This window comes from Phoenix dactylifera, chromosome 3 (assembly GCF_051530095.1).
Source record: "Phoenix dactylifera cultivar Ajwa chromosome 3, Ajwa_hap1_PhDact_Kaust_v1.1, whole genome shotgun sequence".
NCBI classification, from domain to species: Eukaryota; Viridiplantae; Streptophyta; class Magnoliopsida; order Arecales; family Arecaceae; genus Phoenix; species Phoenix dactylifera.
This window is the reverse complement of record NC_143192.1, coordinates 39,741,514-40,013,826: the sequence shown is the minus strand read 5'-3', so window position 1 is coordinate 40,013,826 and position 272,313 is coordinate 39,741,514. Positions and strand designations below refer to the sequence as shown.

The following is a 272,313-nucleotide window of genomic DNA, read 5'->3' as shown; positions in this document are numbered from 1 at the left end:
ATGTTTTTTGAAAATAGTAATTCTTTGCCGCTAAAACCTCTAAAGATTTCATAAATAAATATAAAAATAATCAAGTTCAATTTTTTTTGAACTCTTTTTAAAAAAATAGAAAACAAAAAACAATATCAAGAAGTGTTAATTTTTCGTCTATTGTACTAATTTTCGTAAATTATACCATCTCTCGTATGTGGCATCTCTGTCTCATGTCTCCTTCAATTTTTGTTTTCCAAATATCATCCTGGTCTCAATAATTAATTAGCTTCATATCATATATAATGTGATTGTTTCATCATGCGACCGTCTCTTAACACGTGGCTGCCAGGCTTGGTCATCATTCACAGGGACATCTCTAACCGAATAAACTACCGCCGCCAACTTCGACCCAGCAGCAGTTAACCCCGTAATAACTCTCGTCGCCCCCGACGACTACCGGCAACCGCCCAAAACCCCAGTCGTCTTCAAGAATCGTCAAATCCTCCGCCGCCAGTTCGCCCCTGCCTCCGCGAGGATGTCATCCGAGAAGCCAGCGGCGGAGACGCCAGCCAGAGAGCAAGAGCAAGAGCTTCCCCTCGTCCTCATCCTCCTCCCGCTCCACCCCGTCTTCCACGACGTCCTCGCCCCCACATTCCGCTTCCTGAAGCCTTGGGAGTCCCCCTTTCCCCGGGACCAGTTCCTAGCCGTCCACGCCGACTCCATCGAGGTCCTCCTCTGCTCCGGCCCCACCCCCGTCAACGCCGAGCTTTTTTGCCTGCCTCCCCCGGCTGGAGCTTGTGGCGGCCTCCAGCGCCGGGTTCCACCACATCGACGTCGCGGATTGCCGGCGCAGGGGCATCGCCGTCACCAACGCCGGGAACGCCTTCACCGATAATGTTGCGGCCTACGCCGTGGGCCTCTTGATTGATGCTCTCCGGCAGATCTCTGCCTCCGATCGGTACGTGCGGCAAGGCCTCTGGCCGATCAAGGGGAATTATCTACTCGGTCGTAAGGTCACTTCTCCCCATTCTTCTCTTTCGTTCTCTCTCTCTCTGAAGATAAAAAAGTTGATCAAAATGAAAGAACGTATTTTTTTTCTTCATATTTTTTGTTCTCACTTTCTTGCTCCTTCTTCTTTTTCTTTTTGAACAAAACGGTGGAACTATTGATGATGGTATCATTGCCCTATTACTATCCTCCTATATGTATATATGTGATGCGGCCAACTGCCAACCTCGCCTTGCTTTGCTCAGCCACCCACTCTACGCTGCCGGGCCCGCCCCTGACCCGGTCGGCGGGCCTTCCTGTTTCAAGTGCGGCGACCTCCTCCTCCTCAGTCCACCAACCGTATGTCTCGCCGAACCGTCGCGCCTGCTCAGCCATGGCGCCAACTGTGGAGCCCAGGGCCGCGCTACCGAGGCGGTGACGCTTATAGGCGGATACTGGAGGAGGAGCCGCCGGACGCAGTGACGATGGACTGAGGCAACAAGGAGGCCTCCCCTGGCGCCGGCAGTAGTCTGCGCCTCGTTGCACCAAGCCGTCAAACGTAATCGATCCTCCCTCGGACGTCGATCCCGCCGGGAAGCCACCGGGGCGGATCGCCGGAGGCGCGGCCGTGGGAAGGACCGAAGGAGCTGCACTCCAATAATCGCGTCGTCCTCTCCGCCCTCGTTTTGTTTCCGTCTGCACGCGTCGAAAGCAAGGATTGTGGTGTCCAATGATCACCACGTGGATCCACGTGGACCAGTGGAACGTGGTTTGGCAACGGAAAATCCGCTAAAGGGTACGGATCCGAACACCGGTCACCCACTCGACGGTTCTCAGTATCAAACGTCATTGATGACGTCGTTCACGAGGAGTTCTTTTGACTCAATCATTGGTCATCTGGTACGTGATTGTCTTCCAGCTGTCCTGCTTTCGTTGGATACGCATGGAGATTTGACACTGTATGAATGTATACTGTATCATCTTCGGCCAAATCTACAAGCTAGAATATAACAAAGACCTGTAAACTTAAATGTTTGTCTTTTTTTTTTTAATTCCCACTTAATCTCCATTAGACAATAGTTAATTAAATATTATATCTGAAAATAATTATATCAGGGAAACATTATCAAGCGATGGCCTATCTTTCATGTAAAGAGCCTCTACAGAATGGACAATATATTAAAAAAAAAAAGAAAAAAAAAAGGAGATGAAACAATTAGACGAGTGTGGATGAAAGAAAGAAAACAGGAAAAACCATGATAATAGTGGCCTTTTTTCTCTTTTGGCTCTCTGTAAACATAGCTATTGCTGCTGGAACTGGCATAAAGAAAACGGATTGATCGGCAAATTCTTAGCGCTGCCGATAAACATATTATGACCGGAACTCTGATTTTAATATTATATTATTGTTATTGTACAAATGCTGTACGAAGATGGGTTTCGCAGTAGCTGCTTTGAGATCTATGCAGATAAAAAAAATAATTAAAATTTAGAGTGCTTTCAGAACTGTGCAATATGCAATCTAATAGTTAATGTTATGAAAGAATATCAATCATTCGTGCAAAGGAGGTGTTGAATTTGGTTTTGTATTGAAGTGCAGAATTTTTTTGCATCAAGTGTGACTCTTTTGAGGTTAGCCAGAGTCTTTATTTGGGTTGATTTCTGAATTTTTGAGTAGCTGAAACTACGAAGAGAACCATGGAGTCTAGGGCTGACTCAAACACAAATCAGCGAAAGTTAGAAGCTCTAGAAAATAGCACCATACACATGAGCAGGACATTAGAAACCCTAATCAACACTTTGGCGGAAATAAAGAGGGATAGTACCTGAGCTCATACAAAGATGTGCTTGCCACTCCTATAGAGTGCCATCTGGTGTGCTAATTGTTTGTGCAATCACGAACAGAGAGAGAGGGAGAGAGAATGATTTAATTGTGTGCAACTTTGGGTTGGGCTTGGCTGGAACCCGAATAGCTCAATCGTTTTGCTGGATAAGATCATACTAATATTTATAGATTGAGATTGGATTTTAGACTTCAAGCAAGGCTCCCAGATTCAGCTAGGGTTAACCAAAAAATCAACGAAATCCAACCTAACCTGAAAATAAATAAGGTTATGTCTTATACTTTTAAATCTACTAAGTTATTGAATTGGAAGAGTGTATCGAAGTGAGATCTCAACAAACACAATACTAATTACTTAACAAAATGTCCAAAACTTTTTTTTTTTCCTCTATCAAATTATCAATAGATCCTGACATTCAGATTATCCAATCCAACCTAACCTAATACTAAGCCAATTTGTTTTGAACTTAGCCTAGAAAGAGATTGAGCTGATTTGGGTTGGAAAAGTCCCAACTAGAGTTTGGTTGGATGAGGGCGAGGTATTGGATATAAAGCATCAACATTTTAATGTCAAACTGTCATAGGGCTAGATATGGGCTCAAAGTCTGCATGATGCCCATTCAGTCCAAATGTTCATGCCCTTTTTCACTCATAGGAGATACTGCATATGAGTTTTCTGAGGTGCATCCTCAATATGCACACCTAAATAATTTGTATGGGCCTAAAAAGAATGTCAATGTCATCTTGGGCTCGTTTGGTTCGCGGGAAGTATTTTTCCACCTAGGAATATGATTCCTGGGAATCAGATTCCTAGGAAGAGGATACCTAGGAAAGTACTTTTGGCATGTTTGGTTAACCATGGAAAAGTGACAAATTTCCAAAGTGCTTATGTTTGGTTGACCATCCACTTTCCTAGGAAAGTTATGTATAATTCCTATTATGCCCTTAATAAAAATTAGGTCTTTAATGCCTCTTTAATGCTTCTTTAATGCTGAAGGGTCTTTTTGGGAAAAAATAAAAAAGGAGTGATTCCCACTTCATGGGAAAGCAACTTTCCCATGTTTCTCATGGGAAAGTCTTCTCATGGGAAAGACTTTCCCATGAATTGTGGGAATCATATTTCCATGGGAATAAAACTTTTCCATCTCTCTCCTTTGAAAACTCCAACCAAACAAGAGGCATTTCATTACTTTCCCGTTGACCACACTTTCCCCCCTCATTTTCCTGCGAACCAAACGAGCCCCTTATTCTAGTTTATTTATGATAATTAAATATTTTGATATTCTTTTACTAGATTAAGATTTAGAACTACACATTCTAATCGGTTAAGTGAGAAATGAACACTTTATACATATTGTTACAAGTATAATCATTAATCAATAGGAAACAAGCAATTTATGTCACTCCTTAAGATTCATCAATTAAAAATTCTATAAACTTATGGTATGGAGTTTGATGTCATGGTATTTCGCAATCTTCCGTCCTGTAGAATATCAGGCCATAACAAGATTTCAAAAAAGCCAATACTTATTCCCATATAATAGGCCAATGCTTGGCACTTTTCTTCTAGGAGCTTTCTCTTGGAAGAGGCCTAAGATTTAAACTTAGTGGTGGCATTGGTTTTTTTAACAAAAGAAACCACACGATATGCCCTCTTTGAAACAAAAATAAACAATGATTTGCCTAGTTTAGTCATGGACTGCATTTTTTGTGACATTTCATAATGGTTGTTAATATATGAAATAATATAAGACATTATTTTTCTTCCGATGAATAATGAAAATATCAAATAAAGCAGCAAGGAAACCTGCGGTTCGAAAAATAAAAAAAAAAGCACAAAATGATAACAATTATTTAAATACCCATTATGTATGCATATTATGCAGTAACAATCTTTAGAACAAAAATATTTGTCCTAACTCTGTAACATAAGTACTTACTTCTAACCATAGACCGTACCAAATGCTCCAACTTTAATTTCACCATCAGGGTTAAGCCTATTGCAAGAGCCACATGTTGCCTATAACCCTTATCAATCAAGAAGGGACATAAAAAAGGAGATGTATGTTAGATGCCTTCAATCTCCAATCCAAACAATTATGGCCTAATTGATGAAACAGAGGCAAATATTATCTAATTAGTATGGATTACCTAGCCTCTATTATTTAATTATTTTTTAATTATGGGACTGATAATTTTGTTAGTAAGAGTATCTGATTTTTAGGTTTATTTTTTAAAAAAAGTATTAAAAAAACTATTGTAAAATAGAAAGTTCCTCTTATATTTCATTGGATTTTGTTCTTCCCATGCTTCAAAAAAAAAAATTCTAAATTAACAACAATTCTAAAGCCGAACAAACTGTAACCCGAGTATCATGCCCCTTAACAAGCTCAAAAGAATATGCCTTTGATTCCAACATAGGACGTTATGCTCGATCAAAATTGCTGCTGCGGATTCCTTCACCCTTTAGGTCTTCCCTCGGGCGGTACAAAACGTCTAGTAATCTACCGGTGTCGACTCCCTAAGCCTTTTCGACTTCATTGGGAAGCCCATCCGCTCCGCCGGCAAACGGTATGGCCGACGGCGGCGGCGGCGGCGGCGGCGGAGGAGCCTCCTTCTCCTTCTCGAAAGACACCGCTACTGGAGTCACCGGCGGTCAAGACAAGCTCCCCTCCTCCTCCTCCTCCGCCTCCTTGGATGGGGGCGCCTTTCTCCTCCGTCTCCTCCAAAAACCCCCTCAAACCCAACCCTCCGCCTCCCCTTTCTCTCTACCACCCAACCACGACCCCGCCGTCGCCGCCCTCGGCCCAAGCCGTCACTTCCTTCCCCCCGATTTCCGACCTCCACCGCCCTCCCACCCTCCCCCTCCGCCGCCGCCGGCGGGCCACTTCCCCGAACCCCACCTCTTCTCCCCTCCTCCCTTCTCCGTCCCCCCCGGGTTCCCCCCAGTCCTTTGGCCGCCGCACCCCGGCTTCCCTTCCCTCGGCGCCGATGCCGGGAGCTCCCACGGCCCCGGGAACCATCCCTTCTTCCGGATAGACCAAAGGTTAGGGCTTTCGGCTACTGGCGTCGGCCCTGTTGCTGCCGCCCCTCCAAGCGGCGATCTTTACAGAATTCCAGGGCACCCGCATCCAGATAGGGTTCTCGTGGATCAAATTGAGTCTGGCAGGAAGTTTTCCGGTCCTCAGGGGCCAGAAGGGAGGAGCGATTTAAGGCCACCACCGGGCTTTCAGAAGTTTCCAGTTGGTGGTGCTGCTGAATTGGACAGATCATTGGCCGACCAGAGCATTCCCAAAGTCAGCTCGGCGCAATGGAAGGCGCAGGCCGAGAGGTTACGTGGGCACTTTGAGCGGAACCACTTCCATGGAGAGAGAGGAAAAGATGCCCCGTTTCAGAGGCCACCACACAGGCCACAGGGATTGGGGCAATGGATCGCCACGCATGAGAGGCAAGATGGGGATCAAAAGGTGGGGAGGAGGGAGAGGAGTTGGAGTGACGAGAATCATGAGTCTCATTCTTACCCAGATGATGCAGCGGCACACGGAGAGTTTCGGCACGATGATCATAGGGGGTATAGCGATATTCCCCTCAAATCCCAGCTTAGAAATCGGCCTGTCAGCTCTAGCCGACCTATCAACAGCAATCGACGTCCTGGTGGAGAATCCGAGAAGGATGCAGATAATGAGGTTGATGATGGAGGGAAGAAAGCTAGAGGGCATAGGCTGGAAAGTTCAGATCAGAGTGAAATTGATGATATATCCTCTAGAAGGGATAATTGCAGGGAAGAGGATGTGTTAAACGAGCAACTTATGGATTCTTTGGAGTTGAGGGATGATGCAGTGCTTAAGAATGCTATGACCCATGTCAGTACTTCACGGGGCAAGGTAAACCATTATTTCCTCAATATCCTCTGCACTTAGCTTTTAAAAGATGACATATTTTCTCTTTGAACCTTGTGTATCCTATGTAACATGTCTCTGAATATTTACGCGCCAATGCTTTTTAAAGATCACAAATTCTCTCTCTGAATCGTGTGTATCCTTTGTTATATGGCTCTGAATATTTATGAGCTTATTTAGTCTCTCTCTCTCCCCCCATCCAAATTGCTTCTTTATGATGTGCAAAAGCTGGTCAGTTAGCATGTCTTCTTGTGATTTTTTTGATGACCTAGAATAAAATTAATGCATTAACCATGTAGCCATGGAAGTGATTTTTGTTTATGTAGGTTTGTGTTGGCCTTCTTTCTCTTTGTTGCTGATTGTGTTGTCTATAATAAGCTGTAACCATCAAAATAAATTTGGAGAAGTACATCTTCAGTTTATGTGGGGTTCAGGTTATTCCAATTTATAAAATATAATTTTGATAGTTTCACTACAAAATTGAAAAAAAAAATATGCATTAAATTCCTGCACATTACATTATACTTCAGAGTTATTTCTTTTCTTTTCTTTTCTGAATTTTTAACCATTTTGGTCTGATACTGTGAAACTAAGGCCAAACCGCCAATAACTGCTGAAAATGCTGATATCAAAACTCATTTGGCATGACTAAGACTGAAATCAAGTTCTTAATCAGCACGAGTAAATATATTTCTTGATTGTCTTGTGCATCATATAATTGCTGTGATAGCTCATGATGATCCTGATGTTGATCTTGGTCTTGATCTGCCATACAACCACTTGTGGTTACAAGCACTGTTTTGTCCTTTTTCTAGACAAAGCACTTACTGTTTCAGTGACATGGAAACATGCAAATTTACAATAATAAACTTATTTACCGCAAATATAAATGTATATCAGATATATAACTTTGTTTCATAGTTTCTGAATCTCGCCAGTTTGCAATTCTTTCACTCATTCATGTCATATATGATGCCCATGTCTGTTAATCATATTGAAAATTCCCAAATAATCCATTATTTTATAGGTATTAGGATACATTTCCATTCATTAACGGAGTATTCGTTAGACAATCTATATTAAAGTAATGACTTAACCCCATGTGTTTTATCAATTAACATGAGGCGTGCATAGCAATTGAGCATAACAAGGATATTTGTTTGACAATCTGTAGTTCATTGATAAAATGAGGAAGCAGAAAAACAGATTCACTTGACTATCAAAGAAAGCTAGGAATTTCACATGGATTACATTTATTGAGAATGCTATATGTTCCTTTTTTGAATAATGTAAGTTATGGTAAAACAAAACTACTTTCACTAACACATGGTTTGAGTAAATCATGTGAACCACATTACCTAAAATCTCGATCTTTCTGGTATTGACTATAAGTTGATAGATTTTGAAATTTTTTTTACCTATTCATCATTATTTTCGTTTGTTGACTATTGAGCTTGTCATGTGCTTCCATATGAAAACAGTTGGACATCACATGGAATGTACTACATGGAAGCCAAGTCATTCTTAGTATTAAATGTGGCTTGATGGGGTAGCAGTTAGATACTTCATTGGCTTAAATTTATGAATCATATACTTTATAAAGTATAGATGAATAGAAGGTGTTACAGTATAGATGACTTGGCTTCCATTTAGTACATTCCATGTGATGTCCAACTGTTTTCTAAAATATGATATATATTTTCTAATTTATTTAATTTGTTTAATTCATAGAATTTTTTTCCACTTTTTGCTTTTTTGTCTCAAAGTGTCCTAAATAAAATGAAACGCTGAAATATTTTTGGCTTGAGGCTATGTGAAAACATGCTCTTAAACCAAATACTTCAGTTCTCATAGATAATGGTTCTTAATGGGACAGTAAGACCAAAATTTAAATGTCCAACTATTACTCAGCTAAAAAAGGCTTGTACCTTAGGGGTGAAGAGTTGGGGAACATTAAATTTGAAATATGAGCTCTCCTGGAAATGATTTTTAATAAATGAACGGAAAATTGTGAGACATAATTATGAGGAATGTCCATAATTAATAAATATACAACTTCTCTTTATTTTATAAAAAAACATGTGTTGAGCCTTAAGTTTATCAAGACAATTTGATAAGATTGATAAAATGGGTTTCTTTTTTGATTCTAGACTGTGGTTCAATGTAAAAAATGATTTTGCATCATTTTTGCATCAGACTTGCAGGTCGGGCCATCGAATTCTCAAAAATAGAGGGGGAAAAAATGAAAGAAGAGCTTTAGACCATCCCAAATAGAAACATGAGTGTAAGGGATTATTAGGCATGGTTTAGAATTGGATAGTGCAATATAACATCATATTTTTACTTATAATATGTATAACCTACATTAAAATAATATGCATTGGCAGAGATTGGTAAGTGGTGGTGGAGACAAGCATGAGCAATTTGGCATCACTTACCCCTGTATAGTTCCAATAACCCACTCACTTGTTTGTATCATGAAGTTAATATGGTACTGGCACTTAAATCCATAAGAAATGTTGACTATGTAATTTACTTTATCATATAAGGTGATTCTTGACCAAGATAATGGGCTTTAAGACAGACTTGACCATTTGACTGGTTGGGCCAAGTCTTGGCACATCTTTTCAAAAGTTTTGATATTCTAGGTCATTAGCCTAATGTTATCCTGAGATAGGCATTTCTATCATGGTGTGATACTGTGATTGCTGGATTTTATGCCCCCCACCTTTTTTTGTATGTGCGTGTGTGAACATTGGTTGGGCCATAAAGAGTACATATGTTGAACTACTAAGGAAGTAATAATCCCTAAAGAGGATAGAGCAAGACCTAATTGAAAATGAATCGAATTATTGATTGTGTCATAAAGACCCTTATGCTCATGTCCTAATCGACCCCCTAGGGGAATATGTGTTTCTAAAAGATCTTTGGTATTGTGTCCAATTCCAAAGTTAGTTCTATACATGTGACCAGCAACGAGAAAAATAAATGCAATAAATTATGATGAGCAAAAAGGGTACTTGCGTTTATGGATGGGATCCCCTAAGAAGGGTTAGAATGGCAGTTCCAGCTCCAGGACTTGTCTCCTAGGGTACTTGGCACAACCCCATGCAAATGAGCAGCTGCTCCAATCTAGGATATAGGCTGATGTCCATGTTTGTTAATTATCAGGCTGAAGTTTAATAAAGAAAATAGATCTCTTTTCCTATTGTAACTGCATTTCTAAAATCTGGTATTCCATTTCTAATATGATTTTCAGGATGTCAGGTCAGACACTTTTAGAGGACATTATGTATCAAGCCAGCGAGTGAGGATCCGAAGGAGAACACTGGAATGTCGCTGGGACATAGATGCACTGACACCTAGTTTCCTTTCAATTTTTGAATCTTTAGTACCTGCAGAGGAGGAAATAGCCAAGCAAAAGCAATTATTATTTTCACTGCAGAATTTGGTAAACAAAGAATGGCCCAATGCTCGGCTGTATCTTTATGGATCATGTGCCAATTCATTTGGGGTCTCAAATAGTGATATTGATGTCTGTTTTGCTATTGATGATACTGACAGAAACAAGCTTGATATTTTGTTAAAATTGGCAGATGTCTTGCAGTCTGGTAATCTTCAAAATGTGCAGGTAAATAAGAATGACATGTTCTTATCAGTTCTGCTAATACTTTCTATCTGTTAAATGACAATGTTCAACATTTTATGCTTAATATGTCTGTTTCACTGAGATTGAAATTTGTATAATAATTTCTTGTATCTGTTATTCTTCTTTTTTCTAATAGGTAAACATTGTGATAACAAAAGGGAAGAAATTCTATTGCTTATTTATAGTTTTGTCAAGCACAATTTATTCTCCAGGTGAATTGCAGTTAGGTCTTCAAGTGGGCTGAATTGACATTTCTGATTCAAAACTGAAATGGAAATGACCAGGTCCAATCTGAATCAAAGTTAAGTAGTCAGGCTTGGATAAAAAAATTGACCTTTTCCAATTATGGATTGGATGTGGACCATATATGGCACGCTTTGTTGTGCCGGTATCGGGCACCATACCGGTTGCCCAGCGGCATGCGTCGGTACGGGCCTACGCCGTGCCAGGCCTGTACCGACACAGGTGACCATGGGAGAGAGGAAAAGAGAGAATGAGCGGGGGAGGGAGGGAGGCCGACAGAGCGTGGCAGAGGTCGGCGGAGGGCCGGTGGAGGCCGGCTACTGCAGACACTGGTGTAGGTGGCAAAGGCCGCAGCTGGGCCTTTGTTTCGTTCGAAGCAGGAGTCCGCCCGTTAAAAAATTTTTGCGATTTTAAAGTGAAGTCGGCAAGCGGCCCGGCCGCGGCCTCCGCCACCTACACCAGCGCCGGCAGTAGCCAGCCTCCACTGGCCCTCTTTGCTAACCTCCTTCCCTCCCCTGCTCGTTCTCTTTTCTTCTCTTTCCTTCTCCTTCTCCCCCTCCGGCAGCCGCATCTCGGTTGCTTAGCCGGAATCATCCTGGTCCACCATAGGTATGGCTCGGGATACCCCGAAGCAGGCGGTTTGGGACGGTTTCGCTCCTGGTTTGGGACGGTTCTGCCGACCTTGATATATGGCCTAAGCTAAAACAAAATCAGCCTGGAAGTTAAAAAATATAATATGATTTTGCACCTACCTGATCATCCTCAAATTTAAGAAAGTTAATCTCTTTGTGAGAACTTTTCTTTAATTAATCATCTATTTTTTGTTGTTAGTGATATCTTCGATGTGCTTGTTAATTAATCTTATGCTGATAGGTTGCTGATATGCTTATATCTTGTTACACACCCATATACCTGATTTTTTGATCCAGTGAAATCTGATTGGTAATGGGTTAGGCTTGGATTTGACTATTTGATTCTGATCTGATTTTAATAAATTAGGCTTGAATCATGGGAAAACTGGTTCTGGGCCTGACCCACTTTCAGTCCGAGTTGCAGCTGTCTCTTTTTAGATAATTTGCTGTTCCTGGGGGTTTGTCCAATATTGGCTTTATATATCTACTTTCACCATATTTTCCTATTTAAGGCCATATCCTTTGTGCTAATATTTTAATGTTTACTAAGGTGTCCCATAATGTGCAACTTAAAAGGAAACAAATTATCTCATCTTGCAGTGGAGTCTCTGGTGCTTGTTACCTGTAATGCAACCACGTTATTCAGCTTATCTCTTTTTAATATATGCACAGCATTAGTTGTAACAAATCCAGCTCTAAAATCTTTAGGTTTACGCTAATCCATTTTACATCCTAAAATTTGCAATACTCGTTTAATGACTTCACACTCTCTTTTGTTGACTAGCCCAAACAAAACCATCAATTATTTCCATCGCATATAAATGATCCTTAAGTTTCAGGTTATGCTGCAATTACACTGTAGATAACAATCTAGGACATTGCTACTTCATCATTTTCTTATCAGAAGTGTTCTTACGACATCTTAATTTGATCATAACAGAGTAATGTATCAGAAGTATACACTCTAGGCTAACTATTACTATTCATCTGCTTAAATATTAAAAGCTAATACGTGACTTCTTGATTCTCTGATTCCACATCCTCAACCTGCGAGAGCTGATACTTGTCCGACTTTGAGAGTATACACTAGGTCTCTCATTTTTTCATTTAAGCACTAACATATACATATTCATACATATGTGCATGTGCATGCATATGTATGTATGTATATGTGCATATCTAAATATGTGTGCGGGCACGCGCGCGTGCGCTCAAACACACACACACAGGCCACAACTTCAAATACAATGCTTGACTTCACTCTCGCCTTGAGGCTTCAACACTATATTTGCTTTAGATGCAAATTTCTGAATTATGGTTCCCCATCTTTTCATAGAATTATTTTATTCTTGTTCATTGCTACTCTCTTGATACATATGAATAATCTTTAAAGCTTGCACAACATTTCTATCACAGATTGCCTACTGCAGGGTCGAAGTGAAACTCTCTTCAAGGACTATAGTTCTTACACATATAATCTCTTCTTCCATGTAGAGACTAACGAACATTTCATCTCTTTTAAAATTTGAGCCACTCATAAGATTACTGGATGCTTATTTTGTTTTTACACAAGTATCCGCTATCCTAAGTTGCAGGCTCATCACAAGAATTTGGGATGGTGGCTTCTGTCACAGCTCAACAATTTAGCCTAGAATATATGCTAATCCTCTTGTATGCCAATGTTCATATATTCATCTCCTGCATCTTTGTTGCAGTTCCCTTTGAAGGTATTCTTAGAATTAGTTTATCCATATCCATCAAAATTAGTTTTTAATTCTTTCTTCTAGCCGTGTACATGGTGTAAATCAAGTATGGTGCTTTTTTCTTCTTCTTCCTTTTTTTGTTTTTTTCTATAAATAAATATGGAAAGTTCATATTAAGAGGTGAAAGGAAGAATATGAGATCACTTATCAAGACTCAACATAATTCGGAAACTACTAATGGGAAACTGGCAATGACCCTGTGCCACAATGGTATAGTTACAGCCAAAAAAATTGCTCCACATGACACTATATTGCGTGTAAAATGAATGTGTTTTTTCCCTGACTAGAGTTTATCTGATTCTGCTTTATCCCCTCTTGTAAAGGACAAAACTATGAGCCTCCCATAAAAGTAAGTTTTGTTACCCAAGTTTTTCAAATGTTCTTTTCTTGGTAATCCATTGTAAAACGCTAAGCACCCTCTGTAGTTAACCATTAAGTGGAAGTAGCTTTAGCCTCTCATAAATTGAATATTCTGTTACTTAACCCTTCTTGCTGCAATTTATTGATCATCATTGCTTGAGTCGCCCTCTTTTCATACATCTCCAAAGTGACTCACCGATGGTCCACAGCATGTGCATGGTCGTTGAAGGCTAACTTCATTCAGATTCCTATACAAGATGCGGAGCATGGTGTAACTTAAATCTAAATTTCACTGACCTATTGCAGAACTTCTGAGCTACCCTGCTTGCCTGATAAACAACTAACAATGAGTCTTGGGGACTTCACAAGGAATCTAAATTTCACTGACCTATTGCAGAACTTCTGAGCTACCCTGCTTGCGTGATAAACAACTAACAATGAGTCTTGGGGACTTCCCAAGTAAAGGATTTCCATCTCTCTTGTATAATAAGAAATTCCTTCCAATATGACCAAGTAATTATTTATTTTTCCAATATGACCAAAAAGGCAAGAAATCAAAAAGTAAATCTCTTTTGATCTCCTTATGGAAACAGTAATTTTTCAATCCTTCATCAAACTTGAGCATAGTTTTAAAGGTTCCCATGTTTTACCATTTCCTTACTGAGGTGCTTGCTTTATGCGAGAGTGAAGACTTGCCAGAGCAATCTTTGTAGAGGAGCAATTTCTTAGATTAGAACATCAGAAATAATCAGTTGTCCCTAGATTATGGCTGTGCTCTAAAGACCAGCAATCAAAACATCTGATTTAGGTTAATTTAATAAGTGCACTGAAGAAGATGATCCTTACTGATTTTCTTTTCTATAACAATAGCACCTTTTGGTATAGTGGCATATAATAAACTTTGACAGTGTTGTAGTAGGAATTACTCAAAATCCCATTTTATCCGTGTATACATAAGTGTCTGTGTGCGTGTGTGTACCAGTCAGGTAAATAATCTTTCTTTTTCCAAGGTGCATTGTTATTGAAATTTGTATTCTTTGGCTGGTAATGTTCCAGTCGGTCTTGTATTTATAAATTTCTGTTATAGAATCTTTATTCAATTGTAAAAGAAAACTAAGAGAAGTAATATGTGCTCGGTAGTAATGTAATTATGTGATTCGTACTGAATATAAGTTAGTGTGAATATTTTCTTTCACTCTTAATATAAGTTAGTGTAAGTATGTTCTGGAATATGTTGTGCTGATTTTTCACTTGAAATTGTTCATTTGATGCAGGCACTAACTCGTGCTAGGGTTCCTATAGTAAAGCTAATGGATCCAGTTACTGGACTTTCTTGTGATATATGCATCAATAATCTCTTAGCAGTTGTTAACACAAAGCTCCTGAAGGATTATTCACAAATAGATGGTAGACTAAGGCAGTTGGCTTTTATTGTGAAGCATTGGGCCAGATCCCGTCGCGTCAATGAAACATATCAAGGGACTCTTTCTAGTTACGCGTGAGTTCTGTTATATCTCATTCTTACAAATGATCTGCATTAGTAACTTGGGCATATAACATGTTGATTCTGGTTGTCTTTCCAGTTATGTGCTAATGTGCATTCACTTCTTGCAACTCCGCAAGCCTGCAATTCTTCCTTGTTTACAGGTATGTAGGGGTGGCTGTTGACAATCTTATGGAAGTATTTTTCAAATTTAGATTTTGCTATTTGTTACTGATATATATTTTTTTCCATAATTAGATATTAATACCTTAACTCAATCTTATAATAATTTTGGCCTGTTATTCATTCGACCTCCATTATAGTTCTGTATAGTGTTTATTGTAGTCTAGCTTAATTGACCTTTTCGATGATGATATATTTAGATATTCTGTATCTAAGGCATTAATCAATATTGGCACAACAGTGTCTCAGTCAAGGTTCACAATCTCGGTATTAGACCCTCTACCAATACTATGGTGGTACAATGTCGGTACGCCCGATGCAAGTATCAGGTATTAATATTTGATATCATGATAAGCCCCCTTATTAGAGGCCTGGGATAGCAGTTCGGGGACTTGCATCCTTTGAAAGTACATTCTGATATTTTAGATGTCATCCAAACTTGTCCTTTTAGTGCGTATCAGAGACATGTTGGACCAACAAAATCCATTGCCTTTGTTCCAGATCAACTTTATAGGAAAAATCAAGTTTTACTTTCATTTGACATTTAATAAAATATCAATAGTAGTCATGCATCTGTGGAGGCACTTTGGTCTTGCAACAAAAGTTCTATCAACTAGGGCTTTTCATCCACTCAAATATGCAATTACAATTTCATCTTCATCTAGTTCTCAACCTATCAATATTCTAATCATCTCTTAAAATTGTCTATTTAAGCATCCATTTTATCTTTCGGCTGTACAAATTGCTGAAAATGTTCATAATACATCACAAAGTTCTCTTAGTTCCTGATATTTTACTCATGTTTTAATCTACACTATTCCAGCCAAGGATCACTGAACCGGTACCGGTAGGCATACCGGTCGGCCACCAGACCGGCTCGAACCGATACCACTGGTTCGGCCTCCAAAAGCCAAAAAAAATTTGGCTTAGTTGGTACGGGCCAATACCGTTTTTTAACGCCAAACCTGACCGGTCAAAGACCGAACTGGTTCGGTACGGGCTGAACCAGCTGGTACATTCTTTGGTTCCAGTGCTACTCTCATTTCCTGTTGCATGAAGAAATGAATTTTGATTAACTCATTCGTTTTTTGATTTGGTGGATGAAATCTTGTTAACCTTGTATGATAAATTCCACATTCTATCAAATTGTTTGATATCATAAATGCAGAATACTCCTTTCTTTTTTTTTTTTTTGGGGGGGGGGGGGGGGGGGGGGGGGGGGCGGGCGCAAACACTTACTCCAGAAGCTTGCTGATCTTAGTTTCTATTCTACTTCCCATACTTTTTTGAGAATTTGTTCAAGCGGGATTCCCTTCTAATGTATGCTGCCATCTATATGCCAGGCATTGGAGGCAACCTATGCTGTAACTGTAGATAATGTTGAATGTGCTTACTTTGATCAAGTCGAAAAACTGCATGATTTCGGTGCTCGGAATAAGGAAAGTATTGCACGGTTGCTTTGGGCATTTTTTCAGTACTGGGCATATCATCATGATTATACGAATGATGTTATATCTGTTCGAACAGGAAGCATCATTAGGTTAGTATCTTCAGCTATTTACACCAGCTTTTGAATATTGCAATACTGATTTGATTTTATTCTGATGCTTATGCAACTGCTTCTTTGTCTAGATTATAATATTTTTTTATGTTTAACTCATCTATATTTTGTGCATAGCCTGTCTCAAGCTGGATAAAGGATGCTTGTGATAGGTTGAGGCCAGCATAAAAACTGTTGTCACATCCTATGAACATGAATCCATTTACAAGATTGTTCTTCTTTTGTGAACTGTCAGATGCTTTTTTTTCCCATGAAAGATACAAAGTGAGGTCATAGATGGATCTTTCTGTTTCTGCTTGGAGAAAAGAACAAGGCAGCAAAAATAGAGGCTGGCCACAGGAGAAGTTCCTGCGACCAACTTGCTTGGATTAGGCTGCTCCTCTGGTGGACCTATACTTTTTCGAAGTGATATTCTTGCTACCTGATTTTATAACCGATGACAATGAATATATCATTTGATGCTGTTTGGATTATATTTATGCCTTTTGGTGGTGCTTATGGACTAAAATTTCACTAGCCTAGATGTCTAGGCTACCTTTAATAATCCCCAGGAGGCCACTTCTTTGTTCAATATCTCATTTGTCTAGGTTGCTTTAGGGCTGTCCTATTCCACCTGTAGTTGGGAATGCTAGTTATACCCTTTGTGCATAACACAGGTGCTCTTTCTTTACCCACATCTCCAACCCTGATCCATGGAACACTTCCTAGTGGGAGTAGACCCCCCTTGCACTCTTTTTTTCAATAAGCACACCCCACCATAGAACCACTAGGACAAAGAGAATAAAGAAGCAAATTGTAATAAATTGGTAGAATTTCATTGAATTTACTCCAAACAAATTGATCATTAAAATTCACAATGACCATTATGCCCCTTTTGGGCACCACATGAGCCAAATACTAATGCTTGTAACGGTTGTTTTTTTTATGATGATATGATTTGTACTTTGGAGTGATAAAATTTATTTTGTATGGATGATTTAAGAAAAGTCATTCTCTTCACGAATCAAATTCTCAGTCATGTGATGGGATCAGATCTCGTTGTTGTGTTCATCAAAAAATCCTTTGCATGGGAACATGCATTCTGGATGTAGTCATTCATGGGTTATTTATTTATTTAATAATTTTTTTAGGTTGATCTGCTGTTATATTTTGGGCATATGTATTATCATACAAAGATTATGTCTTTCAGAAGGATATGTAATTTTTTTGTAAAGCTATTACCTGACTCAGATTTGAGCATGCAGCTGTACTTTTAATGGCAACCACAACCTCAAAGAGTTTAGAGGATTTTTATTACTCTCATCAGTTTTATTTTATTTTTTCTTAATTTTTCTAATATTTTTCTGTTCGTATTTCATTGTTGAGTTTTTTGTTTTGGGCACCAGTCAAATCTGGTTCATGGTGCAGAGCATGAATGAAACTCGATATCCATGTTGTTTGATGTATTCAACCCCTGCAACATCAACTTTTTTGTGTGTTATAAACAGTAATTATTAATTAACCATGGAACATGTCTTAGAATGCTTGTGAAATTCTTTTGTAACCTGAAGGATTTTTCTGGCAGCAAGCAAGCTAAGGATTGGACAAGGCGGATTGGAAATGATCGTCATCTAATATGCATAGAAGATCCCTTCGAGATTTCCCATGATCTCGGCCGTGTGGTTGACAAGTACAGCATTAAAATTCTGAGGGAAGAATTTGAACGAGCTGCAGATATTCTGCAATACGATCGGAACCCCAGTGTCACTCTCTTTGAGCCTTATGCACCGTGTTCAATGCAAAGTTCAAACCAGTAAGGTACCCTGAATAGGGATTTTAGCTGTAAATCCTCGCTGGTACATCCTTGTTCCTTTTGGAGGGGCAGTTTTCTTATAGCTCGTTTGTGCATGATATGCATTATAATAGTAAATCTATTTTCTGCTGTAAAGAAACTTCTAGTTCTGTAGATTATGCAACCTAATTATTGTCGAAACTGATCTGGTTTACATCTGAATCATAGCTGGCTTATGCATTTGTTTGAAGGACCCTTTGTTTTCTGTTCCTCCATCGATTCGGTTCCATTTTCTTAGGAAAAGTGACTCCAACAATTGGAAACTGGACCTTGGAGGAGGAGGATAATTAATTGAAACAGAAACTAAAGTTTGTGATCTTGTCAACACATTTCACGTGGATTATGCCCATCTTGTATTACAGGTTTTCAGTATCAAAATGGGCAAGGTCGAACTTGTTGCTAGGGTTTATACTGAAGGAAGTTATTTGTTGTTACAAGACCTTATCTTTGATCTTTGACTAATATATAGCCTGTGCTTCATGCAGGCATTCGTGCCGTGGATTAGCTTTGTAGATATTTTAGGACAGTCTGGGACTCGAGTAGTATGGATAATTAAGATTATCTATTTGATTGCAGTGGTGGTTGAGATAAATTTTTATCCTAATTTTCTTTTTTAAACTTTTTTGATCATGCCGGAAGCATTTATGCTGACATACTGTAATCGAAGCTCGACGGATAAATGATTATTGCTAAAAGACAATATGTATAAATATGGTTAAATCATGTTGTATTTATTTAGTTTTGATAGTTGCGAGGGGAAACCTTCCAGGTACAAGAAGAGGAAAGAAAGAAAAGCCTACAAAAACGAACTCCCATTGAGTCAGCAGAGGATAAGAAGGAAGTCATCCGTCCAGACCGAGGGTGTACCGAAGATGACACCGAGTGAGGGTGCAATTTGGTTTCCTTCCCTCCAAACACGAGTAGCTCTCAAATCATCTCGAGAGCACTTCACTGATCTAATATTGGGGAGGTAAGGGTGACGAAGGGAGTCTGCCCCATTAATACATGACAAAACGGTAGTTGCATCACCTTTAAATGAATTTTGGTGGCTTCAAGCATGTGTCTTCATACCTATATATTCAGCAGTTAATTCAAAGTTGGTGACTGAAAGGATAGGGGCATAACTCCAGCTAAAAGGACTCCGGCATCATCCATCAAAATTTATCATGCTGTGTTCCAGACTTCCAGTTGTGGAGGCTCCCAGTGGTGATGCTAGAGCGAGAGAGAGAGAGAGAGAGAGAGAGAGAGAGAGAGAGAGATAGCCGCGGCGTATATGGCAGTTGCTTGAACTTGCCGAGCACCAATACAAGTCGTTTGAAGTTCTTATATATCCTTCCATATGATCTAGAGAAAATAAGCAGAGACCACATTGAATCGGACATTACAGAATATATTGATTTGGTATTAATAATATGGGACAGAGAATATACTAATTCTTGGTGGTCGAATGATCTCTAACACAATAATAAAGTGGCACTGAAATGGAGCCTGGCATAAAAATGGCGTACCTCGATTTTGTTCCTACCGTAATCCATCTACGGCAGGCAAGCGGCCTCATACAAATTGTAGAGGTTGACTGCGACTCCAAACATATTGAAATTCTAGAATTTTCTCCAAATCCTACACCGTTGAATCCTTTGGGCATTTCAACGAGCATTGGTCAATAGTTTCAGGTTCACCATTGCGTCGTTGACGTACAGAGAAGCTAACGCCCGGAGTGGATAGGAAAAGGGATGTAGGGAGCCTGCCCCAAGGCAAACAAACGACCCAAGGCAAGTGGAATTTTTGAGAACCCAGGATCGGATATCACACCCATCTCCAATGGACCAAATAAAATTGTTGCTGATATTAATAATGTCCATTTTCTCCATTGAATCTTTGCATAAGAACTCTGAACCCAATCTAAGCCAACCCAATTTTAAAGTAGATTGAGTTAAAATCTGGTCAAACTGAAGCTGGATCTCGCCCAAGCAAATACCAAACTCCGTCAGCCCTGCAGCCGGCCGGCCAGCAAATTAAACAAACCGCTTCCTTCGAAATGCTGCTCTCCTGCCTCCATGTGGGAAAAAAGCCCATACCGGAGGTAATCGATTGCTCCGTCAAAGAGAATAAACCAAAAGAAGTTTTCACATTGCTCCTCGTTAATCCCTCCGCCTCACAAAAACATTCTCCCGTGATCAAAACACAACCAAGTAACCAACCGTCAGGAATGGCCGATTGATCTTCCAATATGCTAGTTTCAACAATTCTCGTTCCTTACATTTCTTCTTGGCTGCTTGGCCTGTAGTAGGTATCTGGTTCACTGCTTTAGGTATTAGTAGTAGAGCTTCCAACTTACACCAACCTTCCCCTTCCCTTTCCGCAACCAAGCAATGACTCCTCTCCTCCCCCTCCTACCATGGCTTCTTCTTCCCCTCATCTCTTCCCTCCTTCCCGCTGCCACCCCTTCCACCCTCTTCAACTTCACCTCCTTCACCCCCAACAACCCCAGCATCAACTTCTCCGGCGACGCCTACCCCTCCGGCGACAACGTCATCCAGCTCACCCGCAACCGCGCCGATGGCAACCTCAGCCAGAGCTCCGGCCACGCCGTGTACGCCAACCCGATCCAGCTCTGGGACCCCGCCACCCTCGCCATCGCCGACTTCACTACCCACTTCCAGTTCATCATCAATGCTCTCGACCCGACCAGCTATGGCGATGGCCTTTCCTTCTTCATCGCATCGGTTGGCTATGAGCTCCCGCTAAACTCCAATGGTTCATGGCTTGGCCTCTTCAACTCAACGACCAATAATTCTAGCTCGACGCAGCTCGTCGCCGTCGAGTTCGACACATACATGAACCCATGGGATCCCGACGACAACCACTTCGGCATCGACGTCAACTCCATCATCTCCAACGTAACGGTGACGTGGGGCAGCGACATCAAGGACGAGGGCACCGGATCGGCGTGGATCGGGTACAACTCGACGTCGGGCGAGCTCTTTGTGTTCCTCACCTATGGTGACGACCGCTATAATGGAACTCCGAGCCTGTCGCACCGCCTGAACCTGAGAGAGGTCCTCCCGGAGAGGGTGATCATTGGGTTCTCGGCCTCCACAGGCGGCCGGACGGAGCTCCACCAGATTATTTCTTGGGATTTCTCCTCTAGCTTTGGTAACGACCAGGAGGCACCTTCCAAGAAGAAGAGGAAGAACTTACCTTTGGTGGCGGCCGTGGTGGTGGGAGTAGGACTAATAGCTGCATGCTTTGGTTACTTACTTGCTCATAAAGAAGAAGTCGGGTGAGAAGAGAGGAAAGGAGAATGACTTGGTACTTGATGCATCAATGGAAGGTGAATTGGCTAAAGGAACTGGACCCAGGCGGTTCACTCACAAAGAACTAGTCCTAGCTACAAGAAAGTTCAGTGAGGAAGGCAAGCTTGGGCGAGGAGGTTTTGGAGGCGTCTACCTGGGACTTCTCAAGGGCAATCCATCGTCTGAGATGGTGGCCGTCAAGAGGTTCTCGAGAGGCTCGAGCCAAGGGCGGAAGGAGTACATTTCGGAGGTGACGATCATCGGCCGACTACGGCACGTACCGAAACCTTGTGAGATTGGTAGGGTGGTGCCACGACAAGGGAGAATTCCTCCTTGTTTACGAGTACATGCCCAACGGCAGCCTCGACGCCTACCTCTTCGGCAAGAAGTCCTCCTTGTCCTGGCTGGTGCGACACAGGATCGTGCTCGGCCTGGCCTCGGCATTGCTCTACCTTCATGAAGAATGGGAGCAGTGCGTGGTGCACCGAGATATCAAGGCGAGCAATGTGATGCTCGATTCAAGCTTCAATGCGAAGCTCGGCGACTTCGGGCTGGCAAGGCTGGTAGACCACGAGCTCGGCTCGCAGACGACGGTGCTGGCGGGGACGATGGGGTATCTGGCGCCCGAGTGCGTGACGACGGGCAAGGCCGGCAGGGAGTCTGATGTGTATAGCTTTGGAGTGGTGGTATTGGAGGTTGCTTGTGGGAGGAAGGCGATCGATCCCAAGGCTGGGGAGCTGGAGATGAGGCTGGTGGACTGGGTGTGGGAGCTCCATGGGAGGGGGAGGGCGGTGGAGGCTGCTGATGGGAGGCTTGAAGGGGGCTTCGATGAGGGGCATATGGAGAGGTTGATGGCGCTGGGGCTCTGGTGCGCGCACCCAGACCACAGGTTCAGGCCTTCGATGCGGCAGGTGCTCCGAGTGTTGACGGCGGAGGCTCCGGTGCCGAGCCTGCCGAAACCGACGTACTATGCGCCGCCGGTGGACCTAACTAATTTTACTTACACTGGGACGGGGATCATGGGTAGTTCTAGCTCCAGCAGTCGGAGTAATGTGTCCTCGCACGCATCTTCAAGGGCTCCCCCTACCAATCCTCTCTTGAACGCATAGGAGGAGCATGGAGGAGCCATGACTTCTTTGGATAATTTGAGTTCGTTTTCGCTTTTTCTTTTCTCCTCTTCTCTTTTTTAGGTAGAAATAGTAGTTTTAGTTTGAATTGAATTGAGGAGGTGAAACTGAAACGTGAGGTGGTGGTGCCATGTTTACAAAGATTGCATGGGCCAAAGGTTTCGGGTAGCATCATTCGCACGAAAGAATGATTGATGATTGTTTTTTTGGCGACATCAACTGTAAGATTGCATATTACACTGCTCTCAAAGTATTTCAATTTTTTTCTTCCCCTATTTGCATGGATCTCGAAGTAGCCATTGCGCAATTTAATGAAAGATAGTGAATCATCCAATCCCACATTGGGACCAAATGGATAGAATACATGTATTTATGATATGTTAGTATGCTTACCTGATCATCGCTCCAAGTTAGAGGACTTGCTCATCTTTCCTTTTTTTTCTTAAAAAAAATAATTCAAAGAACAAGCCTCTATATTAATCATGTTGTTGTTGAAATTTGGCCTAAGGGTGACCATGCCGGAGGAAGCCAAGAAGACGCCAGCTGGGACAGAGGAAGCGAGCCACCTCCTGCGCTCCGGTGTACCTGCACAAAGCCTTAATCAGGGATTCCAGCGAAGGCCCTCCAATGGCTAAGTTAGCCAAATTTTTGGAGAGGTTTTTGAGTGTTTTGAATTGCTTCTCATAGCTTACCAAGAGCCTTTTCCTACCTCTTTTTATAGGGTGAGCGTTTCGGCCGTTACCTGAAATCTCGGGCCGATTTGTGATCAGCTGGCCATTAGCTTGAGGTAGCGTGAATCACGGAGATCGATCCCGCAGACGGAGGATGTGGGAGATATTTTTCCAGATTTGTTCTAAGAATCCATCACATCATTTCAAGCAGAAGTAGTTAAGGGCTCTTCAATGCGTTGCGTGTGCGCTCCCTCTCGAGGCGTTACGTGATAGTCTACCATGGGGCATGATCTGGTTGCTCAGCCGCCTGAGCAGGCCGATCAGAGCCGTTGAGGTAGGCTATATAAGGCCTTGGGGAGGAACCATTCCTTTTGTGCTGAGGATCCGCAGGATCTTTGATGGGATCAAGGTTGACTGGGCCGAGGTCGGCTTGGCCTTTGGCAGGGTCCAAGGTCGGCCTAGCTCTTAGCGGGATCGAGGTCTGGCCTGCTCGGCTCTGAGGTCTGCTCGGCCGGAATTGGATGGCTCAACGCTGGAGTAGGATGATCCATTTTGCCTCCCATCAAATCCTAATCATTATTACTGTGATTATGAATAAGCTTGCTGTAGCTATTCATAATACACGGAGTGGGGACCGGGTAAAAGAACAATTCCCCCCTTATCGCTTGAAGCCACGGTTGGATGACCCACCGCACAGATCTCAAAGCGTTCCAAATTCCATTATTGATCCGTTGGCATAAGTTCTGAAAGCGGCTTGGCTGATGGTCCAACGGTGGATTCGTGCGGGAAAGATGCTGTCGGAGTCCTTGGATTGAGCCGCTATTTACTGGTAAAACTGGAAGCCAAACAAAGGCACCTGTGCCTCTTAATTTACTCATTTATAAAGGTAACGCGCGCGTGCGCGAGGCTATGAACCGCACCATGCTCCTTCGGACAGGGCTATGAACTGCTATACCTGTAGCCACTATTTGCAGGTACAAGGAAAACAAAGGCATTGGTAGAGTGAGGTCCTTTTGTGATCAGAGATGATGCAGGAGATATTTTGGTGGTTGGGGAGAGAAGGCTCTCCAACATCAATATTCTTATGACAGAGCTTACAGCTATATGAGAGAGGCTTGCTTATGCAGTCTATCACCTCCAAGCTAGTAGGAGAGAGAGGATTGAGGATGAGTCCACTACACTGAGTACCGAGTTGACACAGAGATTGCATTCTAAATCTGCTTGTTCTAAGGTGTAGATGCATCAGTATCACCAAAAAAAAAAAAAAAGAGTGGTTATTACCCTTCATAACTGTGCATTGTTTTTGTGCATGATTGGATGCATAACTGTGCATTACCCTTCATAACAACCAAAGGTATAGCAATTTTAGACTGGTTATTACAGGTGAAAAAAGGCAGATAAACAACCAAAGATATCAGAGCAAGGCTGAAGAAAAAAAAATAAAACAAAGTATCACAAAACTCTAAAGTATTTCATGGCTGATAAGTATAATACCAAGTCTTGCATCCCCAGCAAATTCCCAACGTCAGTGAATCTCTAGGTCCAACTTCCAAGCAGAGACTCGAAAAAAGAAACAAATAAAAAAAGACAAAAAAGTCCTGCAGATAATTATAACAACAGACACCTATGGGTTTCCAAAATTATTTCTTCCTTCTTTTTTTTTTTTTTTGGTAAACCTGGTGATCTATACAACACGTGTACGGATACACCCAATAAAATCGGAAAACAAAACATCCCGGAGCTCCCGAGGCAGCTCCCCGTCCCCAGCCCATAAGGTACTACCGGCATGGTTAGCCACATACGTGGCCACCCAATCCGCAGCCCCGTTGGCTTCTCTAAACACATGCTTCGCCTGGACCACCCCTCCGTCCCTCATCATCAACCCGATATCGCGGATCAAGGGATGGTCGGCAGCACCGGCTCTCAGACCCCCCTGGATCCAACTAATGACCGTAGCCGAGTCACCCTCCAAGATGACTGATCTAGCTGAGAGCACATGCTGAGCGTGTCGAAGACCCGCCCAGGCAGCTCTCAGCTCCGCTCCAGGGACCGTGCAGTCAAATACCTGACAGCCTCCCGCCGCCACTACCCTGGAGGTCGGGTCCCGAATAACAAAACCCGCTCCACCTATCGTGCCACCATCCATCACGGACCCATCAAAATTGACTTTGAGGAAGCTTGGGGGTGGGGGCTCCCAGGTGAAAAACACCGTGTGAGAAACTGCCGAGGCAGAAGGGGAACCCCAGATATCCGGAGCTATCAAAAGTCCATCTAAGGAGGAAGCATGACTAAACTCTGCCGCCTGCGCCCGGGCGCTCTCCGCCACGAGCCTTGGCGACTTGCTCTGCTCACCAAAGGTGCGAGCATTCCTGGCCAGCCATATCTGGTATGCTGTGCAGGTCGCTCTGACCGCCTCTTGGCGAGTCAATGGGTTACCCGACCACCAGCGGATAGTTCGTAAGAACTGGTCCCCACGGGTCCAACCATCCCATGGCAGCCCCGCCGCACACCACGCCGCCCTCGCCCATATGCACTGAAACAGTACATGGTCCACCGACTCATCAGCTCTGCATGCCCCACACTCTGGGGGCATCCTCAAACCCCGTTCGCTCAATACTGCTCTTGTCGGAAGCCGAACCCAAGCGACCTTCCATAAGAACAGTGCGACCCTCGGATGGAGGCCTAGGCGCCAGACCCAGGCACACTCCGGCCCTGGCTCATGCTCTAGCCGGAGCACACGGGAGAGGTCCCCCACCCTCACTCCGGTCCTGCACGACGTGCTCCACACCCGGGTATCCGGACCCACATACCCCGGGATTGGAAGGGACCTAACCCTCTCAGCCAAGTGTGCCCCAAACATGTGACCCAACCTAACCTTATCCCAGGCAACCCCGCCCGGGACAAGGAGGTCACAGACCCGCAGTCCCTCTACTGCCTCAATGTCAACCATAGTCGGCCAGCGTCTCAAGGGTAGGGCACCCACCCATGGGTCACCAACCACATCAATACTCTGCCCATTTCCTATCAACCATCTAGTGTTCTCCTCGACCATGGGAAGATATCTGGCAATCTCTCGCCACATGAATGAACAGCGACGCCCACTGCGAATCGCCCCTGCAGTGCCAGTACGGCCATATCTGGTAGCCATGGTCTGACTCCAGAAACCCTGTGGCTCCAGCGTGAATCGAGCTGCATGTCGGGCAATCAGCGCCTCACGTCGCTCCACCAGAGACGAGACTCCGAGGCCACCCTCACTCACTGGTAGGCAGACACTCTCCCATGCCACTAGATGCATCCCGTGACCCCCTCCATACGACCCCCACAGGAAGCTCCGAAGTAGCCGCTCAATCCTCATTAGCACTGTTTTCGGAACTACTGTGTTGGCCATGAAGTGGACAGGCATGGAAGCTAGCACTGACCTAATCAGCGTCAATCTACCCATTATGGAAAGTGAAGATGCCCTCCAACCCTCCAGTCTGCTCTGAATCCTCTGCACCAGACCAGAACACTCCGCCACCCGTAACCTCTGACCTGTGATGGGTACTCCTAGGTAACTCCAGGTCCCGTCCTGATCCGGCATCCCAAGTAACCCCCGAATCTCCTGTCTGACCCTATGCTCAGTGCTAGGGCTGAAGGAAATTGTTGACTTCTGAAGGTTTACCTTCTGACCCGACATAGCACAGTACTCCGCTAATACTCTCCTGAGTACTCGTGCATCCTCTACCTGCGCCCTGGCCAGGAGTAGACAATCGTCTGCGAATAGTAGATGCGATATAGACCGAGACCCTGGGGCGGAAACAAACGCCTCCAGCTCCCGGTTAGCACAAACACCCCGCAGAGCCCGAGACAGGACATCTGAACAGATGATGAACAAATATGGGGATAACGGACATCCCTGTCTAAGCCCCATAGTAGACCTAAAGAAAGGGGAGGGCGTGCCGTTGATCAAGATGGAGAATCTCAACCCCTGGACACACCCCAACACCCACTCAATCCAGGTCTCATGAAAACCAAAGCACTCCAAAGCGCGTCATAAGAAACTCCACCGAATCCTATCATAAGCCCGTTCCATGTCCAGCTTGACAGCCATCATACTTCTTCGCTTAGAGGCCCGTCGCAGATCCCACATCATTTCTTGGGCCAACATGACGTTATCAGAGATATTCCTACCCCCCACAAAAGCACCTTGCTCCTGGCAAATGAGGCCTGGCAGCAGATGCTTCATCCTGCCCACCATTATCCTTGCCACCACCTTATAAACGGTTGTGCACAAGCTGATGGGCCTGAAATGACTGGGCTCTCTCGCATCCTGGCGTTTAGGTATCAGCGCGACATAGGTAGCTCTCCAATCATCAGGCATCACTGCCTGACTGAAGAAATACCGCACTGCCTCCACCACTGCAACCCGAATGACATCCCAATATCTCCTAAAGAAGAAAGGTGGAGCTTAAAAGTGCCTCCCACATAACAAAGATCCATCATCTCGTTTCAAACTCTCCAAGAAAGTTTATCAATAATAAGGTCTGAATGTGAGTTATGAACGAACATAATAGCTAAGCTTCCAACCAAAGATTCACAGACTAGGGATTCACTGAGACCAGCTGTGCATCCATACTATTTACTTCAGCAGCATATTAGTTGAAAGCAAAAGCTTATATCTTATCAGTGAATGGAAATGTTCATTGATAAAATCAAAGTGCTACAACAGACTAAAACTTGCATCCCCAGTCTCCAAAATCTAAAGATAGAATGCCCTTGCCACCCAATAATGGTTTGCAGGAAATGCCAATGTGCAGGGGTTCGGGAATGGCAAGAAGTTAACACAAGTCTGACTTCAGATTTTCAGCCTGCTAATTGTTTAACTAGGAATTTAGTTTGGGACCAGAGAATCAGTGATCTGATCTGACCTCATGCTCATGCCAGCATAGATTCTGCAGCTGTTGTTAAATCTCAAAGACCAGAGAATAGCATGATTCAGAGCCCTCATTAGTTCAGTAATGATTGTTCTATTTGTTCAGTCCCGTAGTGTTCCTGGATGGAGGTAATAACTTTGCACGTTCATCCATTTGAATAAATACAATATTATAAAATTTTTACTGCATTGAAAGGCAATGTGTTGTGACTATGCTCCACATGATGTGAACAATCTTCTTCAATTTCAAAATTATTAAAACAAGAACAGAATTTCAGCTCCATCATCAGTGGTTCATCACTGAAAGGCATTGTTTCAGCACAATTTTCCTTCTCACATGGATGTCAATTCTTAGCAAGATCAAATCAAAGTCAATTCTTCAGCATCTCAATTTAGTAAGGTCCAACTTTGTCTTAACGAATGTGTATATACTATAGCAGTTTGCTCAGTTGTAAATCAACATCCCCTTGATTCATCTCAGTTGTGCTATTCTATACCATCTTAACCATACCACTGCCATAACTCCACCTCCGATCCCGATAATCCCTTCTAAATGAAACACTAAAAGCATATTAACTATAATTTAAGTTTCAACTATAACCCAAAACTGAAAAAAACCTGCAATACTACTGAAACTTTTTGTTCTTAACCAAAACTGTTTTACAACCACTATAAATTTTACAATCTCAGCCAAAACTAACTTGCAGGATCAAACATATTCTAGATATGGGCAACTTGTTAGTTTTATCTTTCTTATATTTCTTTTTTTCAAATTTTGGAAAACAATTTCTCAATATTAATCTTAGAAATTAAGAATTTGAAGTAGATATAGAAGAATTATAATGTTGGACACTGTAGGCATTTAGAGGAAAGGTAATATTTTGTCTCGGATTTGGTTAACCAGAGACCAAACAACATATTGAATAATAATCTGTTAGTTTGCTTTCAAATAATGAAATGACTGATTATATTCCTAAACATGAAACATTTTATTTTATTATTATATTTTTAACAATTATGAACTTTTTGCTTGTTTCAAAATGAAACTGCCCGGATAATACACTCAAACGTCTAAAAGTCGATACAAAAAATAAAATGATTTCTAAATTTTATCTTGACTCACTATTCTTCAATTATTTTGATTTTATATTTTGGAATTTTTAGGATTTTCTGTTTTTTATCTGAAACTGCAGGATGGAGTTAAAAATTGCAAAAAGTGTCAAACAAAAACTCATTTGGCTCAGCTGAAATCAAAACCAAAATTTTGAACCTTGACAACAAAGGGAAATCCCTTCTTCGTAAACCTTGAAGATATTTTGTAACAATAATTTGTTTCCACATATCTTCATTTTCTATCAATATGATTTGTAAAATCATATACCCATTAAGGCCAATTACATTACATAAATCAGACAATCCTCTTTGTGTTCAAGTTTTGCATATTCTAACAAAGTCAAGTGAAAAGACATCAACTCACATTATGTCTCACCCCAAATGAATGTACAGTTTAATACCTTTATTTTATTTCCCACTCTTTTCAAATATAATGCGCTTGCAATGTTCATTTAGAAGAACATAATTATGTAATTTGACTTTCATACAATCAAGTTTCTGTCAAATATCCAATACTGATTTATGAATGCCATTTATAAGAATTATAAATTCAAGGTATAGCAAACAGAAGTAAATCACCATGCATTTATAACAATCTACTTGAGCATGTAGTTTACCTTCCATAGGAATACATGGGATTTTTATAACCACCAATATTCCGTGACCCTTAAAGCAATAATTTAAAGCAATCTAGAGAATCAGCAAAATCTCCAAGACACTATGACATAATAGCTTATCCACATCATGTCTGCAAACATGCATTCAATAAAATCCCTGAAACACTCAGCTAATGAGACACTTTATAAACATTATAGAAAGAATCTCAGATAGCAATGGAGAGAGGCAAGTATTCAGGGACTGAGATTCTTTCCTCTGACTAAAAGTTTAATTTTATAGCAAACTTCTCAATAAATTTCGTCTTCCCTATGGCTCCTTACCAAAATATACAGCAACTGATTCAATTCTTCATGTCAAATCTTCTAATTCATGTCAATTTACAGCCAAAAGTCCATATCCTTCTTTCGCCATAACTTATGAATAACTTATTCAAAGCGGTGACTTAGACCCCTAATTTCTTCATAGGTCACTTCAGTGCAAATCTTGTACTGGTTCATCAAAAACACTCACATTCCAAGTGAAAACTCCATTTATTTATTATCATTTCCCTCATCGCAGAATCTTCTTCCTTTGTACATACATATCAAGCTTAAATTCATTTATTTTCAGAATCTCCAGCCCATGAATAGGCCTCTTCACCTCTTCTTGCTGTTACATCACCAAAGAACAATTATAATTCCTCATCATCCTGCTCCGAAATACATTTGAGCATCTGACGATCCCCAAGGCAATGCCTAATTTTCTACCAGTACCCAGAAGTTTAAGTCTGCTGCCAAACCAGAAGTGAACAGATAACCAGGGTGCACATTTTCTTCCTATCTACGTGCATCAAATATGCCACAAAATTAAGCAGATTATAGACAAGTTGTAGACTCGCTTGAGAACTGAGGACACAACTTCTTTAACTAATTTTAGCAACACCATCGACTCAAATGGTCTCTGCGATTGCTGAAGCCCGCAGTCAGCTGCTACATTCCTTGCCAATCCGTATCAACACAATTACCTGCTACCATGGGTAATCAGCTTAACACCTTACATCAATTTTGTCAGCTGATGAAGGTGGAAAATATGAAATGAAAAGGGAAATTACATGAACACCTCCTCAAAAAGGAAAGACAAACAGCAAGCAGGGAGAAAACCTGTAATTGGAAGATTGTCACTAGGATTCGTAAATTTTCCATAAAGCATTAGATTTTTGATTGTCTAACTGCAAATGATCATCCTTCATCTATCATCTGATAAGTTTGTCAGTCAACAGGTCAGCAGCCTAAAAGTTGCAGAGGGGCCGCAAAATGTTGCCATTGAAATATCACTAAAAGATTACAACTCCTAAATTGTATGAAACAGGATAACCAAACAGGCTTGAAGCACTAGTTTGCAATTTACATCTAGAAAAGTGTATTCACAGGAGAGTAATGTGTGGATAATGCAAGAACATTTCTTTCCAAGATCTACTTACATTCAAAGGTGTTAATTAACAAAAGTTTTCAGTAGAAGTTAATTACACTAGCTCAACCATAATAATCCAGCCTTTTCCCAGCTACTTGGGGTCAACTTTATGGATCCTCATTCACCAAGGACATGCAGAAAAGGAAAAAAAATAAAATCCAATGGAATAAAGAAAATGTAAAAGTGAGTAAAAAAAATTCAGAAATAAAACCAAACATTCTTTTATTGCAGAATCAATTTTAAACAATCATCTTAAGTTATCTCTTGGGGCAAGAACAAAGTACTAAAGTCACCCGGTCGCTCAAAAGTTCTCATGAAAGCAACAGGTTATCCAAGGTCAAAAACTGTTAGGTAGGTTTACAAGAAAAGAACTTTAAGTCTTTTCTCCCTGAACTCTCCAGGAAAAAAGGTTTGTGGAGTTCCACTCGAGGAAGAGCAAAGCAGCATACATCAGCATTGAAATTAAAAAGAAAAAGAGAGAGAGAAAGAAGTGTTTAGATCAAGAATGCTGTGCAGCAAGTATTCACCTATCAAACAGCTATAAAAACAGCAGCACATTTTGCTCTGTATATGACCCAAGGAGCTGGATTAATAAATATAAGTATTCCAAATAATCGTGGATGGATGACCAATAACTGTCATCATTTTTGGACCATTTTACGGGAAGATTCTAAACGATAGCAAAAAGAGGAGCAATGCATTAAATAGTTGACAGAATCTAATCAACATCAGTCATTTACCAGCTTTTAATACATATGCCCAAGAATAGGACCATCATTTTGGTCAGATAGGGGTACGCAGAAAATTTATTAAAATAATGTCATCAGCAACATAATAGAGTTGAAAATTTTTCTTGCAGTAGCCAATGTTGAAGAAGTTTAAATTTCTGATCTTTCTGAACACATAATTAGCTCACAAAGTCAGATACATGGTAAGGTTCCCAGGTTCTCCTTGACCAATTCTGATAGCATGGCCCTACCTAACAGTGTGGCTGCTCTCCAAACCCAAAGCCTTCCACTTGAGTAGATATTCTGTGACCCAGAATGTCAAGACTGAGTCCTTGACAGGCCAACTCTGAAGACCATGTCATACTAGCATAGTAGTTCATCCAGACCAGATAGGCAAACCACATGGTAGAAAGTAGAAGCTTTTTTGAAAAGCATAGAGACTGTGAAGTAAGATTACATGTCCACAGCACCATGGAAAATGATATTCTGAAAAGCCAATTGCCTCTCTTACAAGGAATCTGGTCAAGGCCTACACATTGCAAAAAGAAGGAAGCAGAAGAATCTTTGACAACTTTTTTCCTTTTAACAGCATAAGTTTGGAGCAAAAGACCCGGTAGAACTGGGGCCAGAGCTTAGCTTACTTTAAGAAAAGTTGCATGCAAAAACTGAAGGATGGAGTGACAGTATATTTACATGGCCCAGTAAGCACTACCTCATGCACACGAAAAGGCAAGAGCCCTTTCAATCTACCAGGACAAAAGGAACTTTATCGATTTGAGTTGCCTCTCTACCAACAGTCCGAAGAATTCTAGTTTGGAGTAAGTTGTGCAAGAGATCCCTAACAACTCAATTGCACTAAAAGGTTCCCTCACACTCAAAATTGGAATTGAAGACCAATCTTGGCGAATTCAAAAGGAAATTGCTTCTCTTTTTGTTCAGAATTTTATACATCCATCACCTCCAAAGAGATGGAAAATTCAAAATGATGTACAATAAACACTAGAACCAATGCTCATAAAAATTGATTAACTCACCGAGCCTTCTTCCGGGACGTGAATGAAAACCCACCAGGTGGTGATGGTGAGAATTCCAAAGGGAGGTGCGGTGGCTCAGACTGGCCAGTAAGCATTCCAACTATCTCCTTGATAGACGGTCGGCGAGCTGGAGACCTCTGGAGGCACAGGAGGGCGACTGTGATGCAAAGAAGCACCTGCTCCCTGTCCACAGCTCGAAGGGATGGATCGACGAGATCAAGGAGCCTTCCTAAGTGAGCAAGGTGCCGCGCCCACGAGATCAGGTTGGCCCGCTCGAACTCGGACATGGGAGATGCTGTCACCTGCAATGGGCGCCGGCCTGATACGAGAACCAACAGAAGGACACCAAAGCTGTAGATGTCGCACTTCTCCGAGAGAGGTCCGCCACCGCCATACTCAGGGGCAACATAGCAGACAGTGCCCCTCATGCTTGGGGTGCTGCTGACCGTGCCACTCTTCGGGATATCCCCACTTGCCCAGTCCCGGCTGCTCCTCCTTCCAGTGGTCCTGATGTCCCCACTGATGCCTTCCGTCCACCAGTCCATACTGGTCCGGCTGCCCCTGCTCCAGCTCTTCTTCTTCCTCCTCTTCCTCCTGCCTGAAGGCGACGCAAGGTCCTCATCTTTCTGCCACCATTGTTGCTCTCCTTTCTCGGCATTGCTCTTGGACTTCTCAATCGCCCGCTTCTTTTGCTTGTTGGTGAGTTCCTCGCAGAACTCCTCCCGCCACCACTCCCTCGGCGGCCGGCTCTTCTCCTTCTTCTTCGACTTCTCCTCATCCAACGAAACCCACCACTCCATTCGCCGCTGCTGCTTCTTCCGCTCCGACCTCCCCCCTCCTGATGACTTCGGCAAGCAATCCTCTGCAGAAGCGGCTGAAGCTGTAATCCAGTCACTCTTAGGCCTCTCCTTCTTGATCTCCGACCGAATCCATTCCATCACATAGTCTTTGACACCGCCTCCAGACTCGGAATTTGCTCCCCCACCAGTATCCTGCCGCCACCACCAGTCCTTGCCCGCCCCGCTCTTCTTCCGGCCGCCTCTCCGGCTTCCGGAGGCTGCAGTATCCTTCCCGCTATCCACACTCATCCTATCGAATCCCCCTCCTGTCTCCGAAGTTGATTGCACTTCCAAGGCCACTGCAGTCTCCACCGGTGATGCCATGGTGAAGCCCTCATCTTCCTCTGGAGATTTCTCAGGAGCTATAACACCATTTCCACTACCATTAATTGCAAACCCTCCACATCCAATTGACTCCTCGAACCCGGTGGTCGTCGTGGTGCTCTCGGCAGTCTCTCCCATGATTGAAGCATCATCCTCGCCTCCACCCACCGCTGAGTCCTTCTTCCTATCGTTCGGAAAGGATTTAGAATCACCGGTCACGGCCTGATTCAGCTCGATCTCGACGACCACCTCATTATCGCCCAAATTGGCGGCGGCGGCGGCCGGGAGGTCGTCGGCAACGGGGGTCTTGATGCGGGCGAGGCCAAAGTCGGCGATCTTGGCGGAGAGGCGGGCATCGAGGAGGATGTTGCTGGGCTTGATGTCGCCGTGGATGACCGGGGGGTCGCACCCGGTGTGGAGAAACTGGAGGCCGCGGGCAATGTCGAGCGCCACCGAGAACCGGCGGCCCCAGTCCATGAGCTCCGGGCACCGCCGGTCGAGCAGCGCGTCCTGGAGGCTCCCGTTATGCATTAGCTCGTACACCAGGAGCACCCTCCGCCCTGTCCCCCCGACGACGGCGGAGGCCTCCACCACCACCTCCTCCTCGACGTCTGCCTCCCGCCACCGCCGCCACCACCGACGCCGGAGGCGCTTCTCGTCGGAGCTGCAGTACCCGAGGGGAGCCACCACCCATCCACGGTCCGGGGAGGGCCCCATGGCGAGCATCTTGCCAGCAAGGGCGAGCTCGTTTTGGAACTCGCGCTCCCCCTGGAGCGAGCCGGAATCCATGAGCTTGACGGCGATCTCCTCGCCGGAGGGGAGGGCGCCGCGGAACACGGGCCCGAACCCCCCCTGGCCGAGCTTGTGGGAGGGGGAGAAGGAGGCGGTGGCGCGGCGGAGCTGGGAGTAGGAGAACCGGCGGAGGGTGCTCGTCGGAGCGGGCTTCAGATCGGCGGGGACTGTGGGGGCTGCCCTGCCGCGGGCCAGCCGGCGGTAGAGGAGCACGGCGAGCACGATGGCTGTGAGTGCTGCCGCGGCGAAAACCACGGGGACCAGGATGGTGGGGCGGGGGCGGTGGTGGTAGTGGGGAAGAAGGGCCGCGGAGGGATCCGGCGGGTCCGCCGGCATCGGCGGTAGCCTGGATGGCATCGCTCCAGATACCCTCAAGGGGTAGCAGCAAATTATATAGCTCAGAAGTTAAGAGAAAAGATGAGGAAAAGGCTCTTTTCTATCACTGGCCCCTTTCCTCCTATTTAAGTCATCATTGAGAGAGAGAAGGAAGAAGCGAGCATGGGGGCTTCTTCTCTCTCCGGAAGAGAGAACCACCATTTGGGCCATTTGCCTTCGCTTCCATTTCTTTTTTTTTTAATACGATATAATAATTTTAATAAGTGATAATAATCGAATATTTAAATTATGTAAAATCGATAAATGTATAAATGTACGATTGTTTTTGGTGTGACTCCTATGATCTCACAATTAATTTAAATCAATATAAAGTTTTGTGCACGCACATTTTTTGATGTGCGCGTAAATTCTTTTATTAGATGAAAAGAGGCTTTAGGAACCCGACCTCCAGGGCAGTGGCGGCAGGAGGCTGTCAGGTATTTGACTGTACGGTCCCTGGAGCGGAGCTGAGAGCTGCCTGGGCGGGTCTTCGACACGCTCAGCATGTGCTCTCAGCTAGATCAGTCATCTTGGAGGGTGACTCGGCTACGGTCATTAGTTGGATCCAGGGGGGTCTGAGAGCCGGTGTTGCCGACCATCCCTTGGTCCGCGATATCGGGTTGATGATGAGGGACGGAGGGGAGGTCCAGGCGAAGCATGTGTTTCGAGAAGCCAACGGGGCCGCGGATTGGGTGGCCACGTATGTGGCTAACCATGCCGGGAGCACCTTATGGGCTGGGGACGGGGAGCTGCCTCGGGAGCTCCGGGATATTTTGTTTTCCGATTTTATTGGGTGTATCCGTACACGTGTTGTATAGATCGCCCAGTTTAGCAAAAAAAAAAAAAAAAAAAAAAAAAAAAAAAAAAAAAAAAAAAAAAAAAAAAAAAGAGGCTTTAGTATTATTTTTTTTTCTCGATCTTTTCAGGTACCTACACAGCTAAGCCACCGCATAAAGAATGGTACACCTTCCTTCACGGGTGTCGACCGTCGGATCATCCGTACTTCGCTTTGAGAGTTGTGCGGCGGCTTTGACATCCGTGCTGTCGATCATCCAACGGTGAATGGGCGCGAAGGAAGGTGTATCGTTTTTTACCGCGAAAGAGACAACCACGGCTAGAATGGGTAAGAGGGTGCTGGCTTTTGTTTGTCGTTTTATTTGGATTATTTGGAGTGGGACCGGGAGACCTCATAAATGTAACGAAGTTGGGGAGGAGGGGGTGGGTTGGAGAAAGCAGAGTCTTTTTTAAGAAGTTTTCTTTTTCAAGTAATATAAAAGTTATTACTTTCACCGAGCAAATTAAATCGTAATGAAACGCTCGTGTAGCTTATCTCCAATAATACGGATCAAAATTTCCTAATGAGTACATCATCTAAAGAGATTTACTTGTCACTTTTCTCATCTCAAACATCTCAAAGGATGCATAATAACAGAAAAAAATAAAAAAAAATAAAGAAAGAAGTGGGATAATAAAGAGAGCACCTGAGGTCACTTTTCTTCTTCTTCTATAAAACGGTCGCTCCCATTAATCTGGCGTAAGTACAGCCAATTGAGTCAAGATACAAAACGTAGCATACCTCGACGGGAGATGAGGATATATCCAATTAATACATATATAAGCTTTCTAGTATGCTCATGCATACCCGACAGTTCATAGGCACATGCTTATTACTTTATAGATGCATACCTCATGCTTTATTGATACACACCTAAAATCAAGAAAATATATAGCCGATCATGTTATTTTTATTAATACATATTACATGCCTAAATAATACACAGTTTCTATACCTTCTCAAGGTCTCTAGCTATAAGCTTAATCTATTGTTCATGGTATTATCCTCAACAAGATGAGGACATTGATATTGGGAGGTGAAGGCCATTGTTGGTGACATGAAGTCCTTGAGTTCGGGTAAATTTCAGGTCTCAAAGTTTGTTAGGGAGAGGAGGACGTTGAAATAAATGAGCAGTTGGGTAGACCTTTCAACGTCGTTGAACGCACGCTGGTATGTGGAAGAAGAAAGAAAAGTGAAAGAGAGGAGAAGGAATTGGAGGACTTGGCTCTCTATAGTTATCCGTTACGTGGGTTTCATGAGAAAAGCCACGAGGGTAAATCATTGCTCAATGACATTCGTAGACTCCTGAAAAAATGTGGCTTTCATCAGGCCACGTATGTTTAAAGAGAAGCAAACGGTGCCGCCGACTAGGTTGCTTCGTTTGCAGTTTATCACTCTGAAAGTTTCGTACGAATAGATTACAATGCAGTGTCGGAACTCTTATCTAGTCTTTTGTTTTCTAATTTTATTTGCCGCATCTGTGAGCCACCGTTGTAATATATATATATATATATATATATATATATATATATATATATATATATATATATATATATATGGATGCAAAGTTTTAAGAGTGGTAATTAAGGGTGGGATAGGTGGTGTACCAAGGGACCTCATCGTGGGATTCTATCCTGAGAGCACCCTTTGCCTGGGTACATGCAATAAAAACATGGAATTTGACGTGGTTTATTGGTATCAAGACAAAGAAGAGCAGGCAGACCTTGCAGTTGTAACTATTTCCAAGTAAAATATAAGTAGCATTCCATGTTTATGACGCTGATTCGCTATTTTTAACATTCATGATGCAAATATGCTCATTCAAGTGTAGTAAAATTGATTTCTTTCAAAATATTGATCCATCCTGCACTTTAAGCATTGATTGTAATCATTGTGTCCACAATTTGGCTATCATGGCAGTGTTAAATAATGTTGTTATTAATACAACTAGCATTTGCACATCTTGAATTTTTTTTTTTTAATCTGGACTACTTGATCATGAAATATGTAATGTTGATAATGCTATCATTCTACTATAAAACGTGTAGTACCATCCTGCATTTTGCTCTTACAAATCATTATATAATTATAGCATAGCAAATGCCATGAACTGCCATCCTTGCAAGGATGGCCATTTTTTAGTCCTATGCCCAAAATGGTCACACTAATCTTAAGTTCGAAAGTGAAAAGAATGAGGTCTTCATCCAATTAGTGTTAGGATTTAGTTTAGCATTCCAGCTCCTTAATTGATGAAGCGGTAAGAAAAATATGAGGAGAGACATCTCAAATATCCTAGTTAAGCTAATTAATTAGCTAAGGATAAATAAAAATGTATGATTAAAAGGAAAAATAATATTTAGCCCAGTTCCCTACTTATCCTTTTATTCCAACATCTGGTTTTTTTTGCATCATTGTTTCTCACCCCCCATCAATAGGAGATCTGTTTCTAAATCTTTTTTTTGCTCTCGCTTCCAGATGTACATCCTAGAGTTGCTAGGGCCTGCCATGGTTTAGAAATCAGAACTCAACAAACTTTGCTTCAAATACTGCGATAATGCTCTTAAATCACAAATCATATGCGTGTGTGCGTGTGTGTGTGTATTACTCATGTATCTGCAAGATAGAAATTAAATTATGGCTAGTCAGGCTAAAAAATATGAGCTTCTTAACATGAAGCATATTCTATTTGAAACGCTGGAATCATTCATCAAATCATTTTGTGCTATGGTAAATTGGATGAGGTTAATGTAAACTTCAGCAATATGCCATGCTGCAAGTAATCCATTTAAAAGTTGTTTGAAAATTCACAACGAATCGTAGTATATTCGGTCCTCTCGCATGCAAGTGAATGCATCATAAATTGCTAGGCACAAGGCTCCCCGGGCAGCACGGCAACCTAGTGCATGGCTTGGGGGTCTATAAAAATCAACCGCACTCATAAACTATAGAAAACGACATGAGTTTAATGGACATTTGCCTGGATGTGTTTCTCACAACAATTTTCCTTGTCACATTAGAAAATTTTTAACCATTTCATCATCAAGATTTCAGACCACGTCATGGCAAGTACAACAACTCGCTTCAGTTCTATCCCTCCTTTGAAGGGTGGCACTACGTACCTTGATGCAGCTCATCAGCCATCCTGTCAAAACGATTAACGAGCATCGGAGCTAATATTGAAAGCTAGCATTGATGAGCAATAAGGTTGAAGCCTGCATCACCAAAATCGCAGATGCTCAGCTCCTCTCTCATCTTAAATAGCGACAGCGAGCAAACTTTTTGGCATACGTTGAGCCAGCCAGGATGGCCATCATGCCACCCATATGCACGGCATTATTATTATTATTATTTTCTAAAACAAATGATTCATACAAATTTTACATGAAACATCTAAAAAAAATTAAAATACAGTATATTTTCAAATGCACTAGTTTTGTTGGCCTCCTTGTAGACATGCATGGCCTAAAGAGCCATTCTACTATAGATCAAAGTTCAAATGTCTCGAATCAGAAGAGGCGGCTGCTGCTGCTGCGAGGATGAGAGAGCACCATGCTGACATGCCGCATCAAGGCATGTTCATAAGACATAGCTCCATCAGGTCCGGCTTAAGAACTCTAATACCTATCCTATATATATATATATATAGGATAGGTATTAGATGGCCAACTTTTCAGTAAACCCAATAGCAAGTAAACTGGTATAATAATATAGCTATCTTATAACGACAAGTAAGACCATAACATCGCATTGATAGATAGCCCTGGAATCCAACTACCAAGTCAAATATTTGGTCTTCTCAGCACGTGGCTTGTCCTCCTTGCATGCTTGGGGTCTCTCTGACTTCCAGTGATTGTTGCCGCTTTGGCGTCGGCTAGGAGGACCTCCTTCAGACTTTAGACTCGAGAATGGGAGAAGAACCATGGAGAAAGAGAGTGAAAGCGAGATCTTGGACAACATCATGTGAAACTCCACGTCCCGCCACCGGCTGTCGGCATCGCTGGCCCGTGACTTCTTTTCATCTCTCATCTGCCGATCTGCGTATATGCTCTACCTTTCTTGTTCCTTTTGCTATTATTTTAGACTCTTGGGAGTCGTGTGCAAACTTTGGTAACCATGTTTTATTTTTTTGGTGGCGACTCACTACATCCAGCCGTGAGTATGCTCAGAATAGTCACAATACAAACAACGCTCTAGTGCCACCAGCACGGGCTTCAAAATCCCTGATAAGACGGCCCTAGAGTGGTGTGCTATAAAAGAAGCGATCCAGTCTACCGCACTGTTCATCTTTCGAAAGACATGCGCGACTCGGAAGGAGTCCAACTCCTCCAAAAAATAATAGATATCATAAACTAGAGGATGCAAATCTGGCCTGACATGCCCACTCCGAATCCAGTCGACCACTGCAGCCAAGTCTCTCTCAAGAAGGATCCACCGAGCACTTAGGTGCACTCTAGCCTGAACGAGGCCCTCCAATGCCGCACGCAGCTTCGCTACTAGGACTGACTCATAAACCATTTTTTGTTCCGAAAAAAAAAAAGAAAAGAAAACTATATATAGTTGCCTTCCTTATGTGGAATCTCTGGTTGGTGCAAATTCCATACCTTAGCAAGGGAAGATATTTTTTTATCAATACATCGAGTCATCTAAAAAAAACCAATCCATTATATTGTGCTGCCACAACTATTTATTTGGAAATCTTCAAAACCAATTAATACATAAATATTTTTCAAGTACTCAACTTTTATTTATAACTATTTTAGGAGAATATATTTAATTTTTCTCTAAGTTTATAATAGATATAATTTTTTTAAAGTAAAAAATTTAACATTGGACCTTCTAGGCTTTGGAAGGCGAAACTAGGAGCACGTGAAGCTCCGAGTTCCCCCACACTTCAGCATGTGAACTTGCTAATTTATCCTCTTTCATTTGCGTATTGGGTATCTTAAGCACTAGAAGACGACGCAAGGTGCATTATTATATTGCTATTATGTTTCAATTAGTAGGGGTGGATTGTAAATTGTCCTCCTCTCCTTTGACGTGTGCACTTGTGTTCTACGATAAGAAGATCTTGATTTAGTTGAAAGAGTAAGATATAAAATAAAACCCCTCTCCCACTCTAATATAATCGTATCTGATGTCACACTGTCAATGCACATGTATGCCGTTTCAACTTTTCAATCTCAAATCCATTTTATAATGTTGTGGTAACGGGTGCATGAGTTGAGAACGTATTATTAATTACAAGAATACGTTTCATTCCAACCTAAAGTTGACTCATCCTCGAAGTGGAGACTAAATGTCTCATCTATGTTGTCCGACGGTAAGACTTGAGCCGGATGGGTTAGAAACGCATGAAGACTTTGGATATTGTGGAATTATTACCGGAACGATTAGAAACCGCTGAAGACCTAACCAAGTTTGACCTAACAAAGTTCCATTAAAAATCTAGGTGTAGTTTAAACTTGGAACCAACCCGCCTCTTCCCCGAAAAGAGAAAAAACATAAAAAAAAACAAAAAAGAATCTAATCCAATCTAAATCCACCAAATGAGTCTAACGCCAGCAACAACATAAAAAAGCTTCCGTCCACCTACGAGAGGATTCTGACCATTCTGGTACCCATGGGGGAAGTATCGGACAGACTGGTTTGGGCTGCTATAGGTAGATCCAAGGTGAGTGCCTCGGACTTACAGGAGGCGATGGATGGGGTAGCTGCCAGGCAGATGGACAGTAGATGGATTTGGAGGATGCATGTTCATTCCCGTGTGGCTCAGTTCCTATAGAAGGTGGCATAGGAATGTCTACCTACAAGGAGCATGCTTGCGGAGAGGGTTGTTAGGATTACTCCGTGTTGTGGGTGGTGGCCGAAGGTAGAGTCCATCAGTCATGTTCTTTTAGGGTGCCCGCGAGCTACATAGATCTGGAGCGGGGCTGTCGTTACCTGGCCCCAGAGCACTCGATCAGCTGATGACCTTCTACGCCAGATAAAGGAGGCGATGCAGAGCCCGAGGACGATGGAGTGGGGGATCACCTGTGCCTACTTAGCGTATCATATCTGGTTGGATAGGAATGTTCAGGTTTTGGATAACCGACGGGTGCCACCGAGTAGTGTAGTAAGGAAAGCCACTCTCCAGATTGTAGAGCTCATCCTGGTCACTACGTCGATTTCATCTGGGATGGTTAGGGACACTTGCTCTGCTAATATTGTGCCTAAGTTCGTCCTTCTCTCTTGGGTGCCTCTACCCCCGGCCATTTCAAGGTGAATTTCGATGATAGTGTTGCTAGAGAGAGAGACAGAGTAGGTATGGGGTTTGTGATCAAGAGTTATAACTTACAGCTAATTGCTGTAGGAGGCCGAAGCATCGTCGAGCTGTCAGCTGCAGAGGCGGAGCTTAAGGCAACTTGGAAGGGCATATCCTTTGCGAGCCGAAGGCTGAGCGCGGAGCGCATCATCCTAGAAGGGGACTCAACCTCGGTGATTGATTGGATATGAGAGGAGGGGTGGAGGGAGGATGCGAGCCCTCTACTCCACGACATTCGATAGATGGGAGGATGCAATACCTTTCAGGTTGTGCATGTCTACCAGAAGGCAAATCAAGCCACAAATTGAGTTGCTACTTATACAGCTCAGCATTTCGAAAAGGTCCTTTAGACTTATCGGGGGTCTCTTCTGTACCACTGTGTCAAGTTCTTGCTTTTTATTAGACTAGGGTGAGCAGATGGTGCATCGGAAAAAAAAGAAAAAAAATGCCCTCTCACGTTAGTGGAGGTGGATTTGATTGGCTTATTGGGCTCCTTTCACGATGTTGCTTGGGTTCGGTGGGCTGCCCGATCCCATAAATCCTGGAGTAGCAGGATTTTGGGATATCACATCGCTCGTGACTTGACGCAGTGTGAGATGATGTTGATTCCCTGATGACATATACAACGACATCTCGTGAATAGGGGTGTTAATTCCAAAGAACTCCATTGGTCTGTGTCTGTCTTTCAGAATCGTTGGCCAAAACGCAAAGCCTATTCATCCCATTCTTCAACTTTCCAGGCTCGTTGCGTTTTAGTTTAGTATAATCACATCCACCCTTCACCGGTACAAGGAGGCACGACCTTTTCCACTTCTGAAAAAATAAATCTAAATTCTGGCTCTTCTAGATATAAATAAGAGAGATTTTCTAACAAGCGGGAAGGCATCCGTCGATGTATGGTTTCAAGAAAGTAACCACTCGTGTTCTCTAAGCAGTCCGCTTCAGGAAGGATTGCTTGCCCAAAAATCTTACGATTGTTCGGGCGTGAACACAGTTTTATTTTATCGTCCAGAACTCTGTTGGCTTCGCTAGAATCCCCACATCAAAGATTTAGTCCATGCATCAGCTCGTAATGCTGACGTATCAGAACTGAAGTGCGAAAAAAGAGAGAAATTCGGAACAGCAATGTTTGGAAGCTTATAAACAAAAATGTGAATCGACAGTGAGCTTCAAGAATTTACGTTATTTGCCAGTATAATCACAGGCTAACTCAAACTAATAAAGTTGAAAGCAGAATAAATCAAACGCTTCTACAAAAGAGATTTGTTGTGCATTTTTATTTCTAGTTATTAAAGAGGATTGAGCCAAAGATTCTTTAGAAATGTTGGGTATTGTTAAAAATCTCCCTATATGATACATAAAAGACAACACAAATTTGAGATTGGAGCGGATGTTCAAAAACTTTCTTTCGGAAATGCAGAATGAGAGGAAGATGTTCATTTGGTGGCTTCAGAAGTACTCTGTCGGCCTCGTAGTAGTGAAAGCTTGGACATTTGCTCTTTATTAATGAGGAGGGAGGCTTTAACGGCTAGACATGTAGCCCGGTATCTGTTTGAGCCCGAGAGCATATAAAGTGCTTTGATGAGAGCTAAATATAGAACCATATTTTTGTTCCTCATATTATCTATAATAAAGAGCTGCTTTTTCACTGAAAATCAAATACCTCAATAGCCTGATTACAAAGGTTTAAGTAATGACTAAGATGGTAAATTCAAGACCGAAGTCCTAATTTCAGAGGACAATGTGAAAGCATTATAACCATTTTCCCTGCCATCATCTCAGATCTACGGAAGTTGATCTATGAGACAACTTCCGGTCATTCTGTGACCATCCACTCATAGAAATTTGGTTAAACGACGCTATCAGCTATGTCTGAATTAATCCAGGGTGTAACAAGTCAATCACGGAAATCAATAGTTTATCAAGGGTTCATTAGTCTTTTTCCCCATATTCGCTATAAAGTATATTAAGGTTCATAAAAACTGGGATCCAGGACGGGATACATCACCATCAAGTTGGGAATCTGTTGTAACTGACAAAGCAAACACATTACATCTGTCTTCAGTACCTATGGGGGCACTTGAATTTTGCATGGTGAAAAGTTGAAACAAAACAATTTGTTTTTCACCAAGCATTCTTCCAAGAGGTAATCACCAATCATAGAGTGCCAGGTTCTTGAGGGGAAAGATTTTGATCTGTGAGCATCATGGTTCACAGGAACTTTTTGGAAGCAACAACATGGTTCTTAACTACAGTATCCACTTCCTCAGTGGACTTCTGGAAGCAGGAAAATGGATCTTACGTAGTATCCACTTCCTCAGTGGTTTTCTTGTATTCTGGCTTAAGCTCGTGGGTCCCTTGATTAGGTCCTCTCTTGTTGTAAATACAGAGATCATTTAGTATCTCTTTCAAGAATTGCTGCAGAGAAAAACAACAGTCAAAATCCAGTATGTAAAGGCTGGTCTCATATATATATATATATATATATATATGGCATAGATACATACATACATTAATATATACATACACACATAAACACATACATACGTATATAAACATCTCAAATTAAAATGTTGCAATCAGCTTGTTAATCAAAAATAAGACAATGTATGACAAATATTTACAAGTTGCAGAAGATAGTCACCGATCCAAGTGAATATTAGTCAGCAAGTTCACAATTGGAGAAAAGGTAACAACATGTTTTGATGTCGTTACTCATTAACAAGAAAGCAGGCTGCCAAATATGCAGATTCTGAAAAATTGTTCAAGCTGAAGTACAATGAATTTCATATATAAGGATGAATGCAAAAAGTTATAAATGATCTTCTACTAAAGATGATTCCAGCAAAACATCGCACGTCTTGGTGATGTTCATTTATCATGAGCAAGGTTTCAAATCTAGTGCTACACCCCCATACCATTCATGTAACCTAAATATGCCCCAGACAACATCCCCCTGCTGTATGGGTCAGCAGGGGTCGAAACGACATGCTATGGGGTCAATTATGGTGCGGCATGGTCGAGATTTGAGACCTTGTTTATGGGTTGACCAACACAAAAAAATCCCTCGAACCCAACAACATGAAATAATTAAATTATAAGAAAGAATTACCTGTACACTTCTGTTAATTGATTTGTTAATTACAAGCTGAAAAGCTGTTTTCTACATATCAACATCACAGATATAGTGAACAACAGGTTAAACATAATACACTGACTGGAATGTTCATTGTCATATGAATGGAAAGAGAATACAATAACCATATTGTGATAGCAAATCTACATGAGCCATTAAAATTGGAAGCTCAGCTCAAACATAATAGCTACAAAAAATAATCAATCAATTGTTTCCAACCAAGGTTTCGGCCTCGGCACTGGACAACGGGTGTGACGACCTATGTGGGCGAGTTTAGTCCCATATCGGCTATGTAACAGGTAAATCTTGGATACTTCCACAAGGCCAAAGAATTCAAATAATACCTTCTGGCTAGTCTTTTTGGATGAGATCCTAAATTGTTACAAATTTTAAAATTTTGGACCATATCTCAATTTGTGCATGACATCCTTGCGCAGGAGCCATGCTAATCTTCTCTATATCGTTCCAATTTTATCGAATATCTCCAATGTGAGGACCCATGTCAGCGTGTGTTTAATCCTACATTAGTTATGTAATGGATAGATCCTAGGTATATATAGAGCGTCAAGGAATCCAAATAATATATTCCGGCTAGTCTTTTTGGGTGAGATCCTAGATTGTCACAATAGGTGTACTATCAGTCAGTACAGGGGCATTCTAGGTCTCCATGTTGATCCAGGCAAGTAAAGTATGCCCATACCATCTAGTACAGGTCAGTACAAAAAAAATTGTTTTGAACAATATTGGAATGCCATCATCAGTGCAAATCGTATGAAAACTATTTCTGTTTTGCTTAAAATTCAAAATGAATAAACCAAACAAGAAAAAAAGTTATTACAAAATGTTATGATAAAAATGACATTAAAAAACTCAAGAATTCAACCATCAGCTAGTCAAACTAGTAATCTTATGTGTGAAAATTTGAACTCAACTAAAGGAAATAACACTTATTTGAGATATATGTCCCATCTTTTCGTATAATTATGTATAGGCATATCAAAATCATTATTTAAAATTTCTTTCTAATTCTTTGGGGCATGGTTAAGGCTTAAATTTCATTATTAAATACTAAAATAACCAGTTTGATACATTTTTTGGGCTCATCACAAAGCAAATCCAAATTCGGCCCAGTTATATTTTATGTAAAGGAACTCAGCCGGTAAACTTTCATCTTCTTTACACAAAAAATGACTATCAAGTTGAAAATACCTCAGGTTGATCTGTCTCTTGAACCAACTGTTTCAATGCCCAATTTGGCTGCCTTTCAAAGAGTTTAAAGATAATGTTCTCCAGTTCCCGACGGTCTCTACGTGTTCGTTTCACATCAGATCCTTTTGTTGGTGTTACCCTCCTCTTGTCCTGGTACAAACAAAACATGTAAATAAACAAATAAATAAAATATAGCATATTTTTATGGGAGTGAACAGAATTGGCATTATTGAGATCCAAGTTTAAGTGCCGTATTAAGAAGTCCTGCAATAAAATCATAGTTGCGAGCACAAAATACCGAGGCAATCTACATAACAGCTTATATATATATATACACAAATCCATGTGATGTGTTTGCCATCCAGGTAAGACAAGAGAAACAAAATTTCTACCCCCTAAAGACAAATAGTTGAGAGTACAGAATAAATATCACATGTCAAACTAGAAACCAGGTCAGGTGTCAAGGTCTGGAAAAACTAATAGCTGATGCAACTGACCAGGTTACTAGACAACAGCTCTGTATATCTAATCTAGCCTGATGTAACCTGCACTATACTTACCTCGGAGCTAATGTGCCAAATATCTTGGCAGTTTAGGTCTAGTCCAGTGTGTTCAACATATAAAGTCAATTATCATGAGATTCACATCATCCCATAACATAGAACATCTTGACCTTCTCTTACCAATCTATAGTTAACATATAAATGAGATGTAACATTTTCAAAAATACAATTATACCTTTGAACCAGATGGAACCAAGCCAACCATACCAGGCATAGGCCTCATAAGTACTCCACGATCATTGTCAATCACCTAATACAGATAATTTTTTTACACAAATCAGGACAGTTTAAGAGCACCAATTTTCAGAGCAACATATAAAAGGCAGAATACAATATTAAGATATAAACCTGCACTTGTCTGGTTTTAATCATAGCTTTGTTGGTCCTTTCACGGCACAATTTACCATACTCCCCAAAGTTTTCACTATGAGGTTCCATGTCAAATTTATGTTCCACCTTTCCTTCCAATAAAAATTTCCCTACAATAAATAACAGTTTACTTTTGAAGTGATTACATCGCAGAGGTTATAACAAAAGGAACAAATGTATATAGTTGGAATTATATAACAAGTATAATGAGGAGAGGTGGTATACATTTGATTGGTATTGTCAGAGTTGTATCTACCACATTATTCTACATTTATATCCATAGTTTAGAATTTGGTACACCGGACAAGAGAAAGAAACTGCAGGATAATATCTCATAAAAATGGCATCCCATTGCACGAGGGTCCCACCACTATAGGGTCTGGAAGAGTTAGACGTATGCAGCCTTTACCACCCACCCACCACCCTGCATACGGAGAACATGTTTCCATATTTCAAACCCATGACACCCAAGTCACAATCGAGCAACTTTCCCATTGCACTAGGGCCCCCATGTTGCATGATATTATCTCATAAAAACGAAAAATGAACTGATATGTTCAAGTAATACAAAGACAAGAACGTTCAGATGTTCCAAGAATTAGAGTCAATCTAGAATTACTGGAATTAATACAATACTATTTGTTTTAATTACTTTTTCTTGTAAGAAGAAAGTGAGAAACAGAGGAACCAGAAAATAACCTAGTCAATTACTTTCCATATTTCATCTCCGCAATGTTGTTCCCCATGTTATTTTATCTCCAGTTTGGAAATGATTTTATTAGAAAGCAGGCCCTAACAGTATCCCTTTGATGGAAAAGTTGTGGCCTATTCTTCATTGACAACTTCACAAGCCATATTTTCTCTCCATTTTTTTTTATTCAATCTCCATATGCAATGTACTATCACTAGTTTTCTCATCTTATAATCCATACTGTTCCTTTTTCCAATAGTGTCTTTGGGCGGCAAATATACATATAGGCAACTGCTTTCTTCCTGCGAGGCTATATAAGATCCATACTACTAAAAAAATACACATGGTATCGAAGTAGTCTTAAGTCAATCACAATATGTATATATATACATATCTATACACACGTGCATATCTTTGCTCAGGACTGGCCAGATGGAATTTTTTTGCTATTTTTCCACCTAAGTGTATGATATTTACAAAACATATTCCTTTACAGAAATAACTCTTGGATGCAGAAAGGCAACCATGTAAAGAGGAAAAATATTGATGCAATTACAGAGTTGGTTCACTAATAACAGTCCTAGGATAGCTGTAAGTAGAGACCAGGCCAAGGGACAAAAGAGCTACAAGCCTAAGTAAGGTCTGAGTTGAAATATAATTGAGCTTGTCCCAGAGAACATTTCTTTTGACCCAGGACGGACTAGAAGACCCACATATTAAGTCACAACATGATAAGTTTTCCAAAGTATTTGGACCATCCATTTGAGATGGAAGACCTAAATCAAGAGTAACCTAAACCTCTTATCTCACCCCAACCATGATACTCTAGCCACTTAGCCTCATTTTCCCAATTCTCTTCCCTTATGCTCTCCTCTCTTTTTTTATCACCACAAACTCCCAACCTGTTAACTCCGTCTATTGATCATGGTCAGGTTCACTCACCTTGTTTCCAACCCTAAGGCCCTCCCTATCTTGCCTCTCTTTTCCACCACCTCACAGCCCTCACCTTCTTCCCTTTTTTCCCCCACTTCTCCCCTATCAACACTTCCCTCCCCTCAAATCCACCTAAGCCTATGCACACAGATCCCTTGACCTATCTCCTCATGACCTCATACAATGTCAATGCACCATTGACACCCACCCATGTTAGCCCACCATCAGCCCTTCCTCTTCACCATCCACAGCCCCAACCTCCACCCTACACCTTACACCTCAATCCAAGGTGAACCCCACTTCCCTCCTAGTGCCCATTTTCTCTCACCCATCTCTCCCTTCCCCTCCTATCATCATTGCTATCAATATTACTTTGCTGCTCTTCCTCAACCACGTACAGCCATCGCCTTCTGACTAGTGTAAACAGAGAGGGGGCCAAAGATGACCTTGGGCTTTAAGTATCATTTTTGAATTTAAGCCAAACATAAGCTTATGAAGGCAAGTCTCTTGCTGAACCTAGATGCTTTGCTACTGCATGATGCTCCCTTTGACACTCTCATTCAATGCCAGTGTGCCATTAACAACCACATACACCAGCCCACCTTCAGCCCTTCCTCTCAACCAGCCGCAGCCCCAACCTCCTCCCTACACCTCCATCCTTGGTGAACCCCCCTTCCCACCTAGTGCCCATTTTCCCTCACCCATCTCTCCCTTCCCCTCTTAAGTTACCATCACTGCTATAAATATTACTTTGCGACTCTTCCTCACCCACGTACAACCATCCTCTTCCGACCATGGTTAGCAGAATTTGGGCCGAAGATGGCATTGAGCTTAAGCTTCACGAGGCAAGTTCGCTTGTTGAACCTTGAGGCTTTCAAATGTGCAACATACATGGATACATACACATGGTTTGTCGTATCAGTCCGATTTGGGCGATACGGAGCATATCGTACCATACCGGTTCGGTATCAGTATCCGATACGGATGGCGTACCGACCATACCATACTGACACAGTGCTAGTGTGGCACCAGTATGGGATCTAGTACCGAGACAGCGAACCTTGTACATACATACACACATACGTATGTAAAAAAATGTAAATACATACATACTAGGCAATACAATGCATACATATATATATAATATGTGTGTGTGTGTAATGTACATACATGTGTGCACACATGTATGTATATTTTTGTAAATTATTTGCACCCTTCTATTATTAAAAGTTTATTCCCTTACCAAAATTGTAAAAAAAAAGGAACCTATACTTAGGTTCAATATATAAGCATCTTGATGTGTATATACCTGATCAAATATGTACTTGAAGCAAGGACCTAAATCATATATTTTATTACATCAATAAACTGAATAACAAAATTTATCTACAATGGGCTCATATAAGTTGGACACTTATTGGGTATTGGTATCTCACCAGACATAATACATATATACACATACATGTATGTGTGTGTATTCCCTGCACCTTCCTAATACTAACACTTATTTCCTAAGCACTAAAAAAGGAAAAAACTATACGAGTTCAATAAATAAGCATCTTGACTTATATTCTACCCATGGTTTGCCAAACCAGGCCAAACTACCCAGTTTGGCTTGTACCGAGCTGACCTAAAAGGGGACTGGGTCGGTCCTTCATTTTTTTCGGAACCGGATCCGAACCGGCCATAATCACTGCTGAACCACACGGACTCGGTCCAAACCGGCTGGTTCTACGTGGAACCAGTGTGAACTAGCCAGTTCACCCTGAGTCGGATCGGTTCCAAACCGGTCCCCCCTCCTTTTCATTTTTAAAAAGAGTTGGAAAAGCCTGAGAAACTTCTCAGACCTTTCCAACATTTTCTTTCAAAGCCCCCCCGAGGGCCAAAAATGCGTTGTTTCAGCATAATTCAAGGAGAATCCAACCTAAAATAAGGTATGCTTCCTTTCTCCTACCTTATTCTCTTTTCTTTTTTTGGACACTAAAAAATGCCTCAAAATTTACAAAATAAAGAGAGATCATGCCAAAATTAAACATTAAAAATTTTAGCATTATTTCATCATATGTTGTACATCTATAGATGATATACACAATCCCACAAAAAATTTTTATTTTTGAATTATATATTTTTAAATTTAAAAATATATATATTTGGATTAAAAATAAAATAAAAAAAAATTTAAAAAAAAAACTGTATAATCATAAGCATATTTAGGGGCATGCAAGCTACTCTCCAGCTAAATTTAGTGTCCATTTATTCAAGTTTTGATGTAATCATTTGCATATAGCCTATGCTTAATTCTTTTAAAAAAATTGAAAAATAAGTAGCCTTTGATGCATGCCGACAGGCCTATAAAAATATATGTAGCATCCATGATAGGATTCTACATAGATCTGAGCTTAAGTTACTTTTTAAAAATATTTGTATTTAAAAATTATTTTCAAATTTAAAAATAATCTAAAATATATAATTAATACCAAAAATTATTCAAAATTTGTAGTGCGTATTACATATTTCAGAAGTATTTTCTAAAATAAAAAATATATTTTTTGAATTTATGGTATTTAAACATATTTTTAAATTTAAAAATTATTAAAAATATATAAATAAATATATAAATATGAAAAAAATAATACTGCGTATTTGAAGTAAAAAATAATTTTATAGTCATAACGAAATTTTACTATTTTTAAATAATTGATAAACTAACGTACTTGATAAACCTGCAGGAATGGAACCATCAAGAAAAAAGGAAACTAGCGTGTGACATTGGTTGGGATCATGGACAAATGCACTCGGATCAATACCGCTAAAAGTGCAACTGGTGCAATAGAGTTCAAGAGAAAAGGGATACTCAGGTTGAAGCAGCACCTAGCTGGTGGTTATCCCAATATATTTGTGTCAGAAATGCCCACAAAAGGTCCAGCAGCTAATGAAAAAGCACTTCGCTAATTTCAGAGTAGCGAATGAGAGGATTGCCAAAAAAAAGCGGAGATGGACTGCCGAGCGACAGCCACCTTCCTATCACTCTAGAGAGTCAAAGGAAGTGTTCGCTCTAGATGACGAGGCGTTCACTCTAGGTTGTCATTCAGGCAAAGCCTAGATGATCAATAATAGCAGGATGAGGTGACCAAGCATAGGGCTCGATTTGGGCCTTCACACTACGAGTCGGGCTCCAGTTCTACGAGCAACATGGCAAATTCAAAGTTCAATAGGACCTCAGTTAGAGAAGCTATTAGTAGAGGCGGTGGCCATATTGCATCTATGCTGGAAGAGTTTTGGTAGCAGAAAGTTCTCCAAGAAGATTTCACCTCTCCAAGAAGATTTCACCAGGAGCCACCATCCATGATTTAGATCCACATGCCTTTTCCAGCAAGAATTCGAAACAGCAAAGGGTTGACACAATGCTAAAAAAAGATAAGAAGGATATGTGGCGAGCTATTAGATCATGGTTCCACTTCAGTCACATTTCAGCAAATACGGCAAACAATATGTACTATAGTTCTGTCATTTCCTCCATACAGGTTGTCAGTCCCCATGTAGATCCTCCAAGATCGAAGAAAATCTATGGTGAGCTTCTTGACAACAATAAAGAGGAGCTAGAGAAGTGAATTGCCTCATACAAGAGCAAGTGGCCCACATATAGACTGATGGTGATACGTGATGGTTGGACCAGTCCTACCATGCGGAGTATAATCAACTTCTTGATATATTGTGATATGAAGACTTTCTTCTATAAGTCGGTTGATGCTTCCAATCAAGTGCACGACGCCATGTACAACCTCGGATTAATGGAGGCAGTGATTGATCAGCTAGGAGAAGAGAATGTCGTGTAAGTCATTACTGATAATGGGCCACAATATAAAGCCTCCAGAGAGATCTTGATGGAACGGCGGCCACATATTTTCTGGATCCCATGTGCTACACATTGTATCGACCACATATTGATGAACATTGCGAAGATTTGTAGGATGCAGTAGACAGTAGGGTGACGAGGCAAACATTCTGGCAGCGGGCCGAGAAGATAGTGAAGGCATCAAACCATTGTACGAAGTGTTCGGGCCATGGACAGCAAGAAGTACCCCTAAATAGGCTTCTTCTATTACATGATGGAGATGGCAAAGAATCAAATCAGGAAGGCAGATCTGAGACATGCTCGGGAGTACATTGACATCATTGAGCGACGGTGGGACTACCAGATGGATAGACTTGCATCTAGCATGTAAGCAAGAACATTAAAAATTAGACTACTTTTGTACTTGTACAATATTACTAAAACAATTACGAACTCTATCTACAGCTTACTACCTGAACTCGAAATTTCAATATATCGTACCTGAAATCGATGTGGATGACGAACTTCTAGCCGCTCTGCATAATGTGATTTATAAGATAGAGCCTGATCCAGAAATCACGACTCTATATTTACAAGAGGTAAGTTAACTTAAGTGACATGCATTAATTAACCGATATCTTCAATTATTAACATATTACAACATGGTTCTTTTTCAGTGACCAAAATATTTAGAAAGGGTACAAACAGATTTGGAGTCTCGGCAGTTGTCGTAAGTAAGAAAAGTATGAATCCGATATATTACATATCAGCAATAACTATTACCTGAGATTAGATGGTTACTAATATAATACTATCTTATATGTAATTTTCTTCAATATTTTTGCAACTGAATGGTAGATTCTTTTGGTTTGTCTGCGAGAAATCTTAAGCGGCTAGCTATCCGAATCCTCTTCCAGATAGTTTCCTCGACTTACTGTGAGAGCAACTGGTCCACCTTCGCCCTCATTCACGACAAATAGAGAAACTGTTCGACAGAGAAACACCTCAACGATCTTGTATATGTTCGCTATAATCTAAGGTTGAGGCTGAAATGCATTCAGAAGGAAGTGGAGCTAAAGTACACAGATCTGATCCATAATGCTTTCATTGACGATGACGATTATCCTATGATCAGATGTCTTGTGGGCTAACAACAAGAACAAGAGCTTGATAAACTAGGATAGCCTCCACGACCGGCTAGTTTCGTAGCCAAGGGAGGCTAGGATCGATGCAACGCATAGGCAAATCGCAACATTCCACGCATCCTTCCAACTGATCAGCCACAACCACAAGGGTTACTAGGGAGCCGGTCATACGTGACTCCTTGTCCGAACTATCCTCTTAGATATATGATCGAGAGTTGCTTAGACGAGGCCCCCATGCTACCCGGTCGACTCAATTAGAGGGCGACATTCATCCTTCCAGTATAGCCAGACAGAATGGGGCACGAAGGGTAAGCAGGCAGATGCTCAACGCATCAAAAAAGAAAAGAAAAGGCAGCTGCAGCCTCGATAGTGTAGAGTCAGTTCACTCAAATTCAAAGGCCAGAAGCAGCAACGATGATAATTATGGTGGTCATAGATCTGCTAGCCAGAGAAAATGGAGAACATGAGACCACTGTTTACGCATACTATACAGGATAGAGACCACGGTGCACGATTTGATAGAGCCCGCGAGTCTATGATTGCATATAGGAGACAGACTTCTCGAGATCATTCGGAAGGACACGATGCAGCTGCAGATAACCTCGCACACAGAGTAGAATCCATAGATGTATTAAGTTCTGAGTCATATATTGGATTCTATTACCCACAGCTTAAGATAACCTATGACCTATATGGATACGAATATGGATATTATGCATTTGAGGCATCATCTTCTGGTGGCTACTAACCTACAAACTCGAAGTATCTTACAGGTTAAATTTTGCTGACAGCATATTCGGATGGCCCCTCCACAGCTGTATTATCAGCCAGAGGACACCTTTTAGAGCCAGAGCTTCAGCGAGAGATCCAAGAGTGCTTATAACCCAGAGCACGTTCCTTATGGGTACAGGACTATAATGCTGTTAGAGGGCTAGGCTGACGTGCCTTCTAACTATGCTAATGATCCGAATATCTACAAAAGGCATCAGCACTCAATGAGATTTTAGATATCGGTATGTATGTTGTACTTTAAAAATATGTAATTGATTGTATTATTTTATATTTTTCATCTCACTAGTTGATTTTAGGATATTTCATGTTGCTTCTCATAGCATACAACACCTTACTAATCATTTTATGTTTTGTTTCACTTTAAAACAACAAGATGCATTATTTAGGTTATACCGAGATCATAAAAAAATAAAAAATATTAAATTATACTTCAAATTATTAAAAAAGTTTTAAAAATTGATTACCAATAAATCAAACCTAAAAAGCTTTTTTAAAAAAATGGGCGTGCTAATTCCAAGCATACCGTGTGTCAGTACGATACTTAACTGGTACCGTATCAAAGCGCCCGCCGACCGGTATGGGTTCCGGTACCGGTTCGGCGAACATTGATTCCATCTAAAGAAAGTGAAATGGAATAAAGAAATGGAATACTGAAGACTTGCATATTTTTACATGGTTATGGAACAAGATTAAACCATGCATCAACTCAAATCCGATTCCTAAAACGGTCTAAAGTTGGTAATTTTTTAATTTTTCTCCAAAATCCAACCGTATGCCTAGGAGATTAGTCATCAAGTATTATGTCCCTCTGATAGGATTACCCTCTTATGCATGATAGAAAATACTACATATAAAAGTAAACGCAAGAATATTTTTTGCTGATAAACTTGCAAAAGCTAAATTCCGAGATTGAAAATGTGCGAGCACTCATACACATTTTCTTCCCTATTTTGCATGAAAGCCCCATACTTGCCAACAATGATTGATCTTTTTTATATAGAATGCACTTTCAAGTTTCAGCTTGACCATTTTGTTCATACTATTTTTCTTTCTAGGAAAATAAACCAACAACAGTGTAATAGTGGTTATGGTTTCACCAGCTCTACTAAAATTGTTTGATGCCACTTTAGATAAAATAATCAGAAGCTATATATGTAGTTCTACATCTTGGGAGCCAATTCATTTAAGTAGTTATATTTTTGTAACTCAAAAATAAATGATAATTATTTAGTTTTTAATTTTTTTGAGCTAAACCAAGCTGGATCAGAGCAAGCTAAGCTAGCTTGTGTTTAAATAAAAACAGACTAGCAACTGGCCCCTCGGGTAAACAGGTAGCTCTGGTGAAAGGATGCCATTCATCTCCCAGGAAGCATTGTTGTTGGCATCTCTGATAGTGTGTTAGCAGCTAACATCACATGAAATGTTGAGTCACCTCAAATGGGACAATTGACTGAACTATGTAACATGTGTGAAATGTTAGTATAATATGATGAGGTTAGCTAAATATACCATATATGCTACAATATGATACTAAGCTGAACAGAAAATAATAAAGCATGATAATTGTTTGTTGGCATAAGAAACACCTTTGACAGGAAACAATTTCCATGAATTTTCAATTATTTGAAGAGCCATCTTGGTCATAAGAAACAAACCGATATTTATCATAAGTTAGATATGGTAAACAAATGCATAATTAGCAATGCATCCTTACCCTGATTAGACTCAGAAAAAACACACATTGGAACAAAGTCTTTGAACATATTCAAAGAGTAACTCTTGGGTGTATTGCCAGAGTCATTTTGAGCCATTTCCATCTTAAACTGTCAACAAAATAGATCAAAGACATATTAGAAAAGAAGGACAGTGACTGAGATGTGAAATATCCATTAAGCTTAACAAAGCCAACTAAATAGTATTGATTAGTAACAGACAGGCATATGGTATAAGGAATTATTAACAGTTCATATGCGTAGGTACAAATAACTATGAATATTGATTTATTACATACAAATAATATCTATATATCTTTTTAGAGCTTTAATACCAAACTTAGGATCCAATAGAAAGTTACTTGGACCAAGGTTTTGCATCTTGGTACCAAGGCCCATATTGATACCGCACGGCACAAAATGCCCATCTTGATACATGGTGAAGGTGCTAAGTCAAAACAGCACCTATACCATGCGTTAGTATAGTATCGTATCAAGCCCCTCTACCATACTTACACCATACCAGTTCTCTACTAATATGATATTCCTGATACAGACTAGTATGGTCCAATACATAAAACCTTGACTTAGACAACTTAAAAAGTCATGTCTAGCAAGTACTTAGATTACAATGTGGAAGTATATAGAAGTGAAATGAAAAGTCTTAAGAAACCAGTAGACTTCAATTTTTTATCTACATACTGATAGGAAAAAATCAACATAATAGAATATATAATAGCATACAGGCAAGGAAGATAAATTAGCTCACCTGCAACTTTGAGCACTTCATCCTGCAAATCAAACTATCTCAATTGTTTATTGATTCTATATGTGCATAAGCACAAAGTCAGCCAGATAAGTTGAGTGCCATAAATGTTTAAGTCAATTTTTATGCAATATATGTCAATATCTCCCATATGCTAGCTTCGGCCTCCATCGATCCTATATATAAAGTGGCAAGAATGCGTATCCATATGGTAAATATTTCATAATAACGCCATGTAATGCACTGAAGTGTAGTAACTTCATTGACTTGGAGAATTACATAACAGATACGATACAGCAAATTTACAATAGATATCATAGCAAGTTGCAATAGTATGATTTCTTGCACATAGTCACAAAATTTGCAATGTTTTCAAAATAGTAATAAAATAATTTTAAATAATTCCAAGGCCCATAGTAACGGAATTAGCACCCGTGCTGGTAGGCCAGTGGCACGGTACAGTCCTGTACCATGCCGTGCCGTTCCGGCATGAACAAACAAAGAAAAATCAACAAGGACAGAGGGAGAGGGAGGGAGAGGAAGAGAGAGGGGCGAGGGAGGAACGGAGAGGGAGAGGAAGAGGGAGGGAGGGAAAGGGAGAGGTCGGTGAGGAGAGAGAGACACAGAGTGAGGGGGAGATGGAGAAGGAAAGAGAGGAAGAGGGAGAGGGAGGGAGAGGGAGAAGGTGGCGAAGAGCGAAAGAGGCGGAGGGAGAGGCAGAGAGAGTGTTTTCGAAGCTTTCTCTCCTCCGCTTGCCAGAACATGGGCAGAGCCCCTATTCAGGCTTCGACCTCTTATACGTTTTTTCTTGAATTTTTTTAAGTGAAATCGGCAAAGATTGCCGACTTCACCTTTTTTTGAATTTTTTTTAAGTGAAGCCGGCAGTCTCTGTCGGCTTCACTTAAAAAAATTCAGAAAAAAACGTATAAGAGGTCGAAGCCCAAAATAGGGGCTCCGCCCATGTTCTAGCAAGCGAAGGAGATGAGGCTTCGAAAGCGCTCTCTCTGCCCCTCCCTCCGCCTCTTTCGCTCTTCGCCACCTTCTCCCTCTCCCTCCCTCTTTTCCTCCCTCTCTGCCGACTCTTTCATTTCAAAAAAAAATCAAAACAAAAACAATAAGTGAAGTCAGCAATCTCTTCAAAAAATTCAAAAAAAAACATATAAAAGAAGCCCAAGCCCCTGTTTCGTTTTGAAACAGGGGCTCTGCCCCTATTCCTGCAAGTGGAGGAGAGAGGGCTTCGAAAGCCCTCCCTTTACCCCTATGAAGCCCTCTCTCTACCCCTCGCTCCTCCTCTTTCACTCTCCGCCACCATCTCGCTATCTCTCCCTCCCTTTCTCTCCCTCTCCCTCCATCCCTCTCTATCTCTCTTTTCCTCTCTTTCCTTCTCCCTCTCCCCCTCCCTAGTTGGTTTCTCAATCTAGAGGCTAGATCCACCCAAGTTGGCTTCCGGTATGGCTCGGTATGCCCTGACCTTGAATAATACTATTGATATAAATCATAACACATCTTGAAACAGTAAGATACAAAACATAACATAACATAGTATTACTATAATAATTTACTATAAAATTAAAAATAATAATAATATTTTATGTTCATAATGTTGTATCTAATGTAATTGATAGAATATACAATAGAATACGTTATATTACATTACATTACAATACATTACATTTTATATCAATGTTCAAAACCCGTTGACTAGAAAACCCCATTCAGGTTGCCAGGTCACGGGTCAACAGTTTGACCATAGGTCAACCTAATGACCTATGACATCATAAATAAAATAAATAAATAAATATTTAATAAAACAGTAAATTAAGAAGTTATATAAATATCATAAATTCTTATAATAAGGCATCACTATAAAGTGTCCTAGCGGTGGCACAAGTTTGAATCACATCATATATAAGTTTTATTTTTTCTTTTGCCTTTTATCTAGACTTGGACGGGTCCAACCGAGTTGAACCGATGTGTCAAACGATTCAATTCTTCAACCAAGCCAGTTGAGCGATTTTCTCCCAAATTCCAAGTCATTAATAACCCAACTCACCAAGGTTCTTGAGTTTGCGGATCAACTCAACCAGTTAAAAAAAACACAGTTATATATTACACTTTAATATAATTATATGTTATAATAATTGTTAATACTAGTATCAATGTATAATAATGTGATCATAATAATGTTAAATTTATTATAATAAAGTTCTTACCATTTTACAAAATTACTATAGTAGTTATATTATCTAATACAATACTATAATATAACAATATTATAAAAGATAGTCTATTCTCCTATCAACAAGAGAGGGTATCTAAGCATCTCAATTCTAAAATCAATAATGAGAAACCTAAATCAAAGATGCACGCCATTGATTATAATGATCTGTAACTTTAAAAAGGCCTAGAGCCCAAAAATCACATATTTTGGCGGTCTCTAACTTCCGCTTCAAATAGGTGCAAAATTGAAGGGTTAAGATGATATAAGACCATATTTTCCAATTGCATTAAAATCTACCAATTTTCAGTATATACATGTTTTAACATGTGTAGATTGTGATCCATAAGAGGGGATCCCAAGTTAAATGCTTAATCAAGTGTTTAGCATACTAGCACAAAGGAAACTGTCCATTTTTTATTTTTCTAGGCATTTTTCATGGTACTAGTTATAGTGCACGTGCAGATACACATGGCAAACAGATATTTTATTGTTAAGGATAATCTAACTAAAGTTTAAATTCTAAAAATCTGAAAAATTAATCAATTCATAATTAACTTTCTTTTTTCTTCTGCATTATATCTCACGTTCTTCTTTTGGTTCAAAAGTATCTCTCATCCTCTTCCCTTGAAAATTCAAATATACAACGGCATCGTTTGCAGAATTTTATCAATTCTTTCATTCCTACTAAAACAGATTTTCTCTCACATGTTCGTATGTATTGTCTTCATTCCTTTTCTTCTTCTCAAAGTCCAACAATATAAAAATCGCTTTCTTTATAAAAGCTTAGCAGGTTTTAAACGTTTTGGGAGTGAAATCTAATTAGTGTTATTATGGGAATCTTTTAACTAAGCAAATTAATTAAAGTAATTTTTGGAATTGAAAATTTGCAAAATTAAGCCATTTTTATATAGTTTAAGGATAGACCATGATTCAGCAGTGTAGATGGTCGATTTGGACGCCCCATTATTGATTTTCGAACTAAGAGGAGTTGGTACCCTCTACTCTCAAAGAGGGACATAGTCCATCTCTTATTATAATAATACTAGTATTTTGCACAAGCTTTCCACATTTTTTTTTGAAAAAAAAAGGGGGGGTGGGGGGTCTAGTGGGGGGCACAATATGCAAGAGTATCGAGAGAAGGAAAATAAGCATAATTATTGCAAGGCACCATAATGGCATGGGCCCACAATAATTTTTTTTTCCTTTCTTCCTTCCTGCAAAATTGTTATCTGGTATAGAATTCTAAAGGCCTCACCCTTGGATTCCAGCTTCATGTGGCCAACTCCAAGATTTCCATTAAATATAGCAAATTATATTATATTACTATAATAATACTATAATAACATACATAAATTAAGAATCCACCTTATTTATCAAAAACACTATATATAACAATATTTTGTTATAATAATTTATTATAATATTTTCTTGATATTAATATTGTCATATAAAAAAATGTTATATTTGTATTTCTCAAAAACACTATATATAACATGTCAACATTATAATTATAATATCGATTATCATATGGGTTGGACTAGCCTCCTCTCAAGAGGAGACGTTAACTACTCTCAACTTCAAGATCAATAATCAGGCACTCAAATCAAAGATTCACACCGCTGATCATAATTTACACCACTAAAAATACCTAGAAATTAAAAATCATGCACATTTTAGTAGTCTCTAATCTATGCATCAAGTAGACAAAAAGTTGACGGTTTCCATTATACTAGTGCACTAAAATACAAAATAAAGTATCTAAATTAAGAATCCACCTTATTTATCAAGATTTATGCATGTTAAAACATGTGTCCGTTGAAAATCAATAGAATTTAATGCTTACATCATAGCAAAACAAGGTCTTGTACCGTTTTAACTTTCCATTATGTATCCACTTAATGTAAAGGTTAGAGACCATCAAACACATGATTTTTGACTTGACATTTTTAGTGGTATAGATCATGATTAACTATGCGAACCTCAATTTGGATATCCAATTATTGCTTTTGGACCAGAGAGGAGCAAAGTCCATCATTGTAATATTTATACAATATAATTAATAATGATATAAAATTAAAATCAAGGGTACAATCTATAGGGTGAGTTTGGTATAAAGAAGGGCATAAGGCTACTCCAAAATGCACATGGAATAGCCCACGCTAACAGAAAATGGTAGATCGGGCATAGTATATTCTAAGTCTATGCCCATTTTGCAAATGGTGTTTGGTTGGCATAAGGCCCTATTCCAAGTCTTATGCTCCTACCAAAACAACACCATGAAGAAACAAGAAAAGTTCAACAATTTAAATTCCTAATCCCTTCCCGTCACTCTTGCATCCCTTGCACTTCTTGTGTTTTCATGACAAAATCTATGGTGAATGTTGTCTGCAAAAAATGATAAAGATAATTTATATGCAATGAAACAGTTAGCCCAAAGGATTATGTGTGAGATCAATAATTATGAATTGATTCAAATGTTGCCACAAACCAAACATGAGCATAGAAGATATAAAACTGCTCCATAACTATTTTATAAACATAAGAACTAATGGCAGATATTTGACAAATAAATAAGGAGATCTTATCATGGGAAATGATGGATGCAATCTCATTAAGGAGAGGAGGGGCAAGGACCACAAGGTATTAAGATAATAGTTGTAACAGGAGTTGAAAAGGCTCATGTTGGTGAAACATGCAATCAAAGACCGGAACTAATGGCAAAGATGGATAAATATAACTCATCACATTCCTTACATAGAAGTTACAAAGCTTCTTAGGCCAGTCATATCCTTTTTATAGTGCATTGACTGGATATCAATAGTGTCTTTGATGAATCTCTCCATAGTCTGAAATGATTGGAGTCCTATGAAGATCTAAAATTTTCAAAAAATCAATATTCCACAAGTATAACAGACATGGTAGAGAGTAGAGACCACAAAATCAAAGTATAATTAATTTATGAATAATATTAAGATTGGACAGCAGTAGTCCCTATGACATCTCTCAATGCAAAACCAACATGAGCAGTCTCAAATCATCATAATCCTATGTAATCTTGAAAATTTTAAGATAAGAGTTCATAAACTGCTATTCAGCATGAAGCTATAAACATGCCACAAATTACTATTAAATGTCACTGTTGACTATGATAAGCATAAGTGGCATCCCACGCAATGTGACAAGCATGACAAAATGTCATCACTAACACAATTTGTCAAACAATCACTACACATCTAGCTTCTTCCTTAATACTCAGTGCTTGCAAAATTAAGGACTCTTTGGTTTGCCAAGTTACTTAGGTACCTATTCTTTGGTGAAGATTTATAGATCTTCAACAAAGATAGAAAAGCAAGAACATGCTTCATTGGTAGGAAACTCACCCTAAAATCTTTTCAATCTTTTCAATCTTTTCCCACTTTGTTATCACTTTTCCCAATGTTTTTTTTTTCATATTTTCCAAGGATTCGACCACAGAATATATGGACATCCACATGGCCTTTAAGTAACGTCATTCACCTTCATATGATAAGTACCGCAAACCAAAAGCTCCATCAAAATACTCTGATCCAAGTCCAAGTTTAATGTTTCCTATCACAATGTTTTAGTTGGGTGTTAAACAAACCATCCCCAGACATGAGGCCCCGTATCATCATATGGGCCCTAATCTAGAGCACAATAATGAAAGAATCAAAGAAGCATGCTAAATGTTCCAATTCTTTGTCTGAGGTAACTGATTACAGAAATGATGATCCTATCAACTACTGATTTGACCACCAACATGCTCCTGCTATAGTTCTACTTGTTTTGTCTATTGCTAAAACCACTAGATCTCAAAATCTCTTGAATCCGATTCATTCAGATGAGTGGTTTGACATGTTGTGCATCTGAGGGACATCATTGAGATTGAAACTCGCTCTATTATCAATATGTCTTCACAACACCACAACCAACAGCCTAGATTAACAAAGATAGATGAGTCACACGAGGAAAAAGGAGCCACAAAGAAAAAGAGAATTCCACTAGCAATATCACTAGCAAAATATGGAAGTTTGCCTACGACGCTTCTTAAGTGAGTAGACCTATGCAAAAGACTAAACTACTCCATAACTGATCCTAGCCACTGATCTAAGGCTTTTAATTTCTATGAAATATCATACTTTTGAGTCCTATGATTGTAAGAAATCAAAATTTACTCAAAAAAAATATTGGCAACAAACTTGAAGGCAGGCAGCATAAGATTTCTCCATGAGCTCGGCATTTACCGCAACTTCCAGATTAAAATACAACTAATTGCAACCACATCAATTGCAATTTGCAACACTTGCCAACTAAGGCCTCATTTGGCAGAGATGCTGGCAATAGAGCTTTCGAAAGTAGAGCTTTTTGAAGTAGAGCTTTTATAAAAAAAACAATTTGATGTTTCGTAACTATATTTCTAAGGTGCTGTGAAACTTGAATATGTGTTTGGTAAACAAACTCAGAAAGTACTTTTGGTATAACAAAATGATCATAAAGAACATTGCATAATATTATACAACAGAGCATAATAAAATATAATATGTATTAATACATAAATATATAATATAATATAATATTACTATAATGTAATATATACTATAGCATAGTAATATAACATAATTTGATATTATATAATATAATATATCAATGTATTATGATATAATGTAATATAATATTATATTTATAGTATAATACAATAATAAAGATATAAAATATTATAATTATTATCATTACATATTAATATTATCATTTTCTATAATTATTATATTTTATAATGAATATTTTGGTCCAAAAAAAAAAATTATAACTTAAAACAGCTTTCTGATGGAGCCTAAAAGTGCTTTTCTGGAGAAGCTCCAAAATGGAGCTTCTCCCAAAAAGCTGTTTTAGCATTTTAGCAAAACTAAAACAATTTTTCGATGTTTTTACCAAACACCTCTATTCCATCTATAAGTGCTTTTGATGCTTTCTGGCCCTCCAAAAGCTCTACCAAACGGGGCCTAAATCCTCCTCCTCAACCTTCTTTCTTTTCATTGTCGTTGTCATTAGCCACCTATAGTTCCAAATTCTCTCTTCCAAAAGCTCTGCCAAACGGGGCCTAAATCCTCCTCCTCAACCTCCTTTCTTTTCATCATCGTTGTCATTAGCCACCTGTAGTTCCAAATTCTCTCTTCCTACACGAACCCCCTCATCTTCCTGATTATGATAAGTCCTATGCTTCCTATAAGCTCATGCAACAAATCTTCCGGTTATAAATTCTAGACCACTCAAAGAAATGCAAATTGTGGGCGTCAAAAAACACAAACTCACAAATTCACTATAATCTTGGATGAGCACCCGAACACAAAAACCTCAGAAATCAATCCTCTGCATTTCAAGAGTAAGTAACAGCATCCTTTTCCTTGGTATGAGTAACAGGAAGATGGCACAACCATTGCACTAATTAGTTTCCTTATTTGAATCCCTTCAATTACTACCACTGATGATCGTAACCATGAAAAGAAATACGATTACCCTAATTTTTCAAATCAACTCTTCCGCGATTTCATCATCAGAACGGAATTAATCAAATTTGCAAGCAAGGAATAAAAGAGAAAACAACAGTTACTTCGAAGAAAGAGGAGTGCCCTAGATGAGTTTGGAAAACAAAGAACGAGGAACGGGAAGGTCTTGCCTGGAGAGAGGAGGGCTCGTCGGGATGGAGAGGATCGAGGGAGAGGACGACCTTGGCAACGACTGGGGGAGGGAGACCGGCGTCGGACGACGAGGCCGCCGCCGCGGCGGACTGCCACGACCGCGACGCCAGCGGTGGGCACTTCATCAGCCACACCGACCGATCCGCCCTCCCCGTGTCCAGCACGTTCCTCCCGTCGTCTCCCAGCGACATCTCACCTCCTCCTCCTTTTCTTTCTTTTTAATCTCTCTCGCCCCTCTCTCTCTCTTCTTGATTCTGTTCTTCTACTACGTGCGGAGGGGAGCAGAGAGTCGATGATTCGACGCGCTCTAACCGAATCTTGAAGGGTTTTAGCGTTTTTTTTCTTTTAATTTTCGCTGTGGATTCGTTGGTGCGGGGGGTTTGCTCGCTCAGCGGAGGCCGCAGAACGGAGAAGCGAAAGGGAGAGACGCGAGGAACGGCCACCCGGGCTGCCGGAAGCTGTTTATTATAGTAGCACGATGAAAATTATAGTCGGTTGCTTTTATAACAATCTCGGGAAACTATGCGCCGACTCCTGATAATCAATAAAGGAAAATGAAAAAGATCACCTTCCATATCATTGCTAACACCACTGCCCCTAGGTCCACCGTCCCAAAGGAAGCCAGTGATTGGCTGTCTTTGGTTCACCGGTGTTCAAGTTGGTGATTAGCTAACGATACACCGGATCTCAACTAATACTATCTACCATGTATTGCATCAATCCGATATGATGGGTGATTGATCATACTGCCTACTTTTCATTATACATGACCACTTACCTAGCTACAATGTCAGTTTGGTAAACTAAGCGATGATGTGGGTGATCGATAGCTACCTTTCTCGAGCCTATCTAATTTAGATTTGTCATCTCACCAGATAGTGGTAGTGGTCTCAATTAGTTACAGCAGTGCCCTCCTGCCATGATGTAGGAGGAACATTTCATACCTTAACTACTATATCAGACTGGTAATTGGTAAACTTAGTGGTGATATGATGGTGATCAATAGCAATACTTATCAATGAATAAATTGAACAAACAGGCATTGAAGGAACACCTAAACAATAATACAAGATCATTTTTATTCCACATGCAAGCTTTTCTATGTACTTTACTGTAACTTGGCCACACCTGCTTTGTATTGCATGATGCAGCAGCACATAAGTGCCTAGCTATTATATAGTTTTATACATGGCTACACCTGCATGCAATTTTCATGGATGTTTATATCTTTTTCCTTTATACAAAATAACTTATTTTGAAGAGAGTGAGATATAGAGACCCTTGCAAACACCCTATCTCATGCACTATCATTACTTTTACATATGCTATTAGTTTACTTGTGTGGTAATTAGGACTCACAAAGCTTTTTAATAGAGGAAGAAACACGAAAAAAAAAAAAAAAAACTTTCTGACTCAATCATTCTTGCTAAATCTTGAGATAACATGAAGATCTCTACCTTGGAGGGCACAAAATCCATCTTGGGTTTGCTTTTCTTAGGCTAGCTGATTTAGTTGTCATATAAGAAGGTTTAGTTTTTTTTTTTTTGGTACATCAGCGGCTCACACCGGACGGTTGTGGATACAGCCAACTCAGAAAACAAAATACTGCGTAAAGGCATAGGCACAGCCCTGTAGTCTATCTAGAAGAAACCTTCAGAGTGATAAACCACAAAGAAAGCAATCCAGTCTGCAGCACTGTTTGTCTTCCGATATACGTGCATGGCTTGGTAAGAGTTAGCCTCTTCCAGTGCTCTGCGAATATCATGGAATAACGGTCGATCCTCGACTGAGCACTCCATCTCTGGATCCACTCAATCACCATAATTAACAGGGCATCAGGCCCATTTTAACTTATATTTTGACAGAAACATGTCATATGCATGCACATGGTGCAAAGATACATGGGTGGCTGATGAATTTATTTTTAGACAGGAGACTAGATAAATATTTTGCTGCCGGTTCCACTTAAAAAATTATATCTCATAGATCAGGGATATATTTAGTGTGCAGAACCTAGAAACTCATGGATATTGAAATATTTTATTTTCTGATTTTCACAAATATATTTATACTTAAATGATTTAATTTAAATCTAATTTATTTAAAAATAAACAAGGCTGGCTTGTTAGCATCTTATATGTGCACTTGTGCAGGGCAATATTTATGTTGAGTTTGTGGCTTAAAATTAGATTGGGCCCACCTCTTAGACATTCATGCAGGCGCTACTTCCATTTATGGTCTTAAAAGACCACTGTAATGGTTTTTGCGCGCCCTACAGTAGATGTTATGATCGCCAATAATGGCTTGGGGCCATAATTGCTGTATAATTGAGGGAACGTTATCATCACGAGGGCCCAAACTTTGTGGATGGGAATACCGAATGCGTCAACTCCGACAAGGGACCGGTTTAGCGCAGGCCATTCTTTCGCTTTGCAGGTGAACCCCATCACAAATTCAGTCTTTTAGCTTAATTTTCTTCATCTAAGCCCGCACACCTTCTTGATTCCCCATAGTCGAAGGCATAAATATAAGAGGTGTAATTGCCCACGTGACTTTAGCTCATTAGTGCTTCTTTGCCCGTGATAGCCCGACAGAAATGCACCACTTGAGCTCAAGGGCCACGTCAAATGGGTCACCACGGAATAGCTACGTGATAGAAATTAGCTAACATGGGTAACTTTCCTACGCTGCTATTTCACCAAATGCTATTTATTTATTTTTTTCCTTCACAAATATTCATAGTCTGTGCCATGCATTGATCTAATCATTATGCAATGGATTAAATCATCATGCATCATATATAAACTTAAATTATTTTTAATACCAAAACCAAACTTTCCGATGAGCCCTCAAAACTTTCAGAGTAAATTATCCCGCTTACTTTGGAGAAAAGATCACAATATTAAAAAAAATTCTCGTATCAAATTATAGGATAAATAATAATCATAGTTGTCAACATGGTATGCCATATCATACCGTACCGTATCATACCGATTTGGTACTAGCGATGTACCGACCTTCAGTATGCCAAAACAATTTGATACCGTACCGATGCTATGCGAGTGTGACATCAAATCGGTACGGCGAATCCTGACCATGCATACAAGCATATCTTATCCATACCGAAATCAAGTTCCTAGAATGCTATTGTGTTACAGATTCCACCCGTGTGCATCAGCGGTTCATCTGTTGCATCCCAACCATCCATGCATTAAAGACATGTCAACGAAGTCTGCGTGCCACTTCAATTTCACGCCCAACCGCCAAGATCCGTGAAGAGAGGGAGGGGCCACGCCATACCTTTATGGACTTCGGACCACAATCTCCTCTGTCGGCAACCATAAATAGCGGGCCGCCTCCAACTCAAGAGTCCCGCGCGCGTCCACGAGGCCCGTTGGCCGATTAAAAAATTTCCCAGACCCTGCCACGCACGTCAGATCGTCCTCAGACAGGGACCCGAATAACAACCCGCGGAGGTGATCGCAAGCTCTGATTCGGTGACGCTTAACGCTGTCATAAAGGTGTTCTGCAAAAATAATACAAGTGGTAAAATTTTCGCACCCAACTAACGACCGCAACGCTGTAAGAGCTTGGCCACCAAGTCTGGAAGCACTTCCATTCCGTGGAGAGAAGTAACGCAAAGAAGTCGGTTGACGAGTAGAGCAGCAAAGGATATTATTATTACTGTATATTTAGCGTTAACAAACTTAATACCCACAGTAAATACATACGCTCACAATACCACCTCACCCTAACTCTATTCGGTCCCACATCTCTCTCTCTCTCTCTCTTGCGGTTCTCGTCTTATTCGCACGCTTCCTATCCTTCCTGTTAACTTCTTTCTTCTTCATCTTCTTTGGTCTTATCGATTCGTCGCTAAGGGTCATTCTCCGGTCTTGATCTGTGTGCAGAAGCGGCGGAATTGGATCCGAGAATTGGAACCGACGAAGGAAGCTAAATAGGGAAAAATTAGAAGGAAAATAGAGAGAAGAAAAAGGGGGAAGAAAAGAAACGATTGGTTGGGTTCGAGAGAGGAAAAGAGGGGGAGAAATTATGGGACTGATCTCGGGGATGGTGGTGGGGATGGCGGTGGGGATCGCGCTGGTGGCCGGGTGGAGCCGCATGATGAGGTACCGCAGCACCCAGCGCGTCGCCAAGGTTGGCATCCAAGATTCCCCCCTTTCGCCTCCCCCGTTATCTTTTGATTCTTTCTTTCGCTTTGGTTGCACTCTTTTTGATCTCTTTTTGAATTTCGATGGCCATGGCATTGTGAGGATAGCTTGGAGAAGGATTTTGTTTCTCCCCATTGTAACGTGGTTAATAAGTGCTTTCGATACGTGTGTTGCCGCCGATTCTATTATTGGGAGACGGAAATTGGGGTGATTAGGAATATTGGGATTTCACAAGATTGGTTTCTGCTGAATTGCAACGGTATTGACGTAGCCGCTCAGTTGGAAATTCATTGCTCGTTTTGGATAAAACCATAGTTGGATTTCGTTATGCTGTTAGATTGTTTTTAGTATAATTTGTTGATTTATGTTACAAGGACCGATATTTTTGTTGCCTTTCATTTAAAATGGCTATAGCAATCATTCAAAACAGAGTGCCTAACGAATTTTTAACAAATTGGAGGGAGATTACCACTTCTTTCTCAGCCTAGGCCTTACTAAGGGGCTTGCATAGTTCTGGCAGAATGCAAATCAATTCATGCGTGTTTTACTCTAACTCACCATGAATTCTCACCCAATTTTCCTTTTCAAACTAACATTTTTTTCAAAAAAAAAAAGTTTTTGATGGATCCAGGAGTTTTTCTTTTGGTCACTCTTCGGACCCCACCACGCTATCATGGAACATCTCTGTTCATTTGATCCTGAACATTTTCAAAAGCAGCAATAGTAATCTTTAGTTTCTTAACAATGAAGCCTTTGGCATACATTTTCACAGATTCCTGTATGATCCCAAATGTGATATTCTAATTCCATATCTCCTACATCAATAGTGTATCCTGAAAGGTCTTTGTTTTATCCCTCATGTCCTCTCATTTGGTTTTGCTTTTAGCTCTATTTCTCCTGGTGTAGCTTTGCTCCAATTTTGTCTTTCCTTTCCTCTTTAGATAAAAGTAACCTATTTGTTGCCCATTTGATTCACTCTTGAATATTACTACTGCTTGTCCACTCTCTTAAAATATGTATTTAGTTTTTCTAGATTATTGACTAGTCCAGAGTTAAGTGTTCGATCCAAGGTCCATCGTACCGGGTCCGGTAGGCGTACCGGTTGCCTACTGGACTGGTACGGGCCGGTTCGTACCGTGCTCCGGGCGGTACGAACCGGGAAGCTCTTCCCCGCCGGAACCGGAGAAGAAGAAGAGAACCAGAGGGAGCGCGGGGAAGAGAGGGAGCGAGCCCACCTTTGGCCGCCATCGGAGAGCCGCGGAGGGGCGTCGGAGGCCGGTGGGGGGCGGCGGAGGCCGGCGGGGGGCGGGGGAGCCCGCGGGGGCGCTGCGGAGGCCGCGGCCGCGGCCGCGTCACTGTTTCGAAAGAAACAGGGGACGCGGCCGCGTTTTTTAATTTGGAGATTTTAAGTGAAGTCGGCAAATCGGTTGCCGACTTCACTTAAAAATCCCCAAATTTTTTTCCCCGCCCCCCGCCGGCCTCCGCCGCCCCCCACCGGCCTCCGACGCCCCTCCGCGGCTGTCCGATGGCGGCCGAAGGTGGGTTCCCTCCCTCTCTTCCCCGCGCTCCCTCTTTTTCTCCTCGTCTTCTTCGTCTCCGGCAAGAAACCGGCCTGTACCGGTTTCCACGGCTCCGCCGTACCGGTAGCTGGCCGGACCGGTTTGTACCGGCCCGTACCGGCCGGTACGGGCCGGTTCGGCATACGCTGGTTCGATCCAAGGTTCGCCGTTTCGGTACCGGATCCTATACCGGTGCCACACTAGCACAGTGTTGGTACGGTACGGTACAGTTTTTTTTTTTAGCGTACCGAGTATTGATACGCCACCTATACCGGGTACCACTATTGAACTGGTATGGTATAGTATGCTCCGTATCACCTGATTCGGGCTGACATGACGTACCTTGGTTTGACACTTTGACCTATTATATTATGTACTTTTCTCTGATTCTTCTTCTGAAATATTGGTGCTGATAATGATAAGTATCTCCTTTACAAAGACCAACTTGATTGGCAGTATCCTGTCACCCATCCATTTTACATTTAGAATTTTACCATTGATATTTTATGCATCATAGCCTTTACTACATATATAGGCTCCAATTATCTCCACTTTTTCTTTAGGAAAAAGGAGTACTTTTTATTTTGTCCTATGCAAAGTATGTTGTCTCAGTACCGGGCTGCCCACCGGTGCCACCCTATTACTATATCGGTATATTTAGTACGGAGGCTAGTTCGGCGTACCGAGTGTTGGTACACCACTTGTACAGTATATTGGTACTCCCCCTATTGTATATCGGTACTAGAACGGTACAATACGATATGGTATGTCCCGTATCGTCTGATAGAATACGCCCCATACTACTTAGTACGGTACGCTCTGTACCGTCCGGTTCGGTATAGTATGACGTACCTTGGTCCATTGTATGCATTAGCAAACATTCTTTTCATCCTTGTGTCCTCAATCTTATTGTTCATTAATTTTAAAATTAGAATGTTCCAAGTTATTCTTTGGTCAAGATACCTGGCTTCATTCCTTTTGGTGAACTGTTGTCTCCTTGTCATAGCAGCCGGTGATTAATGCAATGTGCTATTCAAGAGCTTAGTTGATCTTACACCCCTTCATAATGATTAGGTTATGTTGTAATTAGTTTTCCATGATGTATGCTTTATTTCACCTTTTCCTTTTTGCCAAAATGGCAAATCCAAGCCAAGAAGCAATGCTTCTATGAGGGATTGCTTGGCCAAATCTTGCCCATTTTCCACCATAACAAAGTTTCTTTGTAATGCTTAGATAGAGTATGGCACAAGGTACGCGGTACCGACTGTACCGACGTATCGGTGGGCATCGGTACCGGTACGGTACCGAACCAAACCGAGCCGAACCGGTACTGTACCGATGGGGCTAAAAGCCAAAAAAAAATTGGAGCCGGTACGGACTGGTCGGTTCGGGTCGGTACCGGTCGGTACGGGCTGGTACGCGTCGGTACCGAAATATATAGCTGTACCGTACCGATAGGATCCGGTACCAGTATGTACCGGCCGGTACCGGCCCGTACTGACCGGTACGACAGACCATGGTCTGGCATTGATGACAGCCAAATTACAATTCATTTTGCAGTTTAGTATTTTCATTATGTCATCTCTAAAACATTTCCTTTTGGCTTGGGAAAGATGAGTGATGCTGATGCTATATACCAGGGAACTTCAGGTGAGTGTCATAAAGGTAAGAGTGTTTGAGGTGGGTGCGTGTTTGAATTAAGCAGACATGTTCAGATATTAGAAACATTAGAGGAAATATTAGCATTGCACTAACTAGGGATAAGGTGTTGGAAAGCAACTAAGATACTGCTAGTGTTGTTAACAAAAAAAAAGAAAAAGAATCTTAGGAAGCCTTGAGAGAAAAGGTTTGGATTTTAGTTAAAGTGCTGTAGTGTTGTGAAACAAGCCTAGGATAACCTGGTTAATTTGAAAGGGGAAAGCTAGTGTTCATAGCAGATGTGACCTTAAATAGGAATCGATGGTCAGAAATACCGGCGGCATTGTTCCTAGTAAGTAGTAACCTTTTGTGGCATGGATTGATTTGGGTTGCGCAATGGTTATGCAACTTTTAGTTTGTGTCTTTTCTGGGTCGTCATCTTGATCAATTTTATTATAATTAAGATGGTTTCAAGTCAGATGCCATGTCTATTTCATGCCATGAATATTGTTAAGCAGCTCTTTTGAGATCTGGTGTGTCTGGGTGGTTCAAGTGAGCAGCTCAAATCATGTTATGGTTGAAGATTGGAATCAAGTTGTTCGGATTGGTTTAGGCTTTGGACTATCTTGTCATTTATCTATCTGGTAGGATTAAGGTCAGAGGAACCGATACCGGGCATTGTACCGGTTCTCCTGCGGGATGACTCGGTACGGGCGTGCTGGTCCTGTACCAAAAGAGGAACCGTGAGAGAGAGGAAAAGAGAAAGAGAGAGCGAGCTGGGGAGGGAGGGAGAGAGAGAGGGCGAGCGGGGGAGGGAGGGAGAGAGAGAGGGCGAGACGCCAACGGAGCAGCTGACCCTGGTAGGATATATGTTCAACCTTCTAATAGGTAGGCATGAGATTGTATCAAGCCTAATTAAACATAAATTCCACATAAATGAACCCATTTCCTTCCCTAGCAAAGAAGGATTCATAACACCGGTACCAATCTTTAGTTAAAGCATATTGGTTATTATTGTGATCTGACCAACAAAATATGTCCTTTCTATATTATGACAGAATTCATGCATCGAGGTATGATCCATCAATATTTGAGATTGTTCATTTTTTTTATTGTCTCTCAATTTTCTGTCAATGTTGCAACATGTTGGAAATTCTGGTGAGCTTGGGTATCAATCAACTTAAAAGACTAAAACTTTGAAATTTGACCTTAAGGCTCGTTATCTATGATTTTCTAAGACACAAAAGTCATTGACTTTTTGTGACTAAAATTTGTTGTTATGACAACTCTTGTTTCTAGATTTGTTACAGTCAGAAGCTAAATATCGATATATCGATAATTGTGTTAGTTCTCCTCTTTCAATAAAGTAACACGGGTGCATATTGCTATGGGGTATCATATTCTCTATTTCAAGATATTGTTGTGCTTCTTAATATATAGGTAGCTTTGCTGATTTCAGTTGAACAAGATTGTAGATACTCCTGCTTATACCTTCTTTTACAGGCTGTTGATATAAAACTTCTAGGGTCCCTTACCAGAGATGATTTGAAGAAACTCTGTGGCGACAATTACCCTGAATGGATATCTTTTCCTGCATATGAACAGGTTAGTGCAACTTGATCACCATTTTGCAAAATTGTTATCCATTAATATTTTATATGCATGTTGATTGCATCGTTTGAGCCATTTATATTTCTTAACTTTGTGCACCAATGTGTGCAACCCAAATATTAGTATTGGGGCTTAATTTGGCAAGTGTGAGGATAAAGTAATTGACCAAGATTGGGATGGATTGTGAAATATCTGAGATCAATAATTTAAAAGAGGAGGAGAATATAAATAAAAGTCTCGATATGCCCAACCAGCCCCCATACCGAGCATGTCAATACTGAAATAATATGTTACTGATGTGGGGTCTTGTACCGAGATTGCGAATCTTGGGTCAAAGAATTACACTCATAATTACCACTCTATTAAAAAGTTGGCGAATTGAGGATGAAGGGACAAGTCCATCAAGATTGTCAAGTGAGAGCAAGTGCATTATCAATTTGATGCCACCAAAATAAGATGAATTCGATGCATTGATACAATTAGATACCTTACGAGTAGTATGAAAAAAATGAATCGAATTGCTTCATATATTTTCCTATCAAACCAAGCTTGACTCAATTGGTAGACTACCCAGGTCTAAATTGGATTGCATATTGGATGACCTGTTCTAGTTTGGTTTGATCCTTACTAGCCAGAATCTTCTACTAGGGTAACGAACCCACTTGAGAGTCTTCCTGGAATCTTGAACCCAGACCCCGTTACTAAGTGCATCCTTACTAGGAGTGTTTTTAAGTCAATTGCCTCCTTGCACCTGCATCGGCTCCTTCACCCGTTCTCAGCTCTGACCATTGAGGTCTGATCCATCCAAACCGGAATTTCATGATTTTGAAATTCTTAAGTCCTTTCTCTCTTACTCTGGGTTTATAGGTTAGGTATTAAGGCTATTTATTTGTAGGTGGAAGGTCTGATTAATGTTAAATTGCATTTTGTAGATCCATTAGTAGTAGCATTCTGCACCAAACCCTTATTTATTTAGTTCTCTCCACCAATTATCCTTCTTATGACTAATTTTCCTTAAAGAACTAGTACAGTTTTGTAATTTCTTTTTATCTTGCACTGGACCTAATCCAAACTTGATTCATTAGATTGGGTTTGGTCATGCTTGATCCATCCTAACCTGAATAACCTGAGGGGTTGGGTCCAAATAATGCTAAACCTGAAAGGAAATTTTGTTTGGTCCGAGTCATGCTAAACCTGGTCCAGACCTGATGCGGTTGGAGGCCTGCTCATGTTTAATATAGTAGAAACATGCTTTAGGTTTAAGCCATTAAGGCGGCCCATAAATGATCCTTATTAAGGAGACCATGAATGGTGATAGACTATATTACCTAGTACCTTGCATAGCAAGCCGAATGTTCATGGCAGTGAGGTGGTTAGTTTTTTATTGTGGTGATGAGAGTGAGAGTCCAAGGCCCCAAAATTGAGCATCTAGGACAATAAAGGCAAATAAGAGTTACCTAGAGGGGAAGATTCTGTAAGCAACCAAAATGCAAACAACTAGTAGGATAAAAGATGAAAAAGGAATACACACCCAAAGTGGAGTAAAAAAACTAGGATTATATTTTCTCTTTAAGAACCTCATAGAAATTATCTAGCAAGAAATGATGGTCAAATATGGGTCCAATTGATAGTTGAGGCTTGCAAAAGGGTATGCCTCCTAAAGGGCACAAAACAAATAGAAAGAAGAACATGGGCCCATAATGTTGAGAACAAAGGCCCTTGATATTGCAAACCTATGAGAGTAGTGTGACAAGTGATGTGAGACTAATAAGCGTCAACCTGTAAAACCTTTAGACAAAAAGGAAAAAAAAGGTAAACACAAACAGAAAACCATGCAACCAACAATAGAGTCATATGTTGAACCAAGTCTTTATGTCTTTAAAAGAAATACGGATGTAGTTGGAAGAGAATGGGCAGCCTATCAAAATATTAACAAATGTCATGACGAACAATAGATTTGAAGGTGGAGGATATTGGAAGATTCTGAAAAAAATGCTTTTAAATGCTTTCTTCTTAATGCAACCTCTCAATGTCATCCTAAGAGAGGTGCGGACACAAGGTTAAATGCCAGATGAAATTCGATAGAGAGGCACGGACACAAGGTTAAATGCCAGATGAAATTCGATGCCATCGTGATGATCTCTAAAAGCCCACGGCAAAAGCTCTAAGCTTCTTTATTGTTTCAACATGATTTTCTTGGGCGCTAGGTTCAAACTTAAGACTGTTGAACTTTCTATTATCCATGTTTCTTTATGAAAATCTTGGGGCGAAAATCTCAGTTCTTTTTGAGACAGGATAAACCAATTTGCATATTCAATTGGCAATCAGGTGATTAAGTTCAGACAGGATAAACTCGTTTATATATTCAATCGGCAATAAGGTGATTAAGTTGAGATTTCCTGTACTTATTGTTTCCAAGAAAAATTGCAACATTTTTTTAAAATATGAACTAACAAATGAGATGAAGCCTGACACCTCAGTAGACCAAGCCAAAGTTTTGACACCATCCTACCATTGACTAAGCAGTCAAAGATCTCATCAACATGGTGTTCTTCCCCAGAGAGAGAAATCTACCCACAGTGGTATGTGACAGGGAGACCTTTGGCTTGAACTTCTGCTAGGTCGAATCCTGATGGTGGAATAATTGGCTGGGACATTCTTTTTCCTTGCATTCTATGTAGGATGAGTCTCTTTTGATGTATTCTTGATTCGCAGTCACTTCGAGACTGAAACTTGAGGAATTAATCTAGATGAGTTAATCTACTTTTGGAGGGCAAAAGGTCCTATATATACAATTATAACTTGTTGTGATCCTCTCATACAATAAGCAATAGCATGCACTTCTATAACAATATAGTGCAAAGTGTCAACTAAATATCTCCAACTTGTGCATTCGATGAGAATAAGATCTTTGTACATTCATATTGTTGTTGATCCTTACAAATTAATTTTGTCATTGATTTGTTCTCTTACTTGGTATGTTTTAAAAAATTTTCTGAGTCTGTGCAGGTGAAATGGCTAAACAAGCAATTGAGTAAACTATGGCCTTTCATTGCAGATGTAAGATGCTTATTTATTGCATCATTTTATATCTAAGTTTCCCTAATTAAGGGAAGTTATACTCAATTTTGCATGCTTTTGTCTAAAAACTTTATGAGAGCTCATTTTCTTCAAACTTCACATACAACTTTCACTTAAATTCTCTGATTAAGCTCCTTATAAGACAAAGATACTCGAGTTCCTGATTGTATTTCTGCAGGCACGGCCCTTCGTCGGTTAATTGCTGGCACTATGCTCTTCTTATGTTACAAGTTACAACTAATATGTTGCTTCTACATGCTTTTCTACTGTCTATTGTAACAACCAATTGTGCTTGAGGGCATTTGAGTGATTTATAACACAGCCTCCTTTTCATTCTTTTTGTTTCTTGCTCTCTCTCTCTCTTAGGATAGAGAATGATGGAGAGTCAGAGGGCAAATATCTAATAAAAATGGAACATGTGTGTAATTGTGCATCTATGTGCATGCATGTTTACATGCCATCATTTTAATACATACATATATACATGCATGCATGCATGCATATGCATCCATACATTCAAGCAGACATGCGTAAACAGACATAGGATGATAGGATCATATGTACATTCTAGAGTTTGGCATGTGCGATGTGCTTGAGAAGTACAACAGATGTCTGTACTGCCCCAATCTGATTTATGTTCACTCTTCTTATTTTTCTCCCTTGAGGTAATATTGGAACTAAATGGGGAATATTTATTTTTTAAGATGGGAGTCTTTGTAACATGGTGGAGGTAGCAAACGGAATGGTGCCAAGCCTTGTTGATAGAGAGGCATTGGTGAGTTTAGGTTTAATATTAGAGTAAACAAATACATGTGCACATACATATCTATGTAAATATACACTTACATATGTATATGCATACGTATGTGCTATATCTAGGCATCATTTCATAATTGAGATTCTTTCTATGACTAGCTATCAACCTATCATCAGCCCTCCACATGTTTATCTAGGCTCGGGACCGCATTTAGTCCATTGAAGCACCACAATTTGTATTGGGTCCTCTATAATTTTTGAATATCATCCAAATATGAAACAGATAAATCTAAAGATGAGATGACAATGTATTCCTTGCAAGGTTTTAAATGTCGTTACCGAACCTCGCGCCATTATTCCAGCGAAATGGTACAGTATTGATACTGGTGGTATGTTCTGAAACAGAAAAGCTTCACAAAAATTGAAAAACTGCTGGTACGCATCGGTATAGTTGATATGCACTGGGACATATTGTTTTTTCAGTAGAAGCATGGCACCACTAAGGATTGATACCAAGGATTGATACCAATGTAGCAATACATAGTGTTTTAGTGTCTCTAGTGCTCGTATTGGTGCCAATTTCACATCAAAACAGTAGGGTACCAGTCACACCATCTTTTTCCGGCGGTTTTTGAAAACATGAGTCCTTGTTTTCTCAATCAAATGATATAATTTGATGATAGTGTTTGGCCTGCCTTGACTCTATTACAGGCTTCTCCCTCTTGAGTTAGAAGTGCTTAACAGATTAATTCTGTAGTAGTTTTGGAAAATGAATTACTTATTTTGTGTAATGTCATTTCACTTTTCCACTTGTTACTTTCTAATGTTGATTTAATTGCTTCTATCTTGAAGGAAAATTGAGGAATTGTTATAGATGTAACAGTTGTTGTGCCAGTCTTTCCTAGCTAGAAGTTCTTGGAAAATTTCTCTGTTTATTTCCAAATATTCCCAATTTTATTTCAACATAATGATGCAACATACAGATAAACATATATAGAACATTTTGCAACTTCCACGAATAACTTATTTATGAATATTTTCTTATCTATTCTGAGAGTTTCTATATTTTGGTACACTATGACTCCAATGCCTTCAAACTGCTATTTCTTATCTTAATCATGTGATCTCTGACCTTTTTGTCCGTCAGTCCCAGATTTTGTTTGAATTTTGAACTTAAGCTTCAGACAAAATATTTTTTAAATCCTGAAATTGTTACTGTGCTGCACCCCTCCTCCACAAGCCCCCTCACATGTGCATCTGATGTAATTGATTCTAGACTATGCAGTCAACATTGTTTGGCCAGTTATCAGGCTTATAAATTGATCCTAGCATGTGTCTTTAAGGTGCCCCATGTTGATAAAGCCAGAGCAGGAAGCCAATAATCTGTTCAGTTTCTAGACTCCGAGTGCTCAAGCATTTAAAATACCACAATTTTATTTGGCTTGGGCTTTGTAAAGTCCACTGTCATTCTTCTTTTATTTATTTTCAATCCACAGTTCCACACTATCATTTCAGGATGCTTCCACATTCTTCATGCATCTGTATCATTTGCTCTAATGACTGGTTCCCAGTATTGGACATTGCACAGGTGCTTGGTGAATGTAAGTTCAGGGAAAACAGTCAGGCATGCAACCGATACACTCTATTGGCTTGTACAGGGCCCATCTTGGACATGCAATCAATTAATTGACGCACATTTTGATGAAAAATGCCGCACTATGCCAAATCTACTCATTGCGTCAATCTCTCCTTGTGCATGAAATCCCAGTGAACTGTTCTATACCGGAACTCCTAGAGATGTATTCCATTCCTCTATTCATATAATTGCATTGAGATTTATACTTATTTCTACTTGTAGTTATTAATTTAGCAAATCTATTCTTTTGTATAATTTTTGATTTTAGAAAATCTCAGAGTTTTATATGGTTTGTTACTTTGTTATCTCCTTGCAAGTATTTAAATACATGGAGCTGTATTATTAAAATTTCCTAATTGTTGCTTCTTCTGTTAAATATTCACATGCAGTCTCTCGTAACTGCAGACCAATAAACCCTTTGTTTTTTAATTCTATCAACTCTGTCTCTAGGCTGATTTCTAGTTTTTCTTCTGGGTTTTAGGCAGCAACAATGGTTATTAGGGATTCTGTAGAGCCACTACTAGAAGAATATCGGCCCCCAGGAATATCGTCGCTTAAGTTCACCAAACTTTTTCTGGGAAATGTCGCACCCAAGATTGAAGGTTTGTATATAACCCAGAATTTATATATATGAAGGTTTCAAGTTTTCCGTCATGATGTTTTTTGAACATTAATTCAATTGAAACATATTATTGATAAGTTCAAGGGAAGGCAGGTTGTTTTACCTGCTTCACGTACATAGTGTTATGGATATGCATATTGTTATTTCAATGTTGTCTTATGACTCAAATCTCATGATTCTTTTTTTTTTGGGTAAGGTTGAGCCTTATTTGCTTGTATTTCAAAATAAGGCACTTTCAATTAACTAATAAAACTAAAAGTATACATGTATGACCTATTGACTAGCAGTATGAAATTATATATGAGGAAGAAAATGAATTTGTGAATAGTCAGTAATTTTAACTTCTTGTTGTTGTCATTTGATTATGTATGTTCTATGTTTATAACTACATAGAAAAAATCTGGCATTCTCCAAGAACTTTTCTTGGAAAGGGAGAATTACCAAGCATGTAGCTTACACCTTTTTATTGAAGTAATTTGTTGGACATATAGATACTTTTGTATTATTTGCAGTATTTTTCTTATTTCAAGGATAACCCTCTTATGATTGTAGGAAACAATTTGTTTTCCATAATATTGGTATAACTTGTATGCTTATGATATTACCTTTCAACTAAAATTTTTAAGTCGTCAAAACAGGATATGCATATAATACAGCATATCACTGTTGAGGTTCCAAACTTTCAATTGACTCAAGAAATGATCTGTGCCTTGATTAATATCTCTTACTGGTTTTATTGTATTTTTGAGATCGACTTTCTCTTCTCATCTAAACCTAGAAAAACTAGATGCAGCGAATTCCTTCATCTGGATGCAATCTTCTTGCTCTGCTAAATTTCCATCCATCAGAGAATCTTTAAATGTTGTCTGTGGCGGTACTTGAGCTGCTTCTGTTGTCATGCCTCTCAGCTCTCCTATTAAAATATGTTTCTTGAAATTCTCCAAACCTTAGTGATGCACTTCTTCTACTTTATCTCATTTTCATAATATAATAGGACAAAGATCAAGTCAAATGTTATTGAATCTCTTAACATGTTATTAGACTGTATTTTATATATTATACATCATATGTTATATTATACATGTATTTTCTTTTTGAAGGCATCCGGGTACAGAACCTTAAGAAAGGTCAGATTACTATGGATATTGACTTCCGATGGGGTGGAGATCTGAGCATAATTCTTGCAGTTGAAGCTCTTGTTGCTTCGCTACCCATTCAGGTTTACATTTATGTGTAATCTAATATTTATATGTTATAGAGGAGTACATGATCATCATTTTGTTCAAGTGTTACTATTTGATTTTTATCATTCAAATTAGGTATGCTTCCATGGAAGAAATGCATACCCTTCGATTTATATAATATTTTTTTAGGCATGAGATTTTACTTATCATCTATCTTGCTCTGGTTGCAGGTGAAAGATCTTCAGGTTTTCACTGTTGTGCGTGTTATTTTCCAACTTTCTGAGGAGATTCCCTGCATTTCTGCTGTGGTTGTTGCTCTCCTTGCTGAGGTAATGCCTAATTTTATTATTATTATAGTTATTCTTTTTTGAAACTCTGTAAAACTTGGACATGGGATACAATTCCATAAATGAGTTGTAACATGAAATTTAAGTGTTAGAAAATTAGGCAATTATTTGATGCCGAACTGTTTGTCATGGTGTGGTGTGGTCATAAATGCTGATCTTCATGGTGGAAATTTAACAGGTAGTTTTAGGAAAATATAGGTAGGGCTTTTGATAAATTTTGAAATGCTTGTATTGACCATGTATTTAGCCTTTGGTTGGAATAATAGAAAAGAGTATAGAGATGTCCATTTGAAAATGAATGAGATAATTCTTGTCTGCATGGCTGTCATATGTGCCTATCCTTTTGGTGGAGAAATCGGGAAAAGGATCTTTTAATCGTTATGTTATTAGATGCTTGGATTGATCTCAGCAAGCTTATATAAAGTCATGTTGCATGCCATGCTGAAAGGTTCTGCTAATTGTATTAAGCGGATGATGCTTGTTTGGCTTGATATTTAGCTACTTCTTTAATCTCTTGTCGATTTTGTTTGCTTACTGAATGAAATAGCTGCAAAAAGTCTTGGATTTCATGAAAAAAATTGTAGCATGTTTAAGCTAGCTAGGATGGACGTTTCTAATCGGTTAAATATTACATTTAATGTTTCTATATGATAAATATTACATTTAATCATCTTTCTCCACTGGGAAATTTGTTATTTTGCAATTCTTATTCTAAATCTTGATACTTACTATGCTATTTTCCACCAGGATTGTAGTCTAATGTCCAAAGCATGCTGGCAACGACACTGTCGGATAAGTTTGTTGTAGCAGGATGATGGACTCGTGTCCTTGACTCCTAGTGAAGTTGATCTGAAATCTCTGGTCATATTATATTCAAATCTCATAAAAAATAAAAGCGAAAATAGGAACACCTGGAATATTACCGGTGTCAACCCCAAGCATTAATAAAATGGCGGATTGTTGATGTCAGATCTGTAACTGTTGCAAGAAGAGTGACGTTCAAGCTATGAAATGATCCTTATTTGACTAAATGGCAAAGAACATTCTTAAAGCTTTACCTAAGTGGCTGCAATTGGTATTTTTGGTGATGATGATGGTTGAATAATAATGCACTGGCATCTTTTTTTTTTTGTAATAGAGTTAGACATCTAATTCTTTTGAAATAGCTGTTGAATTAATTCTTTTAATGTTGACTTTTTGTTAGTTTCAAGTCTCTGCTTATTATAGAAGACAATGGGCCTGTATTGAATTGAAGTATTAGTTAATTGTGCTAAGTTTCAAAACTGGAGTAGTTAATATGAGACCCAACATGAAACTCATCTGATCAAATATGTTCAGAACCTGATCTGATCCAAACCAGCTTATTTAAACCGGAAACTGGATTTTGCATGAAACAATTGATGGGCAGGTTATGGCTGCGTGAGTCTGCTACAGCACCAATCTAGTTGAGATGGGCCATTCACTTGAGCTGTTTAGAGCCCTAACTACTTTATTGCCATGAAAAGTCACAAGCGTTGGACTTTTCATGTTTGTATCGATTCAGCTAGAAAGTTCCCTTCTAGAAGAATCTTTTTAGTATATATTATTAGTTATCTAGTACTTGGATGGGCTGAGAATGCTTTTATCATTTGGTTGGTATTTTTCGGTGAAGGAAACTTGTAAAAGCTTTTAGAGCACATTTTTAGATAAAAGAATATTTGAAGCTTGCCATGACTATGTGAGATGTGCCACTAATTTTAGATAGTTTCCTACACAAATTTAAGGCGAACTTACAGTTCTCAACCTCACATCTTAAGGAAAAACACTTGGATACTTCCTTTAGGTTCATGAAGTAATTGACTGGACAGGCATAAAAATTGCATGGTAAGGTTCATGTGATGTAAAGCCACGCCCTTTACACCTTATTTGTCTTCTGATTGCATATCAGGCTTCAATTGTTTCAACAAATAATAGAAGGGTATATGACAATATGAAATAAGATGGGTTTCTGAGGAGCAATTTTGGAAGGAGGACCATATTAACTTAGAGAGGGACAACATGTTAGTTTAAGGAGGAAGTAAGAGTTTCGGAATAAAAAAGGTTCTCGTGTTCTTATAAACCTGCTCTCTCCCTCTCTTCAGATGGTAGGCCAAAACATTACAATGTAATGGTCATGCAATTCTTTTGAATGAAATTCTAAACGATGGTTGAGTTGTGAAATATGATAATAAAATTGAGAAATGGTTTGTATCTAATACCATTTACATTTTACATTATTCAAATCTTTGTGAAATTTGAATAAATCAACCATTTAAGTGGATTTGTACATCCATGTATGATTAGTGTTACCTTATCAGAAAAAATATACTTCACAGCAAATTGGGCATGAACCCAAGAAGAAAACGATTCTATGTTTATTCTACTACAGCTAGATGCTTGAAGAATTTATATATTAAATGTCAGAAAGTTTTGATTACACCTGTTTCATGTAACTATGAACCACTGAGATCAACATGAATTTACTTGTCTGTTTCAGCCAAAGCCTAGAATAGATTATACATTGAAGGCTGTGGGTGGAAGTTTAACCGCTATTCCTGGGCTTTCGGACATGATTGATGTAAGTTTGAATATTTACTTCTAGTCAGTAGTCCACTTCTTAGACAAGAACTAATCCAAAGCTCAATATACCATTCTCCATAATATAGGATACTGTGAATTCAATTGTTACGGACATGCTCCAGTGGCCTCATAGAATTGTTGTTCCACTTGGTGGAGTAGATGTGGACCTAAGGTAATTTTTCTCCTTTTTTTTCTCTCTCTACTTTCATGCATGTTACATTGGTATGAATGTAAATCTAGGTTCATGTGTTTAAATGATATACTCTGGATTGGGTTTAAGTTAATAGAGCAAATATCCTAAATCCAACTTCCCATTTAAATTTAAGTCCTTTCCTGAAAAATTTATGTTCAATTCTCAAGGCAGCACTAACCTCACTCCTGTTCTGATATTGACCCATATTATTTTTCCTAGCAAATATTGTACCTTATAACCACATCATATCTCATTTATAAAATAGATCCGGGATATGGAATTGACCTGTTTGGATATCTTTTCTGCCTCGTTTCTCATTATATTCTATATTTTTCATGTGTCAAAAGCATTGTCAAGCTGAATTGGGGTACCATTTCAAGTGCTAAGGCAAGAAACATGTAGAACCATCTAGAACACAAATATCACAAAATCTTGGTCATCTCTTTAGGCTTTTTCAGAGGAAGGATAAAATATCAAGCTTTTAATATGTTTTCCTTTATAGTCATAGTTAACTTGTTCATTTTTTTCTATATTTTGTTAGTTATGTTATTTCTAGTGCCATACCTTCAAGGAAAAAACTTCATCTCCTCACTCCCCCCTACCTGCTCAGGATGTGGTGTGCAGATTGGGCAACCTGCATGCAGGCCCCACCTGACACCCATCGACCCCTATTTATCGTGCCATTTCCCAACTGCCACACAGGACTAGGTTCATGAGCAGGTAGGGGAGCAGATAGGTGTTGCAGTTCTCTTTCCTTTATTATTTAGGTTTAGAACATTGGTTCAAATGTTCAATGTTATGAAATTAGAGTCCTCAGATATTATGCTCTTATGTTGCTATCATGTGCTAGTGCATTATATGTAAATTATGTAAAGTGTATATATACATGTGCATATGCATTGACGACGGCGTACTATGGATACCAGTCAGGTGTTCTCTTTGGTGTTTCAGCTTTTGCAAACCAGTTACATCTAGATTTTTTGTTAACGTAGTGACTAGTGACAGTTATCATGATAATACTCTATTCATTTTGAGCAATCTCATTTTCAGAGATTTTTCTGCTGTGAAGCTCACAGTGGGGATGCTGACATAATTTGTAAATGTTTTTGTGCAGCGAACTAGAGCTTAAACCACAGGGAATACTTTCATTGGTTATCGTGAAAGCAACTGCTTTGAAAAATATGGAAATGATTGGTAAATCTGATCCTTATGTGGTTCTATATGTACGCCCTATGTTCAAGGTTAAAACAAAAGTGATCAACAACAATCTCAACCCTGTATGGAACGAAACATTTGAGCTACTTGCTGAGGACAAGGAAACACAATCTCTAATTCTCGAGGTACAGTCCACTTCTAGCTGTAAATCATTTCTTAAACCCAGGTTTTTCTTTAGCACATTAATTTTGTAATTTTTATTTTCTTTTATGCACAAAGGGTCTCCTTCATATATTTTCACTGTTTTCAGATAAATTTGTAGATGAATCTACTAGAGCCTTCTAAACAAGAACTTGATTGCAGTTGTTAGAATTTTTGGTTGGAAATTGCTTATTGGTATCTGTTTTTCATTCTTTTTGTGTAAGATGTCCCAGATAGTTTTATATAAAGGCCCAAGGTTGAATTAACATTTTACAGTCAACAGAAATTCCTGCATAGGGTGTGACTAGATTTCGGGATTTTCAAAAGTAATGTTGCATGTATCTGTGAGTATTGAGATCTCCAAAATGGATTTATATAAATGCACCAACAAATGAAAATAATGTAGCGCATAATCATTGTTTCAAATCCTAATGGGACTTCAAGCAGGGAGCCAGTACGGTGTACCGTCCCAAGTGTCGGGACGGGACTGTCGTGCCATCATCATAGCATCTCGATCGGCACATCCTAAAACTTTTCCTTGTGCATAATTTCTTTTTAGGGAGTGCCTAACATCATTTTCTTAAGTTTTGCTTAGAAAAGCTTATTGAAGTTTATATGATTTACCTCTCTATGGGTTCCATGTTGTCACTTATCTAACCAACCTTATTTGTGTACAAATGTCATGCATAAACATAATTTTGTAGAACATATAGCGGGGGTGATCCTTTTTAGCTCACATCAAACTTTTGTATCTCAAGTGATGTGTCCAAATGTTATGTTATTTTTTCTTGTGGTCAGGTAATCTTGAAATATCTGCGCCACTATTAGAGATGTAGGGGCTTTTTAACCCAAGGGGATTGAAAGTAGTTTAGGTATTTCTGTTTCAACATTATTGCAACTTTCAAGTGTGATAGGCATACGCTGGGTAGGAAATCCCCACCTTCATTCAGAAGGGCCAATCCCCACCTTCATACTCTTATTTTCATCCCACCCACCCCTCTGAGAGTGAATCCAACCCAAAGTACGCCGTACCAGTACCCGTAGGACCGGTACGGTTTCGGTTCGGACCGGTATCGAACCGAAAGAGAGGTAAAAGCGTGCGTGGACTTTTTCCGTGCGCGCACGCCCCACGTTAAATGCCACAGAGTGGCATTAAATGGCACTCTATGGCATACCATGCTCCAACCAAAATCAAACCCTTGTATAAAGTATAGAATCACTTCTTTATACAATCAGCTTTTGTGCAGAATATTAATGAAATTGCTGGTCTTCTTTCTCCTTTAGTGCAATACCATAAGACAAGCTTGGGTATCGCAACCCTAGGTAAAGCCTACTTTCATGGTGGTGTGAGGCTATTGAATGTCGTTTGCTATTTCCTTTCTATTAATGGCTTCTGTTATTTCACGTTATGTTGCTGCTTCTTGTCTCTGTATTACAACTTTGAGGGTGCAAATTTTCATAGACTTCACTAATTTCTTTTTGAGATCCTAGATCAACATCCATACTTCGCCATAATGATTCCTACTGCTACTTTAACAGTTTAATCTAAGTTCCAAGTAACCAAATTTCTTTACTCCATGATAGGATCTGATAACTCCAATCAAGTGATAGTTACATTTCCTTTTGCTTGCCACCTTCTGCATTATCAATATTGCATCACTATTATTGTTTAACTCTAGGAGAATCTCTTGTTTTTTGGGAAAAAAAAGATAAACCAGCAATCCATTAAATCAGCCATCGCCTTCATATCATGCTAAACCCCTAGACTATCCTACATCAATTAGTGTATTATGACGACATTTTTAAAAGTTAAAAAATATTTTTTTCCCAATATTTTAGAATAATCTTGTTTAATAGGTTTGCTTGCTCTTCAACTTTGAGTTATTCAGTTGTCATTTGGATTTAACTTTCCAGGTTTGAAGCCTGTATTTCTTTGCAAATCCCTAAATTCAGTCGTTAATTTAGATAAAAGACAGATTTGTATAGTTGTTGATAGCTGTTCTCATATTTTGATATTGTATATTATTGGAAGGGACTAACTTCTTATGAATATGATTACTATAAATGTCTATACTTTTGCAAGCAATCTTGTATAGAAAACCATTTCTTTGAGTCGATGACATACTTGCTCAGAGAAATAAAAATCCCCTTTGGCCTTTTGGATAAGAAGCACCCTGTTCCCCCAAAAGTAGTTATGTTTACCTAGATACTTTCATATCAAAAACATTAGCTAAAATTTCTTCAGTTGTTGATTAGCTCAAAATAGTAAATACTATCTGTCAGAACAATATTGGCAGCAGATTACAACCACATTATAATACAGATTTAGCAATGTGTGGAACAAATATTGAATTGACTGCAAACACTTATTTAAAATCCAATTTGAGAGAGGGAACCATTCAATCTCTCAAAACAGACCCAAGGAAATTGTTGAAATCAGCATAGAATCTTATCTAAAAAACATATATGACTAGCCAGAGTTCTGGATTAGTATCTTGGTGTTACCTCCAAAAATATCTCCCTTTGAGGATACGCATGAAAAAATTCTTCATTGGTGGTATAATGGTCAAGAGCTACAAAAAGTATCCAAATAGGACCCAGACAGATTTCAGAAGTCTTGTGGTACTTTACTCCTTCATGCTGGTTAATCTTTTACCACTAGGTGAGCGTTTTATCATCAACTAGACCATCGAACCAAAATTTAACCTGCAACCAAACTTCTTAATGCCAGAACTTAAAATAGGTAAAGGAAAATCTTTCTTGATTTTTTAATTTAATTTATCTTTTACAAAAAGAGTGTCAACATCCATATCTGTAACTTTCTTCCATTTATAAGAAACAAAACAATCAAATGGATTTCTGGTGCTTATCCCTTTATGAAGAGCAATTGGGAGATCAGCTGAAAGAGGATTTCAGGGAAGCAACACACATAAGGGTGTTTTGGTACAACCAAGTGGAGATAGTAGACTGAGGTATTGGCTTGCCTTAATAGGCAACTGTTGCCCAAGATAACAACCCAAGAGGGGGGGGGGGGTGAATTGGATTTTCTAAAATTTTAGGACTTTAGATTTTATTTATAAATGAACAATTTGGCCTAAGTGAAGTGTATAAGTGCAGTAGAAGCAAACTTAGTTAAGCTTTAGTTAAGCACGCTTAAATTACTTTTAGAAATCAAGCTAGAGCAATTATGCAATATAATAAAAGGAATAAGGCAAGAAGCACAAAATGAGCACAATACAAACACAAGCAAGTATAGTGGTTCGGTGCACCCCAAGGCACCTACGTCCACTCTCCATGCGTTCTCTTGGAAATTCACTATAACCCCTCGGATTACAGTTGGATTGTTTTTCTGGGCTCACAATCCAAAAATCCTACAATTAGTTTTACGGGATTACCAATTAAACCTAACCGTTGGTTTTAAGGGATCACCAACAACCTACACCATTGGTTTTACGAACTCACCAACAAACCTTATAAGGAATAAGAGATCAAAGGTTTAAAGCTCCTAAATGAGCAATTAAAACAAATATGCACTCAAAGAAGAGATAAGAAAATAATTATCGCTTTGTAGATGCTCTTCTCTTATTTGCCAAGGTTGCTTCACTCCTCAAGGGGTTGGTAGAGCTCTTGAAGTCACTTGAAATCTGCTCAACCACCTTCTTTTAGATCTTGAAATGAAGCAATGAATGAGGCTCTCTTGAATTTTCTTTTTCTTTTGAATATGCACTTCAATTTCACTTCAGATCGTTTTTCCTGATGAATAGTGGCTCTTAAATACTTCTCCAATTCCTAAAAATCAATTTCTGGCCGTTGGATTGAAGAAACTAGCCGTTTATAGCCGTTGGACTTGGAGCCTTAAAAAGTACTTCTGTAGAACTAGTCGTTATGCTGTCAGTCGTGCTCGGGTCGACTCGGATTCTTCTGGGGTCGATTCGAGCTACAATGCCAGTGTCTGGGGTCGACTTTGACGGAAATTCTAGAGAGCAGTTTTTTGTTGCTGCAAGCTGGGGTCGGATTTTTCTAGGGTCGACTCGAGCTATAGTGGGGTTGACTCGAGCTTGGCTGGGGTCGACTCTGACAAGAAATCAGAGAGCAATTTTTCTGATGTTTCAAGCTGCGGTCGACTTGAGCTTGCTTGGGGTCGACTCGTGTATGGACGGGGTCGACTCTGACAGAAAATCCAGAGAGCAATTTTTGATGAAAAGTTGTTGGGGTCGACCCGAAGCCTATGCCTATTTTTCTGGGGTCGACCCGAAGCCTGTGCCAAGCATGCCAAATGTGCCAGAGTCGACTCCAATTCTTCGTGGGGTCGACTCTAGGTCTGTCCCAAGGTATGCCAGGGTATGCTACATGCATCAGAGTCGACTCCAAACTTTCTGGGATCGACTCTAACCCTAATTTTCTGCATCCTAAGGTTAGTTTAGCACATGAAACCAATAAAAAAATTATTGTAAGTATCTTAAGATGCTTGACACAGAAAAGTTTCATCTCTTTGACTATGAAAAAGACAGAATTGCCCTTTAACAAGAAAACTTCACTCTTAACTTTGTCAAACTGAAATTTAGGTTTTTCCTCAAGTTCTTCTAATAAATTTGTTCTTAGATGAGTTCTTGAAAGTTGTTTTAATCGTATATGAAGAATGTATCAAGAATGTAGAATGTATCAAAAATGTATCGCTTCTTTCTTTCTTAAGTGTTTATGTACTTGATCAATTGAATTAATGGCATTAGTACATCCATATGACCTCAATGGCTCTGTAAACATCAAAATAACACTAGGATCCTCAGCAACTCACAGGCATCCTGCTGCTACATTGGGATCCATGGGAGCTGGTCAGTCGTGGAGTAAATTGTGTATGTAGATGCTTGGTCAGCCATAGATTAAATTGTGTATGTACAAGCCCAAAGAAAGGTGGTAGTGTTGGATTGGTAGAAGGGGGAAGTTCCAGCTTTATAACTTTCCAATTACTCTTGTCAAAAAATGTGGTTGTTTTTGATTATTGAATTTTAGTGTGGAAGAGAGGTGGTTCAAAAATCAAGACCATATCCTCATGGAAGAATTTTGATGAGACTCATCTAGTATGTTTTCAGATAAGGTCAATAATGAAGTTGCAGGGAGGGGTAGAGGCTTGGTAAGCATGGGTGGTGGCTAAATTAGATGACCAATTTTGGCACATATATGAACTTTGCTCATAGGGATTGTTCAAGTATTTAAAGTTAAAGGCAAGTGCCATGTATCATGCTAGTGCAAGTAAAGAGTCTGACATGGTTCATGTCAGGGTATACAAACCGACTTGAAATCGACCCAAACCACTTGGTTCAAGATATACCGTACCAAACCGATGCGAAATTGGGTCTATTCCACATATTGGTTCGGGGCAACATAGTAAGCAGTCAAAACTAGTCCAAATTGAGCAAAACCATCCAATTCTACTCGGTTCTGCTCGAATCGAATGGTATTGACTTGATTTGGCTAGGTTGTGTTGACATGGTTTATATAACTCCTCCTCATCCTCTATTGGTCCCTTCTTTCTCTTGCCTCTCTCTCGCTTGCTTGCTTTTGCCTCTGGACTTCTCGCAGACAACCTCCACCTCCAGGATTTTCTTCACCACTGGTGGCTTCCACTTTGCTAGTGATTCACCTTGAGACCCCCATATGACGGCTCAGATCCGATGCTCATGGGCTCATGGCAGCCATGGGCTTTTCTACCATATCCACCACCACCATCATTTTCGGTAGCCTCTAGTGGTCGAACCCCCTTTCCTCTCTCCCTCCCTCTCTTTTCCCTCTCTTTGGATATAGGGAAAAACCTTAGATTGGGTGAGTTGACACTGACATGCATACCATGTGTCGGTGTGGTAAAGTATCACATTAATACCAACCCAGGGTCAGCGGAACCGTCCCGAACCGGACGGTTCTGGCCGTTTCGAGCCATGCCGGTGGCTCACTGGTATGGTTCCGGCAACGGAAACAAAATCCGTTGTCGGAGCCGGAGAAGGAGAAGGAAGGAGAGAGCTAGCAGAGGAGGGAGGGAGAGGGCAAGATGCCAGCGGAGTCCGGCTGTGGCTTTAAAAAATTTCACGATTTGCCGATTTCATTTAAAAATCGCAAAATTTTTTAAGCCTCGGTCGGCCTTCGCTGGCCTTCCTCCCTCTCTTCCCTTTCTCTCTCTCTTTTTCTCTCTCTCACGATCGGTACAGGCCCGACCCAGTCCGTACCAACTCGTGCTGTCAGGAAACCGATACGGTGCCCGGTACTGGTTTTGCTGACCTTGTACCAACCCAATATCTAACCGGCAGTCTGGTACATGTCATTATACCCATATTAAGATCTTTAGTTCGTGTAATAAAAATTTGTAATTAGCATTCTAAAATACACTATTTTGTTCATTGTTTGAATGATGCATTTTAAATATTTCATAACTGTGTGTACACATGTTTGAAACAAATAAATGTAGTTCTTAAATAAATTTGTGGAAATTTAAGATTATAAATTATCCTAGATATGTATGTTAATCATTTTTTAGCATGTCCATTGTATTAACTTACATAAAAAATTTACACATGTATAACAATGAAGCTCAAAATTCATCATAAAAGCCACAGCATGGCATGTCACTATGTTTACATAATGGGGCTCCTGCAATGTGCACATGAACAATTCTCTTACCATGTGGCAAGAGGGAATTGGTGCAACTCATAGGATTTGTTGCCTGATACTGGGGTTTTGGTTGATTGTGGAGTTGCCAAATCAGCAGTTTTGAGCCTGATGTAACATTTTGTGTGCGCATAACAGGATCCCCAAAGCATTTTCCATTATAAACATAGTAACGTGCAATTACACATTGTCAATCCTCCAAACGCTCATATTCTATCAGTGTATTAGGTACATTGAAATCACTATTGGAGTGTTATGTACCTTTTCATGGATCTGAAAGAACAAAATCAATTGCAAAAGTGGCCTCATCTATGGTCATGACTCATGAAGCAAAACTTTGAACCATCATCCTATTATATGGTCATCAGAAAGTGTTCGGTGATCCAGTGCAAACATGAATGTAGCTACACAAAGGCCCTACATGGTGTGCATGGTAGAAGAAATCCATCAAGTTGACAGAAGGCAAATGGCACAAGCACTCTTAATTATGCTATGATATCATAGTTTTCAGCTTAAACTGGTTGTCCTTGATGTTCAAAACTTCTTACATCTGTTAAACCATATCTTCTCAATGCAGTGAATTAAATTACTCCTCTTTCTATTGTTGAATCTAGAATCAGATCAAAGCTCACCTCTCCATATTACAGGTTTTTGATGAAGACAACGTGGCTCAAGACAAGAAATTGGGTATAGCCAAGTTACCTTTGATTGAGTTGGAACCTGAGACTGATAAGGAATTTGAACTGAGGTTGCTACCCTCTCTGGATACGCTAAAGATTAAGGACAAGAAGGACAGAGGGACTCTCACAATAAAGGTCAGTGATTTCTAAATGCCCGCTTTACGGTTTGGGTCTTTGCATTTTTTAGGTGAAAACACCAATTTTAAGAAGTCACAATGCTTACATGTTTATGTGCTAATAAATAAGTTGGTAATGTGAAGTTCTTGAGTCTGGCCGAATGGCATCATGAACCGTTATATTTACTGCTTGTAAGGTTCAAAGCCCCAGTATATGTTCCTGAGTTGATATGGTACCAGGGCAGGTCAAGACAGACCAGAATGACCATGAACAACAAGCATGAAGAGTAAACTAAAATATAAAATAGAATTTTGTCCCAGGATGGCAAGTCGTTCCAAGTGTCGAGATGTGATCATCCTAGTCCATCATAGCTGTTATCAATCAAGATAGTTGGGATGCCCTGGTTCATGGGTAAATGGTCCTGGATATTGTTTACCATTGGAACAGTATAGTACCAATGGGATGCACTGGTGTGAGAAAGTGAGGCTTGATAGTGATATCTAGCAAATAGTTGCTGCAACATTATTGCCTCACAGAAGCACGTCCATGCAAACTGATTCTACTGCTTGCCAATATGCCTTTTCTTTTACTAGAGCAATGAAATTTTACTCCTAAAAAACCTCTATGTACCACAATAGCAGCATGAGGGCACTAGGAATATGACATTTTAGATTATTGGACACATAAAAGTATACTTAAGTTATTTGCTATATCATCATTCAAGCAATAAGAACTCTGGAGTCATAATTGTGAAGTTTTAACTGATAACAGCTATTGATAATTTGCCTTCCACCACAACATTGTCATCCCTATGCTGATTTAACATCTTTATTTTCACAGCTGAAAGAATGTGTTAAGTCTCAGTAGAATATTGATGTCAGTTTGAGATCGTGTCATTTGCAACTTCTTTCTTCTAGAATGGATGGAAAGAACTCAAAGACCTACTACGAGATAGCTAGTTTTTAGGGTCCAGAATACTAGGAACAAGATTCAAAAACTCAGAATCATTTTCTTCTAGTTTTTGAGATTTCAATCAAAAAAATTCAGGAAAAATGGAAATTAGAAAAATAATAGAAAAATAAAGCAAGTCAGGAAAACATATATCACAAAATTTTAGAATTTTTACTATTGTTTGGAACCGCTGGATATATGATTTCAGTTGTTTGAACTAAGAATCTGAAATGGTGAAATATATAGAACTAATGAAAAATGCTAAAAGCTCATGCTAGATATCTATATAAGGTATGTTATATTATGCCTTAATAACTATCCGGAAGTGTAAAAGTGCACAACTATGGACTGCATATGAATATCAACTTGATATGATATCTACCATCATATGAAGTAAGAAGTACTAACAGATATATTGTAATTTATGAAGTTTGAAAATAAGACTGCAAGTCTGCAATCATATGCATCTTTTTTAACTATTCATAAGATTTAAGCATTATCTCATAAATTTGAGCATAAATTTTGTCTCTTCTTTCTCCATGTGATGTCTATAAAAATTCCTCAAATTCTCTTGCTTCTAAATAACGTCATCTCTCTCTTGAATTCCCTAGAATTATACTCCTAGTTGTTTCCAATCTTCTATAATCTTAAGATAATGGTTGTTTTGAAGACTAAGTTTATCAATCATGAGTCAGTAGTAGTACCCCTCGCAATCAATCGTCTAAATCTTGGATAAATTTTGATCTATTTCTATCTCATATTTAATTCAAAATAAAACAATTATATGTGGAAATCATGTTTTTCTATAATCGCAAATAAGATCTATTGATATAGCCTTTTTCTTCAATTAGTTGTATCTTTTTGACTATCAGGAATTCAAGATGGTTTTCTGTTTATTAATTTAGATATAAATATAATCGCTAAGACTTGGATTGCTTGAGAATTACTTGAAACGGCTTAGAACCTCACCCAAAAAACTAGCCAAAAGTTATCATTTGGATTCTTTTGCCTCATATAAGTACGTAGGGTATACTCTGTGCATAACCAGTTTGGGACTAAACAGTCTTCACAAACTCTCCTTATTTACTCCCTGAGTCCCTGGTATTGTCACAAAGCGAAAGATCCAAATTCAATTATGAATACCATGATTGCCTTATGGCCAGCTCCAAAAGGGCTCGTGTTGCAATATCCCCTGTTCCACATGGGACATTAACCAAGTTCACTGTGATGCTACTATATTTATGATGCCCTTGACCTAACTGCATGAGCTAGGTATGTGATAAATGGCTGCATTTCCCATTGGACTTAGCCCCACGAGACATGCTAGGCCTAATACATGAATTACACAATTCCAACAAGAAACCACAAAGAAACATTTTATTTAATATCCAACATCATAGGTAGAGGTCAGAGCATCGATGCAACTAGCCTCCAACCACGAAACATCACCTAATAGAACGAAGCATGTCACATTTTCTCCACAGTACTATCAAACACAATACCAATGAGCTTCAGTCACAGCTAAAAGATAGAAAAAAAGAGGACAAAAATTCTAATTCCTAAGCCTTTATTGATCGGTCCTCCTAATGCAGCATCCAACCAGCTACCCTCAATTCGAAAGAAAATAAAGCACATAGAGAAGTGAGCGAAAAGCATGGTAAGCTACCATTATCACCATTCACCAGCAGCAGGATTAAAAGCTTGAATAAATATGTAAATAATAAGTAATAATTTCAAAAATCTTGGAAGTAAATTTATGAAACATAGAGTACCAATACTTGGTCTTGTAAACAATCAATTAGCTTACAAAATCAACATGTGATGACTTGGAAAACAGGTAGAACAATTAAACTATAATAAAAGTGGCAAGAACATTATGAGTTTCCCAACAATTCAGTTACATTTTATTCACTCTCACCGTCTTTATGACTACGGCCATAATTAGGCCCATGACAAGATCTAAAACTATATTCGGTCTTGTGGTGTAATGCTTAAATCACATTTTGTCTTGTAATGGAGGCTCGAAAGAAATTAATTTTTGAGTATAACAATGCAAATAATTGGCACAACTATGATTTTTCCCTGTGATAAGAGCCAAAAGAAACTAGTCCCTAAGTATAGGAATTCCAGCTATCAAATCCTGTGACTAGGATGGAATTGTAGTCAAACTGAGAGAGTTCTGAGTTTTAACATAGGCCTAGAGTTCGACCCAACTGGATTGTGGAAGCAATAGGTCAAGGATACGTGCGAGTAGGAGACAAGCTGGGGTTACAAATATCGCTAGGATAAATCCGATAAGACCAGAACAAGGCCTCTCCTACCTTGGATTGGGATTTTTTAGAACTACAAAAGATGAAGCAATATTTTTTATTTTTATTAATATTTTGGAAGCAAGAAAATAAAAAAAATAACTAGAAGGCTTTGATTCTAAACTAGAACTGGAAAGCGGGAAATAATAGAGAACTATAAGGTTAAATCTAAACTAGAAGGCTAATTTAGAAGCAGAAAGCAAAGAAGAAAAGCTAAACTAGGTTAACTAGTTGGATGTCTTATGAACTGATCTCGATCCAACCGGAGTTGCACTAGTCTTCTCTTGGGTTTCCCGTATCCACTGATATCACATTAGCTTCTCACAAAGCCTTCTAGAGTCTGACCAAAACAAAGTGGATCCTTTGAGTCATACAAAGCCTGTCACAAGGTTCGCAGAACCGATTGTACCGGCGTACCGATGAGCACCGGTACGGTTCCGGCTTGGAACCGGTACCGAACCGGAGCCGCGCGCGCGGACGCGCGCGCGGAAATTAAAAAAAAAAAACAACAAAACGCGTCCCAATTAAATGCGCGTTTCCCAATTAAAAAAAAAATGCGTCCGCGCGCGTCCGCGGACGCGCGCGGACGCGTCAAATGCCACAGAGTGGCATTTAATGCCCCCACGCGGGCTGCCAGCCCGCATGGGCACAGTGCCCCGCAGGGAATCGCGCGCGGGCGCGATTCCTACGCGGGGAATCGCGCGCGGGCGCGCGTTCTCCGCTCGCGCGTCCACGCGCGTTTTTCAAAAAAAAAAAAACAAATGCCACAGAGTGGCTTTAAATGCCACTCTGTGGCATTAAGAGGCCCACGCGGGCTCCAGCCGCGTGGGCGCTCTTCCCCGCGCGGGGGGCGCGCTGCCCCGTGCGCGGGCGCTCTTCCCCGCGCACCCCCGCGCGGGGAAAGTGTGGCTTGGACCGGTGCGAACCGGGCCGGTTCGCACCGGTACCGGTTTGTACCGGGCCAGTTCGCACCGGTACCGACTTGTACCGGCGCGAACCGGACCGGTTCGCACCGGTCCAGGTACAGAACCAATCGATTCCGACCCAGTTTGGGTCGGAACCGTTTTATACCCCTGTACCGGACCGGTGCCAGTCGGCACCGGTCCGGTACGGGCTGAACCGACCGATACAGGTCGGTTCAGCAGACCTTGGCCTGCCATAAGTTGCATTGTAGCAATGCGGAGTCACACCACTAAAGAAATCAGTCAAAGAGAGCTTTAAAATTCAATAATTTTCACTATGATCAAAAAGAGGATAGTATGGGGCAAAGTATGCTGAACCGGTACCAGTAGGCATACCAGTCGCCTACCAGTCGTCCGCTCGCGGATTCGGGTAAAAAAAAGGCCACATAGTGGCATTAAAGGCCAGTGCGGGGAATCGCACCCGCATGCCGTGGAATCGCGCCGCGCGCAATGGAACCGCGTGGGACGCTCTGCCCCGAGGGAGCGTGCGGGTCACGCGCTCTGTACCAAAACGCGTGTGCGCTGTGGTTTAAAATCCACAGTTAAAAAAAAAATGGTACCAGAGCGAACCGGCCGGTTCGCATTAGTACGGGCCGGTACGAGATTGGTACGCAATCGGTACATATGCATACTGATCGGTACCAGCTCGAAAATAGCTGAAACCGGTATCCACATTGTCCGAGTACCAGTTCCAGCCGGACCGGTCGGTACCGGGCCGAACCGGCCGGTACGGACTCGGCCCGGTACGGACCGGTTCGACAGACCATGGTATAGGGGATATGTATAGTGTTATGGGGCCCTTACATGGATACTCATGGAATCCCTTAGAACTTGACAAGGAGTCAAATAATTTGCAAAACAAGGCTTCTAGAAACATATCCTATGCCTTAAGGGTGCTCTGGAAGCAAAATAGTTATAATGGCAGCTATCCTGCTGTTAGTTTGGTCAGATAGCACCATAACTGCCATCAGATCTAACCTAGGCTGACTGGTTCTAAGGTAGGCTCTATGCCATCCGAATAAGTCTGGTAGCATACTAACTACCATCCAACTTTAGTTCAACGATAAAGGTTCCGCTATCAAATTTCAGACTGATATAATGCTGATACAAGCTCAAATTTTCAACTATTTGTCATCTGAATTGCAATTGGCATGATTCAACTTGTGTTGGAAAGCTTAATGTTGGACATGCTGGAAGTAGTTTCGTTTCGAAATTTCTTCTGTGCTATTTTGGGGAATTTTTGAAGCTGCTGAATTATATGACCCATCCTATCACTGCAAAAATTTGAGCTCCTTGGACACTTGTGAGTCAAGTGCCACCACATTCTAGGTCGCCAATTTAGGCTCCCTAAGGGCTGCTCGTGATGTGTAGGTGCTGCTCCTTTTGGCTTTGGCATATTTCTTCGGGCAAGGCTTTTCAGGCCTGCATCAAGTTCAGTGCCCAATTAAGAGCCAAAATGTCAAAGCAATCGTTTTGTCAAAGTTTCATAACAATTCATTAGATTCTGGATTGCTCACACTTTTTCCAAAACATAAGGAATGAATCAACAGGTCTACTTATTTTGCATGCTTGATCCGCATCATAAAAATTTTATGCTTGTATAATCTACAAACTTGCACTTTTGCATGCAGATTTTCAAGAAATAAAAAGAGAAAACTAAGTTTTCTAGGAAATATAAATATTCATTTCACATCACAATTTTAAACAGTTAAACATATGAAACTGTTTTCTTATGTAATGCATTCATCAAGTTCCACAGTACCATTTTCCACTTTATAATCATATACAATTAATTTTTCAACCTACTAGAGGTGGTAGTTATTGAATCAGAAGAAGTGATAAACCTAATGGGCCTCTAGCTTTGGTTCTGGATCTCCACTGAGGAATGGAACCTGGTTTGGCAGGTGTAGCAGCTGCCATTCTAAGAAAGTCGGTTGATCACAGAAGCGTGCTTTGAGTGTGGTCAATTCAGCCACAGTGCTTGCCAGAGGAACTTTCAATCGAGTTGAGGGCATGATAATACCAGAGCGAATGTTTAAGATCCTTAGGGTTTGATCTAGGTTAGTAGTGAGTGAGTGGACCATAGATTACGTTGGGAGGCTTTTGTTGCTTCCTTCTTTAGGAAGTTATGTCTTTTCTTGTGTTTAGGAACTAATTGTATAGTCAAGAACGCTAAGCATTGTTGTCATGGTTATAGGTTGAGGTGGCTCGTACTAGGAAGGTAGCTGACTTATTGAGAGTTGCTCAAGCTGCTGACAGTTCCAATGCAGCCGGCTCCTCCATGCAGCCATGGGGTCTTGGAACCAGGGAGTCAATGGCAATCGCTAGCAGGATGATACTCATAGTAATGCTGGTAATGGTCATGGAGTTGAAGGAAATCCTAAGGACCACAATCCTATGTTAGACTTAGTGAAGGTGCTTAACAAGGTGTTGCAGTAGCACATCCAAGTTTTGGGGCAACAAATAAATGGGGGTGGTCAATAGCGAAGCCAAATCTGAACTGTCTGAGTTCAAGAAGTTGGCTGTGCCTACATTCGATGGATTCCCTGAGCCTTCTAATGCAGTGAAGTCGTTGAAGGAGATGGAAAAGGCTTTTGTTATAATTAGGCACTTTGACGAAGAGAAGGTGCTAATAGCTTCTTTTTAGTTGCAGCGGAGGCTTATGAATGGTGTGAAGCCACACAGGAGCAGCATGAGAATGCTGCAGAGCCTTTTACCTTGGAGTTATTCTACTAGGAATTTTATGAAAAGGACTTTGTCTGAAGCATCAAATATCAGGTCTTTATTAGGTTGATCTAGGATTTCACAGTCAGAAAGGCGAAGGGAAGATCGGAAAAGCCTAGCAGACGGGACTATCAACCCCTTTCTATTAAGACCTCGGCAGCTCGGAGGAATTCCTCCCAGCGGACTTCCCCGTATTCAAAGTGAAATGTCTAAGTGCTCTCCCCTTTAGGCTTTGTCTCATTCTCTGTATCGTCATCATTTGAAAGCTCTTGAACAGAATCGGACAAGGGACTGACATTTCTTATCTAGATGCCTAAAACAAGAGTAGATAAGATAGCGGATTAGGCCAAAAAGGAGGAGCGGAACGACCAGAAAAAGAAGTGGAGTGGCCCAATATGAGGCTAAACTCAGTGAGCTCTCCAGGTTTACTCTAGTTGATAAAAATGAGGCAGGCAAGGTGCAAAGGTTTGAGACAGGATTGAGGGCAGGAACTTCTAGCTGCAGTGCTGGATCTTAGTGGAGTGGACCCCAGTGTGGTAGGTTCCACATTGGGGACTATTGCTGGGCTACAGGACCGTGCTTTGAGTGTGGCCAGTTGGGCCACAAGGCATTTGAGTCTAGAGGAACCCTTAGTGGGGCCAACGGGGTGACGCTACTAGCGCAAGCAATTCACACGGAAGAGAAATACTTCCATGATGTTAATAACCTTTTCCAATTTTTATGACTGAACAAGTAAAAATGACCTAGAATTGAGTCTAGTGGTTCAACATACTTTAAGGAAATAAACAAAGGATGGAAAAATGACATTTAAAGGCATAATAGTTAATGGAAGTACTAGACATGATAGTCAGTTTTGTGTAAAGATTTAAAATTGCCCGAAATCTTCAAATATTGCTGAAACTGGACTGAACGGGTTATCTTCAGCTGTGACTTAAAATGTTGGTAGGAACCAAGGTTCGCCGCATCGGTACCGAACCCCGTACCGGTGCCGCACTAGTATAGGCGTACCGAGTGTCGGTACGGTACGGTACGCTCAGTACCGACCGTACCGACATTGGTGTACCGATACCGGTACCCATCGGTATGGGTACGGTACGCTCGGTACCGACCGGTACAGCGAACCTTGGTAGGAACATAGTCTTTTGTAAGAGAATATAATTCTAGAGAATTGTAAATAGTTCTACTATTTTTATTCTTAACATTAAATAATTCTTATGAGTCCGCCACTTTTTTTTAAGAAAATATTTTTTACTTATTTCCTTAGTACTCTTTCTACCTTTTCTCTCTTTGGTGTCAGCTAGCCGTCTTTCTTGGATGCCTGCCAAGTGCATTTCACTAGGACTGATAATATAATGTATGGGAGAGTTGATGTCAGGTTGAAAGGCAATTGCAAAGTCTTACTACTTTTGATGCTTTCTCATAGACTTTTGTTCATAGCTGATTCCATAGGAAAAGCTTGGCACTGTTGTTGTACTAGAGAAAAGGTAGATTTCTTTAATGGCATCCAAGGTACGCGAAACCGACCGAACTGACGTATCGGTAGGGACCGGTACCGAACCGGCCAATCGTAAAAAAAAAAAAAGAAAAGAAAAAAAGCGCACGCACGTTCGCATTTTAGCCACAAAGTGGTATTAAATGCCCACGCAGGGCCGCATGGGCTGCTGCCCCATGCGGGGAACTACATGCGGGCGCGGTTTCCTGCACGTGGAATCGCATGCGAGCGCGAGCGATTTTCTGCTAGCGCCCGTGCAGGCGAGCTGCCCCGCGCGCGGACGTCCTTTTTTTCTTTTTTTTCCTTCCCTTTTTTCTCCTTCCTGAACTCTCTTCCTCTCCTTTCTTTCCCTCTTTCTTCCTCTCTTTTCCCCCTTCTCCCGCGAGCAAAGATGGGGCCAAAACCACGAGCAAGATAGGTGATCCTCGTCGGCCCAAGAAAGGTCGGCCCGAGGCCCGGTGTCATCGGTACCAAGTTTGTACCGGTGCGAACCGCACCTGTTCGCACTGGTACGGGCAAGGAGCCGTTCAGTTCCGACCCCTTTGGGGTCGAAACCGAATTTTATGGTTATACTGTGCCGGTGCTGGCCGGTACCAGTACGGTACAGCCTGAACCGGTCGGTTCCAACCGGTTCAGTAGACCCTGATGGCATCTAATGATTGTAAAGCATTTATACTGAACTTAGATTGAAGATGGACTCGGAGGCATTAGTAACAGTTGGATGGAATGAAAGATTTAATGCTTAGAGCAATTCCTCACTTTCTATAAAATAAAATAGGACTAGAAAATAACAGTTGTACACTAAAAGTAAGGGTAGGCAATAGGCACTAAGAATGCAATGTAGTTACTACCTAGCTTGTCCTCTCCAATAGTGGAAGCATGTATGCTCTTTAGGGCATTTAATTACCACATTGTATTCTTTCTTCCATAGCACTCGAGTTATAATTTTTTGGATAATTTCTGGTTTGGATTACCCATCTGGAAACAAGCCAAACCCAGTATTTTGAAATTATGAACTATGCTGGGAGCATCTACTCTTTTCAAACCAATTAAATTTTGGTATTGAACTCGATTGCGACCATTCTAACAAGATACATTTATGGATATGAATGACCGCCATTGTGAGGATAAGCAAGTGACATGTCTTGGTTCAAATGGGATAAAAGAATGAATTCTTGGAGCAGTTTCTTCCTCTAAGGAAGCACTTCAGGTGCCACCTATATGAGTACTTTTGCAAGTCACTGCATGGATGCAGTATTTTTTTATGCTATTGAAAAGACAGCAACTTGTGGTGTACCGAGGTTTTAAAAAGGATACCGAAGGGCACACCGGTTTTCTAAAAAACCAGTGTTGTACCAGATATTGACATGATATGGGACCGCATCCTGTATTAACCCACTACATACGAACGCCGATTTTCTGCAGGAACAGTACTGTACCGCTTGCACCTTCCCATTACGGTGGTTTTTAAGACCTTTCTGTGACTACTTTAAGTTATTCTGACATTGTTTCTTTACAAGTTTTAGTGTGTTTTTATCATGTTAACATTTTCCTGTAAGCATCCATGGGACACTTTCTATCTTGGCTGCAGAATTGATGCCATGGTAATTTAGTAAGAATAATAAAAATTAGAGCCTAGATGAACAGGTGAATAGGTTTATATATTTTTTGAGTAGAGGAGGCAATCAATCACCCTATCCCTTTAGCCACCCACCCAGCCTAGGGATAGGGACAGAACACCTAGGTCGAAGCCCAGTGGGTTCAAAGTCCAAACCCGCCACTTGCTTGCGCAGCGAGATTTTTTTCCATCGGAACTAATGTTCGATGGTGTGAATAGGTTTATATAGAATGATCATTTCAATAGACATCAATGTAGATTCCATATTGTCGTGGCTGCAGCTGCAAGCTCGTTGCAAATTGGTGCTAGCATGGGCTTAGCATAGTGCAGCAGAGGATTTTTTGTGTGCTTGGAGTTACAAGGATGCTTGATACTTTGGAACCCCTAAGGTGAAGAATGAGTGGATTCCTAGTTGGGAGGCAATGGTTAGTCATGGTGTAGCATGGCAATTGCATGATAGACGGACTCACAATGCTTGATATTTGGCATAGTGGCGGACCACCAGGACTTATTTGGATACTCGAGGATTCCTCTTGGATTGAGGAGGGGCACGGTACTCTAGACATGTTAGTGACCCTCCAAGGCCCCTAGTATATGGGCCATCATGGCACAATTGCGGGGCAATGCAATGCCACGTCTGGATGGTCTGACTAGAGGTGTCCAAGGCAATATTGGTTGGACAAGCTAACTACATTGCATAGCATAGATTTCTACGAAGTTTTATCTTTAGGAGCTATCAGAGCTTACCTATGCATGCTCGATCTCTATAGTGGAGCATAAAGGCTATAGCGGACTAGTTGAGCATGGGTTTGGCGTACCCTAATAGGCAAGTCTCATGGGCATTGCAGTGTGATGTCTTGTGGGAATCTACGGGTGCCGGTCGGTCGTAGAGCACAAGTGTGGCTTAATGGAATATTGGTTGGAATATATGTCTTAGAGATGGGCCAAGGATCAAGGATGACTAAGCAGATCATGCTGAGGAGAGGAAGTGGTGCAGGCCAAAATTTTACTGATCTGTAATATTTACTTCATGGGTAATTTTGAATTTCGGTGCCATGGTAGAGTGCAATGATCTATGAGCAATCCGTGGATAGAGAATATTAGGAGCAATGATCATGGACCTTAAGGACCTTGGCAGTGTGCAACAATATGCAAAGAGGCTGTGAACATTGTCCAGCGGCATGGCCATGGATGGGAAGGCATGCTGAGATGCAAGACCAGGATCATGGTACAAAAGATTCTGCTGGAGCTTAGTTGGGGAACTTGAGAGGGCCCGAACGTGTATAGTCAATGAGGCTTCTAGAGGTTGCGGGTGTGTTGGCTTGGTGGTTCGATAGAGCAACATTGGAGGATTGCTTACCTATAAGCCTCGTACATAGGGTGAATTTGTATGGTTGTGTCATGTGGGTGTGGTTTGTGTATTCCTGAAGGTAGGATGGTGGCTTGCTTATTGGTGGCACAGTGGACATGTTGTAGCACGTGATTACTTTGCTGGATATCAAGATATTTGGGTGAACGCTATTAGGCTTGCGACTTGCGAGGCAAAACCATGGAATCGACATAGAGGTACCTGGCTGTGGAGCACTCTTAGGAAGTCTATGCTATGTCACGGAGGTGCGCATGATTGACCTGAGGGGTCGGGTTGCTTTGCATGTGTTCAATTCGACAAAGGTGTTGGTCAAGGGCATAGAGGTGCGTTCCTGGCTGCATAGCTGGATTGTTGCGCATTTATATTTATGTTTGAGGGAAGGACTCAAGATGGTTGGCCTTGGTGTGTGGCATGCCGGGGCGCCACGCGGGTATTTGGGTATGGAAAACACTCACTCTATGACAACATGGCAGTATGTTCTGTAAACCATATTGTTTATGTTCTTCCATTCAAAGGTCCCAATCAAATGAATGTTGCTGAGGTAAAGAATCTGGAAGCAGACACCAAACATAGACACGGCGAGAGAGAGAGAGAGAGAGAGAGAGAGAGAGAGAGGGGGGGGGGGGGGTGTCATTATATGTAGTTTCCTATTGCAGCATGCAAAAGCATTTATTTGATTCTGTATCTTTGTTTGTCTATCTCTTCAATCTTTTGCTAGATTCTCTGTTATTCTACCCTGATAAATCTTTATTCTTCTTTTAATGGAAGATAAGGCCAGAGTTCAAGCGATTTGCAATGAACTAAATGGAATTTGATCCCATGTACAAGACCACGAGCATTCTGTTCAATTTAGCAGTTTTTATGCCTGCTTATGTCTCTTTGAATATTTTTTGATGTCTAATTGTTGTGAGCCTTCCAGGTGAAGTATCATCCATTCACAAAGGAGGAACAGCTCCAGGCTCTAGAGCAAGAGAAGAAACTTTTGGAGGAAAGGAGGAAAATGAAGGAAGCTGGTCTGATTGGGAGCACGATGGATGCACTTGGTGGAGCCGCATCCTTGGTTGGGTCTGGGGTCGGGCTGGTGGGTACGGGTGTTGGAGCTGGTGTTGGTCTGGTAGGAAGCGGATTTGGTGCTGTGGGCAGTGGTCTGAGCAAAGCTGGAAAGTTCATGGGTAGAACTGTGACAAACCAGTTTAGCAGTGCTAAGAAGAACGGTAGCAGCACCCCAGCAGGTCAGGGAGAACGAAATGAAAGCTAAGCCAGGCGACTACCACTTCTTGACTGGTTCATTGTTTGTCTTTCTCCATTTGTATGTTGTGCGCCAAAGTATGTTGATAGAGCAGTAAGAATGCTTAAGTGGATTTTTTTTTTTTTCTTTTCGTTATTGGGGTTACATTCTGATGTGAACTATTTGATGGTGCAAGAGATTTATGTCAGTTAGATCCATCCTTCAAGACAAGCTCTGATAGAAAAGAGAGAGAAAAATGCTTTATAGAATGTGCAAGCATGCAGGCATCTTTGTTGCTTCAGTTTTCAGACTTCAGTGCAAAAAAGTAGTCTGTTCTGCATTCCAACAAATATACGTTCCATTCATCAAACATTCGACGCACCAGCTGACTGACTTTTTTGATTTTGGATTTGTTAAAATATTTTAGATTGTAATTCTTAACCCTATGGCTTAAGTGCTCCTGTTGGAGCTCGTGGCGACTCGGCTGAATCGTCTATTGGGAGACTGGGATGGAGTCTTTGTCTCAGTTATTGGAGCTCGTGGCCAATAACAGTTTTGGTGGGATCCGTTGGAACAGCAGAAAACATTGTCTAAAACCTTCATATATAGTTGTTCTGAGATGACACATGAATCGGAGAAAATTTTCTCATAACAAAGTAGTTAAAGGTATGAGGAGTCTTGGCTTGACAGTCTAACCTAAACTGGTGAACTCAAACTATATTTGTAGGCCTCTTTCCGAAATGAAGCATGTAGTGTCAATGTATGGACTTTTAATCCAGCCCAAGTTTTCAGTCTCCAGAGAAACTGATGGTATCTAGGTTCAACACGCTGAAATGTGAGAAGAAATCCTGATAAAAATAAATCATGTTTAGTTGTCACAATATCTCCTATTTTACTTTGTCTATTGCTCCATTCGTTGTTGTTCTGCTGTTCTCCTTAGTGCTCCTCACCGTGCCAATAGCACGAGAATATATTAAGAATACTCTGATAAGGAATAAATGAGAAACTTAACACTTCATGCTTTGTTTGACTATCACCTTATGCCCAAAAGGATAACAACAAACCATGTGAGTCGCACTGTAAATATGGAAATCCGATAGGTTGTATAGCTTGTGTGAAAAAGTTAGGCTTATCTTAGGTTGGGATTACTGTTGGATTAGACTCCAAATTGACTGAATCCAACCAGTAGGTTGTGCTATTATGTTGGACCAAGACTTGTTTTGTGCAATTGAAAGAAAGAAAGATTAAACCTAATTAATAGAATCAAATTAGGATAATAATTTGAAATAAAAATCCTTGGTGTATCTTATCATGGAATATTTATAGATTATGTTAGCGCTTAAAAAGTACCTAGTTGCATTTTGATGCATAACTTTCAAAAGCAAGCTCTGTCAAATATGTGTAAAATGAATCATAGACTCTTTATAAATTCTCAACCCGATCCAACCTCACCCTTTTGCTCGAACTTGCCTAAATAAATAGGTTTAAGTGAATATTTTAGTAATCGAGACTTGACCAACATAGTTTAGTTCACTATTTTAATTGATTAATTAATTTTCGAGAATTGAGGTGAAGAACTTGGTCTAAAATTAGATAGGGGTGAGATTCAAAGTCAAATCATTAGGATTGATATTCAATATTTTTATATCAACCGACATCGAGAAAATTTGAAAATATGGAATAGAGAGTCCATCAAAATTTATTTAGTTTTGCCTTTCTTTTTTTTTTTCTCTGCCATCATCCAAACATCTAGATTGTTTTTTTATTAGTCCCATCTTATTTTTATTTTAAAGATATATAATTGGCATCTTAATTAGAAATTAGTAGATATTAAAATAAATTAGTTAGCTGATTTAGTTATTTATCTCTTGGATCTGCCTCCAAGAGATTTTGTACTTGACAGCTGACTCAAACTTGATCCGATTCAGCCCAATGTCACTCCTACATTTAATTCTTTTGAGTTTATTTATTAGAGGGTGTCATAGAATCCAGGGCTCATTTGGCTCGTGGAAAAAGAAAGAGGAAAAATAATGAGATGCCTCTTGTTTGGTTGGAGTTCTTAAAAAAGAGAGACAAAAAAGTTGTATTCCCATAAAAATATGATTCCATAGGAAAAGTTTTTTCCATGAGAAAAATGGAAAAGCTACTTTTTTTTATTTTTATTTTTTCTTAAAAAAGTTCTTCAGCATTAAAGATGCATTAAAGATCTAATTTTTACTAAGAGCATAATAGAAATTATACATAACTTTTTTAAAAAAAATGAATGGTCAACCAAATATAAGCACTCTGAAAATCTGTCACTTTTTCGTATCCAACCAAATATGTCAAAAGTACTTGCGAAATATTTTTTAAAAACTCTATTTTATAAAAAATATATTTTTTTAAAAAAAATACTTCAAATCAAATGAGTCGAAGGTTAGACGAGAATAATTTTGAACGTTTTTTAGATATTCGCCGTTGATACCTAATGGGGGTCCACCGAGCGAGCGCCGCCCCTAGACGCATGTGTGGCGAACCGAGGTCTCATCTTTTTTTTCCAAGGGCCTTTTACGTTTCCTGGGAAAAAGATGTCGGAATCAAGAAAGTGAGGGGGTAAAAGAAGAAGATGGCGGCCTCCTTCGAGCTCGGTGTCTTCTTCCAAGTCTGGCCTTCCTCTCCCTTCCCTTCTCGGCCCTTCTCCAGGCCCTTCCTCTCTTCGCACGCGTGCCGCGCCGCTGCCTCCTCCTCCGGCGGCGACCCGGAGGCGCTCCAGCCGGAGCGCACCGTGGTCCGCTTCGGCCTCCCCAGCAAGGGCCGAATGGCTGATGAAACCCTAAGTCTCCTCAAGGTTTGCTTTTTCTCCTTCGCTTCCATTGTCCGATCTCTCTCCTCCCCCCCCCCTCTCTCTCTCTCTCTCGGTTTTCCTCACCGCGTTTTTTTCTCTTTGGCGATGATGTTGCCAGAATTGCCAGCTTTCGGTCAGGCAGGTGAATCCGCGGCAGTATGTTGCAGACATTCCACAGGTGGTTCGCTATTTCGAACATTAAATCTTCTTTTTCTTGATTTTGTTATAACTTTCAAGTTCATCGAACTCATAGACATGCGATAATGGAGGCATTTATTCGGATTGCAGGAGGTGTTCAAATGGCTTGGCAAAGGAATTTGCTTATTGTTGAGTTTGCTAATTAATGGGATATTTATATTTTTTGATGCTGCTTTTGTTTGAACTTATGATATATGATAGTCTGGCTACCTTGAGCCGCTAGATCTTGTATTTTTTGATTGAAGAAGCATCCTTGGCAATCATGATCGTTTCTTACATATTGCGCACATTTTTTTCTAAAGAATTGCCATCCAAAGATTTTCTCAGAAGTCAGAACCCTAATGAAGCATTGTTATTGCCGTAACTTTAGGCTAATCCTGTTTTGCGCTGAGTCAAATTGCTCTTGGTAACCTTTTAGTTACAAGAAACCTATGAAAACAAAAATATGGAAATAATAGTAAAAAGAACTTCATCATGTGTTGGATCTGCATTAGTTTTTTAATGTGCTTCTGAATTGCCCGATACTCCTAATCTTATTCTGGAGGTTCTTGGGTGGTTTCCACCAATAACTTTAGAATATCTATTTTCCTTATATTTTCTTGAAATTTGTTGCATCATCCAACACATGATCCTGAAAGCAATTTAGTTTCTGAAGTGGTGTAGTTAGTGTCTTAGATTTAGATATCTTGGAGTGTCAGCTTAAAGTATGAGTTTGTTCAGTTGTGGAGGTTTGTACACTATGTAACAGGCCTACAAACTAGACAGGCAGAAGGTGGTCAAGCATATCCTAGATAGTGTCGGTAATAGGTCAAGGCCTTTCCTGGCTTGGGACTGGCCTGAATTTCTGAAGGCATGACTAAACTTGACCTAAGCCTGAACTGGAGGATTCAGCCTAGGCCTAAGCCTAGCTTGTATCTATTCTTGAAGGCTTGGTAATTTCAATGAACAGGATTGGGGGGTGGGACATCGCAACCGACAAAGGAGGTTTTGGCAGCAGTATAACCAGCCATGCAATGGGAGAGTGGTGCTTGTGGTCAATAGTATCGGTGGTTCAAGAGGAGAGAGTTGGTGGAGAGGGGAGGACATGGAATGAGGAGAAAGGGGCAGGGAAAGGGAGCAAACAGGAGGGAAAAGGAGGAGGAGATGAATGGGGAGGAAAGGTGAGCAAGAAGGTGGTTCTATTTTGCATATGTTCAATTATATTTATTATTTTGAAGATATTCCTTTATATATACATAATTACATATACATATGCATATGCATGGAGGAGGGGAAAGGAGGAGGAGATAAATTGGGAGGAAAGGTCAGCAAGAAGGCGGTTCTATTTTGAATATGTTCAATTATATTTATTATTTTGAAGATATTACTTTATATATACATAATTACATATACATATGCATATGCGTACATACATTCTATATATATAATATTACATGGTTTGGGTTTCAAGGTAGTTTTGAGTTGGACCAAGGGGCCAAGGACAGTTCATACTTGGTTTAAGGGCATATGTGGCCTGTGAAATTGGAACTATTCTAGACTAAATCTTAATTTTGCTTTGATGAAGTGCTTCTCAAATTAGCTGGTCTGGCTAGATCCATTAGAAGGCATCCTTGCATCTGCTCTTTTAGGATTCAATTAAGAACTTGGATCTGAACCCAACCCATCTAATGCTGGGTCGATCTTGGAGGCTTGAGTAAAGATATGTTATGCGCGGGAAAAGAGGTTTGAGGGAGTATGGGTGGACAAAAGAATAATGTGTTTGGTGACAAAGTAATTCATACTAAAGTCTTGAAAATCTAAGTTCAGTTGGATAGCAAAGATGATGTGAGTCTGAGGTAACATGTCTCTTATCATTCTTGAAATTGGCCAACAGGTGCATATATTCAAGTATTAGTCTGATTAAATAGTCTTAATATAAGTAGAAAAAAGTGATTTGTTAACTTCAAATCTTATCTTATTAATTGTAATATGAAAAATTAAATATTATTGACAGCATGTCAAGAAGCTTTTTGTAATCCATATTATGATTGTCTTCCTTAAAGTTGTATTGTGCATGTCATTATGCAGTTCTCCATGAAGGCAACCTACTTTTACATCCATCTAGAAGTATTGTCGAATAGCTAATATAAATGGGGCAAAAGTAGCTGCAGAAGAATGTATATTATTATAACCTTATTTTTGAGATTATTCTTTAATACTAATTGTGTGATCAAGTGGAGAGAAGGCCTTAGAATCAAGGAAAAGAATGGCTTCCCTTTTGGTTTTTTGGAGGAAAAGATGGTCCAACAATGTCTTGCAGCTGTATGCTATTTACTTAGAATTTTGCCCTGCAGAATCTTGATAGGAAAGTAGAGGAAGTAAGATTATGTAACCTTGTTCCTTTACTGGTTCATTCTTCTGTTAGGTTCCTTCTCGAATACCATATTGTTATAAGTGTCAGCTAGTTTGTCTCCTGAATAAGCTAAAGCAGCTAGAAGATGACTTTCGGATGACCAACAATCAAGCAGTAAGAAGGGAGCTCTTCCATAATCCATAATTTGGCTTTATCGGGCTTTACTTTGAACAGTATTTATTTTATGCGGCTTTACTTCCATGTTTTACTTAGGAAGTTAGGATACACAAGGACCATTTATTCAAGCTGTCATGTTTGAGGGTCCTTTTTTTATTTATTTGATGTGGCACAATTGCCCTTTGACATTGCAGAAGATTCGGCTTTTGTTGTCTCTAATAACAGTGCATGTCATATGCAGTTCAAGATATTGAGGCATGTGTTGGTCTGTCACGTGATTAGGTTTTGTCTTATATCAGCCCTCACATTTTGTTGCTTGCGAAAAATATGTATAACAATGGATGCACTCCCATTGCAGCAGTGTCAGTGATCAGTCATGACTCATGACCCTAAGCTTGAGATCATAGCGACACCAATTTTAGCCCCCCTTCTAGCATTAGTACTATGCATCAATGAGCGTATCTTATTTTCTTAGAAGCAGTTGGCCATTTTTTTATGGATATTGCTGCCAACCAATTCTTTGCACATGTTCATGTTTCTAGGTACACTGTTAAATTTATTGCCCAATCTCAGGATCTTTTTTTTCCTTCATCTGGCACAGTGTATAACATTTATAAATGCTCATAGCAGCTATCAAACTTGGAGGTGTGGTTTCAGCGTCCCAAAGATATTGTACGCAAATTACAGTCAGGGGATTTAGACATTGGTATTGTGGGTTTTGACACCGTCAGCGAATATGGACAGGTAAGCATCTAGCATATCATGTAATACCAAATATGTTTTCTGGATCTTCAACTTGTCTTTGAGCCACTGGCCCACCATTTTCTGGCATTCTTCATTACTTCTCAATGATGGCAATTTGCACTTCTGCCAAGGTTGCTGCCGGATCGACAATGTCAATTACTGTAAACTTGTTAATGAGAAAGAAGAAAACATAATCCTTGAAGACTGCATAGGAATTTGAATATCAAGCATAAAAAATCCATCCATGACCATAATGGTCGTCTGACTGAACATTATAAGGAGGATACTTTTGAAAAAGTAACACGAGGTTTTTGTAATATGTAGCAACTAATAACAATGTCAAGAAACAAGGAAACTTCAGAAAAATAAACTGGGATTTAAAAGAAGAAAAACAACAACCTAAAACCTTGAACCTTTTATAGGAAATAACGGAATATTATGCAGGGTGTGGCTTGCTATAACTAGCAGTAGGAGTGGGTTCTGTGGGTCAAATTTCTATCCATGGTATGCTATACCGTACTGAACCGTACGGTACCGAGCCTACCGTACTGTACAGGTTTGGTGCCAGTACGGGTAGTGTACCGACACTCGGCATGTTAAAAAAATCTTGTATCATACCATACCGACACTATGCTAGTGTGGCACCGATACGGTACCGAGACGGCGAACTTTGTTTCTACTTGATCCATATCATACCATAATCGGCTTTAGGTCTTGGCTTGAGTCATCCACATAAGTAGTTAGGTTAAGTGTATGTCTATTGCTTGAGTTTAATTGTCTGTTGAACCTTTTTTTGTCTGGTTTAGTTGAAGTGATTAGGTTCATTTAGAAATTGTCTGTTTTGTCTAAACTCATATGCAAATCCTTTGGAAATTGGTTGAGTCTAAAACAATCTAGAATTTGGTGTAACTCATGCACTCCTGTCCATAAACTTGCATGTAGAAGCATTCTCCATGTATATGCGTCTATATGTTACTTTAGCTTATTCCCTTTTAAGCTGCCCAACTTGCTTGCCTTTCTGTATCTTTCTGGTTGTTTATTTCCTGAAATATTCTATAATTTCAGTCGTTCAGAAAAACTAATGGCATCCATTTTCACTGAGATATACCGAAGTTTGGTTTATCTTGGTTTTGGATGTCCAATGAGATTACTGTGATATGTCTACTTGAAATCATTGCTAAACGGCCTCTTTATGTAGCAATCTAGGAAATGGTAGATTTTTTCCTGTCCAGCTTAATTTTGCAAAATTCAAATCTGGTCCTGTTTGACTGAAACAACCAATAAAATCCTTTAAATACAGAAAATAAACTACTAAAGTCAGTTCTGTTCTAACTATTAACTGGATTAGAATTAGTGACTTGTGAAACTAATTGACATGCTAACAGTGATGCATTTAATGGTCTCAACTCAATATACCATTTATGCGAGTGATCTTACACCTGATTAGTTCTGCCAAGCTGGAGAAAATTAGTGCAGTTGTATGATTTCTGTGCTTCAATCGGTCCTTGAAATTCAATATTTGTTTATGCAGATGCACACAGGTGTCCACTCTGATTTGAGCGTATCAATGCATATTGGTTCTTGAATAACAGAGATCAGATTCATCAATAACTATTATCTAGCTATGGTTCAGACCTCTGTTGTCCTTTCAACCCTCCTATCCTCTATTTATTGCAAGCATAAATGGTCATAGAATTGTAGTAGTCACACTATATGTGCAATCTGAATGCTTCAAATTGAGCTGTTTGCATCTTATCCTCTCGTCAATTTGGCTGTAGATGTTTTCATTGATGTAGATGCCTCAAAAAAAGCAGCCTTTTCTCCATTCAATCAAATAGTCCTTTAACTTGGTTGCCAACTTAATGATTTGAGCCATATTTAACATAAAAGGGAAAGCTGGTCATCTTGTTTCTCTAGTCTTGTGATTATCAGTGTTTATATCTTCACAAAGTTGTCCATGGAGAAGAGCTAATCCTATCTATGTATGATGTTGTTATCCGATCAAATTTTCAATTTTTTCAAATTTTCTTAGCATTAAATGCCTGGCAATTTGGAATTACTGGCCTTGCAATACATGGTTGCTCATTGGAATGAACTAGCACCATAATCCACAGTTCTTCTATTTTGTAGTTGTCCTTGACCACATTTTCTCCTGACAATACAATCCTCAAATATTTCTTGTTTTGCTGTCAATCTGTCTGGATAAAATTGCTTTTACTTTTCCAGATCATCATAGCTGTGATTGATGCCAAACTTTTTCATAAAGGCTGAGTCTACTATGAAACATGAAAAGCAAAGAAGCTTGTTCTTTAGAGCAACAAAATTGGTAGGATTATTTTCCTAGGAGTCCCATGACAGTCAAAATAGTCAGTGTTTAACTTGATCAACAAAGTTACTAAGTTTACCTCCCATAAAGATTCTGAATGCAATTTGATTGAAACCTCTTGCATTATGGTGGATAAGCTTCCTCACAGGCTTTTAGATATGTATCTTCTAACCCTGTCCAGCTTGACCGAAAACAAACAACTCATTTTATATTCTCTTTAATTGCACACATTAAACAGAATGTGGGTAAGACAATGCAGTAAGACCATGAAATTGATTTAACATATTAAATTATGGTAGGAGGTTTTTACCATATACTCTTATAGGGTAGCAGTCTGGTTTCACGCATTTGAAAGTATTTCACATCTTTTTTTTTTTTAGCAGTTTTCATGGGCTGTTTGATGTTGTGCTTTGAGATCTTGGTGTCTGTTAGTGTTGATATTGCTGTTCGTTGTCTTGATGAGTTTGATACTGGTGATGTGTTTATGTTGGTACCAACTTGTTTATGTGGAAGCATATACTTACAGAGTTACAGCAATATTTATATCTTTTGGGCAGGGAAATGAGGATTTGATTGTAGTTCATGACACACTTGAGTATGGAGCCTGTCGTTTATCACTTGCAGTATGTATATATCTTGTCAGCCTAGTGCATACTTTTCACAGGAGCACTTTTGGCTTATAACCCTCTATGTTCAACGTTATTTTGCAATTCTAATAACGGTCTGTGACTAATCAGATTCCCAAGTATGGAATTTTTGAAAATATAAATTCCCTGCATGAATTAGCACAAATGCCTCAATGGACAACGGAAAGACCTTTACGTATCGTGACTGGATTTTCATATGTATGCTAACTTCTCACATTTCTTTTTACTTAAAACTTTTCTTTTTTTCTTAAACACTAATGCTTATATTTTGATTCTTTCTGCATAGCTGGGCCCGAAATTTTTGAAAGAGAAAGGTCTAGAGTATGTCAGTTTCTCAACTGCTGATGGAGCGCTTGAGGCTGCCCCTGCGGTGAGACTTTTCTTGAAGTCGTGCAACTTATTCTAAGTACTATCTAAATTTTGTTTTTCTTCTTTGAAAAGCTAGATAATTATATTATAGCTTATCAATACTATTCTCTTCTTTTTCTGCACTTTGTACTAAAACGTTTGCTATTTTGTTTTAGTTCTTGTTATTTTTCTTTTTGTGACATTTCTAAAAGTTCTGTTGAGTGTAAATACCAGGTTGCTCATTTTAATCTGTAATAAAATCTCAGCTTTATTAGGCCTTTAATTTATATTTGGTGGAACCAGTCTGTTGTCTAAATAGCATCTCCTTCAATCGTGCCCCCTTGGACTCAAATAGTTACTAGATATATTGTAAAGGATGGCAGCATAGCTTCAATATGATGCCTTTTGGCTTCTAGAGATGACATGCTAGACTGTTCAAAGCGGCCTATCAGTTACTTGGTTTTGAACCTTAATAGAGATGCTTAATTGACTCATATTTCTGAGTTTGAATGTTAATTAGAAATTTACTTTTAGTTGTTTATCAGATAGTAATTATTCTTTTTATAAAATGAATGTGCTTTAAAATTTAGAATCATTTATTCACCATTTTCCATGTTTACATCAAATGCTCTTTCTAGAGCTAAGGTTGGCAAGGTGCTAGGTGGTTTTAAGGTTGTTACTAAAACCTGTAGGCATGTACCTGACTTGGACATTACTTGGACTTGATCTAGACCCATATGCCTTTGGATCGGTCATGGTTCCAAAGATAGATCCATGTAATTTTTCAGGTCTAGTTCTACTGAAAATTTACCCAATCTGACTTGATTGAATTATATTAGGATATGGATTTTTGTTTTGATAGACCCAAGGTTCGCCGAACCGGTACCGAGACCCGTACCGGTCGGCATCGGGTACGCATCGGTATTGGTCGGCGTCCGGTACGAGTCGATACCGGTTCGAACTGAGTCGAACTGGATGGAACCGTCTGGTTCCATCCGATTCTGGCCTGTTCCGGCCAATTCCGGCTAGAGCCAATCAGGTTCCGGCCCCTAGGGGCCCGAACTGTTTTCTATTATCGAACATCCGACTGGGTCGTCTCGGTTTGGGCGGAACCGGCCGGTTCGGCTCGATTCAGCTTTTCTTGGATAGACCCTACCTTGCTTGAAACTAAACCTGATCTGTACCTGATAGCTTACTCACTATATAATATAAAGTTTATACTTGTATTCCTTACATTTCGTACAAAACTTATCAGCTATATTTTGAATTTATGTTATTAGTGAATAACTTTGAGGGCATTAAGGGAATTGAGCTTTCAAATAATGCTGCCTGCTCGAGACTTGTACTCGTCTTATCCATTCCAGCCTGGACTCAGTCTTTGTCCCATGGTTTTATACACTGGTTGTACAGTTGAGTGTCCCATGGGCCTGAGTGGTGGGCCAAGTATTTAAAACCTTGATTCTGTGCAATCGAACCTGCAAATCTGACATTTTCTAAATCTGTCTTGAGAACCATATACTTGCCTATTCCATGTCAATCACCACTGGTATATATTATATAAAGTGTCCTAACACTGCACTGCCAAAACATGCACCAATCTAGGGTTCCATAAAATGTTTGTATTAATAAGTTGACTTTGTGCAAGATATATGTTGTTAGGTGTAGTCGTTGAAGTGGTTTAACCGAGCCTTCTATTTTTACGTTAAAATCTGTATATCTTGTTGAATGTTGGCATGACATATCCCTTGCAGAATGATAGATGAAATGTAACATTTCCTGATGTTTCTTGGTGTTTCAGATGGGCATAGCTGATGCTATTATTGATCTTGTGAGTAGTGGAATGACCTTGCGTGAAAATGATCTGAAAGAAATTGAAGGCGGGGTTGTTTTAGCAAGCCAAGTAAGTTCTGGCTTATATCTCTGCTAAACTGTCTTCATTGTTATACAAGATCTATATTACTAAACCACTGGCTTAAGAGGAGAAAAGATGAGTTTTTGAATTTTAAAATAATTTTAAAGCGGGAAAGGTTTATATATCATGTGAGCGATTGGATGTTGTGCAGGCTGTATTTGTTGCTAGCAAGAGATCCTTAAACACTCGGGAGGACTAGAGGCACATCTGAGGGCAACTGGGCAAGTTACGGTATGTAAAGAATTTGTTATTGTTTGTTACATCTAATGGTCATTGTAATGTTGTTTCTTTTTCTGAGAATTTGTCCCTAATTCTGTTTTAACATGCAAGGTCGTTGCAAACATGAGGGGAAACAGTGCAAAAGAAGTGGCAGAGAGAATTCTTAGCCAGACATCATTATCTGGCTTGCAGGTAATGATTGATAATAGAATATAGGAATTGTTTTTTATAACTTGTTGGACATTTGTTTCTTTTTTACTATGAAATCTTTGCTGTTCATTCTAGCTAGGTGGTCACTGTCATAGTAAGCTTTTCCTTGTTGATACAGATAGACATTCACCACTTGATTGACCATGTTTTATCTTTTTTTGGTCACTAATATGTATGCAGCACTTTGTTATTTAATGTCAGGATGATACATGATAGATATATATTAAGTTCCCCTGCTGGATTATGCAGCCTGGTTGGTACATACGGTTCTCTGTTTCTGAATGACGGACAAGGCATATTCCTCGAAAAAACGCCAAGTGATTAGAGATTGCATTGAAAGACATCCACCTTATAGGCAGAAGACATCAAAGGTGAGAAGGTCTTATTTTGTAACCTTCAGGCCTCCAGGTTAAATTTGGAGCAGAAAAAAATCTTATCTTTTTAGTGGGGTTTTCAGTGAAATTGGTTCAGGTCAAACCCTTCCAATGCACATAGTTAAGGGTGTGGTCTTTTGAGTCAAGCCACTCCCATAAAATTCATATTAGGACTCCTTTAGAAATTTCTTCACTCTTTCAGGAATGGATTTAATGGTGCATTGGATTCATGTCATGTCTTTTGAATCGACTGTCCGCTTAATGCAGGCCTTCCTTCTATTTCTGGGTCAAAGAAGGAGCCAACTGTCACAAGAAATCTGCTGATCTGGTTGGTTGTTGGCTGTTGGAGTCTTAGTTGGACTACCAAATAAATATCTAAAGGAGAGGATCTAGTGGCCAGCGAATATTAGAATTTAGAGCTGTTTGGAGTCTGATTTCTTTCAGTCAGAAAGTGTTGTAATGCCTTATTTTAGACTTTTAGTTAGAGTTGAGGGAGTTCTAGAGACATTCTAGATGGTCTCCTAAAGCAGTTTGGTTTCTTCATGGATTCCATGACAATCCTAACTCTGTAACTGACTGCTAACATCTTTCAAGGTAAATGGTTCCCTTTTTTGGACTTAGTAATTATAATTGACTACCCTAATTTATGTTGTAATGGAAATGCAAACAGGGCAAAATTGTTTGTACTTTAAATTATCTATCTTTTTGAGATTAATAAATTAAGAAGTTTTAGATCTATGATTAAATAAGACTATGAAAACTTGGGTAAGTACTTAATTATTACAATATAAATACTGTACTGGCATGCAAAGAGAATGTAGCAGCAAGTGTAGAAAATAAATCAAACTTTGTTCCTTATAGATGAAGGTTATACTAACTTGATTGTGAAGTAAAGGACAACTTGAAGATATATGAAAGAAGAAACAAGAAAATGAGAAAGGGCGAAGAAAGAAGTGACAGAGGAACCATTTCCCCTAATATTTATTAGTTTCCTGTGTTAGTAACTCTTACTTGGCTAGGAGTGCTATTAGGCAAACCAAGAGGCAAGGTCTGCCAAACCGTGCCAAATCAGCTGGTTTGCAGTGTACCAAACCAAACTGGTGGGCTACCGGCATGGTTCGACATATTTATTCGATTCTCCTCCCATAGATTTGGCGACCCTCGCCCTTCGCATTTTTTCGCAGCCTCGCCTCCCCTTGAGCACGCAACCCTCATCGGCATCACCGGTACGCTCTCCCTCTCTCGCATGTGGGTTTAGGGTTAGGATTTCGAGCCCTTTCTCCCGTTCGAGCCCTCTACCCCCGACGTTGAGGGCTTTCAAGCCCTCTCCTTCTCTCCCCCTCTCTCTTGCTCCCTCTCCCTCTTTCCCTCCCTTGCTCCCTCTCCCTCCCTCTCCAACTCTCTCTATCTTTCTCTCTCTCTCCTTCTTCGTCTCCCACTTCTTCTTTGGCCATCCCTGTGTTGATGAGCCTTGGAATGGCGTGGTACAAACCAAGCTATGCTGAACCGGTACCGAAAGCCGTACCGGTCGGCAACCGGACCGGTTCAGCGTGTTCGGTGCCGTTTTGGTACCGAGCCCGTACCGGGAGAGCCCAGCCGGATCCGAAGCCGGAGAAGGAGAAAAGAAACAGCGAGCAGGGGAGGGAGGGAGAAGGAGAGGCTGCGCGGACCCCCGCAAAGGGCCGCGGGGGCGCAGCAGAGGCCGCAGGTTCGAAACAAGGGATGTGGCCACGACCTTGACCTCCGCCGTGCCCCCGCGGCCTTCGCCGCCCCCTACACCCCGCCCCCCCTCCCCCCCCTCCCCCCCCCCCCTGCGGCTGCTTCTCCCTCCCTCCCCCGCTCGCTATTTCTCTTTTTGTTTTTCGGCTCCGGCGCGAATTTGTTTCTACAGCGGAATCGTACCGGTAAGCTACCGGACCGACCGGTACGGGCCGGTTCAACATACCATGGTACAAACCCATACTGTGCCGATCTGGTCGTTGGACGGTACATCTTCGGATACAGGTTCAGCGGAGCTTGCCAAGAGGCAATCCAGTTAAGTATATTAAGTTGATTTTAAGGGTTTAACTCAACAAAAAAAAGGCAGGTGGTCATTTGATCCTTTTTTTTTTTTCTGTGTCTTGCTTGAGAAGAGCTGTAGACATGGTCTTCCTTCTTTTGGCCTTGTAGCCTCTTTACATCAGTTTTCTGTTTTCATGTTAACAGTCCTTATAGGACACCAAACTAGGAAATCATGGGCAGCTAAACTAGATAAATTTTTGGAGCATTCTATTGCCTTATTTGATATTAATCATACTTTCATTTCATTTGTAGGAGTACAAAGACTCCTTTTTATCCCAACCAGATCCACAAGCTTATAAAAGGGGGAATCCACAAGACTGAAGTTAATGAAATCTCTTCTTGTTAATGAGGAAACACTTTCAAATTTAGGCACAATGCTGAGGCTTGTGGCAGTGTGACACTCCTAAGTAATTTGTATATTTGTTTTTAAGATTTCTTGTGTCATTCGTTAATTTTTTTCCTTCTCTCTATTCACAGTTTTACAAGTTAAAGACCTTCAACTTTCTTAGAATCCATAAAATGCTGCTAACCTCTTCATTCATCCATATTCAAACTGCTTATGATTCTTTATCATGAGCTCAATTAAATCCATAAAGCTAAATTTTAAAAAACAAACTATGGCTGCCGTTATCAATGCCAGCAGCCTGCTAAATGCCTGATTCCTTCAATAGGAGGATGAAACCTCTTGTAAAACCACAAACTAGCACCGGTCCATATCTTGTTCAAGTTTGGGTTGGGCCAAAATCTATGCCAAACTTGGATATAAGTGCACAGTTAACAAAATCAAACCAGACATGCCGGTTGGATCGAAAAACTAATGAACCAAACTGCTGGTTGGTCTGGTTACTTTGAAAGACTGCATTTGCTATCAACCTGGCAATACCAACCCCGACCCATTGGGTTTTTTAGCTGAACTAGCACTCTTACCGGTCCTTAAAAAGAACTGACCAGTTTTTTAAAATCATATTCAGTAGGCCTGTTTGCCATTAAACTTTAAACCCAGCAAAGCTTTAAATATAAGGATATTTTGTGAAATTAAGTTCATAAAAAGATAAAGGAAAACCCTAAAACTAACCCAATTCTCCCTAATCCCCTCGTCTTCCTCTCTGGCTTTCTTTCTAGCTTTGTTTATCAGCCTTTTGCTCTTCTGCTCTGAAGACTAATGACCAAACCTCCTTTGCATCTTCTTGCTCCTTCAAGTCCATCCCCCGCCTCCCCAAACCACCACCAAAAGAAAAAGGGGAAAGAAAAAAGGAAGCTGGTGGCACCTCAGATGCAACCTGTCCCCATGATCCACCTTCAATGGTAGCCTCTCCCATCTCTCCCCCCCTCCCTTCCCTTCCCAGCAGCCCCATTCCCATCCTTGCCTCTACCCTCAGCCGCTCCTTTCCTCCACCTTCAATTGCATTCTCTTCCTGCTTTTCCTCTAGCCTTACCACATTCTTTCCACCTTTATTCATCAACTTTTAATGATGGTTTCTGGGCATGATTTAGGTTTTAGAGTTACTTTGCTGCGAATGTGGTGACGATTTGATGAAAATGGGTGATCTAGGAACATCTATCAAGGACTTTTGTTGCCTTTTATGAAGATTGAGGGATTTTTGAATTTGTCTGTATGTTTTTGAAACCTTAAGTGCGTCATGCTCATGTTTTCTGTGTTCTCATGGATATGCTAATGTATAGTTCTACTGCCAATTTAAGTTACGAGATTGGTTCTGAAGATGGTGCTAGGAAGCTCAACTTCATATACCTATGCGGTATTAGATTTTTCTTTAGTTCCATAGATACTGCCTAAATTTACATAATTTCCCTGCATATGGTCTATTATTATTTTCATTATATTAGAGTTATTTTAATTTTTAACATACTCCATCTGGTTGATCTGGCAGTTGAACTGGTGACCTAGTGACGTGGTTCCTTGGCCAAAGTGTTGTTCAATCCAGTTCTAATAACATTGTATGAATGGGTTGCCCTTTGGACCTAACCTGACCAATGATTTCATATCGGATCTTGTTGGGTCAGAGTTTTGGTCTGTTCATGAGAGGACCCAATCCATTTGCAGCCCTGCCCTTTGTTAGTTCAATGAAATTTAGCTGAGTATTAATTGGAATTTTGGCTTGAAACTTACAGACAAATCTGGAAGTTTCTGCTGGAATTAACTTTATTTGTTTAATTCTGCTACTTTAATTCTATAATCAATTTGAGAACTTCGTGCATCAGTTGCCTCAGGAAAATGAGGGGAAAAGTAGATGGCAAGTCAGTGGTCTAAAAATCTTTTGAAAGTTTGATTACTCCATAGGATACCATTTTTTTTAAACTAAAGCTGTACGTGATATTGTATGTTGTTTTCTCTAGGCTTATATTTTAACCTTAACTGTCTTATTATAATTTTTTTATTGTTCGCAATTTAATAATTTTCAAGTGAGCTGATGATCTTTTTCCTTATATCTAGAAAAAATCAGCCTAAAAGGTTATGGCGTTTATCCTAGTTTAGTTGCATATCAATTTATTCAGTAAAATTACAGATTTTGGGGATCTTATGGAGCCTTAAATAGTCTGAGAACTGGTTAGCTCTTTAGTAATTTCCATGTTCTTCTGACATTTTTTTTTTTGTTCTTTTGCACAGGGGCCTTGACATTTTTTTTGGTTCTTTTGCACAGGGGCCTTGACATTTTTTTTTGGTTCTTTTGCACAGGGGCCTACTCTAAGTCCTGTGTATTGTAAACGGGACGGCAAGGTTGTAGCGGACTACTATGCAATTGTCGTATGTGTGCCCCAAAAGTCACTTTATAAGTCTGTTCAGCAACTGAGATCTGTGAGATATCTTCTCTTATCTATAAATCTGATTCACTTTCTATGTGGATTTTTTTCTTAAACAAATTTTGCATGCAAAAAGTTCTTCTATTGAACCCCTTTATGAAATGATTAGTGCTTCCATATGTCAAAGCTGAGGACCACGCTTTTTTTTAGTTTCCTGTTGCATCATTGACTAGATTGTAACTACATAGCCTTGGGCCGCCCTAACCTAATTTATTGAAGTACGAAGATTCTTTTGCAGTCTAGGTAGAGTGCATGTGGATACAATTTAAGGATGAAATTTGTACTCTTATCCTACAAAGTGTTGGAAGTTCCTGAACATTTATCTTTTGCCCTTTTCCCATTTGCAGATTGGTGGCAGTGGAGTCTTGGTCTCTGACTTGACCTACATTTTTGAGGAAGAGACTCCCAGATGGCGTAAACTTCTTTCACAACTTGGATTATGACCCTTTAAGCACCGGTAGTTGTCGATGTTCGTTGGCTGTTTTTGTAGCATTAATGGTAGTCAGAGTTCTGATCAGAAATTAAGCTAGGTGAGTTTTTGACGAAGTAAACATTTTGGTTAGAAATTATAGCTGTAAAGGTAATTCCATTTAAAGCTAATAAACACTGCAGGAACTAATTTGTAACTAGCAGCATTATTAGTCTCTTGCTTCCATATCTATGCTGTTGTTGTGCTTCCATATCTATGCTGCTGTTGTTTTATCATTATTTTTTTTCATGGTTTAGAAGTATCTTGGAGAATTAATATAGATTGGTTGCTGTGCTGGTGTTGGAAGCCTTAGTGAAACTCAGTACTTATTGTTTGTTCCTCAAGTGGAGTTTCTTGTTTTCTTGATATCTCCCTTCATTTTCTATAATGCTTGTATTCAAAGGAAAATCATTTGTTGATGTGTAGGTAATACTGTTTGCGGCTTACAAGCTCGTTGGAGCTGATAGATTTTTGATAGAGTGAGACTGCTTTCAGAGCCATCACTGTTTGACAAGAACCTCAAGTGAAAATGTGATTGTTATGCAAGGGCATTGTCCACTAGTTTATTAGCAGTCAGTTTTGGTGCCTTGTGTTATATTGCATAACATGAATGTATTTCTATCTTATTTATGCAGTTTTTTTTTTAATTTGCTGTATCATGTCAATATTGCTGTCATTTGTTGTTGCATTGAATAATTTTGCTGTAATTTTGGTTGGTGTTTGACTGGTATGGTCTGCTCTTAATTGTTTTAAGAAAACATAGTTTCACTCATGTTACCTAATGTAGTGGTGTGAATTATGTTTTTGATTTCTGGTGGTCTTCTGGGAGAATAGTAGGTTTCCTAACCTGAAAATGTAGGTGAAGCCTATTTGCTATTGTCATGCCCCGAGTCAGTAACAGACGTCCTGTATCTGATCATATCATAATAATCTCATAGCAATGATAATAATTTTTTGATCCTCAAAAATCAAGTTAATCAATATCTAATCAAATTATTCTCATAATTAATTATCCCAAATTAACATAAGTCAAAATATTCTAATAATTATTATTGTTCAAATCAAGTAAAGTATCCAAACTAAATTAAATCAATTTAAACTAAATTATGCTAGAAATTTAAATAATTATTGATATCTTCAGAAGATTTAGTGCATTTTTTTAAGTTTTGAGTACTCATGATTCAGAATTTGAAAATAGAAAAAGAAAGAATAATAAGCTACACTAGCTTAATACATAACATGATATATCAAAGTGTGGTATAGAAATGCTAAATATATAACTAATTAAATAGTATCATAGTGATTGGCAATAAATCAAATCTTAAATTATATATATATATAATAAACTGATAATTGATTGAACATCAGGATCCAATAGCATGCGTCAGGTAGTAGATACAAGGTGCACAAAATACTGGATAATAGATACTACTATTTTAATCCCTATTTGTAGGGTCAGATTATAGTCGTGCTAAGAATATATATATATACAATAAATTTTATAATTTATCTGATCAAATTTTCAAAATTTATCTTATAAGAGTATTAAAATACATAACAATTATGACAATAATAATAGTATGCTTGATGCATTTAATCAAATATAAAAAAAAGATCATCATCAAATTCAATAACTAATTATACAAATACACTTTGAAATGTTAGTTTACTTACATTTATTTCGCTTCAAAATTTCACTTTATTTAGACAGGTTAGCTTCACCTATTCAAAGCCATTAAAATTCATTATCAACAACTTCAAAACCAAAGAGAACTAAGAATGGGTTAAAGTGAGCAAAATAATCCATGTTTGGGGGCACTGCATGGTGTATGGGTTCATACCAGAACTAGGGTTGAGAGAGGACAAGGTCGGCTAGATAGCGGTATCCGACTGCCCGAGTCGGTATGAACAGAATGAACTAAACTAATCAAAATAAGTTATGGTTTAGGTGACCTAATGAAGATCAATGGCGACCAAATTTCAGATGTATCCGGCAAGAGTCGAGATAACGAGCGACCATGCCAGTCGAGTATCGAGGGTGATTCAAGGCCTCCATACTATGTCAACTTGGATCCAAGCAAAAGGGAGATATCGCTTTAAATTAGGATCTTTGGATGTGCTTAGACAGAGAAAGAGAGAGAAGAGAGAGAAATAATAAAGAAAAATAAAGAGGAAAAAGAGAAGAAAAAAAAAGGTGATCAACGACCAAAAAATCAACGATAAGGGGTGACAGCGATAGGGCGGCCAATAATGGAAAACGAGAAGAAACGACTGAATGACGTGTCTCGGCCCTTTCTCTCTTCCTTCATGATCCTCGGCAGTGGGGCTCCTGTGACTGTCCAGAGCGGCATAGGGGACAAGTCTCTATATCTGGCGACAAGCGCCGATAGTGAAGGAATCCAGAAAAGAAAAAAATAAAGGGCCTTTTTGGCTCAGAAAGCGGGGGATAAATAGGCCCCTTTTTCTTTAGATTTATCGGATGAAAACTTAGGTCGGCGTCGAGGCTTGTGAACAATGAAACAAAAGGGGGAAAGAGATTAAGGCCCTTATCTAGGATTCTAGCAAAGCCTGGCTGCGACTTTCGACGGCTGTAGTGAATCCAAGCCGTCGGCAACCAAGTAGAGAAAATAGAAGAAAATGGTGGCAGCTGCGAATATCTTTTGGTGAGGAAGAATTAGAGGCTCGAGAGTTTTAAATAGGAGCGGAGGCTAGGCTATCCTAGCCTTTGATGGAGTTCGTGGTAGAGGAGGACCCTCCGTCGTGTTCTATCAGGATATTGCCTTGTTTCTGGTTCAGGATGGGTCTTCGGGCGGCCTAGTGAGTCCGGACCTTACCACTATACTGCAAGCTTTTTCTCTTGTTACAAGTGGCTGAGTAAAATAGGCTCTCTGAAGCTGTGTGAGGGTTACGTACTCAAAAATTGTTAATCCTCTTTTAAGTTGTTATCTAAGCATTTCTTTTTTTTTCTTTTTTTTTTCGCCCGGAGTGTTTGCATTCTAACCCCATCACATTATAAGTAGCAAAAAGTTTCTGTTGTTTCATTGATTTAGAATGGTGCACTCTATTATTTTTGTTATCATGGACTTGGTCCTAATATCAATGAGGAGAAAAAATTCATCTTTTTTGTATGGATTCGTTGCCCCCAACACCCCCCCCCCCCCCCCCCCCCATCCCAAGCACACCCACAAAAAAAAAAAAAAGCTTCTTTTTGAATTATCAGAAAATTTTTTAAATTATTCTCAATTTTCCTCCTCTTCGAATCATTTTCTGAATTATTCTCCGCAAACTAAATTGATCCAAACCTAGTTAGCTTTTCTCGAATTAAAAACAAATTTTATGAATTATTTAAGAACTACTCTTGACTAATTTAAGAAACTTTTGTGTTATTGGATTGATGATATCATATATTGTTCCTGATAGTAATTTTTTTCTATTAGTTTTTACTTCCGCTTCTTTATACTTATTTTAGTGTAAATAAAGTTATCAATATTTAAGAAACTTTATTTTTTAATATCTAATTCTTTATTATCCAAGCTCATTGCAAAATTTTGATGATTTTTTTAGATTTTTTCTAAATTTTGCGTCATTAAATCTATTTTGAATTGTTTCAAAATATCCAACATGCAACTATGCTCTTGTTCAAGTTTTGGTGAGATTCTTGAAGATGCATTGGAGCTATCAAGTAGGGCTAGAAATGAATCATATGTGGATCGGATATGAGTATATCCATATCCTCATCCAATTTTTTTTGATATCTACAGGTAAGATGTTAACTCAATATTGAAATTAGTATTAGTATTTGTTTTAAATAGATAAATGTACAAATCAGATATTGATACTATGAAAATAAATGCAAAAATAAATCAGATCATCGTTAAACTTTATGAACCACTAAATCAAATAGTCACCATACGGAAGGTAAATTTAGTTATAGCCATTATCATTTGTTTTTTATTTTTTTAAAATTTATAAGATATAATATCTATATTATTAAATGAGAAGATTGTGCCATTTTTGATTCGGTTTGTCGATGATTAAGAAACCCTTTATCTATTTATCACGAATATTTGAAAAAAATATGATTAGATGTACATTTTTTTTTTCTATTTCTATAGTTATACTCTCATATATCTGGGTCTCTTAAATTGGATTCTAGTTAAAAAAATCTCTACTATCTCTCGTCCAAACCTCTAATTTAAAATAAAACGAAACCATGGATATCCTTTCTCCAATCCAGGTATTTTATCTCTCTTGTCCATCTATTGCTTGAATTCTTAATCGATGTGTATCTACATTCCAAATAAGTTGTTTATCCATAACTCAATCCTTTCTTTGGCAGGTAAAGATATGTATATTGACCTTAGTTAGAGACAAAAATTGATCCAGATAGAAACTACCTTATCCATTTTATCTTTTATTATCAAGCCTTCATTTGTTTATTTTGTCATAAGTTCTTGATTTCATGCTGTATTCATGAAATAATTCTATCTGGATCCAGAAGTAAACTCAATGATGAACGGATTTTGTATGGATCCTAAGTTAGTTGCACCCGGAATTGTCCACTGGAAGATTAGGAGAAAAGTCTTGTCAATAAAAAAATAAAAAAATATCTCATATTTTGTTGTAAATTTTAAAAAAGAGCAATGGAAAAATAGATTTTTTGTAAAAATAAGATATCCATATTTTATTAAAAAAATAAATCTATATGTAATATAGAAAAGTTTAATTTTCACCAGCTAGAAATTTGAGTAAATTTTTTTCCAATAATATTTTTAAGCTTTTAGATAGAATGAGGTAAAATTCTTTTCTTTGTTAAAGGCATAACAAGTATTTTTCATAATTTTTTTAGAAAAATAGATACTCAACTAAATATAAGTCACTCAAAAATGTGTTGCTTCCCTATAGTTAATTAAATATATAAAAATTACTTTTTCAAGCATTATATATCTAAACATTAGCTTTTCCAAAAAAAATATTTTAGTATTTTTTTCTTTTGCAAACCAAACAAGTCTAAACTTTAAGCCAAACTTGAGGTCTGTCAAACCAGAAACCTCATATTATCCAGTTAGTTACATGCTTGCGCACATATATGGATAGTATTAGTTCTATTTACACATCCTACGATTTCACATCTTTTAATATACAAAATTTTCTTCTATAATGTAGACAAAAAAAAGAAAAAAAAACAGTAATGGCATATTATACATGTCTCTGCACTTGATTTTAAAGTGAAGCGTGTCTCTTGAAATTTTAGTTAATTTTTGTTACATAGTTAAATATCAAGGGCTTGTTATTACTGATTCAATTTCTGTAGCATGCATAGAATATTTCAGATAAATTTTCTAAAACACATCCAAAATTGATGCACATTTTTGTTTCCCAAAAATCGGATTTTTAACTCGTCAGTTATGACCGCTGAGCTTCGGACGGCCTAAGAGGGTGTCTCGTATGCGAGGCAGGTACTAGATGCGGGTCGCATCCTCCTTAAGGGGGACTCGACTATGGTAATTGAGTGGATCTGAAGACAGGGGTGCTTAGTTGAGGATCGGTTGCTGCTTCACGATATTCGCAGAGTAGGGGAGGTTGACTCTTACTAGGCCACACACGTATATCGGAAGGCGAATAGTGCTGTAGATTTGGTTGCTTCTTTCGCGACTCATCACTTGTAAGATTTTTTCTGAATAGATTACGGAGTTGTGCCTATGCCTTTGCGTAGCATTTTGTTTTCTGATTTTGTTAGCCGTCTTCAAACTCGTGGGGTGTGAGCCACCAATGTGTAAAAAAAATAAAATAAAATAAAAAATAAAAAATCAATTGGCTGGTTCCTTCAACGGACGGGGTATAAATTAAAAATTAGACTTCAAATCAATTACTCGAGATTGTCGAGCCATCACTGGCCGCTCCAACCGCAGGAAGAATAGATGATTTCTTTCTCACTTGGGCTCCAAGTCCGTTTCCGTTAGGCTGTATTAATTAATTCTAGCCAACGCAATTCCCACCGCTCTCTCCCGTTCCGTCCGTTCCCAAGCACGCCCAAGCGCCTCCACCCAAGACCCCTCGAACCCTAAGAAAACCTACCTAAGGCTGCAAATGGGTCGAGTTGACCTGTGACCCGACCCGATCCGATCCGCATAGACCTGACCCGACCCGAATTTGAGGATTCGTGGGTCCGGGTCGGATCCGAATCATTTTCTGGGTCAGATCTGGGTGTACCGAATGGATGCGAATGGACCCGAAGAGAGAGAGAGGAACAGCTCTCAAGGGAGTAGGAAGGATAGCAACATGCATAGGTTCATAGAATCCAATGGAACCTCGGCCCGTCAGGATTCTCTCTCGATCTATTATACTGTTGACACCTTTGGTGTCTCGGTTGCTGGTTTTTTTTTTTTCTTCTATTTTTTGGTTTTTGTTTCCTGTAACTTTTGAAGGGAGAAAGTGAGGGGACGCTGAACTGAATATGGGTCATGTGCCAGTTTCTGCGATGGAATTGGATTTTGGAAGAAGGTCTGGGATTTTTTTTGCCCTCCTGAGAGGGGAGCTGGGAGACACCAAGTTCCGTCCAATTAGTCATATAGATAAAAAATAGTGTGGTATGAAATTTGGCTTGTAGACCGACTTAGTTAGCACGTCACGGGCCATCCGTTCTGACTGGAGGTCAATTGCAACTCTTTCAAGTCATGGGTCGCCCAGCACCTTATAATTATGATATTACCAAATTAGATTTGTCCAAATTCTTCCCAAAAGCGCAAAAAAAAGTAGTTCCGATTCGGACCAAACCCAATTCGATTTGGACCCGGATTCGATCCGGATCCGACTCGAATCTGACGCGATCCGATCCGATCTTCAGTCGGATCGGATCTGAATCCAAAATTAAAATCCGGACAAAAAATCGGATCGGATCGGATCCGGATCACTCCGGATCCGACCCGACCCGATCCATTTGCACCTCTAAACCTACCCCTCGATTCGCCCTCGCCCTCGCCATTGCCTTGCGGATCCGGCTATCGAGGCCTTCGTCGATTCCGTGCTGTCTCCCTGCCCATGGCGTCGATGCGCGCCAGCGGTCCTGCTGCCGACGACGACAACGAGGTGGTGGTTCTTGAAGCGGAGGAGCGTGGCGGGGGATCGTCCCGGGGAGCCGAACCGCCGTCGGCCCTCACGGCGGTGGAAGAACAGCAGGATTACCGCGCCCTCGAGTGCCGCCGCTTCTGGAAAGCAGGGTCCTACGAAGTCCCTTCTGGACCCGCTCAAACCTGTCATGGTTCTTGATCTTTTCCCTCCTATAGAAAGAAAGCAGCAGCTGCCTCCCTTTTTCTTGCACCGATTCTTGTGTTCTTTTTTGGTTTCTTCTTGTACAGGTTTGGAGGAATTATCCGATTTCGACCGTGCACGCGTGCATCCAAAGTTCCTGCACACCAACGCCACGTCGCATAAATGGGCTTTTGGAGGTTGCTCTTCTTTTTTACTCTTTCTTTTGTTTTTCCTTGTTTTCATGAAGAATTAGTAGCAAGGAGGAAAGTTCTTGATTTGCTGGTGTTCTTTATTTTGCAGCATTGTTATCTTCTTGTAATTTGTAATGAGTAGTGTGCAACGCCTTTTTTTGTTTGTTTGATGCATTCTTTAAAACTTTGAATCAGATTAACGATTACAGGCGTGTTTGTTTGATGGTCATTGCAGTATCAGTTAGGAGCATGGGCATGAAAATGCAATATGTAGCCGAGTGTGGGTGTTGAGAAAATAAGATGTCGGACAGATTGTCTTTGGTCAGTGGAGCGATAAAACAGTTGTGATTGCCTTAGGTAGGAGCTTTGTGCTGGATTTCTGTGCTTGCTACCTGAGCAGATCCGTTAGGTGTTGTCGTTACTGTGTACTAGGTTTGGATAGGTTGCAATTGATCCTTTGGTGTAGTAAGCCGACAATAGGTGGTTGCGACCCGCCATAAATCACAATATTTTATTCCACTTGTCATGATATATGATGATGGATTGCATTCAACCTGGATTTACCATTTATTTCCAGAAAGCTAAAATATTTCTAGATCAAATAAATAAAATAACCTAATCATCCTTATGAATGGTATATGGTGAATCTAGGAAAGGTTACAGATAGTATTAAGCCTTGAAAAGTTGTACCTGGGTTGTAACTTGCTTTCTAATCATGTATAATGCATATGAGCTATTTCCTTCTTTTTTTTAAGATTTTGATCACTATATATAATGGATGTGGCATCTCATCTACCAGATCTTGTTTCGAACTTCGGCTGACATGGCTAAGTGGATTGATCGAACACGTTATTTGGCATGGGACATGTAATGTTAAGGTCATCATCTTTGGTATAAGGGAGATTAGATTTGAATTTTGCTTCTAGATTTGTGATACTGCAAAGCTGAAGAGCATGATAGCCTCTTTTCCCATGCCAACTCTTGAACTGTGCTAATATGAGTTCCTTTGTTTAATTTAGATATGGAATTTGAGCACATAGTAGAGACTTGTATGACTGTAAAATCGACTATACTTGTGTTTGTCATGGGCAACTTAGCTGTAGATTTTGATAGCAGGAATTGCTACAGAACTATGCTTCCTCTTCCATTCGCTGTGCTAAGTTGGACCATGAGCAATTACTGTTTACAACAGTAAATGTTGTTCCACACCATCCATTTAAGCAATAGATACAATAACCATTCGAATGACTTGAGACTGTTTCATTTACCAACTTATTAATCTTGTTATATTTAGTGGGAGGGTTTAGAATCTTTTGTCTGTGGTAATTTATGGTACTGGTTGTGGGTTCATATTTACTAATATTATGGTGGCATGCTGCTTGCTTTTATCGTAGAGATGGTCTTGCAACAGCTTTTGCACAGTTTGGGGCATCAACTATCTAAAGTCCAATTCTAAAATCTTAAGTTCTTATTTTACTTTTCTTTGGATAAACATATTCTGCAGTGTAAACATATACCATTGATTAGGCTTTATTCCAGTGTCATCTGTGCAAAAGGTTTTCTGCATCATAACTTTAAACTCTTTGGAATACTGAGGAATGTGATCTATATTCGTCTTTGTCTTTTTCGCAACTATTGTGCAAATTGATGATACTATATAATCAAAGATATGGATTGATGAACATGATAGATGAACTTCATCACTCAGATGCATAGTTATTGGTTCCTGGAAGTTTAGTATAATCAAATATATATATTTTTTTGAACGCAAGTAAGCTGCAATTTTGTATGATTTATTGCACCTGTGAGTTATGAGATGAAGCGAGGACTCAGTGTGTCTTAGTCTGGCATCTACAATTTGCACTAGAGGATACATCTGTCTTCACATATATCAGACCTGAAGTCCTCTAGAGTTTAGAGAAAGTTTGCTAACAAGTTAACTCATAATGATTTTCAAGCTGGCAATTGATGTGGTCTTTTTACTTAGAAATTTTAGAATATCCTGTCTTTCATGCAATAATGTACTCAACAGCATCTTGTATAGATTTAAATCTGTCTTCACATATATCAGACCTGAAGTCCTCTAGAGTTTAGAGAAAGTTTACTAACAAGTTAACTCATGAAGATTTTCAAGCTGGCAATTGATGTGGTCTTTTTACTTAGAAATTTTAGAATATCCTGTCTTTCATGCAATACTGTACTCAACAGCATCTTGTACGTGCATTATGATAGGGCCTTTAACCTCGAAAAGTTTTAATGTGAACTTTGCTGAAATAAAAAAATTCCATTTCTATACTTTTATGCCATCTCTAAGTTTCTTTTCCTGCATTTGGGGTCTATGGTCAATTTCATATACATACATGTCCTATGCAATATGGAAGCTTCACGTTTATGTGTTTATCAGTTTATCTGATTATTCTTTTTAATAAAATCTAAAGAAAGTAGAAAAATAATCTTAAAGAAATCATGTAGCTTTTATTGACCGATAGACATGGTGGAAAAAAAGAAATTTCAGATGGATATCTCAAAAGTAATTCCTTTACGTCACTTAAAATAGATTATATATTATTCCCCGAATTCAAGCTTGAATTGCATTATTTTTTAGATGTTTGTAGGAAAGATCTAAGCTCTAAACATGTCAATGGTTATGTATTGCAGCCTTTTGAAGCTGCAACTGTGAATACCATCCATGCGAAGAAATCTTTTGCCTACTAGATTTTTACTGTAAAGGCCAATTCTGAAGGGGTTACGAACTTAACTAATACGGTGTTCAAAAAAAGAACTGTTTTTTTATGCTAGCTCCTTTTTTTATATGTTCTGACCAAAATGATATGATCAAACCATAACTTTTGAATGATTCTCACAGATATTAGGACAGGGTGCTTATTGTTGATGAGCATTAGTGTAGGAAGACACTAAATTAAGCGATACTGATGGACGCCTGATTGTTGTAGGCTTGATTTCATCATATTGATAATCCCATAATTTTATGCTTGATCTAATCTGTTTGTTTTACGAGTTTTTCACTTTAAAAAGATTGCTTAGTGGGTACAGTAATTATATGAATTTACAGTAAATGTGTAAGCATCTTTTATCTATTCTTAGGATGTTCGATATTGACTTCTTTATTTTGTTTATCTGACATTGATATGATTAAAAAATTGTATAACAAAATGCAATTCCAACACCTAGAAATTATCTTATTCGGTTGGTTGCTTATTCCCCTGAAGGGTTTGAACATGGCATACTTTTGTTGCTCTTTGTCAGTTTACTTGTAAAAGAGGGGAAAAAGTAAAAGAAGATTGTGGGAAAGCAAAAAAAAAGCTCGTGACAAGATATTATTTGTAAGGCTGCCGTGCTTCATCAGTTTATGCTGTTTAAGTAGTCACACTTACATCCTTGGGACCCTGTTCATGCTTTGCACATATACTTAGCATTTTTGTGTTATCCAGCATCCATGGAATTCTTTTAAGCTCACCACCCTGTTAATATAATCATGCCTTTTTTATCTGTTAGACTTATTTGTTTTTAGAATTAATTGCTGTATGCTTGATCCATTTTTTATTGACTTTGAAGTTCTTGTTCTATTAACTGAAAAATTGATAGCTAGCACTTCTTTTAATTGTTAGAGTTTGTTGCTTACTACGAAATGATCTTATCATCTAATTCAATGCTGCAATTTAAGAAATATCATTTCATAGTTGCTTTGTGATGTTGAATGTTGATTATCACTGTTATTCATGTTTTATGCAGCTATAGCTGAACTTCTTGACAATGCCGTTGATGAGGTATTCAGCACACTCTTGACTACTATATACAATGAGAAGGCCTTGGAGTCTAGCATGCAAAGCCTGTTGGACTTGAGGCCTCCAGCTTTCTTATTTCGAATAGCATGCACACCCCTTTCAGCACCAAACTGAAAGAGTAAAGAGAATCTTTAGACTATGTGGGCTCCAGCAAACAAGTGTTGCTCGGTCTATTATTTTTATTTCTCTTTGTTTTTTGGGTAAGAAATCCCAATCACCCCCCCATCTCCCCCCCCCCCCCCCCCCCCCCCCCCCCCCCCCCCGCCCGCGCCAAAAAAAAAAAAAAAAAAATCTTACTCATACCGCTATAACCACCCAATCTCATTTACACATATGTACTCATCTTAAGTGTATTTCTTTCTCTGAGAGAGATATAAGAAAAATACAAACTTTCAGAAGTGAGAGTTATGCAGATTTAAAAAGAATTAATTAGATTGGGAGATCAAAGTTGTTGATGCTATCTCTTGTGTGCTTGCTACATGTCAAGATCTAGTATAATTTAATTGAAGTATCAGTATTGCTGCATCAATCCAAGTCTGGTTTATGGTAGCTGCAGTAGTTGACTTGCAAATTACAAATGCTTCAAGCTAATAATTGCTACCTTTTCAGACCTAATATGGTTTCATTTGTTTTGCTTCCTGGTGATATGTTTTGAAGAATTTCATTACTCTGAAAGTTCTTGCAATTCCTACCGATGTGGCTCAGTACCCACCATATTTTTATATGTGGCCTTTTAGATTTGCAATGGTGCAACGTTTGTGAAGGTGGATAAGATAAACAATTTGAAAGATAATAGTCCTATGTTGCTTTTTCAAGGTATCTGACCTCCCTAGAGTATTTGTACATATTTTTTGTGTGAGTGACAGATAACATGTAATTTGTCGAATTCACTGACACAATCAAGGTGTCATTGCAGATGATGGAGGGGGGATGGATCCAGAAGGTGTAAGGCGGTGCATGAGCCTGGGGTTTTCATCCAAGAAGTCAAAGACCACCATTGGACAATGTATATATCTACTTGCTTTTACTTCAATATCTTTGACTTTTCTTCTTATGCTTTGCTCTTTTCATCTTGTTCTATCTTAACTCTTTGAATACTTATACCGCACTGTTTGTACTGTTATTTTTTGCATCGAGGACTAATTTCTTTCTACATTTGAAAGAAAGTGATGCTTCAATCTATATGTATCAACAATTCTGCAAACACGGCAAATGAATTTTGTATAGATTTTAATAAATGCTGTGTAAATGTGGGTTATGGGTTTATACTAATTATTTTTGACACCACATTGTAGACTTAAACTAACATCAGTTCGAGGAGATTGGCCTTCCTGTAAGTACTGCTACTTAATGAATTTCACCATATCCATGAGTTTAAGAAAACTTCAGAAGGTATTCAAATTACAAAATTTGATGAGGCTTAGGACTGAGTACCTTAATATGTTCTAGTGACCCACCATTTTTTTCAGAACTTGGATCCATGAAGGATTAGTTTTTCCACTGTGAGCTAACTTTTCATCTTCAAGTTCATTCATTTCATGATATGACCTAATTTATTCTTAATTTCCTATAATTGTCTTTTGCAGCTTCACATCGATAGATGAATTGATTGTTTATATTCATGATGAGGTATCATTCTGTTTATAGTTTGCAGATGCTTTGGTGATGGTTGATGAGATAAAAATTGGCTTTGTATTCTAGCAAAAACCTTTATTGAATTAGGGTCATTGTGTATGAAGTATGAATTATTAGTAGGAATAAGCATTAAATTGTGGTTCACCAAAAAATTGTTGGCCAAAAGATTCCATAACGAGATCATATATGCAAAAGATAATTAAAGAGATAACGTGATGCATTTTTAGATAGGGTGGATATATTGCAGCAGTTCATCTGGTTGGTGTCTTTGCCACTTGGCTTTGGAGACTAAAGGGATTTTTTTTAGTGATAAGCTTCATGATTAAGTTATGATACCTATATGGGAATGTTGAATAATTGATATAGGCTTCTTGATGAGAGAGTGTTGTAGTAATGAAAATACCAAGATGGTGTCTCAAAAGCTAGGAGGATAAGAAAGGAAGGATTAGTGCTAGATGGGAATCAAATTGGTGGATAACTTGGTTACATTGTTTCGGCATGTGTAATTGAAATATTTGGAGGCCTCAGCAGTGAGAGGGGTGAGGATTGTATTCAAGCATCAAGAAAGTGTAGCGAAGATTTATGTTAACCTTAACGATAATTCTAACTTGCGAGGTAGGATCTGAAATTTAACAACTATACTTTAAAGTTTCACTAGAAGGTGTTATTTGGGTTTCTTGGCTTATATAAGTACCTAATGTCTCTCCAGCATACCACCGTGTGAGACTGAATGCACGCCTGCATAAATCATAGGACACTCCTCTCTTTAAGCCCCGACATCCTTGCTAGGCTGAAACTTCAGGCTCAAACATAATCACAAAAATGACTAGCTTGTGGTCAGTCCTAAAGGGCCCATGCTGTAGTTTCTTCTAGTCACACGTGGGACATGGCCCGAGGTTGCCATGATGTTTTCACGACTCAAAAATTGAAAACATTCAAATCTCGTGGTACAACCATCAAAGTTAATCAACGTACTGAAATATTTAACATCCTTAAAAGAAACCATATAGTTGAATTAAATTCTACTAAATCAATTATTATAATTAAGAACTCTTTGATAAAACTTACTTACAAAATTTGAATAGTCTAAAACACAATATTGTACCTGCACAGACACAAGCTACTAGAAACACAAATTGAGATATTGTTGATGCCACATCATAATCACAAAGTCCAACAAGGGAACTTCAAAATATTAAGCCTGTTTTATTTAATAAGTCCACTAGATCTCTCACTTACTCTTAAAAAAATGGTACGTACTACGTAGACTCCTACCGTGAGCAAAGGACCAAAAGGTTTGTTCAAGGTTTACCATCTTGATATCGGATTCCGCACCAGTACCATCTTATTACAATATCGATATGCCCGATATGGAGGCCAGTTTAGTGTACCGAGTGTGTTGGTGCATTCTCTGTATCACATAGCAGTTCAGTACCGGTACGGTCAGGTATCCCCTAGTATTGGCTGATACTGCAAACTTTGGGTTCACTTGAAAGCAAATGAGTTGAAAATAAATACATGATCATATATTCCCAAAAAAAACTCGAGAGTGGAAATTCATTGAAATCATTATATTATGAAATCTTGAAAGCAAAATTTTGAATAAAAATAGGATGTTATGAAAGGTTCAAACTCAAGTTTAGAAAATGTCCAAAATAATTTACTCAAAATCCACAAGTCAAATGTTTGTTCATAATCAATGGCCAAAACACATTTATATTTAAAAAAGAACTCTTATATTTCATATAGTTTCATATTTTTTAATACAATTTTATTTATACCTCGAGGCCACATAAATCCTTGCTGCAGACGAGGCCATGTAAAATCCTCATCACTAAATTGGTTGAGGCCATATGAATCCTTATCGATCTCATGATCCATTAAACATGATAAAGGGCGTCCTAGTTCACAAGGTTCTTGCCGCTTTAGGGTCGGAGGAGGGTCAGATGTAGGCAGCCTTACCCCATATGTAGCCTTACCCCATATGCCGAGAGGCTATTTTCTTGTTTCAAACCTATGACATCTATGTCACAATGGATCGGCCTTATCATAGTGCGAAGGCTCACTTGGATGAGGCCGCATAATTCCTCCTTGATAATGTAGATTAGGCCACATAAGATCCTCGAGGTCCACATGTTGATCAAGAGTCAACATAAATCCTTCTTGATAATTTGAATGAGACCGCATATACCACCTAGCCAGTGGCATGAAGAAATCACTAGTAATTTGAATGAGGCTGATATACCATCTAGCTAAATGACCATATAAGTCTTTCACTTTTATTATGACCTTGTAAATGCCTTACAAAACACGTATAATATGCTCCTATGAGAACAATTGATGTAGGAGTCAAAAACGAAATGGAATTTCAAGTCATAACACGTATATCCATCTTCCGAAAATACCAATTTGGAATTTCTTAAACATTTATAATTCCCATATTAAAACCAAAACATAGCTTCATATTAATATAGCGTACCAAATTTCGAAGAAGGAATAGGTCCAAAATTTCTGTAACAAATCGTAAGTTTTGAATTTTAAACCAACTCTAAAATCGAAGCCAGTTAATAAATCCAAAATATCTAAAGAGAGCTCTGATTGTCAGGTTTAAAACCTTGAAAAAACATGCAAACTTCAAACTAATACAAAATTCAGAAGACATGGAATAAACTTGAGCTTTGAAAAATGTCTATGGTTTAATTTTTAAAACCTGATTTCTGTTGGATAGGTTGGAAACTAACTTATTCAAAAGAAGATCTAGGCTTTACATTGGATTCCAAAGACTAAAGTGTTACTTAAATAGCAAACTAGAGAGTTTGGAAAATGACGTAGTTGAGTATTTAAAAACCATGCACGAACTTAAAATTCATTACAAGATTCAAAGCCAAAATCAAACCACCTTAAATCCAAGTCCGTGGAGAAAGGAGAGGTGGTTCAAAGTGGGGTCCACTTGAACAGGTCGGTTCCTCCACCACCTGAGTGGGTCGGTTTGAAAGGTGGGGCCGTCTAGCTGACTTGACCTACTAAAGTTGGTTGTCTAAGTAGGGGTCACTTCCTTGGCTCAAATAAATAGGTCAGTAGGGTTATGGATCTAGCTCAATAACTAAGGGGATAGGAAGTTAAAGATAGACGAGTAGCTCAATAATAAGTAAATGTCCTCATTTTCCTTTTATTTTTCATATCTATTTATAATACTTAAGACATGACATGTATATAAGGAAGTGTCCCTTTTTAAATTTATTAAAAATACTTAAAAATTTCAATCACTCAAGAATAAAAAGTTAGTGTCACAACTTTAGTTCAAAACCTCAATTTTTGGCTCTAAGTCAACAATTCAACTTTCAAATACTGAGGTGTTTCTCAAATCTTAGAGTTCATAAATTCTTTTATACCTAAATAATACTAAAACTCAAAAGTTCGATCAAAGACTTATAATTAGTCTTCAAAGTATGTTACCTAAATTAATGCTTAACAACACTTAGCGCATTGCACAATTTCAAGGGTTACACACATAGATGTAAGTGTTTATTTTCTAGTTCTAAGTTGGGTTGTTACATTGTGTGAGGACTCGTGCCGGCATGTGTTTAGTTCCACATTTGGACCCTTAGCTTGGCACAGATGCTGGGGCTTAATCGGGGGACTGTGAGGACCTATGTAGGCATATGTTTAGTCCCATATCAGTTGTGTGCCGGGGGGGATCTTGGTTGCTTATATAGGGTGAAGGGACCCAAATTTTTTTTGGCTGAGGTCCTTGACGTTCCATGAAAAGCTTATATTGTCAAGATCATTAAGGTGTTTTAATTTCATGGTTTCTTGTTGTTATCAAAGTTATGCTAGTTGTTTAGTTAATATTATTGGTAGATTATATGACATTTCTTAAAAAAATTTGAGATCTTCTGGGATTCCATATCATGAGCTATGTAACTCCGCCCTCTTATGCCTCTGTTATAGCACTAGTACAACACTAACTACATTGACAAAGTTTAGCAGCTGAGCCAATTGTCACGTGGCTGCATAGCAAAACCAAAACCAAATGACTTATGTATGGGTTAGTTTAATGTATTTCCTTTATGAATAAGCATCTTTGCCTGCATTGTACTGTCAAAACATACAGAAATGTGGATGATGAATGTGTTTTTTGAGTTGGAATTATATGAAAGCCCTTGATATGGTTGACAATGGATGAGTGGGACTAACTCTTCCTTGTCTCAGTAGATCATCTTGTTTTGATGCAAGGAACTTTTCTTACTCATTGAACGCCTTTTTCGCTTTGAGATGTCTCTGCCAGCCTACTGGTCATTAGGTAACTTAATGCTGAATTGAAAGAAATGGACTAGAATTAGTCCATTTAGTTACTTAATGCTGAATTGAATTATAATTATGATTTTCTATGCTTATAAGATTTGATGGTCTTGATCATGCAATTTTGCACCAAGGCTCTTTCTCTCTCTCTTTATATATATATAGATATTATGTTATACACATATGCATACTAATATATATACATATGTGTATATGCACATATATATTCATGTGTATTTAGATGTATATGTACATACGTATAGATGCATACATGCATATGTGTATTCATATATATTTATGTATATTTATGCTAACATGTCGTATACATACTTGCGTGCATGCATGTGTATATTCATTTTTGAAATAAAAATTGTTGGTGAATTAGATTTCTAGTTTCGAAATGTGGAGTACAAATGTACATTGCATGATTATCTATTTGATGCAAATCTTGATAATTCTTTTGCTAAATTTGCAGTTGTTTTTTGATAGAATCTTACTGAAAGCCATATATGATTCAGTGTTCTGTTATATTTGAAAAAAAAATATTTGACGTAGACCATAGGTTATTTTTGTCATACATGGCTTAATAGATGATTTTTGTCTCTTATATGTTATATTATGTAGATGGTAATGGGTTCAAGACAAGTACTATGCGGTTAGGTGCTGATGCAATTGTGTTCAGTCGTGCATGTCGTGGAAGGTAAGATTTTTGCTTGATAGTTGGCTGCAGTGCCTATTTTGTGGTTACAAATATTGCTGAAGCTGTAGTCTAATTTTTGTTATTCATGAAAGATTTTGATTTTTGTTCATCTTCAGGTGCGTTTTGTAAAATGTGTTGAACTTGTGCATAATGTAACTTTGTACTAATTCCTATTGATACTATCCCTGGTTAATGTTTTTTGCTTGCATACCCGTAGAAAGTCTTGTTTTTATAGTTTTGTTATGTTTTGTACAATTGTGTTAAAATATGTTGGTTAAGGTAGCTATGATTAGGGCATGAAAGTTTTCCATTCTCGCTATATTTGCTCTATTGAGCTGGCAAAAGGTTAAATTTATTTGTGCATATTACAATTAAGTCATCACTCTCTTTATTGTTAAATGTAGGGTGCTTTAAGAAGCTAGAACATCTTTTGGCTTCCAGTATTTTGAGAAGCATGGTAGTGTAAGAAATTTGTATTGTTGTGTCTTATATTAGGTATAATAGGATATCTTCCTCAGTTTATGAGTTGAGGAAATAGTTATGAATTTTTGAAGACTTATTCCCTAAATAAGAAAAAGGGAATCGTAGTTTTTTTGTGTTCTTTTTTTATTATTATACACGTCTTCCGGTCCTTTTACATATTGTGGTTATGTCAAACTGCTACAAGGATTGCCAAACCGGGCCGTACCGCCCGAATGGGGCCAAACCGAGCCAACTTTGTTTCTGATCGGGTCGGTTCGTACATGAAAAAGGGTTTCGGTCTTGTAGGTTCGCACCAAGTCCGGTTAATTTTGCCACAGTGCGCGCTGTGGCCATTTTGGCGACAGTGCGGGCGCTGTGGCAATTATTGATGCCGCTATTTTGCTGCTTATGCAGTTTGGAGCATCTCACGGGTCGGATTTTGCTGCTGGCATATTCAGATGGGCCCCTCCACAGCCATATTATCAGACAGAGGACACCTCTCGGAGCCAGAGCTTCAGCGAGATATTCGAGAGTGCTTATAATCCGACGTGCGTTCGTCATGGGTTGAGCATACAAGACTATAATGCTGCTTGGTTAGAAGGGTGGGTTAATCTGCCTCCTTATTATGCCGATGATCCGGATATCTACGAGAGGCATAGCTAGCTACTTGACCCGATTTTAGATATACGAGAGTGCTTTAAAAGTATGTAATTGATTGTATCTTGATTTGAAGATATTTTATATTGTTCATTTTATAATTTGTATCATTTTAAAGCAAGAAGATACATCATCTACCTTTAATCGGGATCATAGAAACATCAAAAAACATTAAAAAAATCAAAAAAAAATAAAAAAAACAAATTAGACTTAAATTCATAAAAAAAGTTCGAAAAAGAGAAAATTCCCAAAAAAATAAAAAATACGACGTGTGGATGCATGAACCGGGCCAAGGATTGCCAAACCAAGCCAACCAGGTCGGTACCAGTTTGGTTCGGTCCGAACCGGTACCGAACCGGACCGGGCGCCGACCGGTACAGCACCCGGTACCGGTTCAGCAATCTTTGAACTGCTATCATTGATAAATTGATTGAGTTAAACTAAATTTATGGAAAACTGGTGCCACTTTATGGATCCAAATGCCCCATATTTTCCATCTTCACTGCCTCAATGTAGGGGATAAAAGAGGAAACGAGGGCTCCTGTCAAATTGGCTGGCATAGGCTTTCTTGCATGCTTCCTTTAGATCTACCAATGGAGAAGAAAAACTGAGGTCAATGAAGCCTGCTCTCAGATTTGTCCATCATTACTTTTGCTAGCATCCTTCCCCTCAGGTCCACCACTGATGGAGTAGCGTTAGAAGAAGAAAGGTAGGGTATCTAGCCACAACCAGTGACAAGCCTTCAATGCACGGTATGCTGTACCGGTCGGTACCGGTCGACACCGGACGTACCGTACCCGTACCGATGGGTACCGGTATCGGTACGCCAATGTCGGTATGCCTGGCGTACCATATACCGTACCGCACCGACACTCGGTACGCCTATACTAGTGCGGCACCGGTACGGGGTTTGGTACCGGTACGGCGAACCTTGCTTCAATATGTACTGTTCTAACGTTCTCTTTGAAATTGGTGGCTTCAATGGTGAGGAAGGGCCTCCCCAACAGGTCTGGCTGGTGGTAAACCTGGGTCAGGGGGATATGGGATGAGAGTAGAAAGTGGTGGTAAGGTTGGTTAGGTTATAGTCCATCAAGTTTTATCACTTGTCCCCTCCATCTTTGATTAAATATGTCTCAAGGATTTCGATCTGGATGGACTTGATGGTTGAACTTTCCAGGTTAGCATTTTAAAAGCAGTTCAAGTTGTTTTATTAGAAACAGGTTTTCACCCAAACAGATCCACTATGACTAGCGGGTTGAGCGATTCAATTGGGCAAGTTAACCAGGTTTTCAAAAACTGTGTAAAATAGGACTGGGACATTAATGTCGTTTTCGGTTCCTTTGGTCATAAGTCTGGTTTAGGGCTGTGATTTGTTCAATTAAATTAGCTGACTGGACTTCGTCTACATCTTTCAATGTCTATGAAAAGAGGAGTCTGTACAAAGTAAGGTCATTTCTAAAAATTGGAAGAAGTTTTGATTCTTGTTCCTCTATTTTCTTTACTTTTTGCCAATGTTCTTTGTGGTGGAGTTGATCTACTACCTCTTGGATGTAGTTATATTCCTTCTAGATCACCAAGATGTCGAGGAAATCAGCTCTGGATTCTCTTTGATAGATACAGTTGAATATATTGCTGCATCAATTTTTATTTGATTTACTAAAGTCTGTATCATTAATGGTTGTAGTTTCTATTATTTTACTTTACATTCTGTTGTTAGTTGACTGCATTCTGTTATCCTGTTATGCTTGGGGGAACTTCTAATCTTGTTGATGTAAATTTTATCTTTGTCATTATCATATTTCTGACTCCCTTTTTTGGTTCTTTCTAGCCATGTTACAATGAGTATTGGTCTGCTGTCATATACATTTTTAAGAAGAACAATGAAGGATGACATAATTGTCCCAATGGTAACATGTTTAACATGATTCCATTCACCCATGTTTTATTCTACACGTATCTTGCCCCAAATATCAAACCTATTTTGGTCTGTTATTGCAGCTTGATTTTCAAATTATTAAAGACCAAATAGTACCGGTTATATACAGTTCACTAGATGATTGGGAAAATAGCTTGAAAATAATTCTTGATTGGTCTCCCTTTTCTTCAAAGGAGGAACTTCTGCTACAGGTTTTATATTCCTTTTTCCTATTTTAGCTTTACTTCCGTTGAATTGTATTAATTATATGCATCAGTATAAAGTTGTTATGTCATGCTTGTTTTCTTTGTTCCTATCGGATTTATTTCTTGCATATTTTATTTCTTTATTTCTTCCATCTTATCATGCCTTTTTTCTAAATATCTGTTTGTCCAATTGGTTGATGATGTTGCTGCCTTTGGTTTGTCTCATTAATTTTGATATCAATGTATCTAAACACTATAATAATCTAAAGATGGACATGTCCGAGTTTTTTTTTAGAAGATTCTGTAATAGGCTTTATTTGGAAGTAACTAACAGAGTTACCTTCTTATCATATATTATGTATATTTTATATTTATGATCCCATCAGAGTTATTCTTGCATATTCTTAGCAGGGGAATCAATCAAATCCTTTATGGGAGATTATCCAATATCACCCAGTAAAAAAGGCCATTTTATTAGTTAAAGTTTTAGCTCACTTTAGAATACTATTTTCCTCACTTAACCAATCTTCAAAGGTTTTCTTGAAATAGTCCTAAAGGTCTAATCGACTCCGCCTAATCTCCTTAAATTGTATTTTTTCTTAAATTTAACTCAAAATTTAAACTTAACTATTGTTTTACAATGATATTATTTTTATTAAGGTAATATATATTTGTATAAAATTGCTGGTATACACCCTTTATGTCATATCATCTTATAAAATAACTATGATATCTTGGGAAAAATAAGTAACATAATGGAAAAGACATGCACTTTGTAATGGAACAAATGGAATAAATTCTGTTTAGTATATATATGTATCCTTATTCCACCTTCCCTCCATGCATTGGTAATTCCTACGCCATCAAGCATAATGCTTACGTAGATATCAACATCATGTTTGAGGTACTTATTGTCAATTTTGAAGGAATTGAGTTATTTTGCTTATTTATCTTCATAGACTTTGTAGACATTCTCTATATACAACCTGAGCTCATGGTTTAATCGTTAATGGAAGTTGCAGTCTTGCAGATGTATTGGTATGCGACCAAACTTGATTATTCTGGTAGGTTTTATTGTTCATGACCTTTTGAAATAAAATTAGCTTGGTGCTAGATTCTGAACTTGTTGCACTTAGGTTGTGCTCGAGGAAAGTACAACAAACTAGAAAGTAGAAATTGTAGGGAGCATAGACTTGGTCATGATTCAAACTCTCTGTTTTAAGTTATGTAATGTGGTAAAATGGGGTTGCCATATGCCAACCAAGAGGGAGCTTACGAGATGGTAAAAGAATGATGAAAATAAGAGTATGAGATGATGTCTAGTAATTACCTTAAAGTTACTGATTAGATGCTAGATCAATTTATTAAAAAGTGAATGGGTTGTGGAATAATATTAGTAATTTGATGGATGCAGGCATGAAGTTGGTTATGTTTTTAGACAATGGGTCAATGTTGCATGGTGATGGAAACGAGAGTTGGAATAAGGTACATATCCAAGTATGTGACTTGGCAAGAGCAAAAATGGGTGTATTGCACACGGATAAAATTACCTTACGTGAATTACACGGTTATTTAATAGTTCAATTTTTTGTACGACGAACACATCTTATATATAATTAAGAAGAGCTTCTTTGACTTAATCACAAACCTATCAGTAAATGTGTAACTTGTATTTTCACAATTATGTTCCTTTTTGATTATATATTATCCTAGAATACATTCAGAGATGGCCCTATATAGGAATACCTTGCGCACGAGGGCTATAAAGCCAACCCCATATAGTTTGAATAAGTTTGGTCAAGGTTTTAAATATTGGCAAGACGGAAAGGTGTTCCCATGTCCTGAGTGTTGGGACGAGATGAGTTGGAAAATAGATCGGGATGGGATGGGACATCCATCATCTTGATTGTTGGTACTCGGTTCATCCCGTTCCATGGAAAAACTGATGGCCATGTCCCATGGCATTTAAAACCTTGGTTGGATGGTTATGATTATGGCTTTAGTGATTGCAAGGAAGGATTTGAAAGTTGAGGTATGGATCTGTGTTTGTCATTGACCGGTATATTAGTATCTTGAAATAGGGTACTATGGGGGGGCAATATGGTAATATCTTGATAAAAGGTGGGTATGAAGGCAACACGCTATAGTATAAATTGAGCAATGAAAAATGTATCAAGAATATTTGGTTGATGCACCTTGATATAACAAGATATTGGTCGGCACACCTCCTATATGGTGTAATATAGGCACTAGTGGAGCCAAGAGGGGCAACCCCTCCTCCCTACTCCCAAGCCCTGCCCTTCTGTGCCTCAGAATTTTGCTCTGGACACTATGGTTCTGATATTGAGACTTAAAACCTTGACTACATAAAAATACTACTTCCACACTTCGAAACTATGTCAAATTAGCATATATCTAATTTATAACAAAATTTTGCTAGTTGGTTGCCAACAATTTTGTGACTATACACACATTGACTGGTTAGTTGATACAATTGCCCCATGAAGAGTAAAATCTTAGCTCGACTACTGAATATATGGCAATTTCGGCACAATTTGCTAAAGCCATGGCATACCGTAGTCCCATTTATTGATTTCTGGCATGTATTATTTGTATCAGCTGGTGTGCAGTTTTTCAATTGTTAGTCGAGAGTATGCAGAAGATGGAATGCTAGTACTTTGGTGATGGTTCATAGACCTCAAAAGTACCCATAAATATTAATCATGAACTTTGAGATTGTTTAATTGCTATATCTAATTGGAACTTAGGACATTTTAGCATCAAGATTCAAGAATGATAACATGATGAGGTGCATGTTTTCTTCTAATTGCTCTGAGAAAATAAGTGTTTGTGTTTTATGCATACAATACCATGGATACAATCTATAGTCATCACACTTCCTCATTGAAACCTCAAGGGAAAATAGGATATATACATTCCATAAGCATTGCAAAGCCTCCCTCCTTAACCATGTTCCGTAAGCAACAAAAATTCACCTCTAATTATTGGGGACTTTGTGTGAGAGCCTTGATGTAGTTGCCATTAAAAGAATCTGATTCTAGACCAATTTAAAATATCTGTAATACAAGAATTTGATATATACTGTGTCTTAACATGTAGGCTACCAGATAATATGTCTACGCAGATTTTACGGGACAAATGCAACAGTTCAAATGACATTGAAATGACTTAAACATGGATGACACTTGTTAAACAACTTATCGGTCATTGATCACTATATTTCCAATAATAAAAGAGGTTAGCACGCTAGATCAGGATGTCCCAAATAGAATGGCATACTATGTGATTGCTGCTTAGAGCTGAGAGTTAAGGAAACGTAAGGCTAGTGGTATGCCTCATGCTGAAGCATGTAGGCTTGGGGCATGAAAGACAAGGGTGCTCATGTGATTGGCTTATCAATCCGAGTGTCAGAAATTGGGAAAAAAAGTGTGTAAGGTATAGCGCACTAGTCATACCCACACAGATATTGGGAAATTTAAAGAGGAGACAACTTTATAGTTTTGGTGTGTGCCAGAAAAGTTCTAACAGGCTTGTTTAAGTTGGCGAAAGAGGAGCGTCAGTATATTGTTAAGGGTTCTATAAAGAGGAGAAAGCTTGAAAATTCAAATCCTGGTTGTATATAGAGGTCTAAATAGGCAAAAATTTTCCAATTGTGACTAATAGCTAAATCAATGTGACAATTATATCGGGCATAGGTACTCTATTTTGTGTTGTTAATTGGATTGCTTTTTCTTGCTACCAGTTTAAGAACACTGATCAAAGCCTTAATCTTGTCACTAATATGGCATCTACTGTAAGTCTTTAGCTTTGCATCAAATGTTCATTGTCTTGTGAGGGGCTGTATCATTTCTCATTGTAGCTGCATTCTCTCTATATGCTTGCATTAAAGGAATCAATGCTTGGATCATAACTGCTTTTGGCTATTCACTCCATTGTTCATCCAAGTTTCTAACAAATAACTATTCTCTATGTGTGCTCTTTCCTATGTATGTTTAGCACTTGCTCCTTTTTCTTTTATTGCAATTTTTTTCATGTTTTTTGTCTGTATATTCTATATTCTAAAACTTGTCCGAGGACATAATGAATTCAGCTGTTTTTGTACATTTAAGCTTTCATACTAGTACTGCTCGGCCTAGCTTAAAACATTTGTGATTATAATTAATGTTTTCAATGAATAATCTGAATTTCTTTCTTATGTCTTCCCATCTGTTTAGGAGTTATTTCTTACTTGTTCCATATTAATTCCTGTCCTTGAAATCGAACTAAGGTATAATGCTGAAATTCTTAATATGTGTTGTCTTATTCTCATTGTTATGCTTTGTCCTTGTGTATCTTAGTCTTGTACTCTTATTTACATGATTTCTTTTTTTAATAAATACGAGACGAGTTAGTCAATCATTTATGTTTTTTCCGTCATTGTATAAAATTCTAATATAAATAAAATACTTTTCTTTAATTGTATATCATAAATTTATTTATTTATTTTTTGGATAAATCAGTTTGAGGATCTTGGGTCTCATGGAACCAAAGTTTTGATATATAATCTATGGATGAATGATGACGGCCTTTTGGAGCTGGACTTTGATGATAATGATGAGGTATTTATTATTTATTGTTTTATTTAGTGATCCATCTAATATTACATGGTACTTCAAACATTTTTTCTTAATCAGATATTTCTATTCATTGATCACGAAAACCTATGTATGCATTGTAGTGATTTACTCCTTTTTTTCCCTTTGGAAAAAGCTCCATCAACTTTATATGCTATATGTAGAGGTAGAATATCATCATCATCATCAGCATCACGATCACCATCTCCACCACCACCATCACTATTGTGTCATCATCTGCACACCATCATCAGCACCAACACGACGACCACCACCATCATCATCACACCGTCATCACCATCACCACCACTACCATCACCACCATCAAATATTGGCATTGGCTTGGCACCATAGAAATGCAGAATTTGTCTATGCAATTCCTTCTGTTTTTTGTGCAATTGCTTTGGATTGATTTGATTTAGTACTATTTGTTCATTTTTTCCTTGGAATCATTCACAATTCCATTTTATTGACTCTCACTCTTTTCTTTGAATGAAAACATCACATTCACATGGGCTGCAAATTGAGATATTAGTGTTTTGTATTTTTTTTTTTTTGTCATATTTTGTTTCTTTTAAAGCAGCTACTTATACTTTTGCCCTGTGAAAGCACGCCAAGGAAAAAGTAATTACTGTATTAAGAGTTGTCCATAATACATGCGAGCCATTTCCCTCACTGTGGATTGTGAAGAGAAAAATCATGCACATCCTTTGAACAATTGGGCAAAGCAACAGAAAAAAGTGCAGATTCAGGTGTGAGATAGGGGATCTTGCAATATAATGAGAACATAGGGATGCCTTAGAAGAACTCAGGAAAGAATAGAACTATTGTATTGAATAAATCATATTTGCTGTCAGTTTTATGTCAATAACATGATAAGATTTGGCAAACTAGTTTTGAATGGGGTAGAAAATACTGTAGAAATTTTGATTGTATAAATTTAATTCAAAATGGAGTTTTCTTTTGGTGGAAATTCAAAATGGAGTTTAGATTAGGTGTGGTTATAGAAGATTCTTGGTTGTGGGATTTAAACAAGGGTTGCCTGCTTGATTAAATTAGCTAGAATGTCATACTATTCACAACTACCCTTGCTTACACTTGTTACATAGACTTTTGCCCAAGAAGATAGTGATAAATGACTATGACTAGCAATAAATATTTCATAAATGACTATGTCTAGCAATAAATATTCAACCTTTGGATCTAGTTCTTCAGGAGTTCAAGTAATTTTCTTTGTCAGAATTCGTAAAAGTTGAAGCATGATACAGATCAGATCAGCCTATGCTACTTTAAGATGCTGAATTGGACATCCTATTCATGTGACCTTATGCTTTTTAGGTTTAACTACTGTATGTTATGCCTGTGCGAATCAAGCTAGCATGGTATGCATATAAGTAGGGTACCATGTTGTGCTAACAGTTGGCAGTATACACAGACTGAGATGGCAAAAGACATAAGATTGCTGGAGGATATATTACTGACTCTCTGGGATGTGCATATATTCTTGTAATAATTGCACCTAGGCTATGCTTAATCACTTCCTATTGGGAACCGAACATGTTTTGAACAAATTAACATATTTTTTTTGACCAATCCATATCAACAATCATTCTACGTTTCTACCCAAGGTCCGCAATCTCGGGTACTCTATCGGTACCTTATCGGTTCGGTATGATACGATACGGTACACTTCTGTGCTGAAATAGCTCTCCAACCATTTTTATTTTAATTTTCATCTTGGTACGCCTCAGTACGGATCGGTACGCACCTTGGTACGTTTTGGTACAGGTCGGTACATCTTGGTACGGGCAGTATATCTCGGTACACCTTAGTATGGAGTAGTATGCCTCGGTATGGATGGTACGGGGCTTGTACCGACTTGAAGGTGTGTTTTGTACCGGTTTTCTGCCAATGTAGTATGATACACGCTGTATAAGGCAGTACGAGGCGGTACAACAGACCATATTTCTAACCATTTCCCAAGATGAGTGATCATTGCTCATAACCAGTCCCAAGGGTCGTGAACTGCATATTTTTAGAAGTCTAACATACAAATGATCATGAATTTGCATGATATAATAACATTCTAATGGACTAGCAGTTGTAAAGGGAAAATAATTCAATAAAAGATTGTGAAAATTTGGGAGAGAAAAATAAGAATATAAACTGAGCCAAATGATTTGGTAATGCTCAAATTGATGGTTTGGAAGTACAAGATGCTGATCCATTTGGATATACTATGTGCTTTTTTTTTCTGATAATTGGATATAATATTTAATAAGTCCTTCAGTAATCTATTTTGCAAAAGAATAATTATTTCATTTTGTTGCTTTCTGTATTGAGGAAATTATAAGTCTAAACATACAGCTGAAACAGATTCCTCCTGGAGTGTTTACCATTTCCCTAGTTATGTTTTTGCTAAGTTAGATAAATTTTTTTTGCAGTACGTGATGGATCAGTGATAATTTCACATTTTAGTTGTCTATGTAGGGTATCTTCATAATGTAGGATGTGTATGGATTCTTGATGTCAAACATGTCTTCATATAAACTAGTTTTTCTGTTTTCTATGTTGAGGAAATTATAAATATAAACAAACAGCTTAAGCATACTACTTCTGGATTGCTTACCATTTCCCTAGTTATGTTTCTGGCTTTCTGCTATGTTAGATAAAGATAAGATTTTTTTGCAGTAGGTGATGGACCCATGGTCATTTCACATTTTAGCTATCTAAATCGTGCATCTTCATAATGTAGGATGTGTATAGATTTTCAAATTGTGTCTTGATATATACCAGTTGTACCGACAAAAGAAAATTCAAAAGATTAACTGCCATGCATAATTTATATGCTTATGCATATTGAAAGTATATTGGCACTAATGTTATAGGAGGCAGTGTAGCATATAATGCCCCATATTTCTCTGTTTTCCATTATTAATTGCAGGATATATTACTGAGAGATCAAGCCACCAGTGGAGGCTTTTCAAATTTTCATAAAGAAATAGTGCAATCGCATATTTCTTATACCCTCAGATATTCTTTGCGGGTGGGTTTGATTTCTTTTTCCATGTTATCTGGCATGTCTTCCCATATATGTGGCTATATATTATTTGTGTTAGTTGCATTTTTGCAGGCATATGCTTCCATTCTCTATCTCAGAAAATTCTCAAACTTCCAAATTGTATTGAGAGGAAAACCTGTGGAGCAATTAAACATTGCAGATGAGTTGAAATTTAAGAAAACAGTGACTTACAAACCTCAAGTTGCAGTGTATTCACCAGATGTAAGTATAAGAAAGTTATGATTTATTTCTTGTTATTTCCATCTATATTCTACTTTTATTTTCATTGTTACAAAGTATTTCATTTCCAAATTTGTCTTGGAGCTTCAACATTTGGATTAAAGTAGAACTATCTTGGAAATATGGCTTTCACAGACGTTAGCATGGCATTTGCATATTTCATTCTAGGGTTGACAGTTGTGTCTCATGCCTTTTAAGTTAGGAGCTGGTGAAATTAGATATTTTATGCAGAATATTAGCCCATACTTGCATTGAAAGATACACCATGTTGCTACAAGATAGACAAAATGCATACCAAAATAACATGAGCACATGACTTCTTAAGATTATTATAGAGTGGGAAAATACTTATGATATTGTGTCAAGCTGCTCCTTAGTTGCCAGAATCTTCAACTGCATCCGCTTTGGAATCTTCATGGAATCATAAACTCACACCTGATTCCTAAGCGCTTTCGCACTAGAAGTGTTCTAAAACAGCAGGTTCCTCGCACTTGCACACCTGCATTTGCTCCCGCACCTGCACCTGATTCTAAGAGTCAGTCCCAAATGGAGATGATGTCTATGACCGTCCTTGGGATTTGCTATATTGACATAGAATCGGAATGTCGAGGGCAATATGTATTCCTCTTTATTTGTATCATTTGTCTGTTAATTGGATTTCTGTGCCTACTTCATTTCCTTATCCATATGTAGAGTCACAGGGCAATTATAGAATGTATTATTTCTCTGATTTGGGTCGTTATATTTTATATGATGGTGTTTACATTTAGAAGTCTCCGAACTGCGAGTAGTGCATCGCATTAAGTTCTTATTGACAGGGAATTTGTTTTAAACTTCTCTCAGGATTTTACAACGCTTGAAAGAGGGAAATTGCTTATTAGTACATTACATCCATTTAACACAAAAGAATTTGTTTTAAAAAGTACCAATTACAAATCCTATGTAGGCTTGTTGTGGTTTTATTGTGTGTCTATGGGTGTGCAAATGGCACAGCATTAGTAATATGATTTGCATCAATCAAGGATAAAAGTGATTAGGAAGTGGGTGTGTGGAATGAAGATTTTGAGGTCGTCTGTGCATGGAGAAGGTCTTTTTTTTTTCAAGAGTCTTTAATAACATTAGACGAGTTGGTAACAACGATTATGGTGAACGATTCATGAAATTGTGTAGAAAACTTCATCATTTATGTTTGTTCTTAAGCCATGCCTTTCTTTTGCATGTCTTTTTACATATGAAAGTTCCAGCTTCTCCCACCCTACCCCTCTGTCTCTCATCTCTACCTTGTCAACCTCTTTTGCTTGACTTATATTATCATAGATACATGTGTATTATCTTTATATTATTTTTGAATGCTAAGACATTAATATTGTTGGCAACGTAGGTGGTGGTGCGAACTACCATTGGCTTTGCGAAGGAGGCACCAGTTCTAGGCATTTTTGGCTTAAATGTCTATCATAAAAACCGTCTTATCATGGTATAGTTGTATAACATGTTGCTAGGAATTTTATGTATTATTCATGTTCTTTTTTTGCTTTTGTTGTTTTCTTGTATTTTCAATTAAATATAAATGTTTTGTATGCACATTTAATTTATTGGAAGTCCTTTAGAATTTTGGAGATCTAACTTGCTAGTTCTTGTTGAAACGAAGTCATGGTTTCATACAATATATTATCAGGGTTTAGGGTAAATATATATTAACAAGACTCCCATAATTTGAATATTTTACAATTCTAGTACACATGGGTACCTTGCACAAACTTTATATGACAATCCATTTATAGACATGAAAGGTAGCTCTAAATAGGAATTCTTGCTGAATAAGGTGCCATAAAGTCGACCAAAAATAGCCAAAAGAATGCTGGATATGGTCTGCTGTACCGGTCCGGCCCGGCCGGTACCAGATCAGTGTGGAATACGGGACCGGTATGGACTGGTACGTACCGGTCCGGGCTGCCACTGGTACGCCGACTGGTACCGGTATGGCGGACCTTGATGCTGGGTGGTTATGGGTATGGTTAAAATCCGGTTATAAATAATGTTAATTGTTAACCATACAATGTTAACTAGACAGGCACATGGCAGGACATGGGTGTCAAGTGTCCAAGTCCTTGAAGTATCGAGCACGACAATCTTAAGAAGCTCGCAAACAGGGATATGGCCATATATGTGTGTGTACATGCACACTTGCATATTTTGCCATGTATACTCTAAAATAGTAAATGCACTTGAAAATGTGAAAAGTTGGTTTTTGAATAAATAGAAGGGCGAATTTGATATTTTGCCCTCAAAATATCTTCTCCATTCAGCTTTATTGTTCGACCGGAAACAACAAAAATGGGGACGAGTGTGTGTGAGAGAGAGAGAGAGAGAGAGAGAGAGAGATTGAAGAAGGTAGGAGGAAGACTTGAAGAGGGTGGTGGAACCAAGAGAAAGGTATGCGAAGCTCAACTGGTTGCTCTATTTGCTCTTTATTTTCTTTTACGTTTCTTTCTCTTCATTGGCAAGAGTCTAAGATGTGCAACACATGAGTAGAGAATGCATATTTTTCTTTCCGTTTCTTTTCCTTTCTTATTGTTTTTTCGCCCTCTAAGGCAAGACATAAGTGAGGATTCATTTCCCTATTTTCCTTTTTTTGACTTTCCTTGATTGGCACGAGTTAAACTGTCGCTCCCCCAACTCCAGATTCACGATACGAGAGTGTGAATACCCGCCGCACACTCACTGGGGTTGAGCCTATAAGGTAATCCACCTATTAGTGAATCAATTTAACTTGGAATCACATAATTCAACTGCAGGTAGTGGTAATATCAAAACAACTAGGCTATTAAACTGGAATATCACACAATCATATCCACTACCCTAAGTTATAAACAGAGATCTGTTTTCAATTTTACAGCTCAAACTTTTAGTATTGAAGTATTTATACATAATTCTAAGCCACATTTTAATATACATCACTTGTCAAAATCAAGCCTACTAATTAGTAGCAAGATGGCCTTGTGTCTAATTACACTTCCCCAAAATGCCAATGCCTTCCCAATTTCTCGGTCTCTGGGTCAAAAACATAAGTGAAGATTATGAGCTTCATGGCCCAGCAAGTAACAAATCTACTTATAGAATTGCATCAAGAAAAATTAAAATTTGATCAAGTAAAATTAACATGATTCGGTTCAATTAAAACATATAAATCATAGTACATTTGGACATGTAACTTCATGATAATTTATTTCAATAATATTCTCATATTAAAGTGATACAATTTCATCCTTCATTTTTTGATGTACACATAATGAATCGATACTTGGAATCAGAATAAGATAGATTGTTGAAGTCTAATGATTATATCAGGCTTACAGTCATATACTTGTACACATACCTGTACACATAACCTGAATATCCAGTTCATTTTACTCTACAGCGTGAGCTACGACCAAATTATATCACCACGATTTTACTCGTGGACCTGCATTTTTAACCTTACGGCTCAGGCATCACGACGATTTTACTCGTGGACCCGCATTTTTACGCATAATCATGTCCGGTCTCATCTCATAGTCGGGTTGTGAGTTAGGTGATACGTATACATACATATATAAGCCAAGTTTTCTTTTCTTTTACCATGCCACTTCAAATTTTTACACTTAAACATGCAACAACTTAGTTTTACATGCTTGATCTATAATAATGATTCAATCATATAGTTGATTTGCAGATGTGCAAATGATAAATCAATTTCCACATAATTACAAAATTTCAGATGCAATTTATTCTGGAATCATGATATCAATTTGCATAGGTAATCTTAATCTGTTATTATAAAGTGTGGGTGTTACTTATCCCACAGATGTCAACTAGATCACTTTGGTAGGACTTCTCTGGACCTAATTATCCCCAAATCATACATATATCAAATTAGAGCTACACAAATATTTCAAAATCATTCTAAAATTGACCAAATTCCAAAAAAAATTTCTTCTAAAATTTCCAAACATCCCAAAATTCCAGTTTCTGCACTAATTATTATCGAAACAAGGAAATGAACCACTAACCTTGCGTTGCCACTAACCTTGCGTCGTTTTCTGTTGCAGAACAGGAGGTGATAGGTGATACAACAAAAGCCTAGCTCAGGGAGAAAAAGAGAGAAGGAGAAAGAAGATGAGATGAAGAGCATGAGAGAGAACGTTGGGGGTGAGAGAGAGAACATTGGGGTTGAGAGAGAAAACATTGAGAGAGCGAGCTTTGGGGGTGTGAAAGAGAGCATTGAGAGAGAGCGAGAGAGAGCACGCGTGAGAAGAGAGGAGAGCGGCATCAGGAAGAGAAGGTCATCATTGTCATCGAATCAGATGGGAGAGCTTGGCATCATCGTCGAAAGATGAGAGGATCAGTAGAGAGAAAGGCTTGGAGGGTTAGGATTTAGAATTGATGGAAAGGAGGGAGACAATTTATAAGAGGTTGGTCAGTTTAGCATGGTGAACTAGGCCAATGTTACTTGAAATCGGGTGGAATTGGTCAGTCTGGCCCAGTTCTCCTATACCATTTCAAAATACCGGAACCATCTTGAACCAGGTGATTTGGGAAGGTTAGGCTTATGTTGGCTAGAAGTGCATGTCATATAGACGATGGAACCACCATGAAATCATCTTTGGATGACCGAGAAAAGGGTAGTTATAGTATTATATAGATATGGCTAGAAAAGTGGTTGTCATGATAGGTTTGATTAGAGGCCAATTGCATTCTATAGCACTTATGCAGCTGATGAACGAAAGTTGATTAAGTGCAATACCGGTGTAAGACATGCCTATACTTGCAATAACAGTGAGGCATTTATTCTGCCTATTGAGTTAATTGTGCAAGTTGACTCTCAACAAGGTAGACCATTGGGAAAGTCAGTTCATGGGTAAAAGATGCCAATAGCCAGTTGACTAGTTGAAACTTGAAAACAATCTTAGAAATCACAATAGAGGTGTTAGCACTTAGCAGATGGATAGGGCAATGAAATTGGTTTATGCAGGGTGGTCGTGGTTGATCTCCAATTTGACTATATATTATGACAGCTAAGAAATATCAGCATATGATACCTTGAGGAAGATGAGTGAATGATAGCACTATTGCTGTTGAGAAGTATGCGTGAGCATGTGTGATGTGTTTAGCTAAAAATATGTCATCTGGTGTGGACATGGAGAGGATTGGTGGTGCACTCGTGGAAGAAAGAATGTTAGTTTTAATCAATAAGGATGACAGATAACATTTTTGCAAGGGAGTGAAATATGCATGTTGCTAAGAAAATTCAATGATTCTGCAATGAATGATTAAAATGAGAAACGCATATAGTCTAATAACTGATCCTTTGAGTGGAAGAATACTGATATATGATTGACATATGCCTTAGTAGCAAGTATATTCTATCAAGGGTGCTGCATCTGCTGCAAGTTCTCTTGGAAACTTGCTCCCTATTCTAAATATTTATGAGAGATCTGATACTCCGCACCTTCATCTCCCCTACATGCTCCTACTTCAGGCAAGTAAGACCCATTCTGCATTTAAGACTGAATCAGAAGCTTGACAAATGATTGAACGATAAACTATATGAGTTGTAAAGCCATAGTGTGTAATGGTCCACTGGAAAAGTGACCACTAGTCATGACTTGTGATGTGAAACAATAAATCACAAGTTTATCAATGTGATGAACCAGAAAGTCAAAACCAACCAATAGCTAGTTGTGATGGCCAAATCAAAGAGATTAGCACGAGAGCATGGTGGACACCAAACTCCATATATTATCTATACAGGTCTAGAGAGATAATAGGACATCAATTAGTTTAATTTTTTTTTTTTTACAATGGAACACTTCGAAAAGCTTCTATCAGTTTTACAAATTATAAGCAATTGGTCCAATTGACTGTTCATTACATACATAAATCTATTCATACACAGATCTTTATTATACAGATGTGTCCTGTATCTGATTTATTGGTCTTGCGTTAGATTCTTCTATATTGAAGCACTTGTTGTTGCCACATCCACAACAAATGAGCTTTCCCATTGTTTTGCCTCCATCAGGTTTTTATGTAGCTTAGATACTTTATTAACTAGGTCAACTAAGATCCAAGTGCCATGTGTGACACATAGTAATTCTATGTAATGGCGGACATTATAAGAAAATATGCAATTTTGTCCCTTATACTCTTTCTTAGCTGGTTACTTATGCATGATTTACATTTCAAATCAAGTTAATGAAATCTGAGAGTTTTAGCATATGATAACCAAGTTGTATCTCTTTTCTTTAATAATATCTGCAGCCATTCTGGAAGGTGGTTCAGGAAGGTTCTAGTCGAGGAAGAAGTGTTGTTGGTATGCATTTAATAAAAGTATTTCCTTTTCAAGGATTTTATATGATCTATTTAAAATCTGTCGCATGTTGATCAACATGCAGGAGTTCTTGAGGCAAATTTTATCGAGCCTGCTCATGACAAACAAGACTTTGAAAGGACACCATTATTTATTAGATTGGAAACAAAGCTTAGGCAAATAGTCCTTGATTACTGGTAATATTTTTCGAATATGTTAATATTATTTGGGGCACATGTTCTTGTATATTTGATAGCCATTTTTTTACACATCAAAGATGATACAAGGAAGAAAGAGTTTTATGTGCCATGGTTTAAATTCTTTAGTTTTAATTCTTTCATTTCTGTTATCTGCTGTATGTTTACCTTGTTGAAGCCCTTTTGATGCATGTTCTTTTGGGTGCACATGGTTTTGGGTCAACGTAAGAACCAAACTGAATCGACATTGCTGGGTGATTTGGGTCGGTTTGGTTTGCGTTCTAAAAGAGGATTGGGCTGGTTCCGCTTCCAAGATTTCAAAACCTGATTAGATCAGTTCGTATCTGGATTAGGTGGTCGGTAACCCAATCCCGTCCAAACTGATCCAAACATGTATTATATGTATCATATATAGAAAATATATGCTAATATATATTGTATACAACTACAGTATTATGTTTAACTCAACATTTGCTCATGCTTGTACTAAACATTTGAATGATGGTCAATCACTCTTTTTTCTCCTTTGCTAAATAACTTTGTAGGTTCTCTCATCTTTTTGGTATTTGTAAGACAAGTTTGCAGTTATCTTGATGGATATGGAATTTATTTGCTTTTTTTTTTTCCTTTTTTTTTAAAGGATAACCTGAGAATCAACCCAAAGAAACCTGATTTTGATCGGATTCGGTTGGGTTGGTTCCAACTTCCAACATTCATTAGTTTGGTTCTGGTTCCAAAGATCGAGAATGGATATTGGGTCGGTTTCTTAGTTTAGCCTCTAATTCAAACCAATTGATGCTGGGAGAAGGGTGAAGAGTAATTTGATTGCTGGGATTAGACTTCAAAGATTACCACACAAATTGAAGCAAACTGGATTAAAGAACCTATCATTTGGTGAAGGGGGTCAAGGTACGCGGTACCGACTGTACCGATGTACCGGTGGGCATCGGTATCGGTACGGTACCGAACCAAACCGAGCCGAACTAGTACTGTACCGATGGGGCTAAAAGCCAAAAAAATTTGGAGTTGGTACGGACTGGTCGGTTCGGTTCGGTACCGGATCGGTACGCGTCGGTACGCATCGGTATCGGATCGGTACAGGCCGGTATGCATTGGTATCGGTCGGTACGATTCGGTACCGAAATATGTAGCTGTACCGTACCGGTAGGATCCGGTACCGATATGTACCGGCCGGTACCGATCCGTACTGACCAGTACGGCAGACCAGGTTTTCTCTAAAAAATTTTATTAATATGTGAAAAGGCCACCTTCATACAATATATTACAGCATATATAGGATTTGATCCTTAACCCTAATCCATGCATTAAATTCAGTACGAAATTATACTCGAAATAGGACTTAATAATAAGAAAACGTGCTAGAATTATTCAATTACAAATGTAGAAACATGTCTTCACCTATGAATCCATTGGCTCCTGCCAAGCTTGGCATGGTCAAGCTGGTCATATTGCCTACTAGCTGCACCTTGAGTTGTATAACCAACCCTACCCATATGCACCACTATATGTTCAAATTTTTTTTGAACATTCTTTTTATATCCTAAGTTCACTTGCTAGGTTTTGCTACAATACTATTTTAGGGATAATTTAAATGTATTAACTCATAAAATTGCTTTATTATAAGCAAGGTCTGACGAACTAGTACCGGTTCTTCGGCGGCACGAGTTAGTACGGGCCGTGGCGGGCCTGTACCGACTGAGGGCACGATACCATGCGAGAGAGAAAAAGAGAGAGAGAGAGAAGGGGGAGAGAGGGAGGGAGGCCGGCGGAGGCTGCTGCCTACGCCGGCGTCCCTCCCTCCCCCGCTCGTTCTCTCTTTCCTTCTTCTCCTCCAGCCGTGGCCTCGCTTGCCGCAGCCTCCGTCAGCCCTCCGCTGACGTCCCGACCTCTCCTTTTCCCTCCCTTCCCTGCTCGCTCTCTCTTTCATTCTCTTTCTCCGGCTCTGGCAACGGGTCTCGTTTCTATTGCTGGAACCGTACCGGTGAGCCACCGGTATAACTCAGAATGGCCGGAACCACCCAGTTCGGGACGGTTCCGCTGATCTTGATTATAAGTGTTCGGGAGTAGTTCTCAAATAAATAATTTTACAGATTACTAGTGGCAGTCAATGGATGGAAATATATACCTTGATTATAAGTGTTCGGGAGTAGTTCTCAAATAGATAATTTTACAGATTAGTGGTGGCAGTTAATGGATGGAAATATATACTTGATTCTATTCTATACATGGTGCTGAGCTTGAGAATGGCCATCCTACAGTAATGAAATATCATCTATGCAGAGCAAGATGGTAACAATGGAATGCTCAATTTTCCAATGTGTGATCATGCTTTAAGGAAGATGATGATAAGCATTTATATCTTATTTTGCTTTTGAATCGCAAAAAGTACCATGTTGTGGACACAATGATGACCGAACCTGCTTATGTGAAGTGAGTTTAAGCAAGACAAGGTAGTCAGAATAATTAAACGGAAATAAATGCCTCTTATCCTTAGGCGTTTGAACAGTGTTATGTGTTCAATTGACTCATGATATTTACCATGGTCTGCCATACCGATCGGTACGGGTTGGTACCGGCCGGTACATACCGGTACCGGATCCTACCGGTACGGTACAGCTACATATTTCAGTATCGAACCGTACCGACCGATACCGATACGTACCGGCCTGTACCGACTGGTACCGATGCGTACCGGCCCGTACCGATCCGGTACCGGCCCGTAGCGATCCGGTACCGGACCAAAACGACCAGTCCGTACCGGCTCCAAATTTTTTTTGGCTTTTAGCCCCATCGGTACAGTACCGGTTCGGCTAGGTTTGGTTCGGTACCGTACCGGTACCGATGCCCACCGGTACGTCGATACAGTCGGTACCGCGTACCTTGATATTTACATAGCTATGCCAATGCTTATATGTTTTGAAACTTTCTCCACAGAGATGTGGTGAAAGTTTCTAGGAATGAGATTGGTGGAACTGTTGTCTGTCTGTTTGTGTGCCCGTGTGGATGCACATGTTCACACACATATATGGCATGCATGCATGTAAATATGCTTGCATAGTTGCATGCATGTGCACATATTTGTGTAGTATGTATTATGTACATAATTGACTGTACATAAGAACTACCTGTATCCATGAACAGATAATGTGAATCTATTTATTCATGCCCCAATATAAATTGAATTTTCTAATTATTATCTGTAATCATTTCCAAATCCTGATGGGGTATATCATATGTACATGTATTTGGTTAAAGTTGGATCCTGGATGTTGATTTTGATTAATTATGTGTCTCTCTTTGCTACCCCAGTTTTATCTACTCACTGGTTTGACAAGAATTAAGGGATGTATTAGTAATTGGTCAGGTTGACATGGTTATGCTATGCAGGGGAAATATTCATATCCCGTTGCTTTTCTTTAGTTTTCCACCTTTAGTGTCTAGCATAATAGGGAAGTAAGATGTAAGTTGCAAGTTGATGTGGTAAATTCTGCACTCAAAACTCACTTATATGTAGAAAATAGCAGTTAATTTGTATATTTTTATATTATACACGCGCACACACACACATAGTCGTCGTGACAAGCACCACGACCATTAACATTACACCTCTGTTTTATAGGTTTTCTTTTGAAGTATCATACCTGACTATCTCATCTCAATAACTTTAGAAATGGGATACTGAATGTTCCTTTTATTTTTACCATCCCTTGCAATTAGTATGCTTGAATTTATGATAACACATGTCTAAAGTTGTCTAACAATGGTTACGCTTTATGATTTCTGATTACAACATGTCTAATTGATCTATAGTTTTATATATCTTGATGTTCTTGGTTTATGCAGGAAAAATAATTGTCATCTGATTGGGTATCAGTCTCCAAATACTGACATACGTGCTAAACAGAAAGGATCTGACAAACATTCTCAGGAGGCTGCACAAAATATGCAGCAGAAAACAACTGCTGGTAAACATGCAATAGGGCTCTCAGCCAATGTGCAGCAGGGGTTACAAGCCAAGGAGCCAGTTATTGGACTCCCAGCTGATTTTCAGGACCAGCTAGCTGACCCTATAATTGGACTAGCTGCTGGTAATGGCATCATGTCATCTCATCCTTTTTTCAGTTACATACAGTCTATAGACTCTATAAGGTGTTGTTCAGGAGCAGATTGTTACTCTTAACTTAACAATTGAAGTTTTGAACTATAGTTAATGATTACATAATTGCAACACAGAGATATTGAGACAGTCATAACATCTTTCAAAACTTATAAATTAATAATTGGAGTATGGAAATAAGTGCAGGTGAAATAAAGCAAGTGTCAGTTACATGATGTGAATTTACATAGATAAGAATGCCCAAGTGGATATGGTAACAAACTAAGAATAGAGAGTTCTTTATTCAGAAATGAGTATCTTAGATGAAACTTCTTTGTTTCACTAATAGGGGATATGGTTGTTTGTAATGGACTGAGAAAAAAATGGGTATAGATAAGTAACGGACTCCATAGAAATGTCTGGGATATGTATCTTTGAGAGAGACATTTCTGTAGAAATGTCTGTAAAAATGTGTAACCTTGTTTCGCCAACTTCTTTGAATTGCTTGGCAATGTCTGGGATGGTTATTTAGTACGAAGTGAAGTCATTATCTGGATTGTGAGAAAATGATGTAGATTTTTTTTTATGGAATAGTACACTGTACACACTGCTAATTATAGAAGTCTTAACAATGAAAATAATATTTACTAATCCAACCCAAACAACTGTCTTAAGGTATCTCATTTACAGAATATACAAAAACATAAAATGTAAAGGCATCCTTTTGTTTCTATATGTTTTTTGAACCTACCAATTCTTTCTTTCATGAGTTCATCCTGCTTCCACCTCCATCCCTGAAATGCCATCATGTGCTTGCACTTTGTCTACTGGTTCATGAATCTTCTAAGGAATTCACCTCTGCATGATTTTGTGGGCAGTGGTAAAATCATGAAGCTAACGTTTTCACTTACCAGGTGATTTGTGGAGCAGTATGGTTTCTTGAGGCAACTCAATGCTTGCTTGTGATGCATCAACTCTAGTTACTCAGAGTATCAATTTCAATAAGGTTTTATGTCTCTGTCCATGTGGGGCTGGTACTGGAACAGTGGTACTGGTATTGGGTTGACATGGCACTAAGTACATTTTTTTAAATTTTAATAAAAAGATTTTTAATAGTTCTGGCATGGGATGGAACATGTGTTGGCACAGCACAGGTTTCTTGCTGGCTACTGGTTCACACACCGTGTGTCAGCTGCATAAATCCTTGTTTCCAATAATATTAAAGGCTGTGAGTTATCAAGAAAATGGGGATGTATATATAGATTGAAAAGTTAAGTATGGTCTGCCCTGAGATGACCTGGATGGAAACGCTTCGATAAGAAATGAAAGAAGCTGGTTTTGCTGCAGCAATTGCTCTAGATTGGTAAGATAGTAGGATTTGTATGTCCGATCCAAGACAGATCGTGAATGCCTTTTTGATAATAGCAAATAGTATTGAAGCCTTTGAACCATGAGATCATGCATGTTCTGGTGTTTCTCCAACCATTCTTGATTCTTTACTTTTTCACCTGCAAACTGCCAAGTATGAGAATCCTTGAAAATTGTTTTATGCTTTGTAAAGATAGACACCTGTAACTACCTCAGGTTAGCGAAGCTTGTGAAATTAGTACTTCTGATTGAGCAGATTTAGTAGAGAAGTACAATATCCATGTTACTTTCTCTTTATGATAAGAACTAAAATCCAAATAATTGGTCATCATTCACATCTTTTAGACAGAATAAAAGCTGGCTTCTAGTAATATAAATAACTGTTGCAAGCAAAATTTCTCTGAATATCATTGGGTAAAAGCTTATGTAGTTTTAATTGCTTTCTGCCCAAGCTTGAAGAATGACTGACATTCTAAAATTTTCCAATGACAAGGAAAGCTTAACACCAAACTGCCAGCGTCACATTTTATAAATAATGCTCATTGGGTGAAAACAATTTTCCAGACCTAGTATTTGTTTTGGACTGCTAATTTTCTGCTTGTAATTGTTTATATTTAGGTTCTTCTGCACTTCCTTCTGTTCAAGCTCATGCTCAGCATTCTATTGTGGAGCCATCTGGTTTGATTGAGGTGAATACCTTCTTTGAGTTTCCTCTTATGTCTGGTAAATAGATTTTGCATCTTAAGAAGTTATTCTGCAATTAGTGTTCATTTATGCATTTAGGTATTGTTTTTGTTAACTTCATTCTCTGTTGTTATAATAAGTTGTTTATGTTTATGTTTTCCTGTTTTCCCTCACTTCTAAATATTACAAATTTATGCGAAGTTTGTATCCTTTTTGTTGCTGAAGTTACTATTATTTTATTGTTGTAATTTGTTTTTTGGGTTATGTTTACTATTCTTTATGCAATTGTATTTTTTGGACTTGTCTTCATCATGATATGTTACTCTGATATCCTCACATCCCACCTTTATCTCATGAAATTCTTTATTGAAAAAATGCTTTCTGTTTGTGTTCTACACTAGTCCATAGTCTTTGTACAAGTTTTTCTTTGCTTTTCTTGGCACTTTATTGCATATGAATGTGTACTCATATTCTAGTAATGGAATAACAGTGTTAATATGGAAATCCCTGCAAACCACATAATCAAGATAGCTTTAAGCTGTATGCATTTCCTTGAGTTTGTATGTGGAATATAGACTATAAGTTCTGTACATTCCTTGTATGTGTTGACTTATTCTGGAGAGTGAGTTCTTTGTAAAACCATGTATATGCTCACTCCACTACTGAAGCCATGTGGTTGTATTACTAGGTTTCAGTAACCTGTGGAGGATTCTTACGGTTAAATTATTCATTCTCTTGTTTGGCTAGTGGATTTGGGTTCTTCCTCAACTGCTAATACACCATAACTTACAGGTTAGTGAATAAAATCATTCAAAACCATATGAGTTTAGTCTGGCATGGTGTAATGAGTTTTTGTCCTCCCATTTTTTTGTTGGTTGTTAAATTCTGGCCAAGATTTCCCCAGTCGCACCATTGAATAGAGTTAGAAATTAATTTCACTCATTGTTTGTCAAGGTTAAACAATGGTAGGAGTCAAGGCTGGGCTGATTTTTTCTCTCCACCCCCCCCCCCTCCTCTCTCCCTCCTCACCCATCCATTCCTGTCAACCCAGTGTGATGGGTTTTACTCTTAACTTCCTTCGGCCAATCTATATACATCTGCAGCAGTTTCGGGCTATTAGATAGAGATTCTATCATGAAAGATGACTAAAACAGTAATAATAATAATGGTAGAATGACATTGTACTCAGGTGGCCGAGGGGCTGCCTAGCGTCTTTATGCTATATCGATGGGGACCCAAAGGTGAGAGTAGCCTGTAAGTTAAGAGTAGCGATAGCGATAGCGATAATGATAATGATATATAAAGGAGTTGCGACAAGAACAGCCACTGCTGACAGCAACTGCAGCCCCCCTCCACCTGTTGCTACAATGTCATTGCTGGGAACCATCCACACACCATAGCCACTGTCACTTCACTTTCTTGCTGCCGCTGCCCCACAACCCCACCCCCTTCCTTTCTTTTCATGTCCCCACTTTTATTCTTCCTCAGCCAAAACCTACGGCATAGGATTTTGGTTGGCTTCTTTTTAGAGTTTAGTAACTGCTAAACCACCAAACCTAATATAAACTGATCATATTTAAAACAGGTCTTCATTGTTTGCCTTATCCCAAGCATCCACCTAATGACGAGGCCACCTGTTTAGACTGCCTAGGAGACAAGGTGCTAGGGGGCTGCCTCACATAAAGTGAGAGTTATTGAGGCTGTGTTTTAAAACAATGAAATGACTTAAACAATAATAAAGTGACCTATCTCCCATGTTCTTATGCTTGCAGTTTCACATAGCTTCTTAATATTGTTCAAAGTACATATTTTTATCCAGGTAGGAAAATTCCTTTTCGCTGCATCTGTTTTTATATATCTATTTTTTAAAAGCTACCATTCTGTCAATAAACTAGGATAAGATATGTGTTTTGGTACATCTTTGTAAGTTATTGGTAGAGAAGTTTGTGCTTGAATCGTATGCTTTATAATGTATGTGACCATCTGATACCAAGTGCTATGAAATCTTTCCCTTTTGATAAGTTCAGCAATGCATTTTACTATTATTCATTTTGCTTCCCTATGTGTACTATTGACTTTCAGGATTGTGAAGAGATCCAATCAATGGATATTCTGGATTCGACTTTGATTGAGAAGCTTAGTGAAGAGAACTTAAAGTTGTTCATGAGGTAGTTACTACACTTATGTTATTATAATTACCTTTCCTTTTAATATTTAATGTATGGGGTATTTCACTATGATTGTGAGCTGTTAAGTGTTATCTTTGATGGAGTTTGATAGGAATAAGTTCTATAGAAGTTGATAGAGGAGATTAAGATGCAAACATGTAACCAAATTGAAGTAGATGTATAATCTCGATCAAGATTTTAAATACTGGTATTCAACGCCATACCATTTTTTCATTTGAATAATATGATATCAGTACGATACTGATATTGATAGCATGTATTGAAACTAATAGCATAAAAAATAATCAAAAAACCATCGGTACCGATTGCTACGGTCAGTATGGTACAATCAGATGATGAGTAGCCGATACATATTATATATAGATGGTTTTGAATACTGACACAGTGACACCAGTAATGGTGTTGATTCGCATTCGAATGGTAAGATATCAATGGTACCATCCTAATCCAATGGTTTTTGAATCTGTGATCTCAATCGTTTAACAACTGAGTTGAGGCATTTTATACTGGTAGCAATTTCAATACTTGTGTATGCTATATTTACTGGAAATCATGGTTTCAGAAAACGACCAGTACTATATCGTCCTGACACAAAACCAGTACTTGTATAGTTTCCATGACATTGGAACCCAATGTACTGTGGTGCATACCGACAATTTTTCTTTTTTGAAGTTGTTAGTTTCGATATGTACAGTAGATATCGATACTATATTGGCATCGTACCCTTCTGATAGAAAAATAGTATGGGATTTGGTCTTGTTACTATGGTTCGTCGTACCGTTCGTACTGTACTAGTATCAAACTCGGACTTAGTATGGTGGGCGTACCGAGTCTTGGTATGCCGAACCAACCCCCATGTTGGGCATATTGAGACTATACTAGCATGGTACCAGTGTGCGATCTAGTACCGAGATGACGAATCTTGGGTCCCGATGTTTAAAACCTTGCTAGAAATAATATGCTGAATCATTAAAATACTAGCATGCTTATGGAGATTCTTTTATGCATGTATAAACTACAGAAGTAAAAAAAATTCATATATGATCATGATAATTTTTGATGTTAACCTACCTATTTGTCTCAATATGGATTTCGAGGGCTGGCATCTTTGTTGATGTTTGTATATGGTCATACAAATTGGAGACCTTAACTTCATATGATGGGCTCTTGAAAATCAAGATGTTAATTGCCAATAACAGTTGTTATGTTGGCACTCAGTTCTTAGGTTTCTCTTTTTTTTTCCTCCTTTTGCATGCCTAAAGCCTCAAAACAGTTCTAATGAAGTGTTATATATTTCCTTTTTTATATGAGTGTAATTTGTGATAGAATCAAAGTTTTGTTTTTGTAAGTATTATTTACTAGTGAACTTAAAACTGGAGTTAACATTGTTTTGTTACGACTATTATTTTCTCTAACATGTACATAGTATCCCACTATTGGGCTTTTAACGCCTGTAAGTGTTGGACACTTTGGGACCTGTTAACACTCCATGTCCTTGCAGAATCTTTAGATAACTGCTATGATTGGGTAAAAGATATAGATGAAAGTTAAAATCATGGACACCTAAGATTGAGTGACTTGACTAGGTCTAAGTTTTGAAATATTGAGCATCAAACCTAGATTGGCCAAGTTTAGCTATGGTACTCATGGTATATTGTGATGTTGCAACATAGGACATTGACTGATACACTTTGATACAGTTGCTATGCCTATGATACGACCTATTTTAGCTCCATTTTTTTTCTCTTTCTTATGTTTTGTTGCCTTAATGCTATGTCTTTGCAAGAAATATGGTAAGAGAATCTATTTAAGCTGTAGTCATGGGTTTTCTGTGCTTTAGTTATTGTATTGCATGTTTATCACATAAAATCACAAATTAGAATTAACATGATTTTTTGGTTAGGTTTTACGGTTCAACCTGGAACTCCAAACCCCCTTGATTTTAATCCTGGTTTCATGCTCGAGGACATGAATCCAGTGATCCAAAATAAAATCCACCAACAATATGGACACCTCATTTTTCCAATGTGACACTAATTTGTTTTTGCATTTTTTGAAGAAATTAAGAAAGAAAGGTGGAGAGAGGTTATGTACCTAGCCAGAACATTGTTGTAGCCAAAAATCTGATGAGCCTTGCGTGAATCCTGCAGAAAATGGTTTTGGATTACTTTTGACTGTTCCCTTGTCGCAAGCAATTGGGCAGTACCACTTAATTCAGTCTGGTTAGGGGAGCAATATGAATCTAATATGCCTAATCTGCCTTTAATTCAGGCTGACATGGGTGGCCCAGGCCTGGTTTGGCTGCTGTCTGGGTGTACCATGCCCTCCTTTGCCTGCTTGGTGCCAGTATGGTATGTACAGGCCACTACAGGCCAGCACATCTGGCATTTCATTCCTTGACCAGGTCCTAAGTCAATTCCTTTGTTAGTCGAAAGTGTATAGAAAGATTGTTATTGCACAATATGAGGTGGAGCAGCATCTTGGGCCATGACCACTTAATAATTGGTGACACAAAATCAAGTTGAAGACGTGCCTCTGCCACACCTACAATTTGAAAGCATTTCTAGATTCTTTTCAAAGGTTAAAGTATCGGCATTTTGAACAACATTGCTCACTTCTTTATGTCCATGTTATAGACATGTAAACTAGTGAGAAGATCAGTGTTGTTATCGAAGTCAGAGATCTGCTTCCACGTCATTAACTTGTTGTGACTGTTTGTGGATCACTTTAACGCTTCTTTTGGAGTCTTCATGAGCAAATATAGTCACGAAGTCTTAACATATGAAATTCTTCTCTTTCAAGGGAAGCATTAGTTAGTGGTACTTGTTGCATTCTATATGCTCATCTTTCAACTCTAGGTTATAGTTAGTGGACATCTGGAAGAAGATTGTCATGTACCACCAAGATGTCATCAATCTTTAGGACAGATTTTGAAGAGTGGTTTATACAGCTCTTTTTATAGCATCTGTCATTCTATCACTTAGATTATTGCTCTTATTTAAAGAACCTTGAAATAATGGGAGTGTCAATATTGACAAATTTTGAAGAGAACATTGTTGGTCATGGAGACCCTCGAGGTTACAAACAGTTGTGAGCCATCCAAAACAGCCTTTTATCCGTACATGTGGTGCCTCTGCTTGGATATTTGTTCTTTTTTCTGTTTGTTTCTTTACTTCTTTCTTGCTCTACTAGATTTTTTTTTCTGTATTCTTTAATGCTAGTTTGCAGCACTAAGTTTGGTATCATGACATGCACCTTAAAAAATGGGAGAGCGAGGGAGCTCGATCTGCTAGTTTCTTACGAAAATGCAATGCTGTATGAGCAAAGAGCTTTGAACTCAAAAGAGTTGAAAGTTTTTTAGATTCAACTGGTTCCAGTGGACATGAGAGTCGGCAAAAAAAAAAATTCTGTCTACAATAGCTTGGGTGTTTCTATGACACTGAATGTATTGTGTGTTTATGAACAGGCGTGAAGAGCTCCAGTGCAATGAGGCACAGCTTAAACAGACTGTGAGTATATAGTATATAGCTTCAAGATATTTATATTCAATGCTTAGATAAACTGCTGTGCTTGGAACATTCTTATGCTAATATGTTTTTTACGTGTACAGATTGAGGAACTGGACCACGAATTGAAGGAAGCCAGACAGAAATGTTCTCAGCTTGCTGCCATTGTAGAACTGCGAAGGAAGCAGCAGGTGACCATGTAGTGAAAGCTTTGACAACAAAGAAGATCCACCGGTATTTTGGGTGCTCAGTTTCTTGTCTATATATGTGTGAAAGAGATTTAGATAACTTTTTTCTTTATTGATTGGAAATCAGCATAATTTTAAATAATTAACACCTTGATACATGCTAACACACAAATATCACAGAAAGGGTTACACAACATGTAACCGCCTGATTGATCTGTTGACTGCCTGCCTGTTCTGGGCAATGTGCGGTGTGTGAACGACAATAGAAAAGGCACTTGTGATAGCGAGAAAGGTGGACTCGGCGAGTCTTGATGTTTATCATGCCTGAGAACAATTAGCAGGTCTGGTGATATTGGGTAATGTTTTGTGTTTGGATGTGAAGACCTGTAAAAGACCAGCCACCTTCTAGCTACACATCAATAAACCTGGCTGCGTTTCAAGTGTAAGCCATTCGTGATGTATGCAATTGTAGCAACACGACTGGGTCGGCTTGGTGGAATTGCAATGGTAGCACATATAACTTGTGAATAGACCTGGGAACTTTTTGGCCCAGCTTCATCCGCCTTGCCCATTCCTACAGTACTTCAATTTTCTCTCTATCAAACAACTAGAGAGTCCATTAGTCCCAAAAATGTCGTGGCCAAACCCATTTGTGCCCAGCGTAGGGCTTCACGGTACCACAGAAATTTCGTGGCTTCATGGCCGAACTTCTTCTTGTTCTGGTCGATCCATCCACTGATCTATGACAGTGTCTTAGTTAATGCCTTTGGATCGTTATGTGAATGCTTGTAAGGGCTCAATGTCCTTCGTGCCCCAGACTCTGCAACTGGCCTGGACGAGATCTTCACGGGGATAGCAGGATCAATTGGAGGCTGAGCGGACTTATGTTGCAACGTTTACAATTTCTTTAACATTTGTTCACTGGACCTATGTCCATTTTTTTTTTTTCGTTTATGGGGGTGATGTTACACAAGAATATCATGGTCAGTCATCTAATAGCTGCCATAAGTAAGTCTTCTAATATTGGTACAATTTAGTCACTTTCTTGATAAATTTAGAGCTCGGCCAATTTTAGGTTTCGTTGTCGGATGCAGTTAGCCGTCTCTAGGTAATTTTTTCTTTGCATGGTATACTACTGTAACGAATGCATTAGTGCATATATATATATATATATATATATATATATATATATATATATATATAAAAGATACAATTTTATCCTTTTTTTCTTTTGGCGGCCACTTTTGTTTTTGGTCCAAAGTGGATATTTAATGGTACCTCATGCAAGAAGTAAATCAGATTAGAGCTCAGATACAATTACCTTAAAGCGGGGCCCTCATATTCTAATCCGCGCTCCTCAGTCCACTCCTTTGGTTTCTGATGTTCTTCAGCAGGCGTCAAAATCCATTGCTCGTAGGGCTCGTTTGGTTCGCGGAAGGGGGAAAGTGCGGTAAACGGAAAAGTAATGAGATGCCTCTTGTTTAGTTAGAGTTTTTAAAGAAGAGATATGAGAAAATTGTATTTTCATGGAAATATGATTTTCACATTTCATGGAAAAGCCTTTTCCATGAGAAACATGAGAAAATTACTTTCTCATAAGGCGGAAATCACTCCATTTTTATTTTTTCCCAAAAAGACCCTTCAGCATTAAAGAGGCATTAAAGACTTAATTTTTATTAAGGGTATAATAGGAATTATACATAACTTTCTCAAGAAAATGGATGGTCAATCAAACACACACTTTGGAAATCTGTCACTTTCTCATGTACTTTTCTAGGCATTCTCTTCCTAAAAATCTGCTTTTCAGGAATCATATTCATTGAAGGAAAAATTTTTTCCGCGAACCAAACGAGCCCTACGTAGTGTCATTGCTTGGGAAATGGGTCACCAACTTTGCAGTCAGTTATAACATTTAAATCTCTCTAAATTGTTTAAACTACAAGTGAACTTCTTATGTGAACTACACATGAAAAATGATTTGAGTTGTTGCGAAAGCCTATGCTTTATAACACAACCAATCTGCCTACGCAATGCATCTCAGTGAAGTACAGATTGTTGTGATTACATAAGCCAAAAATTGACGGTTCTGATCCTTCGTTTGACGAGCGCTTTGTTTTTGCTAAAGTGAGGTATGTGAGTTCGTCTATAGAAAACCTCAATAATAAACGGCTGACTCCTTAAATCCTACTCCTAACATCCATCATCCTCGGCCCTCCCCGGTCCTGCACGACCAGCGATAACCCGTATGCAATATCCACGTGGTACAGGGGTTACATGCAAAAGTAGGCTTATAAATTTTGAACTAATGTCGGCAATGGAACTCCGAGACTCTGAAGACGGATGAGTCCCGCAGGCCCCAAGAAAGGGCGAAAAATAAAAAATCCAACACCCGGTTGGGCTATACCCACCGCCTGGCTTCTTTCGCGAAGTCGATCGAGCTTCTGAGCTAGGGCTTTGTCCATCTCTCTCTCGCCGGCCAAGAATCGGTGTAGAAGACGCGGCGGTGATCAAGAACCAGAGCTCCCTCCTCGTCCTCTCCTCTTCTTGGCGGTGATCAAGAACCAGAGCTCCCTCCTTGTCCTCTCCTCTTTCTCTCCCTCGTCCTCTTCTTGGGCGGTAGACGCCGGAGGACGGATGAGGAAGCGCGATCTCGGGATCCTCCTCCTCGCGGCCTTCGCCATCTTCTTCTCCCTCCAGGTACTCCTCCCTCCCCCCCCCCCCCCCCCCCCCTCCTCAACTCCTGCCGTCTCTTCTCTATCACTCCTCTTTTTCCTCCTCCTCCTCCTTCTTGGGCTTTGTCCTGTGTTTGCTAACCGTGCTGATGTTCTCATCGATCTTGAATTCCTTCGGGTATTTAACTCCCTAGGCCTTCTCCATTTCTTTTTCTGTAGCATGAAGGTGAGTTCTCCTTCAAGGAGGCGTGGTTTCATCTCTCGGATGAATACCCGATCAAATACGAAGCTGAGCGTCTCCCGCCCCCGATCGTGGCTGATCTGAACGGTGATGGAAAGAAAGAAGTTCTTGTCGCGACGCATGATGCAAAAATTCAGGTGGATTAGCTTTTGATTGCTACGATGACATGGAACTATAAAATTACTTCATGATATATTATTGATTGGGTATGGGTTTTATGTTATTTTGTTTTATGGGTTGATTGCAAATTTTGGATGCTTGCATTGGACTGCAAATTTGTAAGGACTTTCTGTAGGGGCAAGCTATCAACTCAGACAATGGTATATATGTAGGCGGTCCCAAAGTTAAGGGAAGAAAAAGGACGTTTTTTTTTTTTGAATTTAATATGAAAGAAGTAGGTTATATAGAAATCTTGGCAGTGTAGCATTTTAATATTTAATGTAGTTGTTATCATTAGATGAAGTCTGCACATGTTTTGGCATCTGAACTAAACTTTATATGTGATTGCAATTCCTGATTTTGAGCAAACTTTAGATTTAGTTTTATCCATTATCCTTGGAGCTTGTACTTTCATTTTTGGTGACTTGTATTTGTCTTAGAATTTTTTTAAAAAAGTTATTAAGAAATGATGCTTCTGTGATTGAATTTTTTAAATTGCTACTTTAATTTACACTGTCTTGGTACTTGTTAACTAAGTAGTGGTGTTGATGGTTGTGCTCATGCATCTTTTACTGATATTGAAGCTTCCTTATAGCATGGTTTACTTGTGTTGACCTACAATGTGGCTATTATTAGCTAAACACAGAACCCCAATACAAAATTTCAGCTGACATGTGGCATTAGAATTATGAATGCGACTCTTTGAAACTCTATTTTCCTTTTTTGAGGAAATTCATAAAGCTAGAGAATTTGATTTGCTATCACACATTTAGAAGATAGAGGAAGAAACAAGAGAAAGAAGAAAACACAAAGAAGAAGAATGCTAGGAGGAGGTTAAAGAAGAAGAAAAATATATCTGATTTACTACCAGATGAACAATTACTGAGGCCTTGTTTGGGATTGCTATTGGCAATAGAGCTTTTGAAGCTTTTGGAAGTAGAGCTTTTAGGAAGTAGAGTTTTTAGGAAGTAGAGCTTTTATAAAAAGCCATTTGATATTTGATAACCATATTTTTAAACTACTATGAAACTTTAGCATGTGTTTAGTAATCAAACTGAAAGTATTTTTTGTATGACAAAATGACAATAAAGGATATTGCATAGTATTGTATAATAGAGTACAATACAATGTAATATTATATATTATTACATATAAAAATATCATTACATGGTATAATATCATTATAATATAAAAAAATACGATATGATATTGCATTGTAATATAATATTATTTTAATATAGTATAATATAATATTGTATACTACAACATAATAACATAATAAAATACAATACAATATGATATAATATAATATAATATAGTAATATATGATTACATAATATAATATTATCATAATGTAATATAATATTGTACTATAATATAACATTATTATAATTATAATGTAATATAATATTATATAGTATAGTATAATAATATAATATGATATAGTATAATATTATATAATGTAATAATGTATTGTTAGATATTAAAATATTATTACATAGTATAACATTATTATAATGTAATAGAATATAATATATTGTTGTAATATATAACATAATGCAATATATTTATAGTATAATAATATGATATGATATAATATAAGATATAATTATGAAATTTGATTGCTGGTATTTTGGTCACCACGAAATTTTATTAAAGCCAAAACAATTGCCGACATCTCCTAAAAAGCATTTTGGGAAGTAGCTCCAAAATGGAGCATCTCCCAATCATTTCAACTTTCTGTCAAAGCCAAAACAACTTTCAGATTTTTTACAAAACACCATTATACTATCTAAAAGTGCTTTTGGAGGGTCAGAAAGTGTTTTTTAACTCACGAAAAGCTTTTCCAAATAAACCCTAAATGCTAGAGATGATGAGAGTGAATGCTTCCCTTGCTTTTGGGATTTTGGTGCAAAAAAATTATGTTTGATGGGTATTGGATCCCATGTGCAGCAAAAGCTTCCATGGGGGCTGCTTTTTATGTGTGCCATCATTAACCTGATTATTCTTATTTATTTTTATAATGCATGAATGTGATCATTATCCATGCATGGTGTATGTCGGGCATGTCTACATGTGTCAATCATGAGCCATATGACATGGAAATTAATCTACCATCCTTCATGAATGTCCAAGTGAAAATTTGAAAACTCAGTTTTGGCTAGGTCTACAGAGTTTTATTTTCAACAAGTTTAGTGGTTTTGAAATTCCTCTCCATGTTTCCGAGTTTCAGTAATTTTAAAAAGTAAAGAATTTTTAAAAAATATATATGAATAAAAGAAGCCATAAAAACTTATTTTACAACATTTTAGGTATTTTGTGTTGTTATAGGTTCTTCATTTATGTAGTTTTGACAATTTTAGGCTATAGTTAATACCAAGTATGGCGAAATTCATGAAGTCAGTTGACATCTGGAATTGCAAACATATATTTATATATATTATTTACTTCTTGAACTACAATTGCTAAACAAATTATTATATTTAGGAGTTATGGAAACCTTTTAGTGCCTAGTACTTTCGCATCTTTTTTTCATCTTTTAATAGAACTCACAAATCTATTGTAAGCAGGTAGTTCTTTCTCATATATTTGAGTTTAAGATGCTATTTAATCAAATTCATGTAGTTATGTTTGTTTATATAACAATATTATTCTTTTGGAATGTGTTGTATTTGGTTTTTGATTGTCTATAATCTTTGTAATATACTATAATAAAGGCCCTTTTAGAGCACATGGCTCATTATGGGTCATGTATATTATCTATCCCCTCTTTTAGCTCAAGTGGAGGAAAAAGAAAAAAAATGAAAATCAGTACTATGTAATCTATATACTTAAATAACGAAAAAAAACACAATATGACGGCAAGCACTATTTTTTTTTAAAAAAAACTCGTATAGCTAATTTTGGTCAGTTGTATTTGAAATTGATTGAGACCATCAAAAATATACTGAAATTGGTTAGTTTCAGCCAAAATTGGCAGAAATTGCCAAATCTAACCAAAACCTAAAACTAAAGGTTAATTTTAATTTGGTCTCAGCTGAATTTGTTCCCCAAAACTGACCAAATGGATTGGTCTTGGCAAAAACTTAAAACCTTGGCCCAATTCAAAAAGACAACAGAGAGCAAAGTCTGAAATACACTGATATATTTTGAAGGGGTAGGAAAGGTGGGTGTCATGAGAAGGATTTGGTCATGTAGCCTAAATACTTGATATTAGAATCTACTATACTAACCAAAACATGGAATTATGTTATGTAGAAACTAGAAAACCAGCATATTTTGCTCAATTGCTTGCACTATTGATAGATTACAGCAATCCATGACAAGGTTTCTCGAACCGGTATTGGAGGGCGTATCGACCGACAACTGGTTCGGGATGGTATGGGTTCGTACTGTGCCGTTCTAAGGTGTACCGAAACAGAGAGAGCCGGAGAGGGAGGGGGAGAGAGAAGGAGAGAGAGAAAAAGAGAGAGGGAAGGAGAGAGGTTGAGGGAGAGAGGGAGATGCTGCCGATGTCGTTGAGGGGGGAGAGATTTGCTTGGGGTGGCAGCGATGACGTCGTTTGGCATCGTCGTGAAGTTGCTAGGGATGGAGACATTAGGGTTTAGAGGGAAGGGGAGGGGCGAAGCCACAAAGATATCGAATGCTAGCGACCAGGTGAGGCTTTAATAAAACTGAACTGAAGATACCGAACCTCGCCGGTAGCCGATCGGTCCAATTCGTACACCCCGACATAGCCGGTTAGGGATTCGCAATGTAAGAAATAACATGCTAGACAACTTCTTTTTGTATGAGATCACTGTCACTGTCATTTAAGACTTTGTTCTATCTCCTTCATAAGAATCATTTACTAGCTAAAACTATGAACTTAGAGTTCCAGACTCAGTTTCAAAACAAGTGTACACGCACAACAGAAACATGCATATGCCAAATTAACTTTTTGCATCATAATTTGGGGCCTAAACATGGATAAGGTAACTATACTTGCCTTCAAATCTGGCATTTTATTAGATTTCTTGTTCCATATCTTGTCACAAGCTATGCAGGTGTTGTAGTGCACGATCAAATTTGAGTGTTCTTAGGAAAATTATCAACATAAATGATTACAAATGCTAGCATTAACAAATTGACTTCTGAGTATTAATTTGGAAAGTGACATGTTTTAAAACCTGTTTGTTTAATCTGTTTCTTTGACCATGTTCAATAGAATCACATCTTGCAAAACTAGGTTTTGATTTATCTTCACTTTTACTGTGCTTGTGACATGCACTGGGATTACATGATTCTCATAGCTATGTAAGTGTTTGATACATTGTTTCATACTGCCTCCTGATGTCTTCAACTCAATCAAAATTTTCTGTCTTCAATTCAATCAAAAGTTCTTTTCTTTCTTATCATGTTGACAATATCTAAAAATCACATTGCATGAAGTAGTAAGGAAGGACTTGATGTCTTTAACATCTTTCAGAAAGTATGAATTTGGTTCAAGAGGAACGGAGAAAAAGGATTCATGTAACCGACCCCAACTAGTTTGAGATTAAGGCTTAGTGGAGCTGTGTCAACCTGACAATATCTGTTAGCCAACCTTTGTGCAAGCCTTTCATTTGTAGAATACAATTTTCTTACTCTGCAGGTTTTGGAACCCCACAGCAGACATGTGGATGAAGGATTTACTGAAGCACGAGTGCTTGCTGAGGTGTCCTTGCTGCCAGACAAGATCCGCATATCATCTGGGAGACGTCCTGTTGCTATGGCCGCCGGTGTTGTTGACCGCTCATATAAGCATGGGGAAATAAGGAAGCAGGTTTTGGTTGTTGTCACGTCAGGGTGGTCAGTAATGTGTTTCGATCACAACCTCAAAAAGCTATGGGAAAATAATTTACAGGTGCAATAAACATGCAGTTTTTTTTCTGTAAGCATTCAAAATATTCTAGATGTGATTATTGATTTTCCATATTGTTACCAGGTCTTTTATTGTCTTTTTAATATGCACTTAATCATTTCAGTTTTTGGCAGGAGGATTTTCCTCATGGTGCTCACCATAGGGAGATAGCGATTTCAATAAGCAATTATACATTGAAGCATGGAGATGCTGGGTTAATTATTGTAGGAGGGAGGATGGAAATGCAACACCATGTATGTTGCTTACTCATCTTCATCATCTTTTAAAACATTATGTGATGAAAATCAGTATTACCTTATATTTAGGCTATTTTCTTGATAGATAAAGTCTTCATATATTATCACAATTTAGAAATTGAATAGAACTCCAATAATGTTCCTTGTCATGCTTCAAGGAAGGTTGGTTGACTTTGAACTTGAATTACAGCAGCTGGCTAAGTATTGTGAGTGATTGCTGTGTTCTTTTATCATTATTACATCTCTCACATTTTTACATAATGTTCTCATTACAAATCTATTCTATCATATGTACTTGTTTATTTCTCTTGCTTAAGATAATATTAGGCTTGTGGTGGTGAAATGTGTTTTATATATTATAGATGATGTTGCTGGAGATAGTTATGATGGTAGTGCTAGCAGGCCCTGGTGGCACCTCTAGTTGTCATGGTCTAGGCATTGATTGGATATGCATGAGTAGAAATGGTGATTGCAACCTAGTGTCACCTACGACAAGTATTGCAGCCTTTGCTGATAGTGGTTGATATAAGGACTCACCAAAAGAAGCCACATTTATTTTGAAGCAAACACCAACAATTTTTGGATAACCCTTTTAGCTATCATTCCAGAAGATCAAGAAACATCTAATTAGAGTTTGAGCGTGAGATACATGAGCAGATCATGAAAAGCTTCATGTAGCTAGAAAATATTTCAGAGATGCATGTCCAAATTTTAGTGACTAACAAAACTGAGTTTTGGTGTTTATATGAATAGACACATTTGAAACCCTCATAGGAGTTGAAAATGAGTTTGGTTATGGGTTAAGGTTACTTATGCTACTCTCTGGTCAAGTTGAAGTGGGTAGAAACTTTAATTTTGGGGTTTAGTGCCCGTTTTCTTGTTATTGCAAGTGCTGCACAAAAATGTGAAAGGGTTCCATTACATAGATTTTTGATATTTATATTGAATCTTCTTCCTTCTCCTTGATATGTTTGTTGATGATTTCTTAAATTTTCTCTTGCAAGTGAACATTAAAAACTTGAAGGGGCTGAAGTCAATTAGGAGTTAACATTAAGAGTAGACTAGAAAAAGCTTAGGAGTATTCTTTGCCTTTAATAATCCCATCGACTTCCTAAGCTCTATCCAGCTCCCCTTTTCATATAATGAGGAAAAGGAAGTGTTTGCAAGTGGCTTATTGCAACAATTCTTGTATACTATGATTGTATGAACATGAAGATTATTGTGAATATTTTGTTTGGTAATTATGATTTGTCTGGTTTAATATGTGGTAAAATTGTGAACTGGAAAGTATTTCCTATGCCTGCTGAGATTTTTGGAGCTAATTATGAATAGTTTTTATGAAACTTCTGTCCCCATTTGCTGCAAGTGGGCACTTTGGTGGTTTTTGTTTGAAGATTGATATTATTGAGTTGTGGTTCCAGTTGTCTTAAAACAGCAGCATGTGCCATATGGAATGAAATTTGAAAAGCCGCACATTCGCAGGAATAATTCTGGTCTTAAAAGTTAAAACAACAGCGAGTGCCATATGGTATGAAACTCAGGAAAGCCACAAATTTGTAAGGAACAATTATGGCAGGTCCATTCAATTGAAGAAAACTTTTCTTTTAAAATCACATCAAATTAGTCTGAGACTATTTTTCTCATTTGTTGGTGTATGAGAAAGCTAATAGAAGCTATGGGCTTGTGAATATTTTATATGCTTCATATATTGTAGTTAATGTTACTAGCAAAGGCACAAGACATTGTTCATAATGCTACAGGAACTTCCACTATCACCAAAGTGTGCAAAGAAATGTTCTAGGTAATTATTTTGATAGCATAAAATAAAAAGCAACGTCTCATTAGTTTGGATCAAGGAATGCTGAACCGGCCCGTACCGGCCCGTTCAGCCCGTACCAAACCGGTACCGGCTCTGACCGGTCTAGTTTGGTGTTAAAAATCGTTACTGGCCCATACCGGTTGGTACCAGCCAAGTATACCAAGCCGAACTAGTGGTACTGGTTTGGTACCGGTTCGTACCGGTCCAAACCGGTACCGGCGCCCACTGGTACTGGTCGGTACGGCGGACCTTGATTTGGATCAACTAGATTTGTTAATTATTTAGTGGTACGCAGCCTAAATAATGAATTTTTCTTTCTGTTTTCAGGTATTATCAATCTTTTTTTTCTTTTGCTTCCAATGAAGCTAGAAAGTTAAGATTTCTTGTTTTATTACCCTCTTGTTTATCCATTGTCAGATCTACTTACTAGACTTGGTATAATGCATGCTAGAGTTCTGGTGAACCGTGAACCTTTTATTCTGTTTTAAATATTCTAATATTGTTTTCGTTTTTGTAATCCACTGAACTACCTTTATTCCACAATCTGTTTTCCTGTTCTTTTTACTTTCTTCTATTTTAGCTTTTTGCTTTCTGAAATTGTTTTATTTCGGACTGATGGTTATTTAACTTGTCATATTTCATAGAACTCGATGGATCTCTTTGAGGAAAATATGATATCAGAGAAAGATGGCGGGATGCATCAAAGTAGTGCTAATGCGAGAGAGGTGTTTATCCTGTATATCCTTTTAGCAGGCAGATTTAGAACATTATTATGTTATTTTTTGCTTGCACAATAGAATCTTCTCTCATGCTGTAAGTGCAATTGATGTGGAAAATTCTGGATGTTGATGTCTACAGACCTTAAAAAGAGATTTGGAAAACATGGTGAGAGATAATGTAGGTTGTGAATGAGGAATATATATATTTTTATGTCCAGTAAGTTAATTGCATCTCTTTGTTAAGTGAATTGCCTATTCCTTGTTACCCTTTTAACTGATTTATTATTATTATTATTAATGCCATTGCCATATCAACCATCTAACCAAAATCAGGCCAGGCCAGCTTTTTTTTTCTTGTGAATTTTAGTGTCAATCGTAGAACTGAGATCAGAGAATGATAATGTCAAACTTTTAATAAGTTCTTACATATTGCAACAAATAGTATATTTGTGAGATTTTCTTTAGATTACTTTCTATATGAAAAAATGATATAACATATTGAGAAATTTCTTGTCATGGATCAATCATCGGAAGCACTGACATCTTTTTGTTGTATATTACAAATTTCCTCTGAACTAATGCCATTTTATTTTTTATTCAGGCCTCTGGATCTGGTACTGCAGACCTACGCCATTTTGTATTTTATGCTTTTGCTGGTCGGACTGGCACACTACGGTGGCACAAAAAGAGTGAAGTAAGCTCATTTTATCCTAACATCCACTCCTTTTTTACAGGACTTATAGAACATAAAACAAGTCATTGAAAAAAAATTGTTGATTAGGTTACCTTGCTGAGACCAATAAAATGTATTTGTGTTTTTTATCCATGCATTTTCTTTAGTTATTGTATTATGTAGGTCTGTAGAGCATGTAACAATTGATATGGCAGAATGATTCAATCCATATCTATCGAAATTATTAAATGTTGATGTGAAGAGCCCAGAGATAATATTCCTTGTATTGATGCCTTGCTTCTTCATGCATCCTTTCTTTTTATGCTGATTACTGATATCTAAAAGTAGTAAAGCATTCTTTTTTTTGTAACATTGATGTGGTGTTTTCCGTTTTTTTCACTACATTTGGGTTTACTAATTTTATATGTTTGGCATTGTAGAATATCCAGGTGCAACCCTTGGATGCAACAAAGTTGATTCCTCAACATAATTACAAGCTTGATGTTCATGCTATGAATGCTCGTCATCCTGGAGAGGTATCCTTTTATTGTGTTGGGAAATCATCTATCAGTCCGTGGGTTGTTTCAGACGCATATTAAATTCATCTGTATATAAGCAATAAGGTGGTAAAGCAAGATTTATTTTGGTCTGTATCCTTTTATGAGTTGGTGTGCGCCTTCCACTTGAATAACATGCACATTCTTGTGAGCGCACAGGCATGCAGTTGATGCACCCCGTGAAAGTGTATGAGTCTGCAAAAATCACTTTTTTACTCTAAATATCATGTACTAAACAAGAATTAAGATGTAAAGATGGCAATTATTTAAGAAAACTTTCAGTCCTCAGTTTTGCAGCTGGAAATTTTATTTGCTTTTACCGTCCATATTGCAGCAGATTACAAGTTCATGCTTTGCTTTTATGGCTGAAATTTTTATTTGTTATTTTATGCCCATATGCATTTGATTGTGAATTTAATCCTGTCTCCAGTGAATAAGTAGATCGTTTACCCTGGTTATAAGGGAATTTTGGTTGCTCACCTGACTACTGGTAGCTCAAGTAACTACAAAAGAAGCTTAATGAATTTATGCTGATTTGCAGTTTGAATGTAGAGAATTTAGAGAATCTATTCTTGGAGTCATGCCACATCATTGGGTAATAATAGACTCCTTTTGTCTGCTACTTTTCTCAGAGGAAAAAAGATATTAGCTCATTCTGCAACTATCTTTTGCTCAGGATAGGCGGGAAGATACTTCTTTACAACTGGCACACTTCAGAAGGCATAAAAGGAAAACATTGAAGAGAACACCTGGGAAGGTTACTAAAAGTCCTTTCCATAAACCAGTGGAACACAATCCACCTGGGAAGGATTCATCCAATAAAATTGCGAGTGTGATTGGCAAAGCTGCAGATTATGCTGGCTCAGCAAAATCCAAGAAGGTAGAGCTTATGCTTAACTTTTCATATACAGTATTTCCATTAAAAAACAAATTTGTACAATATCAGATTATGTGTTGCTCTATATTTCTGTACAACCACGATTAAATGCAGTAAGCCTGTCTTCTCTGTGGAGAAAATAAAATCAACTTATATTTCATCCTAGACTGTTTTGGCATAGTGGTTCATCATATTTGAGTGTTAATGCATGATATGCCTCTCTCTCTCTCTCTCTCTCTCTCCGTAGATATATGTGTATCTACATAATGAGCTCAGTGAGCCACTGAAACTACCCAAACTGAGCATTGTTGGCCTAGCCAAACCAAATTATCAAATCTTGGTTGAAGATTGGGTGACATCTGAGCTGGGAGGTGATGTTTCTCTAAAATACTCTCTAGGATTACTTTTTTGCTGATTGCCTTTTCTGTTACAAGATCAAAAAAATATAGTATTAAAATTGTTATTTAAAATTTCATTTTGGTCTTTAAGTAATATGATGTCAGGGTGTCATAACATTTTAATTTATACATCCTGGTATGAACTAGAATTAGATTGTATAATTGTAGATGCCATCTGCCATCAGGCCAATGCTTAGTGGCAACACAAGACACCTAAAGAGTGTATCTTGCTGTTTAACCTATTTTGGAGGAACAAAAGGATGGGACCCTTGTTAAGGTTTTTTGGGCATTTTTTTAATCCTATGCCAAAGTTGAGATATAGCGAACAGAAAAATCTTTTGGACTTGCTTCCTTGGATGCATCTGGGTGAATCCACCATTACTAAGCTTCTTGCAACATATCAAAAGAGCATGATAGATGAAATGAAAACGAATAGGGAAGGCTGGGTAGACTCGTCATTATGCAAGTGTTTGGGGCCGAATATATTTTTTGGTATGGGAAACAACTTTCACATGGAAAAACTAAAGATTTCTTCATAATGGCCTTTCAGAATGGGCTCCATGTGCTTGTTTTTCTATGTGGCACTTGTTATAATATGGTTTAGATCATTGCAATTTGGAGGAGGTTTTCTATTAGATGGTGTTGATAAACTGGGTTATAACTCGGTGGTTGCACTTCCAAATTCATCCATTTGGAGGAGTTTTGCCATAAGTTAGATCATTGCAATTTGGAGGAGGTTGTCTATTAGATGGTGTTCGCAAACTGGGTTGTAGCTCAGCAGTTGCACTTCCCAACTCGTCCATTTGGAGGAGGTTTTCTATTAGAGATGTTTCCCCAATTGTTTGGTACATGCAAGTTATAAGTCATTCCTTCTGGCAGTGTCGCGATTGGTGACTTCTTGGGCATGTAGGCTATCCTGCTTAGGTGCTTTGGCAACCCTGATGCCTTGGCACTCTCCTAGTTGCGTGGCAAGGTGGCCACCTGAGTGGCTATCTCACCTAGTGAGGTGCTTGGTCCCTTTTTGACCCCTTTTTAACAAGATGGTACCTATTTATGATATTCTCTCACTTTAAATTCTGGCCATGATTTTTTGTGTACGCTATAAAATTTGTATACTTCCTGCACTATAAAATTTATATACCATCTATAGTAATTTGTGGTATATTTAATGAATGTGATGTTTTTATTATGACTATAGTTTCATAATAATTTCGTTGGCCATAATATAAGTTTCTTTATTTTAGGGATTTTTTCACTCCAAACACTTTTCTGGATGCCTAGGTGTTCTTCCTAATCATTTCAAGTGACCATCACGTAGGACTGCATAGGCATTTGACAAACCTTGCATTTTGGTTGTTGGTGCTCCACCAACCTTTTTTCTTTAAGAAAGAGAAAAACTTTAGGTGTTGAAATAAACTAAAGTGAATGTTATGTTGATTCAGTTCTCAAATTTGTTGATGTCGTGCGGTAGATGGGATACTCTCTAGATCGTCAACCTTAGAAACTTATATATACATAGATATGACCACTAAAGGTAACTTGAATTGGTGTTAGGAATTCTTAGGATCCTAGGAGCAAGGACAGATTGAGAAAACAGAAGTTCTTATATAGAGCTCTTCTACCCCAGGTTTGTTGCCCTTCATCTAAACATCTATTATGAGTAAATCCATCTAAAATAGATCTTAATCTTAAGCAAATATATTGTGGCACATTGTTATTATGGGGTGATTGATTGTAGTCATGTAAATCAGCCAAATGAACGAGTTAGGCCTAGCTCAAGCGTGGCTTATTTTATTATCTAGCCAGGCTTGAGCTCGTTCATTAATTTTGAGTTGAGCATGAGCTGCTCGCAAACAACTTGTTTAAGTGATCTAGTCAGAGCTTGTCTTTTGAGGCTTTTCTTTATATTAGTTTGGACCAAAACAAGGATTGTTGAATTGGGCCGTATAGTTCGGCCCGTATCGAACCAATTTGGCGCTGGATCGGGTCAGTTCGAATGTGGGGTTTGGTTTCAAGCCTGAACCGATCGGAACCGGTTCGAACCGGGCTAGAACTGGTGCAAACTGGCCAGTTCGGACTGGTTCGGGTTCGGGCCAACTCGGTCTCTTTTTTTGGTGTTGAGTTTGGGCCAACTTAGATTCAGAGACCACGAAGAGCAACAATAACAGTTTTGGTGGTCATAGATCTGCTGGGCAGGAAGGGAGTGGAGGATATGAGACTACTATTTATAAGACAGCCGTAGGATGGTTTTCAATTCACCGGTGAGTTTCAGTTTATGCATACTACATAAGATAGGAATCACGGTGTACGATCCGGTAGAATGCGAGGATACGATTGTATTTAGGAGACATGCTCCTCGAGATCATTAAGGAGGACACGATGTAGCGGTAGATGACTTTGCACGTGGAGTAGGATTTATAGACGTATCAGGTTCCTAGTCATATATTGGATCTTACGCAGCTTATGATCCATACGGATATGGCTATGGTGCGTTTGAAGCATTGTCTTTTGACGGCTACTATATCCCACGCGGCTTGAAGTATCTTACGGGACGGATTTTGTTGCTGGCATATTCATATGGGCTTCTCTACAGCCAGAGAACATCTCTCAGAGCTAGAGCTTCAGTGAGATTTGAGAGTGGTTATAACCCGGAGTGCGTTCCTTATGGGATGAGTGTACATAACTACAATACCACTTGGTTAGAGAGGTGGGTCGATTTGCCTTCTGATGATGCTAATGATCCGAATATCTACGAGACGCATCGCCACTCGACGAGATTTTAAATACTACTATGTAGCATTTTAAATATATATAATTGACTGCATCATTTTATATTTTGTATTTCACTAATTATTTTATATTTTGTATCACTCTAAAATATCAAGAGGCATCATTACATGTATCAAGATCATAGAAGCATCAAAAACATCAAGAACATCAAAAACATCAAGAAACATCAAATCTCGCTTAAAATTATTGAAAAAGTTGAAAATTTGATTACCAATAAATCAAACTAAAAAAAAAATCAAAAAAATGGTGTGCTAGTTTACCAATAAATCAAACCTAAAAAAACATTGACAAAAAATTTGGCATGCCGATTCCGAATCGGCACGCCTTACCCTACCGTCTGTCGGTACAGTATTGAACCGGTCGCTGACTGATACACGTCCGGTACCGGTTCGGCGCTCCTTGGACCAAAATCTTGCTTAGTTTTCAATTTTATAGATGGAATATTTTATGCTAAATGACTATAAAAAATAATTTTATGTAGATAATAATAATTAAAAAATATATTTATCTATATATATATATATTTATATTTATATCTTGAGCTAATTTGAGCTTATCTTGAGTGAGCGAGTGAGCTGAACTTGAGCCTTCGAGCCAAATTGGTATTAACTAAGAAGCAGCTTTGCTTGTTTGCCAACCCTAATTGACCATTGCCATTGGTATAGACTGCACACTGCATTTTAGGAAAATCAATGCAATGACCATAAATTTAGTTGGAAATTGGAATGCAAAAGGTTGAGGAAATGAAGCTATTCAAGTACCCTAGGCCTAGGGTAGGGAGTGTTAGCTTTGGAGGTGACAAAGGCAAGAGTGTCGAAATTAGAGGAGGTTTGCAGCTAGTAGGGCTATCAATTGGTCTGAGCAGCTTGAGCTTGTCTTGATCTTGAATCGAAATAAACTCGAATCAAGCTCAATTTGAATATAATGGAGTCAAGCTTGAACCTTGAACCTGATTCATAAGCTAAAAAATAATCTCAAGCCAAGCTTGAAAATAACCCAACTCGATAAGGCTTAAAATTAATAACTCACTACCATTGGCCGAAGGTGGTGGAAGAATCCGACGAGTGAGATTTTAAGTAACCATACTGATGAGTTGATAATTTTCTATTGTTAGGGCATGTGGGCACAAGAACAATCGCATTTATAGTGTGACCTCGAGAGTATCTTCTAATTACATCATATAAAGGTGTGCTTTGCACCCAAAAAAAAAAGGTGTGCTAGTAATGTTATCATGATATAATATAATAATACATGTTCGAGCATTAGATCTAATCCAACAACTAGCCTTTGGTTCGGTTAGGATATAATCAACCGTTCAATCAAGCTCAAACCAAGCTTAAAGTGAGCTTGAGTCAAGCTTGCATTGAGCTTGAATTATGCTTGAACTTGTTTTGAATCAAGCTAGAAACAAAGTACTTAATTCAAACTTGACACAATCTTTTATTGATTTCAGCTTGATAAATGCTATCAAATGCTCAAAATAGTCTTGTCATCAACTTTCTTTCATATTAGGTTCAAAGTAACAAACAATTCAAGCTTGAAATTTTCAAACCAAGCTTGACCAAAGCCAAGCTCAATCAAGCTCCGGTAGGTTACACTCCTAGTAACTAGGAATACTATAGACATGCAGAGATATCTGCTATCTTAAAATTAATCGAGGTTTTGTGATGGTCATCGTGGAGGAGGACATGCTCTTTGGCTTGTGGGAGCTTAAGAAGAAGCAAATGTGGATTACAAGTAGATTATGTTTCTATCCAAAGGAAGCTAGAATTAATTGATGCATTTCCACTCGGAGCCAGAGAAGAAATGATGTAGCATTGGTTGCATGGGCTGGTTATTAATGATGAGCAGAGGCACTAGCAAATTGGTTCTGCTGTCTGATCTAATTAGATGTTAATTTGCTGATAATGATGATAGTTGGCTTTAATTGACGCAAACCAAGAAAAGAAATATGCTGTTAAAAAAACTTGTGTTGAAATATCTCAAATTTGGTTCAGATCTGAGATCTATTGTTTATTCTGCTGTAAGCCAGTAGCCAATAATGTCAAAAGGCAGTGAAAAATTTTGAACATAGACTGCTTGCTAGCTAAGCAAATATTAATTGTGAAATTCCTAAAGATTCTAAATTACAGAATATGAAATATATCCACTAAAAATGCATTGACCTGACTTTGGACTCAATCAATTCAAATCTGGAAAAAGAACAACTTAATGCTCAATGAGGGGCTGGTCAAACCATTATTGGCTAGACTTTGGGCTGGGTTTAACTAAGACCAGCAAGGACCTGTTTTCATTGTTCAAATTTCAAAAAGGTGTACCAAAGCTCATCTTGGCTGCACCTCAAGATGGGGTTCTCCTAAAATATCTCAAGGTTTATGCATAAAATTCTGCAGTATGCAGTTATTACCAGTTGATCTGGTATAGAAGGTATGAAAATAGCATGGCTCATTGTATCAGGTTGTCATCTTGGCCATAGACATGCTTTTTGGTTGCTTCTTTGAAACCTTGACAAAGCATTTACTCTCCTATCCCTCCTAATACTACGGTTGGTGTGCTTGATCCTATAGTTTGTTAACAGGGTCTAAATCAAGTAGATCATATCTAAATGAGAAACTTCTGATTCTGTAATCTTTCTGATTGATGGGAGTTTAATTCTTGCTAGGTAGTATGTGCAATTGGTTGAAAATATTTTTCAGTGTCTCAGGCACAAGGTCACACTTCTGCACCTCCTAGGTAAATCAGTTTGATCACTCGTTCAATGTTTTCGGGTTGACCTTCAGTGCTTCATATTGTACATAGATTGGAATTATTCAGAAAAAATCCACTTTGAGGATTTGTAGCATTAACTTCTGGAGATATACTTGTGGCAGTTTTTTTTTGTTTTGGTCCTTGTACATGTGCTTCCTAAGCATCTGACATGCTGTCCTTGTATGTATGCTTCTTAAGCATCAGTGATGAAAATATTCGCTTTGTTTTATAAATTGTTTTATCTTCTGCTGTGTGGGTTTGAAAGTAGATACTTAGGAATACTCATTTTAAGAATATGAACAGTAAAAACTCTTCTATACTAAGAACTGCTTCTTCAATATTATTAAGTTGTTCGCCATTTTTGGCCTTTTGACTTCTAGGTTGTTGAGCTGTTTTATAGGGTTCTGTTTTTCATCACTGAACTGGTATTAGTTTCTGAAATACATCTGCTGTCAAATGACCACATTTTTGTGGATCCTTAAACAGGAGTACCTCTCATAAACTTACTTCTTGATTGATATGCAACTTATGCCAGCTTTATTGACATTACATATGCAACTGAATGGATAGATCCTGCTGCTCTGCAGGATATCTTTTTTGTCCTCTCCATCTGCTTGTGGAATTTAATTGCTAGGCTGACATCCTACTTCTGCTAACTTGCTTAATATTTTTATACAGAGGTCTCTTTACATTCCTACCATAACAAATCATACTCAAGTTTGGTGGGTCCCAAATGTCGTCGTTGCGCATCAAAAGGAAGGGATAGAGGTTGTTCATCTGGCATCTGGCCGCACCATTTGCAAGGTATACCAGAATCTGGCTGTTTGAGTATGTTTTCATATTTCCATATAAATGATCACCTGCTTCAATCTTGGGTATCCTTTTCTTTTTTTATAGAATTGATTCTTGCTTTTCTTCATTTTATTAACTGTTTTAACTGGTAATTATGTGGTTGAGTGTTGAAGTGAAAAAAAATGTTGTGCTGAATGAACCTCGATTCTAATCTCTATAAAGAAAGCATGGAAAAAAATAGTAGTTTAAAAACTTTAAATACTTCTAATGTAATTTCTTGAATACAATGAAATAGTATTGGCTTCTAGAAATGCCCTTTGGAGGCTTGAGAGTATGGCTGTTATGGTAGTTGGTAGCAGGATACTAAGTTGGTTGGTTATAGTGTTGAGTGGTGATAACTTTCATAGTTAACAGGGAGAAATTATGGTGGGAGAAGTAATGATTAGCAGAGGTTTTTAATAATTATTTTGAAGAAAGTTTAGGGATGTAGAAGACTAGAAGTGAATGCTGTAAAGTGCTGGAGAAACAATGCTTTGACAATCTATCCCCATTTTAAGGTTTTAGGCACATGGTAACCTGTTTATGTGAGCGTCTTTTTGTTTTATTTTTGTTCCTTTTTTATGCTTTTTAGTAAATCTGTATGAGGATCTTAATGGAAAAAATGCGGATAATAATTGTGTAAACTATTGGTTCATACTAGATAATCCTTGAGAGACCCAATATTTGTACTTCAAAATGAAAAGCTGAAATAAAAGAGTGGTTCAAGGGTTGGGAAATCTGGTACCTGGTTGATAACTTCGTCACATGATTTAGGAATAGGAAATACTTATGTAGAAGAATCAACGTTTCACTTTTTATTCTTAGACTATATTTGAATGGGAGAAAAATCAATTCTGAAAAAATAGCAGAATATACACATAAGGGAATAATAATTAAGTTCTTTTTTATTAGTATAGGTATTATAGAATTATTACTTTTGAACATGCGGGCATGATATGTTGAACTTTTAGCATAAAAGTATAAACTGTATTATTCATTTATCTACTGAAACTCTTTAGCTAAAATATCCTGAAACTTCTTCTAAGTTGACCTGTTTTCACTGAAGGTGGGATGTCTGGCGAAGTGTTTTTGTGGAGTTATGATTGCACTGCTTATGGTAGAAGATTGATATATTGATTGTTGTGAGTTGTGACATTCAATTTTATACGTTTTAAATATCAAAAAAATGAAAATCAATATCTATGATCATGGTCAACGAACAATAGCTCATCAAGCAGAGGAGCCAAATAGCTTCCTTCCATTAGTTCACATAAGGAATCATGGCGAACAACCCCTAACCCATCCTATTGGAGACTACCCTGATTGTTCATTGATTCATGTCAAAGACTGCATCCTTGTAAACACGAGCATTTATCTATCATTTGTCTTAAATATACATCTAGAGTCGCAAAGTTCCGTTAATATTTAGATTTCCCTCTCAAGTCCATTTCTCTCTTTGTATTGGGGCCTTTTTGGTCTTGTGTATCTTCATATAATCTTTCCTATGGTGTAACTCCAAGGCTTCTATGCATATACATTTTTTTTTCTATATCTTGGTAACTATCATATGATATAGTCATCTTCCTTCATTATTGCCCAGTGTCCTAATTAAGGCATGCACTGTTGTTATATTATACATTCTTTTTAGTTTTACCAAAATGTGACAATTATAGACAGTTCTTAGTACATTCCATATTCTATATTCCCCTTCAAATTTAGAGATATTTTTATATGCCTTCATTTGCATAACAACTCAATGATAACAAAGTAACCACCGCGTTTATGTTTTGCAGTCAACTTTGATCACCTCAATTTCATCTTCATTTGCATTATTGCCAAAATACTTTCGACTTGGGTTCACGTAAACATCATCAAGCAGTTTATTTACCACAAGTTGAGATGGTCATCCATAACAAAGAAACTTTTTAGCGTCACTTGTGTGATATATAAACTTGTTACTATTCAGAGCCTGTTTGGCAGAGCTGTTGGCGGTAGAGCTTTTGGAAATAGAACTTTTTGAAGTAAAGCTTTTATAAAAAAGTTGTTTGCTATTTGGTAACTACATTTCTAAAGTGCTGTGGAACTTTAATATATGTTTGATAAACAAACTGAGAAAATACTTTTAGTTTGATAAAATGACTATAAAGGACATTGCATAGTATTATACAATATAGCATAATAAAATCTAATATGTATTAATACATAAATACGTTATATAGTATAATATTACCGTAATATAATATAATATTATTATAATATAGTAATATACTAATATTGTATACTATAGCATAATAATTTAATATAATATTAAATTATTTAACATAACATATCAATGCATTAAGATATAATGTAATATAATATTATGTTTATAGTATAATACAATAATAAAGATATAAAATATTATAATTATTAACGTAAATTAATTTTTCATAATATTACATAATATTAAATTATTTAACATAACATATTAATATATTATGATATAATGTAATATAATATTATATTTATAGTATAAACAATAATAAAGGTATAAAATATTATAGTTATTAGCATAAATTAATTTTTCACCGTCCGATGATCATTTATCTATCTAACAAATTTTTTAGCTAGGTGATAAAATTGGTTAAATAATTACTAAATTTTCAGATGAGAATCACACAGATGAGAAACTGTTTAGCATGTTCTATGTACACAATTTAATAAGGCTTGGAATACACTTTATATAGCCTGGCACACAGTTAAGTAAGCTTGAAATACGGTTATTATAGCCTGGCACAGTTAAATCTTTCTAGCACACAGTTAACTCTTCATGGCAAACAGTTAAGTAAGCTTGGTACACGGCTAAATAAGGTTTGAACACAGTTAATCTAGCCTCGTACACAATATATTTTGGCACACAGTTAAGCAAGGCTTGTACACAGTTAATATCCTACCTAAATTATACCTTGTTCCTGCTTTTTTTCATTGTTGATGTAGTAGCAACAAGTATACAAGAAGCAACATTCATGTTTGCTCACATACAAAATAAAACAACCAGCTCCTCAACAATTTCATAAAGAAAAGACGTCAACGAGCTATAAGTTGAGAAGCAATATGATCATGCAGAATATCTATCCGCGGTTACCCATTATTTGGCTTTGCTTTGTACTCAATTCTTTCTGCGGTTCATTAATCTCTAAACAATCAGAAGGGAGTAGATCCTCATTATAATCATAAGGCTGAAACTCAAAATCTTTGATTGCATGATTTCTAATAAAATTATGAATAGCCATGGAAGCCACCACAATTTGGACTTGTTTATGATAAGAAAAGTTGGGCATGGCCTTCTTTCCTCTCTACTAGATAGCATCAGATGCAAGGGTAGGGTTAATATTAAAATTATCAATGGGAACGTCATCAATTTTATATGCAATCATATTAGGATGCTCATTTGAGTCACCTAAGCTCTCAATATCATTATTAACCCCATCCAACCTCTCATATACTCCAATTGTGCCCTCAACATCCTCCTACACCGGTAAAGCTGATGCCTAGGCCTCCTTCCTAGTGGCACTAGTATCTCTAAATAACCTATCCAACTTCATGGCATGTTGCAGACCACGTTCTCGGAACTTAGATGCATCAAGCATCTTCTGCAAGTTAACAATATATAGTTGTCTATAGTAGTTTATAAGTTAGTATAAAAAATCTTACAAACATCAAACTAGTGGCACATGTACCTGTAATTTTTTTTTCCACCATGCATTCGGTGCATCTATTGTATTTCTAACAGGATCCCATCCAAGCCCTGTTTTTTTTTCCACCAATTTCATCCAAATGCTCCAATTTGCTTTCAGGTTATCCCACTTATTTTTAAATTTTTTGTAGTTATATTGATTTCCAGTCTTCTCGTTGATTTTTTTTAATTATATTGGCCCACCCTACCCTATTGAAATGCGTTCCTGGGCGATTACCAGTTTCAGCTTCACCGATACATATATTGATAAGCTCCTCCATCAATTTGTCATTCCAAATGGCCTTCTTCTCATCTTGGGTTGATAGACCAGCAAGGGTATGTTGGCTTTTCTTAGACATTTGTTCTTCTTACAATGCAACAACAGAGACATGAAACATTTTGTCAATCATAAGTCATGATTTCATCCATAATCATAAAACACCTTGTAAAGCATATCTAAATATATACAATTTACATACATATAGATTACGTACATATATAACTTAGATATTAATTTCTTGTACATAAATAAAATTACTTATGCATTCAAAAATATAACTAATAGGTAAACTTATTGCATAGATTCCATAGGGCTACTAAAAGTAACAATTTACTCGGGAATTCTAAAGATGTCAATTGAATTAATATTATATACATGAACTATCAATTAAATTAATATTCTAAAGATCCTCTCTCTGCTCTATAACATAGAGAGAGAGAGATCCTCTCTGCTCTGTAACAGAGAGAGAACTCTCTCTGTAACTCTCTGAAATAGAGAGAGAACCTCTCTGTAACACGATTGATCTCGTGGTCCACCGTGGACCGCGAGATCATTCAGGAGAGGGAATGGGTGGATCGCGATGTTGCGGTTCACACTGAGAGGTTGACCGTGATGTCGCGGTCCACGCTCAAAGACTGCGATGTCGCGGTCTTTTATCACCCTCTCTATCCCCCCGCTTGAGCCTGGACCGCAATGCCGCGGTCCATATCCTCTTTGATGCGTGGACCGCGATGCCGTGGTTCTCTATCATAGAAGATGGAAGAGAGATCAATGGAAGCCACAGATTGTTTTGGAAGAAATGGAGAAGAAACTATAAATTTTTTTCCTAAAACATGATTCAAAATGATGGATACAAAAATAGAAAAAAATAATACCTTCTTCACGGGAGGGAATCTGTTTGGCCGATTTGGGTTTCTTGTTGGGACTCTTGCAAATTTCCATGATTATAAAGAGGCATTTTGTATAATTGTTATATTTTATCACGAATATTTTGGTCCAAAAAGGAAAAATATTATAACTCAAAATAGCTTTCCGATAGGGCCTAAAGGTGCTTTTCTGGAGAAGCCTCAAAATGGAGCCTCTCCTATTTTAGCTTTGCCATAAAGTACTTTTTAGCTCTCCAAAAGCTCTGCCAAACGGAGCCTCAGTCATCTTTGTCAGTATTGTTTTTTACCAGACAAGTTATGGTACTTGTTATACCATGCCGCCTTGTTGTATACTTTGAGGTTGTGCATCTTATGGCCTTAAAGTTCACTTAGATTTCATAAGTGTATTATTGTTTTTTTACTTTATTCCAAATATTCACCTTGGATGTGTCTAAGTTTCTCAATGCATCCATCTTCTTATACTTCGATTGCGATGACTAAAACTCGTTTTAGGTTTTTTCCATGCTCATGCTCTTATGGCTACCTATTTATAAATAGTCCATAATCAAAGATACAATTTTATTGCCAGCCTCTTATATAGTGCAGGATTGTCATTGTGTTAGCGTGAGATTTATGAGATGTTCTAGAGTTGGGTGCCTTTTAAATCTCGAAATTCTTTTTGTTCATGTTACTAAATCTTCTTGTCATCCTCCAACTTTTGGTTTTACATTCCTTTCAAGATGTGGTATTGATGGCTTGGCCATGTAGTAAGTACTCTCTGAGTTGGTACCTTATTATTTGAGGCTCTTAGGTGATGTATCTTGTCCAATTTCATAGATCTTGTATTTGAGGTGGTTAAATTGCTTTGGCCTTTCTCTTTCAAATACTAGAAAAATCTTGTTGAGACAAATTTGGATAAAATCCTTCCTTTTTTTTATTTCCTATTTATGCTGGTTGATGATGATGCCGTATCTTCTAAGTATCTGTCTTGCCATACAATCATGATAATCAAGAATCTGATCATACTAGCTACTGTTTACTGGTTCAGTTATATAATTTCCATTCTTTCTTGAAGTTACACGCCCTCATTATAATCTTGAATTTTGACTCCTATCATAAGGCAAACTAGCATCCATGGAGGAAAAGAATCATAGCTGAATATCTTTACTTTGTTAGGCCCTTATCAGTTATATATAGGTTCAGTGAGTCAAGATTTTCTTTCATGGATTCTATGTGTGATATGCGGTTGGCTCCTTTGTTCATACCTTTACTCCTGCATGTTGCCAAACTTTGCCCTGATGGTGTAGTTTAGCATTACTCATATGCTCATCTTTGACCCAAAATACTGTCTTAGGAAAATCTCTTTGAAGGGTATGTATTCTTTCTCCAAAGCCTTTCATAACCTTCATTCAGTGTATCTCACCTTCAAAGCTTTAATATGCACTCTACATGACACTCTCCACAACTGTGTCTTGTGGCTACTCTGATTTTCTGACTTGAATATTGTTGTTGATGATGCTTCGATGTTTTTAACCTAAAGCAACATCTTCGGCACTGGTTTGAAATGAAGGGTCTTGTGCCCCCCAGCTACTTTGGAAGCCATAAGGCAGACTCTCCCCTTTGAGTGAAAAATGCCTCATGTACCTTAATCATGATAAACCCTTCAACCATTGACAACTGTACATCTGATGCCTTACAGAGCAATATCTGATTCTTCTTCCATGATGCAACCACTTTTGAATGCTACATTGCACCTCAAGGTGATCTTGTTTAATTGGTCATACCATCTAAACAATGTTTCTTAGGCTATCCTATACTCAAATGTTCGGTTGCTTGGTATCACCAAACCAGAAATCTTCGATGGACTCCATTTCTTTAAATGTTATAGGTGAGGTGGCAGGTTCCCTTTTAAGAATTGACTGCAGAAAACAATGATCAATCGAGACTCTGACCAGGCACAAAATATTTCTCGTGTTGTGTTTTGTGCTGCATCATCTTCTAAATAATTTACCAGTTTTTCAAATAGGTTGGCTGCTAATCTCCAGGTGATGATTTTAACATTTATAATTATGAAAGCTAGGTTTTTATGAAGAGTCATTGGTTCCACAAATGCAAAATCAAGCATACCAACAAGCTCTTGGCTTCTTCTGACATTAATTATGGAAGGCAAGTTTATGAACCTTTTCAGTCACCCTAATATTGTCCTTTCTCCTTCAACATGTCTCAACAAGTGTCTTGTATCTTATCACGCAAATAACATCAATTATCCTACGCTATCCAGACCAATATTTAACTAGCTTGACACTCTTCTTTGTCAGTCAGTATTCATTATAGGATGATTCTACTTTTCTGATCCATTCCTGCATGTATAAGCTTGTGGCAATCAGCAATCTTAGTATCCTTTCTGTTTCAGATGGTCTCCTGGGAAACTCTCCAACTTTTTTTGTAGAACCACAAGTTGATCAGATTATAATATAACCTGTTTCCTCTGTCCTTTACCTTTACAAACGTGAGCATGTTGATTAGGTCTGTGTCCTCAAGTAGACAGGTATAATTCCTTTTCAGTTCATAAATCATATGAGTCGAATCCATCTAGACTTGTCCCCACCTGGAATTTACAGGATGAATCTGGCCTAAGGATTGTTCTTCTTACTGCATGATGATGGGATGCCAGTCTGCTGCTGGGATGGCATGTACCATGCTATTCTGTGCCAGTGCTTGGCATGCGCTAGCATAGCACCAAGTGTGATACTGTTATGTAGCCAGTAGCATGGTAGTGCCATGGTATGTATCTTGTCATGCCATGGGCTGTGCTGACTAGCAGTTACATCCATGATGTGGCTGTTGGTAGCTTGAGCTGTTAACAAAATATCATGTTTAGTTTGGTTTTAAGTGTAATTGTTAATAATAATTGCATGCAAAATGTAGTTATTACTGCTTGTGTATGTTGTAAATTGTTGCAAGAAGGCTACACATGTGAGGCGTTATCATTGTGCTAATAGACAAATTTATGTATGCTGGTAGTAATAACGTAAAATTAACTAAGATTAATGTTCTTTTTTGATTAATATAATGGAACTGTCTTTTTTGGATATTTACTTAGATATAGCATCGCTGTAGTCAGTGTTGCATACTTTTGTATTCTGGATCTATAGTCCACAACTTTCTATATTATGTTAGCATCATCACATCATTGAGATCTGATGAGAATTTTATTTCCTGCTTCTATTGATAGCTTCATCTGCTAGAAGGCGGCCTTCATGCTGATATTAATGGAGATGGTGTTTTAGATCATGTTCAGGTTCACCTATCTTCCTGAGTTATTATTACTTTATAATTACGTGCAGAAAGTTATGTGCCTTGAATGGTAATATTATTGTGAAATTCCATTTCTAAGCAGAGATACATCTACCATTAACAATAGTTTTATTTAAATTGGTGGGACTGTTGAAGACAGTTCACAGTAGACGATGCTTAAATGGTTTACTGCAAATTAGGATTTTTAATATCTTGTTGTGTGTATTTTGGTTGACCAAAGCACATTACCATTTTCAGTTCTAAACTGAAGCTATTAGATAGGTTAAAAATAGTTATATTTTGTAAACAATTCTAGAGAAATGAAAAGAAAAAATGCCATAGAATTATCATAAAATAGTTCTTAGTTTACGAAGTTTGGAAGAACCTTGCACAAGATAGGGGGAAAAAAGTGGAGTGGGTGTACAAAGGAGCATACATTATCAAGTCAAATGCTTGAAGTGCCTTACGAATATCCATTATATGCACAAGTTTGCAGGCACATGCATGGACAAACACACTAGCGTACGCACACAATGCATATTGGATTAAGATGATCATTTAAAATTGTATTACTGAAATTTATAAATATAATAATCTCTAACTCATTGGTGGTGAATATCATTTGTAGGGTAAAAGTTGCACAAAATGATATCAAAATGTTTTGAGACAGATTTAGATATTTACTAAAAGGAATTATTCTTGTATCTATGCACATGATTATGAAAATAATCAGAAAAACAGTTCACTAAAATAGTATGATAATATTAACCAAGATGATGATCTTTTTATGTATTAATTTCTAAGGAAGAAAGGTATTATATGTTTCTAATATATTGTAGCATACCATGCAACGTACGCCGTCTCGGTATTGGGCCCCATACCGATGCCACCCCATCACTATATAGATATGGTACGGTATGGGGCCGACTCTCATACCGTTTACTATTACCAAACCAGTAGGTATGGTACGGTATGGGGCCGACTCCCATACCGGTAGGTACGCCCCATATTGTCTAGTTTGGTACGGTATAGCCCCATATTGTCTAGTTTGGTACGGTATAGCGTACCATGATGCCATGTGAATCCACTTTGTTTTGGTCTTGGTTGAGCCTAGGGGGATTAGGTTAGATTATCCTTGTTCAAAAAGAGTCCAGATTGGCCTCGTTGGGTTACATTGGGAAGGATTTCAATGTCTAGTTAGGCTGGCCTCGTATGGATAGGAGCCCTTGGTAAATCAGGCTAGGTCAACTTGATGTAGACTTTAGTGTTGGTTGGGCCTAGGGGTGGAAATTGGGTGGGTCAACCCAAACCCAACCCAAAATTCAATTGGGTTTGGGAGGGTTTAGGCACAACCTGATTGGGTTGAAAATCTTGCCCCAACTTAAACTTCTAGTCGAGTTTGGGCTAAGATATCAAGCAGCCCAACCCAACTCGAACCCAAAGTCATATAAACAGAAAATATACATATACATATAATATTGGATGCTACTTCATTTTCCAAGATCTCATTAACGTTCATTAACCATATGAAATTGGGATCCTCATTATATTCGCTCTTTACCACCCTAACTCATGTTGTCTTACTTTTAGATATTATTCATATGGCACGAGAGCATTTTTAGGTGATTTGGCTTATTTTATTTGACTTGACTTGACCTGGTCTGACTTAACCTAACTGGAAGCCAATTTTGAACTTGACTGTAATTTGGGTTGGTTTTGGGTTAAGGATCTCGGATTAAAGGTTGGGTTAGGTTCCGGGCAGATGTCTTAGGTTGTTGGGTTGGGCATGGCCTACCCACCAACCTGATGAACCGCTCGATTTCTACCCCTTGTTGGGCCCAAGGTAGATCAAGTTGGATCATCTTAGAATTGTTTGAGCTAATCTAACTTTTTGTATGGGCTAGGTGGGGTTGACTTAGCTGCACTTGATCTAGGCTCCCCACATGTATTGAAATGGTCCTGACTTTTGTTGATTATGTTTTGAATGGACGGGTCCCAAGCTTATCCATCATCTTCTTTCTTTTTGCCCTAACGGAGAAGGAAAAATGCTAACCTGCAATGACACCCTTTCTTGAGGTAACTACATGTATCTCTCCAATCTAACACCTTTATCAAAATTTAATTAGTGCTAGCAGCCTATTCAAAGACTTGACAACTAGTGATAAACTACAAAGAGGGAGCAAATATTTATATTGCATTTTAAAAAACTTTTCTTAATGATCTCTTTCACCTTTCTTCCCCAAGCTGCATTAATGTAAGGAGGAGAATGAGGTGTCTGGGTTTTCTACTGACAATTTAATATATTGGATCTTTCAAGAGAGGACATTGGATAAACAAATAGGTGGAGTGAAAGAGTGTCACGCCTCGAACCAAGGGCGCAACATATACTGCATGCCTGCGAGGCGTACCATAGACGTGCAAGGCTACCTGAATAATAAATCTACTCATTTCATTAATAATTTTAAATCAATAACAAGATAACCTTAATCCTCAAGAATTTAGATCCACTAAATGCTAATCTAGCGTGCTCTCCTAAGTCACACAGCCGATTATAGATTAGAATCTGAAAAACAGAGAAAAAGAAGAATAATGAGCTACACTAGCCCAGTAAGTGACACTTAAGAGTAGGTTAGAGCATGTCAACAGATAACAAATCAATTACAATATTATTTTGTTGACTGAGCAAAATTTCATTCTTATCAAATATTAGAGAACAATACTTTTTTTCAAAAGTATACTTTTCACAAATTGATACTAGAACCTAGTGGCATGGGTCAGATAATGGATAACAAATAGCAGATAATGGCGCACCAATACCACTATTCTAATCATCAGTGGTGCAGTGTCGAAACTAGTTTCGCAGATTACAAATTGACAAGGCCAACATAGCGATGTTGAATATAAGTACAAAAGCATTTTCATAAGTTACCTAGTCAAATATTCTAAAACAAATCATGCATTCAAAATAACTCATTTTCAAGAATATCAAAATACATATTATATTCTTATATCACTTTCAAAGATAAATGTAACATGCTTGACCATTTAATCAAACAGAAGCAGAAATCATAAAAACTATTTTTTCAAACAATATAAACTATAATTTCCAATTTTTTTGAAAATATACTGTGAAGTGTTAGGTCAATTACCTCGCACATGTCAACAATCAGAAAATCTAATCACCTCACTAGGGTTCCTCGGGACCTAATAATCTAAAAACCACATACATGTATCGAATCAGTGGCATACTAATATTTTAAAATGATTTCTAAAATTCTCTAAAATTTCAAAAGTCCTAATTTCTAAACTAACTTTCCTCATAACAAGGGAACATATCACTAATCTTACCTTATTTCCTGTCACAAGGCAGAAGCGGGAGGTGGCACCGTGGAAACCCCTCTAAGGCTGGCTTAAAGAGAGGAGAGATTAATAGAGGCAAAGAGAAAGAATAGAAGAGAGTTGGAGGGGTGGAAGAGAGAGAGTATGTCTTAAATAATGATGATTATATCGTTATAATATTTTGGAACGGGATTGTCCAGCTGCAGCACAGAATTTCAGCATCTGAAGCATGAGATACAAGCGCAACTCATCACAGCCTCTAAAAACAGAAAAGAGAATTAGAATGATCAAAGAAGAAAGGAGAGGGAGAGAAGAGGGGGGGAGAGAGAGAGAGCAGGGAAGAGACGGTGACCAGCAGTTGGCCCTTGGCTGTTGCTTGTGGCATGGCCGTCGGTCATCGTGAAGGGGGAAAAAGAGACCGAGGAGAGTCTCTGGTGGTGGAACTGCAGCGTCCTTGTGCCGTCCTCCCTAGGGTCAAGCACAGCCAGCGGATGGGCATTTGGCTGAGCGAGAAGTATGGTCGGACAAGGAGGGAGGAGATAGAACACTGATGGAGTGGGGGTGAGAGGTGAAGGAGGCAGTGGCTACCGGTTTCTGTTAAGAGAGAAGAAAATGGATGAAGAGAGGGCTGAGGCACGGAGGAAGGAGGGAGGCAAGCAGGAGGCATACGCTGTGCCAAACAAGGGAGAGAGAGTGCGGCGGGTTGAAGGCTTGTGAGGGAATCCGTGTGCGCGCGAGAGAGAGTGGTAGTGGTGAGGGCTACGAGGGAGAGAGGGAGAGAGCGCAACAGGAATAGGGCTGCGGTCCCATGCAAAACAGGGGGCTCTTCCCTTGTTTTCGTTTAGTACAGCAAAGGCACTGCCTTTGCAAGTGGGCCTGATGAAGACTTGGGCTTGGGCTATAATCAAGCTGGGGTATCACACAGAGAGAGAGAGAGAGACAGGAGAGAGTCTTGTGAGTAGTTTAGAAGGATTTTGCTGAAACTCAAATGCAGGTGGTTAGGTAGGGGCCTGCATGTATTAGGAGCTGAAATGGGTCATTTTGAGTAGTTCCATCTCATCTGAAATTATGCCATTTGATAATCAAATGTCTCCGAAGTTGAATTGCAGACTGAAGTGAGTCACAGTCCGGATTTTGCATTAATATACATACATCATGTGTACGTACGTGCATGCATTAGCTGATAATAGTTGGTCCAATTGGAGCCTCCTTGTTGCTTGCTGGACTCTTGATCCCACCTGCCTGCCCATTAGTCACCCTGTTTGTGTAAGAGTCAAGGATAGTTGAAGCCCAAGCTCCCAACCAAACACACACATAAATACAGAAAAAAAAAAGATCTATGCATTTGGAGCATTTGTCATTTGTGGTAGAAAGATGAATATCAGTGCAAATAAGAAATAGTCAAGTTGGTGTAAAAGCAAAAGAAATGGAATAACAGTTCAAAACAAATCAAAGTATCTACTTGAAAGCATATCCAATTGGAGTGGCACCATTTGCGAAGGTGGAGGGTTGAAACTGATCTGAGAAGGCTTTGTTTTTGTGACATAATTATCGATGGAGCAAACTCGCAAAGTCCTGAAATTGTCACTCCATTTGCATGCTAAAGTGCTATGTTGTGGCTGCAGTTTTTTGAGAGATTTTGTGATATTATGCTGGATTTGAGGTGCCTCACTTGACAAAATTTGGAACTCCCCCCACCCCCCCCCCCCCCCCCCCCCCCCCAAAAAAAAAAGAAAAAAAGAAAAATGGTGATCTATTTCTGATTAGTTTTATGGCAAGCTTTTGCAGTCAACTAAGCACAATTTGGCTAGTGTAGGCAAGACGGTGCTAATGATAGTGCATTAGTGATCCTCTTGGGTAAATCACACCAATTGTGGCGTTTCTCACAGATGACTGGATTGTCACTTTAAATCTTTGGCAGTGATCTTGGAACCAAGATTCTATGCTTTGAGACTTTGGTGTTTGGGGAGCAAGTGTTGGGATTGGATGTGTGTTTATCTTTTCTAATTTGCTGCCAAATATTTAGACATATGATACTTGGATGAGGTGTGCATGCCACCACATATGCAGGCATTATAGACAAACAATATGCACTTTAATGAAAAAATGAAGAATTCATTTATGTAGAACAAATGGAACTCATTATGTTGCTCCCAACCTTCTAACTTATCTTTTTTTTTTTTCCTTCAATGTAATCTTAGAAATCTTTCCTCACATGGAAGGGGTGCATAGGAATTCTTAGCAAATGAGGATTTACAAATTCAACCCCTAATAGTCAGGACAAGTCCTGATGGTTATGGTTATGTATTCCTCTAATGAAAAGATGTGCGATTGTTGGTTTTGTTATCTACTTCTGGAACTTGCACTTTGATTTATTAAGTAGGTTTTGAAGGAATATGATAGTAATTGTGTCCTCATCCTGATTATAGGTTGTCGGGGGAAATGGAGCTGAACAGACTGTTGTAAGTGGTTCCATGGAAGTGCTGAAACCTTGTTGGGCAGTTGCTACATCAGGTGTACCAATACGAGAGCAACTCTTCAATGCATCTATCTGTCATTACCATTTTAATATATTCCAGCATGGAGACTTTGCAAGAAGCTTTGGAAGGACTGCTGATACAGGTAGCTTGGAGGTGGCAACCCCTATACTGATACGCAGAGATGATGGGCATAAGCATCGGAAAGGAAGCCATGGTGATGTCATCTTTTTGACAAACCGAGGAGAGGTTTATATCTAGTCTGATTTTCATTATTGGAATTTTCATGTAGTTTAGAGCTAAAACATAACTAGGCGCCAACCAATTAGTATGACAAATTTTTATCACATTTTTTGGTTGTAGCTTGTCTGGCCGACAACTCATAAAACGGCTGCAATTACCTTGTGCATTTGGTGGCTCACTGTTTGCTTCTTTTCTGTAACTTGTAGGTTACCTCGTACTCTCCAGGCCTGCATGGTCATGATGTCATCTGGAGATGGCAACTCTCAACTGGTGCAACTTGGTCCAACCTTCCATCTCCATCTGGAATGATGGAAAATGTGGTGGTGCCTACTCTGAAGGCTTTCCCTCTGCGAGCACATGATAATAAAGAGGTTATAATTGCAGCTGGTGATCAAGAGGCTGTAGTGATATCTCCAGGAGGTAGCGTGCTAACTTCAATTGATTTGCCTGGGTCTCCTACTCATGCCCTGGTGCTAGAGGACTTCTCTGGTGATGGTCTAACTGATGTTATTCTCGTAACTTCTGGTGGGGTTTTTGGTTTCGTACAGTCTAGACAGCCTGGAGCCCTGTTTTTTAGCACCCTTGTTGGTTGCCTGATAGTTATCATGGCAGTCCTATTTGTTTCCCAGCACCTGAACTCCATTAACAAGGGCAAACCAAGGACTTCCAACTGATCGCAGGCATATTGGTTCCTCGCAGTGAAGGTTTTCATTACTTTTCTCCCCTGGCTGGAAAAACAACAGGAGGTTATAAGGCAGGAGCAACAAAGGCACGGATATCTGTTAGATGTAGTGAACCAAAACTATCAGGCGGTTATTTAATCCTTGTCAGATTATTTGGTTACTGGGAAAATTTACAAAACTGTCTGTTTAATAGAGCTCAACTTTTTGCCTTTACTTTTTTGAGCGACTCGGATCAGGTATCCATGGGGTTACTTCTTATCACGATCTCATGCATCCATCCCGTATGGCATTGTCGATGATGTTGCGAATGTAATTCTTATGACGGTATGTTTTAATTTTTTTTTATAAAAATAGTAGCAATCACAGCATTTGTACCTGAAAGCTACTTGATTATTTATTTAGTGGGAGACCGCTACTGCAACTTGGTGGTGAGTGAAGATTCGGGAAAGATCAGGTGTGGACCATCTGGGTCATTTTCTAGCACTCTTGGGTTAAAAAAGTGGTGGGAGACAGGAGCTTGGTTGTCTTTTATTTCAGTTGGTCTCGAGCACAATTAGTCTTGAGCCATTCACAAGTCAACATCGAATGATGAGCAGGGAATCTTAAAATTAGCAGTGGAAAGCTTTTTAAAAGTGACCTTTCAGCTTCTGATATAGTCATTTAGTGGAAAATCATATACAAGTCCAAAGCTCGAGCAGTGGACGCCAAGATAAACATCTCACGGTCCCAAGCTATTGTTGGATCATGACAGAAGCTGGATTTGCTCCAACTCAAGCTGGTGTCTGCTTGTGACTTCTTTGCGGGTGAAATGTTAGGTTGGCAAAATGAGTTAAATGCATAAAGGCTTGTATTTGGGGCATAATTATGAGGATTCATGTGGGTATATGTTTGGTTCCACATCGGTTATGAGTAGATCTTGGGTGATTAATGCATTTTGGCTAGCTCGTTTTTTAAGTGAGATCTTGATTGTTATAAATGGTATTAGAGTGGATTTTATTCACAATCCATATGGATCAAGAAATGCTATAGCTTAAGTTCATTTGGATTGACCACGATTTAATTATGGTGTTTGTGATTGAATTTGAATAGATTTGGATTTTTAGCATCTTAAGGTTGTTAGGGTTTAAATGAGAGGAGCACGTGGACATATATGTTTAGTTCTATATTAGTTATGCACTAGATAGATCTTGCATATTTAAGAAATTTTAGCTAATATTTTTTGGCTAAACTTTTTGGGTGAAGTTCCGGTTAGTTACTATAATACAAGGCATAGATTGAAAAGGTATTGTATAGATTCTTAGCTACTGATAGTCTTCTGCATAGGTCTCTCTTTCCCCAAGCTGTTTCACTTCTTTCTCCACGGGCCTTGGTCGGTTCCTTCCGGTAACCCGTATATTGGAAACTTTTTGGTCCCGCAAATGCCTTTGCTGCTTTATAGGGAGAGAATGCTAGATCTTGAACCCACGGAAAGGAGACACAAGACACCAACAACTTTAAACAATGTTCATTTTTATGTTCTCCTGAGGTGGGATGCAGGAAGCAAGTGACCTAATGTATAGATCCTCTATAATACTAATTATAAATTGATTTATAAGCAAGCAATAAGAAAAGGATACCCAATCCTTCCGTTATCAAGTTAATAATCAAGAAGTTATTATTTCTTTAAGTTAGCTTGCCTAAGCAACATTTAGGTATGCTCTGCTTGCCTAAATGGATAAGTTTCAACGTCGCTAAAGATTCATCGATCAGGTACTGTAAGAAAATGCTCCGTACTCAATTCAGACGATAAAATGAATAGCAACACTTGCTACGTCGGATGAAAATTTTAAGGCTTAAATTTTAGATGCCCAATTATCAAATGCCAAATCCAAGGTCATAACATAAATTCTAATGTGCAGCATATTCCATTTATTATTGTTTTTTCTCTTTTAATTCCTTTTCACCGTCTCTCCTTCATATTATATGTGCCTTTCTACGTACATTGTAAGCTACAGTTCCAGCATTGGAAGCAGGACAAAATTCTTGCTTAAAAATATGAACTCAGGGTTTCATCATAATTAGGTTCATTAGTGGATTTCTTTGATATACTTTCATAGGTTTGAGTTGAATTCTTTCTTGAATGCTAGATGGTTCTTCTCTTCCCTCGCCTTGAACACATCTTTGCCCTTATCCCTATGTTTTTCTGTTCTCCCTTGCTCCTCAACTTCTATTTCTTTGCAAAAACTTGAGCCTTCTTTTTCCGTAAAACTTGCCCAACTAAATCTTTTTTATTCTTCAAGTCTTTGGCCATGGCCAGTAATGACCCAGTTTTGTTCTCATAAAGTCCAAATCTTTGCATTTTTTTTTCCCCTTAGCAGCTACTATCTGAGAATGGCATTCATAAGTCGAGGAGATTCTGTCCACTTTTTTTTTGTTGTCAAGAATTGACATCCAATCTCTAATGGATGGACAAAAAAAATTTCAACATTTTTATGTTGCCTCTCCGAATTTTTTTCTAAGAATACTCCCTTGATTTGTCATCGAAGTGGCTTCATCTTGGGTTCCACATTTCTTTTCTAAGAAGCCTTATGCATGAATCACAAAATTTTTAGAAATCTGAAGAAATGAAAAGGCACATCTATCAACCATTACATGTAAATGTCGCAAATAGATTTCTTGTTGGTCTATATAAAATTTATATAACGAATTAAACCCATACTGAGTGTTACTGGTATAGTTCAAGATTGCTTATATATATATATATATATATATATATATATACCTTTCTTTTTGAGTAGAAGGCCGCGGCAGTTGCCCACCACCTAGTTCGAGATTACCTTATTCAAAACTTTGATCAAGTTGACGACAAATAAATTTCCAGAATGTAGCTAACAAAAAACGAAACAGAAAATGCTTCGGGAACACGTGCAGCTACAACTCTTAGAAACCACAACGAATGCTCTCCTACGACGTGGAATATTTAACATTTTGTGTTGCCGACTAATACCCCATTCCGTTGCTAAGAAGAAATTTTACTTCATATATAGCAAGCTAAAATGTGAGATGGCGCAATCAATGGAATAAAAGGTTGATCATTCCCAACAAGTTTCCATCTCAATATATAGTAGGAAAATTAAAAGAAAAATGTGCCAGGAAAGTGCCAGAATCACAAGCTTGAAAGTCTTTTTTTTTAAAAAAAAAAAAACTCCGAAAAATTGTAAAAAAAAAATGAAAAGGTTTTTTCTAGGAGGGTAAACGAAGTGTGACTTGACGTTACGACACACTAGGAGCATCTATCAGAAGGAATGGCTGTGCTTAATTATAAAAAGACACAACTTAATTAAAAACGGTGCTTTTACTTTCTAACGCAGCCTAAAGTTTTATTTCACATTTATGCTATTATTCAAAGAACTAAAGTTCGCGCGAGGAGTAGAGCTAGAGCATCAAATTGTGTACGTGTTGGCGTACTGCTTGATTATCCCAAACAACATCAGCTGCACAGTGCATTAAAAAACCCAAACTTACGAGCAGCATTCAAGTCCACACGTGTAGCTAGAGTTGAGCAATAACTAAGGGAAACATTATGTATACATGTTTTGGAGAAGGTCATGAAGTGCATACGGTGTACTTCATGTATGTATGCATTGTGTATGTCCTTGGAAGTTTGGGCATCAGGGTAGAAGGCCATGAAGTACATTCTTACTATTTAGACTGGTACAATGAAACCATTTCCAGAGAAAAGCTAGAATTTATAGGAAATCTTGTGGTACCTATGCCTCGCATCAATCTTCTTTCCCTCTTGTCCTCTACCTAAATCTTCAATACTATCTCTCTACATGTTTGCTTCTTAATTATCTGATGCATTTCTCGCACATCGGACCTCCACTTGTGCGCAACTAATTCCATGATCGATTAGTGCAACAAATATCATGAAATGAACTTCCAATGTAAATTTTTGCGTGGGTAATAACTTCAGAAGAGCTGCCTCAATACGCATAGCCTTTTCTTTTTTCCAGCTCGCACGAACAATATGTTCCTTGCAGTTGCCGCATCGATCTTTTCTTTCGGTTTTGTTCACGGGCGGTCAGCATCAACTTTAAATCCAAGTGTTCGTAGCTTTAGCAACAATCATCGTGGTTAATTACCCTCAGCTATAATCGTCAACAAGTTATTCCAGGTATTCTGCATTACGTGAACCCCAGCTGGCTTTGTTCGAAGGAATGTGGGGCCTATCTGTCCGGAAAATGGCAAGCAGAGTTGCAAATCAGCCTGGGAATCACTAAGTTTGCCTGCCTGGTAGCAACGTATATATTATCGTGTGGACTTCTGCTGCAAGATTTGTTGTTTCTCCACTCAAGCTAGTTTGCTTGCTTCTTAATTGGATATTTGGATTGAAACTTATATACATCCCGCTTACCGCTTCTAATACCACAACTGTAGCTGTGATCGCTTGCTTCAGATATATTTAATGTAAAAGTATATGCCCACGTCACTGTTTGCCTTGTTGGTATCCCCATCCATACACGTATTTAATTAAATATTTGGTGCTTCTGCTGCTGCTGCTGCTGACAAGATGAAAGAGAGCTAGGCAACGAATATAACCGTCTCATATTTAGGAGGGGCAGACCAGCAACCAATAGAAGTAGCCAGAACGAAGTGGATCCCTAGATTTTGTGGACCAGCAGTACTCAGCTCTTAAAGCAGCGGAAGTTGGAACAAGTAATACAAGATACGTCGCCGGAGGAGCAAAAGAAAGCGGCGAAAAGAGAGAGCGAAAGATGGCGATGAGGATGGTGGCCATTTGCGAGAGCCCCTAGTTTTCAACTCCATGACAAGATGTTAGAGGTGAGGTAACACCTAAGAACCTAGTCTTGTTATCGTCGCCGTTCCCTCCTCGCAGTTGGATCAAATTAATTAGGTTGAATTGAAAATGGGTAGGTAGGAAGGTGCGCTGGAGCGCGATGGAATAGGTGTTTACCTAGGGGATGCTTAGGGTTCGAGAGGGTGGGGTTCATGCTGTTGGTCCCAAATCATTCCAAAGCATCGACAGGTTTGGGGAAGAAGGTCACATGCTCCTGACCTTTTGCAAAGGCCTCTGGAAAGCCAGCTCCACTTTCATAACTCTCTCTGTGTGTCCTAACAGATCGTCATCAAAGATGTGGAAGCCTCCAGGCTCCAGCTTCAGAACATGGTACCGGCGGTTTGTGCGGTGCTTCAAGAAACAACAAAGTCATCCTCCTATTTGTACATATACGTACAAACTTTGGAGAATGGTTCGATAACTCACAGAACATAAACAGAGATCGATGGAGAGGGTGAGGGAGAGGCGGTGGGGAGAATCAAGTGTGGGGTGCCACCCGCACAGGAAGCTAGAGAGACACTGCAGCGCTTTTTTCCAGTTACCGCTAAAAGCCCAAGGGAGGTATGTGAGAAAGAAATAATGGGAGCTTGGCGGAGGAACAGTTGGCGATGAATATTTTAAGACTTATATTCTTATTAAAGGGAGACAAAGCTCGAAAGAGGTAAAGGGGGAGGCCGAGGGAATCGTCGAGCAGCACCATGTGATGTGAGATGGTGGTGGCCCAGCTCTAGGAGATGAGAGAGAGAGAGAGAGAATGAGTAGCTATGCATCGATCGGTCCATCCCTTCTACGTACGTACTGTTGAGGCTCTCTCTCTTTGGTATATAGAGATGGATATTATTATATTCGCGCCCCATGGTTGGCGTCCATGATTGGAAATTTGGAATGGAGGCAAGGAGAGTAGCAACAACCGTGAGTCCCCCAAAACTTTTGTTCCGTTCGGGAGCATTCCGCCGTGGTGGAGTTATTATTGTTCTCCCAACAGTACCTGGTTAGATGGAGACGAATCAAAACGCGAGGCAGTGAAGTACGCCAGTGTGGGAAGTCTGGCATAATACCTGTCCCTCGGTGTGCAGAGGTGCGTTTGCATGCATGTTCTTGGAAGGGACCAGCACTGAGCCTCCTCCCCGTAGCCCTTGACGAGAGTGCTGCTGCTGCTGCTTCTGCTGCACTGCGCATACATCCATGCATGTAGATGTGGAGAGAGATGTAATGAAATGAACGCTTGATCTTGAAAACTTGGCACCGTCAGGGAAAAGCGGGGAAAACGCCAACTTGAGCACGCCAGGCTGCTAGGCTCCAAATGAAGTAGATTTGGCATATGTGCATGGGCCTCATCTGCACGCTGGAACCAAGTTGGCTTGGGGATGGCCGATCAACTTCATGATTCGTGCTCCGTATATATGCTCCATCCATCATTTGAAGGTGTGCTGAAGCCCTTGCCTGTCGAACCAGATGACCTGGAAATGATGAATAGGGGGGCATTTAAGGAGGAGAGGACCATCGATCTTGCATTTTTGTAGCTAGCTTGTTGCATGCAAGCACTACTTCCGTTAAAGAGGATGCTCGATCGATCCGCTCTAGCTAGCACAAACCCTCAAACGATTTTTTTTTCCCCCGAATAGCTTTATTTTTTTGCCACTTGCCTCCAACTAAATTATATATATCATCTTAACAACTAAATCTTAATACAATGGTTACAGCGTTTACTTACCACAACTAACATTCGAAAGTAATTAATTGGCAACCCTTTTAAACATGCTTTTTATGAATATGACAGGAGAATGACTTAAGAACTTGGTGAATTAAGGTCAGGTAAACTCATCCCAAGGTTAAAGGAGCTTAATTAGATCAATTGTTATACATAGCATGGCTTATTGACTTCTTTACAACCCTGCACCTAGATTCTCTCTCTCTCTCTCTCTCTCTCTCTCTCTCTCTCTCTCTCTCTCTCTCTCTCTCTCTCTCTCTCTCTCTCTCTCTTTTATCATGCATCGAACAAATCAAATCGACAGAAGGAAGCTTCATGTTTGTATCTTCACCACGCTGTTATTCAAATAATTGTCCCTAGATAGCTCTACGTACCAAGCTGTGCTTCCATCGTGATTTAGGAAAGAAGAAGAGGATGAGGAGCAAAATTAAAGAGTCATATGATGCCATGCCCCTTGGGAGTTTGTCCACGCGGATACGTTCGCGTATTAGAGGCGAGGCCTTCGAGAGGTTGGCTTCACATGTGGGGTTAAACATGAGGACGCGCTCAACGCCTCTTTTATCCTTAGAAGCTCGCACGTTTAGGAAATAAATACTCGATCGGCACATGCCTTCCCTGCGGACGAGTTTGTTAGCTTCGGCATTTGTGCCCATGGTGCCCTAATCCTTTGGCTCTCTAATCTCTTTTTTTCCGTGGATTCTGCTCCACTCTCTCTCTCTCTCTCTCTGCCATGGTTGATTTCTGGGGGGTAGAGGACTAAAGGAGCGGAGAAAGGGTCAACTCCCGGGGGGGCGCACAGGGCTCGAGAACGAGGGAGAGGGACGCGTTTACAGGGAGTCCCCCACATCATTCATCCAGCAAATCGGCTCCGTGAATGTCTTTTCCATGCATTTAGCCAACATCCACATATTTATTAATTCGGCAGTGTTCCTGCCAAAAGGCTTAACGTTGGGTGATGTTCGTACCGTCATTGATTGCCGTATTTGGCTGGTTCCTATTATCAACTTCATAATTAATACCAACAGAGAGAGAGAGAGAGAGTAGGTATCACTAATTATTTGGCAATTATATGTAATTCTTTTCTGCCGAACTCGTGACGAGCTCCTTTGTCTTCCTTAGTAGCCAAGGAAAATCAACTGAGAGGTTATATGCATGATTGGACTGGAGCCTTCCCTACCTTTCCGCATAACTTAATATGAGGAATAATTTGTTGACCAACTAATACTTAATTAGCATATGATCCGAGTAGGTGGAGAGTTTTTTTTGTTTGAGTTTTGTTAGGAAATCTAAGATTGAGAAATTTCTTCAAAAGAGTTGTACAAAATGAGCACGTATGCTGCAGTTGTTCGAGGCATATTGTATGCACGTGCCTCGAGTTAATGCTTTGCTTTATTATATTTGAATATGAATTGATTCTAGTACCATGGTAGGATAGAGGGCCCTTGTACATCACTAGCTATTTCACACTATGAGGTCAAATATATGATTGCGGTTATGAGTACTTACATAAACAATAGTTAATTCAATGTTAGAACAATTTTGAATTGGGGTTTAGCACAATAAGCACACCTCTCCTCTCCTCTCCTCTCCACTTTGGGGAGCTTCCATGTTCAAACATTGAGAAGTACCTTTTTTTAAGAGCTTGACAGAACTAAATATCCCAATATTTCATGAAATAATTAGTGCTACTCTAGCTCTTATGCACGTGCAAAAAAAAAAAAAAAGAAATAGAACAAGATTATCATAACAGCTAGGGTTCTCACTTCTAATTATATATTATTTTAAAGATTATACCCGTTCGGGGCCAGGCAAAGTAGTTACCCTCTCTCATTTTCAAGGGATTGTGATTTTGAATCCCATCAAGATCGATAATATTTTGAAATAATTAGAATTGTTGAACCCTTGGAAGTAGGCGTGATGTGATAAACATGGTTTGGGAGTAACTATTTTGATTTTGGACATATTTTCAGACCTATCAAGATCGATAATATTTTGAAATAATTAGGATTGTTGAACCCCTGGAAGTAGGCATGATGTGATAAACATGGTTTGGGAGAAACTATTTGGAATTCGGACATATTTTCAGAGTACAGTAGTCCATTGTGATGAGAGTCAGTGATGGGATATCTCGTGCTCTACCAAAAATGAGATTGTGGTCTCTTTTTTTTTGGTGGATACTTCCTTTATGTTATAAAAGAATATGTGGCATTATCGTAATATATATTTATAAATATGATCATTATATATAAGTTGCATCTTTTGTAGTAGCTGCATATATACAGTAACCTGTGTAGAAATCTCATTATTTACTTGCTTTTATTATTGGAAATAAGATTGTCAGATTGTCCTAAGTGGTTCTATAGATGTTGCCATTCAATATATAGTTTAAGGGAGGCAAGCCAAGTAATTGCCAATCATGGCGGAGAATATAGGGATTATCAAGTGGGGCTCCTATTTAATCCAACTGTTGGATCAACATTTGCAATTTAACATACATGGAGATTAATTACACCCATAGATTGATGTAATGCAGGGACCCCTTTTGTCCAAATCAATATATGAAAAATTGCATAATTTAATATTTTCTATGCACATGTTTAATAGTTGGAAGCAAAAATGCACAATATTAATAATGCTAGTACGCTAATATATAACATATACAATTTAAAGTTTCCAAATTTGATTATAATCTCTGCATGATAAAATATATATTTATCAAAATTCAATCGAGTTGGATGTGATTCTGAACTATATGACTTAATACTGAAACAGAAGGCGAGCTCCAAAAAATTCAATATTGCAAATCATAATCGATGGCATGAATTTTAAACGCAACTAATTTATTAATACATTGTACCCATTAATTTATATTAAGCATTTAACAAAATTAAGTCACCATTCCAACTCTTATAAGTACAATCAACAATATCCAAGCAACATAAGAGCAAGATTTTCTAAACCTTTAGCCAATTAACAACTTATTGTGATGCTAATCGGGCAGATTAACTGCACTTTGGAGCAGCCTTGTTATCAGCCACTATATTTTCCTTTTGTTTCTTTTTTTTTTTTCCTGAATCAGTCATAGCCATTATGGTGTTATAATTGAATCCTCACTGATCACTCTGCAGAAGGAAGACAACAAATTAGAAGAAATTAAACTGAGCAAAAGTGGCGGAGAAGTGTCCATGGTATCGATCATTTCTAATTTGGAAGTAATAATATCTGAGGAGCTAGTGGCGGGGCGTTGTAGGGAGGGGCACGCTTTCCTAGCTTGCCGAGTGCAGCCAAATTCGGCGGGATATATCTCTGACCGGCGCTGCAATGAATGCTTCACAATAGAAAATCATTCATAGTACGATACGTGGAAAAAGCGGGAGTAATCTTTTTTATATTCTAAACAGACAAACACTAACGTGTATGGGAAAAGAAAGCAATGGATGGGAAACGAATGCGAGGAGCGGACTTGAGGTGGTAATTTACCCTTCACCACTATTTTCCTCATTGTTAAAGCTTTCTTTTTATATATATATATATTATGCCTCTCACAAATTATGAATCATTTCAAATAAAAATAATAGAGTTATTATTATCCAATATGCTGAATATATATGTTACTAACTGTGGCTACTGTTAGAACGTTTTGGATACTCTAGTTTTTCTGTGTGGAAAATATATGTTCATTAAATTTGAATTATTTTGGGCAGGATTAGCTTCGTATTCTTTAAATATATTTATGATTGTAGCGAGTACATTATTCATTGATATATTGAAGTATCTTAAAATTCTGCTCCTTTAGCCTTTTATTTGGCACGAAAAATAATATGATAAAACGTGGGAGGTAAAGATAATGTAAAAATCTAGGACTAGAATTATCGTCAAGGACAGAAGTAGAAGTATTTAATAGGGGGTTAATGAGGGAGACTTTTTGTTGCTTGGCCGCTGAATAGGGCCAGGAATAGCGAGACTAAAGCGAGGTCCGGTCGCAGAAAAGTACCGGGTTTCTCGGGAACAAAGGACGGGCCAAACCAACGCTGTCGATGTACTCCACGTAGAATGGCTCATCACCCTCCGATCGCCAACCAATGGCCCCCCGTGGCCCCATGGCCAATAGAGCGGCACTGGTGCAAGAAAGACAGGATTAGATAGATTTCTTTCCCTTTTCTATTCCACGCTCAGCGAATCGTTGGCCACTGGCATCGCCACTGTTCCGTCTCCCGTTGTTCATCTTTCCTTCTTTCTCTCTCTTAGCCCTAGTATTGCGTTTAATATTTTTTTTTTGTTTGGAGAGAGAAACAGAGAAAGAGAGAGAGAGAGAGTGCGTGAGACTGGGTTTTGGGATCGCCGTGGGAGAAAAGAGAGAAAGAGAAGGGTCGGAGAGGCGTCATAAATGGAATTGAGGCTGTGGCAGGGAGGGCGGCGTTGCAGTGGCTCTAATTCCGTGTCTTAAATATACTTTTCAAGGGATCGTGAGAGAGAGAAGAGCCAAAGCCAAGAGAGAGACGAGGAAATAAGAAAGGGAGAGCGAGGAGGCGGCCAGAGAATTCAAGAAGGAAGAGAGTGAGAGTGAGAGAGAGAGAGAGAGAGAAGGGTGGGGGCGGGGGGAGGGGGGGAGGGAGGGAAGGAGCCGGCAGCAAACGCTGCTGTTGCTGCTGCTGCTGCCGCCTCCTCTCAGTAACAGTAATAAGAAAAGGGAAAGAAAGAAAGGGAAAAAGCAAATGAAATCCCAACACTCGACGTGGGTGCGGACAAAATTAGAAGCAGAGCGGCAGAGGGAAGGGAGGGAAGGAAAGACATAGAAGATCAACAGCAAGGAAAGCATCTGCAGGTGCAGCACAACACAGCAACCATCCAACCATAGCAACCATCCATCTTTAAAACCCACAGCCACAGCTAGAAGGAAAAAACAAGCAAGACAAAACAAAATAAAGCAATAGCAACAAGGTACGATCACGTATGCTCCTCCCCCCATCTATTCCCTCCTCCTCCTTCTCCTCCTCCTCCTGCTGCTGCTGCTGCTGCTGCTGCTGCTCCACAATTTAATTTAATTCTTTCCACATACTAATACATATATATTTATATATGTATATATTCTAACATCTCTCTCTGCACCACGTTTTGCTTTGATTGCTTGCTCTTGTTTAATATAACCAGATCTAGAGAGAGGGAGAAGTAGGGGGAGGGGGTTTGCTGGAGTCCTGCTATGGATTATAAGCAGCAATTGAGGGGAGCAGCATGGCAGGTTTCTCTCTAGGTGGGAGCCACCGGCAAGGAGGCGAAGAAGAAGAAGAAGGAATACCCCCAGAGAATCTCTTCCTCTACAGCGGCAGCGGCAGGACCGAAGAAATCGCCTACACCCGCGGCTTCGAGCTATGGCAGCAACAGATCCACCGACACCAGCAGCAGCAGCAGCTGTATCCCTCATCGTCGACAGCCGCTCTTCTTTCCTTCTCGGATGAGCCCCCGTGTCATCCGCCCCAATTAGGCGGAGGGGCACGGATGAGAGGCAGCAGCAGCAGCATGAGCTGCCAGGACTGCGGCAACCAGGCAAAGAAGGACTGCGTCCACCTGCGGTGCCGCACCTGCTGCAAGAGCCGCGGCTTCCCGTGCCCCACCCACGTCAAGAGCACCTGGGTACCCGCGGCCAAGCGCCGCGAGCGCCAGCAGCAGCTCGCCACCGCCGCCGCCTTCCAGCAGCAGCAGCAATCGCATTCCCTCCGCATCGCAGAGCCTTCCAAGAGGCCCAGAGAGATCTGCCCCCGCCACCCCACCGCCATCGCCACAAACACCTCGTCAGGTATCTGTACAAATCATGCCACTGTTCCTCCCTACCCCATCTCCACTGTTCCCCGAATCCTTTGCGTGATTCGTTCTTCCACTTCACACTTCACTAGCGTTTGTCCAACCGAACAGTATAGTATTATTATACGTAATTGTATGCGTAAAAGAGGAAGATCCACCGTCACCGATATGGACGTTTGCGTCATTGGCAGGAGGAGGCGGAATGGACGCGCTGAGCTTCCCGGCGGAGGTGAGCTCGCCGGCGGTGTTCCGATGCGTGCGCGTGAGCCCGGTGGACGAGGCGGAGGACGAGTTGGCGTACCAGACGGCGGTCAGCATCGGCGGGCACGTGTTCAAGGGCATCCTCTACGACCAGGGACCCGACTCCCCGTTCCAGCATCCGACGACCCCTCGCCACCTTCACTACGGTGAATCCTCCTCCTCTTCTGCCGCTGCTGGCGCCGTCACCACTGCAGCTGCTCTTGCTGCCAGTCTCGCTGCAAGCACCAGTGCTGGTGCGAGTACCGCGCCATCTTCCACCGGACTGTTGGATCCTTCGTCGCTGTACCCGGCTCCACTCAGTGCTTTCATGGCCGGTACCCAGTTCTTTCCCCACCACCACAGACCCTAGCTAGCTAGAACTAATTAAGCAGTCGGTAGTTCAAAAACATTTTAGCAGGCCTAGTCTTTCACCCTTTTTCTGAGCCATTTTAATCTCAGTTTTCAGTGAATGCAGCGTTGGACTCGATTGAATCTAACAAATGCTTCGAGCTAGCTAGCTCTCTCCTCTTCTTTTTTCTCCCTTCTTTCCATGCCTCGGACTTCTTGGGATTGCCGACGGATTTGAAGGAGTTTGAAATGGGCGGCCACGACGCGCTGAGTTGGTTTGGTAAGTAGTTAGGCAGCAGGAAGACCCGGAAGCGAGCGGTGGGTTTTGTTTGCTTTGCTTTGCTCCATATATTTATTCTGTGAGGGATGGAGGATTAACCTTTGTTGGCTCAGTTTGTTTATTTTATCTGAGGGTCATGTCTTCCAACCTAGCACTGCTAGTCTTTTGCCCATGCATGGCATTCTGAGTACGGTACCCGAGAAAGAAATAATGGAAACCTTCTTTTTCTCGTTCTTCTTCGTCTTTTATTGTTCCTTCATACTTCTTTTATATGGGGTGCATAAAATATTCATATATACGGTCTGTGTGTCTTTCTTTACTTGAGATTGATGGATGGATGTGACCCTCGTCACCTCCCTAGCTCCCTTGGGCCTGAATATAAGGAAGAATGAGATGAAAGATAATGATAAGGGGAGGAACCTGCTGTTACAGTCTGCGTACGTGTTAGCTTTCATTAGTCTCATGCATCCCAACCTTCTGTGAGAAGACCGGTTTACATTACATTATGCTATCATACATACAAGGATTGCCTCCTCTCTCTCTCTCTCTCCCCCTCTCCACAGTACCCCACCCCCCCCCCCCCCTCTTCCTCCTTGAGGCACTGCCATGAATCATTCTTTTCTAAGGAAACCATGATTTTGCCTTTCTGGCTTACACTCATATTTTTCAATTAATGTGGGAATAAAAATGCTGTGTTTAGACAAAGACTAGAATATCATGTTGGGACAAGCAGGTTGTCGGAAGGAGAACAGGAGTTTACGGCACTCCTTATTCTAGTATACATGATTGACCATAAGATTATCTCAATGTTATCATAACTTAAAGAACGTACAACATAATGGAAAGTGGAATTGTTAGAGTGCTTAAACAAAATGAAGTCAGAAAAGGTAAGCATTTGGATGAGATCGGTTTGTAGGATTCATTCATCCTATACTAGGAAGCATGAATATAGTAATAAAAGGTGTCGACTATAAAAATAGAATTACAAAATTACGTTATCGCTGCTTCCTTACTTTGTAGTTAAGATATGTGTGTCTAATAGTTTGTTGTATTGGTTGATTCTGTTCCTTGCCTTTTTTTTTCTCGAGAGACATACTTTAGCTTGTTAATTAGAAATTGGGAAAGTATGACTGTCCTATGACTTTGAGACTGAAGAAAGATGTCACTACAAGTTAATGGTGCTCCCGAAGGGCAGATGGAGAGCTAACATAACCTTTCTAGAGATGAGATGTTTTGGTTGGAAGTTTGGAGAAATCAAGTTAAATTTGCATACACCAGGGCTTTGGTTTTTTCACCAAATAAGCATGAAATAGGGAAATGGATGGAATAAAGAAAACATTTGTCTAGTGATGGCGATTTGTGGAATGGTAGAAAAGTTGGAATAGCCTTAAAGATTTGGGGATGGGAAGTTTAAGAAAGTGGCATACATTTATAGATAGTTAAACATCGATTCTACATATTGTAGAAAAGAATATAACTTCCTAGGAACAGGTTTTGTTATTTACAATCAAATATGGCATATCTAAATTATCTATAATCATCATGTGCTATCACAATTTCCCAAGGGATGCTGCCTTTTTTTATCGTATTCGATAATGTTACTACTCTTCAACATTCATTCTAGGACGCTTTAATGTTTTTATTTGATATGCTTTATTATTATCTTAAATCATCGTTTTCTTATACGTCTAGCTAACAATAACTTAATTAGTACCTAAAAAATGCGATTCCCTTTTTCTAAACCATGCTAAATATTGCACAAGTAATCAGAAAGTTTTTTTTGAACACCAAGAAGACTTGTATGTAGTGCTAGAAATGTTCATCTATCTTTCTTTTTTTTTTGTTGCACGCATGTTCTTATGAATATCTCAAATTATGTGTATAGCCTCACGAATTGACTACTTGCATATATGCCATTAAAAATTGTTTGTTTTTATGTGCACATCCATATAAATTACTTCTTTTTGCATGTACGCCTTCAACTAAATAAAAACGGGCATGCAAAAAAAAAAAAAATTTGAAGGACATAGATACAAATAATAAATATGTGTGCATATATATATATATATATATATATATATATATATATATATATATATATATATATGTATCAAGTAATCTTTATAAGGGTATCCATATATATAAATAGCAAATTTGAAAGGGTATACATATAATTTTAGATATTTATAATAGTATACACATGAAAAGAATAATTTATAAATGTATACATGCAAATAATAAATTTGTAAAAGTATCCAAGCAATTCCAGATATTTATAAGGGTATATATGTAAAAACAATTCAATCATTCTATATACGCCTATTGGATCATATCTTTCATAGCTTCTTATATATTGCAAAATAATTGTTCGATCCTCTAATATATTTTCAAATTTAGATAATTATTAGACATGAAAATCAATTATTGTTCTACTTTTAGAAGCATAATTATGGTTATTTTCTTCTTTTTATAAATGACTATAGTTCCAGTGTTGGATTTTTATCTTTTATATTGGTTTGAAATGATTCAATGACCTTATACTTTAGTTAAAATGCAATTTTTATAGCTCAATATGGTTATGTATGGATTTCTCAAATGTATAGCTTACTGAAGAAAATAATGAACATTGAAAGGAAAGAGTTACACCTTTTTCGGCAAACCATGAACACAAAAGGCAACTTTATGATTATTTACCGTCAGAACTTATTTGCTTTGTCAAATAAACCTTTGTATTTATTGGAAGCCTGTGTGTGCCATACCACAAAGGTAATAATCTCTTTGAGTGAACGACTATATTAGTCATAGCAACAGAATAATAAACCATGAGAAGCCAAATATTGGATTATACTTATTCTTGCATGAAGTGAAACTATTTGCCTTAATCAAATAGGCCTAATTAAAGATGGTACGAAGTTGTGAGCATAGATAGACAGATGTACAGCATGAAGCACATACCCCTCGTATTAGATTGATGTAGGAGGAGAAAAAGGTTGCTGAACACAGCTATAGCCTATATCAGAAAAGGTAGGATCCTACTTGTTCCTTGTAGCAGCCTTACAATATCTTTTTCGTTAAAATATATTAGGGAACTTAAGCTACCAATGTCTTTAAAATGCATGATGTGATCAGCATTTGAGTTTTGAAATGAAACACAAGCATTGTAAGCGAAATTCAAGAAACAGCCAAATCCATAAAGCAATCTCGGGATACACCAATGTTGAAACTTCTTTAGGTTTGAGAGAGGAACTTTATGATATAGATTCCCTAGTAGGGGTGCAAATGGGTCAGAATGAACCGGATCATGAGCGACCCTGGCCCATTCCGGTTTCTTGTTCGAGTTCTAATGTCGGACCCAAACCCAACTCAATAGAAGATTGGGTCGGGTCGGGTCTACAACTCTAATTTTTGACCTAACGGGTCATTCGGGTCGAGTTGGGTCCATGTATAATCCGGTCCTAATCCAAAAACTTCAGATTTGGGTCGGGTCCAGTTTGGATCGAGATAAGAATATAAGCCAATACTCTAATGACTTTGCTTATGCCACAAATAACTGTATCTACGAAATTTGTACTTCTTCAAAATAAGATTGATAGAGATATAAAAATCAGATATTGTTGTATAAAAATAATGAATAAATATTTGTTTTGCTTAAAAATGGATTAATGTTTATCATATTTAATATGTAGAACATGCTTGAGATATTATTGGCACAAGCTAGCATGGCTGAGTTCAGGTATAAACTGAATTCAGATATTATTAGCCATTTATTGGCCCACTATTAGTTTATTAAACCAAAGCAGCAAGTTGCATAGAATAAAGATTCATGAGGCTCAAGCTGCCGACAAAACCCCTACTTCCACTGAACCTAACACCAAACAAAGCCTCGACCCAATGATACTAAAAGGTTTGGTCCACATTGCAAGACACGTGAAATAAACTTATGGACCTTCACCTGTTTTCCGTATCAACAATATTTGCTATTTTTTAAGAAGTTGATTTGATCTGCAACACTAATATTCTACTACATACTGTTGTACCTGTTGCTTCCTCTTTTTTTTTAAAAAAATATTTTTTTATACATATTTTTTTTTTCTTTTGATTTTATCCTAGCTAAATGTAATCAATGAAAGCATTCATACTCCTAATGAGCACCAATCTCCTACATAACCCACCTACCAAGCTCGATATCATTATATTATTCTGCATTTCTACTTATTGTTAACTTCAAAACAATGATTAAGAACAGAGAGTTAAGACTCTCGGTCAAGCTTTAAGCACCAGCTGGGCGGCTGGGCATGCACCCCTGCTGCCCGTGGGCCCAAATGGCTGAGTGAGTTGGGGTTGGGTCGTAGGGTTGGAAACTTAAAATTATTCAATTTTTAAACGGATCGGGCCGGGTCAAGTCCGGTTCGAATTCAAGAAACTCAGACATTGCCCTAAAAATAAAATGGGTCCAATTTTAGACCCTAGCCCGGCCCCACAAGTTCTTTAAACCAGGTCGGATCGAGTCTAACTAGGTCGGGTCAAGTTGGGTCATGAGTCAACCCGACCCATATGCAGCCTTATTCTCTAGTAGGAGATTGCCTTCTAAAGCATCACCAATGATTTCGTCTTTTACACTGATTTGAAATGATTCAATGATCTATAATATAGTTAAAATGTAATTTTTATAGCTTGATAAGGTTACAAATGGATTTCTCTGAAGTATAGCTTAGTGAAGAAAATAATGAACTTTGAAATAAAAGTGGAAAATCGATCATACAGTTAGTATAGAAAGATAGAGTTAAACCATTTTCGGCAAACCACGAACACAAAAGGTAACTTCATAATTATTTACCCTCAGAATATATTTGCTTTGTCAAATAAACCTTGGTAGTTATTGGAAGCCTGGGTACAACATATATTAGTCTTAGCAAGAGAAATAATAATAAATCACGAGAAGCCAAATACTAAAAGTATAGTTATTCTTTCATGAAAGGAAACTATTTGCATTAGTTATAAGCCTAAAGATGGAACCGAGGAGTGTGCACAGACCAGGGCCGGCCCAACCCTTAGGCGACTTAGGTGGTTACTTAAGGCCTCGGCTCAAAGAAAGCCCACCGTAGGAAAAGCCTCAAAGACAAAATGGAAAAGGAAAAGCCCCCCCTGTGAGTTCATCTTAGGCTGGCCCACTGCAGGGAAGGCCTCAAAGACAAAACGACCTTAAGCCCTCAAATACATTTGGCTGCTCCTATCAGACACGCAGATGTATAGCATGAATAACGTATCCCTCATATTGTATAGATGCCGGGGTGAAAGTTGCAGACAACAGCTATAGAAGAAAACCTAAGAACCTACTTGTTCCTTGTAGCAGCCTTATATACAATATCTTTAATTCTTGTAATACTAAGGAGCTTAAGCCACCTGTATCCCTAAAATGCATGATGTGATCGGCATTTGAGTTTTCAAATGAAACACAAGCGTCGTAAGAAGTTCAGAGAACAGCCGTATCCATAAAACAATCCCCAGATACACCAATGGCGACACTTGTTTTTTTAGGTTTGAGGTAGGAACTTTAAGATATAGATTCCCGAGTGGGAGATTTCCTTCCAAAGGACCACTGATTCCAGAACAAAACAATAGATATAACGAATCTTTTGGTAGTAGGATATGCTACTTTTCCGAGAAAAAGTAGAATGTGCTATCTGTGGATGATTTAACTGCCGTCAACAATAATACTTTCCATAAACGACATCCACCTTAACATCATGAGATACTGTGGTAGGCGGCATCCACCTTATTATTATCATATTCTATTCTCACGTTCATGCTGTTTTAAAAGCTCAAGTTTGGTAATGCTTGAAGGATGCAATTTCATGGGTGCATACACTGTCAAATTTGATCTATGCCCACTCGATTCTTTATTTACTTCAGTTCGATCTACCCCTAACTAATGCCATTTTGAGTGGTCGGTGCAGCAATGCACCACAAAGCTAAAGATGGCTACTGTGTCTGTGCAGGCTCCATGAAATACCCCATCTCTCCGGACTGCCGGGACGCCGTCCTCAATCCCGGCCTGCGATGACTCTCCCAATTCCGGCCGGCATGTTCCTTCCTTCAGTATATGGTACAATTTTAGAGAACAAGAGAAAATACATGTTGGGTTGTCAAATGTCACAGCATACATCAACCTATATATGATTGCATAAACTCTTGCTGTATAGCAATCCATTCCATAGGCCAACACCAAGAGCTTTGTGAAATCGCACCGTTCATCTACTCCATCAGATATGAACATGTACATAACCCAAATCACAGTTCAGCAAACCATCCAGATCCTTGTATTCTTATAAGAAGGATATGTATATGAGCGAGAGAAAGACAGATATCCATGTACGCATGCGTCCCAGAGTATTGCAAAAGCTTCACCAATCCAAAATTGATTTCATCAACATCATGCCTTGCCGAGACTTCATAATTCGATTGGCATGGGGTTCTGGTTGCGCAAGCAACAGCAAAAATGGGGCTGTAAAATTGCTGTGGGGATTCACGGCTGGGTATCCCTTCGTTAATAAACCGCCTGGAATCTACCAAAAAAAAAAAAGACTTGCTTGGATGGGGCGCAGCTGGCTACAAATCTACCAAAAAAAAGAAAGAAAAAGACGTGCGCTCTTGTTTCTTTCACGCTTAAAATCTAACCTTGGGGACCGCAGCTGGCTACAAAACGGACCACCGCATGGATCGGAAATACGAGTCCCGGTCAACAGGGAGTTTTCGTTGCAGCGCCGTCCGCATGGGGACCGCAAAATAAACACCAAAATGATCTTAAAATGGAAAGCAAACGTTAGGATCTCTGAGTCCCCAAGGAACTGGTCCTGGTAAGCTTGGTTCAGAGCTTAATAAGACAGAAGGAAAGGGGGAAAATATAGAAAGGGAACTCTTAACGTCCTTTGGCTCTATGCCATGGGGAACCTCATTTGCTCGGTGGACCTTTTCAAATGGAAAAGGAAAGGAATAAAGAGGCGAAGTGCTCTGAAAGTATGAAAGGTACCGGATTGTGTCGCAATCTGCAAGCCTAGCTACCTCCGCAGTTCACCACTGTAAATCATTGAAGCGAGGCATAGAAGAGCTCCTTTCATCTGGTGCTATTCATGCAAGCCGACTATGTATACATATTCCCAGCCCTTCCATCATGACTTCAAACTCTCCCCTCTTGTAACAATGAAACCTATGCGGTTTCCAGTGATGATCCATTCCCATCACTAGTGCTCCAGCATGTTGGAAGATGAGATGCGAACTTGCTTCAACTTATATATACTAGTCTGAACTTAAGTATGTGAACATGATGGACAGTCGTTAGGTGGCGCAAGGACTCCCGGAGTAGCGCAGATTTAGGTTATTGATGCCATTCTAGAGATGTTGATCGCTATTTGTGAAATTTCTTTTGAATTGTCAAGTGAGGGTTAGACCTTCAATTAAATCTTGTGGATCTTCTTCCGCATTTTAGCTGCTTCAGACCTGCCATTCCCGTTTCTTCTCTAGCATTGCATACACGCAGGTGCGCATGAATGTCTGCATGCATGAACACATAGATGTACATATACAGAGTTGCATACACATGCTTGCGAACACCGGCATGGAAGAGCTCAAAATTGCTAATGGCTTGTTACAACTGAAATGAGAAGACTGTTAAGATGCCGGCCCGCTGCTGTCACAATGTTCATGATGCCATTGAGTTGATGAATATGCCACGTAAAAGCTTTTAGAGGTGGCCAACAGCTATTGGTATTCATTTGAAAGCATGCCATATGAGAGGAGCAAGCTATAATACATGGATCACCAGTCCTAATTTGAAGCATGTGATCCACAATTTTGATCAGCATGATGCATTGATTTATCTTTTGAAGTTACTTTTTAATTTGATCGACTCAGGTCTTTGTTTTGAATCCATAGCTCCACATCAATGCAAACCGGTTAGATCGGATTCTGATATAGATGTTTTAGGCCCTAAAAGTCAGCCTGCCTTAAGAAAGTGGATTGGATCAGTGTAATTTTTTTTTCTCCACCATGGTTCTATCAAGCCCACTTTCCATGCAAGTATAGAGTAAATTAGCTGAGCTGAGCTGGTTGTGCTATTGAAGCTAAATGATATTATTGAAAGAAATTCCAAACAGATTAAGTGGATGAAAGTGTAGTCGCAACTTGCAGGTTCTTCTTTCGGAGACCAACGACTTCAAGCAAAAGATTTAGCATTTGAAGGGAACTTAGAGAATTGACCTGACAAATAGAATGCACAAATAAGAAAAATGAGGTTATATATGAATTCATGGGAAGTAATTGCATGGGACAGAGGCCACAACAACAAAGTGTATTATTACTACCACCAGCAGCAATAAAAATGGATCGCACCATGAATTTGCAATCCTCAAGTATTCACAGAATGAGTTTGAATTATTCATGAACAAGTTACAAGGTCCCCCCACCCCCAAGTTGAATTACTCAGTCGACAGAGAAAATCTTGAAAATTTGGATTGTTTTCAATAGTTTGCTAAATGTTGTTGCTATATCTGAAAGTCTCTTTACATGCTATAGGATTCTGTGCACTATGCAGTGCATAACAACCATGTTATTTATATCAAAAAATGGAATGAAAGATTAGCAAGCCGAAGAAACCCTAGTTAATTAGGGCATCAACATCACCTTAGTGTTGTTGTACCTCAGACAGATCTTGTGGCTTATTACACCTTTAGTGCAAACTTTATTAATATAATGAAAATTAAAAGAAGCATTGATTTAACTCCTCTGTAGTCATAATAAGTTTTCAAAGTAATGCAAGTCAAGAAAGCGGATGTGTCCCATTGCTTGTCAATCTTCTTCTTCTTCTTCTTCTTCTTCTTCTTCTTCTTCTTATTATTATTATTATTATTATATTTTTGTACATTAGCATGTTGGTATTTTGGCTAGTGGGCTACCTAATTAATTATAAGGGTTAACCTTTCTCCAAGATTTTTCAGAAATTGCTATCCTGTGTCCAAAATAATTTGAGAAGAGCTAGTCCTTCTCCGAAGCACTTGAGGAACAACTAAATGTGTCGATAAGCTAGAACGGATTTTAATTTTGCATGTACCATAAGCTACGCCAAATTTTACAAGCCATTGCCAATGTTTTGGAATCATCAATTATGTGAAAACAAATTGCACCTTCACATCGTTAAACATTCACAAACATAACTTACTGTATTGCGAAACAAAATCGAGAGCAAATGCTTGACTGATCCCTGCTCCTCACCATTTTTTGACAATCCTTAATGTAAATGGGAGTAAAAGTATTCTCCTTTTGGCTAAAACAGTTGGGAAGGGGGACAAATGACTTCAGATAATAATTAAGATGGAGTGAAGAAAAAAAGTAAAAGACTCAAAAACAAACAGATTAATTAAAGAAAAACCGGTCTAGAGGAAACATCAGGCCTTAACACTCTTTAAGAAAGAAGCATTGATAAGTACAAATGACAAGTGGGAGTCCTTTTCTCTAGTTACAATAATAATAGAAGAAAATTTTTTAATGAAAGTTTGGCAACATATGAATCAATTCTCCTCGTGATTCTGTTCCATTTCACATGCCACAATCATAGAACCTATAATTACCTGCATGTATATCTCCCAAGACACCTTCCAAAAAAAACAATGATATAGTTGGTCCAAGCTATGTGGTGCACAAGATAGGTGAAATTATTGGTTAGACCAGATCCACCAGCTAGACCAGTCCAACCTACATACAAACATGCCCGTATTGCTCTCTTCTCCTTTTGTTTCTTGTCCGTGTTTGTACATTTTGACCCTAAAAGATGGATTTTGATGATCACAAAAACAATTGAGTTATATATGTACTCTAATGATGTTGGCTTAAATGTGAAGTATTAAATATCTAGATAAAAATTACACCTACAAACTCCAAAGAATCAAGAAAAATAAAATCAAGAAACCTGAAAATTCAGTCTGTAAACTGAGTGAGCCGACATTTATGTTTAAGGAGTCGACGGTCGACCCTTATATAGTTCAAGAAAAACAGAGAAAAATCACCGCCGGAGACCAACTAGATGGGCTGACTCTTGTGTTTAAGGAGGCGACCCAATATCTACATGAGTCGACTCCTGACATTGAAGAGTCGACCATTGAAGCAAGCGCAGAAACTTTATATGAACTGAAGGAATAAGCTGACCCTTGTGGTTAAAGAGCCAACCCGCTATCTACATGAGTCGACCCCCGACATTGAAGAGTCGACCCTTTAAGGTTAGCGCAGAAATTTAATATGGATTGAAGGAAAGAGCGACTCCTATGCTTGGTGAGCAATCTCCCTCAGTACATGGGACGACCCTTGAACTTGGAGAGTCGACCATGTTATCCCGACAGCTCCAACGGCTACTTTCAACAGTACTTTTTTTGGGTGCCAATGGATAGTTTCTTGGTGTGATGGCTATTTGGTACTTTCTAGTCAGTACGTAGCCTATAAATTCAAAGGAGCGCCAAGAGAAAAATAAGAAGAAAAAGAGAGGATCAAGAGAAAAAAATCAATAATCCAAAATCCAAGCTTCAAAAGATCTGATCCTCACAAGGGAGCTTTCAAAGAGAAAAACCATTATGTGAGGAAACTAGTTGGGATATTCAACAAGCTGTTGCTGTACAACCAAGACATTCAACTGCAGCCAACGACCATCTTCAAAGCTTCTGATCCATATTTATTATTTCATTTACTTTGAAGCTTTGTTTACTTAGTTACAACATTTATTACATACTCTTTAAACTCTGTTGTAACAGTTTTATTTTTGCTCTAAAACTGATAAAGGTTCTTCCAAACCTAAATTGAAAGTTGTTGAATTAGGAAATTCAATAAAGGAAAAGGTTTTGGTTGGTAAGCCTGTGAAAAACCAGCTGGGTTGTTTGTGAGCCTGAAAAAACAAATGTGTAAAGGTTTTGGTTGGTAAGCCTGTGAAAACCAGCTGGATTGTTTGTAATCTCGAAAAAATAAACAGGTTAAGATTTTGGTTGGTGATCCTGTGAAAACCGACTGGGTTCGTTGCGATCTCGAAAAACAACGAGTTAGGTTATGAGCTTGAAAAACGACCGTGCTGTAATTAGAGAGATTATAGTGAAATTTTCAAGAGTCTTGGAGAGTGGATGTAGGTGTGGGTTACATCGAACTACTATAAATTTTCTGTGTTTATGTGTGCTTATCTCTTTATACTTCTGGTCTTTAATTCCTACCATTATTCATTCATTGCTTCAGCATGAATAACTTTCAAACTGAAATCTCTATTAATCCGCTGCATTCTAGTTAAAAAGCTTTTAAAACCCAATTTACCCCCCCTATTGGGCTGCATATCTGGGCAGCCTAGAGAAAACATCAGACCTTAACACTCTTTAAGAAAGAAGCATTGATAAGTACAAATGACAAGTGGGTCCTTTTCTCTAGTTACAATAATGATAGAAGAAATTTCTTTAATGAGAGTTTGGTAATATATAAATCCATTCTCCTCGTGATTCTGTTCCATTTCACATGCCACAATCATAGAACCTATAATTACCTGCATGTATATCTCCCAAGACACCTTCCAAAAGAAACAATGATATAGTTGGTCCAAGCTATGTGGTGCGCAGAATAGGTAAAATTATTGGTTGGACCAGATCCACCAGCTAGACCAGTCCAACCTACATACAAACATGCCTGTATTGCTCTCTTCTCCTTTTATTTCCTGTCCATGTTTGTCCATCCTTTTTGTAGTTGGACTGGTCTACTGTTGAACCGGTGGATCTGGTCTGGCTAATAATTTCTCGTGCTAAGGAGGATTGCCCAAATATGACACCTTAGCTTTTTGGGTATCTGGGTTGTGGCCCCGGACTTCAAAGACTTTTGTGCAATCCATTTCCTTGAATACGTAATGACTCGGTGGATTGGGCTGCAAATTATGCTACCAAATTACAACGTGAGCAGAGATATCTAAGTTTTTCTGATCCTGCTGGGTTTTTGTACTTACGCTATATAACGAGAGGTAGGACTATTTTTAACCCTCTAAATCTGGTTAAGTTGGGATTCAATCTCAGATCATTTTCTACAGGTGCTAAAGATTCGAATACACCTTGGCAATAGGATATATTCGAAGACAATTTATTCATCAGGCTCACCCTTTTGTTTTCTATGGGACCAATGGTTCAAGTTTCTTGGTCAGATGAGTGTCTTCGTGTCATATCAAGCATTATCATCCCTGTAGCATTCCATAAAACAGGCTTTGATTAATTAGTTGATTGATTTGGAGTACGGCACAAGTGAAGAGCTGCTTCGAGGTAAGCTTTGATTAATTATTGAGGTCATCTATTTCACTGACATTTATTTAACTTCCAATGCAAGGTTCACAATTGTTGGACAATTGCAAAAGAAAACTACTTGACGGTAGTGCTGCTCGGTTTAACTCCTACCTCATGTCGCTTCCATATAAACTATTATATATGGAAGATTCTGATGCATCAAAGGAACTGACCAAGCTCATGAAACGGGATGGAATCTATTTGGTTGTGATACCATCAGCTCGTAAACTCTTCATATTTAAAGAAAAAGAATAACCGTGCTAATATAAACAAAATGATCACGATTTAAACACGAAAACCTATTTAGCAGTTGAACCGCACAGCTCCCAGATAATATTATCGTTTGCTAGAAGTATGTGCAGCCAATCAATACAGAAAGCTAAGCAATCCTGAAGCTTAGCTTGAAGTTATATGAAGCTTAAATCTCAAGCTCATGCTCTGTTCAGTTTACCGAGTTAAGCCAGCCTTATCGAAGTTAATTCAGAGAACTCTAAACTATCGCAAATTTTCAATAAATCATTACCATATTGGAGCAAGGATTATGCAAATTCATGCAGCAGAAAGTTTTGCCATGCATGCTCGCATTATCTTCATCATACTTTTTACCCGATCATGCTTCTTTTTGACAAAAAATCACTGATCAAATATGCATGTTTTAATTAATTTAGCAGTTTCTATTACAATTCTGATCTCTGGTTCTTCTATTTGTGGAAAATTGACTAGTAGGCAATCCACCATAACCTCTCATTGCCTTCATTCTTGCAAAATTAGTTTTGAAGTCCCACACCCTTCAGCGCCAGCAGCGCGGCTCCGTATGCAGCCTCTGTCTGCGATGCTCGATGCACTGGCAAGCCTAGCACCCTCTCCCGTATTTTCATCCACACCTGATTTTTTGCTCCTCCCCCTGCGGTAAACACTTCTTCCGCTCCAGTTGCCCCGAGCTCCTTTAGTAATTTGTAGCCCTTGGCCTGAGTATGCACATTCTATGCATCACTGATGTTGTAAAGACTAGGACTTACAGGAAGAAAATGAATCCCCCGTACCTCGATACGTGCAATGGATTCCAGAATGCCATGTAAATATTCAACTCTGCTCTCTGGGAGTGGATATAACCTGAAGATGACAGGACAAGATTCATCCCACAGTACTCACAATTAGCCGAATGATGGGGTCTGGTTTAACAAAAAATATTAGACATTCAAAAATAAAACAATTATATGTTCATAAGTTGAACTTGAAAATTTTGAAACCAGATTCCTGTTTGGTGAAGAAATTTTAAGAGCTCTCTGTGCTTGCAAGTACAATTAACAAAGAGGGCACAGTTTTGATTCAAATATATTAGAACACTATCGTTGTTGTTTTATTTCTTTTTAATTTCTTTCATCGGTAAAGGAAAATTCTGATATGATAGACTCCAATAGTTGCAACTTAGATTAATTGCTGGGTGTAAAACCAGAGTCAAAAATGTTTTTCCATCTTAGGCGTGCTACCCCAGGACGTCTTTCATGGGATGGAACACCTCCTAACAGCATTGTCCAACAAATATGTCAACAAGAAAATAGACTGGTTCCATCAATTTGGTCATAACCGACACACTAGATGGTGGTGCAGTCAAATCATGGAGAACTTTTTATGCCTTGATTTTACTTGTTTGCACCAGACCATCCTTATGCAGGGCCATGCAATGTTCTCATTATTGTTACAGCTCTATATGATGTCACTTAAGAGACTTTCAGTCCCTATTCATTTGTTACATTTGTATTATTCTTTAAGTTGCATTAATTTTCTTATATAGAAGTTATAATTTCAGATTAAGTGGCTTCAACGTAGAGAAGAAAAGCATTTGTTAAGGTCAGAGATGTAATGTACAACTTCATGCTATTTTACGTAGTTGTAATACCTAATTTTACACAAGGCCTTCATAATTGGAATCAGAATTAACATCTTAAAATCATTTCTTGTTCAAGAAATATGCAAATGAGATGCGCACCAGATCTGCATGACAAACGTAGAGGATCAACTTTACCTAGATAATCATCAAAAAGAGGCTCAAACTATGAAATGAATCGCCGATTTTCAAACATGTTAATGCACATCCTGCAAGTCACAAGATCTTTCATACAAGGGCAAACAGGACTAAATAGGAAGAGAATGACAAAGAAAGGTTTATAAACCAAAAACCAAAATTTGGAACTAGCCTTGTTGCTTGTGAATCTGTTGATTTGTTCATGATCAGCTAGCTAGCCAAAAAACCAAGTATGCAGAAGCTCATAAGTTTGACAATGCTTTTCATTTTGATATATTGAGCAGTAGATAACATGAAGGTGAGACCAGGCAAATGATGGCAAGCAGAAATGCTCAGTTCAGATTAAATAACTGTTAACAATAGAAGTACGTCGACTATCACGTTGTAAATAATTGCTGTTTCTTTTGGCAGGAGAAATGAGAAGAGAAAAATGCCTCTCACCTGGGCATCATATTTGGGTCTGCAACAGGAAACCTCTCACCAGGTGCTGGTAGAGGGTAGTAGTCAAGAGGAGAAGGTACCAAGGGATCAATTTGACTACTCAAAACTTCTAACTGGTCATCAGTGAAGATCTGTTTAAGAACAGCCCCTCCAGTATTTGAGGCACCACCAACAAGCCATTTATCATCCAGACGATGGCTATACACACCAAATCGTGCATCCTCAATCCGAGAAGTGCTAAGGAGTTTAATGGCAAGTGTTGAACCCAAGGATGTAACCTGACAAAAATTAGAAAGAAATCCAAATAATATACTGCAGTAGATACTCCGAGCACTTCCTCAAGCAACTGGGTAAGCAGCTTCTTTAAGAACTCACAGCTCTCCCTGGTTGTGTAGCACGTGCTGCAAGGAATGCTGCTATGCTATCTGTTGTTCCAGTACAGACAACGCAACCCTTTGGAAAACCTGGGATGAAGAGTTTGTTAAATATTTCAAATTTTTTACTTCATCTAAAATGCTAATTTTTGAAAAAAGAAAAAGAAATAGACAGAAAAAAATGTGGGCAGGACTTCCAAGGAACATTATTTGTACATTATTTATTTGTCTCGAATGCCAAGAAAATATTTTGCAAGTTATAATTGCACTCTTCCACAAGGCAAAACAGAAGATGAAGCATGGTTAAGAACATAAAAAACATAAGACATCAAATTTTAGCTATTATATTGATGAAAGTGAAAATTTGATGCTAATATACAAAAATAAGTAATTTAAGATTTCAAAATTTAGAGCTTGTTGTTTGCATAACCATAACCAACAAGCTTTATGTAACACCCAGCTCAACTAATAAGCAACTGGGCCACTGGCCCAGAAGTAAGAGTTGGAGTAGGAGACGGAAAAAGAAAGATAGAGCCCTGTTTGATATGGAGTAGGAGGGGACTCCACCATCTCAATTTTCTACAGAAACTAAGAAACCTAGCCTCCATCGGCTATTTAAAGACCCCCACACTTCCTTCGCCTCATCACTGACAGATTTTACCAATCACCACCGCTAGACTACTATTGGTTCCTTTCTTCTCCTTTTGGCTTCCAACGGTCTTGGCTCACGGTGCTCACTGGAGATTTCAGTTGAGTGCTTATCAAAGTCTTAGGTTCTGAGAAAAATTTTCAATTTAATTGGATCTATAGTTTGGTTTCGCTCGCAAGGTAAGTAATGTAACTCTTTTTCTAGATTTATTAGCAAATCATAAATATTTTTCGAATCGAATTACTTTGGACTTATGAGCTTGATGCATATTGTTTTATTATTATATATGCATTTTTTTCTAGAATATTGTATGATTCTTGATTGAACGTATGGGTTCCGATATGGATTATGCTCAATTGGAACATGAGATATGATTTTGGGAAAAAGAATTCTGATTCGAAACGGATTTGGACTCGCAGCCAAACTATATTTTGATACCCTGCCAATGGGGTTTGTAGGCTAGCATTTCGATACCCTGCCAGTGGAGGTCGTACGTTGGCATTTTGATACCCTGTCAGTGGAGGTTGTATGTTGGCATTTCGATATCCTACCAGTGAGGGTTGTACGTTGGTACTTCGATACCCTGCCAGTGAGGATTATACATTGGCACTTTGATACTTTGCCATTGGGGGTTATGCGATAGCACTTTGCTGCGGTCATAGTTCATGGCTGTCGAGATGAACTTGATGCTTTAAAAAAAATTGATTTATGAACAAAAAATTTAAATTTTGAAATGATTGGATAGTGTCAAGGTGTAGTTTTGAATTGATGTACTTTGCATGCTTAATTTCAACATATTATTATTATTTATTGCTTCATTTATCTAGCTAAAGTGTTTATTGCTTACTGGACTGTCTAACTCATTATTTGATTTTTTACTGTTTTTACAGATTCGAACAAATAGCTTGACTGGGGTATTTATCATGGGAGAACGACTAGGGACAAAATTTTGATATCTTTATTTAGATTAAACTTTTGTTAGAGTTGATGCAAGATTTTAGAATATTATTGATTTTTATAAGACATTCAATTTTTGATTTAGTTATTTAAATTAAATTTGAATATTAATTATCTAAATTTATTCCTCTGCTCGTTTATGATATCGTGTTGAGATGCCTTGCATGTTTGTGAGGAGAGTTGTCTATTAGTATGCGGTAGTTGCCGCGACCCTAGCTCGCAATCTCGGGTTAAGGGCGTGACACCTTATTATATGAGATTGGCTTCATAATCAATAGGTAATCAAATCTTCAGTTACCAAGCCGTCTCAGCAAATTATGTTTGCTAGAGCTTAGTGATACATGGGATGGTTACCATCCAAATCCAGAGGAACTTATCAAACTACTCTACATATTCTACAAAGACTGGAGTCGTGCAAGACTATGCAAAAGAAACTATACACATGCATGAGAGTGAAGTGTGCATTTCTTCAATAGTGAATTAAAGATGAACAGCTGGAAATGACTATTGGCAGTGGAAGTGGAATTCAGAGTGGGTGGAGGAAACCAAAGATGAGCACATATTAAGGTTAAAGAAGATGTGGTTCTTCTTTAAAGCATTTATATTGAGTTTAGGATGCAAAAGGGCAATATAGACCTTATGTCCCGTGTAATATCCATATGAGGATACCCATCTATGATCAAGACACTTGCAGTCTTGCACAATAATCCTTTTATCACCTAGGTACCAAGCAGCTGTGTGAATGTGATCTTACTAACAAGCATAAAAATATTCATCCAAAGTTAAGGGAAAAATGCTCGAATCAAACCATTTATTGACACTATCATCTTAAATTTAATAACTGTTTCAGTTTAATATCCAAAAATCTTCATAAAAAAGGTTAAAAAAGTTTCAAATATTTACATGCAATTCTATGTACAGAGACTGATTAAAGCATCATGGACCACCAAGGTATGCTATAAAAGCCCTTGCAACTGGGCTTTCAATTAATCGCTTTCAATCAGTGCAAAGCACCTTGAATTAATTACTTGGATATTTAGCTTATTTAAAATCATTAACTTACAATTCATCAAGAAATAGGATCAAATCACAAATTGAATTGGTGACAGGTAATTACTTATGATCTATATTTGACCATCATAACTTCTGCTTCATGAAATCAATCACATTTGTATTAATTTGACTTTTCAGTAACTTTTCCTTATTCTTGAGTTCAACTAAATTTTGCAATCACTTGTTCATGATTGATAATTAATTAGAAGTTGGTTATCTTTATATATGGAGAATACCGAGCCTTCTCTGGTTGTATTCATATTACAAGGCAGATTGTTTTTATCAAAATCCTATTCACTTCCATCACAAAGTACATTAGTTTCAGCTTTCACAGTGATTCGCATTTGTAGTTTGCATTTGCATTGATTAAAAAAGTTCTTTCATAATGTTTAGTGGAAAAATAAGCATTTGCTAATGCCAATTTAATGCTTCTCCAATAAACTTAAGCCAAAAGGTAGCTTTTTGGAGAAACTAAAAAATTAGCTTCTGGCTTATGTTTCTGTGAATTTGATCCATGTCTTATAATTATGACAAACCCACCTCACAAAAGGACAATTTTCATTCTTTGTCATGCGCTCTAGATGTACTTTCTGGATTTTGATAAACCTAAATTCTACAAAAGCCTATTCCATTTTAAGCCCGAACTGAAAAACCAAAATGCATGGTCAGATCTGTGCCGGATACAAGTTTAAAATATTGACATACCTCAACCAAGTTGCACTCCCCTGCTGTAATTGACTCAACATCCCTCAAGTCTCTGATCAAAACTGGCCTGATCTAGGCTGAGCTAGAGAAGACCTGATTTTGACCAGATAAGTAAACATAAACTCAATTTAACTCAAATCCATACTACATTAGCCCCAAACCAGATCAAATAAACTGGTACCAACATTTTCACTTATGTAACTCACAAAACTGCATACATGCTGTGTGATTACCAAATGCCATACAAAGAAGCATTTATTACTCGAGAACATTTATACAAGTGATAGAAATGTCAAACACACCCTAATATCCAACCTGCTTTCCAAAACTTTTGACCACATCCGTGCTCTTCCCTAATTATAAAATCAAAGTAAACCACCCAAATTAGTCGTATTCTTTACTATTGCAACTCATAAACTTGATTTATTTGTCCAGACATCCAACTTTCCTACTTATGCCACAAGTGCGCCTGGAAAAAAACACCTTCCTCTTCCAGATTTATCTCAAATGCACTGTCCTTTTCGTCAAGCCCTAGTTCAGATGATAGATATACGTATAGTTATCTTAAATCTTCACTTCAATTTACTAGCTTATGGAATATAAACAACATTATATGAGCTTCTTGTTCATTTGACCATGCTAATTTGAATTGATGAAGGTTTTTCCATTTATTATTTCCCTTTCTTCAGTCATACGACATAAAATAATTACTTCAAGGCTTCAAGGTATATCTTGTTTGGAAATTGTGTATTATTATTGATGAAACTTCTTCCACTTAGTTACATAATTTAGCCCAATTATTATAGTTCTTGCTTAGCATTTAGTCCCAGTTCTAGTCTCATTCCAACCCTCCGTTAATGCTCTTTTATTATTCACCGGTTGCTATAATGGTTTCAGTGTTTGCTCATATCTTTCCAAATTCAACTTGAGGAGTATTATCTCAGCTTTACTGTCTCTTTGAACAAATAAAAAACCATAAACCAATGCACCAAAGAGATCTCCTTTGTTTATTCTAGTTCCATTCTGAGAATGTTTCAGCTGAGTTGCTAATTATATTTGAAGGATCGATAAGCTTCCTTTACATAAACATTATGATTAAAAAAGTCTATATTTCCTATTTATTAGCACCTTTGCTTATATTTTTTGAAGCACTTGTTGATTGCTATGTATAACAATGTTTTAAATCTCAATACTAGATATTGTATCAGTACGTTACTGGTATAGGTTAATATGGTACCCCCCTTACTAACACATGGTAATGCTGCTATGCTGTTGGAGTCAATACAGCATCTATACCATGTGTAATATGGGAGTATATAGAGTCCCTGTATTGTAACAGTACGATATAAGGTTGCTAAGGTATGCCTCGTATCCGCCACTGCGGGTTGGTACTTAAAACCATGATGTATAATAAGATGGTGCAAGACAGTAGTCCTTCATTTAAAATTTTGAAATTGTATGAGATGGTTATGAGCATTTAAAGACAAGTAGGGTATGTTTTGCAGTGCAGATTCAAGTTTCAGATCTGTGTTCAACTTTAAAATATCAGCACATTTTTGGTTTACAGAGTCCTTTGACAACTAGCGCGGAAGTACATTGGCTTTATATGAACAACCACAAATGATGCTCAAATGTAGTTAAGGTCAAAGAAAATGTTATCAATGTTCTATTTTGTAAGCTCATGACAAAATTTTGCAGCATGATTAATAAAGACCTTAAAGATTAATATGAAAAAAGATAATCAAATGCTCCGTAAAGAAACTTGATAACCATTTTATTATGGAGTAAACAGTTTTCTCTAATCACCATAGTGACACTATATGCAGGTCTAAATCCAAGATTAAAAGAAAGAAAAATCATCCTCAACCTGATGCAATAAGGGGATGATGCTAACTAATTCAATTTCAAACAAAGGAATTAAAACTAGATTTTCATGTAAAAGTTGCACATACCAAATCGCAGTCTGATATCTTCTTTCATGCAACCAATAGGACTTCCTGGTGCTTCAACGGAAGGCAACAAATAAGAAAATGGCTGAGCAAGCAACCAACTTGGATAGGAATCAGTCTCTGGATCATATCCAACCTGCAACAGAATAAGAAGTTAGGGATACATGCTTGTAATTCAAGCATCAATCATATGGAATTCATAATTTACTTAAATAATGATTAAAAAAGAAAAAAAGATGAGATAGTGTCCCTTGCCACTACTTCAGCTTAGTGTATGTACGTATGTGTTCAGAACAACAATACTCACTGGAAGTAAACTATTTAACAAAGACTAGATGACATTCCTTTACTACATATGGTCAAGAAAACATATACATGATGGTGACAGATCAAGACAGAAAATAATACCTTCAAAGCATTATTGTAGTCAGAAATGCCAAACTTCCCATGTAAAAGCCACAATAGCCAATCTGATTGGTGCATTAGTACAGCAGAGCCTTTGTTTGAATTGTTTGAATTCCACCATGACACTAATTTACATAGGGTGGATGACCCAGAACACACAGTGTGGTTTTCCGGGGCAATGGACGTAACAATTGGCAAAGCATCCGGGAGACTTTCATTATAGAGAAATGGTCTGCATAATAGCTCCCCAGTGTTGCTGTGGTTAAAAATTTGAATTTATATTCAGGTAAGTAACATCTGCCAAAACACCAGTGCGCTGACAGAAATGCAGGTAACAAAATCTGGGAAAGATCTCAAAAGGAGGAATCCACCTGTCAATTATAAGGGTCGTTGCAGAAGTCCCATCAATAGATATGGAAGCAATATACTGACGAAGACTCAGCGGGATATCTTCAAGAAGAGAGAACAGTGTTTCTCTCCAGGAGCTTGCCCAATGTATGGTGTTGCCAACCTTCCTAGTAAAAAAGAAATGCAATGTCATGAGATTATTAAGAGATGAACAGCATAGAAACTTAAATAACAAAGCTTAAGCTGGTCCTCAGGAAAAGAAGAAACTGCACCAAGGAAATCAAGCAAAAGGACCTTTTTAATTGGAGACATGCTGTGCAAGCAGATAACTTTGCTGAGAATATGCTGAATAGAGATGCAACAGGTTGGTGTGAGGTGAATCCTACAAAGATTCGGTCTTAGATCCTATTAGCATTACGAGATCCAAAGCTGGACATAGAAGCCAATACCAATAGCAGCATAGAAACTAGAGCTCAAGTTTTTTGAATCTTTTTATGAGTTCAAACCTGAATCCTTGTCAGCTTTTCATGTATTTCTTTCAGAAAGGAGAGATATGAATCAGTGTACAATATGCTTTCAGATGTGAATTTCACATCCCAACTTGATTCTATAGGTTTTTCAGATTCAATAACTAGGATTGGAATTTGATACTTTGACAGATATCATTCTGGTAATCGGTAATAACAAACTACTACCACCTTTTGTCAAGGAAGAATATTTAATAAAGGCATTAGATTTGTCAAAGTTTAAGCAAGGGCTGTCATTTGTGGACGTTCTTTGTGGCAGATCAAACCACTCAGCAATTAAATTGAAATAGATTCTGCTAACAATAGCAACTATCTAAGATTTAGTGCATAGCTTATATGAGAAGCTTTCTAGTTTCTACAATCACAAAAGCTTCAGGGAAAAATTATATATGGCTCAATTCTAGAACTAAGAGATGCTGCTTCCACAATGATCTAAGAAAGTGGAGCATTTGGAGCCATAGCGTTCATAATGGCAATAGCATAAATCAGGGGATCTGAACTACTGAGATGACGATATGACTAAGAACATGAGATAGAAAGCTCACAAATTCTTCTCTTATTAGGTATATCTGAAGAATTATGTTATCTCACGATGGAACTTGTGAAGGATAGTTGTATATTGCAAATTGCAAATGCAGACAGAACTTAAAGCATTCAGGGTAACATGACAAGCCAAAGTGCAATTTTATATTTTCTCCACATACTTTCTTCAAGTGTGACCGAAATGCAATGTGCCATAAACTGGATCTGACCAGCATACAATGGACCAAAATGAAGTCTGGGTACAAACACTGACATGGGAATTCTTAGTCCATGTTGCATGGCTGTTGAATCAGCTGTGTCAGTGCTTTCAGCAGCCCTAGACCAGATTCTTTTAGGTCCAAAGATAGCATTCCAACATACCTCTATGAGATCCATGAAAAGATGTAAGGCACAGGGTGGCACAGACCAAGCACCACACATGCAGGCAGGCAACATTGCTCCAAAGAGGTGCTGAAGAGACATCAAAGGCACGTTGCCCCTTTGAAGCTCAAAGGCACATCTTTGTGCCAATTAATGACATCCATCGATCCCTTGATGCCTGGGCTTGTTTTGAAACATGGATCTTATTTACTATATCTTCTCAGGTGTTCTGCAGTACCATTCATGAGGCTTCAGATTCTTTGAAAACCCTCTTGGACATCAAAATCCTACCACAAAGAGTCTATAAGATGATAATCACTTGCTAAATATCATCCATGTCCCAAAACTTCATTTAGCTACTTCTCTAATACAATCCTCCATCTTGCTCCACATTGTATCTGGTAAAGTTTCGTCTTTCACTTCATCTTTATAATGAATTCTTTTACATGGGATGCCACAACCCTGTCAATTAGGTCACAATGCCTTTTGGCTATACCACTTGGACGAGTTCTTCCATGTTAAACTCATAAATTCAATAAAAATTCTAATTAAACTTCAAGGATCTAAATATCTCCTAATATTTTACCTTGAAATTTTGAGATGGCGAGAGCATTGTCTTGATACCTCAGGTGTTGGAGTTCAGTATTATTGCTTCAAAAAATTGGAAAGAGCACAAAACCATGAAATGTTAACAATGATAGGTTCATTTATTTAGTCATTTTCCATGGTGGAAAGCAATAATTCAGAAGCAACTTAAAGAGTATAGCAGTGTACCTCAGCAATTTAAATTTTCCCTCACCTCAGTGGAGAACTGAACTAATGAAAATGATGATAAACCAAACATAGGTCCAGTAATTCCAACAAACAAGTTTAAGAAACCCCATATCCATGTAGGGCTCTCCCTGAGACCTGTTGCCCTGATCCAACTGGGATCCAATCCAGACCCATAGACCTGTTAAGCAGATATAGGTCCAAATTTAGACCCATAAAACTTTTTAAGATCCTGACTGGCACCTAGCAAAAGTATACTCAACCTGGACCCGAAGGTTTACCCACTATATGGTCTGGTTTAATTTCTATCCTTCATGTTTATTATAAAAATATTATTTATACTCTGAAGTTAGGTCATTAAAGGATTATTTGAGGACATGAACGAAATCTAGCTCATTGAACAACGGGTCCCTCCTTGGGACCTGGACCTAGATCTGATCCTACCCAACCCATACATAATGAGCATTGAGCAGGGTAAGGGTTTCAGCGTACCCATACCCACACTGTAGCCTGATAGGTGTTCTAATTTTCTCCTACAAGAATCTAGACCAGACTCAGTTTTTGGATAATTTGTGTTTAGGCAATTGTTCAGATTTGAACCCATGGCCCCCCAACCCCACCCCAAAAAAAGAGGGTCCTTGTCCAAGTTGGGAGGTAGCCAGACTCAATCCAACCTGACAGCACTCCTATATACATGAGGTTGATCTAATAAGATTTCAGAATCTTTAGAACAATATTAAATGTGAAGAAAAGAAATTGCAAATAACATAAATATTGTATTTTAAGATAGGAGTCCCATTAAGATCCAATATGATCTAAAGGAAAAAAGAAATCACAGCAATGTAAACTTAAGATTGCAAATGTAAACAATACATGATAAGATAGAAATTATCAAAATGAGGTTTCTCTAACAGGTATAAACCAAATGGAAATTACATATTGGTTTCTAAACTAAATCTTACAAGTGGTAGTGGATAGGTCCTTTTTCTTTCAGAATGAATGGTTCCTTGTTTATCTACAAGAACATATCGAGCACCAGATGTGCCAAAGTCCATCCCCAGGTAAAGTTGCTTGCTTCCTTGAATTTCTCCATCTGCACAATCCTGTCTATCCTCAAAACTGGACATCTTTACTCTTGATTTGGCCAAAGAAATACATCTTCTTCTTGATAATAAGCATCCTGGCACAAATTAACAGAGAAAATGTGATTATACTGCAAACAAGTAGATTCCATGATAATTTCATCAAAAAAAGTATACTCCAAAATAATTCATTCAGAAAAATGTACATTCCAAAATAATCAAAATGCATAATACAAGGAACCAATATGGCTGGAAGTGTCAATAGGTTATATAGCCTTATTGGGAATACATTTCAGTCAGAAAAAAACTGTACCGTGAAGCAGGGCATACATTTGAAACTTTTTTTTCACCACAAGTCATACACATTAAAATGTTCCATTGTGCAAGATACAGTTAGCATTAAAATGGCCTTTTATTGTGTATATTTGTGTCATCAGCACATATTCATGCTTTATGCTGCCACTTGTGTATTCTTTTATTCTTTGCATAACTCGGTACAAATATATATATGACCTATTTACTCATCCTTCTGCAATAGCTTCTAAATCCTTATTACTTCATGCAAAGTTCGAAACTGTAAATTTCTGATACCCAGCTTATCTGAATCCCAGAATATTTTCATAGCTAAAGACTCGAAGTGACTTTAGGAAGCCCAGTTGTTTTCCCCAACATTATTAGCACTCTTCCCCGTCCCCTCCAGCAACGAGTTTGAGTTTTCCAAAGTTAGAGGCAATACCAATCCATAAAATTCGACAACCAAAACAAACTTTCTCCATTAGAAATTTAAGCAGAGAGAGAGATAAGAGAGAGGGGGAGAAGCTTCAATTGAGCATCAAACAATAGCTGAAACGGGAGGCTGGTGCGGATTAAAATTTTCAGGGAGCCGGTGGTTACCTCGTCTGGAATGAGCGCGGGAGAACGGCGTTGCGGGGTTCGCAAGCGTCAGCATGCCTGAAGCCCGGCCTGGGGGCAGAGGGACCAGCTTTCTTACAGCGCCGGGAAGCGGACACACCGGATAAGGAAGGAGATGAGGAGCATCTTATCACCCCCGTAACCTTACAACAAAACATCATGCACAAGAATATAAAAAATTATAAATAAACTAAAAAAAAAATCTAATATTAATGAGCCATCCATTACAGAGCCCACTAACCAAATCAAAATCATACCACATAACAAAGACAATAAAGCCTAAAATAACCACGTGATCATAAATTAATTATAGGCTCATTTAATATGCATTCAGACGGCAACTTAGCCTATATTATATAATAAATTAAATTAAAATCAATTTATAATTAATAAAAAATTATTTTTATAAACAATTCTAACATAACATACTTGTGGGGTATATTAATGTTACCCTTTACCATTATCATTACAACCAAATCTAATTTGCATCACACTATTTTGATTTTACAGTATATTTCTCAAGCATGAAAATGGGTGCAGGGCAAGAGCTAATGCCCATATGTTTTTCAGCTAGTTTCATGAATTACATATATGTAGGAATAGTGCGATTCATGTGAGATGGTGTATGGTGTCAATTCTTCTCACTGTTTCCAAATACTTAGATCAGTTGAGTATTCCTCCATGAATAGATGTTTTTGTGTCCATGTTTTATGGATTATTATGTACACTCTTTAAATCCATATTTCTAATTTTCTGAGCCTGCGTCCAGATGGAAATACTACCATCATTCTTTTCTTGAGTTGCTCTCTACATATCTTCTTTAAAGAATAAACACTAATTCCTCGGGCCCTCTTTCTACTACTAGAGCACCCAGGTTTGTCCTTGTTTTTTAGGCACCCCCACCCTCTAGCCATCTCAAGGTGAATTTTGATGGGAGCCTGCCAGGCAGAGGCAACAAAGCTGGAGTTGCTTTTGTGATTAGGGATCGGGACTCCATGTTGATTGCGGCAGGGGGGCGATACTCCTTCGAGGCATCAACCATTAGGGCAGAGCTCCGGGCTGTGTGGGATGATATCTCCTACGTGAGACATATGTTAGGGGCTTGGAGCATCATCCTTGAGGGAACTCAACCGTGGTGATCGGGTGAATACTGGATGAGGGGAGGAGGGGATCCGAACACCCACTCCTGAGCGATATACGGTGGCTGATGAGGGAGTGTGATGCCTTTCAGGCCCTACATGTTTACCGCGAGACGAACAGGGCTACTAACTGGGTCGACTCCTATGCTACCCATCACTCCGGCGAGTTTTTTTGGACTCAAAGTTTTATTGTTCCTCCTCCTTTGAGCTGTCTTAATTCTTTCAATTCTGCCAACATGTGCTCCAATTCGTGCCAAATATGCATTTGGTAGGGGTTTTTTTTTTTGGTGGGAAAAAGTAACTATCAACAATTCTTCTCACATGATCATGGCCATTGGTGTCATCTATCATATGTATTGCACGTGCCGAGCACATCTTGACGTGATGCAGTCATGCGCATCCATGTTGATAGCAAATGAGATCTCAAACAAATAAATATGTCTCACTTACTTCAGTTTTTAATTCCACAAAAAGAAACAATAGGGGTTCAGATCATTCGACATAAAAAAGTATATTTACTAAATGATAAAAAAAGAAAGAAAGAAGATCCGGGAACACCGTGAGCTAAGTTTCGGTCCGAGAAATGCGGCTCAAATAGGGCCATTTTACCATCTCAGCACGGCCCGGTCACAATGGGTCTTCCGGGTTTCAGGCCAACTCTCGGATCCAAAGGCCCAACTCTGAGGCCTACTTCAGCACTTCACAAGCATTTTAAGAATTCACATTCATGGTTTCAATTTTCGAAAGCTTATTTGTTTCCTTCTTATTCGGAGTCTTCATGCTCGTGATTATTTAGAGCTAGACATCGCATACTTTTTGTCTGAATTCACTTAAAATTTTCTCCATAGAAGAGTTTTTTGGTTTCCAGCATGAGAAGAAGGAATACACTGTATCCAGGACGGCCCTTAAACTAGAAGTCTGGAAAGCCAATCGCGGTCGATCTTTCTTGTACGTAGGTGGATACAGTCAAAGGGTATTGGAAATCCAATGCAGTATCATGGATATACTAATGTCTATATGCATGCATCCTTGTATGCAGGCATTCGAGAGTCGGATTACGTGTATATCTAGATGCCACTTGAATCTCGAGGCTGGTTGCACTTCTTTAGCATGTGGATTCGAGTTGCACAGAAGTTGACTTTTTCCGGTTCTTATCGGACCAACTGCCAAGATGTGCAATCTATCAGAAGTCAAGCACATAAACAAGGCGAAGAAGAAAGATTTCGTGTGGCTTTACTTCGAAGTAGGGGTGGCAATCGGGTCGGGTTGGACATAAACAGGTCGGGTCAGATGCAGGTCGGGTCAGAAAATTATAAACCTGAACCCGACCTGTTTATTAAACAGGTCAGGAAATTATAATCTGAACCTGACCTGTTTATTAAACGGATAACCTGATCCGACCCGTTTAACCTGTTTAATAAACAGGTCAGGAATTATGTTTAACCCGACCCGACCCGTTAAACAGGTAACCTACTAACCTGTTTGCAGTTTGCCCTCCTCTTTCTCCGCCACCTCCAGAAATGCCTTGACTGAGAGTTGAGACCCTTCTCCTGCTCCTTGCTATCGACCGGGGGCTTAGATTGAGCTCGGAATCTGCCATTAATTTGCTGGTTGAGGAGGAAGGAGACGGTCTTGAGGGTGGCGAGGAGGGATTCGAGCGTGGGAGCGGAGGCGCTCGAGGACGGAGAGGGAATTGGTGGGGTTGGCCCGGGGTCCGATAGGAGGGGCCGCTCGCGGCCGTGAATGGCGATACTGGGGTCGGCGGCGGCGGCGGGGGCCTCCAGGAAGGGTGCGGTGCTGCGCCACCGCCAGATCACCATTTTGCGTTGCATCGGTGATGATGAAAGGGGCAGACACGATGGGTGGAGGGGAAGGGGGAGGACGATGGTGGGGGGTGGGGGAGAGCCGGAACTAGAAGTTTCCCTTTTGGCAATAAAAAAAAAAAGAACTAGAGGTCCCTCTTACCGGAGTCGATGGGATCGTCGTTGCTGTCGTCGGACGAGGATTCATCCTCGTCGGAGTCGTCGGAGTTGCCGGCGAGGCCGCGGAGTTGTCGAAGAGATGGATCCCCATCGGCCATCGCAGAGCGGAGAATGCATCTAGGCCTCTAGGGTTCGATTCCCAATCCCATCGCGGAGCGGAAAAGCCGAAAAGAAAATGCCGAGGGGAGGGAGGAGGTTGGAAGCCGGCTTGCGGGGGCGGAAGAGGAGGTCGGGGAGGTGGGAGGGGTCGTCGGCGCCGTCGAAGTGGTCGGAGGCGGCGGGCTCGAGGGTGGGGTTCAGGTTGAACTGAACCGGAAAAAAAGGGCAGCGGTGCCCAAGTGAACAGTGAACTTGGAGAGAACTCAGAGAAGGTTTTAAACGGGTGACTGATGGGTCTTTGTGGGCTGTGGGCTGTGGGCTGTGGGCTGTGGCCCTTATCCAATCTGACCCATATATTAAACAGGTTATTAAACGGGTTATACAGGTTAAACGGGTTAGACATCTGAAACCTGTATCCGACCCAATTAATAAACAGGTTAAATGGATCAACCTGTTTATGATCCGAACACGTTTAAGCCAAACCCAAACCTGTTTATGGCGGGTCGAACACGGGTCGGGTTGGCGGGTCGGATCATATTTTGCCACCCCTACTTCGAAGACTAGATTTTTTTTCCGGTTCTTATTGGACCAAGTGCTAACATATGCAATCTATCAAAAGTCAAGCACATAAATCAAGGCAAAAGAGAAAGATCGTGAAACTCTACTTAGAAGACCAAACTTTTTCCGGTTCTTATTGGACCAATTGCCAATATGTACAATCTATCGAAAGTCAGGCGCATAAAAAGGCAAATCGCTTGGTAAATGGATCGATATAGATTATTTGGGATGTTCCATCATTGTTGTGGGTTCTTTTCTTTCATTGCATCAATATGGATTCTATGAAAAGGGGAGTCAGAGTTAAAAAAAGAAAAGACCACTAAAATCGAGCACATTAAGAGATCTTCGGATTTTTGGTCTGATCATAATAAGACTGCTACAAGCAGTTCGTATAACCTATTTATGCACTGTTTTCTCCATTTCCATCACGCTTTTTCACAACTACTTGTACATCCAATCCATCGTTTACATTGATGATCCTTGGAAAGAAGTCTCAGGATTTGATTAATTACCTGGTTATTTAATTATGTTGAATGTTTGATGGCCAAAGTTTGCAGTCAAGGTCAAACAATCAAGTGTTAATGCCATTTTAGAAAGTGGCATGTCTTGAGGGATAGGGATAGTATTTTCGGTTTTGCTTAACTATGGAATTAACAAAGAAATTAACTATGTTTTAGCAAGTGAACCTGATCCATCTACCTGAAGTAGGATTTAAAGCGAGAAAGGGTAAGTAACCTAATACTTCAAAGTATATATTTCAAATTATTTGGCAAAACAATTATTAGTTGATTAAATTTTGATAAATGTTTTGTACCTAGTTAAATGGGTCAAGCATGTTAATAATTATTTTAAAATTATATTATATATTATAAAATCTGAAAAATGTGAATAGGTAATTTATGAAAAATCTATTTTATGTATATGTATTCTTAGCATAGTTATGATCTGTTCTACCCCGCCAATGAAGATTATTCGTTGGCCTTATCAACTTGTATCTGTGAGAAACTGGTTTTGACATCGCGACACCGGTGTTTAGAACAGTAGATTTGGACATCGTTACTACCGATAATTAATAATAGTAGATTTGGACACCGTTGCCACTAGGTTAATAATAGTGGATTTGGCACTTTGTGCAACCCATGTCACTGGGTTACGTGGCCATAGTCTATTTATGTTAGAATTCTGATATCAGAGTTTTTATGAAAATGCTTAGTAAATTTCAAAAGAAAATATGTTATTTGTGATTTATTTTCCAGTTATGATTTTGTGTTTAAATTAAATATCTCGCATGCTTTGACCCCACTCTGGGATATTAAGTTGCTTACTGGGCTAGTATAACTTATTATTATATTTTCTCTATTTTTCAGATCCAAAGGCATGATCACACAAATGATGACTAGATGTTACATACCAAGCAATTAATCATCTTATATTAATTTTTTTAAAGTTACAAGATTAACGGATTCGATTAGTAGTAGGAGTCTTGTTCTTATTTGATTTTTGGTTCTCTTGTGTTAGAAAAAATATTGCAAAACAAAAATTTCACTTTATAAAATATTTTATAGTGTCCGATGTGATTTTGGTTCCAAAAACCCGCTCAATTCATGCCCACCTCAAGGACCGACATTGAATGCCAGCGATAAGTTAAACCCTAGGAAAGCGGGCAGTATAATAAATGAATAAACAAAGAGAACAAACGTAAGGAGAAACATCCATCATTCATTTAAATGCTTACGAGTTACAAAAGTTGAGGGGTGGTGAATAAAACTCCTAAACTCACCCACAGGATGGTGATGGTGGTGAAAGAAGCATTCAAAGCTCATTCAAAGGAATAAATAAAATTGCTTTGAAAGGGGCCTGCATTGGCTGATGGGTTTTTTTTTTTTTTTTCCTGATTGGAATCACAACCTAAACGCCTTCAGAGTTAATGTTAACCACAAACCCATAAAATATTAAAAGAGAAAGCTAACACTGATATAAAAGAAAAAAAGAAAGGGAAAGAAGAGGAACAGAAGAAGAAGAAGAAGAAGAAGAAGAAGAAGAAGAAGAAGAGGAAGAAGAAGAAGAAGAATGGGAGGGAGTTAAGAAGATGAGTCAAATTTGTAGTGCTTATCAACGGCCACCAAGACATCCCAAGTGCAACTGAGTCCCCTGGGGAAGACCACAAGATCTCCGGCGCCAAACTCCACGCACTCAGAGGATCCCTTTATGTAGGCCTTCACCCTTCCTCTGAGGAGATAGCATGTCTCTTCCGCATCAAACTTAAGAGGGAACTTCCCTGGAGGGCAACCCCACCTAAAGATCAAGAACAGTGAACGGAAGAGGAGATTAAATAAATGGAACCCCAACAACTACAACATAATCAGATAGTATTGTGGTGCAAATGTTCTCCTGGGAAAATAACGACAGCCTACATTCTTTGGTTATATAGCTCTCTAAGATTGCTAGCTAGTAGAAGTAAGATACTCCCTTTGCTAGGAGAGAACCAAGAGATGAGAAAGCTGCGAGGAGGAAACTTACTTGGGCCACGACTTGATGCCAAGCTCCAATAATCGGGACTCAGGTGGGCTCCTCTCCACGGCGATGGTGAGGGGTGAGGCATCTGTCACCATGGCATCTGGGTTTGAGCTTGTGGCCATGGAGGGTGGAAAGGGATGAGGAGCAGGGAGAAGATAGATAGAACCTAAGGAAAAGGGGTGTTGGAAGACTTGTTGTTTCTTATATCATATGGTGAAGGCCAGGGTAGAAGGAATCTCTATGTATTTCAGAGATGGAAAAGTAGAAGGTAAGGGGTTTTAGTCTTTTAATATGAGTTCATCCACATGTATACGGAGTCGCAAAAGAGAGAGAATTTGATATTTTGCTGCCTGGTATTATTAAAGATGATGGGCCGAAGATATTTTGTCACACATGACATGCATATGATTATGAGCAGCGTCTACGCCGAAATGTCATTTATAGCCTCTATTCATTTAAATTTTAAAAAAGAGTTTTTTGTTGCATTAGGGACAATTTTAAAATAAATTTGCCTCAATCAAATTACATGACTCAATGCCTTTAAAATTATTGGAGCTTTAGAATATTCTTACATAATATTATTGTGAATAAAATGGCCACCTCACCTAGCTAGTAAAGTTGGTGCATCTCTGCTTCTTTTTTTTTTTTTTTTGTAAAGTATAAAATCACAAACAAGAAAGTTAGTAAAAGAATAGAGTTTTAGACAAGTTAGTTGATTCTAATGCATGGATCATCTAGCAATGTATTCAAAACAAGAGGAAAGAAATTACACAAAAAGTAATGAACAGTTTGCTTTAAAACTTTATCATCTTATATTGTATGTTTGAATATGTGGCCATATCCGCTAAATAATCAGCACATCCAAGATTTTAGACAATCAGTGGCAGTCTTTTTCCTTCTCTAAAGCCTAGAATTCTTACGGCTAATGAGCAATGAATTACTCTTTGGAAAGAGCCCTTTTTTTGACTTATATAATTAATCTTTAATTTTACAATTTATCCTTACTGTTCAATTTTTCTCTAATAATTTTGTTTATCGTTATGATCAGCTAAATATATGCTGTTTTAAAATTATAATATTTTATATAATGCAGTCCCCTTTGCAAAAAAGAACTAGAACGTGCGAGATATCGCAAGACGTGGAGCGCGATATTCTGAACGGGATCCACGGGCGTCCAGTACGCGGCTTGTCCCTATCCGGTCAAAGCATTGACCAACTCTAGCCGACACGTGGCAACGTGGCATCAGCTGATCGGGACGTACTGGTTTGACTATTGGACCGAGATACCGAGATCTTATCTCAGATGCCGACATCGCGGGTCCGACCTCGCCCGCCTTGTCTCCATCCGGTGATCCTATCGACCAGTTACCACCCCGAAACCCAGCTCACACGTGCGGAGGGCACACAAGGGACGAATGGAAAGAGGGACAGCGGAACACTGGGACGGCCCTATTAGGGACCAGAGATCGGACGGCCAGTGTGGGGCCACTCCCCTTGGCTGATAGTGGGAGCAATCAAACGGCTATAATGATACGTAAAGCTGAGAAAACTTTTTGATTGATCGGACTCGATCTCCAGGATATCGGGACCAGCACGGCTGGGATATCCAGTGTAGGGTTCAGCAAAGTACTGGACTCAGCAGGGCACTCGTCATGCAAGGGTTGAATCAGCTCTGCGCTGAGACTGGGTTGAGCAGCAAGCACAGGTTAAGAGATCTCTTGGTAGTTCAAACTTCAAATCCCATCTTTATTAGGATGTCAGGTGTTTTCAAGAGATGTAGGAGGCTGATGAAAAGGTAATGAAGCAGAATACAGTTTGGTAGCATTATGAATAGCTACGATGCCATTCATCTCAAAGATGGTCATTGTGATGCATTGCATATAGCAATAATGGTGCCTCATCATATTCTTGGAATGAATGAGAGCTGTCCATTTCTCTTTTAACACTAGCATAAAAATATTTGAATATATCGAGCATCTGATTTTTAAATTTTAAATTAAAGGTCCATACTTTTCTAGAATAACCATCAATAAAAGTAACAAAATATAAAGCACCATCAAGAATTCTAGCATACATAGTGCAAATGTTAGTGTGAATTAAATTCAAAGCATATGATCTTCTATATGGAAGGAATTTATACAATGCAATTCTATGTTTTTTGCCAACTAAACAATCAATATAAATCTTTAGGGACGTATCTTTTATAGAAAGAAGTGTCTTTTTGGCCAAGAGTACTAAGTCTTTTCTCACTCATATGTCCAAGCCCCTTATGTCATAATTCAATAAAGGAGTCTTTAACTGCATTCACCTCCCATTGCAAAATTTTGCTTGCATCAAGTAAAGTGTGCTTGATTTCTTTCCTCTTGCTGCTACTAGAGAACCTTTGATAAGATTCCATTTTACTTCACCGAAGTAGTTGTGATAACCTTCATCATCAAGTACTCTAGTAGAGATCAATTGAAGGCGGCTATCTGGAACATGTCTTATATTTTTTAGCAATAGTCGACACCTAATGCCGGTTTTCAAGCAAACGTCTCACATGCCCACAATCTTAGTTACTCCATCATTTTCTATCCTTAATACTACCAAAATCACCACTAGTGCAGGATGTGAAGAAGTCTCATCGAGAAGTAACATGAAAAGAGGCACCCGAGTCAACAACTCAAATACAATCTTAGCATGTAAGAGTTATACAAGCGTCATCACAAATACTACCAACATCACCATCAGATGCAGCTGATGTTGTATCGTTTTCTTTCTTCTTTTCTTCACCTCTTCTTCTTGATTGCTCTCTTTTAAATTTTCTATACTCTTTTTTCATGCGCCCTAGCTTGCCGTAATAAAAATATTTGATCTTTTGTCTAAATTTGGCCCTTTTTCTTGACTTATCATGATTGTTAGAATTTTGCAAGATTCTAGTTTTACTCCTCTCCTTCCTTTCTGTAACCAATGTCTCTGACTGTGTAGTCATATCATGTTCTCTTTTTCTGCTCTCCTCATTAAGCATATTATCTTTTATCATTCTCAATGTTACCACACCATTAGGAGCTGAATTACTAAGTGATACAACTAGAATTTTCCAACTATCAGGCATGGAGCTGAGCAACAATAATCTTTGCAACTCATCATCAAACATAATTTTCCTAGTTTACCACATCCTGAAATTTACTCAAATGCTTGGCCACTGAACTTCTCTCCTTATACTTCATATTTACAAGCTTTCTGATCATGAATGCCTTGTTCTATGCAGTCTTCCACTCATAGAGACTCTCTAATTTCTTTCATAAACCATGGGCATTAGTCTTCATAGCAACATGATGAACAACACTACCACCTATCCACTGCTTGATTAATCTAATTGTCTTCCTATTCATTTTCTTCTACTCTTGCAAAATTTTGTCACTTGGTTTGGCATTATCTCCTCCAATAAGATCATACAGATCTTTGGAAAATAGTAAATCTTCCATTCCGGGCTTCCAAATTGAATAATTAGAAGATGTAAGTTTAACCATACTGCCACCTGAATGCTCTTCCATTTAATCAACACAAGAAAAATTCAACCGTTAACACCCAGCTCTGATACTACTATGTTAGAAAAAAAAATGCAATAAATAAACAATGATGTTGCAAACTTCTTTTTTCTCTTTGTGTAATTAAATAGCATATCACTCACCAAGCAACAATTATTTCTACAATCTACTTAAGCAATTAGCAGGCAAAATAATCAAACAGTCCAGAAACAAGAGATAACACAATTTTTAACATGAAAAACCCTTCTATGTGAAGAAAAAAAATCACGGACCTAGACCAGCCAAAAATTTCTACTATTTAGAATAATGAGATTACAATAGATCCTCTCTAGTTCAACTAGAGGTTGTATAAACATCAACAAAATTTAATCTTAGCTTCCATGAACAAGTACATTCATCACCAATAACACAGATTTCAACAATAAACAGTAAAATAAAAAATAGATCTTATCAAGTATTGATACTTGAAATAATGAATAGAGAAGGTTTTTCAATGATCCAAACCGTTTAATTTGTAACTTTCAATGTCATAAACAATGTACTGAAATTTCAGTAAAATCCGGATACAATCAACTATCCAATCATCCAACAAAGTAGCACGCTTTTTTTCTCTTCTTTTTTTTTTTCTCTTTTTTTTTTTTCTTCTCCCGTTTGCGTAGAGCCTTGCGCCCAAAATTTCCTTGCGATTAACTCCCCAAGCCAGTGGTGTTTCCTTCTTATCCTCTTTTTCTTTTTTTAAAAAAATTTAAATGAGGCAGCTCCGACACGAGGAGGGACCACCCCAACACTCTGCTCCTTCATTTGTAGGTTACATCTTTTTCATGCTACATATCTTGTTCTAGAGGAAGCTCAAGAACCGTCAATTTTTTTTTTAAATGTTATGCTAAAACGAAAATCCTTTTTTTCACCGAGAAAAAGATAACAAGCATTTTAGTGATTTTTCTTTTTAAAGCCTCCTTCTTCTTCTTTTTTTTTTTTTTTTTTTTTGCTAATGAAAAAGGGATAGGGAGAAGGGACAAGCCCACCCCCGCGTAGCAGCCTCCACTGGGCCCCCGCCAGGAGAATGTTCGATGCGGGCAGAAATGGCCGTGTGTTGGGCACCCCGACCGGTTTTACTTCATGCCTTCCCCACCCATGGGCCCGGCTCAGCTACCCCTCTGGGCTCTGGCTCGAGTTCCAAGTGTGAGTACGTCACACCTGGCACTACTCCAGCTACTAGCGGTCCAAGAGCGATCCTATACATCATGTCCAAGTAGTGGCCGAAGCCATATTTTAATCATCGCCGCAGCGACTCGAACTTGGGACCATGAGGTTAGAATCCCCGCCCAGTACCACTAGGCTACTACCTTAGTGGCTAAAGTCTCCTTCAAAACGAATAATCTATTATTGTTCCATGAGATCTCCCGAGTGCATTCTCTTATGCCTAGCCAATATAACCATGGCGACGGCCGGTTGACAGACAACATTTGTATCACCAATCCAAATAATCGTGCTCCATAAGAGCATGTGGTGCTCCAAGCATCACAAATTCACCAAGCTACTCGCATTCATGCTGCTACGTTGGTTGGTCGCACCTAACCAACATATTTATCAGAAACGGTTCACAGTCTCATTACCCATGTCGGATCCATCATAATGGATCGGATCGGATCGGATAAGCCAACAAACTTGACTTCTCTTGTTTGTTTGCTTGTTCGCTTGATCCAGAATCCTCCATGGTGCACTTTTCGCACCACAAAGTGCCGTGCAGCACTCGATAACCGTCATCAGAAGATAAACAGTCATCCAATAAGGCACGCCATGTATAACTCATAAGACCGTCTTTTTTGATAGCCATCCATCTGCCGATGACGAGGAAGACTGCTGCACGGCACTCTGCACTGCAGACTGCGCATCGTGGCCTGCGGGGCGACTCTTGTTAATAGGATTGGAATTGTTGGGACGTTCAACCCTTGGGCTGGCGTGGGATAGGTCCATCCATTTCCCACCAACTGACTTCCACCGGGACCGGCAAAGCTTGGAAGGCACTTCATACGCTGGCCCTTAGCTGCAGGTGCTCGTTTTCATGGCGTAGGTGCAGGGGAATCCAAAAGGGACCTTGTCGATTGGTCCAAAAGGGTGCTCTTCATTGTTTTCTTGTGCAAACTTTCTTTGAAACTGCCTCTGCTGCGATTTAAATGTCAGCGTCTTTTGTAGCAGAAATTTTTCAGTCAACAAAATTTTTCCTCGTTGGATGGACTGTTTCTTCTCTCTCTCTCTCTCTATATAAAAGGAAATGCGCCAGTTCATTGGTATATTTAAGAATTCTCAGCACCAAAAAATAAAAGATAGGAATATCTTTCGGTCGGTCGATAGGATCTATTTTAATGGTCCTTGCTCTTAAATTAACCACGTGCATCGTCACAATATAAAAATTAACCACGTGCATCATCACAATATAACCTAATGCAGGCTGTTATCTACTCCAAATTTGTTATGCATGATAGCCTTTTTGAGGAGGCATGTAAATCTATGCGTATTACACACACACACACACACACACACACACACACACACACACACACACACACACACACATGTACGTACCCTGGCTTCGACCGCGGGCGCTGCAAAGCACATATCTCTCTTTTTGTTTTTATTTCAGATAAGTAGGTTGCTAAGAGCAAGAAAGAATAAAAGAAAATAGAGTTTGCAGCGTAGTTACAAAAAAATTATAGATGTAGTTATACAAATAAATTTGGGTTATAATCTTGCAAACTCAAATAGTTTATTTAGATGCGCTATACCTACTTCTTTTGATTTGCAAATGAATATGATTAGATATTATTTATTACATGAAAAAATTATTATTATTATGAGCTTTGTGTTATTATGGATTATTACTTTACAGTAGTATAGTCGTGTTACGGACCGAATTTGAGGTGCAACAAATTATGTCCTGATCCAGGGCGTGTGACACATTGAAAAACGTCTCAGAACAGCCAAAAGCATGGCCATCATAGCTTTTTCTTTGTTCAGGAGCACATGGTTATCGTGCCCTCCCTATAATTTCCAGCCGAGGATAGAGAAGCTGCCGTGCTTTCCAAATTAGCGCAAGAACACTCTTATTGCAGCAATAAGTACTCAACAGTTTCGGGCTTTGTCTTGCTCGAAGGGTAGGTGGCATCAACATTCCATATATGCTCTCCTCACAAGGAAAAAAAAAAAAAGGCATATAAAAGAAGAAGTGTGAACAACGGTCCTATCACTTTAACTCAACCCCTCAGGATCCTCTTTGAGATTGAAACTTGGAATCTGGGCGACTTCCCATTTCTTCCAAGTGTGATGTTGAACAACAAAATCTTTGACGGAATCATTGAAGATGACAATTGCAATGATTTTGACAAATCGGCATGCATGCATAACGTGTGCCAACAATCGCCTTCAGCTATCTTAATGTCCGTCTCGATCCCAGCCGTCCAAAGACTTTGTTCCATGGCTTCTTCATTGTCTACTCTTCAAAAGCCCCTACTCCCACCATTCCATCAACATCTATAATAGTGGTGCAAGATTTGAATTCAACCATGCAAAACTTATTGCGAATATCTATTGTTCACTTAAATTAAACTTTGGAAGCTGTTTATATTGTAAAATGTTCTGTAGAGTCGAGTCGGGGAAAAGAATTACATGGACAACTCTGATGAGAGAATCAAAGATCCAGGAGGCTTGCCAAGGAAAACTACTTTCAGAGTTCACATAGGATTTTCTTATCCGCTCCCTTTGTTATCCCTTCCTGAGGTTTCCAACTAACTCGCAAAAGAAAAAGAGGCAGGTGATCCCAAGTGGGTAACCTTGCTAGAAGCCTAGAATACTATCTATATCGGGCAGCAATGTGGATATCATCTGTTTTTATAATGACATAATCACTGCTAAGAAAAGTTGATGCAAAAAATCTTTATGGCGTCTTTTAGATGTCCGTTCACGCTCTGCTCGTGAGAAACATCTCCTGCAAGCAAGAAATCAGATCCTCCAAGTCCTACATCCATTTTGGGTGAGGTATTAAGTTGTTACAAATAATATCAAAACGGACCCAGCCCAGAACCTATATGCACTAGGAAACACTGTAGCACGGATTCATTGGAACTGACCACGGACCGATTGTGGGGCTTATAATTAGATTTGAATGAATTTGAACTCTTAATCTGATGATGATGTCGGAACTTAAATAAAAGGAATATGTGAGAATCCATATAGACATGTATTTAGTTGCACATCGATTATTCGTTGAGTAGATCTTGAATGCTTATATACTAACGAATCCAGATAATACTTTCGAGCTAGCCATTTTAGGTGAAGTTCTAGATTGTTACATCATTGATTCAAAACTTCATTTGTCTTTGGGGAGCATGTCCCCGCAAATTACTATCATCCAAGATGCACATAAAGTAAAGCCATCCAGCAACGTTTTTGTTTTTTGTTTTCTTTCCCCTCTTTTGGTGGATGGGGGAAGGAAGGTCTCTTGAACTGGTTTTTCAGCTCCCTTCTCCATAATTTCAATCCATGCATTGCATATCATACTAACAATATAATCGCTTCCACAATCCAATTGTAAAATTAAAGTAGTATTTCCAATCCATGCCTTCGCTTCTCATACTCTAATATGTAGCAACTATAAGCAGTAAGAAGGACACGATCAGAGAACGATGACCAAGTGAATTCAGGCAGCCACCCTAAAGAGTAATGAGTTATGTTGGGGGAAAAATGGATTGCCCAAAACAAGTGGATATATCGCTGGCATGTGATGACGAGCACAACGACGACAACCTTCAAGGCGCTCGACCTCAAGGCGCCCAACCTCAAGCGCGCCCGACCCCAAGGCGCCCGACCTCGAGACGTCCGACCTCGAGCGCGTTCGACCTCAGAGCTCGCAGTCTTGCAGCCTTAGTCTCAATTAAGCTGAGCCCGATCGACCTCAAGCCCCGAAAGAGACCCAGTCAAAGGATGAAGCAGACTCCTCTACTCCGCCGGAAATCAAGTCCTTCTCCTTCTCATCCGGAATCCAATCCCGCGATCTTCGCCCTAGCGACTGTCAACGATTAAATGCACACGATCTCAACGAACCTCCAGCCAGCCCAAAATCTCAGGCCATTCACGGCAACTCATTAATTCACACGATTATGTCCAATCATGACGGTAACTCATTAATTCGCACAGTCACGTCTAGTCACAGGTAACACTTGCACCTCTCTTATAAAAGGGGACTCTTCCTTCTGAGGAAGGAGGATTTTTTCTCTCACACAATCTCTCTTTTCTCCACAAAAACCCCCTCTGACTTAAGCATTGGAGGGCCGGTGCCGGAACCCCCAGCCACCGGCTTCTTGCAGGTCCCCCGAAGAACGCAGCCCACCGCCGCATCTTCCGCCGGAGCTCCTCCTCCTCGATCCGCAGATACCTCCGGGTCCAATTTCCAGCAACAACTTAAAATAAATAAATACTCTAGAGTAGTAGTTCAGTAGCATGTCAACTGCTGCTTAAGCTTGAAGATGCAATCCAAACTAGAATTTGTCAGCATGAGTGCAAGCAAAAGCAGGGCATGAACTCAAAAGCCATAGCCGAAACCAAACTATCAAAGCTTCCACAATCAAATCCTTTGAGGTCCGGTTACCATGCATAGGGTGGTTCCAGGTTTCAGTGACAGTGGTTCTAATGTTGGCAGAAAATAGTGACGGAAAACCAAACATGAAGTTTCCAGCAACAGATTTAAGGAGTCCTAGCAAACTACTTTCCCATCATCTTTTGGCTATGAGTATAGAAGAGGATAAATCATGAAATCGCCAAACAAGAAGTGTAAGATCATAAATGATAGCTTGGGGGGAATTAATATTTGTAATGAAATCAATGGATAAATATTTGTTAGATTGAGACCTCAAGTACATGGGTGGAATCACAAGTAAATATTTACATGACAGAGAAGTTTTCATGTTACATGATTTTCTTAATGAGATAGTTATCGTTTGTCTTACGTAGCACTTGAAATTAGCCTTTGCACAATGACTATAAACAAGAAAGCAGCACTCAAAAGAAATTAAATAACCATAAATACTTCCCAAAAGGAGCTGTCTATCTAGAAGCATGAATCATCCCAGATGTCAATTGTAATTCCATCCAAAATTCCTAGCAAATTATTCTTTAATGCTGTAATTGTCATTCTGAGGTGGGAAAGTTTTCTTTGTACTATAAGCCAAACTTTTGTGTTGCCATAAATTTTATTCAACACCACGATACATGTTATTTCGAACTTCTAAGGTTATGTCTTGAAATTTCAACCATGTATTCCATATCAATTTGTCAGCTTGCTTTTGAAAACCATCATTGCCAAACCCTCACTGGCTTTTTTTTAATATTATTATTATAAAAAAGGAAGTCTGGACTCAAGTGAGTTTTGAAGTTAATCTAGATTCTACTTACAAATCATGAAACTAGGAACTACCGTTTCAAACTTATGTATATGTCCTCTCACTTGCAATTACGTTATTTTTGGATTTTTCTAAATATAGGTCTTGAAATTCAGTATTTACTTCCTTTCATGGAATGCCGTACCGGCCCGTACCGGCCGGTACGGGCCGGTACGTACCGGTCCGGTCCTAGACCGGTACCGGAACGGATAAAAAACCGGTATTTCCCGGTTTTTTATCCGAACCGGCCGGTACGGGTGCGTACCGGCCGGTTCGGAGCCCGTACCGACCGGTACGGGCCTCGTACTGGTGCGAACCGGCCGGTTCGCACCGGTACGATTTTTTTTTTTTTTTTTAGAACCACAGCGCCGTGCGCTGTGGTTTTTGAAACCACCGGTACCGGCCGGTACGGACCGGACCGGTCCGGTACCGGTACGGCGGACCTTGCTTCCTTTGGAGCATTTAATAGTTAGTCCAGTATGAAATTCGGTCAAAATAACGATATTTGTTTAAGCTAAAAGTGTCCTCAGTCAATCTACCAATGGCGAATCTCTTTTGTATGGTACTTGTAACCTCATTTATATGACCAATGATAATATATATGAACCCCTAGTTAGGATCATTATCAATGAGGAGCCTCTCATTAGGTGGTACAAGTTGACCTTCGCCCAAGTGGTATAAATGGAACCTGAGGATATGAGTGACCTTATTTGCACTAAGGACAAAGATGATAGGTGGCCTTATTTGAATTATCAGTAAGAATGTAACTTCGCTTGTATCTGCAATAAGAATAGGAGGGGACTTGAGGGTCTAGGTGACCCTCAAGGTGAAATTTTATAAGGGAATGTTAAACTACATAAATTATCTAAGTGAAATTATCAGTAAGAATGTTACAAAAGAGTTTCCAGCATTTTTGATACATACTGCTTGTCCAAGTGTGATACTGGCTATTAAAGAGTTCCATGCTAAAATTTCACAGCATCGAACTTCTTATAGGAGTAACAGTCTAATGTAAGAATGGAGCCAGGCGAGGATCCATCCGCCGAGGTAAACCAGTCCGAGCACCAAGTGCTCTACAGCAGAAGGCAGCCTGCGATCAAACGACATAATGCCCATTTCATGTGAATGGTGAATAGACAAAATGCGAACATAATTTATGATGACATCTGAAATATTCTGATATAGAAAATGAGTTCTATGTGCAGACATCTTCCCTTTCTTTTTGATGACATTTTGCTTTGCCGAGTCTTTCCATTTGGTAGTGATTAATGAAGTAAATTTTATAAAGGTACTACGAACCATGCAGATAAAAAGGGAAGAACCACTTTACCACTTGAGCAGCAAAAGGCAACATCTTCTCCGGGGGCATCTCTGCACACAGTGCTAATAATAGTGCAAAAAAAGAAATAAAATGTTAAAGTGTCTACAAGTATGACATAAACTAGCAAGTATGAAAAGGGCAGGTTAGTCAGCAACATAAAAGAAACAAGAATGCTTTGGCGCACCCATTAGTTCCCCAAAAAGCATGTTTCTATACCTTACCTTTCAAACATTATCCATATAGAGAGCAACATGTGACTCATCACTGTTTTCTACAAACCATTCAATAATCCTAGTACAGGATAAAAGTGATACAAGGCAATGCAAGTGAAAAGGACCAAAGGTGTGAAAAGTCTTTAACAGGACATGTAAACAAACTGCAAGGATGATGAATGAATATCATTGAATAGGCAGCTCCAAAATTTAACATTAAAGAGGATTTTGGTGCGCTAGAGAGAGTTAAATTCGCAAAGGAATCACCATTGAAACTCCTTGACAGGGAAGGAGTTATAAAACCTGAAGCTCTTGTGGTGTTACTAGTGTATCTACCAACCAGTCAGAAAGCTGAACAACTATAAAATAAGACATATAAGAGCACTTCAGGCAGCCAGCTCAGACCCAACAACTGTATCATAGAGCCTTTGAGTGCACGTGGACTTTTTAAACCACTTCTATCAGGATAAGTTGAAACAGTCCTAGTGCTTTTTCCTGATAAGTTAGCCATTAGACTAAATAGTAGCTCCATGCTAGTTACAACCTTGAAACATACAGCTTGCTAGATCTAACTGTTTCATAGGTGAAACTTCAAATAGGATATTCTCCTCCCAGATCAACAAAGCAGTTGGTACTTCTGCTCGGCTATCTAGTCTTGTCTTCAGCACCATTGCTTTCCTTGTGAACATCTGATATGCTTGCAGGGTCAAATTCCAACAAGCATGGAGATAATATATTCCAACACTGGAACAACCTAATTGGCCCGTCATAATTCCCATTCAAAATCAAGGATTTAGACATCTATGCTCATAGCCTCATACCATGCCAAACACGTGCCAGAATGGCACATGCTTTGCCAGGACAGAACATGTACCTCTGAAGGAAAAAAAAATATATATTCAGAAGATTGTGGATCAACTGATGCTACTTTGAGTTAGATGCCAAAGAGACAGGATTAACCCAGCTTCCATGAAATCACAATCTGCAGAAGAAACTGTTCAAAATTATGCCTAAAAATGGTCCCTTGTATACCAATGATGATGAATGCCAAACTGTGAGACTCCATATCATGGAGGCATTTTAACCACAAAAATGCAAGTAAGATGGTCTCATTAGCCTGGAGATTAGACCAAGAAATGCTGCTCGTACCAGCCGGTTTAACCCGTACCTGACCGGTCCGGTTCGGTGGTGGAAAACGGTTTCAGCCCGAAACTGGCCTGTACAGGCCGGAACCGGCCGGTACTTAAGGCATACCAGACGGAACCAATTCCGTCCGGTTCGGCTAGGAATCGGTGCGAACCGATCCATTCGCACCAGTTCATTTTTTTTTTGCCACAGTGCATCCGCGTTGTGGTCAAATCAAGGTACCGGTTTGATATTGGTTCGATTTGGTCCGAACCGGTCCAGTAGCCGACCGGTACGCAACCGGTACCAGTTTGGCATACCTTGGATTAGACAATATTAATAATTCAGTCAGTCATCACCAGCATCCTAGTGAGTGCTAATCACTAGAAGATCATGTCACGCAACAAAGGAGGAATATTGTAAGAACAGAGGTTCAAAAATTTTGTATGACAACCAAAACATAGCGAATGAACAATGGGTGACAAGAAGAATTCATCTATATGCCTAAGCCAGCAACTGAACAAAATATCGAGGATATGAGAACTAAAGTAGCAAATTATGTCCCACACCCAGATACATTACAACCGGCTCACAATAACTATGTGATTTTCATAGCAAAGAAACAACTAACAATTCAGATGGATAAAAGAATTAAAAAGAAGAGTTAGGTACCTTCTTCTTTTGCCGGAATGAAGTGAACGTAGAAGACGAATGCAAATCAAAGGAGACTGATTCAAGCAACATACTGGCTAGTGGGTTAGTGAAGAGCTTGGTTGTCTCAACATCCTAAGTCCTAACATAGGATAACCACCTGGCCATGACTTGTAGAAAGGATTCTCCAGCTCAGTGTGCGCTCATTGAGGAAAAAATCAGCTTTTGCTCTTGGACGGATAGAGACCGAATTAGCAAAAGCCTAAAATAATATGCACACAGGTGGAAATTTGACCATTGCCATGAATCCTTTTAAATGATGCGAGTGATTATCTCATAGAGTTCAGAGAGACATTCCGAGGTTCAGTTGTACCAGCTAACTTCATATTCCGAAAAAGATCTCAGCTATCATATTGAACACATGTATGTCATAGATACATTACCTCTTTGCTGGAGTTTACAAAGACAGTCATTCTATTGCATCAGGGCTCGCAGAGGCAGCAAATGTCACTAGGACTAAGAGGTCCTTTGCCGTATGTACAAGGAAACAGAGACATTGGTATATTGTTCTATTTTTCACCATATCTCCAGTAAACAAATGTCAAGAAACTCCCAAATCTCAACTGATTGCCAAACATTAAATCCACTTCAAGAAAGTAGTCGTTTGCTTGCACATCCAGAATCTCTTCATATACATATCTTAGGAATATTTAAAGCTTACAGATGGAGAGTGAAGACATGAGAAGGTCAAATAAAAACGATCAAAGATCAAAGAAGACGTGAATATTTTTTTTCTTATTTGAAGCCCAATAATGCATTTTAGAAAGACACCACATGCAACACAAGCACCCATTCTAAAGTTAAGCCTACTTCCAAGCAAGAATAAATGCTAAAACATAACTAGAGCAGAGAACACTTCCCTAATATCCTTTATACATGGACAAGTAACACCCTTCAGAAATTAGAAGAAAATGGACATCTTTCCAATTTCTACGTAAACCCGAAGTTGTATGGTTGTCCATGCATCTATACATACTTCTTACTTTTTTTAATAAAAAGCATGCATCAATATTTACTTTTTTTTAACTTCAGAATTTCATTGCACAAGAAGAACATCATATGTTTTGAAGAATCTTTCAAAGAGATTTATTTTAAAAAAATCTCAACAACCAATGTGACTCTCCCAATCTCATCTTGATTCACCGAAGGTAGAAACTTCTAATGACATGCTGAGTCCAGAGAAAGTGCCCTATACGTTAGCAAAGGTTTATTAAATGGAAATTTTTGAGCTGTAAGAAAATAAGAGGAGTAATTAATTAAACTAGCACATACAAGATCAACAAATGATGAGATAAGGCAACAGAAGAAGAACACAATGGACTCCACGCACCATAAAGGATTGCTCCAATAAATGCATCTCCAGCACCTGTGGTGTCAACGATCTCTGAAGAAGGTATGATCTCTGCTGTGCCTAAAAGCAATCTCCCACTAATAGTGCCTACTCCAGGGGCACATAACCTCATGCACTAAGAATGGAAAAAGAAATAACCACTTACGTCCCATAAACAGCCCTTTCAAATTAATGAAAAGACTTCAGTAGATAGCTATAGTCTACCTTAACAAAATTGGAATCCTATAAACTATCAATAAGAACATTATTTTTAGCAAACAACTAGAGTAAGGAGGCAAAGAAAAGCTCTTAAGAATGATTCACAGACAAGATTAAAACACTGAAATTTACTCCAGTAGAGTTCTGAAACTTGAGCTCAGTCTCAAAAGAGCATCCAAGCAATTTCAATAGACTCATGATATATTGGTTATTTGGAAAATTGATAAGTTGAAAACTAATTCTTTTATTTCAAAATTGAATTTTCAAAATTGAATTTACAAAATTGAATTTACAAAATTGATAAAAATGTGATGTAGCCTTGTAATTGTGAGTTCATCCAAGCACAGGTGGTGATTGAGAAGAATATCTTTAATGTATGTTCATTCAACATACCTCAGATGATACACATGATGGGAGCACATTATCTTTATCAACTCTCATCTTTAGCGATTCAAGCAAGTTCTCTACATCGGTTTCATCTATATCAGAACCTTCATCTGTTTAAAGAAATATTTAGTAGCTACTAAAAAAAAATCAAACTTGAAATGATAAAACCCAAGAAATACAGCCATATATTATCCCAATCCTCTAGCCCACAGTTCTACAAAGACCTATTTATGCATATCCAAACCTAGTCATGAACTCACCATCTATGCTCCTCTCAAGCATTATACAGCCTTTTTCTCCAAGGGTTGCAATTGCAAATCTGACATGAGGAAACCGTAGAAGAATGGATACTAATGCATATGTAATGGATGGGATTGATGTCCACTCCTGCCATTACACAAAATGTTATTAATACAAACAGGGACTTTGTAAGTTGCAAAAGAATAATTACATCTGCCTGCATCAAATATATAGATAAATTTAAGGGTCATACACATGTTCCATTGCCTAAATCAAATTGCCCCTTCTGTCATACCAAGAAGGCTTCTTTACCTCATGCACTATTAGTCACCAAGAATATATTATGTTTCTACAATGTGACGAGGTTTTAAAGAGGGCAATTCAACTTAAGTAGTTTAATTAAAGCCAAATAAATGATAAGACCAAGCAAATGTAGTTTGGCAAGTTTTTTTATATGTAAAAAAAAGAAAGACAAATCATTCCAAAAGGTTGCCAATTTGCATCAAGAGAAAATGCATGCAGTCAAGTATCAACTTCATCAAGAAATATGAAATTAAGAACTTCAATCAGTGTAAAAATAATTTTAGCATGGATCCCACTCCTTAATGAATTATGTTTCCAATAACTAGTAGACTTCAATTGTTTGATTCTGCATGATATTTTAAATTATATTTTTTAATCTAACCTGAATCTAGTCTACTGCTAACTGTATGTGCAAGTTGTGAAATTAATTTGAAAAGCAAAGTTTAAAGAAATGTCTTTAGTCTTGGTATAAAACCTTGTACCGGTAACGTACCAGTTCAAGTCCAGTTGGTATTGTATGCCCACATAATGGCACAGGGTACAGCAGCTGTACCGTGTGTCAGAGCAGAGGCATACTGTACGGGATCAGCATAGTATTTCTAGCACTGACCAATACGAGTTAGTAGTTAAAACCTTGTTTTGAAGTATTGCTATTGGTATGGACTGGTATGGTATAATGTTGTATCGACACATGGCATGCCTCCATGTGCTGGCATTGAAAAGTGAGAATATTATGTGTCAGTTCAATACTGGTAGAGGGAGCATATTAGTACAGAATCTTACCAATACAATCCCGTATAGCGGGCGTGAAGTAGTAGCACCTGCACTTAGATCTTTGATTCAAAGAATCCATCTTGTTGATGAGATTTGATACTTAATGAATACCAAGCATGTATCAATTTATACATAACAACCGTATGTTTTTTAACAAAAGCTTTATAGTTTCTCTTGATTTCTAGTTTTTTGGAGCAACAGCTTCTCTGCTTCTGCAGTTGAATGTGCTCAACCACTCCTGATTTATGCCATCAGATATGGCCAGGGGGGATAAGATCATTTGATCAATGCTCATGATCACTACAGATGCTGGTCAGACCAGATCGGCTTTTACCTGAATTAATTACTCCTGATTCGAACACTATAAAAGGTGTCGCCAACCCATATATCAGAACATTTTGTAACACTATGTAGAGAGGAAAAAAAAGCTGGATGGAAACTATATAATAGATGTACGAACTCTTATCGCAGTGAATATCAAAAATTATAAAGTAAAGCAAATCCATGGGGATAGGACAAGCATTAATGGTTATGTCTGTTATATACAAAAAAATAGTGAGAGTTGCCTGGAATAACTGCATTCAGAAGTTTTGTCTTAAAGTTCTAGATTTAAACCCCAAAAAGAGGAATTGAAACTGACAAGGTTTTAGAATTTCCTTAAGATAGTTTCAGAATTATTGGTCTAAAGGTAGTACACCTAACTCAATTTACACACCAGCACCATGTCATCCTAAACCATCCGATCCATAAGAATCATCTTACCCAAGTATATGACAAGTGTATAATCAAGATCCACAATTTCGGTACCGGATAGCGTATCGGTGCTTTACCAATTCGATACGATATTGTACGCATTTTGTACTGAAATAGCTCTCTAACCATTTTTTCTCAATTTTTATCTCAGTATGCATTGATACATATTAGTACGCTTCGGTATGGGTCGGTATGCATCTCGATACATATTGGAACGCTTTGATACAAGTTGGTATGCTTCGGTACAAGTCAGTACGCCATGGTATAGGTCAATACGGGGCTTGTACTAACTCGAATTTGAGTTTTGCACCGATTTCCTCCTGGTATGGTACAATATGCCCCATATCGGGCGATACATGGCAGTACAGCAGACCATGCATGTAATGGTTAAACTCTTCTTTAGCCAAGTATAAAGTGTTAGAATTATTTCCTAATGTGTCTTATCATTAGTTAGGATCTCCTAAGGATTTTGTTTTGATAAAACATGAATCATCTTTAAAAGGTTTCCCAATCAAGGACACTATTCCTCGTTACATATAGAAGAAAATAAGATCCCACTAGACCTAGGACTATGATGGGAGGTCTAAATTCAATTATAAACACAAGGCCCCAATCCCTCTCTCCACACACTGAAAGATAGCCTTATGAGATGGATCCCAATCAATCCTCTTGTTACAGTCAGAGAGTGAGTAGAGAGAAAACCGGATAATGTCATGTCTCAAGTAGGTTGTGCACACATTCAGCTACAGCATAGGAATGACGAGACGAGGAAGAATTCGACAATATCGGCTTCATAGCAAAAGGAACACTCTCTAACCTATTGGTCTGTGATTTTGCATGGTTTCTTGATCACTGATCCTGTGCACACAAGTTACCGCCACAAATTCTACCATATGGCAGGTGACGTGGTTTAGATTGTAGGAAATTTCTGCAGTCAGGATTCTAGGGGATTCAATACCTTATGGTCTTATGTTTTCAGAAAATTAAATATATGTTCATAGATTATATTGATATATATGAATAAAATATTGCAAGAAACCAGAAATTCTGGGGTACATTTAAGATGCTTCCCTTAAGCAATTGCAAAAGAAGGCATAATGTGTGCATACAAGTTCTTTGTATACCTGTGGAAATTTTTCTGAACATATAATATAACTTGCCAGATCAAGTAAGCCATTCAAGCCTGACTTATTTGTTTCTGCATCAATCAAAATAGGTATATTCATTTCAGCTGCCTGCACAAGATAAATTACACAAGCTCCATTATCATGTTGAAAGCTCTTGACCATAATATTAGCCCAGGAAAACACTAATTGAAATAGAAAAATCCATGTAGAGGATTATACAACATTTTCATAGTGATACAATCTGAAAATAGGTACAAGAGCATTTTTGATATCGCCTGAAAATTATTCTTACAGTTCAATAAAATATTTACTTTATGTTGATGCTACAGCATGGGATACGTAAATCCATAATGAGAAGGCCCTCTGGGCTATTCCCAAAAATAAAAAATAAAAAATAAAGATGATCATTGTTTTTGAAGTCTATTTTAACAATCTTGAAACCATTAAATACAAACTTTGAGCACATGGAGAGTGCAAGAGTTATTGCCCCCACAGGATTTGTCTTGCACTCTGTATTATTACTGGTCCATTTAATTTGTATTAGCATGTAAAACCTGATATTGTGACGTGATTTCATCCACTGGTAGAAACCAAAATGCATAGATAATCTGCTTCAGACGGTCACTGGAAGACTATCAATTACAAGTACCTAGAATTCTCACAACAATTGTTGGCTTTGGGTGTTCATACAGCTGCCATTACACCACATTGAATAAGTCTTTACTGGCATAAGAACTATATCGCTATACCTTTACATTAATATGAGAGAACCATATTTTGGCATTAAAGCGCATTGTTGAGTATATCTTAGAGTTTACAAGCTTTAGAGAGACAAAAAAGGGGCCTTTTTCCGAAGCGGTTTGTTGCGGCGGCTGGGAGAACAACAAAACAATAAGAAAAAAGAAAAAGGAACAAGAACATACAATATTTATGTGGTTCAGTTTATTGACCTACGTCCATGGGCAGAGATGATGCAAAAGTTTTACTATAAAAAACTGAAAATTACAAAGTATAAAATTTTCTCACAAACTCTAGCCCCCAATACACCGGATCTCTAGAACACTCAATTGTTCCCTTCCTTTAGGGTTACAAGAGATATTTATAATAGAGTAAGTCGATTTAGACTTGAACTAGTAATAGATAGTTCATCCAACCGGTTACATATATAATTGGTAGTTCGAGTCTAAATCAACTTATACTATTATATATATCTCTTGTAACCCTAAGGGAAGAGGGCAATTGAGTGTTCTAGAAATTGGGTGTCTTGGAGGCTAGAGTTTGTGAGGAAATCTTATACTCTGTAATCTAGTTTTCTATACGAAACTTTTGCATCGTCCTTGTCCATGAACATAGGTCAACAGACCAAACCACATAAATATTGTGTTCTTGTTCTTTTTCTTTTTTCTTCTTGTTTCATTATTCTCCCTACCTACTGCAACACACATCAATTTGAAACTACAAAGAATTCCTAGGTTCATCAGACCTCTCTATCTAGTCAGGAGAACCAAGCAGGTGGAGAAGTAGAAAGTGGAACACGATTGTGGAGTAGTTGTTCGGCACTGGTGTATTTGGTGAGAGAGATGATCTTGCCAGCCCAACTTGAATACCATCCTACATAATATCTATTTTCTGTCTTTGGCTATAAAGGGAATACTTGGGTAACAGGAAGAAATGATGTCTCTTCCTGAGGTTCTTCATAGGGAATCAAGGCATGACGACAGTGCAGTCTGACTTGAAGCATTCCGAGTGGCTGGTTGATGGGAAATAAGTTAGTTAACCCTTTTTTGATTTTTGTTACAAGATTGGACTAGCATTTGTTTCTAGTTGTGATTTTAGTAATGCTTCTTAGCACATGGTTAGTGTGTTTTCTGCAGAATGCTTATCAAGTTGTTGACATTCTGATATAACAGATTTTAGGCCTTCTTGTATTGCTAGGACATGAGCTTCTTTTCCTTATCCTGATGAATGGAAGATATATGGGTAACACTAGCCTTTTGATTTTTTACTTTTTTTTTGAAAAAAAAAACATAAGATTTAACAACTGATGAATGCTGAAACATCAACTTTTCCTAATCCAAACTACTGCAAAATCTGTATGTAGCAAGTAGAGAAGGCATAATTACAAGACTGGTTAAGCTTAAATTAGACTGGCATAATATACATGTCTGAAGATATATCAGTATATGTATTTAGAAGTTTTGTAAATGGTAGTACAAGCTGGGCCTTGACATTATCTTCTTTGCACAAAAAAGCAGTTATGCTATTAGCACAAAAACCAGTCATGT

The 272,313-nt window shown here is 38.7% G+C and overlaps 11 protein-coding genes, 1 non-coding gene and 1 pseudogene across 46 annotated transcripts in view; 7 read left to right on the top strand and 6 right to left on the bottom strand.

Moving 5' to 3' along the window:
* Positions 1 to 5,168: 5,168 nt before the first annotated feature.
* On the top strand, positions 5,169 to 19,738 carry LOC103708199 (uncharacterized). 2 transcript variants are annotated; one of them, XM_039123342.3, is made up of 7 exons: positions 5,169 to 6,687; positions 9,962 to 10,333; positions 14,624 to 14,847; positions 14,933 to 14,996; positions 16,359 to 16,555; positions 18,141 to 18,373; positions 18,893 to 19,130. In XM_039123342.3, the coding sequence occupies exons 1-6, from the start codon at positions 5,377 to 5,379 to the stop codon at positions 18,370 to 18,372; spliced, it is 2,400 nt and encodes a 799-aa protein (XP_038979270.3). In that variant the 5' UTR covers positions 5,169 to 5,376; the 3' UTR covers position 18,373; positions 18,893 to 19,130. The 2 variants fall into 2 exon arrangements, with proteins under 2 accessions (XP_038979270.3, XP_089785775.1); XM_089929649.1 differs by lacking the exon at positions 18,893 to 19,130 and adding an exon at positions 19,177 to 19,738 and having other exon boundaries at positions 5,203 to 6,687.
* Positions 19,739 to 20,618: 880 nt separating this feature from the next.
* On the top strand, positions 20,619 to 23,231 carry LOC103708212 (L-type lectin-domain containing receptor kinase IX.1 pseudogene; annotated as a pseudogene).
* A 7,790-nt stretch (positions 23,232 to 31,021) lies between these two features.
* Positions 31,022 to 35,872, bottom strand: LOC103708198 (Protein kinase superfamily protein). Of its 2 annotated transcripts, none has more exons than XM_008793021.6 (2): positions 33,356 to 35,872; positions 31,022 to 31,379 (listed from the first exon to the last, which is right to left on the bottom strand). In XM_008793021.6, the coding sequence occupies exons 1-2, from the start codon at positions 35,665 to 35,667 to the stop codon at positions 31,376 to 31,378; spliced, it is 2,316 nt and encodes a 771-aa protein (XP_008791243.2). In that variant the 5' UTR covers positions 35,668 to 35,872; the 3' UTR covers positions 31,022 to 31,375. The 2 variants fall into 2 exon arrangements, with proteins under 2 accessions (XP_008791243.2, XP_026660861.2); XM_026805060.4 differs by lacking the exon at positions 31,022 to 31,379 and adding an exon at positions 32,311 to 32,850 and having other exon boundaries at positions 33,356 to 35,855.
* An 8,866-nt stretch (positions 35,873 to 44,738) lies between these two features.
* On the bottom strand, positions 44,739 to 66,421 carry LOC103708197 (transcription initiation factor IIF subunit beta-like). Its single transcript, XM_008793019.6, has 6 exons — positions 65,886 to 66,421; positions 57,209 to 57,317; positions 48,078 to 48,208; positions 47,905 to 47,979; positions 47,167 to 47,316; positions 44,739 to 45,239 (listed from the first exon to the last, which is right to left on the bottom strand). Exons 1-6 carry the CDS (start codon positions 66,096 to 66,098, stop codon positions 45,120 to 45,122), a joined length of 798 nt encoding a protein of 265 aa, XP_008791241.1. The 5' UTR covers positions 66,099 to 66,421; the 3' UTR covers positions 44,739 to 45,119.
* Positions 46,349 to 46,454, bottom strand: LOC113462786 (U6 spliceosomal RNA). The gene has a single exon (XR_003385920.1). It is a non-coding gene; the product is annotated as a U6 spliceosomal RNA (small nuclear RNA).
* Positions 66,422 to 69,475: 3,054 nt separating the features above from the next.
* LOC103708196 (calcium-dependent lipid-binding protein) lies at positions 69,476 to 107,036 on the top strand. 5 transcript variants are annotated; one of them, XM_088718373.2, is made up of 12 exons: positions 69,800 to 70,065; positions 74,780 to 74,881; positions 77,897 to 77,947; positions 78,673 to 78,743; positions 80,842 to 80,962; positions 82,083 to 82,201; positions 82,397 to 82,495; positions 85,029 to 85,109; positions 85,198 to 85,283; positions 86,419 to 86,644; positions 93,965 to 94,132; positions 106,459 to 107,036. In XM_088718373.2, the coding sequence occupies exons 3-12, from the start codon at positions 77,929 to 77,931 to the stop codon at positions 106,795 to 106,797; spliced, it is 1,329 nt and encodes a 442-aa protein (XP_088574499.1). In that variant the 5' UTR covers positions 69,800 to 70,065; positions 74,780 to 74,881; positions 77,897 to 77,928; the 3' UTR covers positions 106,798 to 107,036. The 5 variants fall into 5 exon arrangements, with proteins under 5 accessions (XP_038979230.1, XP_088574498.1, XP_088574499.1 ...); XM_088718374.2 differs by lacking the exon at positions 69,800 to 70,065 and adding an exon at positions 70,320 to 70,338; XM_039123302.3 differs by lacking the exon at positions 78,673 to 78,743 and having other exon boundaries at positions 69,476 to 70,065.
* Positions 107,037 to 109,236: 2,200 nt separating this feature from the next.
* On the top strand, positions 109,237 to 125,200 carry LOC103722185 (ATP phosphoribosyltransferase, chloroplastic-like). Of its 22 annotated transcripts, XM_089929650.1 has the most exons (14): positions 109,317 to 109,594; positions 109,710 to 109,769; positions 109,880 to 109,917; positions 112,929 to 113,042; positions 115,926 to 115,991; positions 116,106 to 116,213; positions 116,302 to 116,385; positions 118,162 to 118,263; positions 118,427 to 118,506; positions 118,606 to 118,686; positions 118,954 to 119,075; positions 123,835 to 123,954; positions 124,307 to 124,489; positions 124,855 to 125,200. In XM_089929650.1, exons 3-9 carry the CDS (start codon positions 109,891 to 109,893, stop codon positions 118,472 to 118,474), a joined length of 549 nt encoding a protein of 182 aa, XP_089785776.1. In that variant the 5' UTR covers positions 109,317 to 109,594; positions 109,710 to 109,769; positions 109,880 to 109,890; the 3' UTR covers positions 118,475 to 118,506; positions 118,606 to 118,686; positions 118,954 to 119,075; positions 123,835 to 123,954; positions 124,307 to 124,489; positions 124,855 to 125,200. The 22 variants fall into 22 exon arrangements, with proteins under 22 accessions (XP_088574493.2, XP_088574494.2, XP_088574497.2 ...); XM_088718367.2 differs by lacking the exon at positions 109,880 to 109,917 and having other exon boundaries at positions 109,237 to 109,594; XM_088718368.2 differs by lacking the exon at positions 109,880 to 109,917 and having other exon boundaries at positions 109,237 to 109,594; positions 121,392 to 123,954.
* Positions 125,201 to 131,387: 6,187 nt separating this feature from the next.
* LOC103722186 (protein MICRORCHIDIA 2-like) lies at positions 131,388 to 172,280 on the top strand. Of its 2 annotated transcripts, XR_015976333.1 has the most exons (20): positions 131,388 to 131,689; positions 131,787 to 131,876; positions 135,624 to 135,658; positions 136,414 to 136,492; positions 136,593 to 136,682; positions 142,238 to 142,313; positions 145,261 to 145,339; positions 145,431 to 145,559; positions 150,074 to 150,172; positions 153,132 to 153,233; positions 153,321 to 153,470; positions 154,870 to 154,962; positions 159,789 to 159,840; positions 159,923 to 160,034; positions 163,899 to 164,143; positions 166,138 to 166,208; positions 166,892 to 166,995; positions 168,286 to 168,371; positions 171,859 to 171,901; positions 172,003 to 172,280. XR_015976333.1 is itself a non-coding variant. In XM_008812654.5 (19 exons), exons 1-19 carry the CDS (start codon positions 131,470 to 131,472, stop codon positions 172,099 to 172,101), a joined length of 1,950 nt encoding a protein of 649 aa, XP_008810876.3. In that variant the 5' UTR covers positions 131,389 to 131,469; the 3' UTR covers positions 172,102 to 172,280. The 2 variants fall into 2 exon arrangements, 1 of the variants encoding a protein (XP_008810876.3); XM_008812654.5 differs by lacking the exon at positions 166,892 to 166,995 and having other exon boundaries at positions 131,389 to 131,689.
* Positions 172,281 to 174,390: 2,110 nt separating this feature from the next.
* Positions 174,391 to 206,990, top strand: LOC103722191 (uncharacterized). Of its 3 annotated transcripts, XM_039123263.3 has the most exons (13): positions 174,391 to 174,783; positions 174,978 to 175,136; positions 179,792 to 180,043; positions 180,175 to 180,294; positions 182,761 to 182,841; positions 183,437 to 183,529; positions 183,949 to 184,044; positions 184,607 to 184,660; positions 184,742 to 184,945; positions 191,557 to 191,682; positions 199,806 to 199,871; positions 205,636 to 205,932; positions 206,133 to 206,990. In XM_039123263.3, exons 1-13 carry the CDS (start codon positions 174,721 to 174,723, stop codon positions 206,598 to 206,600), a joined length of 2,079 nt encoding a protein of 692 aa, XP_038979191.2. In that variant the 5' UTR covers positions 174,391 to 174,720; the 3' UTR covers positions 206,601 to 206,990. The 3 variants fall into 3 exon arrangements, with proteins under 3 accessions (XP_038979191.2, XP_088574487.2, XP_088574488.2); XM_088718361.2 differs by lacking the exon at positions 184,607 to 184,660 and having other exon boundaries at positions 174,403 to 174,783; XM_088718362.2 differs by lacking the exon at positions 182,761 to 182,841 and having other exon boundaries at positions 174,408 to 174,783.
* Positions 206,991 to 217,323: 10,333 nt separating this feature from the next.
* On the top strand, positions 217,324 to 220,060 carry LOC103722187 (protein SHORT INTERNODES 1-like). Its single transcript, XM_017846433.5, has 3 exons — positions 217,324 to 218,101; positions 218,312 to 218,954; positions 219,151 to 220,060. Exons 2-3 carry the CDS (start codon positions 218,393 to 218,395, stop codon positions 219,567 to 219,569), a joined length of 981 nt encoding a protein of 326 aa, XP_017701922.2. The 5' UTR covers positions 217,324 to 218,101; positions 218,312 to 218,392; the 3' UTR covers positions 219,570 to 220,060.
* A 12,742-nt stretch (positions 220,061 to 232,802) lies between these two features.
* Positions 232,803 to 245,441, bottom strand: XK-1 (xylulose kinase-1). 4 transcript variants are annotated; one of them, XM_008812657.5, is made up of 9 exons: positions 245,250 to 245,439; positions 244,236 to 244,453; positions 241,096 to 241,235; positions 240,728 to 240,980; positions 240,323 to 240,455; positions 235,008 to 235,096; positions 234,633 to 234,910; positions 233,209 to 233,278; positions 232,803 to 233,133 (listed from the first exon to the last, which is right to left on the bottom strand). In XM_008812657.5, the coding sequence occupies exons 1-9, from the start codon at positions 245,302 to 245,304 to the stop codon at positions 232,933 to 232,935; spliced, it is 1,437 nt and encodes a 478-aa protein (XP_008810879.3). In that variant the 5' UTR covers positions 245,305 to 245,439; the 3' UTR covers positions 232,803 to 232,932. The 4 variants fall into 4 exon arrangements, with proteins under 4 accessions (XP_008810879.3, XP_008810880.3, XP_088574485.2 ...); XM_008812658.5 differs by having other exon boundaries at positions 240,728 to 240,956; XM_088718359.2 differs by having other exon boundaries at positions 232,960 to 233,133; positions 233,209 to 233,337; positions 245,250 to 245,441.
* Positions 245,442 to 250,744: 5,303 nt separating this feature from the next.
* On the bottom strand, positions 250,745 to 251,845 carry LOC103722189 (uncharacterized). Its single transcript, XM_008812659.6, has 2 exons — positions 251,566 to 251,845; positions 250,745 to 251,340 (listed from the first exon to the last, which is right to left on the bottom strand). The coding sequence occupies exons 1-2, from the start codon at positions 251,682 to 251,684 to the stop codon at positions 251,127 to 251,129; spliced, it is 333 nt and encodes a 110-aa protein (XP_008810881.1). The 5' UTR covers positions 251,685 to 251,845; the 3' UTR covers positions 250,745 to 251,126.
* A 10,513-nt stretch (positions 251,846 to 262,358) lies between these two features.
* The window catches only part of LOC103722190 (uncharacterized), a 21,403-nt gene continuing 11,448 nt past the window's right edge, over positions 262,359 to 272,313 (bottom strand). The window contains exons 7-12 of one of the 2 annotated variants that reach the window (XM_008812660.6): positions 270,026 to 270,136; positions 267,092 to 267,218; positions 266,838 to 266,941; positions 266,226 to 266,361; positions 262,857 to 262,909; positions 262,359 to 262,616 (exon numbers count right to left, since the gene is read on the bottom strand). In XM_008812660.6, coding sequence (XP_008810882.2) covers positions 262,533 to 262,616; positions 262,857 to 262,909; positions 266,226 to 266,361; positions 266,838 to 266,941; positions 267,092 to 267,218; positions 270,026 to 270,136 — 615 coding nt within the window. In that variant the 3' untranslated portion in view covers positions 262,359 to 262,532. The remainder of the gene's footprint in view (positions 262,617 to 262,856; positions 262,910 to 266,225; positions 266,362 to 266,837; positions 266,942 to 267,091; positions 267,219 to 270,025; positions 270,137 to 272,313) is intronic. The other variant, XM_008812663.6, reaches the window with a different exon arrangement.

Bases quoted from the DNA above. Each gene is read 5' to 3' on its own strand.
- LOC103708199 (XM_089929649.1), top strand. From the start codon at position 5,377: ATGGCCGACGGCGGCGGCGGCGGCGGCGGCGGAGGAGCCTCCTTCTCC. The intron at 14,848-14,932 runs GTGAGTTCTGTT...TTGTCTTTCCAG, and splicing joins GGGACTCTTTCTAGTTACGC to TTATGTGCTAATGTGCATTC. The intron at 16,556-18,140 runs GTTAGTATCTTC...TTTTTCTGGCAG, and splicing joins CGAACAGGAAGCATCATTAG to CAAGCAAGCTAAGGATTGGA.
- LOC103708198 (XM_026805060.4), bottom strand. From the start codon at position 35,667: ATGCCATCCAGGCTACCGCCGATGCCGGCGGACCCGCCGGATCCCTCC.
- LOC103708197 (XM_008793019.6), bottom strand. From the start codon at position 66,098: ATGTCGCTGGGAGACGACGGGAGGAACGTGCTGGACACGGGGAGGGCG. The intron at 47,317-47,904 runs GTATAATTGTAT...TGTTTGTACCAG, and splicing joins TGGTTCCATCTGGTTCAAAG to GACAAGAGGAGGGTAACACC. The intron at 45,240-47,166 runs GTATTTTCAACT...TTTTCTCTGCAG, and splicing joins AAGAGACAGATCAACCTGAG to CAATTCTTGAAAGAGATACT.
- LOC103708196 (XM_039123302.3), top strand. From the start codon at position 69,961: ATGGGACTGATCTCGGGGATGGTGGTGGGGATGGCGGTGGGGATCGCG. The intron at 85,284-86,418 runs GTAATTTTTCTC...GTTTTTGTGCAG, and splicing joins GGAGTAGATGTGGACCTAAG to CGAACTAGAGCTTAAACCAC. The intron at 94,133-106,458 runs GTCAGTGATTTC...TGAGCCTTCCAG, and splicing joins GAGGGACTCTCACAATAAAG to GTGAAGTATCATCCATTCAC.
- LOC103722185 (XM_088718363.2), top strand. From the start codon at position 109,373: ATGGCGGCCTCCTTCGAGCTCGGTGTCTTCTTCCAAGTCTGGCCTTCC. The intron at 113,043-115,925 runs GTAAGCATCTAG...TCTTTTGGGCAG, and splicing joins CCGTCAGCGAATATGGACAG to GGAAATGAGGATTTGATTGT. The intron at 118,264-118,426 runs GTAAGTTCTGGC...GATGTTGTGCAG, and splicing joins GGGTTGTTTTAGCAAGCCAA to GCTGTATTTGTTGCTAGCAA.
- LOC103722186 (XM_008812654.5), top strand. From the start codon at position 131,470: ATGGCGTCGATGCGCGCCAGCGGTCCTGCTGCCGACGACGACAACGAG. The intron at 136,683-142,237 runs GTATATATCTAC...TATATTATGTAG, and splicing joins AAAGACCACCATTGGACAAT to ATGGTAATGGGTTCAAGACA. The intron at 153,471-154,869 runs GTAAGTATAAGA...TTGGCAACGTAG, and splicing joins TTGCAGTGTATTCACCAGAT to GTGGTGGTGCGAACTACCAT.
- LOC103722191 (XM_039123263.3), top strand. From the start codon at position 174,721: ATGAGGAAGCGCGATCTCGGGATCCTCCTCCTCGCGGCCTTCGCCATC. The intron at 174,784-174,977 runs GTACTCCTCCCT...CTTTTTCTGTAG, and splicing joins CCATCTTCTTCTCCCTCCAG to CATGAAGGTGAGTTCTCCTT. The intron at 191,683-199,805 runs GTATACCAGAAT...TTCTATTGATAG, and splicing joins CTGGCCGCACCATTTGCAAG to CTTCATCTGCTAGAAGGCGG.
- LOC103722187 (XM_017846433.5), top strand. From the start codon at position 218,393: ATGGCAGGTTTCTCTCTAGGTGGGAGCCACCGGCAAGGAGGCGAAGAA. The intron at 218,955-219,150 runs GTATCTGTACAA...CGTCATTGGCAG, and splicing joins CGCCACAAACACCTCGTCAG to GAGGAGGCGGAATGGACGCG.
- XK-1 (XM_008812657.5), bottom strand. From the start codon at position 245,304: ATGCTGACGCTTGCGAACCCCGCAACGCCGTTCTCCCGCGCTCATTCC. The intron at 244,454-245,249 runs GTAACCACCGGC...AATTTGTGCCAG, and splicing joins CCGCGCTCATTCCAGACGAG to GATGCTTATTATCAAGAAGA. The intron at 234,911-235,007 runs GTGAGTTCTTAA...AATTTTTGTCAG, and splicing joins CTACACAACCAGGGAGAGCT to GTTACATCCTTGGGTTCAAC.
- LOC103722189 (XM_008812659.6), bottom strand. From the start codon at position 251,684: ATGGCCACAAGCTCAAACCCAGATGCCATGGTGACAGATGCCTCACCC. The intron at 251,341-251,565 runs GTAAGTTTCCTC...CTTGATCTTTAG, and splicing joins GGCATCAAGTCGTGGCCCAA to GTGGGGTTGCCCTCCAGGGA.